Source organism: Rhipicephalus microplus, chromosome 4 (genome assembly GCF_043290135.1).
Source record: "Rhipicephalus microplus isolate Deutch F79 chromosome 4, USDA_Rmic, whole genome shotgun sequence".
Classification (NCBI taxonomy): Eukaryota; Metazoa; Arthropoda; class Arachnida; order Ixodida; family Ixodidae; genus Rhipicephalus; species Rhipicephalus microplus.
The window spans coordinates 48,520,890-48,809,247 of NC_134703.1; the positions used below are offsets into that span (position 1 = coordinate 48,520,890).

General features: G+C 45.5%; 4 protein-coding genes and 1 long non-coding RNA gene across 10 annotated transcripts; 3 read left to right on the forward strand and 2 right to left on the reverse strand.

The window, feature by feature from the left end:
- Positions 1-10,264: 10,264 nt before the first annotated feature.
- On the reverse strand, positions 10,265-42,696 carry kra (basic leucine zipper and W2 domain-containing protein kra). Its single transcript, XM_037422863.2, has 8 exons — positions 42,581-42,696; positions 40,097-40,167; positions 38,569-38,745; positions 29,604-30,025; positions 20,051-20,137; positions 13,466-13,615; positions 11,529-11,871; positions 10,265-10,617 (listed from the first exon to the last, which is right to left on the reverse strand). Exons 2-8 carry the CDS (start codon positions 40,155-40,157, stop codon positions 10,598-10,600), a joined length of 1,260 nt encoding a protein of 419 aa, XP_037278760.1. The 5' UTR covers positions 40,158-40,167; positions 42,581-42,696; the 3' UTR covers positions 10,265-10,597.
- Positions 42,697-42,827: 131 nt separating this feature from the next.
- Positions 42,828-55,501, forward strand: mRpL45 (mitochondrial ribosomal protein L45). 2 transcript variants are annotated; one of them, XM_037422866.2, is made up of 6 exons: positions 42,828-42,930; positions 43,340-43,583; positions 46,587-46,803; positions 48,528-48,576; positions 51,809-51,958; positions 55,074-55,501. In XM_037422866.2, the coding sequence occupies exons 1-6, from the start codon at positions 42,871-42,873 to the stop codon at positions 55,386-55,388; spliced, it is 1,035 nt and encodes a 344-aa protein (XP_037278763.2). In that variant the 5' UTR covers positions 42,828-42,870; the 3' UTR covers positions 55,389-55,501. The 2 variants fall into 2 exon arrangements, with proteins under 2 accessions (XP_037278763.2, XP_037278764.2); XM_037422867.2 differs by lacking the exon at positions 42,828-42,930 and adding an exon at positions 43,016-43,155.
- A 12,890-nt stretch (positions 55,502-68,391) lies between these two features.
- Stat92E (Signal transducer and transcription activator Stat92E) lies at positions 68,392-215,279 on the reverse strand. Of its 4 annotated transcripts, none has more exons than XM_075892711.1 (20): positions 215,141-215,279; positions 152,165-152,496; positions 151,091-151,270; positions 150,212-150,430; positions 144,329-144,480; positions 143,006-143,173; positions 141,794-141,928; positions 126,304-126,351; positions 125,816-125,903; positions 124,995-125,036; positions 124,622-124,702; positions 111,489-111,581; positions 100,578-100,746; positions 96,282-96,432; positions 94,720-94,859; positions 90,304-90,459; positions 89,963-90,023; positions 84,672-84,797; positions 74,970-75,141; positions 68,392-68,454 (listed from the first exon to the last, which is right to left on the reverse strand). In XM_075892711.1, the coding sequence occupies exons 2-19, from the start codon at positions 152,438-152,440 to the stop codon at positions 75,000-75,002; spliced, it is 2,427 nt and encodes an 808-aa protein (XP_075748826.1). In that variant the 5' UTR covers positions 152,441-152,496; positions 215,141-215,279; the 3' UTR covers positions 68,392-68,454; positions 74,970-74,999. The 4 variants fall into 4 exon arrangements, with proteins under 4 accessions (XP_075748826.1, XP_075748827.1, XP_075748825.1 ...); XM_075892712.1 differs by lacking the exon at positions 215,141-215,279 and adding an exon at positions 159,212-159,351 and having other exon boundaries at positions 100,578-100,716; XM_075892710.1 differs by lacking the exon at positions 215,141-215,279 and adding an exon at positions 159,212-159,351.
- On the forward strand, positions 106,574-107,458 carry LOC142814262 (uncharacterized). Its single transcript, XM_075892717.1, has one exon. The coding sequence runs from the start codon at positions 106,574-106,576 to the stop codon at positions 107,456-107,458; it is 885 nt and encodes a 294-aa protein (XP_075748832.1).
- A 3,453-nt stretch (positions 215,280-218,732) lies between the features above and the next one.
- LOC142813904 (uncharacterized) lies at positions 218,733-262,626 on the forward strand. Of its 2 annotated transcripts, none has more exons than XR_012894726.1 (3): positions 218,733-218,905; positions 231,863-231,992; positions 262,473-262,626. It is a non-coding gene; the product is annotated as an uncharacterized LOC142813904 (long non-coding RNA). The 2 variants fall into 2 exon arrangements; XR_012894727.1 differs by lacking the exon at positions 218,733-218,905 and adding an exon at positions 224,027-224,278.
- Positions 262,627-288,358: the final 25,732 nt, after the last annotated feature.

Sequence of the window (288,358 nt, forward strand, 5' to 3'; positions counted from 1 at the left end):
TCGTAACTGTTTCCAGACATCCACGGAGTCTTACCTGGCCTATATTCAATGTGTCTTGACCCTCTGCCGTAAGGCTGATACCACCATGACCGAAGCCGACAAGGTTGCGCACGTTCTCAAGGGTGTCGCTGATGGTGCCTTTAGCCTCCTTGTATTTAAAGGTTGTTCGACAGTTCAAGACGCCATTAAGGAGTGCCGCCGCTTTCAAGAGGCTAAAAGCCGTCGCATTGCCCACCACTTCCCCCGTCTTCCTAACACCACTGCAACATCAACTTGTGAGGACCTCCGTTTTGAAAACCAGCCCAATCCACCTTCTGCTGACATTACGAGGGTCGTTCGGTAAAAAATTGAAGCGATGTCACCAGCACCCTTGAAATTCCTGACGCCAAATGATCCTCAGACCACCATATCCCTCATACAGAGCGTTGTGCGCCAAGAATTGGGAAACACGGGCCTTTATACGATCGGCTCGGTGCACCGACCCGATGTCCATCTGCCTACTTTGAACAACCGTCAGCACTACCGGCTTCCTGCTCCTCGTAACCGAGATTCAAACCTATGGAGGACGCCTGACGACTTCCGGTGCCAACGAGTGGGACACATTTCGCGTCATTGCCGAAGCACGTGAACCTCGCCCTCGCACACAAGCCCAAACTTCACGACCTTCGACGCATCAGCCCGCCCTTCTGGCCAAGAACTACCCCGCCATGATGACTCAGCTCATTACGACATGACCACCACGACCAACACCTAGTACAGCCGCTCGCCTTCACCGCGACCTAGATTCTCGCGGTCTCCTCAGCCACCCCGTTCCCCCTTTCCGTCCTTCGCCCGACGGTTTCCTTCTGGAAACTAACTGGTGCAGCTCCTGGAGGTGACGCTGTTGCAACGACTTGCCCTGCCATTCCTCTGTTGACCCTCCCGACCAACCAGAACTTGATTGATGTAAAAGTGAATGGTTTATCTGTTAAAGCTTTAGTCGACACTGGCGCTCAAATTTCTGTTATGAGCCCGCACATCGTGACCGCTTAAAGTCTCGACTCCAGCCCCTTCACGCTGTGTTCGTGTTTCTGACGGCAGTGCAGCTGCCGTCGTTGTTGTCTGCACAGCACGCGTTACTATAGCCGGCCATCAAACCTCCACCCTCTTCACTGTTCTCACCAACTGCACCAATGATGTTATCTTCGGTCTGTACTTTTTGTCTTCCCATTCGGCCCTCATTGACTGTTCAGCTAGCACGGTGCGCCTTGACCTGCCCTGTATAACTGATACGCCCAGTCCACCCCAAGTTCGTCCCTGCTCTGCTGAACATGTCCCTTTGTCACCGCAAATAGCTACCTGCATTGCAATAGCAGCGTCGCCACCTGTACCTGATGGAGACTACGTGCTCACGCCCATTACATCCGTCCTTCTGACTCGCAGTGTTTCTTTTCCGCACACTATTATTACGTTATGGGAAAACCGTGCTTGCCTCCTTTTGCTGAACTTTGCTCTGCGTCCGCAAGTGCTTCCCTGTGGAATAGCCCTTGCCACGCTGACAACTTCTGAGGATTGCATCATCTCAGCTTTGTACCCCAATGATGTGCGTCGCCCCAACTGCACGCAAGCCTGTTCTTCGACAGAGAGTCCATCTTCTGACGTGAAAAAAATAATCGCGGTGGACTTTTTGCCACATCAAACTTACGCGCTCCGTCACGTCCTGGAATTGTACTTGGACGTATTCGACTTCTGTGACCTTCCGCTAGGTCAAACCAGCTTTGTGAAGCACCGCATTAACACCAGCGATGCATCTCCGGTACATCGACAGCCGTACCGCGTTTCTCTTGCGGAGCGTCAGATCATTCAAAAGGAAATCGAGAAGATGCTCGCCAAAGACATAGTTGAGCCATCTACCCGTCCATGGGCTTCCCCTGCTGTTCTTGTAAAGAAAAAGGACAACAGTTGGCGATTCTGTGTCGACTACTGACATCTGAACCGGATCACTAAAAAAGACGTCTACCCGCTACCACGCATTGACAACATCCTGGATTGCCTTCATGGCGCTAAGTATTTTTCCTCCATCGACTTTCGCTCAGGGTACTGGCAAATTGCTGTCGACGACATGGACCGCGAGAAGACTGCTTTTGCGACCCCTGATGGTCTTTACCAGTTTAAGGTCATGCCATTCAGATTGTACAATGCTCCAGCCACCTTCGAACGAATGATGGACACACTCTTGCACGGGTTCAAGTGGTCAATTTGCCTATGTTACCTCGACGACGTCATTGTATTTTCCCCGACCTTTGAAACACACCTCGACCACCTTTCCTCCATCCTTTCTGTTTTTAGTAACGCAGGACTGCAACTGAACTCATCGAAGTGTCGCTTCGAACGCCAGCATATAACCATGTTGGGCCCTCTTGTCGACTCCTCTGACGTACGCCCTGATCCTGATAAAGTTCTAGCTGTGCAAAACTTCTCCGTACCGACCAGCACTAAGTCCGCAGCTTTTTAGGTCTATGTTTTTACTTCCGACGTTTTGCAAACAATTTTGCAGACGTGGCCCGACCTCTTACGGACTTGCTGAAGAAGAATGTTCCATTCTCTTGGGGCACTGCGCAGGCTTCGGCGTTCTTTAATCTCATCGCGTTGCTCACACCACCACATATTCTGGCCCATTTTGACATGTCTGCCCCAACAGAAATCCGCACTGATGCCAGCGGCCACGGAATCGGTGCTGTTTTGGTCCAGCATCAAAGTGGCTGCGCCCGCGTTATCGCATGTGCCAGCCGTCTGCTCTCTGCGGCCGAGCAGAACTACTCGATCACCGAACGGGAATGCCTTGCTCTAGTTTGGGCGGTGTACATGATCACCGTTTCATCGTCACAACTGATCACCGCGCCCTCTGCTGGCTCTGGTCGTTAAAGGATCCCACTAGGTGTCTTGGTCGCTGGGCACTACGGCTCCAAGAATATGACTACTCAGTGTCTCACAAATCTGGCCGTTTACACCATGACGCTGACTGCTTGTCCCGCCATCCAGTGGACCCCCCTGAGACTTTAGATGAGGCACCGCCATGTGCGCTCTCTCTCTTTCTGCTTTGAGCAACATCCGTGATGAACAGCGCCGAGATCCCGTCTTGCGTGACATTATTGAGAAGCTGGACTCTCCAACGCCCCATCTGTCTACTCGACTGTTTGTGCTTAAAAAGGCACCTTGTACCGCTACAATGTCAACACAAATGGGCGCGAACTGCTCGTTGTGGTGCCTTCCCACCTACGTTCGAGTGTTATCGCCCAGCTCCATGACGCCCCCCCCCGGCCGGTCACCTTGGTCTCTCTCGGACTTACGACCGCGTTCAGCGTCGATTTTACTGGCCCAGGCTTTATCGCTCCATGCACCGCTATATCGTCGCATGCGACCAGTGCCAACATCAAAAAAAAAAAAACCCTATGAGTCCTGCCGGACTCCTCCAGCCACTTGATCTTCCTATTGACCCCTTCATTCAAGTTGGTCTTGATCTCTTAGGCCCTTTCCCTCAGTCTACCTCCGGAAACAAATGGATAGCTGTCGCTACGGATCATACAACCCAGTACGCCATCACGCGGGCTTTGCCAACCAGCTGTGCCACAGATGTTGCCGACTTTTTTCTGTACAATGTCATCCTCCATCATGGTGCTCCATGCCAACTCCTCACAGATCGTGGACGCTATTTTCTCTCCCGAGTTATTGACGACCTGCTTCGCTCTTGCGAAACCAAACATAAATTTACGACGGCCTACCATCCACTAACTAATGGGCTTACCGAAAGATTCAGCCGGACTTTAACTGATATGCTCTCCATGTACGTCTCCTCTGACCACCTTGACTGGGACAGTGCATTGTCCGTTGTTACGTTTGCCTACAATTCCCCACGCCACGATACCGCTCGGTTTTCACCATTCTATCTCTCACTTGGCCGCGATCCAACTCTACTTTTCGACACCATCTTTCCAACAGCTGTCGATTTGCCGACTGCATACGCCCGTGACACTATCACCAGAGCTCGCAAAGCACGAGAAGTCACTCGGAAGCACCTCTTAGCATCGCAAGAGCAACAGAAGCAAGGTTACGACGCACATCATCGCGACGTCTCCTTTGCCCCGGGTTCCCTTGTGTTGTTGTGGACCCCGACTCAGCATGTTGGTCTTTCTGAGAAGCTGCTTTCCCGGTACTCGGTACCCTACCACGTCTTGCGCCAGGTGACCGACGTTACCTACGAGATAGCCCCGCTCATGTCGGCATCTCCCTCCGCTCCACTGTCTACAGACATTGTACATGTCTCCCGCCTTAAGCTCTACCACTCTCTAACACCATAGAAAGCACCGAGACGGTGCTTCTGCACCCGGGGGTCATGTTACAAGACTACATCACGCTGAAGAAGCAAGACAGACAGCGAGAAAGACGACGTGATTCTGTGATGTGGGGCGCTCTCTCGCTAGCCATCTCGGCTTAGGCTTGGCGTCATGCAAATATATCTTAGGTGTCACCTCGTTTCTCTGTGTGCCCTCCCGTAACAATATTATAAAAACAAAAATTCCCCTGGTAATAATAACTCCAAACTGCTCTGGGTGCGCTTAGTAAAATCGGAGGAACTGTACGACCACGTATACCTACCGAATCACACATTAATGGAAAGGCAATCTCTGGCACAGCGCTTGCAAATCAGTTCAATGTGCATTTTTCGACATCAGGCATCAGCACCATCCTCAAAGTCTGCTATTTAGTACTTTCCTACTCCCTGCACGGATTCCATGTTTTTATTGCGTGTACGTCTGACAAAGAGTCAGACCGGGTCTGCACTGAAAGACGCTCGTTCTCCCAGTTGCGATGAAATCAGCGTTCTGCCAGTTAAAGCAGCTATCTGTTATATTGCTGCTCTAACTCATATCTGCAACAGAATGCTGGCGACTGGCATTTTTCCTGACCAAATAAAAGTTGCACGTGTTACTGTCGTGTCTACTTAAAACTGGTAGAAAACATGACCTCAACAATTATCGGCCAATATCGGTATTGCTGCTTTTTTTTTTTCCAAAATCGTAGAGCGTGTGCGTTATTTTTAAATGATTGCATGTTTTCACACAAGTAAAAAATATCTCCAAACACCAGTACGGCTTCCAGTCCGGTAATTCGGTGGAATCCATTCTACTGCAAATTCAAGATACTCGGCAATTTTGAACAGCGACTTTTTCCAGTAGGAATTTTCATCGATTTTTGAAAAGCACCAAATTTCGTTTCAAAAGTTAACGACATACGGTATCCGTGGACTGGCACTTACATTTTACCTTGAAGGCAGGTACACGAAGTTTACGAATTCAAGTCAGACTAGGGGAAAATAAACTTTAAGGGTTCCGCAAGGATCGATTTTGGGTCCTGTGCTTATCTCATATATTAATGATATCACGAACAATTTTTTTTACTCTTGCCATTGCTAAGTCCGCCGATAACGTTTTCTTTTCTGGTCAAGCCCTAAATGTATTAGAGCAGCATGCCAACACCTGGCTTAACGAACTTCACATATAGCAGTGTGAGAATGAGATTAACTGAAACGTAAACAAAACACAGTACGTAATATTTCGTCCAAAAAATGAACCTCACAGAATTATCAATCATTCCAAACAGCGCCCGCAAACGCTTGTCGATTTTTTCGGGTAATTTTTAGATCTTATCTCAGTTGGTGTAAACATGTAAACTATGTTCGTGTTATCTAGGTCTTATACAATAGTCATTTTTTTTTTGCCTTTACGTTATATTTATCGTTTATTCATTCCACCTAACATACCATCATCCACTCTGGGGTACATGCAACAAGACTGATGCCAAACGTGTTTCCTCTTCACAAAAAAGAAGCTTGAAAATGATTTCCTCTCAACCACCCTCAACTGATTCACTTACGACACTTGCATAAAATTCGCTTAGCTACAATGATTTCCCGCGAAATTAAACACAATTATACCGCCTCCTCAAATATTTCCCCAGACAAATGGCACACAACCTACGCTCTACATCACTGACGAGATCAAGATCACCAACTAAAGCCATAAAACTTTAATTACCAAATAATTTTATTGTGTAATGCACACTCATCCTTAACCAAACTGGCCAATAAGACCACACGCGTTTCTTGTTTTAAAAAAAGAGTGAAAGTACTTCTCATGTCTCCGCTAGATGTATTAGTTTTCCATGATGTATCATAAAATGCTGACGATTACTTTATGCTTGATATTGTATGTGCTCCATGTGCACATACAATATCATACTTTAATACATTTTGTAAAAACTTTTTCCTTATATTCATGTCTAAGTGTTTATCTTCTTTTCATTATTGTTTGCATACTGGGTAATAATCAATGTAATCATCGCTATAATGGACATGTTTTCGTTGTTTTTGCTCCTGCTGCTGGACATTTATGTCCGGGGTGAAGGCCTCGTCAGGAGGCATGCGAGTCTCCTTTTGTCTTATTTTGTGGACATACATATTTTTTGTGTATATAGGTCTGAAATAAACAAATGGGAAATGCAGGAAGACGCTGTCATCTGCAGTGCTAAAATTTTTAGAAAAGAAGCGGGCACATGTAACCTTCGGTTGTTTTTTTTTTTTCCTCGTCGTGATAGTGCGAGAGCATAGTTTCCAAAAGCTATAGACATTTGTAATAGCTTTTTTTCTTCTGTACAGAATGCACCATGCACCAAACTCTTTCCTACTGCTTAGTTTGTAATGTGCTGGAGGAAGAGGGGGTCAACCAACCTTCGAGACTTCGTACATGTGGTATAAACACGCAAAACCAACCAATTTTGAACAGCTCAGAACCCCACTCCCCATCTAGAGACCACAACGGCTGTGCCAATGTATTCCGATTGCAAGGGTTAGTGCACTGTCCTGGAAATATATTCTCCAAATAACACACACTGCATTAAATGATTCCCCCCTTCAACCGCGAGATTTGTTACTGAATCATAAAGCGTTGTCATATTGTATAATTGATTGTGGGGTTTAACGTCCCAAAACCACCATACGATTATGAGAGACGTCATAGTGGACGGGCCTAGCATTTCTGCCTACATCGGAAATGCAGCCGCCGCAGCCGGGATTCGATCCCGCGACCAGCATATTGTATAATTACTGCTAGTTTACTTATCTGACACTAATTTTGCATTACTTCGAAGCACCTGCCTAAAGCTACAAGAAACCAGTGGGGACGTGTATAACACCACATGCAATCGAGCTTTTTTCCCATCCATCTTTTTAGCTGAGTACCAATAGTCTGCTTGCAATGGGTTTGAGAGCAGTCCTGCATGCAGGCGAAAAGTGCTTTTCGTAGCAAGCTTGGAGTAGCCAGGAGGGCCTATTCGAGCAGGTTTACAGCAGTAAGAACATTTAGAGCAGATGTAGTCACATTTAACGCACTTGTGATGCAAAATCTGTTCAATACTGCAACAGCCTTACTATTGCAATATAAATTATATGGTAGACTCTCGACGGGTCTTCGCCGTTGCCGTCATATCCCCTAAAAATTCCGTATTGATCACAACCCAGCGCACACTATGTTCTATCCGCAAGCAAAACCACGCGAGTGGAGGCGACGAACGCGGCTGCAGCAGAGATCGAACCATCCAGCCCATCTCAGTCGCTCGGAGGGCACGTGCAAAAACATATCCTCCCGCCCAGGAGGCCTGTAGTCGAAGCAGTGAGGAAGCGCTCCGGCCGTCTTGGAAGAGCATGAAAAGAAGTGAGGGAGAAGGGGTGTTCCTCGAGCAACAACTATCACCTTTGCTCTTGAGGGCGTCGTCATGATCGACGGTCATCAGCAGGCGGTTCACATACACTTTTACGCGATGCACTCTCGTTGCGAAGAGACTGTGCGATAAGTGTAAATCTTCTTGAAATGGCCGTAATTTCGTACACCAGCATTTTTTTTAATGAAGCGAGATCAGATATAAGCAAACAGCCTTCGTTTATAACATTACGATTTGCTACTATCACATGCATTGCTTCGCCCTTGCAGTGCAACTGCCACACATTTAGTTATGTACAGCCGCCATTTTTTTTAACCTGAATGCGCGAGCGCAATCGCAAAGCTGATTAAGGTTGAAGCACAGCGGCGAAATGAACGAAAATACGGGCATGCGCTGTTCAGCAGTCATGTGCACCTTGTTTGCTGTTATGCCGGGAGCGACATTCCAGGGCGGCTTTAAGTTACAATGGTGGTGCAATGAGTCTGCTGGGCCCGCAGACCTAAGAAGCCTTACCACCCGACTACCCGGAGGGACCTTTGCAACCGGGTTGCAGAAATTAGGTGCCTTTTCTCATCTTGTAACCACTACCAGCACCCTCCTCCTTTGGGTGGTGCACCGAACAATGGGCCTCGCATCTAGACTTGTGCTAATAGCACGCTTTCTATATTCCTGGGCCAGCGACCACACCTTGGTGCATTGTGTTCAGAGCCTGCAAGGAGCTAGCTGAGCCAGTGGTGCCGTATTGCTCTTCCCTGTGCCACCGGGTGTGCGTGTCCTTGCACTTTTCTAGAAACTGGTTTGGCGGACTAGTCTGCAGAGGGTCGGAGTGGAGGAGGACAATCCTATTGGAGGGACCTGAACTGACTTGTCTTCCCTCACAGTGAATCCTGGGAAGGCAGTGTATAAAAATGCGAGCGCAGAGACGCTCGGGTGTGCTTCATCTGTTCTACGCTACTGTTCCATGCTGTTCACGTAATTCTACAAAACCTTGCGGTACGAGTACAGCCGTGTCGGGGAGAAAGCCTCTTCTCGAGCTCTTTTGTGTTGAAAGCGCAGCACGTATTGGGTTCACAAGCTATTCACGCCAAAGCCTGGTGCGAATAGCTTGTGAATTTAGTTCACGGTTGCTGCTAGGGCATCACAGTCTGTACGAAACCGAAACTATATCCATTTCGATGAAACCAAACAAACGATGTTTCAGCCACGTTTCCAAGAATGACGCTTGACTGCTTTCGCAACTTGCGGCTAAATTCTGGCACTGCGGCGCAGTACTGCACTGAGAAAGCGAGTATGGTGCAGCAGGGGTGGTCCGGTGAAGGGTGGCGCAGATGTTCCACCTGCTGCAGTGGCACACAAACGCAGGAAGTCCACAATTATTCAGCAATAAGCAAGGCATGTAGCCTGCAAAAACGGAGTACAGCTTTGCCACATGCCATGGTTGCTAGCACTGCAAAATGGTGGCCTTGTGTGTAACAGCTAATCATGAATTAATGCAATGTTCACATTTTTTTACTGTACTAGAACATATTGATGCAAACAGGAATGTCCTATTAAGTTTGCACATAATCGTATGCCATTTTGCACACCGCATTACCCATGACCTAAACATGATATTGTTGGTGGCACATTAGGTGGAACACTTGCCAGCTTAAAAATGCTAGGGCAATTAAAATACCAGAAACCCTCTGACTGACATGTGGGCCCAAGTCCACCAGCCAGACTTTGCAGGTGATGCAGCGGTAGAAGTAGGCGGGGCGGGGCGTTTGTAGGTGTGCTTGCACACCAGTTTTTCATTTACTGCCGAGGTTCCAGTCCTCTCGCATCCCAACTCATTTATGCTTAAAAGAAAGTTCACCTGAATGTGGACATATAATCTGCCCATTGGAAATCGCATAAAAAATTGATCCAGTATTAATGTTTAACCTATTTTTCCGATTGACAGATTTTACGTTCAAGAGCTGCAACTGCTTAGGAGTTCACACTCCATGCAACATTCCCGTTAATTAAGAAGAAAAGAAAAAGTTCTGCCTATGTGCGTGGTGCACCAGAGTATACCAAGATCAAAAGTTAACAAGATTTATTTCACGTTGAAACACTTGTTAGAAGGAAAAAAAAAGACATTCACAAAATAAAGGAAGAAAGAAAACGAGTGGGACAAGAAATTATGTATAACAGATGAAACAACAGAGCGAGAGAAGACAAAACATGAAGCAAAAGTTGTTACCTCATCCCCAACCAATCCACAGTCCAATAAACTGAAAAGTACTTTCGCAGAATCACCAGTCTCTTTTTGCCCAAGCCGAAAATGAGGCAGGATGGACAGGAAAAGGGGAGAAAAAGATATCTGGAGAGGAGAAAAAAAAACTGATGAATGTGCGCAAACATGGAAGAAGACAAGTGAGGGGTAGTGAAAGAACAGCCTCATTACAAAAATAGTCTGAGTTTTCGTACAAACTCACTCGGTTCCAATTACATGGTGGCCAGAGAAAGAGAGAGAGAGGCAAACTGCTCCTTTCGGTGGCATCTTTTTTTTTTTCCTTTTCTTTCCCTTGCCCTCAAGAGTGCTTTCTTTCCATTGCCTTTTTCCAACAACTTGTCTTCAAGATGAGGTGGCAGCAGCGCTGGCAGCGTAGTGGTTTTGTGGTGATCGTCGTCAGTCTAGGCGGTGATGAATAGAAAGGTGACGAGGCTGTGGCATAAGCCCAGGAATGTCCAACCCATCCACCCGGTGCGCTTTCTTTTTTTTCTCGTTATTTGATTCGTATAATACATATTTGTGCTTGACTGGCAGGGTTGCAAGCAAGGAAAATCGCTGGGCTTTGCCACATGCAGGGTACACCTTTTAGTCTTCCCCCTCAGACTCTGCGCACCGAAAACAAGAGAAAAATTTAAGTGACGCAATCAAAGGTGCACTGCTCAAAGACCAAACACCAATCATGTAAAAACTGAAGGTGTGATGCTTACTTAACAGAGTGCTAAAGCATTCGAAACACCTCTATCACCTACAGACCTTTCAAAGTAATCCCATAATGACTTTTACTATACAACTGCTGCTTCACAAATCTCTTGGTAAGACGAGTTACTTCACAAACTGAGCACTGTTATCTGTGTGCGCTCATGAATATGCTGGAAACTACAGAGGCAAAGGTGCTAAAGAGTGGCGCACTGGCCGAAATTTACTCTGCTACGTGTCATGACCTGCGAGAATTTCTACTTTTCTGGTTCAGGTGTTTGCGGCCCCCAGTACCCACAAGATACAACTCGTGGCCTTCAAGATCATTCAATAGCACGCCATTCAGAAAATCGACACAGCCTCTACTATGGAAGGGCAATGTTTCCTATTTTTAAAAAGCACTATAAAATCCTCAGACCCCAAGTTATCTCCTCCATATGCAAAATTCACATTTAATCATCCACGACCAAGGTGCCGACCTGGAATAAAATTTGGGGATTGCTGCCACAGCCTTATGGTTCAGAAGCCACTCGGCTACCCCCCTGACTGGCATCGCTGGATGGAACCAAGTGAAGCGCTTCAGCAAACTAAAACCTTCAGGAATTAGAGCAGTAGAGGTCAAACAATAAACAAGCGCTCATTTACACTGCTATGCATAATGAAATTTGTGACAAAAGCAAGGCATGTGCACAAAAGAGCAACTAATATGTACTTAGCACACATTTGCTACGATGTAAATTTCTTCAGAAATTAGCCTAATTGCATTGCCGCTAGATCCTGCAACACACTTTTAACCCCGAATAAGAAAATTCAGTCTCACCTTCCTCGGCATTCTGGAGCCACTCGACGAAGCGCTTCATTTGTTCGAGGAACACGCTCTTGCCCTTGGGTGAGTGGGCACCCTTGTACCACTTGAGGATAGAGTCCTCGCTGAGCACATCAGTCTTGTAGAAGAGGATAACAATCTTCTGGAATACCTTCATGAAGTTCATGTTGTCGTAGCAAAACTCCTGGACTTTGACCAGCAGCGCTACCTCCGCACGTGGGGTGGTCGTGAATGCTTCGAGCAGAGGAGTGTACTGCTTCAGATGCTTCAATGCTTGGTCCGCCACTAGCTCTTCCTTCTTGTTCCAATCCATGCCAGACATCTGGGTTGTCCACAGCTGCGCACACAACCGCGGCTTCAATAACACTTCTAGGCGCTGTGTGTGCACAGCCCTGCATAGTATTGCCTTATGCTTCATAATTATCACAAAAGTGCTACACAGTCAACCGCACCAAGTGCCATGAGCAATCACGGTCGGATGTACTAAGTCCACCCTTAGCTTTACAGTCGAGGCCACATATAACGGCCCCACTTAAAACGAACTTTCGCTTAAAACGAACAATATCAGGGTGACCGTGAAAGATACATTAGTTCAATGGCACAAAATCACACTTACAACGAACGTCTCCAAGCACCGCCAATCGGTTACAGCAAACAGGGCCAGAGCTCTGCCGACTTCCCGGGAAACCACTTTCGACCACCGATCAGGCATCGGCGAGGTGCCCATACATTCTTACTGTTAAACGTCGACCCTGCCACTGCGCCTTCTAGTTGCCGCTTTCCCCAACCGCTTTTTGTAATGCACCCCTCCATCCTTTGTCCCCCCCCCCCTACTCTGAGCACCCCACATTGCCAGACGAGGCCAGTGTTTTCACACTGCCACCGTTCTTTCGAAGACTGGTCGGCCATCTCCCCTGTTTGTGATCGCTGTTACTGTCGTTGGCCTTACCAGCCTGGAGTGACGAGGCCATTTGCCAACATCGTCGGCCACCGACTGTATCCGATCGTCTGTCTAGCGCAAGCGCGTACGCTACCACACCGACTCTGATCTTTAGGGATTCGTTTTGTGTTTAGGATCTGTTCTCGCTCACATCGCACTCGGCTCAGCATGCCCTTCACACGAGTGCGGAAGCGTGAAAATGGCTGTTAATTTGCGCAGAAGGAATAGCGAAATATCGAAGTCGGTGTGGTCACGTAAACCCACCGACGCAACAAAACGATTTTTTGACCATGGCCACCAATTTTTTTAACACTGCCGTGCGTGCAGGTCCAGGTGGCCCTGTACGACTTCTGTGCATGCAGGCCCTCTTTCAAGTTTATCTACGCGCAAGTTGCGAGTTTCACGGACCTTTCAAGCAAGCTACCCAACCTGCCTCCTTTCCGCATGTTTTGGTTTTCACGGTTGCCCTCCCGCAGTATCCTCCCCTCTCTTCACTCTATTGCAACTCTTTGCCCTTCTCTCGCAAATCTTCTCTCTCCTTTTGATCACAATTCCTTTGCCCGTCTCCACCGCTCCGTGACGCCAGCCACGCTGGCTTGAATTAGTTTCGTTTTTCGACTAGAAACGGGCCCCCAGCTGTTCCACGCATCCTGACATGTGTGTTAGGTGTGTGCGTCTTGCTTGCTCTTGGTGTGCGCATATGATCAGGATGGCAAAAAGGAGGCCTTGACGCTTTTTCCTGCCGTTCAACAAAATGTCAAGAGTGTGACTGCTTGGCTTTAGCACACTCAGCGTGTTAGGTGCCCCGTTGCAGAGCGCTTGCTCATAGCTGTTGACCACCAGGCAGCCAACTGGTTAACATCCCTGCCTTTCCTTCCATGAACCAGAAAACAAGGCCTCTCCCGGCACTGCAAAGTTACTAGGCAGTCTAGGCCAAAATTTCCATCAGGACAATGACCCAAGCTTATGAACGTCATAAAAGGCTATTTACCAGCACAGCCACATCGTGTTCGGGCAGTGAGTACTTGGTCATGTATTCCTTCACACTCTGAATGATCTCCTTGACTGGTACTTCGTTCTTGAGCATGTTGCTGACCTGCTGCTGGAGGTCCTTCTTGACACTCGATGCCTCCTGTGCTTTCTGCAACGATAGATTAACATTCAATTCATCCATTGAGTCTGAACAATATTACTACTGCCAACACCTGCAAATCTGCAAAGAACATTATTTCAAAACGTGGTATTGACGAGAGCATTGACCACTTCATGCAACTTCTCTCAAGAATTGTAAGACTAGCATGAAACGTGGACAGATGGTTACAAACTATTTGGTCCCATTTATTGCAACTTTCTTTTGCACTTTTGCAAGCACAGGACTAATCGATTTAAAAGTTGTTCCATTTAGCAATTCCTATTTGCCTAAATTTCCCATAGAGTCCAATCTTCTTAATATGTACGTGCTTTAAACGTACTCAGGGCTAAAATGTAGTTGCGACGAATCCCGGACAGAGTTCCATACAGCCTAATATATTCGCTCGCTAAATGTTTAACGGGGCCCTCCAACACTATTTAACCCCCAATGTTTTTTTGGAAGTTGTGTGGACTGAATTACAGCCAGACTAATACAGCAAAAACAGCAGTGATAACGGCATGCAATCTGAAATTATTCGACTTAGAAAATTCAAAATAAAAAAAATGCTGGCCTGAAACTAGATTTTCGCAGGGTCACTTGACCATATTTCACTCACCCATGACGTAGAACATTCCGATTTGCCACTGCATTCTGTGAACACAACTTCGCCAACAACGGATGGCTTCACCCATTTTAAGCGGTTAGCGAATATATTAGGCTGTATGGTACTCTGTCCAGGATTCGTGGCAACTACATTTTATCCCTTAGTACGTTTAAAGCAGGTACATATTAAGGGGAGATGCGAATCGAAAAATCGCGTTTTTAGCAAAATTTCTCGTATTTCTGATTTTTATTGCATTGTAATCTTCAAACCTTCTTTCATCTGTGAAAATTTCAAAATTAAATTCGAACCGCAAAATGCAAAAAAATGTGTATGAAGGCATCGCGGTGGCTCAAAATTTCGTGAATTTGCGCCGACAATGGCCATCTTTGACTGCGCGCTGCTCCCCGTCGCAGTGCCGCCCGCCATCGCAATCGGTTGGGAAAGTTGCGTCCGGCCTTCTTCTTACAGCTCCGACGACCGCCAGTTTCGTACGTGGACAAAAAAAATAAAAAACGAGGCCTTTTTATCACGTGGTTTGAGCGGTTTGAAACGCGCGGCACCCTAAGCCGCATCGCCATTGGCTACCGAGTCATTGTCAGCTGTGTTGGTGGCGGCCATCGGCATTTGGTACGTCTGCTTATCTGCGCGTCTACGCATATTTCCGCGATGACAAGCCTGAAAAAGTGCAACGTGAGACCGCAGAAGTTTCGAACGAAGCACAAGTTCAAGGGAAGGCGGCGTAAAGCGCCCCGAACGACGGCGACGAACGAGAACGCGCCTACGTGTGCTAGGCCTGACGGCGGCATCGACGAGTGCGCGAGCGACAGTGGCTGCGATGAAGGGATTGACACTGCGCTTTCTTTCGTCAGTGCTTCGGAAAAGAAGCTCGGCTTCTTCGAAAAAGACGAAAGACAGCGCGATGAGGTTTGTGCAACGACAGTTTTGTGCGACACCCTCTTGCTGACGGCACTTGTGGCAGGTGCGGCATGCCCTGCTTGGGGTATTTAAAAACTTGCCGTTCGGGAGCCGGCAGAAAAGCGCAAGGAACTTTCGTCGCTCCTCGAACTTCATTGCGAAAACAGCGAATGCTCAGCGACTGTTCTTTCGTGCTCCTATACGTCACTGCGTGTTACGGCGGACGGCAGCAGCCGAGTGAGCCAACGGTACGACAGCGGGAGCTCCCGAGATAGTTTCGCTGTAAATGTGAAGGCGGAGGTGGCTGCACGCGCTGTCGGCATTGGGCATGAGCAATTGTCGAGATTTTGCTCCATTATTGGACACCCAAAGCCAATGCCCCACCGAGGATTTTTTTTCAATAGCAAAGAAGGTGCACACCGCTGCCATGGCAGCTGTGAGTGAAAACTTGCACCGATCCAGAGAGTTGACGAAAGAAGTAGCAGGCGAAACTGATGTGGCTGTTATGTTCGACGGCACTTGGCAGAAGAGGGGCCACAAAAGCCACAACGGGATTGGCGCAGTTATCTCCTTAGATACTGGCCTCTGTTTAGACTTCGAGGTCATATCAAATTACTGCCTGACATGCAGTAGGCACAAGGATATGGGCCCAGACAAGGAAGTGTGGCAGGCATTCCATGGCCCAGTCTGTGAAAAAAATGCAGACTGTTCCTCCCATGCCATGGAAACGGAGGCTGCAATGCGCATTTGGCAGAGAACATTGACTTATGACACCCCACTGCATTTCATGACATTCTTGAGTGACGGTGACAGCAAAGCATATAGTGCAGTTGCAGAGTCAAAAGTCTATGGTGCTGTCAATATAGAAAAAGAAGACTGCACTAATCATGTGGCCAAGAGACTTGGCACCGTGCTACGGAAGCTGCATGTGCCATTACCACGAGGGCAGAAAATGAAAGAGCCAGCCATTCAGAAGCTCCAAACATACTATCAAATTGCCATAACAAGCAACAGGGGGAGTGTACAGGATATGTACATTGCAGTATGGGCTTCGTACTTCCACTCATGCTCTACTGACAATGCTGGCAGCCACAAGTTTTGCCCTGCAGGAACAGAGTCGTGGTGCAAAAATCAACGCGCTGAAGCACTTGGTGAACCTGCACCACGCCACACACCTCTCCTGACAAAAGCACAGGGATTGGCTGTTTTGCCCATTTATAAGCGGCTAACGGATGAGAAGCTCCTTGCTCGATGCATCAAAGGGAAAACCCAGAACGCATCGGAATCCCTGAACAGCAAAATTTGGCTACTTTGCCCCAAGACTAAGTTTGTCTCCCGAACGGTTGTCGAGACTGCCGCAGCTATGGCAATCCTGTGGTTCAACAAGGGTCATGCTACTTTCGAGCACATCCTGGAAGAGCTCAACATACTGCCATCTAGAGATCTAGTTACTTTCAGTGATTCCCGCGATGCGAGGCGCATCAAGAGAATGTCCGAGCGTCTGACAGCAGAAACAAAGCCCATTGTCGTCGTGGAGTGAAAAGGGCACGGCTAGAAGAGAGTGCTCGCAAGGACCGTGAGGGCACAACCTATGCTGCAGGACAGTTCTAGTAACTTGCAGTGCTTTTCAAAGTTCTGTTGAACATTATGGCCAAAGATTATGCATTTCTAACAACTCTGTGATAAAAAAAGGCTTCAAACTTTCAAATGGGTTTTTCTCCTTTTGTAGTTTTGTGTGATCTGTGCTTCTTATACACGCTAGTTCATATACTTAGAATTGTCATACCTCTATGAAATTTTGCACATAGCATGATGAAGGCCCATAGAGTGCAAGTATCTATTCAGATTGTCAGTGCTGCTTGATTATGTTTTTCAAAAATTACTTAACATTGAAAGCCCTTGGCAACTAGAGCCATAGTAAATTTTTCTATTTTATTATTGTATTTCACCTTTTTACACACAAAATTTATATAGTTTTTTGCACTCTACAGTTCCAAAGGATCATAGTCAGCTATATCTGCATGCTTTATCTCAAATTTTTATAGGTCAGAATTGTTGCATAACAATGCCCATAATTTTGCAGTATCTGACCTGCAGAAAGAAAACCAAGCAATCTACATGAAAATAAATGACATATTTGAAAAGAGGAGAAAAAAACTATTAGCATGCCAATTTGTGTTAAATTCAGACTCTTATTAAAGAAAATCGTTTTTCGAGTAGCATCTCCCCTTAAGGAGACTGGACTGTATGGTAGAATCTAGGTAAATAGGAATTCCTAAACCCCTTTATAAGAGGCATGCTCCGGGCAGCAATTCTTGCTTTTATACGAGATGCCTCTTATAAACAGGGTACCATGTGTGCATTTTCCTATCAACCCGTATTTTACTGTTGGCATACTAGTGTCTCTTATACCCATTCGTCTCCTCTATCAAGTGTCTCTTATAAAGGGGTTCGACTGTACTGTCACAAATTTTACAGTGCAAAGGCGTCAGATCCAATAAATGCGCATTTAAAAAAAGTTATATACAGTAATACCTTCTAAACTCACTCGCATATCTCAAAAAAATTGGCCAAGTGGAAACTTTCCGCGGCACCTTACATTTTCCTATACGTACCTTGTATATTTTCCCCTTTATCTTGACAAAGCATGTTCAGGTCAGATTGCGAATAACTCGAAAACTTGACCGGGAGAATGAAAATTCCACCACTGAACCATTTCACAAGATTCGCACGATGCTGCCGCGCCTGAAGTTCATTTATTTTATTTTATTATTAGTTAGCCGTGTTTGCCGCTGCGTCGATGCTTTGCACGAACGCGAAGTCTAAACCCAGTGACATATAACTTTCTCAAGCAACCTTGTGGCACATCACGTAACACATACGCTGAGCAGGGGGCTCTGCCCTTGCTTGGAGCAGTTTGTCTCGTTCACTTAGTGCAGTGCACGTGATTATCCCAGAGGTGTGCTTTCGGTTCGTCTGCGCAAACCACGCGGTACGAATTTTTTGCTGACTGCGAGTGCAGTACGTGGGATTTTCTCCGAGGTGATTTCCATTAATGTGTGCAAACAGAGCGGTACGGATTTTTGCGGACTTTGAGGAGCGGCACCTTAGCGCGAGTGCGGCAAGAATGACAAAAAGCAGTGCCAGTCACTAATGCTGAAAAGAAAGGTTGCCCCAATTAAGGATGTGGAGAAAGGAGGCCAAACAAAATCGAGCATCGCGCAGGAATTCGGCATCCGTTTGTGTACGCATTCGACAGTGCTGAAAAACAAGCAGAAGGTGCTGGATGGATTTCAGCAGAGCTTCTTCAGCCAGCAGAAGCGGGTTGAAGGATCGAAGTTCCCAGATGTTGAAGTGGCATTGATGGTATGGCTGTGAAATGCAAGGGCGGCCAACCTCCCCGTCAAGCGGGGAATAATGATGAAGAAGCCAGACGCTCTGGCCTTGCAAATGGGGCACACGAACTTCAGTTGCACCAGCAGGTGGTTTGACCACTTCAAGAAAAAGAACAGTGTGGTGTTCAAGTCACTGCACACCGAGACCGGCACTGTCGACACAGCCACTGCAGACAATTGGCGCAGCAGCCGGCTTGCTGAGTTGCGAGAGTTACGCCGACCGCGACATTTTCAACCTGGACGAGGCTGCACTTTTTTATAAAATGTTGCCGAGCCGCACTTTCACACCGTAGGGTGGAGTGTACTCTGGAGTGAAAGAATCGAAGGACCAGGTCACTGTCCTTTTAAGGGGCCAATACCACAGGTGAAGAGAAGCTGCCGCTATTCATTATTGGCAATACTCTTATCCCTAGGTGCTTCAGAAATGCCAGACTGCCAAATGTCATTATCTATTTCACGAATAGAGCAGCGTGGAAAACTGCTACTTGTTTCAAAGAGTACGTTCACACTATATATAACAAGATGGCCAAGAAAAACAGAAAAGTCCTGTTTATTTTCGGCAACTGCCAGGCCACAGCAAAATAGAGAATTTGAAGGCAATGACAATTGAGTTTCTGCCCGCAAATATAAAGTCTGTTCTGTAGCCGATAGACCAAGGTGTCATCGAAGGGCCCGATAAATCTACCGAAAGAGCCTTCTCTACAGAATTTTGTTGTCTTATGAAAATGGCAAAGGCTACGAAATTCACCTGCTGGGTGAATCATCTTATCAGCAGCACTTGAAAGCAAGTTCGTGCAGCGGCTATCGCCAACTGCTTTACGCATGCTGGGTTTTCACGTGCCGCTATTTTTCCAGACGCAGAGACAACAGAGACAGATCACTTCACAGACTGTGAGGAACTGTGTCAAGGTGTCATCAAGCGAACAGGTAACAGTGCCACCGAAACATGAATTCTCTGGAGTACACCCTGAGTGAGCAGGATGTGGCGGTGACCAGAGAAATGATGGACCCTAAAATCATTCAGACGGCCACTAACATAGGGGACAGCAGAGACGACAGCGATGACGATCGACCTTGAGAGGTGCGGACATCTTCACAGACGAAAAACTTTCTGCGCTAGCTTCGAAATAAGGTCGAATGCAGCGGCGGGGAAGATTGACTGATGCGGCGCATCCAAGAAGCTGGAGAACACCTTCCGAGGACCGAGTAAGACTGCAAAGCAGACGACCATAGGGCAGTTTTTTTCTGCTAAATAAAATGGCAGTGCGACAAAACCCAGCTGGTTAAATCTTTCGTATCTCATTTTTTTTCTCTCTCTTTTAAACCTGCACGAGAAGAAAGATTAGAAACTGCTGCTGAACAGCTGGCAAGTAGTGATTTTTTTTTTCTGAAAAGCACTAATTTTTCTCAGCGATCAGCGCAACTTTGCTTATCTCGAAAATCTTATCTCAAATTTTTCCTGGTTTTTACGGCCGAGTTAACGAGGTATTACTGTATCACAATGCTCTAGCCAAGGGCACTGGTAGTTACCTGGTAGTCCAGCAGCTGAGAGATACCATGTGCCTTGAACGTGGCTGTGAAGTTTTCCGGACTCCTCTTGCTCACAGGAAAGAACTCCTGGAAACATGCCCCCAAAGACACACCAGATCAGCTCCACTTGTTTGGGGCAATGCACAGATACATTACAGCTGGTATATTTCCCTGTACAGTAAAACATCGTTATAACGAAGTGGGATATAACAAAGCAATTGTAATTCCACTTAAAGTTCCCATAGATGCCCATATATTTAAAACCTCTTTTTAACAAAGTGAAAATTTTCACAAAATGAATATAACGAACTATTCTTCATCTGCAATGAGCATTTACTGATCATTTTGGTATACGTAAATTCAATATCTTATAGCACAAGACAATTTACGTCTCATCACAACTGCGGGAAGCCAAAACTCGCGCCTTGCGCTCCCCTGAAGCCGCCTGCGGTCTGCCAACACGCCTGTGGGAGCGAGTCTCTCTGCCTCCCCTTTCCTCACGAACTAATAGACTCGACCGCGCAGCAACTCGCACGAGCGTGCGCGTCAGCCGGCCTCCCCTCTCCTGTAGAACTCGTTGGCCCACCCACATATCTGACCTCCTCCTCCCCTTCAACTTCGCCGCTCCGCACCGGGTCCTCGCACGCCACCCGGGCGGTGGAGATTGTGGGTTTCTTCCTTGTCGTTCCCTGTGGAAGAGCAACACCACCTCTGTCAGTTTCTGCCGCAAGACGCGAGATAGACAAAACAACAGCAGCGGCAAACGTAAGCGCAAAAATAAAAACAGTCGAGCAGAAGTCGGCAATGTTGAAAGCCGTTGAGTCTGGCGTCAAGAAAAAAAAAGTGGCCAAGATTTCAGTGATGTCGCTAGGTCCCGCGGGCGACCGAGCCCTGACGTCGTCGTACGCTCTCCTTGACGCTGGCGTTGTGCCTGACTGCGACATTTTCCACATGTATGTTGGCACCAGATGCTGACGCGGTGACAACCAAAGTTTTGTCAGATGTGGAAATTTTGCCCCTGGTGACAAACGTGCATGACGACAGTGACGAATGTGTCGACACCTTGAGCCTAATGTTGGCGAACCAGATGTACCGACGCCCACGCAAGCGCTGGATGCGACAGAGCTGCTGTGCTGCTTCTTTGGTGCTTACGATGTCGGCGAATGCGGACTCAGAATAGCTGCTGCAGCTGAAAAAGCAATCATCCGCGTGAGGAAGAGTCGGCAAAAGTCAATAATATTAAGGACCAATTTTCTTCGAAGTGATCTGCCAGCTCGTGCGCTGAATTTTGCGGTAATGAAGTGCATCGTTCTTTGTTATTTTGCCATTTTTGGCCTTCTGACGGCCGTTTTTCTCCTCGCGGCGGGCTGCTGTGATATTCGTTGGCGTGCATGCACATTCTCTCTAGCTGGCTAATTGTCGGTAAAAATTGATATTGGCTATAAACTAATGGTTATAACAAATAATTTTTACTTCCCCTTCAACTTCGTTATAACGACGTTTGACTGTATTCTGTGGCCTAAATCCACAGAGGTGGCTGAAGAAGCCTGCTGAAAACTTCAATCAGCCTAAGCCTGGCTGCAGTGCCGAGGCTGCTTAGCGTCCCTGCACCTACTGTATAAACCGGAATATAAGTCGAGATATTTTCAATAAAACAACGAGCTAAAGTCGCCCCTCGTCTTATATAGCGGTGTCTAGCCGACAGTGCACTGCTGTCTGGCAACATGTGGCTTGCATGTGCATGAGAAGCTGGACACGGCCATATGTGCATTCAAATCCAATAGCAGGTTGTTTTTTTCTCTTGTCTGTTTTTTAGAGTTCGTGACTTTCCTCCGATCTGTTCTAAGTTCTCACTCCGCTTGACATTGTGTTTCACTTTTAGTGATCTTTTTTTCGTTCACTGAATATGAGTAGCGGTACGAGAAGGCAGTACTCAGCTGCGTTTAAAATAGAGGATGTTGAGTTCACAGAAGCAAATGGGATTAAGACTGCTCTGCGCCGCTTTGGTGTATCAGAAAAAAGCGTGCGCTATTGGAGGATGCAGAAAGGGAAGCTGCAGATGTGCAATCTTTGGAAAATGTCATTTCGTGGGCAAAGTGCGGTTCATCCGCAGCTGGAGAAAACGCTAGGGAACTTTGTGTGGGAAGTTCATGCGTGCTCGCTGCCAGTGACCGTGAATACCATTCGCAAGAAAACTGTGCAACTCGCTCCAGAAGCTGGGCTTATTAGAGAAGAGTTTCGTGCACCGAATTCTTGGGTGCATCGATTCATGAGACGCAAAAGATTTTCTTTCCGGTGGCGCATATCCATTTGTCAGAAGTTTCCAGACGAGTTCGAGGCCAAGCTTACCGTATTTACTCGTGTAATACTCGCACTCGCACAATTCTCGCACCCCCCACATCGCCCAACAAAAATAAGATTTCTTTTTTCCTCGAATAATTATCGCACCACCGAAAACTGCTGCAATAATGTCGTCTGCTCTTTTCAGCCATTGATGACGATAGCGCACGTTATCTAGCGCCATCTCTTAAGCATCAAGCGTACTATTGCACAAATTCAATCCAACTCGAGCCAAGCCGAAGTGGCCAGTGTGCGTTGCGGTGTGTTTTGTATGTTGCGTCGGTAACCTTGTCAAGTTATGAGGCGATACTGAAGCTGTACGGCTGTTTTCAAGTTGCAAGCGATAGATAATGCACTAAAAAACGGCAACAGGGCCGCCGGTAGGCCCTTCGGAGTCTACGAGTTTTGTGTTCGCTACTGGTGATGGCTGCTGAAAGCCACCAAGACGCGTTTGGGCCTGCCGTGTGCCTAAAACTGGGATTGATGATAAACTTTATTTCTTAAGGGGGGGCGCGGCAAGTAAAGTGCCGATTTTGGTCAAAATATGCGATTTTCTGATTTATTTTTTTTCGTAATCTTCAGACCTTCAACTTCCTTGTTCTAAAATATTACAGCGAAACGTGCGCTACAAATCCCGCAAATAGTGTTTTTGCCGAGGCTAGTCGCCAAAAAGTGCAAAAAAAAAAGCCCCTGAAACGGTGTTGTTCACGCCGCACAAACGCGCCAAGTTGTTGACCGTGGGCCGCCATTTTGGTAGCTTTGGAAAGAGGAGAAAGCCGGCTTCCCGATGGTCGCAGTCTCGTATTTCGCCGAATGAAAATAAAAAACGCGAGGAGCAAGTAAAAAAACGAAAACGAAGAACGGCAATTGGCTGCGCGGGTCACGTGGTAGCAGGCGCGACCTCTTACTGGTCAAAGCTGCGCCGCGCACCTTGGCAACCTTGGAAGCGCGAGCGCATCTGCGGCCGCCGTGTCGAGAATCATCCGGCGTGCGCTTCGTTTTTTGCCAGTTTGCTGTTTTTGTGATAGTTCGCGTGCTTTTTTTACCAAGCTTTGTTACATCGGTGGTCTCTTCTGAGTGCTTGCTCATACTGCGGTGCTATGTTGCCGCAAAAAAAGTTCCGGAGCGTCCACAAGTACGGCAAGCGTCGGAAAGCTTGGAACAAAGGGCAGACGACTGCGGCTGCCGTCCCAGTCGCAGTTCCGGACGGAGCATGCTCTTCGAGCGTCACGTCACGGAGCCTCTACTCAGACCCTTCGCTGATTGTTGTGAGGCCGAGAGTGTGGAAGGTGCCACATCGTCGTATGTCAGACCGCCGGATGCCGTCGACCGTGATGGACGCTCTCGCGAACCCGATTGCGGTGGCACCGCGTCGGCAGCCGTTGCAACTCCGGGCGTGCGCGCGTCGAACATTCTATCGCGAGTTTCGGCCCAGATTCCGAGCAGTGAAGAAATCGCGCAGCGGGCGCAGACAAGGCGGGATGTTTTGGATGCCGTAGCATCGAAGTCCGCTTCAAAGCGGAAGCTCGAGCTTCTGAACGAAGGCTGCGACGAAAATGACGGCGGTAAGGACTCCACATTCTTCATTGTAAATAAGAAGATGCTGAACGGTCTGCTTTCGTCAGTAAAGTGCAACAAGTGCGACGAAGGGTCGATACGCCTCGAGACTACGCACTGCCTTGGACTCGCGGCGAGGATGGAACTTTTTTGTGACAATTGTGGCAGAGTGAACAGTGCGTGGTCGTCCCCGAGGTGCTCCGGGCAACAAAAAACGAACCCCTTTGAGGTAAACGTGCGTGCTTTGAGGGCTGTGCAGTCAGTTAGCAGGAAACAATCTGCCATAAATGACATTTTTTCTGCGATGGACATTTCGCATCGAGCACTGCACCACAAGTCCTACCAGAGACTGCAAAGGAAGTACAGCCACCCTGCCACCACATCAGCTGCCACCCGCATTGAAGCAGAAAGTGCACAGAAGGTGCATGACATTTACAAGGACCTAGGAGGAGTGCCAGGCAACATTGACGTCATTTACGACGGCACGTGGATGACGAGGGGGCACAGAAGTCACATTGGCGTGGGCTGTGTAATCGAGCTGTACACAGGCTTGGTCTTGGACCACTGTGTCCTGTCCAACTACTGCCAAGGCTGTGCTGTTGGCCCCAAGCCTGGTGACGACAACTATGAGGAGTGGCTTGAGAAACACAAGCCACAGTGCCAAAAGAACACCGATGCTAATGCAGGCCAAATGGAAGTAGAAGCAGCTAGGATCATGTTTGAAAGATCGTTTACCAAGTACAAGCTTCGATACATCAATGTGCTCTGCGACGGTGACAGCCGTACGTACCTTGCCCTCACGCAAGACAAGGTGTATGGCTACAAGGTGATTAAGAAACAGGAGTGTGTGAACCATGTGAAAAAAAGAATGGGCACTTCCTTGCGCAACCTTCTTGATGAGCACAAATCCAAAGGCCGAGGACTGAGCATGGGTGGCAAAGGCCGGCTGACGCAGGGCCTGATAAAGAAGTTGAATTATTATGGCTGGGCGATTAAGAGCCACCCCAACGATGTTCCTGGCATGGAGAGGGCCATCATGGCCACTTATTACCATGTAACATCCACAGACCAGGATCCACACCACAACCTGTGCCCAAGTGGGACTGACTCCTGGTGCCCGCACAATCAGGCATTGGCCAAGGGAGAGCCGCTGCCGCCTCACAAACATAAACTGCCCCCTCACGTGCGAGTGGCACTGCTGCCAATCTACAAGCGCCTCTCGAACAAAGAGCTCCTTGAAAGGTGTGCGCAGGGAAAAACCCAGAACGCTGTGGAGAGTATGAACAGTCTCATTTGGTCACTCCAGTCCAAGAGCCAGTTCGCCTCCCTTCGAAGTGTGGAAAGTGCAGTTGCAGATGCAGTCTGCCGTTTCAATGGTGGCTGCAAGAGTGCGCTGCAAGAGATCACTGCTCAACTGGGCTTCAATCCAGGAGACTGCTCTTTGCGGCGAGCAGCCGAAAAGGATGCCAAAAGGGTAAAGAGGGCTCAAAAAGCGCATTGTTCCACGACAAAGAAGCGCAAAACTGGGTTGCGCTCTACAGAGGCCAAGGCCACAGCATCTCAGGATTACTGCCCAGGAGGATTCTGAGTGTTTTAGCCATGTTGTGAACTTCCAAACAAGAGTGAACTTTCAAAGTCAGTTTTCTCAACTCTTGATTTTCGCCTATGTGCCTTCGCTAGAACATCTGTCATTTTCTAACAAAGACTGATAGAGTCGTTCCGTTTTTTGCACTAGGCTCAGGAGGCCTTTAGCAGTGCAATAAAGCTTTATCTCTCTTCTTACTCATCATTTAAAATTTTTAGAACACATTTTATAATTACTGCGATGTGTGCGCAAAACAACATTCATGTTTTGGAAATTTTATTTATGGTTACAAGAACTAGAAAAATCAACTAATAGCTTCTTTGCACAAGTTGATGCTTTGGGAACATAATAATATGAAAAAATAATTTCATTTAGCAATAATTATCTCTTTAAGTGTGAAGAGCATTAATTAGTATAATTATGCTTGTAACTCAAAAAGTACAAGAGGTATTTGAAAACGGTTTTCATATTTGGAATCCTCACAATCATCCACATACACACACCAAATTTCATCACAAACAGTACATTAATAAAAAAATTAGTTTTACTTGCCACGTCCCCCCTTAAGAAGGAAACTGCAGGCAATTCTGTTAAATATCCATCAGCCCAATACTGACGTCCCACGCTTACCTTTTGAGGGCTCCTGAACGCTACCGCTATGCCCGCAACGTCCGCAAGCTTTGCGTATGGTATTCTAATTCTCGACTATTTGCTTCCACTTTTTGTGTCTCAATTAAATCTTGTCTTGTGTTGAACCTCTGCTCTTATTGTCGAGGTAAGTTTTAATTAGTACTTCTTAAAGCTTGCTGTTAGTTGCTGGTGTGAGAATCCCGATTTACGGCCACTTAGTTTTCAATTCGCAAATAAATGTCGTTCGGCAATTTCGGGTTGTTTTCCTTTTTTTTTTTTTTTCGGTAACCTGCACTTGGGGGGATCGACCTATATTCCCACTCGTCCTATAGCCCGGTTTATACGGTACTGTAACAGCTCTCGCTGACTCTGAACTTGCATTAAAATTTTGTCAATAAATGCTGCTGGTAACTGAAGTCTTTTGTAACCATGCTGTTAAATCCATTCAGCAGGTATCAGTGGAACTAGCCTGCTCTTTACTCCTGAGCAAAATCGAAACGATTTTGCTAGAAAATCGACCAATTTTTCCTTATCATGACGGTCCATTGTAATAAGAGTAGATTGTACATTTATATATGGATATAACGAATTACAGTCGACTGCTCTTAAATGGAACTCGAAGGGGATCCATAAGACTGTTCCATTTATCATAAGTTTCATTGAAGCAAAGTACACTTATTTAGTGAACCAAGACCTTTAGTGAAATTGCACAAATCTCTCCTCACTCATGAGGATGAGTAGGAAAAATAAAGGGAGTGAAGAGTGGTTTGTTTGGCAAGCTTGAGTTGTTTTTTTACAAGGTACGCACCCATGCTTGACAAACTAGCTAGAAATTCTGGACAAGCCTCATGCTCAAAATAGCACTGCAAAAGTTCAACAGCCTCTTTAGCTGATCAGTCTGGTGGCACCACTGCACTGGCCCTATTGTGGTCACGTTCATCGCTGAAGGATTGACCCTCACCGTGCACTTCAGCAATGATTTCCTCGACAGTCTCTTCACGACAGGTACGAACATTTTTATTAATTTATTTGTAGTCCTCTAGCCTGAAAGGGGCAGAGCGTACAACCTGACTGAATACTGTCTCAATGTTGGCATCAGCAGGGCTTTCTTCATCGGGTACTGCTTTCTTGCGCTTGAAAGCCAGCATGGTGAAAGCATCTGTGTATTGTTGTTGCCTTCACTTGCTCCCAGGCACAAGCCAAAATGTGGATGCCTGCCAATAAACCTATGCTGTAGCATTTCCCGCTGCCTGCTTTACGCAGCACTTGATGGAGCAATTGTCTGCGGTAATGAACTTTAATGTTCTGAATAACCCCTTGATTCACTGGCTAGATAACTGCCATTGCATTGGCAGGTAAGAACTCCAGAGTGATGGCTTGGAGTACATGAACCTCACCGTGGGCTGGGCAATTATCCACGATGAAGACAACGTTCCAGCCTTGCCTCGTAAATCTTGCGTCTTCCTCCCGAATACAGTTTTCGAAAATGGCCACGGTCATCCACGCTTTTCCATTTCCATGGCACGCAACGGGAAGGTGTCAAATGCCTTTGAAACAACGTGGGTGCTTTGATTTTCCCGTTACCAACAGCTTCAATTTCTCATCTCCTGCCATGTTTGCACCCACCAGCACAGTGATGCGATCTTTACTGCGTTTTCTTCCACTACAGGCTTTGCCTTTGAAGGTGAGTCTGATGGAAGCGCTTTATAAAAAGGCCCATCTCGTCGACAGTGAAGAAGTCTCGTGGCTCGAAGCTCATCAATATTTCCTTAAACCGCCCCTGTTGCCAGTCAGTGCAAATGTCCCTGTTGACTGCACCACTCTCACCTGAGATTGCTTTGAAGACTAGGCCATGGCGTGTTTTGAAGCGGCTGAGCCATCTGTCGCTTAGGACAAAGTTCTTAACACCCATTTGCATGGTCGTCTCTTGAGCTTTCTGCTCGAGAATTGGTCCGCTTATGGGCAAATTGGAACTCCGTACACGCTTGAACCACAGAAAAAGAACTTTTATAATTGTTCATAAGGCGTTGTCCACATCCATTTACCGTATTTACTCGAATCTAACGAGCACCTTTTATCCGGTTAAGCGAGTTCATAAATCGCATGCGCATTAGAATCGAGTACGAAAAAAAAATTAATACGGTCATTCTATTGCCATCAGCATTTTCAAAATGGTCGCAATCGATGCAATCGATGTCTTAATTTTTTTTTTTTTTTTTTTCGTCGTGGAAATCGGGTGCGGGTTACAATCGAGAGCGCAGTAGAATCGAGTAGATACGTTAGATGAAGGTCCCGTTCTTAACAGTGCCTTCAATCTTGTCTCCGTCTTTCCAGATCCGCGACAGCGTCGATTTCGAGATGCATTTTTTCGCCCCCTCCATCATCGAGCTCCTGAAGAATTTGCAGCTTTTTTTCAAGCGAGAGAGTATGGTTCGGCCGCTTCCTTTCCATCAGGCTGAAATAGCACCGTGTTCCACCACACTTCGCCACACAAATAGGCCTAACACATAATTGACTCGCCGACTTCACTCCCACAGCCACAAGCGAGAAAGGCTACTGGATTGGCTTGTCTCGATCTCAAGGTGTTACCATGATTGTGAGAATACCTTTGGTATGAGCAAGTCTATGCAGTGCTTAGAGTTTGTGCCGTTTAACTATGAGTGACCAATAAGCACTGTTTCGATTAACCGATGAATTTTACTGCGCAACACATAGAAATCCAGCCCTATGAGCCCGTTTAGTTCCATTAATGAGGCATTTTTGTTTAAGCAAGTTTCGTTTATTGGGAGTCGATTGATTGATATATAGGGTCTAACGTCCCAAAACCACCATATGATGAGAGACGCCGTAGTGGAAAGCTCCGGGAATTTCGACCACCTGGGGTTCTTTAACGTGCGCCCAAATCTAAGCACACGGGCCTACAACATTCCCGCCTCCACCGGAAATGCAGCCGCCGCTGCCGGGATTCGATCCCGCGACCTGCAGGTTAGCAGCTGACTACCTTAGCCACTAGACCACCACGGCGGAGCTGTTTATTGGGAGTCCACTGTATAGGTTATAAATAATTAAGCGACCAATACCTTTGCATAAATACAGTGTTACGAATAACCGTTTATAGAGAATTCGTTATGTTTCAGTGTATAATCAGGATTCCATAGTATTTCAAAGTGTGGTATTCCTTGAAACTCGGATCTTTGCAGAGTGCCTCATCACAGCCTGCACACACAAAATGCGCATCTGTTCTATGGAGTGACGAGCTGTGCTGGTGCACACACAGCATTTTCTCTGCGTACGGCTGCAGTAAACTAGAGCTCTTTAACACTATCACGTTAACAAGCTGCACCTGAAATGAACAGTATGGGAATAGCTCGCAATACCTCGCAACCGCCTCGCATTTCCTTTCTAAGAAAATTAAAAAGAGCTGTAATGCCCGACACGCACCATGAGGCGCGAGTCAAATCCTGCCTTGCGCAGCACAGCCCACAGTGTGGACGGGTCCCGCTCGTCCAGCCAGGTCTGGAGCACATCCAGCAGGCACTGCAGGGCCAGGCCGTCTTTCACGAGGTGGTCCTGCAAGGCACTCTGCAGCACCGAGGCAGGAACCTGGCCTCCTGCTATCAGCACCGCCAGCACCCGCGCCAGCTTCTGGCGGTTCTCGGCACTGAAACCTTTCAGGAACATCAGCACCTTCTTGAACTCCTCCTCCAGCGTCTTCTCTAGGTACTTGTAACGCCGGATCAGCTTGGTGATCAGCTGGGCGTAGTTCTTCAGCACCTCCATGTTGTTGGGGGCCGAAAAGACGCACACGTCTGTCTGCGAGGGCTTGGCTGAGTCCACATCCACGATCAGGGTACCCCCGGGTGCTGCATCCATGCATCAACACATATATTATAGGTAAGCTATTGTTTTATGCTCAACATATAAATATTTGTAATGTGCAGATGAGAACCATATCAAGGAAGGAGGCAGCTAAGTTTTCTAGAGTGCCAGAAAAAAAAATCTCGTACCCGAAGATTATAGAGATTTGCAGACACTGTTGGTGCCATCAAAAGAGCGTATAGAGAGATGGACATTGGGCTTTCTAAAAATGTCACCGTTGTCTGCAACGGTACCTAGGTGATGTATGGTCATAAGTTGCATATAGGAGTAGGGTGCATAACCGAATTCCATACAGAGCTTGTGCTCGACAGAGATGTCCTTTCCAAATGCTGCCTCTAGTGCCATCTGGATCCAACAAAGTATGACCCCTTGTATCCCCAATGGAAGCAGTACCATCAGTGCCAAAAGAACACTGACGTTGAACCTGATCGCATGGAGGTGGAGGGTGCACTGCAGCTTTTTGGCTGGTCTACGGTACTGCAGTGCGGTTTCCGATGGAGACAGCAGAGTTTTTCAGATGCTGAGTGAGAAGCTATGGATTTATACAAATAACTAATAATGAGGACTTATGAATCACGTGGAAAAGAAAATGGGCACCGTGCCAGCAAATCAAGGAAAGGGAAGCCATAAGATAGAAAAAACGGCATCACGCAAGACCTGATCAAGAGACTCAAACTACTATGGGTTAGTCCTTTGCAACAACAGCAACTACCGTATAAACCGGAATATAAGTCGAGATATTTTCAATAAAAGAATAAGCTAAAGTCGCCCCTCGTCTTATATAGCGGTGTCTAGCCGAAAGTGCGCCGCTGTCTGGCAACATGTGCTTGAGAAACCGGACGCGGCCACATCCGCATCCAAATCCAACCGCAGACTGTTTTTTTTTCTCAGTCTATTTTCTTTGTGTTCGTGATTTCCTTCCGATCTGTTCTGAGATTTCGCTCCGCTAGACATTGCACTGCATTTTTAGTGGTGTTTTTTTTTTTTTCATTCACTGAATATGAGTGGCGGTGCGAGGAGGCAGTACTCAGCTGCGTTTAAACTAGATGCTGTTGAGTTCGCAGAAGCGAACGGGAATATGGCTGCTCAGCGAGGCTTTGATGTATCGGAAAAAAGCGTGTGCTATTGGAAGGCGCAAAAAGGGAAGCTGCAGATGTGCAATCCTCGAAAAATGACGTTTCGTGGACAAAGTTCCGTTCATCCGCAGCTGGAGGATAAGCTAGCGGAATTTGTGCGGGAAGTTCGTGAGCGCTCGCTGCCAATGACCGTGGATACCATTCGTAAAAAAAGCAGTGGAACTCGCTCAAGAAGCTGGGCTCACGAGAGAAGAGTTTCGTGCACCAAACTCTTGGGTGCGTCGATTTATGCGACGCAAAAGATTTTCGCTCCGGCGGCGCACATCCATCTGTCAAAAGTTGCCGGAGGAGTTCGAGGACAAGCTCATAAACTTTCAGCGCTTCGTGCACCGGCTTCGGGAGCAGAACGACTACATGATGGGCAGATTGGCAACGCTGATGAGACCCCCGTGTGGTTTGACATGCCTTCGTCGACGACGATCACGCAGTGCGGCGCCAAGGATGTTATCACTCTTGTCCACTGGCAACGAGCACTCGCACTTCACCATAATGCTGGCATGTACGGCAGATGGTAGAAAGCTTCCGCCCTTCATTTTCAAACGCAAGACAATGCCGAAGGAAGTGTTCCCACCCGGTGTTGTTGTTCGCGTCAACAAAAAGGGATACATGGACGAGGCCATGATGTTCGAATGAATAAGAGTGGTGTGGAACGGTCGGCCAGGTGCACTGCTGCATCTTCGCAGCATGCTGGTGTTGGATGCGTTTCGTGGCCACTTAACCGACGCAGTGAAACGCGCTCTCGGCGACGGGAAAACGCACCTCGCTGTGATACAAGGTGGTATGATGTCCACCCTCCAGCCGCTCGACGTTGTGCTAAACAAGCCGTTCAAGGACCGAGTGCGGCTGGAATACCAAGAGTGGATGTCCGACGACAACCCCGAGACACCGACGGGCCGCCTACAGAGGTCTCCGCTTGAGATTGTTTGTGGCTGGGTGCTTTCCACCTGGCTTCCTTGCCGGATTCCATGATGGAAAATGCTTTCAAGAAATGTTGCATCAGCAACTCTCTGGATGGCATTGAAGACGACGCACTGTGGGAGGCGGCCAGCGACAAACTCTTGTCTTCAGAAGACAGTGGTGCTTCGTCAGATGAATAGGAGGTGTTGCGACGGTGGTTGAGGGGAGCTCTGATGATCGGGGTGTGGTGCGCCCAATTCGCAAATAAATGTGGTTCAGCAGTTTTGGGTTGTTTCCCTTTTTTTTTTTTTTTTCGGTAGCCGGAACTTGGGGGGTCGACCTATATTCCCACTCGACCAATAGTCCGGTTTATACGGTATGCTGCTGCGATACGCAAGGTCGTGATGGCGACCTACTAACATGTGTGGGAATTGAGGCTAGCCCGCTGCCTTTGCGCGGGCTTTGCCGCCTTTTCTGCCGTTTTCATGTCCCGACATGTCTGCCCTCCTTTGCTGTCTGCCGTGGTGGGAGAGCAGAGTGACGTTTAACTCCCTCACCCGGAAGCGGATGTTGACTGTGGCGCCGCGCGCGGGGACTCCCGAGAGGTTTTCGCGCGCTGTGTTGGGAGCGGGCAGACAGATACTCTCCGGGACAGCGAACGGTGAGCCACGCAATCTTTTCCATCCGTCGACTCCCGTCGCTCGCGGCTCGTCGGACTTCGCTGACAGCGCCTCGCGCCCGAGGCGAACGCTCACCTTTTGTTGCCCCGCTGCGTACGCACGGCCGAGGGGTGGTACGGTGTCCTAGTGCGTGGCCTAGCTACGCCGACCCGTCTCCCTTCGAAGCCAACGCGAGCGCCATTGCCCTCGCTCGAGCAACCGGGCCTTGGTCCCGGTGTTTCCGTGGGTCACCTTTACCGCGGAGATGTGCTCGCAGCACCCTGTGTAGTACTTTGCGCCCGTGGCGTGGATAAGCCTATTTGCTTTCCCGCCGCGCCTTTTGCAACGGGCTGTACTGCGTTTGGTGTTGCCACAATAAAGTGTTGCGACTTTGAGCAGTATCACGTTTCCCACCACGGCGACGGTTAACGCGTGCCCTGCGGCTCGCTAAGACCGGACCCACGCTGGTGGTCGTACTCCTTCGGGATACGTGTACACCACACTGGCGCCCAAGCGCCCAAGTGCTTCGTGAGCGATTTGCCGTGGAAGGCTCAGCGGCGAGTGCGACGTGAGACTGCCCTTGATAAGGTGCCGTTGCCATTCCGCGGCCACACCATCGCGGAGCGCGACGTGCTTGCGCGAGGTGCCCGGCTGCCAGACCCACCTGGGGTGTGTGTGTGCTCATTGTGCGGGGTCAACGTATACGCCAACAGCCATTTTCAGGGAAGCTTCCACGCAGGAAAAGCCCAGGCGGCGCGAGCCTCCGGGTGTAGCAAGACGACGCCGACCTCATCCGTGCCACCCACGGCGCTCCCCGACGAAGACCTGGCTGCTCTGTGCCGGGAAAGAATGCGCAAAAACCCGGTCTTCGCGGCCCTCGTTGGTCCAGGGATTCCGTTGACTGACATATCTGCGCCGGACGGTAGCGGCAACGGCGACACCAGCGCAGACTTCGTCAGTTTTGATGAAGACTTTATTTGACTTTGTGTGCGTCTTTTTTTTTTCCTCGTGTTACCCGTGTTCGTTCATGTATTCTTGTACTTTCGCTACTCGTTTTTATTCCCCTTCCTTTTATGAACATAAAGCTCATGTTTGTTGTACCTTTAAAGCGTTTTCATTGTTTGTGCTGCAGCAACTGGGTCGGGAGAGGCCACTGTCTTGCTCATAGCGGTGCCATTTTTTAACTGCATGAGTAACGCCCAGCTGCCTTTTGCAGACCGGTAAAGGGCAAATTTAGGAGAGGGGGATGTGGCAATTGAGGCTAGCCCGCTGCCTTTGCGCGGGCTTTGCCGCCTTTTCTGCCGTTCTCATGTCCCGACATGTCTGCCCTCCTTTGCTGTCTGCAGTGGTGGGAGAGCGGAGTGACGTTTAACTCCCTCACCCGGAAGCGGATGTTGACTGTGGCGCCGCGCGCGGGGACTCCCGAGAGGTTCTCGCGCGCTGCGTCGGGAGCGGGCAGACAGATACTCTCCGGGACAGCAAACGGTGAGCCACGCAATCTTTTCCGTCTGTCGACTCCCGTTGCTCGCGGCTCGTCGGACTTCGCTGACAGCTCCTCGCGCCCAAGGCGAACGCTCACCTTTTGTTGCCCCGCTGCGTACGCACGGCCGAGGGGTGGTACGGTGTCCTAGTGCGTGGCCTAGCTACGCCGACCCGTCTCCCTTCGAAGCCAACGCGAGCGCCATTGCCCTCGCTCGAGCAACCGGGCCTTGGTCCCGGTGTTTCCGTGGATCACCTTTACCGCGGAGATGTGCTCGCAGCACCCTGTGTAGTACTTTGCGCCCGTGGCGTGGATAAGCCTATTTGCTTTCCCGCCGCACCTTTTGCAACGGGCTGTACTGCGTTTGGTGTTGCCACAATAAAGTGTTGCGACTTTGAGCAGTATCGTGTTTCCCGCCTTGGCGAAGGTTAACGCGTGCCCTGCGGCTCGCTAAGACCGGACCCACGCTGGTGGCCGTACTCCTTCGGGATACGTGTACACCACACATGCCATGTCCACTGACGAAAGTCCTCACCATGAGCTATGCCCACCTGGCTCTACAATCTGGTGTATGCGGAGAGGCACAAGGAGATGCACAACCAGCCCACAAGTACACTCAAAGCTCGATATAACGAACCCAGATATAACTAATACTGGTTGTAGTGAAGTAAATAAAGAATGGGCTTGCAATTGAATTGACCTTTTGTTTACAACAGAAAAAGAGTCACGAAAATAGAATGTGCACAAAAAAAGTAGAAAAGCTAGAAGAATACGTTATGTACGCAAAAAAAAACAAGAAAATACTACATAATACACTGACAGGCCATTTTGCCCCTGTCAACAACTAAAATTTGCAATTAAGACACGGAGTTGAAAATACGCACAGCACCTTCATCAAACAAACTGAATAATGCGCGAAATATTTCGAATGATAGATGTATTCTAAAGAATAAACTTTTATATCGAGCTTATTTTCGTGTAAGATGCAACTTAGCTATATAGTCAACCCTCGTTACAATAAATGCCGCTACAACAAAATTTCTACCCCAACCAACATTTAAAGCCCGACAAGGCATTGTTGGCACGGTGCTGTCAGGTGAGTCGCCGGAAACAAATGGCAAAGCTGCATCAGCCTGAATGTCCGATAATGCCGCACACGTCGGCCAGTTCTATATTTTAGCGGCAAAGCTCCTTAAAGCTGTGCGTTCGCGATGTATGCAGTAGTAGAAGTAGTAGTAGTAGTAGTAGTAGTAGTAGTAGTAGTAGTAGTAGTGAGTCGTAGTGGTAAGTAGCTACCTCCACAGCCAAACTAGAGGAGCGACATGCGCCCGCTCATTTGAATTCAGAAAGAAACACACACATGTTAATCATAAATAAAAAGATGGTCGTTTCTGACGAAATAACCTGCAGAGAGGAGTATCGGTGACTTAATCTCCAATAAAATTTGCCTTGAATTTAATGCTTACTAAAAAAAAGCAAGTATCAGAAGGACACACTGAACGCTATATTACCAGAGAGGGTTGCCACGTTAAACTCGCTGGACGTAACATAATTGGTTTTAGCAAGGTTTAGTGAGGTTTAGTGAAGAGGAAATGGACATGGGCCGGGCATGTAGCATGTAGACAGGATAATCGCTGGTTATCAAGGGTAACTAACTGGACTCCCAGAGAAGGCAAGCAGGTTAGGGGGAGACAGAAGGTTAGATGGGCAGATGAGATTAAGAAGTTTGCGGATATAAATTGGCAGCAGCAAGCACAAGACCGAGTTGACTGGCGGAACATGAGAGAGCCCTTTGTCCTGCAGTGGACGTAGTCAGGCTGATGATAATGATGAGTGAGGGTTGAGCTGCATTGCCATGAACTAGCGGCGGAGAAAGGTGGGAACTAGACATGAAGCGCAGGCGAGAAAAGAATGCACGGGTGCTGCTCCTCTAGTACAGCCGTGCCACCTCTCGTTTAGTCCTTGGAATATCCGCTGGATGACGGTACTTCTATATGATGAATATATGATGAAAATATGCGAGACGGCAATACTTGGATTGTTCACTAGATGGACGGATGGATGGCCAGACGCACGGATGGTGAGACAGACAGATGCACAGACGGACGGACGCCAAGACTGACAGATTAACGCACACACAGACTGCGCAGACGGACAGACTGATGTTTTGCCTCATTCATCATGCACTCTGTGGATATGCTGATTTTTTGAATATCTATAGGTCATCCCCGTTGATGTAACACTCACAATAATACACCGACTTGCGATGCTCGCGAGTCCCGCGCTTGCGCAGCGCAAGTAAGAAATTCAGAGTCCACGCAAACGAATTACCGAATGTAGAGAGGCAGGCTTTATTGCAGAAAAGAAGAAAAAAGAAAACAGTCACACTGCCGCCGACCAAAACACTGAGATAAGCCTAAAGCTCGTGTAGCCCAGGGCCGCCACGCATACAGCGATGCCTCTCTAAGCGCTAATTGCTATTAAAAAATAGAGCAGTGGCAAATCACTATTCGAAAACTGTTCCAAGTGATCGCCGAAGCGTAATGAGTCACGAATAAAGCGCCGAGGTGCCAGTTAATATTGTTTACAATGGTTTGAATGTGCGTTTTGTCACCACGGCTTCGAATGTAACCAAGTGCACCGATGTGTGGATTTCGCGTGCAATGGCTTTTTTAAATGCAAAATGCAATGAGAAATCGCTTGTCTAAATAAATTAGTAGCTAATAGGCGTAAACCAAGAATGGGTTGCACACGTTCTGCCACTCACGGAACCCATTTTTACAACCCATGTGCTTGTGGCAGAGCATCCAGGAGACGCACTGCATGCAGGGAAATGACTCCACGTTTACAGCTACTCACTCACGGCAAATGTGCACGCGTAGGTGACCGCACGCAGCAGCGTCGGCATGAAAACCGCAGCGACCAGAGGAACGCGCTAAGCACAACAAAGAACCTGAGAGCCAACCCTGCTACGCTCGCCACTCGACTCAGTGTTTTTCGCTAACCGACAGTAGAACCAGAACCCACAGAATAGCTAGTAGAAGCAGCACGCTCGATGCACAGCAGCACATTTTTCAGTAGTCACGCATATTTGCAACAGTTTAAAAAAGATTATGGTGGCACCGTGGGAGCTTTCATCACCAGAAAGGTGCAAAGCGAAAAAAAAAATCACGATTGGGTGCGTCTTAACTTGGCCTTTTTCCCCCACTGAAGCCGAGATCGGCATCGAAATTCGAACTTTCGAGGATGTTTTGGAGCAGTTCGGCGCAATTTTGGCGATATTTACGCTTTTGGAGCAGCTTGACGCAAGAGAACGGAAATGAATAAAAAATGCGCAGCTGTTTCAACTCTGCCCATAATAATGCGATACTTTCTCGACATCAAGCCTGCCTAAGGCCAGTTTTGAAATTAGTTCCAAGCACTGGCATAGCTCAGTGGTGAAATACTGGGCTGATACACAGCGGACCCGGGTTCAAATCCCATTGTGTCATTGGTGTATTTATTTATTTTTTTCTCTTTCGATACTGGTTACGGACACAGGCGAGAGACAACTACGGTGCCCCGCGTGACCTGTTTACAGATCCCATAACAGCTTTCGCTGTAAAAATTTTGAGGCAGGATGAAGATCTTGGCGCAGCGTGGTGCAATTTCAGCAAATTTCACGGGCATGGCGCAGCTCTGCGCAACAATACAGAATTGTATCAAATTGGCGCAGCTGTTGCACCGCTGCTGAACCGATTATTGCCAGTTTTGTAGAGAATAGCAACACATTTTACGGCATCTATCCAGTTTAAAAATGAGAGGGAAAGCAAACGGCGACTGCACGAAAAGCCGGCGGCGGAACGATGAGGAATTGTGGGGTTGGAATACACGCATTGGCAAGTCGTAGTTTCTGCTTTCTCTGCCCAGTGTCCTCCAAGTCGCGTGGCTCGGTCTCCCAAATGTATGCGGGAAGGCCATCTTCCATGAAGAATAACCAGAGTTGTGTGAGGAAAAGCCAACTTCATGGGGCGTTTGCCGCTGCCCGATGTATCCAGTGTTGTAGCTGTTGATTTTTGCATTCAATGAAGTGGAAACATTGCACTGATCAAAAACAGTTCTGTATGAATGATAATTTATTTCACCTGAATTCAATACAGTTTGGCTCAAGCGTAAGCTAAAAAGCAGTAGTCAAGCTGCCTTTAGAAAAATACTTTCACCACAGCCACACAGCAGTGGACTACCTCGATACAAGCGCCAGCCCATGAATAGTGCCACTCTGGCCGTGCTATTATTACACAAAGCAAGGAAGGTGCCGGACGAAATGCTAAGAACAGCAGGTAAACACAGGCCCACATCAATCCTTGCCCACTCACCCAAGATGCCGCCAGCCAGGAGAATGTCGAAGATGACCTCTCCATAGCGGCGGTAGTCCAACTTGGAGCCGGCTGCATCCAAGAACTTGTGCACTGCGTCTAGGTCAGACCCAGCCTCTGCAAAACCCTGCAGTATGGCATCACGAAACCCTGAAGGGTCGTACTTTTCCTTTTCATCTGAAAAAGAGACAAAGACAAAAATGAAGCGTTGCAATGACTGGGAAAGAGGCAGCCATCCACAAACTCATCAGCAATGGTACAGCGAACTGGACTGGTCGGTAATTGATCATATTAATAGGATATGGCACACTAACACGCCTTTGTTGTTTGCGTCTTCGTGCGTGCCATATCCTGCCAAAATGATGCGTTTCCCTACACTAGTGAGCTTTCATACCACTATATAAAAGGGCCAATGCTACGTAGATTAAGCACATGAAGCACATCTAATTGACTCACTTCAAAGCCGTGACATCAACTTTATTCGCTCCTCGTGCTCTTCTATAACACCAGTGTATCATCCCTAGAAAAAGAATCGGCATTTTTTTTTTAACCCTTCGCTTCCGTCGCCACATTTAGAGCCTCTCCCTATTCTTTTTTTTTTTCACATCCCACTCTGTCACCTATGTATTATTCTACCATCCCACATACCTCGCCACGCTGGTCATCCACTTCAAATTGCCCGGCCGCATATGCAAGCAATCACATAGTGACTACAAAATACGTATGACCCACTCTTTCCTTTAATCCTTCAAGGGTCTTCAATTCTTTCTTTCAGACACTTATTGAAATCTATAACCGGTGATCGATGCTTTGGATCCCCAATATCGGCATGCTGAATTTGTTTTTTGTGCACTGAACTTTCGAAATCGGCTTCATTTTTCCCACTTTGTCAAAGTAGTGATTTTTGACACAGCTCTTCGCGAATGATAGCACGTGTTGTTGGAAAAGTGGGCATGGCTGATGCACCTGCTTGTTTTACACTTTAGTAACATCAAAGTTTTAAACTGAAATGAACCCTGGCAAGTGAAGTATCAAATTGTGGTGTCAGCTTCACAAGTTGAAAGTGCCGAGCAATAATAATTGCCCGGAACATACACCAGCTATTCACAAGAGAGCTGTTTGAATTCTGGAAAGATTTGTTCCCCGAACTTTCAATCTGAAAACCTACTGCACGTATACATGTAAAGCTGGCTTTTTCAGCCAGTTTCACTCCAATAAATCAAACGGAGAGCTGCCTCTGGTTTCGCTAGTCCCTGCGCGCTCGCATGATGCCCCGGCGGCGTCATGTGTGGCGGTGGTTAGTTTTGTTTACGACCTGAAGTGGACTCCTCCCCCATGCATGCGTGCGTAGGCATGACTGCTACTCCCTTCCTTCCCTTCATGACTGAGAATTTAACTCACAAGCTCAAACTCGGCAGCAGAAGATGCCGAAACGGACCTCGCTGCTTTCATAGAATGCGCGTACGAGTCTGCTTATAAGAATGCAATATATATAACTGCACGAAAATGCATGAAATGGCTCTCAAACCTCTTTTCCTGGTCTTGATACGTTGACCTGATAGTGTCGGTTTTTCGGGTTTCTGACTCATACAAAAGCAGCTGAAAAGAATGACAAAGGCAGAACAATCAGCAACAACATCATGCTTCAAATCTAGTTAGCACATCCACTTGAAACTGAGAAACTGACTGTAATCTACATAGCTAAATCATGTTACAACTCATATCATTAGGACGAGTGATTGATATGTGGGGTTTAACGTCCCAAAACCACTATATGATTATGAGAGACGCCGTAGTGGAGGACTCCGGAAATTTAGACCACCTGGGGTTCTTTAACGTGCACCCAAATCTGAGCACACGGGCCTACAACATTTCCGCCTCCATCGGAAATGCAGCCGCCGCAGCCGGGATTCGAACCCGCGCCGTGCGGGTCAGCAGCCGAGTACCTTAGCCACTAGACCACCGCGGCGGGGCATAGGACGAGTGATTTAGAAGTATCATAAGTTAAAGCGTACAGACACATCAAAACCGTTACCAATGTTTATATCTTCCAAGAACTCACACATGATGAAGTTAAACTTGACTGCTGACCTTATATAGAAAAGTCTATGAATCAGTAACATAGTGAAAACTTTAAGTCAAAGGCTCTCCCAAACGGTGTATGTGGTACAAGCAACTGTATATGGTAACGTTAAAGATAAAAATTAATGAGGTAGAGTCTGTACATTCTTATCCTATGCAATTGGACAAATAAGTGAGCACAATTTTGTGGATAACAAAAATTAGAACTGCACCTCAAAACATACTGCACGTTCTTGACAACAGCCCAGCTAACCGCACTCCTAACATTCCTCATTCGAGCAAGCCACCTTTATTTCAGCCAACAGATGGCAGATACCATGGTCGCATAGCTTGTGAGCGGATCACCCGTAACTTTCGGATCATTTTGCTATTATTTCACAGCTTTTTGTAAACTCCACAGAAACACCGAAGGTGATTACTTCAAATTCCAGTCATATTACTAACGAGTAAACAACCTAACTTTATGGATGTTTATCTACAATCAAACACAGTTGCAAGCTACAAATGATCAAACATGCTGCTTTTCATCCATATTCAAACCGAGAGCTCAGGTGACATAGCAAATTGCGCTTCCTGTCAAACGGGTTCAGTCATGCAGTAGACTGGTGTCACTGAGAAGTTGTAATTACTATGTACGCAAAGTAAAATAAATTATGAAACGAAAATGAATGTGGCCAGAGAGCGCTGGTGCAACCCTTGAAACTCGTAACAGTGCAGTGCCCCGTGGCAACAGGTCTGCGGGAGAGGAGCTGCTCGAGTACAAAATAAAACTCGAAGATGCCTCTCGCGTGAATCGGCACAAATGGCCAAGGTCGCCAGGCGAGTGACGCGCAGGCGGAGAGAAGAAACGAAAGTAAATAAAATGAAAATGCGAAAGCTAGACCGGGGCACGAACTGGAACTAGGGAGCGCAGTGCGAAGAAGAAAAAAATTACATAAAAGCGCTGCGAAAGAAACGCCGGCCACCTCGGGACTGGTTGTTAGGGGGTCGCCGTACACGGAGACCGTTTTGCCCGGACATATCGTGGACCAGTCAACCATAAAAGTATCCTTTATGCCAGAGTCGAGCGCAAAGCCTCGTCACAGATAAAAGAGGCGAAGGTGCATTGCATTCCTTCGTGCCACACACGGTGCTTATCGCTGGTCCCGCGAACGCACCGCTGTGAGGGAAAGAAAAAAATGGGTGCGCAAGAGGGCAGACGGCTGTGTAGAACCTGGAGCACTGAATGCTACACTATTCTTCCCAACACGCTATTCTCGCGACACGAATGCGAAACCACAATAAATAACGCGCACGTATTAGCCGGGCGCAAAACATGACTCAAAATGTCAGCCGGCGTTTGCTATCTCTACCGGCATAGACAGGCGGAGCTTTGAATGAACGTACTTGCGCAGTTAAAATTGCCTCAAAAACAGCTGTGATATGCCGCGGTTTGGGGGCTAAACGCTCGCATGTTGCAGAAAAGCAGGTAGGCAGAAACTCGAGAGCAACGAATGAAGCGAGGTGTCCGTCCTTCACACGCGCACATCGGGGACGTGCTTCGGCGTTGGTTGAATCACACACGCGAGGTTTCAGACAACGAGGCCTACCACACTGCGCAATAAAAATGTTCGCAAGCATTGGTCGGCCCGTCCAACCATTTATTTTCGCCTTCAGACGATGCGGCCGCGTGGAATTAGTTCGTTCCACGCCCGGCGATGCCAGTAATGCGGGCTCACGCTTTCAACCACGGCATTCCGTAAGAAAACAGGATGACAACGGCGCAGAGCGACGAGGCTTAGTAGCGACTACGGAGCACACCGCCGAGCGCTTCACCCGGCATTGCTCGTTGCTGGCCATTCCACTAAACTGACATACGAACCGAGCTGCCCACACGTTTACCAGCAATAAGAGCAATAACCTAAAGTAATAATAAGGTGAAAATACTTACTGAAAGTTTCTCAAGTTCCGCAGCCCTAACCCCAATACGTCGAGTGGACGAGCGCTGCTGCACACCTGAGGCTAAAAACCAAAACCAAGAAACGACTATTGCCGTGAAAAATAAATAATATCGATGGTTATTTTTAACTTTACTAAACACGTTAAATTTTTTTAACGTTATTATAGAAACTGCGTAAAACTGTGTTTTGTTTTTTCCACGAACTCCTTTTTTCTGGGTCGTTTTTTTTATGTTTTTCATTGAAACCTCCATGATTGAAACAGAAACCCGAAACATCCAACATGGCTGCGCACTGCAGTAACCTCATGCTTCGGCTCGCGATCAGCGGTGCTGGAAGCACCGTAAGCAGGTTTTGTGCTATTTTATGACGTGTATCTAAGCTTGGCAACGATATACGCTGTTTATTTGCGACAACCTACTCTTCTCAAGATCTACGTGAAGGTTTTACCGTAAACTCTTCCGTTGATGGCTCGAAGGCATGCGAATCCTCAGTCGATATTCGCTCGCGCTTCTAGGCAGTGTCAAATTATGCGTCTTTAAAATGATGTGATCACTACGCCCATTAGGTGTGTATATATACACCTCGGTTTTCTCATCGTGTTTCTGGTGTCCTCATTTTGCTTTTCCGCTTCGCTTAGCGCTGAATTCGACAGGCTGACAGCGCTGGAGCTGGCGCTGTTTGAGACGACAACCTTCCCGGAAGCTTCTCCTCGTGATTCAATCTCTCGCGTCGGCTTTCATCTTTCTCAGTTGGCGCAGGGGCTGTTCCGACCGTCGGTGCAGCAAGTGCGCTGGATGAAAAACAACAAGCACTGGCTTCCCAAATGGAAGGCATTGCGACGGCGCAAGGTTATCAAGATAAAGCTGCCCGAATTCGAGGAGATGCGCCGCAAGGACCAAATGACACCGGAGGAGATGCGTACCAAACTAAAGGAGCAAGGCGTGGCCCCCGACCGGCCCTGGAATGAGCGACCCATGGTCATCAGCTGCTCGGGTGAGAACCACGCGATTCGGTGATAATTGTGATTATTTATGTCACTAGACACGCCTTGACTACCTGCTGCATAGACCCACGAGAAACAGCAACGTATATTTAGTAATAATAAATATGCGCAGCTTCAGCTGGCTTAATGTCGCAAAATCTGATCGAAAAGTGAAACTGGTAGCATCAGTTTAGCTTGGCCATTGCCAAACATTTCAGAACGAATATGGGATGAGCACTACAGAAGGAATGTGATACCCTCTGCTTTTCCAGGGTGGCTATCAACCGGTCCTGCTGTCCACACCACCTCACTACCCATTTTACTCTATTCATGTCACTACCCGCTGTCTACTAGGCTCTGTTCTTACTAACACAAACCTCCATATAACAAACCCTGACATAATGAAATACTAGTAATAACGAAGCAAAAAATATTTCTGCAATAGATATAGTGTTAGGAATAATCTTTTATAAGAAATTTTCAAATAGAACGAACTCGTTTTTGTGTAAGATGAAACTTTAGTATAATGAGTTTTGAATATAGGAATGACCATGGTTCCTCATTAGCGGGGGTAAAGTTTCATCACACAATACAACGATGCCCCCCCTCCCTTTGGTGGAGACCAAAGACAACATGCTTCATTATAAATGGATGAATAAAAAAAAATGAAGAGAAAGCGATGAAGTGCTTCTCACAATGGGCTGCCTTTAGTCCCTGACTTTCCTGAAGTAAAAAAGGAAAGCAAGTACGTAAATCATGTACTACATCAGGGTCCTTCGGCCGCCATTGTCTTCGAAAAACTCTATTGCCATAACTGAGTAAATGTATGGGACATACTTTGCACCCCCAGCCCCGCCGCGGTGGTCTAGTTGCTATGGTACTCGGCTGCTGACTCGCAGGGCGCGGGTTCGAATCCCGGCTTCGGCGGCTGTATTTCCGATGGAGGCGGAAATGTTGTAGGCCCGTGTGCTCAGATTTGGGTGCACGTTAAAGAACCCCAGGTGGTCTAAATTTCCGGAGCCCTCCACTACGGCGTCTCTCATAATCATATAGTGGTTTTGGGATGTTAAACCCCACATATCAATCAATCAATCAATACTTTGCATCCCCCCTCCCTATAGGTCCGTTCGATTCGCCTGCACTATGTGAACCAGTTTACGAGGTGCTACACCTTGCCATTCGTTTCAGCGGTGCAGCATTGACGACCTCTGAACCCTGCCATTCGTTTCTAAAGATGGAGAAGAGGTGCAGCACTGGTTCATGATTTTCCTGCACATCCTACGCCGACGGTGCCGGCTTGGTGCAGCCGCATGTGCAGCTGAGCAGACGACGCAGCCCTTAGGCGTAGGTGGCTTAGGCGCCGTACCCGCTTCTACAAACGTGGTGTGTTTTACCAAGATGTTTGCGCTTCATAAACTGTCTGCATGTGCGATTTGCCATCGGTCAGTGTTTGCTGAATGGTGTAAATAAAGAGAAAATAAGGCCTGCACCGCTGAACTTCGCGTGCACAGCTGCGAACCGGTTCCGACTGGTGCAGGTGAATCGAACGAACCTTAAGTGATTAGGGGGAGCAGCTGCCCCCCTCGTGTCCCTGCCCGTGCTTTTCACCGACTTAGCTTTGCCCGTGCTCTTTCTCTCGTCAGGCTTTTCTCACAGCTGGGCTAGAAAGTGCGGACGATCCCCAGGCATTTACCTCGAGCTTTAATAGCTCTGCTATTTAAAGCACATGCAATAAAACCCAGAGCCACATAAGTCAGAATTTCTGGCTGTGAACATCTAATCATAGCCACTGTGGTGGCACAGTGGCCTAAAGGGCCCTCACTAGGTTTGACAATATTGAGCTGAAGAATGTAATGTATACACTGGGCATTCATGATCACGTCTGCCAAAATTTGCAATGCTCCACACTGTAGAAATGGGCCAAATTTCAAGCAAAATGCTGCTTGCGCTTTCTCTCATGGGTGTGTGTTCAGAGAATGAGGGGATGACGTACACAATAGAACGGCCCTTCAGTAATGCAACGGCCGCTTGTAATGCTGTGACATTTCTGCTCAGCGTAGACACCTGTGCTCCGGCATCACCAGCTCTGGCACGTGACGCTATGATAATTATTTGACTCGACATGTGTAGTTTGTGTAATTTGTAGCTTGCATAGGTGCGTAAACTTACAAACAGAATGTTTGCATGTTTTCTTTTTCTAAATGTTTACTGCGAATCGAGAACAGAGACTGATCTGCTTTCATTTTGCATGCATTCGTATCATCGCATTCTGCGCATCTTGCAGACACCACCCCTTACTATAAAACTAGTTTTTACCGTGTTCCAGCACTTGCAAGGCTCATTTATCTTTCCGCGTCTGACTAAATGTCCATGCGGCACACCCCTAGACTCGCGTCCATAAAATATTGCAGCTTTCATGCTGCAATAGGTTGAAAGCCAAGTGATCGGCGAGAACGCATCTGGCTTTGGTCTTTATTCCTTGTCAGTAATGGCAGCAAGAAAGCATCAGACAGCGCCATGTAAAATCATTAAAGTAGTATAATTTTACGAGCTTGTTTTTCTTTCTTAAATGGAACATTAATGAGAACCGACAATCAAGCCAAGGAAAGTGTAGGGAATTTTACTCACAGTAATTGTGATATAAGTGTCAAGGAAACTAAAGTGAATGAGAAACTTGCTACACATGTTATCTTTTTGTGCACTTGAAATTTTTTTGGTCATATCACAATTACTGCTAATAACACCCCAAAGTTTTCCTTGGCATGATTGTCTCTTAGTTCTCTCTGAGTTTACAGTCAAAGTGACACCTTAACATTGCAGTGTTATATAACCTATCACTTATTAATTCAACGATCGTCTTTGATGTTCTCTTAAAGTAATGAGTGTGTGTTTGCAGATCGACACACAAGTGCATTCACAAATTTCCAGACGTACATTCTTAACACACAGTGTTTCCTAGCATGCCACTCCAAAGAATAAAACGGCGTTAATGTTTTTGTTCCTGCATGCTGTAGGTGGTGTCTTCGAACCGTACCTTCCTCCCGAGGGTGATGGAAAAGTGAGCGTCCTGACCAAGGCGGGAGCCGTGCAGCGCATGCGGCGCCTTGAGATGCGCGGCAAGTCCTACATGAACCTGCGAAAGATCCGCGCCTATGAGGACGAATTTGACCTCGTGGAGTTTGCCGATGTGGCCCAGGATCTCTATGTAGAAGCCCACAAGGCGCTTGCCAAGTATGCTTCTCGCACCTGCATTGTCACTTCATAAAAACTTGGCTATGATGCTTATTTCATTTATTGTAGTTATTGCCTTACTTCTCTACTGAGTCTTTACACTAAGCATAGCGGAGCCACAACTCAATAATGGAGGAGTAGCTAAGCGTTCTCTCTGAAGGTGAATGTTATCAATGATGTTGCACATATCTGTGATTGGACCATGCAAGGATCCCTCAGGGATAAATATAGAAAAAATAGGGTGAGTTCCGAGCATAGTGGTGCAAATTAGCTCCTGCCATGGCAACTGCAGTCTTAATTGCAGCAGGGAACACTTATATTCTGTGGGCTCTGTGGTGAACATTACGAAATTTTAGGTGACCAAATCGGTTTCCCACTACTTATCAATAGTTTTAGAACATGTTACTCTCCGTTTTTTGTGCACAACTTGCTGTGATTCATCATGGAGCAGTCATTCATTTCACTGAGAGGTTTGAATTTGCACACTCGAAGCATGATCCAAACACTCATCTAAGAGGTCCCTCAGAACAAAACATGAACTTTTGAGAGATTACATTATTGCATAATTGCCAGAGGCCTAAGGGTAATAATAATAATTTATTTGAAAGCAACACCAGCAATGTCGGAAAAAGAAAAGCTATTTGTTTGTGTGCATCATCTAATGGTAGACCATCTTCAGAACTAAGGGCACCCTTTAAAACAAAATTCACTCTGCTCCTTGCTCTCTGCAAGAATTGCTGCTGGAATGTGCAGCTGCTCAAATAAGTAGTAAAAGGTCATGCCTGGTCTCAAACATTCAGGTAACAAACAGCATGTCTCTTGCAAATAGTCAGGAATAAATTGTTTCTCTTAGAAGCTGTACAGTACTGTATAGACATATGAGGCAAGCTTGACCAAAGATTTTGCAAGGTCATATGGCAAACCTCACTCTTAAGGGGCCTCTGAAACACTTTTTTGAGTAACCAATTGATTAATTCACTGGGAAAGCGCATTACCTTACAAATTGAACGCCGCAATAATTTTTAAGAATCCGTCCAGTACGAGCGGAGTTGCAAAGATTTGTCACATGCTGCAATCACATTCTTTCTTCTCTCGTCCCGACAAAAGCGCTGGAAGCTGAGCAGGCAGAGATGGGAAGGGCGAACAAAAAACGCCACTCGCGCCTCGTGACCTTGAGCATTTTTTTTTCTTCGATTATGCGGCTTTTTCAGTGCGATCGTGCGCGACCCGTGGACAAATGACGGTCTATTACGGCGACCTCTGTAACAGCCGAGTGCGCCATGTTCAAATCAGCCAAGGGCTGATAGATGGGCTTACTGGGCTTAATTCCGTGATTTGTCGAGAGTATAGAAAGCTATTTTTAGCTGACTTTGATAATTTATTGTGAATTCCAGGCCGGGTGCTACGCTATAATATTTGGCTCGCGTGTTGTTGGGAGCCTCTACTACCGATTGGCAGCGTTTTCTGACCATGCTCAAAAAGTGTTGCAGGGCCTCTTTAGGAGCTTAACTGCTACCACAGGAAGATGCAATGCGAGATGTGTACAGCATCGCATTCATATAAGCTGAACTGTATGAACCGCATAAAGGAGCTTTTCATCTTCATGCTCATGTGCCTCCTTCAAACCCCTTGCACTGTTACTGCGGAATCGTTCAATCCAAAGTTTCCTGTCATTGTGAATGCCAATGCCATGACTTGTTGTTCTGGCATTGTTTTTATTACAGTCGAGACGAGGAAAAGCTTCAGGACCTTGTGACAGAGCACTGCTACCCTGTGAGTATTCTCAGAGTGTTCAAAATGTCTTCGTTGCTAGCTGCCCACTGAATGTCACAGCAACAGAGCATTGTAATGTAAGGTTGCTAAATTTTGTGTTGGCATTTGTAAGAGAAATATGCAGTGAAAACGAAGCCAAGCATTGGAATTCGGTAGAGCCAAGTTGCGCTAATGCCGAAAACTAGTACCACCAGTGCAAAAGACAATGTATTCACATACTGCGAAATTCTGAACAAGTTCCTCTATCCAAGCAAGTGCCCTTTTCTCCTCCAGCCTTTTTCCTTTTTTTTACTTCTTTTATGCTACATAATCCTGCAGAAGTGGTTTCTAGGAAACCATGTTGTGAGAGTCTTTAGATATGTGTAGAAGTTCTTGGTAGTTTTGTAGTATGGTGCCTCAGGGGTTGCATTCGAGTTGTCACACATTGTTAGAACATTCGAAGAACATCCTTCTTAGGCTTGTGCGAATATTCGTGTGCTTCAAATATTCGAATGAGTGTTATACCCCTGTCACACGGCGTCCACTAAACTCCGTTGAACACCGTCAACGTAAATCTCCCCTAGGTGGTTCGACGGAGAAGGAGTTGTGGCAGTGTCACACGGCAATGAAAAGGTTGTAACAGTTGGCGCGAGGGGGCTCAGCTGGCGCTGTTTGATTTTCGGAAAAGTATTCTAATTTCATCTGTATTGATTTTTTTGTGAATCCTCGTTATGGGGTTTTTACAAAAAAGACTATTAAGGAGGTAAGAGGCTAACAAACCATAAAAATATTTTCAAATAAGAACGAATTTGCTAATTGTAGCGACGCTGCTAGTGACGCTGGCCGCATTGTGCTTTTAGTTGTTTTGTTGCCTGTGTTCATGCCCGTGTGCGAAAGTTCTTGTGCTTCCTTGCCTCGTGAGCGCACATTTCGTGTTCTTCAGCCATGAGTGACACAGCGACGACCACAACCACACACATGGACAAAATATTTTTCAATGGCGCCGGCCGGCCCGACTCACGAGGCACCACGTGCGAGGCACGGAGTGTAGAGCATCGGTGTTGAGAGTAAGTGAACTCTGGTGGGCGTAAATATATGTAAACAAACACGCGTTGTGAATGAGTACTACAATGAAAGAACGTTTAAGATTGCCAAAATGTATTATTCTTTCACTGCGACCACTTAGTGCTCGAAATTTTTCTCTGACCTCTAGACTGCTGGGCACGAGAGTACCTCATTTGGCTGCGAAGGGAGACTTTGCGAAACGCTCCGTTTACCTTCGTTTGCGTAAGGGTGGCCGTGTGACACGGACCGCATCTTTGTTGTCGTAAGGACGAGGGAGTTAAACGGTCTTCGCGGGTGCCCGTGTGACAGGGGTATTACTGTATCCGAATTTATTTCTATTAGAATTTAAATGGTTGAAAGCTTTGAAGTATTTGAGATGAACGATTAGGTGTACATTATTCTGCATGTAGCCCTCTGTAAAGACTGTTTCACTGCAGCAAAGTGGTGCTGAGCCGTGAAAACACCAGCTAAGGGAAAACCGCATTGTTGCAAAGCCTCGTTTCGAGAATAAACGTATTACCCTCACTTAAGCTCAACATTTCTTATGTTTAAAAGCTTGTTGTATCGGCTTATGTGCTTTGAGTATAGTCAATTTTAAAAGAGAACATAATTTACTGGTTATCACGTGCATTCTACCGAAAGTCACATCCTGCTACTATTTAAAGTTGTTTCCACTTCCTTTGAACCAAAAAGAATGTGACAAATACGCCCATTTTTCTTCATAATACTGTAAGTGATATATACTATTAAAATTTGATTCAAAATTATTCAGCCAAAATCACTATTCCCTTTTAGCCTAATGTTCACTATTCACACAAGCGCAGTCTTTCCTCCTTTTTGTAACACATGAAATTTTACATCAGGATTCTCTCTAGATCAGTAAAAACTGTAAATGCATGCATCAATAAAGCACTTCATTAGAAGCACAGGTGTGCGTTCTGTTTTCTTGGCAGCTCTTCCACAACTACATGGAATTTCGATCCACAACAGTGCTAGCCTTCTCCCTCATATCCTGTCCAATTATTTTTCACCATGGTGGGGGGGAGGCTTGCTTAATATTTTACGCACATTATTTGGTCTTTTTGGAGAAGCAATGCAGACATGTGTAGCAACCCTTTTTACGTAGCACTTAGCACAATGACGGAAGTGGCTTACTCGCGTTGGCGTATTTAAGGTATGCTGGCTCAGCCGTTACGGGCACGTTGGGCAGATCATGCATCTTGTATGTAGCTTGACATACACTATGCACCCATAATTACACATGGAAGCCGCAGCAAGGCACCAATAAATCAGGGAGTGTGCTCTTGTGTACCCTCTTGTGTATCTCACACATAACTGACAGGTATAGACTTGGCAGCGATGTGGCATAGTATCGTTCGCACTAGTTGCCGTTTTAATGTGTTGCAGTGCCATTAGTACTAGCCTTTATTACCAATCTTCTGTCGAGTGCGTAGTTCAGACCTGTGGTTTCACATTGGCCACACTCCCAATGGTTGGCTGTAAACAGCTTTGTCTTTAAGGGTAGAGGACGATAACAAAGTCGCACGCAAGCGATTACAGCTGCTTGCTATTTTGCATGTGCTATTTTGTTTGCTATTTTGCATGTGCGTGTCCATGTGCACACACAAACACATACAGTGCCATTTGTACTTGCCTTTATTACCAACCGTCTTGCAAGTGTAGTTCAGACTTGCATTTTTACTTTGGCCACGCTCTTAATGGTTAGCTGCAACAGTTTCGTCTTTCAAGAGTTGAGCGGGACGACAACGCTACACGCTATATTGCATACTCATTCATCTACGCACGTGCACACACACACGCACACAAAAAATGCCAGTCGCGTGGAAGGTGCAGCACAGTCACAGCGAAGCTGGAAGAGCGGCCTTTCAAATCCTTTTAAAAACACTCATTGGGTAACAAATGCAAGCACACTTGCTTGATACCCACTAAGGCATTAATAATAAATTTTTTGGGTTAGTAGGCCGACATTCCCTATGCTATTTTCCATCATTATTCTGAGAAATGCCCTTATCCACCACGAATCATCGCATTAAAATTTTGAACCACATTAAAATTTGTCATCAAATAGTGTATGTGTAGAGGAACCTCCATGCAAAATTTTGCATTTTTATAATGAGAAATGTCTTGGAAAGCTTGCAAAAACAAGTGTTTGATATTTTGAATGCAGATTATAATGGAGAACATAGAGCGGAAGACACTGCGGTGGCAGTTTGTGCGCAGCCTGGAACCCCCACGGGCAGTGCACATCCGGTGCACCGACATGATCAGCAAGGAGAACTTGTTTGCCCAGATCACCATGCGATTTCACAGTCAGCAGGTGAGTATTGTGCAGTGGGGCCCAAAATGAAGGTATCTTCAAATGCGTTTTTTATCCTTGGACAATCTACCATGGTCAGATAAGGTTTACTTAAGAGGCCAAAAATCTAGGTGAAGTTGCATGTACGTGCAGTCCTTGAAACTTTGAGAAATCCTTCAAACCTATAAGGCAGCCTTTGCTAGTCTTTAAAGAGCATCAAAATATGTGAGTCTTCCTTTCAAGCTAGGTAAATTAATTAGCACTGTGTAGTATATTGCTAACTGACAGGCAGAAGCAAAGTGTTGCAGAATGGGGTTATTTTTGTTCGTGGTGGCCTCCACCAATGGCCACGCTCTGTGAAACATGAGCACGGCCATAGGAACTGAATTCGACAAATGGTTCACGAGTAACTTTTTTCAGCATGATGGAAAGCTGGGCACATTGGAATAGATGCGTACACTTAAACCAGAAACTATAGAAGAAAAAAATAGAAGGGATACCAGAGAAATAGTACTGATAAAAGTTTGTTAATTAGAATGCTGAAAAAGAAAGCACGATAAAAAGAAACCAACTTCGCATGCAGGACTTCGGTGTGGTGAAGATTTGTCACTTTTATTGCGTTGAGTTTTAAATTGCGAAAATAACACAACGTTAGAAGGAACAGAATAATGCCCTGCTAAGAAAATCGGATAAAAAAAAAAACAAAGAACTCTGGCTTCTAACTTGATATTTCAAATATGGCATTCAACGTAGTTGACACTTTCCCAAAACAAATATGACAAGCACTAAATTGTAACACAGCGCAATCATGCAGAAGCACGAAAAATGCCTTGCTCCTTCCTCCCCAATCTGTGTGTGTGCATGCGTGCGTGCATGCATGGGGGAGGGGGGGGCCTGTTTTTTTTCATGAATTTTAGACTAATTTTGGCTTGTCTCGCTTTTTAATTTTACACGCTCTCCAATTCATTTTCTGCATCAGCAGCCATTCTGCACACAAAAATAAATGTTATGTTACTCCCTTCTTTGTACATAAAGGAAAAAAACTTAAATAATGTATTTAATTTACTCGCATAATGAACACACATGTATAACAAATGCACCCCCCCCCCTTCTTTTTCAGTTAGCATAATTTGGATTTTTTTTTCTCTCGCATAATACGCACACCTTTTACATTCATCCGCTGCAGTCCCATAAACCGACACCTGTCGATCTTTTTCATTTTTTATTATAATGCCAACTCCCCCTCCGCTACCTCGACTTGCTCTCCCTCCCTCCCCCTTTGCTCACTGCCGCACAGTTTTTTTTGTCTACCTGTGCACGACATGTCCCGTCCTTTTGTTTTTTTCATTATCCGTGCACTATAGCGGGGTTCGCGAACGGTGCAAGTGCAGAGACATCGCACCGGACAAGCACACAGCGAGCAAAGGTCATGAAACTGCCCGCACCAACCACCAGGTGCTTCCTGCAAATGGGACACTTTATGGCCCTACCATATGTGCATGATCTTCGAGCGATGACGACAGGATGTGCTGTCGCCTTGGCTGTCACGAAGGGCCATTCGTGGCCATTGTGTCGCAGGTTTCTGAAAAACCAGAAAAAATCACTAGTCGCGGAGAAAAGAGCATTATGATTTCTGCAACATGGACCCCAGATCTCACTTTGATTGCTATTTGCTCTTCATGCTTGTAATCCCACATACTTCAAGGAATGCAAGATATAGGCTACCTTTCCCAAACTCACTTCTCATGTGGACACTGAGGCAGCGGCCGTAGTTTGTCGTTAATATTGTTATCAACGGTTTGTTTTGATGCTTCATTGGTAGCTTGCTGCAATGTTGGTTACTCGCTACAATGTCAATGGTGTCGTCACGGTTTTAGTGCGAGGTTGCCATGAAGTTGGCAGAGTGCGTCGTAAAGTCGTAGAGCACGCTTCTGGGTACCCTTCGAGATCACAGCAAATACCACTGTTGCGATTAAACGATTCCGAGAAAATATAGCCAAAAAACGGTTTTAAGGCCTGCGCTGGTGGCGCGGAGACAGCTTGCAGAAGATAGCGCCATCAACCACCAAAGATGAGTGAAGTGCAGCAACGAAGCTGTTTCTAAAAAGTGCACGCTTATGTCAGTTGCGAAGGACTAAGTGACGTAACTTTTTTTTTTTGCATTCGTGCATTTTTGCTCATCCCAAAGTAGTTTTCATAAAATTTTTCGTGCATAACAAACGCACCCCCAACTTTGCTTCCAATTTTCAGGGGGAAAAAAAATTGGCCTGAATCTACATGTTACACTGTAAATGTCCTCGAAAGACGATAGTCTTGCGTTTGGAGAGAGTGAACAAAACGTTTATTTGATGTTCTCCGCAAGAAAATCGGTGAATGGTATTCTGAAGGCGCTGCATTAGAGTGCCTCGAGCGTGTAGCGGAGGCGAACAAACGCACCTAGGTACGTTAGACACAAGCGCTATCTGACAGTTATTTTCGAAAACGAAGACGCATGCGACTGCAGAGGAAGATGCGCGTCAGACTCGAAGGTGATAAGGTATAGAATGCAAAGCGACGGGCAAGTGCCACCACCGTGTTGTCAAAGCAAAGCGTTGGAAACACCTCCTTGAGCATCGCATTGCACTGTCAGCACAGCGCGATAAACGCTACAGTCCTTAGAGTTACTTGTGTGTGCCTCTTCTAGTATAAAGGCAGACATACAAAACATAGAAGTGTTGTTATGGGGCCTCAGATATGCGCAATATTTGCTTCTTTTATTGACAATCGCACGACTATGAACACTAAACGTTGAGCAATATTGGTGGGCGCTACGGATGGAGGAGGCCATTTGGTGTCGTTTGAGGTATCGTTGGGGCGGACAAACAGACAAAATTACAGACAGGCAGACCAAAATTTTTTTATCGAAGGTCCCCAAGAAAGACTATCGTCTTCAAAAATGCCTTCATTACGCGAGTCTATACAGTTCTATTAGTATTTGTTAGCCTGAAGGTATATTTGATGAATATTTACGTGCAGCACCCCATCTGAACTATGTTATAGTACAGCTTGAGTGAATCTGCTTCTTTGGAATGATTCGGTTTTCAAGGAAGTTTCTTGAGGTGTACAAAATCTTGTCTGGCTCTGCTTTTCTTTACAGACATTGGCAGTCTACGATCGTTTTGGCCGTCTAATGCATGGAAGTGAAGCGATAATCAAGGATGTCTTGGAATATGTAGTCTTCGAGAAGCACATTTCAAACGTGTATGGTACATGGCGTCTACACTCGAAGATCATCCCAGACTGGCAACCACCAAAGGAGCCCATGAGGAAGACATTTGTTAAGCCAAAGGAGCAGCCAGCGGAAGCTCCTGGTGCAACAGAGACAACTACCACCACTGTAAAGGAAACCAGGCCTCCACCACCATCACCATCGTCTCAACAACCGTCTGGTGAAACATTCGCAACAGCGTGATACAAGTTTCAAGAAAAACCCTAGAAACAAGCAGTTTCTTGACTTTCTAATTAGACTGTGTAATTTTCAATAGTTCGAGCAATTGCTGAAAAAAAAAAGAGGAATTGTTACAATTCGTTGATGTCCATTTATTACATCCACTGGGGACAGCGTAGCTGATTGTGATAACGTCCAAATGTTCTGCACTCTGCTCCACAGATGAGAAACCAGTTTTCTGTGTTGGTTCACAGTGGTTGCAAAGCCGAAATATCTAGGCTTACTGTATTGAATATTACTGTATTTGAATATGCTTCGATTTGAATTTAAATGACTGAAAATTTTGAAGTATTCAAAGTGAACAAATTAATGTAATCCACATGTAACCTTTCGTAAAGATGGTTTCAATGCAGTGGAGAGGTGCTAAGCCATAAAAGCACCTATTCAAATATATATTGGTCTGCATGTAACCTCTATAAAAGTGGTTTCACTGCAGTAGAGGAGAGCTAAACCGTGAAAATACTTACTGAAGGGAAATTCGCTTGGCCGCAGGGCCCCACTTCAAAGTTACATGAACATATTATCCTCACATCGATTTACAAGCTTGATTGATTGATATGTGGGGTTTAACGTCCCAAAACCAACATACGATTATGAGAGATGCCGTAGTGGAGGGCTCCAGAAATTTTGACCACCTGGGGTTCATTAACGTGCACCCAAATCTGAGCACACGGGCCTACAGCATTTCCACCTCCATCGAAAATGCAACCGCCCCAGCCTGGATTCGATCCCGCGACCTGCGGGTCAGCAGCCGAATACCTTAGCCACTAGACCACCGCGGCGGGGCCGATTTAAAAGCTTGTTACACCAGCTTATATGCTGTAGGTATGGTACATTATAAAACATATTTTATCGGTTATCACTAGCATTCTACTGAAAGTCAAATCCTGCTTTTGAACTACTTTCAAAGTTGTTTTTTCCTTCCTTATAACCAAAAAGAATGGCATTGGCACAGGCCTTGTTTCAATCTTCAAAATATATTACACAGGTTAATCAGGTCATGACAAATATGTCCATTTTTCTTTATAAAGAAAAATGGATATTCGCATAGAATATATTATATATGTATTGTAATATGTGTGTAATACATACTACTTGAATATGATTCAAAATTATTTGACCAAAGTCACTATTCACACAAGCCTAGAAATATTCATAACTTTTTTTTTTTTGGGGGGGGGGGGGGGGTAACAAAATAGATTACTAGAACACACCTGTGATGACAGTGTAGGAATACTCTTCTCAACAGTAATGTAATTTGGAGGTTTTTTCATCTCAGTGCTCTACACATCTTGCATTTAGACAATCAGCCCAGCTTCCTGCATTAACCCTTTTAGCACTGAAAACAAGCCCCATTGCACGGCAACAGGGATACTTGTAAACAAAAATTCCAGCCATACTTTGACGAGTACTTTTTACAGCAGATAATCAACTTTGCTGCTTTTTTTTTCTTTGTCAGTGCAGGGAAGCCCTTTACCTCTTGGGTGCAGCTTCACCTTTCTCGAATGAAAGCATAAAGGAAAAGCACAACACAGACATACCTCACTATGTGAGGTACTTGCAAGTTACTGTAAAAGGCATAGCATTTTAGTTTAGTGTTTAGTGGCAACACTGCCAACTTTTGGTTATATGTGAGTGGCAGAGAAGCCCTTAAACAATCCTATTTTGCTGCAAGAATGCGTTCTTATCTGTGAAATATTTATGCTGTCCTAATAGGAATGTCTCTTTCTTTTACCTGAAGATGGAACACAAAATTAAGCCTGCAAAGACTCTAGGTGCTTTATTGGCAAAGCCCAGTAGCAGAGGAAATGCCAGAAAATAAAATTGGGCATGTCTAAACATCTAATCATATTCTCATGCCGAAATATGGGTATGATTGGGATGCTCCCAGCATCTTATTCAGCTTGATGATTCAGTGAAACTTACCGTGCATAAATACTGAGGCTGCAAGTTTGTTTACCACTTCGAGTCACACTGCCTATTTTTCAGTCTACAGGATATATACAGGTAATGCTTACACTAAATACGTTGGCAAAAAGCATGCCTTGCTACATTGCAGCAAGGTCTTAATAAAAGCACAACGTTCTTTCAGCAGTGTAAAAAACGTTTTATAGACGTGTATATAAGGGTGAACAACCTGGGTGTGGTTGCGAAAGGCCCCGCCGCGGTGGTCTAGTGGCTAAGGTACTCGGCTGCCGACCCGCAGGTCGCGGGATCAAATCCTGGCTGCGGCGGCTGCATTTCCGATGTAGGCGGAAATGTTGTAGGCCCGTGTGCTCAGATTTGGGTGCACGTTAAAGAACCCCAGGTGGTCTAAATTTATGGAGCCTTCCACTACGGTGTCTCTCATAATCATATGGTGGTTTTGGGACGTTAAACCCCAGATATCTATCTTGTTGCAAAAAAAAGGGGGACTGCGATTTCGATAAGACCCGCTTTAGATCAACTTTATCGTACGGCAGAAAGGAGAAAATGCTAGTTCTTCTTGCTATGCTTTGAATTAGTTGATATTTTGAAATTTCATACTTAGCAAGAGCATAAAAAAACCAGTTTTGGAGCAAGGGCGAAGTAGTGAATGTAATAGCAATACACTAGAACATTATTCGAAGGCTAGCTGCTCACCACTTTTGCACACTATAAGGCGTAACTCAACGAAACGCTGGCATAATGAAATGCAGCTGTTGCAATGAGTGAGCGAAGAGGCCTTCGTGATACCCACGGCTTAGCTGCAAACTTTGCAATGAAAACATAACATGTACAAGGGTATGAGTTGGCCTCTGCAGTGGTAGTGGTTATGGTGCTCGTTTGCCGCACTGAAAGTTGCAGGTTCGATTCCAGCCGCGGAAGCCATGGCTTTACTGCAAATTTTGCTATGAAAATATAACATGTACAAGGCTATGAGCTGGCCTCCGCGGTGGTACAGTGGTTATGATGCTCGTTTGCCGCACTGAAAATTGCAGGTTCGATTCCAGCCGTGGTGGCCATGGCTTTACTGCAAACTTTGCAATGCAAATATAACATGTACAAGAGTATGAGCTGGCCTCCGTGGTAGTACAGTGGTTACGGTGCTTGTTTGCTGAACTGAGTCGCAGGTTCGTTCACAGATTTCAATAACATGCCATGGTGGTATAGGTATTATAACACTTGACTACTGGCCCGCATGTCGCGGAATCGAATCTCATCCACCACGGCTGCATTTTCTATGGAGGCGAGAATGCTTGAGGCTCGTGTAGTTTGATTTAGGTGCACATTAATGAACCCCCAGATGGTCCAAAGTTTCCGAGCCATCCACTATGGCGTCTTATAATAATATAATAGTTTTGAGATGGTAAACCCCATTAATTATTATCATAATCAGGTTTGGATAATAATACATGGGGTTTTACATGCCAGAACCACAATAAGATTTTGAGGCAAGCTGATGAGGAGGGCTTCAAAAATTTTGGCCACCTGCGGTTTTTTAACATGCACTGATGCTAAACAGCACACGTGCCTCTGGCATTTCGCCTCCATTAAAATGCAACCACTGCAGCTGGGATCGAACCCTCCACCTTCAGGTCACCAACCAACACGGTAATCACTACATCATTGCTGTGGATATCCGATTTTGATGAAGGTGGAATGCTAGAGGCCCCTGTACTTACATTTATGTGCACTTTAAGGAACTCCCAGGTGGTGGGAATTCCCAGAGCCCTCCACGTAATGTGGGCCTCATAATCACAGCGTGCTCTTGACAAGCAAGACCCCAGAAATTTTTATAAGCAGTACTCAAATCACTTTAAGAATACAGCATGCGCACTTGTGGGCAACCATTTTGGCCGATCAAACTACAGAGTTGCTGATCAAGGCACACAGTCCCCACCAGGAGACCCCCCTCTTCCTCATGTGCCTATTGCACAAAGACTACCAACGTGTTTCCCCTCTGCTTGAACCAAGATTATCCGCATGCCTCGCAAGCGTTGACTTTCACATAGAACATATGACATGCAGGGTGATGTTTTATATTTGGACTTTTTGCAGAAACTCGCAGCAGCACTATTGCAAACAGCAAAAATGTGCTAGGAGTATCTACCTAATTGTAATGAAAATAAGCAATATATGTAAGGCAGTGCTGCCTGAGAATTGCCTTTCATATTGGTCCGTTTTTGCATTTGTGTTATGCATGCATTTCTAGCTGCAATCAGACATGAGACAGATGCTTCAATCAACAAGCATTTAATCTACACGGAAAGACAATGCACAATAAAGTAAAACAGTAAAAAAAAAGAACGCCAGACTTGTAGTCACGTGGGGGTAAAAAAATCAAAGTGCCAGCTTTTCTTTGTACTAGAATCAAGAGTTCTTTTTTCTTTGATAAACAGTAACAAAAGATGTTTGACTGGCAACAATGTTCGTACAGAAAGCTTTAGTCTTCTTTCTATCACACATTCGCGCACAGTAATGCAAGTCTGACAATCGACTGCAGAACGGGCTCGAGACAACACACCATGATAAGAGAAGGTGATGCCACCAGAAAATGTAATGCTCATCCATCATACGAGTCCATCTTCAGTCAAGCTGGCTTTGCATTCGTTACGAAAGTTCCCTTTGCGACGAACGTTGGTAACTAAGATGCTCCAACACGCTGTACAATCCGTCCAGTTTTGCTCAATTTCCAATGAAATCGATATCTTCTGGAAAGTGCAATCATTCAGGCTCTCTTCATGCTTGCCTTGAAAGGGAGTCTACTCATTCGTGCTTGATTCTGCTGCCAGTCGTGAAGTGGACTCAACTGTCAGAGATTATTCAAGCATGTCGAGTGGAAAGAGCGGCACGAAGCGCACGTGCCAATGACAGTGGCTTTCAAGTATGCCCACATAATGTCTGTATTAATTGTAAAACAATAAGGTGCAGATGCAGGACCAATCAGGTGAACCATGAACCAACATTTACTATCTTCAGTGACATCTCAGTACTAGAAATATCATGGAGCAGAACAGCTACGTTCAAGTAGCCCTGAGTAATGACACCTCATTAAAAGGGATGTAAATTCGGAAACATGGAAAGATTGCACCACTAAAGGGGTATTGCACCAATTCAAAGAAAAAGAAAAATAAATAAAATAATATTATTTTATGCAAGCCATCATTCGAACCAGTTAAAGGGCGCAATTCACCACTTCTACACGAATGCCAAAATACTACTCTGCATGTGTATTCATGCCTCCTCGACAACAGCAGGAAAATCAAGCACGAAACTAGCACAAAACATAGGTCCAATCAGGCAATCGAACACACAGATTCGCTTGTGGAGGAGGGACATTGGTATTCATGGCACATGAGCACAAGAATGAGATGTCATGGTTCCAGAGATGCTGCTTGAATAGAGGCAGTTGTGCAAACAATGAAAACATAGCAGCCCTACACATAACTAAAACTTGCCATGAGCAGTGCTGATTTCCCAAATAGCTCTTTTTTGATCTTGGCCAGCATGCAAAAGAATTGCACATCCTTAGCAGTGGTTTAAGTGCCCAACTTAAAAGGCTTTTCAAGTGACAGCATCACAATTTCTTACTCAACAGAAGAGAGCAATAATTTAGATCATCATGAAGCAGCTCAACAAAGCATTTTGCTGACAAGCATATTACAATGGTGCCCTGGTGGCTGCTATTACCAAATCAAATAAGCGGGGATCTTTTACAACATAACATTAGGTCAAAGACGATGACGCATGTGCTGAAACCATTAAAGTTAATGATGGGCTTCAAGACTGTTGCAGTTAGGAATATACTTCCATGAACAGCCACAACATACATAGGGTCCACATAGGGCACAGCATAGACAAAACACACTTTGTCACTCCACCACCTACGCCAACAAAATTGACACAAATTGAGAACAGCTGTTTGTGAGAATGATGCAGCATTTCTGCAAAAGCTTGCGCTGAAAATGCTGTGTGTAGGACCACTTCTCTGCAAAACCCGAGTTGTCGGCATTTGAATTTATGCCAGCACATACATATAAGCACAGCCAGCCACAAGACACAATGTAAGAAGCAATGTGCACTGAGTGCCTGTTCATATCCTCAAATGCACTAGGTCAACTAAATGTAAATGGAGTATAAATTAACAAAGCAATCAATATAGTGCTGGCCTGATATGATGATTTTCGTAAGGCCACATGACAACATGCACGGAAGCTGTAAATTGTGCACTAATATGCTTTCACAGTGCATAGCAGTAGCTTGACTACGTTTAGCGACAAAAACATCAAAGGCCTCTGTAAGTGTGCTCAGCAAGAGAAAGATGACCAGAATACCAAGAGTGCTAAACGTAAAAAACAGGTTAAGCACATCTGAACAGGCATGGCTCAGTACTTTCAGAACAATCACAAGCAAGACAGAGTTTGGAAAAAAGCATTTACTTAGCCATCTGGTAAGTGGCTGCAAAAACTTCCAGATATCTTCCCAGCAGTTAAGGTTACTTCCAGGCAGTCAGCTGCCGTCTGTTCTTTTTTCCACTACAGCTGCACTTCCGAAGCACGCTTGCCGAATGCTCAAATAACTGCTCAAATGCCTTTTATTCCTTGGTATAACTGTCATTCAACTAGCCCAACTTTCGATTATGTTGCCTTTTATTCCGTCAAACATTGCTCGTGAGTTCAGAAAGTGTAGCACACTTTAGCAACTATCACTCACAAGGCCTCCCAGAGTTCACTGCCTCTCCTGAGAAGCATCAAACATGCCTACATGCACCATTAGCATAAATTTAAATAAAGACACAAAGAAGGAAGCTTTAGAAAAAAGTCCTGCAAAAGAAAACTCAAGAATAACTGTGAGAAAATAAATAACACACATGTAGCAAACAATCTCAAGCGTAAAAGCTTGTAGCAACTTCATGTTCCTATTTTACACTGATATATGGCATGCAATCTTATAACTGTGCTCTATGTATTACACATTTTGAAACATTTCCCCCTATCGCTTCTTACCGAGCACTACATAATAACAGAAACGTAGCCAGAATTCTTTTTTAATTTTTTTTTGGGGGGGGGGGGGGATTCAACTATACTTTGTGCATTTGCACATACATCTCTGTATGTATATATATATTCAAGCGAAATTGAAAAATTTTGGGGAAGGTTTGAACACCCCCCCCCCCCCCCCCCCGGCCATGCTCATGAAGATCACACAGGAAGATATAAGCCTCTCAACATGGTAGAATGTCATTCCAAACAGTGCCAATTTAATCACTAACATAAGAGTCCATCACATGAGTGAATTTCCCTAAATGACACGTCTGACAGTATTCAGCTAGGTGGTAGACGACACAAAATATGCCCACACAATACATTGATGGTGCTTCAAGCAAAAATTTTAAGTGCCAGCAACACACTATCATGTGCCTTGTGCCAGTAGACTGCTTTGGGATAGTAAAACTGGCCAGAAATAAACACTTAAAACTGCAAAAACAAGTAAAACTGGCCAGAAATATATCACCTAAGAAATACTATTAGAATCTTGCAAAGGTACTTTTCTATAGGTTTTCCAATTCTGTAAGAATAAGTTCGATTTGATTCAAGTTCCCACCAGGACATTGGTGGAAACATAAAGAACTGTGTTTCAGTGATCTGAAAATTACAGGCACTAGATTTTATATCTTTATTTAATGTTAGCACTGCTCAGTTCTTGGTATAAAATAAAAAAAAGCAATTAAGTCCTCCTATAGGGAGTTTAATAAAAGAAAAACTACTGATCACTCACCTTCATTGCTTTTTTTTTACTGCCTAAAAACACAATGTTGAAGTTTCTTAGGCCCTTCTTAAAAAGAACCAATTTCACTGCACGAGAGACAGAACATTCCTAACTATAGACGATGCCATATTTATCAAATGGCTAACTTGATTCAACACAATCCCTAAACTGGTGCAATGGTGCACACAGTGACGCGTTCCACATATGTTGGTTTTATGTACGACTGAGAATAAGTAAGCATTTTATGGTCCTAGCAATCCAGGTTATGAACAGTGCACATTACTTGTTACAGCTCCCACATAGTGAGGCTTACATGTGCAAAAATTTAATGCAGCATGCAGATGTAGACAATGACGTCACTCTTCGCAAAAAGAAAAATGCAGAAAGCTGACAAGTTTCAGGCGAGCTGAAAAGTGCGCTCTGCATTCGAGAGGGGCTCCATACAGCCTTACCTCCCTGCACATACCTAACTAAAGGCTAACAGCTGCTTAAGAAAAATCTATAAGCAACGTTGATCCAGAGCTATTATCTCAAGATTACTTTCACACTGGATGCTCTTAAAATGGCAAAATATGTGGATAACGATAAAGCTGGCTCACATGAAAGTTAATCTACACATGAAGCAACAAGGTGTTTCTTCACCAGTATTAATTTGCAAATGTACGTGTCTATGGTATGTAGTAATGAATAAGCTACATGTGAACTTGTTTAATGACCAGTCAAATTACAGAGACTTTCTGCCTGCTAAACCAGTATACAGTCGGGAAAGCTTCATGTGATAACCACGATGAAAAGTTGCGAATACATATGGGCACAATAACTATAACAGCATGCTTTTAAAGCTTTTGACATCAGTCAGCAGTAGTGCTAAAGTGAATATATAACAAGACTTTCTCAAGATGACCATTCCAGTTCGCCATTGAAAATGCTGTATCTTTGCTATGGCTTCAGTAATTTTCCTCCAACCAGTGTTCAGCCAAATTGCCCTTTTATAAAGCTAGCCACAAATATATATATCTTTTTTTCTAGATAAAAATACTCTATCTGTTCCTTGCAAAAACATTTCACAGATTCCTTGCACTTTCTTTCAGATCATTCAACCCTAAAATGACAAGCCTGTTCTACATGCTTCCTTGACACAGCAACAAACCTTATCACCAACCTTTTTTTTTTTCAATACCCATATTTTCACTCTAAAATGCTTAGTTGATAGGTGCTATTTTCCACCATTGTCCCTTTGTGCATGGTTATCTACAGCAATGGTGCAAGCTAAGAAATGTGCTGGGTTCGAAATGGGCAATAAATAGTAGTCTCTAATGAACTACAGGAATAGAACAATATTACTACAAAATTTTGCAAAGAAACATTACACTTCCAAACAAACACTGCTCAAAATGTGAACAGGTACTAAGAGGCTTGCAGGACTATTGAGTTTCTTCTAATTATCCCACTGTTTTCTTTCTAAAACAGCTGCGCGAAACCATCTATAGTTTCCCCAACAACGAGGGAGTACACTAAAAAAAGTACAAAACATGTAAATGACACAAGCTTTTTTTTTCATTGTTATTATGTAGGTAGCTAGTCGCAAGCTAAGATGTGCTATGCGGGTGTGTTGAACTATCGTCACTAACATGTCAGGGGATGGTCACTGTCTTTTAAAGTTGCGAATCTGCCTGTGGAGGAACTAAAGCGCCGACTCTAGCATCGCCTCCTCTCGTTCGTGGTTCACATCTTGCTTTTCACATTCCAGAGGTGACGGAGTCAGGATATAAATAAATGGCCACCACACATTTTTCGTATCGCAGCATGGGCCGTTACATAGTTCCAGTGATACACTGGTCGGACAGCTCTTCATACTTGAGAGGAATGGCCGAAGTGACTTATTTTTATTCTCCCACGTACAGACGTGCGGCGACAGAATACGTTGACAGCAAGACAGTCTAAGTGAATGTGCAGACAGGAAAGAAACATGGGGGATCATTTGGTAGCAAAGGATGTCCACTAATTAAAAACAGTGTACAAGTTCATCTATATGCACTGTCTGAATGTGGCAGCTAGCTTTCCAACAGCTTTCCTTTATACACCACCTTGCTCAAGCCTCTATTGCGGTATGCTCTTTATTGTTTTCGTGTTTTTGAAGATGTGCCATAAAGTAGATGTATGTCACACTTTAAGCCAAGTGAATAATTTTGCAGCAATGAGTTCAGATAAAAGATGATTGCCAACTTTCTTCTGCAACTTCTTGACAGATTTTATTCTGTAGGCACTGTCTTTTTTTACCACAAACTTTTTTTTTCCCAGTACAGCCCACGTGGCTGCTCTACATTGTATTAGCTTCGTTGCGCGTGGGCACTCACAAAGCACTATGCTTTCCCCATGTGTGTGCCTCCTTCATTGAGATGCCCAAGAACTCTTGAGGACTGGTCGAACAATTTAGCGATTCATTACTGCAAGTTACTTTCCTGCTCAGTCATCAATTCGGATGCGAGTTCGGCACCCCTGCATTCATTGCTGCTTTGGATGTGCTTTTGACTTGATGCGCAGCAAAACAAAAAATGACATGAAAAATTTTAAAATATGAGGCTTTAGTCATATAAAGCTAATAAAAAACAAAAGATTAGTTGCGTCAATGTCAAGCCATTTCCTAAAAAAATATTTGACTACTGCTCGATTCATGCACCAACTACAAATGTAATAAAAACTTTTGCATCTAATCAGATTTTTTTTTTTACCATGATCCCCCATAATATTTAGTTTCCTTTACTCCGATCAGGTCACTCACGACTCTTAGGACTCATATTTTTTTTTTTTAAACAAAGTGGTCTTCAAAAAGTTAAATTCATCTGCAGTTACTGCTAACACAGACACTTAATCTATGCGCTGGAAACATTTTGTGACAGTGGTTTATTTTTCAGGGATAGAGACGCGAACGCTACAGAGGTGCACTTTGGTGCAGATGAACAGATATTGCACTTAAAGCCTGGTCGGCTATCGCTTCTTTTCATTCCCAGGACGGTAGAGTGACCAAAAGCAACGAAGTGTATTTTCAGCAAATTAAGTTCCTCGGGGGCTCAGCATTCAACCCCCACAGCAATAACGGTTTTTCCCAGTCAAGACTGATTTACTATGATGGGCTTCTCTGAGCAGTGGTAATAAACACGCACACACACGTATATACAGAAAAAGTAAGCTTTGAACGAAGAATTACTTCTACTTGATTACAACAAACAAAACATGGGGTGATCAATGAACAAAGAAACAAACATGAGAAAGAAGAAGAGCATGAGATCGACGTCAGCGAGCCAGTCTGAGGAACATCAGAAAACAACTTCTAAATGTGTGTCATGTGCACACACACACGTACACATACACTTAAAAGAGGTGCTTCAGTCAAACAAACAAAATCTATATCTACAAAGTAACAAAGTAGGACTTTTTAATGTAAGAAAAGAGACAAATAATCGGCACAGGGGAAGGAATCGGGAACCAAACATGTTGACCATGTGTAAGTCGAAAACATGAGCCTGCACATACATGCACACACACACACATACACAGAGTAGTTTATTGATTGAACACAACTTTGGGAGATTTGTGCAGGCATGGCTTGAATGAGCATACAAGGTTCGGCAACGACTACTCTTCCTCAAAAACATAGACAAAACCTAAACGTAGAAAAAAGTAACATAAAAGAAAATTCTGTGTGCATGACGTGATATAACAAAGGATTCTTGCAAACCAAATACAATGCAAGCCTAGACATTCGTTAATAACCGAACAGCAAGCAGGTTGGCCTAGCTTCACATGGACCAGCTTTAAAATGATCCAAAACATTTTTCAATAGAACGTGACTGCATGTGGCACTTTCCAACTCTACAGGAAAATTTGGTGAAGTTAACAAAATACTAGAACATGTGTCCAGCTCCGATAATAAAACACAATACCAAATGTTAATTTAAGTGAGATGAAGTGAACAATAAATCCTGCCCGGTCAATAACATCCCCGTAGAAAGCAACGAATACAATGGGCAGATGTCTTGACTGCAGTAGTTGTGAGCTGAAGTCCCTTGCGCTACAGCATCACAAAATCAAAAGCTCAAGAGAGGCTTGATCTTGAGGCAAGATTAAATTGCAGCAGAACACATCATTTCCTCAAATGCGACCTCTGCAAACGTGAGGGTCATGTAAGAAGGCATGTAGTAAGTCACTGTTTTATTACTTTTTGGCTGTGTGCAGACACAGCACCCACAGGATACTACTGTGCCACACACAACTTCTCCAATAACTCATTACAGACCTCCAACTGTCGCGTCCTATGGACCCCGTCTTAAATCGTTGCACCAACACGCAGCCAATTGCACTCAAATGTCAGCGCACCTTCTTATCACAATAACAGTAAATTTGGGCACTTTACATGATAAAGACACGATATGATTATGAAGAGTACCGCCATAAAGAACTCCAAAATAATTTTGGCCACCTGGGATTCTTTAACACGCACCTAAATTCAAGTACACGTGTGTTGCATTCCGCCCCTGTCGCGATGTGGCTGCCTGGCTCTTTCTTATCACAAGTGCATCCACTTAAACCTAAAGTAGCTTGACATTGTCGTCACAAACTGCTTGTAGTTGACTCCTTGTCTTAAATTAGTTTGACCATGACAGTGGCTAGCAGAAGAAAATGATAGCCTCCTGCCTGAAAGCTATAATTAATCTGTTTTGACAAGTACAGCTACGCTAAAATTGGCCTTTGAAAGGTAAAGGCAAGCCAACAGCAGCCCACACCCAATCGCTCAACATGTCACCAAGGCTGTGTGCATCAATTACAATTATCAACACATCGCGATTATCAACACATCGCAGCCAAGGAAGCCAAAGTGAGCACTCCGTCACGTTGCTGACACTATAGTACAAGCCTCAGTCCGAGACTAGTTTTCAGTTAGTGCAGTGCACATAGTTCTACGTGAACATTAAACAAAACAGCTAACAAAAATAGTGTCAAGATACTCTTCGTGGCCATACGGAAGCGTGCTACTACTATAAAGGTCTCCGAGAGTGAAGGGTCATCTTTAGACGACTGGTGGCATCGTTGCGAAACTACAATATTAACAAAGCACTGAAATCTGTACAGAGCATACTGAGGAGCTCCGAGAAATGAGACTCCACAAGGATCCTTTGAAATGTGGGATGGGTGTGCGTCACACAGAGATGAAAAGAAAAAGAGAAGTCCCAACACCTCGCGTTAGAACACGCAACTTTCGGCTTTTCAAGGCAACAATTTTCTGCCAGAATAGGATTCCCTGTAAAATAAAGGGGAAGAAGAAAAGTAGGAATTAACACCGAATGGAAGCAGAGGGCTCAGATAATCATCAACACAACAATAACATGAAATATACTCCCTTACTACGGTAAGCCTTTCTGTTATGGCATAACAATTTTTCAGCTGCACACACAACAGTACTAACTAAAGATGGACCCGCTTTCCAAGATAACTGCCAACCTTGTAAGTACAGATCTGTGTGCGAGCAAAGGTAATTAATTGCATAATCTTCTGTTATGAATATTTTAAATGGACTAAACAGAGCGCACCTTCTTGGCATAATGTTTTTCTACAAGGTTTAAAATGGTGCCAGTTTCAGCACATTGACATAACCACTGGTTCGTCTTTTGCAAGCTACACAATGCCGAGAGTTCTTTAGGCCAGTTTTTGCCATATTTCATGCGTTCCATTGTAGCACATCAACAAGAAATGATATGCTTGAACCTTTGCTGTTATTTCATAAAGCAGTCGAACGCATGCACCCCATGGGCACAGAAAAGAGCATTAATGTGTTCAAGGGGTACTGACACAAAACTTGAAGTTTTCATTTTTTTTTTTGCATTCAACAAAAGGCCAAGCTTAACAAGGCCAAAGGCAGATTTTTTTTAGTGGGGGAGAGGGGCATTCATTGAAATAGTCATTTTTCGCTCTGCACTGTATGTCATGGCAAAATAGAATTTTGAGGTGGGGGGGGCAGAGGCCAGGTGTGTCGCTTCCTAGCTAAGCCACTGTACTCAAGAGCTTAGAAAATGCACTACCAAGCATCCGTGTGCCCTGAAAAACTAACTACGGTGTGTTTTTGAAAGCTAGTTTTGGTTCCCACTGTACCTTGACACCGTAACACGGTATGTGCCCATGCATGATATCATGACATTCCTGCAGCTACTCCACACCGTGATTCCATTGGCGACACACAGGCAGCCATTTAGAAAGCTTCGGCACTGGACATGATCACAAGCAGCCAGACTGCTGCACAAAACCACCAGGATAAGTACTGTAGCCCGACGTCAAGCTAATGTGTAGTAATGTGTAAAGGTGCGTACGGGAAAATCGGCTTCAATATCAAAATAAAATATCTTACCAGCATTTGCAAAGCGTCTAACTTGTTTAGAGCAACCTCTGTATACAGGAGATTTGTATAGCAGTATAAACACACCTCCAAAAAAATTGTGTCAGTATCCCTTTAAGATTTAATGCTATTTGCACAATTCCATACAGGCAAACCTCTTGTAAATTGCCTTTATGCAAGCCAGTACTTAATGCGCTTGACAAAACACATTTGAAAGCAATTCTGGTGCTCCTGATGTCATAGCTTGTGCAGCGGCAGTGTGCAGCATGTCAAACACTGGCTATGATGTAGAAAAAGTTTAGTACATAACTTTTAATGCACATATCATTTCCTAGTTGCACTTAGGAAAAATCAATTAAGCATAGCAATGGCTAACAGAACTAAAATTATGTTGCCTCTGGACTTTGGATAAGAGGCACATAAACATGTAGGCACATAAATTACTAAATTATGCCCCCTGTCCAGGTGAAGATAAAACATGACATGAAAATGGGAATTCTTATTGACACTTCCAGCCCTTTCAGCTTGATTAATGACCTGCTTCAACATCGCTGAAGACTTCTGGCAAAAATAAATTACAGCTGGGATTCTCGTACGATTACTATGTCTATGCATGTATAGGAAGGCTGTATATTGACTTCAACCCTTTCCTAAATAACTGCATCAGGCACAGGCACTCAGCACACCACTCCTGCATGAACACTTCTACGAGATATTAGAAAAGTATGAGCTATGTGCACTAACTTTACAAATGTGTTGCATCTGAATAAATAATGGAAGTTTTGTTGATAACTACTAATTTGAAGGAGCCACAATTGTCTGTCCTCACTATCATGCGAACCCAGTGGCAAAAATTGTTGATGAAATATGGGTATTTAAGCTTAAGCTCAGCCAAACAAAGATACACTGTCTATTTACCACAGTAGATATTCACCACTGAATAGAACCATGATCGTGTCACATCAACACGTCAAGTTACTCATGCCACGAGCATTGTGCTGCAATATACAGTGTAATGGCCTACAAAACCACACTAGCAATGTTCACACAGCAGTTACAGGCACGCTAAAATGAAAAGCTGAATTGGTTTGCATTGATAAATTGATGTCTAAGAAATCTAATGTCGTTAATGTCAATATCATATGTTTGTTAATAAAGGAGAAAAGAAAGGTTTCACTTTAAAATGTTACACAGAAATCCCCACGTACGACGTCTATTTTTTTCACTTTTGGCAACACTGACTCAACGAAATTTATCCGAACCTGGCTAGTCAAGACGATGGCCCCCTCGAAGGTCAAACTACATATCACCTAGTAGATGTTTATATTTATGATATCACAGCAGTTGGTGCAGGAATTTCAATGAATTGTCAGTGCGCACAATATTTCGCACTTTTTCTCACTTACCGAGCGTTTTCTCACAGCAAGAGTGGTGTTTGGGGTATTGTAAAATTGTAACTTACTAATGCACATAAAATTAGTTTTTTCTTTAGTGCCCCTTTAAGGGCAAGCCAAGTGCAAACGCACGCTTTCCCATTAGCATAGTGCATGTGAAATGCAGCATTTCTTATTGAGAAACTAACAACTCAACTTGAACTGTCAGAATTAAAAAAATGACAATAAGGACTCTGGGTCACAGAACATTACTTCCAGGTACTTTCAAGATTTGGCATGGTGGGCAGGTACTAAGCTTCATTGTTTTAGTATCGTCAAAACTACATTTTAACAAAATGAGTTGCAAAAACTAGTAGACATAACAGTTACCTGTCATTCACTTCAATATCCTAAAAGGAATGGTGCCACCAAATTTTGAGGCTAAAGCAAGCCTCTTGTGGGTTTCCTCTGTATGCTAGGACACCCCAGATGAACGCTCGGACACAGCAAACATTTAGAATATATTTTAATTCACCTCTAAAGTGTACCTAAATGTTAGTTCTCCCGGCCAAAGTCGATTGCAAGCGCTTCCAGAACTGTCGTAGCTCTCTAGGAAGGCCAACGAAAGTTGCAGTGATGTCACACCAGATCTGTAGTGAGGATAAGAATGTGCAGGTTTCCCCTCCAGCTAGAACAAACATTCAACACAGCGCACCCCCTCCCTATTATATGGGTCTGACTTAACGCCCCCTCCCTAAGTCACGGCGCTTCCTTCCTAATATGTCAATAAGTGGGGTTGTGTTTGCACAACCCCCCTTATGGGAGCGGCCGCCCCTTTACCCCTGTCTCGTAAGCACGCCTATTGTAATGAGGGGGGCGACATTGGGAGACCTCCGCTACGTACGTACCGGCAAAGCATCGCGGCTGCTACCGATAACACCTCGACCGACATACGTCACAGCCTTGTTTTGTGTGGCCACGTGGCCAAGCTACACTGCAACATCACAGCCCAATTCTGCGTGCAGAAACCGAAAACGAGAATGGTCGCCACAAAAAAGCCGATATTAATTTATTTAGCGACAATAAATGAATCTTGGTGTGTGTATGATGCTTCCTGGAGATATAAGAAATGCTTGCAGCAAAGAATGCACAAGCCACAAAAATGGTGGCACCACCCCTTTAAAGGAAGAGGCAAACTTGAAATTTAATTTTAATGAACAGCAATTTTCTAGAATTAGATGCTTCAGAATGAAAATTTACGGATAATTTTGCATCAGTGAGGCGTAACGCTACATTGTCACATAGCAACTCATCAGTATTCTGCTCCTTCGTTTGCAGGGATTTCTCCACTCAAATGATTTCTTGACAGTCAGGAGCGTGCACTGGTGAGTTCATATGAGTATGCTTATCACAGGACAACAGGGTTAAGAAACTGATGGTGCTGGTGTTTAGAACCAGTTATCTTAGTCCTTTTTTTTGGTCAATAGCGATTGCATGCTACTTCTGCTCCCACATGCAGCACACATTTAGACTGAAAAAACTTGAGCAGCAGAAGGCAGAGGTGGGTTTGGTTATAAAACTAAAAAACATGCATTGCCGAGCAGATAAAAATAGGCGAAGATATTATAACAACAGGGATGGAAGCAACCAAGCATTACAACTGCCTATACACACTAGTCGCTAATGCCGCTGGCACGTTATGCATTTCCTATGCTTACAAAGCAAGCGTCAAAGGTAATAGCAAGGTTTCTGGTCCATAGCAGACTGCTATACCATTAGCTTACTTGGTGGTTTATGACAAGAGTAGACAATGTTTGTAAAGACGCTGTAGTATAAATGAAGTGTCTCTGGCTTTCCCCCTCAGCTCACAAAATTTGAGAAGAAAGCCAAGCCCTCGAATAACAACTCTAGTTTACAATAAGCGAAAGCATTTCCACTGGTATTTCACGAGTAGTTTGTGTACTCCAATGCAGACAGCAAATGTAAGCAAGAACCTCTGCTCCGTGAATCTTCTATGCTTAGAAACTCACAAAAATATAAATGTTAACAAAATAATCGCTAATGTAAGAGTGGTGCAATAACTGTGCTATGTAACCAAGTGCTTTTCCCCCATGCTCTGCCATGCGAGTCACCGGTAAGGCCAATAATCTTGCACCCATCAGTAGCACCACTTTGTTCCCTGCAAGATGTAATTTTGCATGACATTAAAAAGGGAATAAACTTGAGCTCGTTGGCATGGCCTCATCGTAAAAAACAGCCTGGGAGCTAGACAGCGGGACTAGACAGCAAGATAGACAGCGGGACTTCACACTGACAACGCAAAGTCCTGTTGTCTTTTTTTGTCTCGTGCGATTGCGCAGTTTTCTGCACCAAATCTTGCACGACAGCTGTGCAATTTGCCCTTTGAGCAGTTTTGTTGTTTGCTGTCCTCACTGCGGTGTAATGCCCATTGAAGCAGTCATTGACCTCGAGAACGATGCCTGAAGGCCACATCTGCTATAATGCCCATTGTCAATTTTGGGTCCGACTCATACAATTCCAACAACCACTTTCTTGTATGCAAATTAATGTCTCCCCATTCATTCACCAACGATTGCCAGGGGCTGTAGATGTGCGCATGCAAATTCACTCGTCTTCAACCTTTCTTCGAAGCGCATTCTTTTTAGTGAGAGTACACATTTTTCTTCTATTGCTTAATCTGCCTTTTAAATTCGATTCCCCATTTTACAAGTACAGAAACAGTGTATTGATGCTGGCTTTAAGATTTCTGACGTTGCAAGTAACCGTGAACGATTCGTGACAAGCACGCTTGTAAGAGTGCAGCTTAAGGTACGTCGAATCTGTGGGTAAATGGGAGCTAGATGCCTATGCAGTAAATCACTATACTTCTGCATGGGAGCTTGCATCAGTAGCTTGCAAAGCGTTGAAGACCTCGTTGTCCGCGAGACCAGGATCTTGAACTTGCTCAAGGCAAGAATACATATATTTTTATTTCAATTCTAATTTATTTCTAACAACCGAGTAAAAAGGGGCAGCCACTACCGAAACATGACAACTCGATTTTTATTTCCATGACAAACTGTAACAGACCAACATGCACGAAGAGCCGTAGCAGCACATCTTATGCTGCAATTTAATAAAGCAATCGCCCACGTTCTCAATCCTCCACGTCCTTTCTCCGATCGCTTTATTTGCAAACTTGTTCTTAATAAACGAGGTGTAAGTATACGTTGTTCACGGGCAAATAATGTCCAATTGCTTGTAGGAGGAGGCTGAAAAGTGCTACAACAATCTGATACAGTTGATTAAATGTAGTGATCATGAATTGTCGAAGTCACCAAAAATTTGCTGTCAAGTACTTACGTGAAAGCATTTTAATGTCCTGAACTAATCCTGACGTTATAAGAAAGCAGTAGCCATGCACGGTATTAAAGACGCGCTCCTCTTTTACGCAGAACACTTACGAATACACCCATCCACTATTGCATGTTCATTCAAGAACACGCTACGCAAACAAAGTTGTGGCGACTGTTTGTTCACTAGCACCATCTGTGGTTTCCAGGATTTGGTTAAGTGTGAAACATTGCCGTCCTGCAGACGTGACCTGGTAGAACCTGAAAATGTTTCACTTAGACAAACACGCGCCCTTCATTTAACTTCAAAACGCGAGTCGACGTTACCTGTTTTCCAGAGGGGCATTCCGAATTTCCAGGAGCGTAGTGCAATGGCTGGCCAAGCAAGGCCAAGAATATGAAGGGCATTAAAGAAATAAAGAGAACGAAAAGATAAGGTGTGCAGGAACGGGACTAAAAGTGTGTGCAGAAGCAAGCAAGTGGTGATGAAGGCAATCGTTCCACTACGAGGGCAAAACCGTCAAACTGAAATGCGAGTGCAGGACAAACTGATGCTGCTATTGCAAAAGACTTGCTCCAATGCACTACAACAGAGCAAATAGAAAGGGTGGCTAGAGGCTAAGACAAGAAGCACGGCTCGTGGCAGAGCGAGTGCAGCGCTCATCAAACAGGAAAACGAAAAGGTTTTTTCCGAGCTCACCTGTCAGAGAAGAAGGGGGAAGGAAGGAGCTCAGTTAGCTTTGGTTGGGTACGGCGTGAGCTCAGTAACGTTGAAGTTTGTAAAATCAACTGGGATATCCAACTCGGCAAAGTCCACGTCACTCACGTCACACAGGTTGTAGTCGAGGTCAGGCGCTGCCGACAGCCCCGCCCTGGCAGAAAAAAAAAAGAACAACAAAAGGCGTTAGGCGGGTGGGTGGGATTGAATTGCCGCACCCTCGACAGCACCTGACCTCCTTTGCTCCCCTCCACCTCCGGCATACACCTTCATCGAATTTAGGCTACTTGAGGTCTCATCAAGTTTTGCCCAAGCTTTCGCACAAGCTATGTCGGGATTCCACATTCAAGCACTTCAGAAAGGAGTTTATTGACTGAACGGTACGGCAGAAGCGACTGAAAACAGCTAACACTTGCTTGCTCTGCAATGCACACATAAAACGGCTTTGCGTGAAAAGGAGTGACAGGTGAAGCGAGAAGATGACAGCACAGAGAAAAGAATCAGTTTCCCGTTTCATTCTGACCTGCTTCGTGTCATGGCCGGTGCACCAGCACACTGTGCAGAGGAAGAATGAAGATGCTGCAGACAACCATACACATATGCCATTCGTGTTTGCCAATAATACTATTGCCAAGTTAAAAAAAAAAAAAACAGTTGCACCAGTTTCTGTTCTAGCACTTTTATTGCTCTACAAAAATGCGCATGTTTCATAGCGCTAGCATCAGACAGCACATGTGCACACCTCCCCGTTTATCTGTCAACAAAAGATGTATTCTCAGACGCTCGAGAAACTAGCACAATAACTTATGACCCAGATCAGAAACACTTCTGTACTGCACGAGAGGAAAAATAATTTACACTAAAAGCTCCCAAGAAATACTTTTCTGTGAGAAAGCAAGTGCTAGCATCCTGCTGACCCAAAGTAGCAACTTTACAGATCATTTGGCTCTCGCTTTATTTCCCTCCAACTGCAGGTGCTGAGTTGGGTTCCAGCTACAAGAAGCGCGAGATACATGAAGTGACCTAGTTCTTACTTATAAAACTGGGAAAACAAAGTACAGATTTTCATTTTGCTTTTATAAGCTCCTTAAATAGGGTTTGTTGGTAACATGGTAGAGGAGGTTGTTTGCACCAGGCCAATAAACAACTTTACAACACTAAAAGTCAGAGTCAATCAAGTCAGTAACAGGAAGTCACAAAAAGAGTCAACATAACCATTTATTTTTCGAGACAACACTTTCCAGGAAGTGAAATGTGTAACGATGGCACGAAAGTACAACATCGATGAAGGAACAGAAGTGTTCAAGCATACATTAAAGAAAGAGGAGAAAAATGTACTCTGTAACAAACTCTTTTAAAACTACAACAAAACAATGCAAATATACAAGAGGAGAAAGGAATCTTCCAGCTATATTTGCGCGGGAAACAGCAGTAGCAACAGTATCAAGCGGGTGACGACAAGTCTTTCACTTTGGCAAAACCACACATGTATAACATGTATATTGTGCACAACTTACATCTAGAAATACATATTTGGCTTGGGTATCGCAGCACAATTATATGTGCACCGCAAGCGAGGATGGCAAAACTATGACAAACAACCAGACCAGCGTGACCGCACAGCCATGCCAGTCTTGTTGGGTCGGCTGGTACAATAGGCACGCACAAGATCAAAAACATCTATACATCAAAAATACATATCTGTATATGCTGGCAACCTTCACAGTGACAAGTGATATCTCCCTGGAAGATCGTCAATATGAATAAAGCTCGCTTTCATAGATACATCTTAACAAAAATAAGGGCCAACTGCCCAATACAACCAAGGTACGTGCTTCAATCGGCCCTCATAAAAGGCCCATTCAGTTTGGAGGACCGTGGTAACTTTATAGAATGCACTTTTTCGGAGAAGATGCTAAGTATCTGCAGATATTCAATTTACTAATGTCAGTTTTGAGCAAACTGTTGTGGGCGCATTGCTTCACTTGCCAACATATACTTCAAAGCGGCAAAACAGTTGACTGGAGTTTCCACCCACGTTCAACAAAAAATTATACAACTAGACATTCGCTAAGCCAGACACAGCTCCTGAGCAGAACTTGGAACATTCCTTACTATATCCAGAAGCTATTGCAAATCTAAAAAAAGTGCTTTCATAACAAAACAATGCCCTCATCGATCAAAATCGTGACTTAAATCTGAAAATAATAGTAATGACTATATTGCAATATGAACAGCCCAACATGAATCTTGCAGTATGGAATCGTTTTCATTTTATTAAATATAGAAGACTCAACAGTGAACAATCAATCATGCAACCATCAAACAATCTTATTGTTTGTTCAACAGCCATGCATACAGAAGATACAAGACACCATTGGTTCTTTTTTTTTTTTACACCAAGTCTTAGCAATGCGGGCGCCTTGTTTCAGGCAGATAGCACTGTCAACACGTTCAACAATTCTTTGCAGACCTTTACTCTAGAATACACTATAGGAGTAATGATTGTAGCCTTTTTTCTTTTTCTTCACAAGAGCTTCAGAGAGCTGCGCAGTATGCATTAATGTTTCTACAAAGGGCTAAGGAAAGCACCTGCAAAAGAGCTTAAGAGAGCAGCGCAGTATGCATTAATGTTTCTACAAAGGGCTAAGAAAAGCACCTGCAAATGACATGCTAAAACAGGTCATTGCAATGACTAAACAACAGTCGTTTCTAACTAAAACAGCTAAAATCTGTCTTCAAGGACTGACTAAAAGCTTAAATCTGCCTGAAACACTAGATATTGTTCAACCCATCATGGCACGTCAGCCTGCAATGACTTGCAGAAATAATTACTGTGCCAGCAAATGAGAAAGTTTACCAGCATTCTATATGAAGAAATAAAGAGAAGCACATATGCGAAATAGACCAAACGAGGAGCTTATTATTATAAGTGGTGACAACAATGGGATTCAAGCACCAGTTCCTCGGAAAGCTTGTTATAGAAAAGTACAGGTGGCAGCAACACCCGTGAGGTTTCCGCACTAACTATGAAATGTCAGATTGAGACAGCATCTGCCAAGGCCTGTAGCGCAATTCGCAACGGCAAGAGCCTATCAAGGTGAGATTAACGTCATTATGGCTCTCAAAGAATAGGTAGTTTTAGAATAGTGTACGTTCAGTTAACGTTTGTTGCTGATGCCCACTATTACCATCGCTTCACGGGGGCGCACAGGAGTGGTGCGCAACGCCTACACAAAGCTATATGCACGCTATTCTAAAAAGTGCCTAGGCTAACAATTTAATAATCTAAACTGAATTTGTGTTTCCCTGCTCTGTCCATTTAGGCACTGCTATGTTTCTTCCCTTTTCCGTGTAAATGGCGGTGTCGCTTACTCATGCAAAAATATGGTACAAATATAGCATGAATCGCACGGCTGCCCTCATCCCATCACAAAGGAATATTTCATGCTCTTTCTATCACATCTGCCAACCTGTCCACCACTAACATTGATAAATGTACTTCCAATATACAAAGAGGAAAAGCGATTCACTTTTTGATATTCTTCCTCTATAGTCTGAGATGCGCCTTTTCTTGGGGCACACAGACACCTTCTTGCCAACTAAGGGGAGAGTCGGGCGCATCGGAAAACTTCTCACAATTATATTTTTAGAACTTGCATGCAGCACATTGTTTGATGGACTATAATGCACGACTAAACAAGCTGCAAAACTTCCGGGACACAATCCTACGGCTCCTGGTGCAGCTGATGCACGGATGGTTCGTAACACTTTGAAGCTTGATCATAATGTCCATAATTGGTAAAATCATCTTTCTAATGCAGATAATAGAACAAAGTGGTCTCTTTGTTTTGCAGGAATTGCACAATGTCACTGACATGTCATTACTGCTCTTCAATCTGGTGATATAATGAATGCCAAACTTTTTTTTTCTTTTCTATAACTGGCAAGAAATACAGCTCCTTTTGTCACTTGAATATATTCATTAGGCTAATTTATTTTACAAATATGATGCCAGTCATTATCAATACCTTACACATCACTCAGACTTGTCAAAGACAGTGGCAAGTGTGTGCTCTTCATCTGAAGAACAGCAATCCTTCAGCAAACACATCTTGACAGCAAACACAACTTGGCAGTCAAGGCTGTGCTGCGTTTCCTCTTTGACACTGTCATGTCGTGCTACACTCTGAATTCTTGTTTAAGAGTATGCATCCCCAATTTACATGCAAGGACCTTTGTCTTGACTTTACTTTTCTTATTTTTGCACTACTGCCCTGTGATAGTAAGATTGAGAGGAATCTGACAGTGTCCCAATTCCTCCCTCAACTCAACTGCACCATTCCTGCCCAACTAAAGAATGTTCAGTGAATAAAGTTTAGTCGTAATGTGTAAAGTTTATGTTTGAAAAAGTACAGCGCTGATGGGCGTTTTCGGAAAAAAGAAATGATATTAGCGTTCACACAGCAGTTGAAATCTCGGAGCGTTGCTGCTGCGATAGAAGAAACTTACTTTCGAGAAGTGGAAAAGGAGACTTCTATTTGCAGAAAGCATGATTCACGAAAAACGCCTGCCATTTCCTCCATGCAATCGGTTGGTTAGCACCATTTCATGACTCGTCAAACTTTTTTGGAGTAACTGCACCAGAGATAGATGGACTGTCCCATTCCTCCAGCTGTCCCGAACTTCCCAGCTCTCCCCCATTTACTGTTGGATGCAGCACAGTGACAGCTAAAAACTTGAAGCAGTAAATTCCGACAAGATGTATACAATCTTCAGATCATGATTTCTTAAGCAACCTGGCTGCTGCAACTGTGAGCTACTTCAGAGGCCAAACTTGTCTCAATAAATTAGTCTGAAGTAAGCACTTATCTGCTACAAGGCCGAATCAAGTACAAATCAAACAATGCCTGAATCAAGCCAAAGAAAACACATTTCGAATACCAAACAGCCACCGTTACAATAACTGCAAAATTATGCCCACATTATCATACTCGTGATTTAAGTTTTGTAAGCACAAATGAATAATCAGGAATAAACAAGCAGGTGTACGCACAAGTCTTCAGGAAGTGCCAATGATCATAGTCTGGCAAGTAAAATGACATGGTTTAGATTAACAAACTGCACTCTGATAACTGTAATGCCATATGTTTCACAATCAAGAGTTGATTATTATCGAATAAAGTAAAAGTTGAAGTGCCATTTTTAAATTTCGTGCCAAAATCTCCGCATGTGACCTAACAAATTCCAAAACGTATTTTCAGTATTTTGGTGCCACTGGCTCGATGAAATTTCCTGGAACATCGCGTACTACGTCTATGGCACCCATAGATTACAATGTACTTCATTTTTATCAAATGGAAGCTACGTAGGACCCCCCCCCCCCCTCCCCAATACACTCCTTCAAAATTTTTTACGTCACAGTGTCTAATGTGACAATTTCAAAGTGGTGTCGCCCCCGCTTTTTCTTTTCGCACGTTTTCTCGCTTGATAATCATCATGCCACGGTAAGAGTGGTGCTTTGGGGATTGTGAAACTGTGCTTTACTACTACTAGTACTCAAAAATTCATGTTACTGTTCATGTGTCCCTTTAATGCTCAAAAGCACAAAATTTAATCATACTTCTACCTCAATTCAGGGTTTATTTCTGGGCAAATGAGACTGAAATGTTTGATGAACCCCCAAAAAATATCTGCACTCATCGACAATAGCCATACAATCTAGTAGTATGCTGCTCGATTAGATCTTCAAAATTTATGTTATGGCACTTAGAATCAGCATCTAAAATAAATCATAAGCTTCGCACGCGAAGGAGGAGTAAACTGTACATGAGCGCTTAGAAACAACTTGCGAGCAAAGAGCTCCTTACTACGACGACAACACACAAGCTTCAGAATAGGCAAATAACAAAGAGAGGGCTTGTAACAACTTCGGGAAATAATGCATTACAGAGCATTATGAGAAACAACACTGAAGTATATACACATACTAAGTTGAATTTAGAAACAGCAGAATATAAAGAAACGAATCTATGCCAACTTAAATTTCATTTTTGTCTTGATACTATGATATCACCCCCCAAAAAAAATTTTTTAATGAATCTGTCGGTTGCCTAAAGAAAAAATTCTTCACTTATTTTTTTTTTTCTTCTTCTTCTTCTTCACACACTATAATCACTTTATCTCTGTGGAATGTTAGTAGTGAGAAGCAGTGCTTCGTAAAGCTCATTGAAACAGGCCCCTACAAGGCTTACGGGTTCAACATTAGAAAGATAAAGAAAGGTGAATACAATGTGGCAGACTAGACTACCATAACCGTCCCATACAATGACGAATGCCCAGACATAGCAATGATTTCTGAATTGATGCCACAAACGACTTGGAAAACTGCTAATTACAGTCCTCCAATTGGCAAAAAATAGCACCATGATCAGGCATGGTAGTAGTATATGAAAATATGCTTATCAATGATCTTGTAAATATGTGAGTATAAGTTATTAGAAAATATCTAATATTGATGTAATGATGTGTCTCTTCATAACCATGAAAAATTTCCAGTGCCTAAGCAGTTTGGGGGAAAAAAATGGATGCATCGAGCATACCAAATCCATCAAAAAAGAACAGCTGACCCAGTTCACGCACACAGAAAAGTAAAGTGCTGCTGGGTCTGCGAGCTGGTAACATATTGACAGGTATCTCGAGTTACAGACAGATCAGTAGAAAAATGGTTAACAAGTTGGCACTAGCACTCTTGCCAAAGGGGTACCCTGCAAGAAAAGGCACTACTTTGCTGGATACGTAATAATTGTCTGCCCAAACTGACGGTCACTTCGCTCATGCTTATTCAGTCAAGTCTCATCATGTGATCGTTGCTGCTGTCGAGACATACAATTCAACTTTTTTTTTTCTCCAGGCGTTCTTCAAGTTTGTACCATACTGCATGCAATTTCATTTTAATTTGAGCAGATTTTTTTTTTATTTGTATACATACTACAGAATACTCAAGACAGCCTATGTAAACTTCTAGAAGGTGCACAAACTAGCTTAAGTTAAATTTAATTAAATGCTGGGTCTCACTTGTTCACCTCAAGATCTTTATTGTGCAGCAAAATGAAATACGTGAGCAATTTCATCATCTGTGCCTCACAAAATGTAGCCAGTACAGTCACAAACGTGAAACCGCAAGTACATCACTGCACACAATCTTTTAATCCTAAAAAACTTTTACGTCGCTGTATATTTGAAGCCGCAGTACCGTTTTAAGGCCACAGAAGGTCTGTGTCACTTGTTCTTGCTGATATACCAAGTGCTTCATTTAATTGTTGCTCATGCTTTTTAACAGGTTGTCACAAAATGGCAGAGGTTGACAAATCACAGAACAGACATCTTGGAATACAGAGATGCTTCTGAAGTTATTCCACGATGAAGTTTTGAAAAAAAGTAATTAACTGATATTTGGCTCGGGCGTCCATCCAAGTCTAGAAATAAGCATTGCTTAATAAATCTTCTGGCTTTGACTGACGAGCCATTTCAAGTTTAGCTATGCTGACAGCTTCGTGTTCTCATAATGAATGCCGAAACGCACTGTCTACTGCTTATCTAGATTGACGAAGTGCTTCAGTACTTCAGTACTTGGCTAATTACTTCAGTACTCAGTTCACTGAGCAAAAACTAGCTGTTGCAGTCACCTAGTGTAGCATGCATATAGAAGCATTCTAGTTTTCATCAGTAACCTTCGTATGAACTAAGAAGAGAGTTCATATAGGGAAAAATAATACACTAAATATTGTGAACAAATCAAGTTAATTCACAATTGAACTTCAAACATGAGTATGGAGAATTTGTATATAGCAAATACCGAATATTCCTCCGAGACTGCCAAGAATTCATAATGACCAAACTTGCTTTTTGTCTGGGTTATCAGGATTAGAAAATTACAGAAAGTGTTACATTTTGACTTGCTGAAAAATTAGCAAAGTACAACAATTAAGTGCCCAGCTTATCCGATGAACCAGGAGACGTCATATAACGTCAAATGTTAACACGCGAGGTACATGTAGATTCCTGTGCATCTCCAGCAGTTTGCCAGTGAAATAGTGAGAAACTTTTTCATTCAGCAGAACTTAGGAGAAGAAACTTAATTGCCCTACTAACACGCTAATAAGCAGATTTAGCCAACAAGCCCCAAAAATGTTTTCAACGGGTAACTTGCTTTCTCATACGTAGAGTTCCTGATAACTCTAATCTTTGGTGTTTTGCTTTATCATGTTAGATTCCAGTCAGCAGTGGCAGCATTTCAATGAGAAAAAAATGTAATACGTACTTCGTGTTGTCTCTTTAGGTGTACCATTTTTTTGTGATTACTTTTCCTAATCATGAATCTCTGAACAGCCTACACAAACACTCTTTCAATATGCAATAACTTCTCCTTGTAGATAAAGGTGAATCCTTCCTAATCACATTTTGACATTTAAAAACCTCTCAATTTTTTGGTACTCCATTCTCTTTAACTTTTGGCAGTCTTCAGATAATTTCATCAGTTTTGAAAAATGTTCAGGGACTGTGTCAATGAAAAAGGCCTGCTTCAGCACTGAGGGTAACCCCCTTCATTCAATGTCTGATTGATATGTGGGGTTTAACGTCCCTTCATTCAATGTCAACAGCTAGTTGTTGTTCAAAGATAATTTTCTCCTTCACGCACAAAGGTGAAGAACACTGCAGCAATTACGCAGCCTCACTAGCTAGCAAGTATTGATTACCACAAAGGGACAGCTTACAATCACAAAACGGGAATGGGAATGGGGGGGGGGGGGGGGGGGCAATGAAGAAGCACCAATATTATCGTACAGGCACAATGTACAGAAAATTCACTAAAAAGTTGAGGGAAGTAAATGTATATTCTTTAAGAGTGCAAAATATGCACAGTTTGCGCAATGTCTCTGCGAAAAAATGAGCTAATATAAAAGAAAAAACAGCTGCTTAGAAACGAGTTAGAAATGAGGTTAAAAATGACAAAACACATACTAAATAATGAGATAAAAGAAAATATGATTACAAGCGATATATTGGAGCACTTGTAACAGCACGCACTGCAGTACTTCCAAATATAATAAGAGAACTATTTAAACAGAAAACAAGGGATCGGGGGTCTCGCAAGAGATATTACAGCGACACCCTGCACACACCCACGTCATTAGCAGATGAAAAAAGAGAAGAAATGAATGCATGGGTACGTTGGCTGCTCGACAGGCAAGTAGCGCTCGACACACTGTCCTCTTTTGGTTTCTTTCTCACAAAATTCCCCTTCGATGGCTTCCAGGAAAAGCCAAGCAGGTTGCGCGCTCCGAAACCAAATCCTTCTCCCTTTGCACACACTTTACGCAGTCCAGGAGGCAAGCCAGATGACGCCGCCTTTAAGAGGAGGACAGAGGATTGCCGGTCCAACTCCTCGAAGGCCACAGCATCGTCGGATCCACCTTCTTCTCACTTTTGGAGGAAAGGAGGAAGGAAGGCAGGGAGGGTAAGCGGGGCGGTGATGCCAGGAACGGTTTGCGTGACATGAGGGAGCCCTACGGCTCCCGGATGTGCAAGAGGCAGGGAAGGCAAGGGATAAACGGCAGAGGATAGGAGGGGGGAAAGGGAAAGTGACACAGACCGGTAGGCAGGCAGCAAGTACACACTTACTGCATGGCCTGGTCAAGGGAGGAACCGTCGTGGTAGATGCTCGCTCCAGCGTCCGGCGAGTGTGAGTGGAAATAGGACTGAGGCGTCGATGGGTTGCTGTCAACGAGGTTCAACATCCCCGACAACCTGCCAGAGAGCAAAATGGAAAAGACCTCTCGCATTTCGAAATGCACGCATTTTCGAATGACACATGTGGATGTATGGTTTTGCAAGGCTAAGGTTATTACCACCGTGATTATGAATTAGCATTTAGCCTTCCTTAGGCAATGCATACCCACATGCTCTATAGCAATCATTACAATTGTTATTTTTGCAGACGAATCCAAAGTTATCTTAGCAGGCACAACAAAGTACCAAGCAGGGAATGCTGTTTCTGAAAGATGAAGCTATAAATTCATTGCCTAACAACACTAATGCACAGCATGTACACAGTCGTCCTTTATAAAAGGGGACATGCAAGCTCGTGGCCTGCGCTCTGCGAGAGCGGCCCCCAGCTCCATCAACCGACAACTAAGGAAAACACACGCGCTTTTGGTGCATTCCATTGGCAGACAAGATAACGAGTCACGGCCAGTAGACAAGCGCTGCAGCACGTTGTCTGCTGGCAACAAACCAAGTGTGGTGCACGAGCACAATGCAAGCTATAGGCATTGCCCATTAGAGGAGGAGAGAGAGAGCATGATCTAGCAGCGCTTGTCTACCTGCCACGACTCGTCTGCCAATAAATTACGCCAAAAGCAATCGTGTTTTCCTGAGCTGTCGATCGATGGAGCTACAGGCAGCCACTGCAGCGCGCAGGCCACGAGCTCGCATGTTCCCTTTCATAAAGGACAACAGTGTACAAACAGAGCATGAAACACGTTTTGTAATGCGAACCTACAGTCTTTGCTGAGAGTGGACCTAGCATCGCCTTGCCTCAAACATGTTAGTCCACATCACTGATAAAGGTTCAGTAAAAACCATTCTAATATTTCTGCAGGATCACAAAAAAAAAGCACATATATGCAATAAACCTATGTGAACATGTTTATAACTAATAAAACAGGGACACTGCATGGTTCAGCTTTAAAAGATGGCCAAAATAAGTGACGTAGAGTCAAATGATTACTTTTCGGGTTATCTTTACTTTCATGACGCATAACTAGTGTCAGACATATTGGCACCTATGGACAGCAACATTCTTATAGGAGTGCTAGAATCACTGTAACCTGTTAGCACGTACTATCGTGCTGCAAAGAGTAGTTTCTGATGAGATCGTTCTAGGACACAAACTCAAATTTGTCGATGCATTGCCGAATACATGCATGCTTTCCTGCAAACAAGAGAGCCCATACTTTAACAACGATCACGCAGTGGTCATTACAGATAAGAATCTCTGGCAAAGCCATAATGTATTATGTGGAAACTTGGTGCGAACACAATGTATCACATGTCCATAAGCGGTTTCTATGATCCTTCCCTAGGACTAGGCAAGAAGTAGGAAGAATAGCATCATTGAAGTTTTGTTATAAAAGTTTGATAAAAGGTTCTCGTACTGCTAGAAGTGCACAAATGATGCCAGGATTCATGAAAGATAAGTGGGTGGCTCAAATGGGTAGTTCATAATTTTTTTGTTTTTAAATATTTTTGCCAACTTTCGTCCATCTTATGCACTTTCCAGAGCAAACTTTTCTTCACAGGTTTGCATCGCCAAATTTTAACTCAAAGTGCTGTGCCAAAAGGCCGATATATTTGTAAGAAGCCTCACAGTTCTGTTTAAAGGCTTTTAAATCACACACAAGCTTCCTCATGCACGTGAAGTGTGTCTCCAGAAGGACAAACAAAACACACAAATTATCGAGCAGAAGGTGCATCAGTGCAGAAACATGCTCCCGGCATGCACTCGGAACTTACATTACAATGAATTACAGTTAGTCTATAGTTATAATGAGTTTTTATTCCAAGCATGAAAGCCATATTAGAGAGTAAAGAGAAATACATGAACCATAATACTGCCCATTTCTACTCATCTTGGTTGTGAAATTGAAAAGTGAGAGATTCATAAGCTCAGAGGCTGATAAGTTCTTATTACGTTGGCTACATGACTAGTATGGCATTCACAAGAGGTAGTAAGCAAAAAATTAAGATGTATTAAACGGTGAACCTGGACATAGCAAAAGGGAGCAGCTTTTGCTTCAGAAATGTAACACACAATTGCTTCACTTATCACATTGGCCCCTCGTGGCTGCTACAGATAGAAGTTTTACACACACTATGCAACAATGTCGCAAGTTACTTGGCTACAATCGCCTAACGTGTGTCACAAACAAAGGGGGGCTGCGTGCAGGTGCTGCTACTTGTACTGCATGTGTTACTATGCAAGCTTTCTGTTTGGTGCGCCCGAGGAATAACCTTTTCGAAGGAGGACTTACATGCATGGCCTCAGACAAGAAATATACAAAATCTATAGAAAGAAAAAAGAAGCAGAGAAAGAAGGACATTTTACAGAACAACAGGCTAACGCTAGTGGGTTTGGAAAAAAAAATGCAAAAGACCATTGGCTTGAAGCCACACAATTGAAGACCAACCACAGCAAAATTATCTTTGTCCTAGTAATTAATCAGCACTAGAGCTCTATACAAAATAAACAATCATGGCTAATAATGGTCTAAGTAATCAATATACACAGCACATGTCTCAACATGTTGCCTCCAGAGGTTTTTTCCCTTTCTTTTTATTTTAAAGTTCAAAGAAAGCAGTTTCCAACCTTTAAGCTGCTTGTTCAAGGTGAACCACCACATTCGGCTGATGGAAGTGTTATCTTTTCTATCTATCTCTCTCTCGCAATTTTTTGATTGTTTTGGTATTAAAAAAAAGAACACGAATTTCAAACTATTTGGGAGGCACATGCTTGTGTAAAAACTTCACTGCAGTTCGCTTCGGAAAAAAAAAAGGTCAAGAATTTGGGGCACGGGTATGAAGTGACTTCCATGCAAAGACCCCTTCGAAAACAGACTGCAGAAACACACCGCCACCACAAACAAGATTGAGTGAGGGAACGAGACTCAGTGAGAAACATTGTAAAACAGCAAGGAGCGAGTTATGAGAACCAGCATTCAGTCATGCAAGACCGCTGTGCAATATCTCATACATCGTGCGTCCTTCTGCTTTCCTCTGTATGGTCCAGAATGAAAGTCCTCACCTTCCTTACCTCGTCGATTATAGTACATTCTCCCACTGCTCCCATGCAGTACAGTGAAAGCTACAGAGCAAACATAAACTAATCATGATTTTTTTCAGAAACGAGAGCTTAGTCATTGCAAATTCTAGTCTTAGTTTCCATCAAATAACGCAATGTTCATGGCTAGCTCAACTTCCCGGAAACAGCAGCATGTTCACAGCAGCTGGTACAACACCCATAGCTTTCACTGCACTCCACAGTGTGCAAATTCTCCTCTCTCTCTCTTATTTAAGTAGGGCCGACTATAGAGCAGGTGTCTCAAAGATGCGGCCCGCATCCTGCACATTGCAATATTCATCCCACATTTATTTTATTTTGTTAATAAGTATTTTCCTGAAATAGCCAGGCATGACTAGTCTAAAGCACTGTTTTCTTTAGGCACCCCATATGGTCCCCACGTGTTGACACACAAGATTTAAGCAAAAATTACACTCGAACCTCATTACAACTAAATTGCATCTTACAAGGGAATGAGTTTGTTATGCCCAAAAATTTGCTATACAGGTTATTTTCAACTGTATATATTCAACACTATTTTAATTTACTTCGTTATAACTGATATTTCAGTGCTGCTGGAGCATAAACCAAATGAGCCTGCCCGTCTCTACTGCCTGGAGGGCGCACAGGATAACATCCCCCCTTGCATGTTAAAACTGCCGTTGAATGCTCAAACAAGACGAAAACGATCCGTTTTTAGCAAGCACGACAAAATTCAGGGGGGTGGGATTGTCACTCGATTAGCAGCAGTGAACTTTGATTTTAAGGGTGCGGTAGCGATCACTGGTGCACATGCTATCTCGGCGAGAATCAGTGTGCCTTCAGCACGAAGGGACTGTGTGAAAAGAGCACTTCTTTTCAGTTAGTAGGGCAAGTTAGTAGGGCAGAGTGTGCATTGTATTCATTGTGCCGTCATGCTGCCAGGGCTAATCGGCTAATCGCGAACGCTAAGGTCTCGCGGCGCAAGACTGCAAAGTGCGTGACGAGTTGACCTCCAAAGATACGTCGTTGTTAGAGTGGTCTTGGAGAGTTTCCATCAGTGCCTAATCTGACATCTCCTCAGTAGTAACGACTAGGTTGTTCACACACACACAAAAAAAAAAGCAAAGCGAGACGTTGTTTGGGTGCAGTGAAATCTTGCATGAGTGCACGGCGTCTAAAACGAAGAGACGACACGAATACCACAGAAAACGATTCGGTAAAGTGCTCTATATATGAAGCGCGGCCCCACATACGTGACGTTAGCTAAATGTGTAACAACACAAAGTGTCTGTCACCTGTATTGCGGCAACAACAGCCGCAACGCAGTCTCGGTGGGGCAGACCCGCCTGCCCGTCTCACGTATACCCGAGCGCAACAACGAGTGCTCGCTCTCGCCTGGGAATCACCGCCACTTTACACGTTATTGGCAACGTGGCAACCGCAGAAGATGCATGCTTGTGCGAAAATAACAAAATCAGGGGCAAAATTTCCAGATTTTCCGTGGCAAAATTTGTTATATCAAGGACGTCTCCCACTGTTACAATGTTACATAGAGGTTGCAAATACGTGTGCTTATATGGTGTAACGGTAGGGAATCGAAAAACTTCGTGATATCGTGGAATTCATTATATGCAGGTTCGTTATAAGCATTTAACTGTATACATAAAAAAATACAAGACTGTCTTGGCCACGGGGCAGAAACACCCAGAGATGAACACTAAAAATCATTTGCGAGATCCTCACTCTCAGGACATAAACATCTCCAACACAAGTGGCCACGAACGACGTAGAATATTTTTAATAGCTAAAAATATTATGCATCCACTAGAATTCCCAACCTCCAACACAAGACAAAAGAATGCCAATAACCATCCTTGATTACTGTACACTGAATCTCTTCAGCGTGAAAGCCCCCTGCTGCTTATTAACATGTACATGTCTAGCTGACAGCATTTCAGATTCCATGGCAAAGAACTCAATTGAAATAACAGCATTAGAAAATTAACCAGAACTTGATCCTGTGGTAATGCTGCCAAACCACTGTGATAATTAAGGGAGGGAGAACACATGAGCCACATTATTAACTACTCACCCTGGTATCTGAGTGACAAGGACTGGCTTCACATAGCCATTGCTGGTGGCAGACTGAGTGTCTGAGGAAGAGAAAAAAAAAAGTGTGCTGAGGTTAGTGCTTCAATGTAATACAACCTCAAGGACAACAGCAATGCTGTTGCAGTTGAAAACTGTCTTCGAAGGAAGACTTTCTTTTTTTTCCAAAAGACAAAAACAACATTTGTATTGTGAATTTTCTCCTACTCGTCTGTGTCTGCACACGTGGCTTGCTATGCAACACGAATGCACTGCCACCCAGAGCAACTTTCTGCCATCATAGATATTTGTATGAGAGTTCATGAACTATCCTGATCAACCTACCTGTAACAGGAGTGTAGTACTTCCCAAACGCCTGATCCTTGGGTATGTCGGGGTACATGAAGGTGAGCTGCTGGAGATCGCTCACCCGATCTGCCAGGCTTCGGATTGTGAAGTCTCGACTTGTGAACGGCTGGATCATTATCACTTCTTTTGAGTCTACATGAAGACAAAAAAAAAAAAAAAAGAGGCTCGAATGTGAAACACACTTTTATCACCATACTACCACTCTACAATCTCTTGTATTTACAGCTTTCTGCCCCTTCTGGCATAGACTAAACTAAGCAACACACGTCAAGTACAGATTTACACTAGAATACTCCAATATGAGTACCAGTCTAGCGGGGCTAGCAGAAAAGTTTTCCGCAACGTTGGTCAATCATAACGAAACCCTGTTCTTGACAGCTTTTTTTTTTTCGTTTTTTTATAGCAGTTAGATAGCAGGTGATACATGTATGGCAATAATGCAAATCGCAACAGCAGCCAAATGATGTGCACTTCATTGGAAAGTGCTAACAAAACCATGCCACGAGCTTTTTAAGTATAGAGAGCTTTTAAGGGGGGACGTGGCAAGTAAAACTAATTTTTTTATTAATGTACTGTTTGTGATGAAATTTGGTGTGTGTATGTGGATGATTGTGAGGATTCCAAATATGAAAACCGTTTTCAAATACCTCTTGTACTTTTTGAGTTACAAGCATAATTATACTAATTAATGCTATTCACACTTAAAGAGATAATTATTGCTAAATGAAATTATTTTTCCATATTATTATGTTCCCAAAGCATCAACTTGTGCAAAGAAGCTATTAGTTGATTTTTCTAGTTCTTGTAACCATAAATAAAATTTCCAAAACATGGATGTTGTTTTGCGCACACATCGCAGTAATTATAAAATGTGTTCTAAAAATTTTAAATGATGAGTAAGAAGAGAGATAAAGCTTTATTGCACTGCTAAAGGCCTCCTGAGCCTAGTGCAAAAAACAGAACGACTCTATCAGTCTTTGTTAGAAAATGACAGATGTTCTAGCGAAGGCACATAGGCGAAAATCAAGAGTTGAGAAAACTGACTTTGAAAGTTCACTCTTGTTTGGAAGTTCACAACATGCCTAAAACACTCAGAATCCTCCTGGGCAGTAATCCTGAGATGCTGTGGCCTTGGCCTCTGTAGAGCGCAACCCAGTTTTGCGCTTCTTTGTCGTGGAACAATGCGCCTTTTGAGCCCTCTTTACCCTTTTGGCATCCTTTTCGGCTGCTCGCCGCAAAGAGCAGTCTCCTGGATTGAAGCCCAGTTGAGCAGTGATCTCTTGCAGCGCACTCTTGCAGCCACCATTGAAACGGCAGACTGCATCTGCAACTGCACTTTCCACACTTCGAAGGGAGGCGAACTGGCTCTTGGACTGGAGTGACCAAATGAGGCTGTTCATACTCTCCACAGCGTTCTGGGTTTTTCCCTGCGCACACCTTTCAAGGAGCTTTTTGTTCGAGAGGCGCTTGTAGATTGGCAGCAGTGCCACTCGCACGTGAGGGGGCAGTTTATGTTTGTGAGGCGGCAGCGGCTCTCCCTTGGCCAATGCCTGATTGTGCGGGCACCAGGAGTCAGTCCCACTTGGACACAGGTTGTGGTGTGGATCCTGGTCTGTGGATGTTACATGGTAATAAGTGGCCATGATGGCCCTCTCCATGCCAGGAACATCGTTGGGGTGGCTCTTAATGGCCCAGCCATAATAATTCGTCAACTTCTTTATCAGGCCCTGCGTCAGCCGGCCTTTGCCACCCATGCTCAGTCCTCGGCCTTTGGATTTGTGCTCATCAAGAAGGTTGCGCAAGGAAGTGCCCATTCTTTTTTTCACATGGTTCACACACTCCTGTTTCTTAATCACCATGTAGCCATACACCTTGTCTTGCGTGAGGGCAAGGTACGTACGGCTGTCACCGTCGCAGAGCACATTGATGTATCGAAGCTTGTACTTGGTAAACGATCTTTCAAACATGATCCTAGCTGCTTCTACTTCCATTTGGCCTGCATTAGCATCGGTGTTCTTTTGGCACTGTGGCTTGTGTTTCTCAAGCCACTCCTCATAGTTGTCGTCACCAGGCTTGGGGCCAACAGCACAGCCTTGGCAGTAGTTGGACAGGACACAGTGGTCCAAGACCAAGCCTGTGTACAGCTCGATTACACAGCCCACGCCAATATGACTTCTGTGCCCCCTCGTCATCCACGTGCCGTCGTAAATGACGTCAATGTTGCCTGGCACTCCTCCTAGGTCCTTGTAAATGTCATGCACCTTCTGTGCACTTTCTGCTTCAATGCGGGTGGCAGCTGATGTGGTGGCAGGGTGGCTGTACTTCCTTTGCAGTCTCTGGTAGGACTTGTGGTGCAGTGCTCGATGCGAAATGTCCATCGCAGAAAAAATGTCATTTATGGCAGATTGTTTTCTGCCAACTGACTGCACAGCCCTCAAAGCACGCACGTTTACCTCAAAGGGGTTCGTTTTTTGTTGCCCGGAGCACCTCGGGGACGACCACGCACTGTTCACTCTGCCACAATTGTCACAAAAAAGTTCCATCCTCGCCGCGAGTCCAAGGCAGTGCGTAGTCTCGAGGCGTATCGACCCTTCGTCGCACTTGTTGCACTTTACTGACGAAAGCAGACCGTTCAGCATCTTCTTATTTACAATGAAGAATGTGGAGTCCTTACCGCCGTCATTTTCGTCGCAGCCTTCGTTCAGAAGCTCGAGCTTCCGCTTTGAAGCGGACTTCGATGCTACGGCATCCAAAACATCCCGCCTTGTCTGCGCCCGCTGCGCGATTTCTTCACTGCTCGGAATCTGGGCCGAAACTCGCGATAGAATGTTCGACGCGCGCACGCCCGGAGTTGCAACGGCTGCCGACGCGGTGCCACCGCAATCGGGTTCGCGAGAGCGTCCATCACGGTCGACGGCATCCGGCGGTCTGACATACGACGATGTGGCACCTTCCACACTCTCGGCCTCACAACAATCAGCGAAGGGTCTGAGTAGAGGCTCCGTGACGCTTGAAGAGCATGCTCCGTCCGGAACTGCGACTGGGACGGCAGCCGCAGTCGTCTGCCCTTTGTTCCAAGCTTTCCGACGCTTGCCGTACTTGTGGACGCTCCGGAACTTTTTTTGCGGCAACATAGCACCGCAGTATGAGCAAGCACTCAGAAGAGACCACCGATGTAAACAAAGCTTGGTAAAAAAAAGCACGCGAACTATCACAAAAACAGCAAACTGGCAAAAAACGAAGCGCACGCCGGATGATTCTCGACACGGCGGCCGCAGATGCGCTCGCGCTTCCAAGGTTGCCAAGGTGCGCGGCGCAGCTTTGACCAGTAAGAGGTCGCGCCTGCTACCACGTGACCCGCGCAGCCAATTGCCGTTCTTCGTTTTCGTTTTTTTACTTGCTCCTCGCGCTTTTATTTTCACTCGGCGAAATACGAGACCGCGACCATCGGGAAGCCGGCTTTCTCCTCTTTCCAAAGCTACCAAAATGGCGGCCCACGGTCAACAACTTGGCGCGTTTGTGCGGCGTGAACAACACCGTTTCAGGGGCTTTTTTTTCGCACTTTTCGGCGACTAGCCTCGGCAAAAACACTATTTGCGAGATTTGTAGCGCACGTTTCGCTGTAATATTTTAGAACAAGGAAGTTGAAGGTCTGAAGATTACGAAAAAAAATAAATCAGAAAATCGCATATTTTGACCAAAATCGGCACTTTACTTGCCGCGCCCCCCCTTAATATGGCTAGGCGTATAAGCTATAACATTTCATCGCGCTGCAAAAGTCTTCGATTCGGACGAGTGCATGCCAGGCAAGTGAAAACAGACCTGTATAATTAATCTAGCGAACAAGCACAACTGCTCCAGCAAGCCCAGCACTGATTTACTCTAGTAGTCAACGGCATAACAGACAAGCAGGAAAGTTGAAATACCAATGAACCCACTTTTTTTAGATGGTGCGTCGTTCGCCTGAGACAACTATAAAGACAAGCAGGAAAGTTGAAATATCAATGAACCCATTTTTTTTTAGATGGTGCATCGTTCGCCTGAGACAAGTAAGGGGGGCTTCAACAGAAGGTTTGTTACAGACACCAGTGGTGCCGTTCAGCATCAGCTGCACAGTAGGCAAGTAGCTCTTGGGTTGTCGTTCTTGCCGGATGCATCCCATGCTTCCTCTGCAAATGTTTAGCTCAGCGATCAGATTTCCGCACATACCCAAGTGCCTGCAAGCAGCCTCTAACAAAGACACACCGGTGTGTCAACTCAATACACAGTCGTAGAGCGGTTTGAACAAGTGTGCTTATTCTAAAGTAAAATTACCCTTTCTCCTTAAAATTAATATGCAAAATCCAGAAAACCACAGGTGCAGATGCTAACTACGCTGCATGTCGTGCATACCTTGCTGAGGATCCTCATGGAGCCATGCAATGGTGACGCCGCCCAGCTCAGAGTCGCTGAAACGCAGCAGGAATGTCCCATTGCAGCCTTGTCGAAGCATTTCATCTGCCTCGCGGCGGCCAACGAAGCCCCACACCACACTACCAGGAGATGGAAAGCCAAAGAAAATACAAAGAAAAAAAGGAGAGAGTGTAAAGCTCTGCAAAACAACTTGAAACAACCAAATACAACCTTTTCAGAACAAAATTCACAAAGGTCGGGCTTTTAAATCCCAACTTTATATTTCTTTCATGCTACGACACAACATAATTAAAATTGATTCAGCCTCTCTATGCAACAAGCATTTGATATGTGGACAAAGCCCAGGAAATGCATATACTTAATAATTTTCTTATTTGCTACTCACTGAAAATGCAACTTGTCTGAAAAAAAAATTGATGCCTTAACAGACGGAATGAATTGGACGAAACAGTGCTGCGTCTTCCAATGAGGAAGGTTTGTGCCCTTAAAGATAGTCGACAGGACAACACTGTGCACCATAAAGAGCAATGCCTGGCAATAGTGTAGGCTAGCGCTCTGTTTGTATCAATAAACCAGTCTCTCTTTGTATCGATAAACCAGAAGCTCTCTACCCCATACAGACGCCCCATACAGATGGGAGCGACAGGTCCTGCACCTCTCGTACACAATATGTGGTTTGTTGTGTTATAAGACAAGTTTTCATAGCAAAGGCGAAATTTCGATTCGCTTGCACTTGCTGTAAAGCAATTCTGTGATGAGACTTACCCGCTATGAGAGTCGGCAGCCATTGTGGCATTGACATATGCTCCGATGAAGCTAATTGATTGATTTGATTGATTTGTGGGGTTTAACGTCCCAAAACCACCATATGATTATGTGAGACGCCGTAGTGGAGGGCTCCCGAAATTTTGACCACCTGGAGTTCTTTAACGTGCACTCAAATCTGAGCACACGGGCCTGACATTTCTGCCTCCATCGGAAATGCAGCCGCTCCGATGAAGCTATGCTTCCTACACAAAGTGCTAATTAAAATGCCTTCACCGCACTTGCAATGTCTTCACGGATACACGAGGCAAGATTGTAGCAAACACTGCCAGTCATTTTTTACATCATTCACATCTTCGCTAACTACAATCACAAACGTGCCGTATGGCAATTGCACACGAACGAATTTGCAAGCTCTCTAAAACAGGAATTAGTCTGATAATGCGAGAAGACACAAATGTGCCGTTTTCACAAGCATAGAATGCAAATTAGAATTTTTAAAGGGCATGAACAATGTAAGCAGCAAAGTCAGTGAATACTACACATCAAAGAGTTTTGTTGCCATATCTAAATGACAATGGTCATTTTCCTGAATCTGCTGGATGTAGTAGTGAAGGCTTCCTTCCATACTCTTCAGACTGACAGCACATTTACAGAGTGGTTACGTACCATCGTAACAGATAAGTTTTCAGTAAACATGTGCCAGAAACTTAGGTTTTGTTCCCACTGCTTCGGCATGCGCCGACAAACACTAAAGCTAACGAAGTCGCACGTACCTGTCATTCCACAATGCTCGTAGGTGCTCGCGGGTGACTTTCATGATGGCGTAAAACCATTCCCAGAAAGTGAAGTTCCGTTCTGGTAACGGCTCCTTGCAGAATTGAGACCAGCTGACAAGCGTGTTGTTGCCGTCCTTAATCGGTTGGCCTGATGTGCATACGAAGCTTCAATTAAACTCAAGCATTCACACTTTCAATGTCGAAATGAAATACACATTTGTTCATAGAGACTCACTCAGCCAACTGCTCGAAATACCCACACCTTTGTCATGCGCATACATCTAGACCAAAGCAATCCGTATCACTACCAACTTCCTTCAACTTCGTAATACTGTCATAACTGTTAAAAAGAAAATTTTTTACAAACACACTTCTCTGGTCCCTTCAGGCTCTGTTTAACGACAGCGTACTGTATATGTATTGGTATGCTTATGGTAATCATAATAAACCACAAAACCTTTATCAACTTACCTGTAACAAATAGCTTAGCAAAAAAAGACATTGGTATCATTGTTGCAGAAGCATGTAAGTCAGCAATAAGTTTTGAAGCTAACATGAAGAAACATCAATGTTTCATGTTGAACGTGGTCACCCTTCTATCGCATGGCTCGAAAGAAATTCTACCTACACCCGAGCACACTCCTTTCACCCAGTGAATAGCAAGCAGTAGGCTTGTGCGATTCAGTAGGCTTGTGCGAATATTCGATGGTATCGAATATTCGAACGAATAATGCAGCATTCAAATTCGCTTTTAATCAAATTTATATATAAGAAATTTTCTAATTATTTGAAATGAACGAATAGGTGCATATTAATTCGCATGTAACACACTGTAAAGGTGGTTTCATGGCCGCAATTTAAAGTTCAATCTCCAGATATCTCTTCCATGTGATCCAGTTAGTACGAAGAATAAAAATTTGCAAAGGCTAGATTGAAAAATCTGTTCCTACATTTGCGTAGCAGACATATGTAGCTACATGCTAACACAAGAATTGTGGCTCAATGTGCCCTCTAGACCAATATATCGCTTTGACAAGCTTTAAATACACCAAAACCGAGATTAAGAAAACGTCAAAGAACAAAATAGCCTCATATTTAATACAGAACATCACAAATTATTTACAATATTCACAAATGGTATGGCATCAGTAGCCTCCAGAAACATAGTCTGTTTAGAGCACTTCAGTGTTTTCTTAACACACGCTGCAAGTTTTCAGCAGAAGCACGCTTGTGTGCGCATGCTTCAGCAGGGTGGCGGTCTTTTTCACTTATGCGCTTGGTAAACTGTTGGCCAAGGTTTAGCTGTAGTCCTTGAAGTATGGCTGTAGAAGCGCTTTCATATCCAGAACTGAACTTCATTACAGCCTCTGTCACAGCAGCTTGTACAGCAAACAATGATTCATGTTGCTCCTTCGGCGCCACTTCCCGAATCATTCAGTGGAGACACTCGCTATTTTGGGTCTTCCCTCTTAGGCATCGCCGAAGAATTGACTCATCAGCCTATAGACTGGAAGAAGCGCCCCACATACATGGGGTGAGAGATTGTGGCGGTGTTTTGTAGCCGGCTCATTTTTGGCCTTTGCCGCGTTCTGGCGGCACCATGAATCTGGGCCCTCTGGACAGAGAGCGTGGTTTGAAGTGACATTGTTTGAGGTGATGTGGTAGCTTGTGGCCATGACTGCCTTATGCATGGCCTTGGCATCACCTTTGTACAATTTCAAGGCCTAGCCACAAAAGCTGCTGTGCTTGGTGATAAGCCCACCAGTCAGTTTTCCTTTCCCTTCGAGACTCTCTGTACCAAAGGACTTCTGCTTGGAAACTAGATTTCGCAGTGCTGTGCCCATTCTCTTGGGTATGTGGTTAATACAATCTTCCTTGTCTACAGGTATGTATCCACACACTTTTTCATCTTCAAGAGCAAGGTAAGCGCGGACGTCACTATCCGACAACAAGGTCATGTACCGCAGCTTATGCTTCTGCAGAGATCTTTGGAAAAGAATCAGTGCCGCTTTCAGCTCCATCTCCCCAGCTTTTTTTGTCAGTGTCCTTCTGGCATGTGTGTCCCTCCTTCGAAGCCTGGTAGGCAGGGACATCTTCTTTTGGTACTCGTGCCACCCAGCACAGAAATTGCTGAGCACTACATAACCGAGCACAGATCTGTGTAAAGCTCAATTACCGTGCCGACGCCGATACGAGACGAGTGGGCGCATGTCATTCATGTGCCGTCGTACGATATATCGATTTTGTTCGGGCTGTTTATCTTTAGGTCACGGTACAAATTGCATACTAACTGCACACGTGTTCACATCAACTTTCCTGCCCCTTCGGTTGCCGTGGGGATGAGCTTCGTTTTCAAGTGTCCCTGCCACATTTTATTGTGCATTTCTCTCTCCAAAATGTTCATCGCCACCAAAATGTCATTCATTGCTGTTGCCCGTTTCTGGTGCTCTGCATTGCACGCTCCTCAAGGATGTTTATGACAAAGGGTCTGAGCTTTGCATTGCCGCTCACGCGCGACGAGCTTCATCCCTCTACACCATCGCTGCAGATTGTGCACGCATTTAGCAACAAACTTCGCAGCAAGGCCAAAATCCCGCTCACCTTTTTGCACCGTGAGGTTACCACCACATATTGTACACTTGCAACTGGTAGACGCCAGCAGCGCATTCATCAAGTCGCAACTAGCAATGAAAAAGCTAGTAGTGAGATCGTTGCTAGCTTGTGTAGCAGCGTCAAAAGGTCAGATTTTCAGGCAGTAGAAGGAGTTGAAGCAAGTACTTAAAGTTTTTCTTGAGCTTTACTGTCTATATGCCATAAATCTTCTGGCTGCAACATTGCAGTCTCATGCCGAAACGACGACGAAGAGCCGCGGCTGTTGTCAAGAGCGCTTGGGGGGATTAGGCCTAGCACGTCCACATTGGTGCCGCTCGACTCGGCTAGCGTGTCGTTCTCCGCATGGTCAGGAACTTGTGGTGGCACAGCAGCGCGTTTCTGGAAGTTGTACGGAGTCTTTCTCTTCCTTTTCATTCTGAATTTGTACTTTTTAGCGAACTTCGGTGACGGCGTCGACATCGTTGTTCGCATGCGAAAACACATTAACGCTTAGGGTGTGCGCACAGTTACCGCGGAGTGATGCAGACGACGCCAGTCAAGCCAATGGCGTGGCCCGCTGCGGGTCACGTGCAGCGACTGGCAAATTACTGCACGTGTTGAGACTTCTTTTTGAAGCGGGTTATCTTCACAGCCAACACATGCTCGAAGCCGGAAACAGCGCGAAAATCAAGATGAGAGACTGATTTCAATCGATATATGATCCGCGGCTGTCAGACAAGTATGAAGGCAATCCCGTGTCACAGAAAAAGCGCTTTATGTACCAAATCCTTGGCTCGTACTTAGCTGCCACTGGTGCTGAAAATCAATATTACGGCTAAGATATTGTTTCGAACTGCATAGAACTTGGCAAAATGGTAGAATATTGGATGGAAATAATAACTTTCATCTTCAAAAAAAGAAATTTCACGATTTTTCGGCTTTTAAAACCCGTGTCCCCCCCCCCCCCCTAAGTGATTTGCGGGTTAATATCTCTGTTCAGTTTTCCAAAGCTGGGAGAAATCATATTGTTAATATTAATCATATTGATGCAGCAATATAAACACATCTTATATGTTTTGCTTTAGTGTTTCTCCAGCCTGTAGGGATCGTTAAGTCTACAATATTTACTTTGCTAAAATGACACGCTCGAGGACACAATGTAATGATGACCATACTGTGAAGATATTCTTGGTTGTGAACTTCCATGAATGAAACCGCTTTCACTTGACTAGCACCACACTTGTCAACATCAACAGGGCACATCATTTTTGTCCATGCACCAATGGCACACAGTACTCTGTGCCAGGTAAATTAAATTGTCAGCCCAGCAGGTATCAATGCACCCACTGCATTGATAACACAACATTTCTGCTTCGATGTTAGAAAGTAACAATGAAGTAATCGAGCTTCACCGAGCTTTTGTCGGTAGAAATTCTTGGGTGGAAACACGTGCTGCTGCTATAACTATGTTGAAACCGACCAAAGAGACGACTAAGGGGGTAACGACTACAGCCAAATGGGTAAGGTTGAACCCGTTTATAAAGAGCTACTGATACTATTTGTCTGTTACATAAGTGCCTCTTATAAAGGAGTGCAACTGTATTTCAATAAAACACCCTGCAACGACAAGCTGAGAAACTGGCCAACTGAAATTGTAGTTTGACACAATCAAATCAAAGGAACATGACCGTGCGTACTCACCGCGGAAGATCTTTCCAGCAAGGTACCGCAGGTTGTCCTCAGACAGGCCCCTCCCCGTCGCAGACTTAAACTTCATGCTGAGCACCTCACCCAGCTGGTGCCAGGGAACCTTGTCGGGCACCGCAAACGGAACACGGCTCTGGTTGTGGGGGGAAGGACGTCTCCTTTTCTATCGCCACCAATCACCACAATCACGCAGAATATGGCACACAGTAGCAACGGGGAAATTGCGATGCCATAAGTTTCCCCGCCCCGCTCAGCACATAGAGCGGAGGATAAAAGGACCGGGGAAGAGCGAAGGAGGCAGCATGGGCAACCAAGGTGCAGCAATGATGGCAGCAGCAGCAGCAGCAGTGGCAGCAGGAGCAGCGTCAGGAGAGCAAAGCGCGGGTAGTAGCGAGCCGTAACGGGAGAGATAGGACAAGGTGAGGAGTCCAGGGTAAGGAAAAGGAAAATGAAGCAGGAAAGGAAAAAGTTAGTACTGCGTCTACAAGGAAAGCTAAGCATTGGGTTATATACAAGGCAGAAATGAGTACAATAAACACAGTCGGGTAGGGCTCCTGTGCTCACGAGTTAGCCGACCTCCATCCAGAGTGCCAGCATAACAAACACAGTTTTTCTATCAGCCAGGGAGGTGAGGTTAGGGGACATATTGCAAGGAAGGAGAGAGCTTGGGGGAGGGAACAAAAGTTATTATTGGAGAATGCACCATGTCCCACATTCTCACGCGCAAACTTCAAGCACTGCATATATTCAAATCTAGGCTCATAAATTCTTGAGGTTGACAGTTTTTTGAGCAACTCGCAGGTAGGCTTGGACTATGATTATGATGATAAGCATCTTCAACTACCGCATTTACTCGCGTAATAAACGCACTTTTTTTTTTTAAATTGGAGCAAAGTTTGAGGGGTGTTTATTAGTAGGGTAAATTTTATGAAAATTTTTTTGGAAAAAGCAAAAAAAAAAATGCGGTAATGCAAAAAAAGTCAGGTTTCTTAGCTTTTCCAATTGACATAAGCATACACTGTTTGGAAACAGCTTCTTTGTTGCACTTTACTCATCTTCGGTGGTTGATGGCACTATCTTCTGCAAGCTGTCCCCGGGTCGCCCGCGCATGCTATAAAAGCGTTTTGCGGCTTTTCCTGCAATTGTATAACTGCAATATCTGTTGCGATCTCAAGGGGCGCCCAAAAGCATGCGCTACGACGCACTTTGCCAACTTCGTGGCAACCTTGCACGATGACCCTGACGACGCCGTTAACATTGTAGCAAGTAACCAGCATTGCAGCAAGCTACCCCAGAAGCATCACAACAAACCGTCGATAACTAGATTAACGATAAAACAGGGCTGCCGCCTTGCTTCTACATAAGAAGTTCCTCTACGAGAAAATAACAAGCGAAGTGAGAATCGGGGGTCCTACCAAGTTGCGAAAATCGTCACGATCTTTTCTGGACGACAAGTTATTTTTTCTGGTGTTCCAGAAACCTGCAATGTAATAGCGATGAATGACCCTTTGCAACAACGAATCCTGTCATCGTCGCTCAAAAATCGCATGCGCATGATTGGTCTTTTTCGTATTCGCAGAAAGCGGTCGTAAGTTGGCGCGGGCAGCTTCGTGACCTTCACTCCCTGCCTGCTTATCAGCTGGGATATCTACACTTGCGCCCTTCGTGAACCTCGCTGTGGTGCACAGATAAAACAGGGGACGTTCCGCGCACAGATAGAAAGAAAAATAATACGGCATGCGCAACGAGCGAAGGGGGTGGGGCGGGAGAGAGTGAGCCGAGGTGGCCGGGGGTCGGCAAAATAATAAAAAACAGAAGAGATCCAACGGGTGTCCGTTAGCGGGACTGCAGCATATTAATGTAGTCAGTGCGTTTATTACGCGGGGGAAGAAAAAAATCCAAATTTTGATGACTGAAGTCGAGCGTGTGTTTATTATGCAAGTGCGTTCATTGCGCGAGTAAATGCGGCATCTGCCCGGCAGCACACGTGGTAAAGTGCAAGCATACTGCGTGCTTCTAACACAAGACAACGCAAAACCCTGGGAAAGTGCTATGCAGGTGCAGTTCACCGACGTGGCCAAGAGCGCAATGATACTTCCTCAAGTAAACTGAATGAACTCCACTAAAACGGGCGTGTCCATTAGATGGTATAAGAGAACAGCTTCCCCGGTGCAAGTGGATCATGCATAATAAAGCCTCAATGCACCGAGAATAGCTCCTCCAAAATAGGTGGCTCATGCACAGACAAATAGGTTTCGGAGCAATTTTTTCTGCGTCAGCTTTTGCAGTTACTGTCAAATGATTCGACAGACGCTGCAAACGCTATTGTTGACCTGCGAACCTTGAAATTTGGGAGATTTGAGAAGCAGGGGCGAGTGGGGGTGACAAAAGAAGGAAACTGGCATGGGTATGTCCGTTTTTGTTTACTGTTTCTCAGGGCAGCAAAACATCCTACACAGCTCTGAATGATTCCGGGTAATCATTTTTAGATGTCAGTAATAATACTAGTACTCACGTAATTGTACTGCAAGTGCACCCATGAGTAATTAAGGAACAAAATGAGCAGTGTCCCAGGACAGTTGGTACTGAAAGCCTTTTCTAAATCTTAGTTATCTGCTTTCCCACAAGGACAGGTACAGTGTGGCAAAAGTGGTTAAAAAGCATTCAGCAGGCAAGATCAGTAGCTTATGAAGCCCATGCCTTTTTTTTTTTTTTTCTTCATAGAGGGGATAGGCTTGTTCATAGGGAGATCTGTGGCCACATCCCCACAATGGGGAGGTTTGCTAAAAGTTCAAGACAAATCGATATGCTTGAGCAAATATTTGAATGCTTCAAATATTTGAACACATATTGCAGTATTCTAATTCACTTTGACTTGAACTTAAATTATTGAAAATTTCCAAGTAATCAAAATGAATGAATAGGTGTAAACTCGTGCAAAGGTGGTCTATCTATATCACAACAGCTCCTAGACTCGAAACTCGACCTCAAGGATACCTCGAAGTTTAATTTCAAGTTGAGGAACATTTGTGAATACAAGAAAAAGTGTATATTATATTCGCGGACAACTCTTTTTGGCAATGAACAGGAACTCACGGGGGCAGAGCTACTGCACATGTACTCGCCCACCAAGTAGTCCGGTTCGGCTCGCACTTCGAATGACAGCCATGTTTGAATAAAACACTGCATTCAATTTACTGCGTCTGCTTAGGCAGTCATTTGTGAATGAAATTCATCAAGTTCCCTTGGCGAGTCGTCGAAACAGCGGTATGGCAAGGGGCGCTCACCCAAAAGACGACACCATTTTCACAAGTTCAAAAATGCGGAAGGACACTGCGTGAAGTAAAAGAATTATGCATATGTCAAAGGTGTGTGCTCAGTCTCCTTATAAACAACGTCCCGAAGAAAGTAAAGTACTGCCCTTTTTTTACGATTTTCACGCGGAAAATATGAACCCAGCTGTGGGACAATATTTTTCAGCGGTGGCACATGCCCAGTTTAGTTCCATAGCCTTCCCTTCATGAAAAATTGTCCGCGAGTACATAGTAAACATGTAACTGCATGTTTCACTGCAGCGAAGCACTAAGCCCTGAAAACACCTGTACAGGAAAAATTCACACTGCCACAAAGCCCTACTTCAAGGATAAATAAAATATTACCTTCAAATCGATTCATCATTTGTTAAGTTTAAAAGCTTGCACACTCTAACCACACCTGCTTCTAAAATACTTCCTTATATTTAAAAATTCATTATGAACGATTATTTGTAACACCATCTATGGCAAAGCTATTGCTCACTTACTTTGTTATTATTGTAACTGGTAAGTCGTTATATCCAAGTTTATTATATCATGGTTTGAATATATACTGCCTAATATGCTTTAAGTATAGTAAATTTTCAAACGTAACACAATTTACAGGTTATCACTTGAATTCTACCGAAAATGAAATCCTTCAACTTTTCAAAGTTGTTTTCACTTTCTTTGAACCAAAAAATGTTGCTTTTGCACAGGCCCTTTCAATTAAAAAAAAGAAACATTGTGCAGGTTATTAGGCCATGACAAGTATGCCTATTTTTCTTTATAACCTGTTATATATTATTCAAATTCGATTTGAAATTATGCAGCCAAAATCACTATTCACACGCCCACAAATCGCAAGTCTTGGCAGGCAGACAAATGGCCAATGTTTCAATTAAATGCACCTGCAGCATATTGCTTATGCAAAAGCTTTTTCTTTGATGTTTCAAATGTTCATGTAGAGAAGCATTACAAAGAGCATTTCTCCGTGTTTAACTTTCCCGCCTCAGCTGGCTCCTCCCTTTAAAAACAAGTGCACAAAAAGCAAATGTTTGAAGGTCGTTTCGAGGCCTTTGATTGGCTGTGGCCGCCATGTTGCCTCAGCTCACCTCCCCATTGGCCTAATGCTCACTTCGGGAGATCGTCGTCTGCTCCTTGTGCGTCGCGAAGACATGGCTCTCGAAAATTGCTACTTTGTGACGTGTTCACGGCTCGATAATCACTTAAGGGGAGATGCGGGTCGAAAAACGGCAATTTTTTTCGAAAAAGTCAATTTTGTGTTTTGTTTTGTATTCCTCCAAGCCTTCTCCTTAATATATTGAAAAATAAAAGCTGAGAATCAACTAGAAGCTATCGAAAAATACAATTAAAGCACTCGCGGTAGCTCGCGAAAGTGTGAAATTACCCAATTTTCGCGCGCGGCACTTCGCTCTGTCGCATCGCCGCCTCTAGAAATTTCGCGGGCATGTAGGCCTAACCCGCACTTCCAAAAACCCACTTCGGCAGCGTGGCATTCTCGTTGAAAATACAACAAAAAAAGCATTTTCCCACTGCATTCCAGCGTGGTGTGTGGGCCTTTCTAGTCACGTGGCTTGATTGGAGCGCTGCCATTGGTTGCGAGCATTCCGGCACGCATCCGTGCGCGAGCGCTCTTTCTTCGTTCTCCTGCTTTTGCCGAGACGAGACGGCATAAACAACCGCCCGAGTTACTTTTTCTCTGCCATGGTGCCGATGGATTCTGGCGAAAAACGCGACTTTCGTTCACGTAAGTTTATGACGAGGCACCAGTTCAAAAGAAGGCGCACCAAACGCAAGCGGAGAGCTCCGGCAACGGGGGGTTCGTCTGCTGCTAGGCCTAGCCCCGGCAACGACGAAGCACTCGATTTGGATTCTCCGACCTTTATCCATAGCGTCGATGATTTCGTCAGTGCTTCAGAGAGAAAAATGAAGATGTTCAACGACGAAAGCGAGCATCAAGGTGAGAGCGGCAGCGCATTTATTTGCGAGATGGACTTGATGCAGAACCTCGTCAGCGGCGCAGTATGCCCCAACTGCAGACGGTGCGAGTTGTCTGTTCGAGAATTGGCAGATAAACGAAAAGGACTGGCATTGCTTTTAGAACTTTATTGCCGAAATGACGCATGTGCTACAACTGTCGTTTCATCAACGTACACGTCAAGCCGCGTGTCTGCCTCATGCAGTGAAAGGGAGGATACATCCGCCAGCGGCAGCGCACGGGACAGCTTCGCCGTGAATGTAAAGTCAGTGGTCGCAGCGCGTGCGATAGGCGTCGGACACAATCAGCTTGCGCGGTTTTGCGTGATCCTTGGCGTTACGAAACCAGTGCATCATAAGACATTCACGGCCATTGCCAAAAAAGTGCACGCAGCCGCCATGAAAGCCGTCGCTGAAAACCTCGCACGAGCAAGACAGCTGACTGCCGACGACAGCGGATCGTCAGATGTAGCCGTTATGTTCGACGGAACATGGCAAGAAAGAGGCCACAAAAGCCATAATGGTGTGGGTACGGCCATTGCCCTTGCCACAGGGCTGTGTTTAGACTTTGAGGTGTTGTCCAACTATTGCCTCAGCTGCAGCAGGCACAAGGCACTGGAGGATAGAGAAGAAGAAGTTTGGCAAGCATTTCACACACCCGTGTGTGAAAAAAACACAACTTGTTCAGCACATGCAATGGAAACCGAGGCTGCAGTACGTATATGGAAAAGAACGGACTCCTACAGCACACCTTTGCAGTTCACAACGTTCCTTTCTGATGGGGACAGCAAAGCATATACTGCTGTGTCAGAACTGAATCTCTATGAAGGTGTTCCTGTGCTAAAGGAGGACTGCACTAATCATGTCGCCAAAAGACTTGGAACAGCTCTCCGAAAATTGAAGATGCCAAGAGGGCAGAAGCTGAAGGACGCAACAATTCACAAGCTGCAGTGCTATTTTCAAGTCGCAATCACTAGTAACAGAGGCAGTGTTCGCAACATGTATTGTGCTGTCTGGGCATCCTACTTCCACTCTTGCTCCAGAGATGGTGCCAGCAGTCACAAGTTTTGCCCAGACGGTGACACGTCTTGGTGCAAGCACAAGCGAGCACAAGCACTGGGTGAGCCAGCACCACCCCACACTCCCATCCTCACACCTTCCCAAGGCAAGGCAATGCTGCCAGTCTACAAAAGGCTGACCGAAGAAAAGCTGCTTCAGCGTTGCGTGAAAGGACAGACACAGAACGCAGCTGAATCGCTCAACAGCAAAATATGGCTGTTATGCCCAAAAACAAAATTTGCCACAAGAACCGTGGTTGAAACAGCGACGGCAATCGCTGTCCTTTGGTTCAACCGAGGGCACTCTGGGTTTGAAGAGGTGCTTCAGGAACTTGGAGTTCTCCCGTCGAAGGAATCGCTTTCTTTAGGCAAGGATGCCAACAAGAGGCGCATTTCCAGCATGACGGCAAAGGTCACAGCTGAAGCAAGGGCCCATCGCCGCAGTGCCGCGAAAAAATCCCGCCTGGACGAGGCAGCTCGCAGGGACTGTGAGGGCCCAACATATGGCGCTGGATCCTTCTAAAACTGTGAAATCTTTCCCAGAAAGCCTTGGTGACATTCTATGTGAATTTCGTGCAGATCGGTTGAAGAGTATAGAATTAAACATGTTTTTCAACTTTCAAACCCGTTTTTCTCAGTTCCTTGTTTTTTGGCATTTTTATAGTTTGTGCACTAAAATTGGTACGCTTTATGAAGTCGGATTGCAACGAAACTTGGCATGCTTAATGTTTAACATGTCCTGAATTCAAATAAGCCATTTTCAGAGGTCTCCAAAGCATGATCAGCTAGATATTTTCAAAAGCTTGTTCTTTGAGCATGGTGAAACTGAAACTCGGCATTAGAATTTTTTTCTAGGCCAGAACACATGTTACACAATGTTTCTTTGCTTTATTGAATACCTCAATTCATTAAGAGGAACATTTGCTATTTTTTAGAGCTTTCTTGTGCTTACTATTGTTGCCTAAGCTTGCACAAAAATGCATTGTTTTTACAAATGCATTGTCTACAAAAATTAAATAAATGAGCTATCAAGAAAATGAAAGCATATTTGAACAGAGCAGCTCAAACTCTATAAACAGTGAAAGTTTCATTGAGCTGTCACTAATATTTGAAGAAAAAATTTTTCGAGGAGCATCTCCCCTTAACATATAATTACGCTTTAGTTAGGAGCAGTAGGCGGATGCGCGATCAGGTTACTACGAGCGCGTCGCGTCATCGGAGTCGTCTTTAGCCCTCACTCCACCGACAGCGAGACTGCGGGCAGGAGCGACGCGCTAGCGCACTCGTAGCAACGTGCTTTGTCGCAAGCAACGAACTGTAAGCCACGTGACGATAGTTATAGCGCGAGAACAAAACGGCGACATAGAGACAAGACGGACACGAAAGACACGTGTGTGTCGTCGTTTTGTTCTCGCGCTATAACTATCGTCATGCCATACCAACTAGCCGCACCGAATGGACAATAAGATAACTACAAGCGAGCGCGCGGTCTACGAGTTCAGCGCGTCATCGGAGTTGGCTTTAGCCCTAACTTCGCGGACAGCGAGACTGCGGGCAGGAACGACGCACTAGCACATCCAAAATAACCCGCGGGTTGTCTTGGATGCGCTGGACACCCTTCGCTCCTTCTTTGGCGCACATGACGACGACGTAGCAATGGACCACTTTTTCCCGTGCGAAGGGAGAGCTTTGAAGTTGTTGCATGGCAAGGGTCGGCAAAGTAAGTTGACCAACTTCTGGTAATAAATTTTTATTCTGCTGGCCGTATCACTGCTTTTATGTCTCATACTCGCGGCAACGAAATTCTCACGAAAACGAAATTTTGCGGTTTCCTCGGCGATTTCGTTATTGCAGGTTTCGACTGTAGTAAGAAAGGCAGTATTGGGAGAAACACATTTTGGGCATGTTTGTACTTCAAGGCAGCTGCCCTCGAAATTTCACAGCCAACTACACCCGGTAATTGGGTTAAAGCTCATTGTCTAGATGCTACAGGAGCCGCAAAATGCCTCGCAAGAAGCAAAATTTGTTTGAACTTGCTGCGCGAACCACATGCGTAGCAGGTAGTCGTTCACCACTATCTAGGGCTTGTTTTGAAGCAGTTTTTTTTTGTGTGTATTTGGCGGCGTTTCGAAATGGTGTGGCTTCGACAGAACTCTGACTATCGTCTATTTTTTGAGGGGTAGTTTCCCAATGCTCATTGGCCAGAATGCGTGCGCACCAGACAAGCCCCTTTTCTACAGCCTTTCATTGGCTGGCGCAACCCGAGGCAGCCATTCATTTTGTCTTTTTTTCTTTGTTTTCGCTCGTAGCTGCCGTTTCACCGGTGTCGTGTGCTAGTGGGTTGCTACAAGTGTCATCTTTCTCAGCTTTAGCATGCGTTTTGCCAGCTCGGCCAGTGCACAGTTCTGTGTTGGCATGTACGGCTATTCTGGCGTTAAAACAATGTGTCAAGTGGGAAAAAAAAAAAAACTCGATAGAGCACATGGATGAATGTGGCCGTGGGCACGATGCCAGAACCACCTGTCGTGCGCGGTGCGGTGCATTCTACGCGAACTACCAGATTCCCCTTGGCCAAAGTTCAGCTACCAGATCGTCCGACAGTGCTTCAGTGCCATTTGAAACCACATTGGTGCGGTGGTGCAAGGAGTGCTAGGCATCGCAGTATGCAATGAAGCAGCGGAAGTTCAAGCTGTTGGATATTGGTCAATGGCGGCCACAAAATGGCACAGAACCTATCCTCGTGGATTTAACCGTGATAAACGCGTTCTTTGCGCTTCTGCCTTGTTCCGAGTTCGACTCAAGCTCAAGCGACCCTTCTCAAAGAGGAGGGTATTGGCTACATTCGAAGCCTGTGACTCGCGCGTGACTGCGTGACTCGCGCAAGAAGCGTTTCTCACTGAAGGGAGCTGGTGATAGTGTGCCTAATGATCTGCCCCTCGTCAAATGCATTCAACTAAAGCAACCAATATTGTCGACAAGGGCACAATGGCAGTATTTTCAACCACTGAGACACTTGGTTACTCTTTGGGAAATTGATTTGTGTGCCACAGCCTTCAGAAAGATCAAATCTGACATGAGATGTTGCAAAAGGAGCATGTATACAGTTGTGACACAAAGAACAGACTTTCAAGTTGACATGCATCAGAAGTGGCAAGGAGGAGCAGGTAGAAGGAAAGGCGGGAAAGTCAACCAGTCGAGCGTCCGGTTTGCTATCCAGCAGGCAAGAGTTTGTACAGCCTTTGCCTGCTGGTGAGCCAAGTGTTATTTATTAAGCAAAAGGTTGATTATTGTCTTGTAATAGGCCATTTGCCCACTTAGACATGTACATGATCTATCTTATTCGCCAATAGGAAGGTCACATTTTTAGACAAATTTTGTATTTTATTAGCTTGCAGGGAATTAGTACAGGCCTATGAACTAAAAAAGGCCGTGTTTATAACTCCAGTTCTGGGTGCACTACACGGCTTTATAAGAAGACTTTACCAACAATACTGGCAAGTAGTGCAAGTATTTGGTATGGCTATTCTCATGAAGAACAAGCCTATGCGTAGTGCTGTGGCTGTTATTTCACAGAAGTTACAGCTCCCTGAAACTTCAAATGCATTTTTCTCAATTCGATGTTTCTGCTCAATGCACTCAGCCTTATGAGGGTTTTCCACATGTTGCTGAGTAAAAATGACAAATTTTGTATCATTTCACTCGTGTTGAAACTATCTGGGGGCTGATGCTATTTGTATTACTCTAGCATCATTCTGCAAATTATAACTGAAGATAATGAGTGTGAATAGGAAAAAATCAACAGTGAGCATTCAATCAATTTCTTACCTATGCAATGCTAGCAAATTATTAGGAATAGCATCAGCCCGTACAGCATAGCCTGGGCATTGAGGTCATGCACTTGAATATTAGTTCCAGTATGCAAAAGTTGCTAAAAAGGACTGTAAGGTGCAGGCACTAATTTTTTTAGCTTCAATATTTTAATCAACTGCTGCAGCTATAAAAAAAACTAATTACAGATTTGAAATCAGCATAAAAAGCTGGTCAAGACAGTGCATTTCTATTCATATTGATTCAGAAAAAAAACTCACTTTTTGGCACCCGTGTTCTACCTGAAACGTGACGCTCAACTAAGGAGCCACTCGTACAAGTGGCAAACTAGCCATCTGCTGCTCCAATGATGACTAGTAAAATTTAAGCAACAGTAGACCTAACCAACACTGCTTCATTAGCTGTTATCCACAGAGGTCAAGGTTAGATTAGATCACACAAGATTCGGAAAATCAAAAAAGAAAAGAAGAACCAAAAAAGCTTGCCAATAGAATCAAGGATATTTGTGATTACCTAAATTACAACTAAAGAAAAAAGCATGACAACAGATAATGCCTCAAACTTCATTGTCCATTGTAAATAGTTTTCAAACAGAGTTTGGACACACCACAGGGAAGTTTGTGATAGGGCAAGTCTAAAAAGTTAGTGAGCAACTGTGCACACCATTAGACATGCACGAAGCAGTCTTGCATAAGGTAAAGTTTGGATTGTGCAAGTCCACTCACCGGCTCGGCAAAAGCATTGTCCCAGGTTACTGTGGCCCAGGCATGTGGCTCCTGATTTCCATGCACGATCACCACCACTGGTAGTGACAACGTCTGCAATAGCACACAGGTGTCATCAATAGCTAAACTAATATGCCTAAATATGCATACAAACATGCTCCACAACTGCATTGGAACTGTTGAAAACTCCAAATAATTGAGTAAAAAAATATTTATAAAAAAGGCCGCAAAAGCTTGTCAGCGCTAAGTCGGCCTGCATTTCAGCTAGCGTTCGGCCATCACTGTATGTTGCCAGTAGCGTTGTTACGGCCTGCACTAAATATGCATTTCATAACAGAGGTGTGTGCGGTGCTTCATCGGAGTCACTGTCCACATGCACTGGTTCAAGGATCTGACAGAAGGTCTCATCATCGCCCAACCCCTAACAAGGCGAAAACCTCCATGCCACATCGGATTGAGATCAGCCTTCTGCAACCTGGCGATTCATTGCAGCTTTTTTCGCTATCTTCAGCGTCTTGTAGTGCCACCCGCTTCATCTGCCCCGTCGGTACCGACGGCGCAGATGGAACAGGTGGCATCGAAGCCATTCCAGCAGATCAGGCCTAGCATGTCAGCAACAAACAAGAGAGCGAGATGCAATCAGACTCAGTTACAAAATTAACTGCTCCATAATTCAATAATTGCTCAAGTAACTAATTTGCCAAAAGGGAATTACGTCAGGCTGGCTCATGCCTCACCGCTTGTGGTTTAGTTAGTACTTCTTTGTCAGTTTCATATTCACGGTCATTCTCGTATGCCACATTGAACTGACTTTAAGCATGACTTGGCTTACCTTGCACTTCAACCATGATAGCCATTACGTGTTGATTTGATTGATTGATATGTGGGGTTTAACGTCCCAAAACCACCATACGAGTATGAGAGACGCCGTAGAGGACAACCCCGGAAAGTTTGACCACCTGGCGTTATCTAAAGGGACACTAAAGTCAACAATTTACACCAGAGGGAAAGCTCAATGTATGACAGTTGAAAGGACAATATTATCAACACTAGTGCCTTACTTTTCGAGAAATTAAAGAAAATGCACAAGAACACAAACACCGCAGTATGACATATTCAAAACGATTCCGATGACATCAGACCGACCACCTACAATTATTCACTAGTAATCGATCTAACTGCACTGAAACAAGAACGTTCCGTGCATTAAGAGACGCAATAAAATGCTGCTTGTTCGTTTGTTTAATTCATAGAAAAAAACCGTCGGACGTTACTGTGGGGAATGACGTGAGTGGTACAAAAATTTAATTTTTGCGTGGTTACTCGGGACAGGTGGTGCCATTTAGCGGGGCTAGTTGAAACAAAAGCGTCTGCAATCTCGGAGCCAATGGAGGAAAATTAATCAATGGCCGTTGTGTACAAAGTCTGCTGTGGCTCCCGCTGCTTTCGGCCTGCTGCTACTAGCGCAGTAAAGCCGGGCAACGTTGTGCACGGCAACAGTGACGTTAGACGGTCCGGTGGGTCCGCTTCTTGAGACGGGTAATTTGAAGTGGGCTAACCCGACGCCGAGCACTAAAACGTGATTTGATTTCAAAATAGGCTCTTCCTTGGCACAAAAGTAACACTGCGAGGTTTCTGGACTGCCATTTCAACAATCAACAATGACTTAATAGTAGACTTTAGTGCCCCTTTAATGTGCAGCCAAATGCCATTACGTGTTGCGAAAAACAGCCTTCGAGAACAGAAATTGCTATTTCTGCATTAATTTTTACACCAGAATGGTCGATAGCCATAGCCGATGCAACTGTGAAAACTTTCAGAGCTGGCAATCTAGCAAAAGTATTGTTAACATCGTGTAGACAGCTGGTCACGATGTTTGACAGTGCACTCGATCAGCCAGCCGAAGTATGAAAAAATTAACGGTGCACTGTGGGGTGTCCAAGTTTTCGATCACATATTTAAGGGGGCACACGGGTCTTTGGGGCCGAAAAATTGCCCAAACACGCATTTTTTTTAGATGTGATTTTTGAAATCCACAGGTATTTTTCTATTAGTTTGCTCAGTTTTTCCTCCGAAAAGTTGGTACTTGAACAGTAACAGCTACTTATAAAAGCCGTACGGGCCCGATTTGGCGAGATTCTGACGCCAAAATGGCAATTTTTCAATAATTCCCCGCAGCTGCGCCACGGGCAGTATCGAAGTGATCTAGGTCTCATTTGAAAGCGCGGTCTTCGGTCTTCAATTTCCCGCCACTCTGGCTCCTGTCCGCTCATTGGTAGAGTAGAAAACACGCGCCAAAAAAAGCAAAAGTAGTTCCTATTCGCCGGCGAGCACACGTGACCAAACGACTAAACAGCGCAACGCGATTGGCCGCAAGCGGCGTGTGTCGTCTGCTTCGCGCCGTCGGCGACGCAGTCAGGCGCCATATTGCTCGGACTGAGAATGACGGATTAGCCAAGGATCGCGCGCGATGTGGAAAGCCGGAAGGAAATTCCACACAAGGAATCAGTACGGCAAAAAAAGAAAGAAGTCGCTCCTCGAGAACTTCAAAGGCCGTTCCGCGTTAGCGAGGAGCGCTGAACGAGCAAGCGACCCACCTTCCGTGGCCAGTGGCGAGGCCCCTGATAACATAGGCCGAGCACCACCGCCGCCGCCTGCTCAAGATAACGCATCCGGCAGCGGCTGCGTTCGTTTTGACACAGCCGTGCTGCACCCGTTAGAAGTGGCAGAAATGCGTCGCAACGCCGAAAACGAGCTGCAAGAGCTCGCTTCAACTGGAGCAACACAACGCAAGTGCGGCCTCTTAGCCGATATCAACGATGCCGCAGCCACGCCGCTGGACGAAACACAGTTTTTGATCGTGAGTTTGGACCAGGTGAACGAACTTATGCGTGCAGTGAAGTGCAAATTGTGCTCCGATGATGTAAACATCGGCAAAGAGGACAGGGAGTACGGCCTTGCCGTAAAGCTAGTGCTTACGTGCGCGACCTGCGGCGATGTGTCGGTGGCATGGAGCTCGCCGCGCGTTGACAGCGAGAGCAAGGCAAAGCCGTTTGCCATCAATGTTTTGGGCGCGCGCGCTATGCAGTCTACTGGCAATCAGCAAACGGCATTCAACGACGTTTTTTCATGGATGAACATTTCTTCGCGCGGCCTGCACAACAAAACGTGGAAGAGCTACGTGAAGACGAAACTGACGCCCGCAGCTGTTCGTGCGTCGGAAAAGCTGACCGCGGAGTGCGCGCGATCGGTTCGAGAACTGTACGCGGAACTGGACCTCGGCAACCCGGGCAACATCGCTGTGTCGTACGACGGTTCCTGGAAGACGAGGGGACACTCGTCGCACATCGGAGTCGGCACAGTTATCGAGTTGTTTACGGGGCTTGTGCTCGATTATGTCGTGCTCTGCAATTTTTGTGCCGGCTGCGAGCGGGCGCCTAAAGAAAGTGACCCGTCCTACGGCGAGTGGAAAGCGAACCATCACTGCCAGAAAAACAGCACAAAAAAGCTGGAGAGATGGAAGTGGAAGCTGCCCTCATTCTGTTTCAGAGGTCGTGGGAGCGTCATAAGCTGAGATACACTACAGTTCTTTCTGATGGCGACTGCCGCACCTACCCTGCTTTGAAGGAAGCAGATGTGTATGGTTTTATAAAGGTAACCAAAGAGGAATGTGTGAACCACGTCCAGAAGAGGATGGGCACGCAACTGCGCAATCTCCCCAAGCAGAGGCCAGCTGGCTCTGAGAGCCTCAGTGGTAGGGGGCGGCTGACTGGTGACCTGGTTAACAAATTGACCTCTTACTATGGCTGGGCCATCAAATCTTACAAAGGGGACGTGCCAGCCATGCACAGTGCTGTGATGGCCACATACCACCATGTGAAGTCCAACGATGCCGTGTCCAACCACAGCCTGTGCCCTACAGGTCCTGACTCGTGGTGCCGCCAGAACGCTGCCAAGGCCAGGGGTGAGCCGGCCCCCAAACACCGCTACAACCTGCCGCCGCATGTCTGTGAGGCCTTGCTTCTAGTGTACGAACGCTTGGCGGACAAGAAGCTGCTGGAGCGCTGCCAGCGAGGCAAGACTCAGAACAGTAATGAAAGTCTCCACTCTGTGATTTGGTCGCTCGCCCCGAAGGAGTGCCATGCATCCCTGCACAGTGTAGAAGCTGCGGTCGCCGAGGCAGTGATGAGGTTTAATGCCGGAAGTCAAGTAACATCATCCAAGATCCTCAAAGAGCCGTGCTTAAACCCCGGCCTACTGAGTAGCAAACGCATGGCTGAAAAAGACCGCCGCCGAACCAGGGACTCTACACTCAGGCGTGCGTCTGCAGAAAATGTGCAGCGGACGCTCAAGAAGCGGCACCTGGATGCCAGCAGTCAAGGGGACTATGCTTCTGGGGCCTACTAGTCATTTCGCTCCAAAAATGTACAGAATGTTTTACCGTTTACATTAAACATGGCACCGTTGTGTTTTTTGCCATTTTCTCAAAATGCATATTTTTGACGTTTAGGAAATTCTTGAGAGGTACATCTCGGCATGCGGTGCAGCTAGAAAGATAATTTCTTTTGCATTGTCAAGCTGAATGTTTAAACCTTGAAGTAAGGGAAACAGATTTTGCATTTCACGTTTAAATAATTGTTTAAATAACTGGTTAGCAGGCATATTTTAAACAGAGAAATTAGAATTGATGTAAACTTGCATGTGTGATTGCCAGACAAAAAAACTGCTTCCGTCATTTCATTCTCCACAACTTCTAGTATCTATTCATGCCATGCTGGTAATTTTTTGTTGACTAGTTTTTTTTCTATTGTTCTCAAGAACAATCACGAAATATTTTTAATTATCTCGGGAACTAATTAGCTTACATCAAAACTAATTGGATATTTGAAATCAGCTAAAAAAACTGAACAAGCCCATGGAGTTTCATTAAAATTGGTTGGAAAGCAAAAAAAAGTTTCTAAGACTAGTGTGCCCCCTTAATAGAATGACTGACAGTGCTGTAAAGGTGCCATAATAAATGAGTGCGTCCCACTTTTCAGCGTTCAAATAAACTCACCATCTGTATACCGATGTTTAGTGATAAGTAAATATACCTGCCAACGTTAGAGGACCTGGAAATCTATCAGTTTCATCGAATAGGTTGAAGGAGGGTCTTGATCAAAAAAAAAAAAAAAGTTACAATTTCTTTTTTTCAGGTACAACAGCACTATAAACTGCCATAAATGATTTTAAATAATGTTTTCAGAACGTCAGTAATTGTACTGCCCGTTAAATTGTACAACGCTTGAGTAAGGAACAAAATTGTATACAGTGTCCCACAACGCTGTCTCCTTTGCAGACGTTATGTTTCACCGCATGACACTGCTATATTTTGGCTATCAGAAAACTCAATTACGCAATGCCTATTCGAGAGCATACATGAAAGTTTTTCCTTAAATCTCCCAGCGCTCCTAAATGTATGCATAAATTAAAACCAAAGACCTACCCACAAACAAATGGCTTACATGTGAATCTGTTTTCAGGAGCTACTAGACATATTTTAGTTCTTTTTCCCGATAGTTCTAAAGCAGTTTCTTAGCAGGTCTAGAGCATTGCTCTCAGAATCCCTGTGGCTCAGAATTTTCCAGTGTTCAGAAAAAATTGAGAAGGTTGGCAGGTGCTGTTTTTACATGAATCTACCACACTTTTTTGCCAATAACACGAGCCAAGAACTGTCTACAGGTTGCAATAGAGTATGAAGCCCAAGAATTTGTAGCAGTGGCCACAGCCTTTAATTAGAACAATTAGACAGGTTAGATGCAGCCTCATCTGCATTACAAATAGTGACCGTGAATAATCTCTGGCACGGTATCGCGTGGGTTCATTTTGAGCTCGATTGCAACCTGTGCGTTATCTGTTGACAACCAAGTACACACTAAGGCTACACGGCTAATTTCAAGCTGAAAATGATAGATCATGCACTAAACAATGGCAACAGGGCCGCCAGTAGGCCCTTTGGCGTCTACGAGTTTTGTGTTCGCTACTGGTCACGGCAGCTGAAAGCCACCAAGATGCGTTGGGCCTTCCGTGTGCCTAAAACTGGGATTGATGGTAAACTTTATTTCTTCTGAAACTGCAGACGATTCTGTTAAATAGCCATTAACCCAATACTGACGTCCTGCGCTTATTTTTTTAGGGCTCCTGTTGAACGACACACGCTACCGCAACGCCCACACGCTTTGAGTTGGGTATTCTAATTCTCGACTATTTCGTTGCACTTTTTGTGTCTCAAATAAAACGTGCCTTGTGTTGAACCTGTGCTTTTATTGTTGAGGTAAGTTTTAATTAGTGCTTCTCAAAGCTTGCTGTAAGTTGCTGGTGTGAGAATCCTGATTTGCGGCCACTTCGTTTTTGTTTTTTTTCGCTCTGTACGTTTTCGTGGAAAGTTTTCCCTGCGTAATTCTCGCAGCCCCCAACTTTGCATCGGTTTTCCATCAAAAAAAGTGCGAGAAATATGTGAGTAAATACGGTAAATTTGTTATGCAAGGCAGAGAAAACAAAGCTGCATCTTGGCAGAAGCATTAAAGGCCAACTCCGGCGATTTTTTGTGACCATGTCATGGTAATCGTGCTTTTATGTTACTGAGACACTCTTGTCACGTGCCCGATAGCTGAAATGCTCAACAAATTAGCAAGTAATTTCTAATTAGCAAATATCCGGAATACCGAAACCAAAACCCAATCGAGTACACTGTCTATGTATGACTTAATACATTGCCTAAGCGGAAATCTTGCAAGGCATGCCAGTCCGGCCAGCGCGAAGTACGAAAACCGCAAAGGGCAGACACTCAGCGAACGGTTCACCACAACAGCGCACCATGTCTGTGACTGATTGTGTCTCATTCAAAAGCTCCTCAAAGCTGTCAAACAGAGACAGCTACAATTCAGAAGCATTTGGAGGTCAACAAGCATTGCAGTTCCTCTTCGAGGAAGCAGAACGAACTTTCGTATGTGTTTACCTAGTTGCGTGTAACGCTGCCAGATGGCACTACTTGTCCAGGCCGTCCAAATTCGTGCCTGCGACGATCGGCTAAAATGCTTATGCCGTTATGGTGGTGAATTGTGTGCTGCCCACAATGCAATATTGCTTGCCACCAATCACACGCCCACCCACACGAGAAAAGAAATGGCACGCTCAACGAAGGAAGTGCCAGCCAAACCCATACAATTCATAGCAAACAAGCAGACGCTGCACTGGCGCATCAGCTCTTGTCTCTAGCAAAAATCAACGTCACATGCTCAATGTCGCCATTAATTATGGCAAGTGAGGTGGGCGTTTGGAGGCAAACTATAAAATTGATTAGTAAAGAATCTGCGAAACTCTCAAGCCCGCAATCCGTGTGAATGGCACAATCGTGCAAATGAACGTAGAGAGTAAACTTCATTGAGATCCACCGACCTAGAAAAATCACCGCAGTTGGCATTTAAATTCCTTATCAGACGCAAAAATTGATCAGCACCCCTCAGCGGCAGCATCAAAACGAGTGATGCAAAAAATCGTCGCGTGAAGATGTCACCATATGGCATCATCATGACATCCCAGATAGTAAAAATCTGTGTAATCGTAACATCACGGCTACGTCATCACGCGACATGGTAGCTTGGCAAGAAAACATAAGGGTCACAAAGCTTTCAGGGAGTGGTGGTGCAGGAGCAATACATCGACCGAGAATAAAAAGAAGACCCCTTTCTCCTCCCAGTCGTCTTAGATGAGTGCTCAAAGGCCACTTAAGCTTTTTCTTTTTGCCTGCCAGAGTGTTGTGTACACAATTGGCACAGGCAAAGAGATCCTCACCAGCATGTCGACAAGTGCTGGTTCAGACAGGTGCAAAACAAAAACGACAGAGACTCGAATAAAAGTTTTCACCCCGCCGCGGTGGTCTAATGGCTAAGGTACCGTATTTACTCGATTCTACCGCGCCCTCGATTGTAGCGCGCACCCGATTTCCACGACGAAAAAAACAAAAACAAAGTAAGACATCAATTGTTACGCGCACCAGTTTTTCTCGCTGGCCCGCACGATCACACCACTCGAAAAAACGACTCCTTTCGGGAGCGCCTTCCATTTAAATATGAGGTAAGGGGGAAGCTTGTGCCCTTCTGACGTGTAACAGAGCATTGCCGTCACTGTAGTTTTACCGTGGACCGATGTCAGCACGCGAACTTGCTTCGCCCCCTTCTTCTCGGCGTTTGTGGTGCCAGGCATGTCGAAGTAAAGAGGCGTCTGATAGGCATGCCCTATTTGCCCAAGCAGGTAGCTGTTCTTGTGCCGCAAGTTTAGGACGAACCTCTGAAAACTGTGAAGCTTTTCATCGTACTCCTCCAGAAACTTTTCGCATATGCCCGTTCGCCTTCGGAGGGAAATGCCTTTCCTCTTTATAAAGTTAGTTAGCCAGCACCTGCTCGCTTTGAACTGGCTCCGCATTAGATCTTTTTCTAAGGCTAACTCAGACTTGCCAACCCCACAGTTCTTAAAGTACTACAGGAGATGACAAAAAATACTAAAACCAAGTACAAAAATACTAAAATAGCGCTTTATTTTCTAAGAACTGGCTTAGATGAATGGAATACAAAAGAAACATTTCACAAAAGAGGCACAAAAAGTTCTCAAGTCTCGGAAGGGGAGGGGTGGGCTAGCATAGAGGCCGTGGCAGCCTTGGCCTTCCTCAGAAAGTCCTTGTCAAAGACCTGTTCGTGGCACTTTCCCGAGTGTGACTGGGCACATCTTGCGACAAGCAACTGCTCCACAGTCTTTTTCGACATGGAGGCACGGAACTGGGTGTGCGCCTTTTTCACTTTGCTGAAGACTTTTTCACACTCCGCATTACTATGCGAGAGTGTTAGGACCCCCAACATAAATTTTGAAAGTCTGGCATACTTAAAGCTGCCATCCACTTCTCGTAAACCGGACACCGCCCGCCATTGCTCATCGATCTGCTGCTCCTTAGGTACTTCAGCGGGTAATTCTTCCAACTGAAGACGCGTGAACTCTGCCTGAATGTCGTCCAGAGCAGAATTCACATCTTGCCCCTCTTGAAGTGGTAGCAGCACTGGGAAGCGGTTGATTAAGTACTTGACATCAGAAAACCTGGCGTGTTCAATGGACGCAAGCCTTGCTACTTCTGCACTCTTCAACAGCTCACACTTCAGTGGAAATTTCAGGATCATGTACTCCGTTGCTGCAACGAAGAACCTTCTTATGTGTGTAAAAAACTCTTCCCTTGCTTCTTTTTTTAGGCCTTCCAAGGTCTGTGTGGTCCGACTACCAATTACAATATCTTCATTATCTCTTTGGCTGACGGAAGATTTGTAGTCAACGTCAGCCAACACATCAGCTTTTTTGATCACTGAAGGTTTTACAAAACGCAACATGATCTCTCTTAGCAAGTTACTAAGCACTTCACGCAGCAAGTGCACTTGAGGGGCTCCAGACTGCAGGAACACGTTCACCTTTTCAAACTCTGGGATTACAGACAGCAAGAAGTCACAGTATGCTCCATTTGCATCTGATGAAAGAAACATGAATAGCCTTTCTTCTCTGTTTAAGACCTTTCCTGGACGGTTTTGGGTTCGCTTGGGAGCTGTATCCGACACGGGGACATTTGTGTCCAGTCTTGGTCTTTTGCTCTGATGACTGCTCTCCGCTTCCTTTGCATGCTTCTGAAGGTCAGTGCGAAGGTTACATGGCTTGCTGGGAAACTTGGAAACCTGCCCGGAGGGCCTTACTTCACTATGGAAGAAACTAAGCAGTGGCTGCCACTGGTCCACAAGCCGTTTCAGGCTCCTTCCAAGAGAGAGCCACCTGGTGCTGACATGCTTTAAAATTTTCTTGGCCTCTACATCGTGGAGAGACTGAAAAGCTTTCAGCTTATCCTTCCTTTTTGAGCTTTTCTCGAGGTAGTAGAAAATGTCAACTAGCACCTCATCCACATTCAGTGGAAGGCATGCTGAGCCTTTCTGTGCCGCCAGATTGATCAAATGGCAACAGCAGCCCATGATGGCAATGTTCTCATGGCTTTCTTTCAGCACAGCAGCCACTCCGTTTTTTAATCCAATCATGACTGGCGCGTTATCACACGCCATGACGATGCAGTTCTGGAGCGGTATCTTTTTGCTCGTTAGCGTGTCCACAACAAGCGCACCGATGTTTCGTCCCGTGGAGTTACCTTCGAGGGCAGGCATCGCGAGCAAGGCAGTGCGAACAGTACTATCACAGAACGTCACCACGATTGGATACAGTTTTGCATCGTTGCCGGCGTCATTGCTCCCGTCTGTGGCGACTGAGAACGGAGCGTGCTGCAAGTGACTTATCACTTCGTCGATAGCTTTATTGGCCATTTCCTTCACAATCGCCGTAGTCTTCGTACGGGCGCAGGCGTAGTTCTTAGCTTCCTTCGAGTCCGGAAACATTTTTCGAAAGAGGTCTCCAGCGTGATCAGCAGCCGTGAATGGCACGTTGTGTTCAATCAGGAACGCAGTAAAAAGGCACTCCGCTCGAGTTGTAGTATCGAGATCCGCTTTGCTGAAGTACCCTCCAAGTTTCCCGTTAGAGTCCACAAGTTTCGCCGAGTCTTTGTGTTTCTTCGTATTCACATGTAGCAGAATATCCCGGCGACCAGCGTGCGAAATGTTCACATCACAGCAGCACAAACTACAAAATGCGTACCGCTCACCTTTACACGACCTCTTAATAAATGGAAAGTCAGTCGAATAGCTGGGAATAAAAACTCAGACATCTCGTGAGCTGCTAGGGCTGAACCATACGCTACCGCTCCGCAAAAATATGTGCAAGGCACCTCCCGCAGCGCATGGTAACAAAGAAAGTCGAGCACATTTCCGCTATCCGCGAAGTCAATGCCTTTTGGCTTTGGCTTTGACTCTGGATATAAGCCAATACAGTGTTGCCTGCATAGCCCCGCAAAAAAAAAGGCCAGATTCAGCTGGTGCAGTTGACTGTCTGAAGCAGCGCGTTCAGTTTGCGAACTTTTCGACCCGAAACATGAAAAATCGTAAAAATATAGTTGTCATTACGATACTCGTAAAAATGTGCTGAAAATCGGGCACTTTACGATAAAATCGTAAAACTTGGCAGGTGTGCTAACTGCATAGCCCGCACTTGTAGCAGTTATGTCGTCACGGGCCGCTGTGCCGCTCGCTACTCAAGCACATACTCGCCGAGCAACTCTTCAATTTGCAGAAACCGACTCTGCTGTGGTCCACTCGTTGTATACACTTCAAAAAAGCGCTTTGCGGGCTGTTGCAAATATAGGTTACAGAGAACACACATCCCATTTATTTGTCAAGTTTAAAGTTTTAAAATTTTGTGTGGCATATGAACATAACTTGTTGTTGTCTTTGAGGTCTGAAATTCGAAAGAATTGTGCAAACCTGAGAGGCTTAGCACATTTACCGCCGAAAATTTTGTTGCGTCCGATGCGGAGTTCTGAACACTGGCACATCCCCCGACCGCGAACAAATTACGGACTCCAAATGCTAAAGCACTCTGTTCCCCATATACTAAATAAGTTCAAGCTCACAGAACAGCAATTGCGTCTCCTTTCAAGTAGTGATATATTAAACCTGTTTGTATAAGGAGCTATAAACCCAGAAAAATTACACCCAGTACTTGTAAATGCATGAAATTTTAAGTGTACCCCTTTCTGTTATAGCGTCTTATATTGGTTGCCTTTTTTCCCAAAAATTGTTTGTTTGTAAACACCCAAGTGTGCATCTATTCTGTACTTCATAAACAACCACTAGAATGTTATTTTCTTTTCTTTTTTCTTTCAATCATACGTGAGCACCGTATGGAGCTTGGTGTGCCATTGTTTCTGTTGCCTTGTACAAATGGGAGGTGGGGCTAGTCAAGCTGCTATAGCGCAGCTTTTTTCCTACTTTCCATGCCACAATTGTTTCTTGTTTGTGTAAATCATGGTGTATCGTTGTGGTGAAATAAATTTCAACTTTCAACTTACTTTCAACTGAGGCCTTTGCGGGAATCTTTTCTGGGGACAATTATCTGCTTTTGTTTCCGCCAGTCCCACACGCACGTTTATAGAACTCTGAACGACCGCGATGCGGCCCGATTTTCGTCCATTTCGGCACACGCGATTACTTTTAAAATCGGCATCGTGGTGCACTCGAGTTTTTGGAGTCGGCCCTTCCATGCCGTCGATGCTAATGCACTACAATATGACGAACTCCTCAGCACACGTACGAAGTGCCGCCCATGGGAAACACATAGGCAGAAATGGCCGACGCGCCATGTCGACGCACCTCTTTCCGTGCCGACGCACGTAGGGGGCTGCCATTTTAGAAATGCCGACGGCAATAGAATGACCGTGTCCATTTTTTTTTACTTGATTCTAACGCACATGCGATTTATGAACTCGCTTAACCGGAAAAAAGGTGCGCGTTAGATTCGAGTATTTACGGTACTCGGCTGCTGACCCGCAGGTCGCGGGTTCGAATCCGAGCTGCGGCGGCTGCATTTCCGATGGAGGCGAAAATGTTGTAGGCTGTGTGCTCAGATTTGGGTGCACGTTAAAGAACCCCAGGTGGTCCAAATTTCCGGAGCCTCCACTATGGCGTCTCTCATAATCATATGGTGGTTCTGGGACGTTGAACCCCACATATCAATCAATCAATCGAATAAAAGTTCTTAAAGAGCTCCTCGAAGACTGAACTTACCATCAGAAGAGATTTTACAGCCAGAAATATTAAGCAGTAGCAGAAAAAAAAACTCCTAAAAATTGAATTTCCCAATCTACGAAGACAACTTGAGGCTGTCTATCTCTCCAATCCTTGACACAGGGCAAGTAGTTTTACGTTAAACACCTGCTGATGATGCAATCAAGCGGCCTTTTACTCTCCAATCCTTGACACAGGGCAAGTAGTTTAACGTTAAACACCTGCTGATTATGCAATCAAGCTACCTTTTACTCTCCAATCCTTGATACAGGGCAAGTAGTTTTACGTTAAACACCTGTTGATGATGCAATCAAGCTACTTTTTACTTTTACTTTGATACCGCAAAATCGCGTGCACATCATATACAAAAACGCGCTGGGTTAAAGTTCTTACGGCATGACTTACCCAAACCTGGAACACTAGCTCTCCACCTCCAACCTTGAACTGCGATTGGAACAGCAGTGCGAATTTCTCATCCATGACAGACTGGAAAAGGCAACAAGCGCGAGCAACGTTTAAAAGGCATGCCCAAAAACAACACAATGTGTAGTGCAAACCAATCTAACATTCCTCCTGCAAGTTCAAGTTTGTGTAGTGTGAGCCCAAGTTTAGTTCAAACAAAAAAAAAGAGAAAGGCTTAACACAGAACTGAAACAGTTTTCACTAAATGTGTAAGAATAAATTGACAACTACCACTGGAAAGATTTTTTCTCTAAAACCCCACGAGATAGCCAGAAGGTAATGGAAAACAAAAAATAACTACACGTCAGATGCTCACCTCAGTGCCTTTTTTCTCTGCTCGCTTGATTTTCCGCAATTGCTGAAAAAAGAAATAGAAAGAAACAGAATTCGTGCAGTGAAGAAAAGGCCGCAGGCATTTCTTATAACGAAAGTGTGAAAGACTAAGTGCGAAAGACTAAGGCAGTAAAGGCACACACACAACCACACGTCTTCGATGAGCGGAGATACAGCACTATGTGCGTTTTTATCTGTGCCTTTACTGTCCTGGTCTTTCATGGTGTTTCTTTACGATATGTTCAATCAACTAGCTGATAAATTGACACTTGAACCTTTTATGTCATACATATGAAAATACTGGTGATTCCAAGCTAACTAAAATGCTTGATGATTTAAAATATATTGTAAGCACCATCTTTAACTACTAGCCTTCCACCAATACTACTCCAGGTCCCTTGATTTTCTGGTTAATCAGATCTCGATCAACAGTCCCAGCCAGTTCCCTATAAACGTTTGCGGAACCAAACTTTCGTTGTTTCAATTCAGAAATTTCCCTTTACCGGAACTAGGCTGGTGCTCTCACACAGAGCCTACGCCCAATAATGACCGCACGAATGGTTTGAATAACAGCATTTTATAACTTCAAAGCAGTCGGCGAATAGTGATCACGCAAAAAGCGATTTCAAAAGCTTGAGAGCTGTTACAGCGGCAGAGGGCCAGCTCCTAATGCCTGAGGCTCCTGTAACGCACAGCTGAATCACTACGAGACGAGCGATTCTGGGTCATGCCCTCACCACAACGTTGTGATCAAGGATCCTACCCGTGGCAAACGGAAGGATGCGGAATGCCACGTTCACATACCATGTTCCTAAAGCTGACACTCAGTTGCCTTGTACCCTGGTGGTACTCCATGGTCCCAGTATTATTCAGGATGTCTCCACTTGCCTCTCTGAAAGCACAAGAAAGAAAAAGCATGTAGACGTCCATAATGGTATTTTCCACTTTAGAATGCTTGCTGTTTTTTTAATCTTTATTCTTTTAATCCATGCAATATATGGCGGCAAGGTCGACCTATGTTCCAAGTTTTTACAAGCTTGTAAATACGGCATTATTGAAGGTCCACTGAAGCATAGAAATTATGGCCTATATCTTAAATGAATTAGCGAATTTAATCAGCCAATATGACCCACTGTAAACTTAGCTATATTTGTATTTGTTACGCAAAATGCTTATCTATTTTTACGCCACAGAATCTTCATGGCACTTATTATAAGAGAGTTAGACTGTACAAGAGCCGCAGTACACCCAACAGGCAACATCCGCAGTGTAAATAAGTAGAGCAAGCTTACCCAACACCAACTTTCTCGCTCTTTAGCAGGGCATTTGCCTGGCTTTCACTGCAACGGAGAAAGTCACAATAAGAAATAGCGGCAACGTAAGGACTAAGTACATCCACACAAGCAAGAAATGGTCTTCACTTACACTACACTCAGACTTACAAACAATGTAGATTGCCCCGAAAAGTGGTGGCACGTCCAGGTCGTCACAGTCAAACGGTTCAACTATCTATGCCTGAATGGTATTTTCATAGTGGTGTCACATGGACCGTTTGGATTGCAATCAGACCTGATCCGAATCTAATTTCTTCGTTCAATGAGCTCCTATACACAAGCTGTAGATGGGAGCCAATCACTGGTAAAAATTTTTATCTCAATCAGACTTAGTTGCGATCAGCAGTGCACCGTGTAATGCTGGTATTAATGACATCAAGGAGCTGGGAGTGCTCTCCTGAATTCTATCTAAACTGGATTACGCCCCAAGATTGCCATTCGGAATGACAATGGCGGGAGCACAGCATTCTTGCTGAGCAACCCAAGCAGCTGGGAGAGCGCTTCCAACTGCTCCATCTTTTAAATGCAGTCACTGACTGAGAAAAGTCACGTGGGGTAGCTTTTGCCGCTTACCATGCACAGTCAACCTCAGATTTTTCAGACTTCCTATAGAGTGAGAAATCATCCTCATGAAATCTGATAGCGAGAAAAAAATTTGGTGCCTCTTTATTTCCTATAAAGAGCCAGATTTACACAGTCACATCTGAAATAATCTTAGAGACACTCGACTACAATTACAAAGAGTCTTTGCGCTAGCACAGCGGAACCCAGTCATCTCGTACTTGATGGGACGAAACTACTCACTAACCGCAAGCGGAACCCTGTCATCTCGTACCTGATGGGACGAAACTACTCACTAACCATTAAGTACCAATTCAAGTCTACTAGCAGAAAGAAAGGTGGTGGCAACAGTAAATCACCAGCCGAAAATCTGCTGCGTCCCGTGTCAGCCAAAAGCTTCTTGCCAATGTTAACGCTTTAATACTTAAGTGCAAAGCACCTTAGGGCCTCGGTGTAACGTGGTCACAGTCTTTCATAAAAGCGTCACCAAAATAGGATTATATCCCAATACTCGCCACCGGACCACTAAAAATGAAGAAAGCAACAGTTGGCCCAACAAGTAGCTGACAATGTTAGTGGAACTGAAACACCCTTAAATACATGCTTCACTCCAACCCAATTGCTTTTCCATGCAACACTATTGTACAGCGACGAAAGTAGCATGAACATCCTATTGTACAGACAATTTGGAAATTTTACAACCGATGTTTTTAACTATTATTTTCTGACCAAATAGTTCTAGTGCCATTTCTCAGGAGATTCCTAGCGGCGCCCGTACCATCCAGACAACTGTAAAAAATTTGGGAGCCTCGTGGGCCAATCAGGAGAGTTACTAGTCTGTTACTTTCACAAACTTCTGGTCCCCGTGGAATTCGAATTAAAAATTTTGTAGGCTGTGCAATGAAATATTCCTGATTGTCAGGCATGTCCAAAAAATCTGTCGTTGGCTATAGCTTACCAGGCAGAGATCTACACATGGTTGCAGGAATTTGTCCTGGACCTCAATAGATACATGGAGTAAAATAACATCAATTGTGAAAGGCAATAACAACCATGTGAGGACAAGGTATCGAAACAAACCAGAAAGACTACAAATTTGCAGCAAGGCTGTAACCGCCTTTAATTATAACATATTCGTAGGCAAAGAGTAAAATTCAGGTTTGAAGTTTATAGCGATTTGGTTGAATAATTTCAAGACAATCTCAAATAGTATAAATCACATACTGTAAAAAAAAGAGCCATATTTGTTAGAACCCAAGTAACCTGCACTACATTTCTTGAAAAATTGAAAGAAGACATGTGCAAATGTTATTGTTTTTTATTCATAAGAAGTGGAGGCAACTTGGAATAGCAGCAGGATTTAACTTTCAGTATAAAGAAAGCGATACAGTCGAGCCTGCTTATAACGAACCTGAGCCTGACGCGGAATCCATTCGCTGTACCCCGAAGTACATAGTAAATGAAACACAGCTTTTAAAAAAGTTGCGAGTGAAAACACAAACTTTTTTTGCCCAAAAAGTCCGTGATGCACGTATTTCGAAAAGCAGAAGTGATAAGGGCGGCCTCGAGTTCATTTACAATGGCAGGGTGCTCGTTCGCCGAGGCCCGTGGCATCGGCGAATGAGCACCCTGGTGTCTCAATATATTTGCTAACACACTGGCATGGCTACAAGCTTATCTCTCATGCAGGAAACAATGCACCATCATCGATAGCGCGTCATCGTCACATGTAGACGTCATTTCAGGAGTGCCACAAGGCTCCGTCCTGGGGCCGCTTCTCTTTTCGATTTATATCAATGATCTTGCTGAAAGCGTGGACAGTCAAGTGAGGTTGTACGCAGATGACTGCTGCATATATCGTGAAATTAACTGCACTCAAGATTCCGAACAACTGCAGAGAGACCTTGACTCAGTAATAGCATGGTTCAGTACATGGAAAATGCAGCTTAACGTGTCAAAGTGCTGTGTCGTTAGGTTTACCAAGAAAAAGCAGCCTTTTCAATTACTTCAAACAAATTACTTCATGGAAAGGATACCATTATCTATGGTAAATGAATACAAGTATCTTGGCGTTGTCATCAACAGCGCACTATCGTAAAATGATCATGTTCGCATGGTATCAGTTAAAGCCAGTCGCATGCTGAACATCCTACGCCGCAATTTCAGAACCGCCCCCTCTGTTCTTAAGGGGAGACTCTCCTCGAAAAAGTTTTTTTTTAATTTCTAGTAATAGAGACTTGAAAAGTTGTTATTAGTATAGTTTTTCATGCAGATTTCAAATATGCAATCATTTTTTGTGTAGCTGCTATAATTATTGAGTTATGCCATAAACAATAGCAAAAAGTTACATTTTTTGCGGGCACTCTTTTACGTACTAAACTTTCAGTAAAAGCACTGTGTCTGATCTTATTTGACTCTTGGTAGATTGAAAAGTGCAAATATCTATATAGATATGTCACAGAAATATTGGAACCAAGAAAAAAAAAATTGTATTGAATGACTTATTATTTTCAATCTCCCTTGAAACAATAAGCTAATATTTTCACAACTAATGCTGGGAGGCATTGCAATTTAGAGTAGATATTTGCATTCTGCATGTGTTGAAGAATATGTGTGCCAAGTCTCGTTACTATACAATGAATATAAGTTTCTAAAAGGCTGCCCGGAAAACGTGAAACTGTCAGAAAAAATGAAAATGAGAAAAACAAGTTTGAAAGTTCGCAAAGTTGGCATTTATTAGGAAATCATTCTTTTTGCATCAAATTGGGGCACAATGAAAAGTACCTTGCCTTGAATGCACTGCAAGTGTCTAGAAGTCCCCTGCACCATAGCTTGGTCCTTCACGGCTGTTGCGGTCAGTGTCCTCAACACGAGCTCTCTTCGCTGTGTTGCGACGGTGTGCCCTCGCTTCTGCAGTTTGCTTCAGGTTCATCTTCCTGATGCGCATGACGTCACAGTGGTCACCATGTGTGGCCAGATCTTGTGAGGGGAGAATTCCAATGCCTTCGAGCACTTCTTAAAAGCCCCTGTGGCCTTTGTTGTACCAGAGTACAGCAAGAGCGGTGGCTGTCTCCACAGTTGTTCTGGAGGCGAACTTTGTTTTTGGACATAGCAGCCATATCTTGCTGTTCAGCGATTCGGCTGCATTCTGTGTCTTGCCATGAAGGCACCGAATAAAGAGCTTCTCCTCTGTAAAGCGCTTGTAGATAGGCATAATTGCCAATCCTTGAGCCTTCGTCAACAGTGGGGTGTGGCGTGGTGCAGGCTCCCCCAGTGCTTCTGCACGCTTGTGCTTGCACCACGAATTTGGTCCCGCGTGGCAAAAATTGTGGCTACTGGCACCATCACTGGAGCAGCAATGAAAATACGATGCCCATATGGCAGTGTACATATTTCGGACACTGTCCTTGTTGCTCGTGATGGCGATCTTGTAATATGTTTGTAGTTTTATTATTGTCGCATCTTTCAGTTTTTCGCCTCGTGGCAGTGGCGTTGCCAATTTCCGTAGGGCAGTTCCCAAGCGCTTTGCAACGTGGTTCGTGCACTCTTCTTTGTCATTGGGGGTGTCACAGTATACATTTGCCTCGCAGACTGCAGTGTAGGCCTTGCTGTCACCATCACTTAGGAAGCTGGTGAATCACAGTGGAGTTTCATAAGACAAGGTCCTCTGCCATATATTGACAGCTGCCGCAGGTTCCATTGCATGGGATGAGCAGTCAGTGTTTTTTTTTGCAAACTGGAAGATGAAAAGCTCGCCATATCTCTTCATCCTCCCCAAGGTCCGTGTGTATACTGCAAGCATGGCAGTAGTTCGAAAGAACTTCAAAATCGAGGCAGAGCCCCGTGTCCAGGGACACGACTGTGCCCACTCCATTGTGGCTTTTATGACCTCTTTTCTGCCAGGTGCCATCAAACATGACTGGCACATCTCTGCCGCCGACTGCGTCTTTCGTGATGTTTCGTGCCTGGTGCAAGTTTTTGCTCACTGCCGTCATCGCCGCACCATGGAGCTTCTTGCAAATGCCGTTGAATGTCTTGTGATGCATCGGGCTCGGAAGACCGAGAATCGCACAAAATCGTGAAAGTTGGTCGTGGCCTGCGCCTATAGCGCGTGCTGCCAGAACTGCCTTCACGTTTACAGCAAAGCTGTCACGCGAGCTGCCGCTGTCAAAACGAGCGCTCGTTCCTTGGTCCCCGGCCGAAGCAGTACGTCTCGACGTGTGCGTGAACGAAAGTGCAGATTCAGGGCAATCAGAATTTTGACAGCACAGTTCCAGGAATGCCGAAAGTCCTTTGCGCTTTCCAGCTGCCTCTCGCACGCCGAGCTTCCGTTCGCGGCAGGTTGGGCATTGCGCACCCGCCACAAGTGCCGTCAGCGCATCGATTTCGCAAAGCAGCATGTTCGCAGTAGCAGCATCTACCGGTCTACGTTCACTCTCGAAGAATCCAATCTTCCTTTGGGATGCAATGACGAATTCCACGGCAGCGGCTATTTCACAACCACTGTCGCAGGGTTCGGTGACGGTGTTAGGCCTATCCGAAGTCGGAGCGTCGGGGCGTTGGTCGGGGGCGACATCGTCATTCGCTGTCGCTTTGCGAAGCGTCCGACGCCGTTTCCCTCGATACTTGTGGCGAGTTCTGAACTTTCGTTTATCTGAACTGCACTTCTTCGGGCTTGCCATGACGCAAAAATGCAGAGAAACGCAGAAAAACTCGATCGCGACGTCCGAGGCTTCGCTCTTTTGCCGGAGAGATAGGAGGGGGAGGAGCGTGGAGCGCACCGCCGTCCAATGACGCCTCGCGCTGTGTGCCGCGATATTCAAAACGCGTGATGTATGCGTTGTTTTTCTCGTTTTTTGTTTATTCTTCGTGAAGGCACGAGACTGGCTACTAGTGGATTATGAAGGATACGGCCTTCGCAGCATGCGTGCACGATTGCAAATGGCGGCCAACGCGTCATTTTCGCGACAGGACGACGCGAACTTCGCCGTTGTTCGTGACTTTCGCGCATTTCTCGCGTCACCGCTGCCCACTTGGAAGCATTTTTTGATAATTTCTCGTGCGAATTTCAGCTTGATATTTTCAGAAGTAATAGATTATAGTCCAAGGATGCCAATACAGCCGGAAAAAAAAAAGCGAAAATTTTCCGGAAAACCGCGACTTTTCGACCCGCGTCTCCCCTTAAACAAGTTCTTCACGTGCCAATTTTAGAATATGCTTGCACTGCCTGAAACCCGGCCACAAAGTTAAATATTGATGCATTGGAGCGCATTCAGAAACGTGCCGCCCGGTTTATGACGGGTGATTACGACTTTGCCAGAAGGTCTAGCGAAATTGTTAGTTCACTTGGTTGGCCGTTATTCTCCTCAAGGCGTAAATATATCATGCTGTCTTTTCTACAACCTAATAAACGACAAAAGTGGGAACGATAAAAACAAATACATCAGACGACCAATATACATCTCATCACGACGGGACCATCCTTTGAAAGTGTGTGAATATATGTGCCGAACATCAACGTATGCAAATACTTTTTTTCCTAAAACTATTCACGAATGGAACAGTCTTCCAAAAAACATTGTGACCGCCCCTTTCACAGCATTTCCTTCCCTTTTAAAGGAGTATGTGGTCACACAATGATATTGTATGCTGTGATTTAGGTATTTTTGATTTGTTTTTATTTTTTGAGTGCCGTGCAATTCAACTTTACCCACTGATTTAAGGGGAGATGCTACTCGAAAAAGGTTTTTTTTTATTTCATAACCCAGCTCCTTGAAATTTTAGGTGTTAGTAAAGCTTGCAGTGCTGATTTCATAACTGCAATTATTTGTTTGATAGCTATAGTAGTTCTGGAGTTACTACAACTTTGATATTAAAATATAGTGTTTTTTGTGCACATAATAAAGCTTACTAAAAATTTTCACACAGAATTGCAAAATGGCTCATTCTGCTGCACTTGAGCAGTACAATACAGAAAAGTACCTCAAACAGAAAATTTATTTGCTACATTAAAAAAAAAAATTAAAAGTACTAAATGCATATTTTACATCTCTCTATCAGTGTATCAAGTTGTGTAACAAAAAATCTGTGATGTATAATGCAACCTAAAGTAGATACTTGTATTCTAGAGTGGCTGATTAAGCTCTGTGCAAAATTTCATCAGGATAGGACTATTTTATGCCTAAAAAAGATTGTGCACAAGATGAGAGAATTACCTCAAAATGGAAATCGAGAAAAATGCATTTGAAAGTTGTAAATATGTTTACTCATGATTACACAGTGCGATTTGCACAAAACTTGGTGATATCATAGAAGGGACACAGCTAGAGCACCTAAAATTGTCCTGCTCCATATGTGGATCCTTCTCGCCGCTTGAGAAGGGAGTCATCAAGGCGCGCTTTCTTTGCCACGTTCCGCCGATGGGCCCTTGCCTCGGCTGTTTCACACGCAGACATTCTTTCGATTCTCCTCTGGTCGCGGGATTGGCCCAGGGTGATCAGTTGATCTGGTGGGACTACACCAAGCTCCTCTAGCACGTGTTCAAAGCTTGAATGTCCTTTATTGAACCACAACACGGCCATAGCAGCTGCAGTTTCCACTGTTGTCCGGGAGGCAAACTTAGTCTTCGGACACAACAACCAGATTTTGCTGTTCAAAGATTCTGCAGCGTTTTGGGTCTTCCCTTGGATACAACGCACCAGCAACTTTTCATCTGTGAGCCGCTTGTAAATGGGAAGCACAGCCAATCCTTGAGCCTTGGTCAAGATTGGTGTGTGGTCGGGTGGGGCCTCCCCAAGCGCTTCAGCTCGCCTATGCTTGCACCAGGAAGTCGCCCCTTCTGGACAGTATCGGTGGCTGCCTGCTGTGTTGCTCGATGATGAATGGAAATATGAGGCCCAGATGGCACGATGCATTTTCAGAATATCACCTCTGTTGTTTGTGATTGCAATACGGTAATAGTTCTGCAGCTTCTGAATTGTGCCATCTGTCAGCTTTTCCCCTCGTGGAAGTCTTGTTGGCAGTTTCCGAAGTGCAGTGCCTAGACGCTTGGCCACATGGTTTGTGCACTCCTCCTTGTCCACAACAGCTTCACCATATACCTTGGCCTCAGCGACAGCGGTATAAGCTTTGCTGTCCCCATCACTGAGGAACTTGGTGAAGCGCAATGGTGTTGTGTATGAGGATGTCCTGCCCCATATGCGCAAAGCTGCCTCAGTCTCCATGGCATGAGAGGAGCACTCTGTATTTTTTTCGCAGACAGGTGTGTGGAATGCTTGCCATATTTCTTCCTCATCACCCAAGTCCTGGTGCCGGCTACAGGCAAGGCAGTAATTCGATAGCACTTCAAAATCTAGGCACAAACCAGTGTCCACAGACACAGCAGTGCCGATGCCATTGTGGCTCTTGTGCCCTCTTTTTTGCCATGTGCCATCATACATGACAGCAACATCAGCCCCATCCACTTTCTCTTTAGTTATCATCCGCGCTTTCGCCAGGTTTTCTTGCACAGCTTTGGTAGCTGCAGCATGAACTTTTTTGCCAATTGCAATAAAAGTCTTATGATGCATAGGTATTGGCAGTCCAAGAATAGCGCAAAAACGCGACAGATGTTCATGCCCAATGCCTATTGCACGCGCAGCCACAACTACCTTCACATTGACAGCGAAGCTGTCACGCGAGCTGCCGCTTCGGTAGCTCCAGTCATCACCGGCATCGGTGGGCTGTCTTTCCGGCAGAACACGCCGCGAACTATGCGCGGCAGAAACCACTGACTCAGGACACTCACTGTTATCACAGTGCAGCTCGAGGAACGAAGAGAGGCCCTTACGTTTACTTGCGGTGTCGCGAACGACGAGTCCAGCGGTGTGGCATGTTGGACAAACAGCACGGCTTACCATCGATGTCAGTGCGCCGATGTCACAAAATACTCCGCTCACAGAGCCACAAACACTCTTCGTTCTTTCGCTTTCGAACTGTTCAATCTTTTTTTCTGATGCGCTGATGAACTTGATCGCGGCGTCGATTTCGTCAAAGTTCCCGCAAGCCGCCGTATCCCCGCTGCCTTGATTAGGCCTAGTGGCCCGCGGCTCGCATTCTTCTACCGCTGCTTTGCGCTTCGGTTTACGTCGACGCCCTTGGTACTTGTTCTTGCTTGCAAACTTTCGTGCTCGGAAGTCTCGCTTCTTCGAGTTATCCATGGTGAACTCGGAAAAACGTAGAAACGCACGGCAAGTGCCGATCGTCGCAAGCGCTCAGCGAGCGAGGCCGATCAGATGTAGCCAATGGCGGCCTCGGTAGCGTACCATGTGACCGGTAGAGATGCGCGAAGCGGCTGCAGCTTGGCTGCAAACCGACTTGGAACCGACTGTTTTGTGAAATTCCTCACTAAAATACGAAACTAGGGGGACGCCTGTACACTAGAAGGAGCCTTGATCTACACCACCGAACAAACCCCGATGGCGGACGTCATCGTGTTGCCGAGTGGCGGATTTTCAAAAATAGCCGTCGGATGCGTGAATTCGCGACTTCGGCAGCTACCTTCACTAGCGCAGATCGACTTTTTACCACTTTCTCGTTTGAATTCAGCTATGACCTTTGGGGAAATGATAGTTGAATGATCAAAAGTGATTTTAGAAGCAATATCTCAAAAGTGGAAATTTTCGCAAAAAACGCGATTTTTCGACCCGCATCTCCCCTTAAATGTACTTTGAATTTGTAAACCCCCCTACAACAATGCCCCCAGAGGGCACTGTAGGTATAAGTATAAATAAATAAATAAGCTGCAAGAGGCACTGGCTCCAAAGTATCGGCGTTCCCGCAAACAGATTCCTCCAAATTGCTCTTGCCACGTACTTCATTCACAATGCCCTAATCCGTGCACGGTTCTGCAGTATCGGCATCATCATCGGCTGTAATAAAATATCGCAACAGATGTCCCACCCACTCTCCCAAGTAGGAGTCAACGACGCGCTGCCACAAATCGCTGCCGGAGTGATCCTTCTCGGAAGCTTCAGGCTCGGCATCGGGCCAGACGTCGACGAAGTCGGCCTCGCAAAAACAGTTTTGCGCGCCTGTAGCCGTCATCACCGCCCATGAAATATTCACCATCTCCACAGCTGAATACCGGAACCCCCAAAGCGGCAAGTCGGCTGCCAGGTGGTCAACAGCTATGAGCAAGGGCTCCGCAACACGGCACATAACGCGCGGATTTTGCTCAAGCCAAGCGGTCACGTGTTTGACGTTTTGTTGAGCGACGGGAAAAAGCGTGCAAGTCCTCCTGTCTACCATCCTGACCACACACGCACACCAAGAGCGAGCAAGACGCACACACGCATGCCAGAACGCGTGGAACAGGTCTGGGACCGTTTCTAGTCAGAAAACGAAACTAATTCAAGCCAGCGTGGCTGGCGTCGTGGAGCGGTGGATACGGGCAAAGGGGTTGTGATCAAGAGAGGAGAGCAGATTTGTGAGAGAAGAAGGGCAAGGAGTCGTGATAGAGGGGGAAGGATGCGGCGGGAGGGCGACCTTGAAAACCAAAACACACGGGAAGGAGGCAGGTTGGGTAGTTTGCTTGAAAGGTCCACGAAACGCGCAACTCGCATGTAGAAAAACTTGAGAAAGAGTCTTTGAACTTGAAATCCGTGTCGGCGGGTTTGCATGGCCTCACCAACTTTTATATTTTGCGATTCGTTCTGTGCAAATTAGCTGCCATTTACGCGCTTCCGCACGCGTGCGGAGGGCATGCTAAGCCGAGTAAGAAGTGAGCGAGAACAAGTCCTAAACACGAAACAAATCGCAAATTATCAGAGTCGGTGGGGTAGCGTACGCGAGTGCTCTAGACGCAGATGATCGGATACAGTCAGTGGCCGACGATGTTTGCAAATGGTCTGGTCACTCCAGGCTGGCGACGCCGCGATCAAAAACAGGGTAAATAGCCGACCCGTGTTCGAAAGATCGGTAGCAGTGTGAAAACACGGGCCTCGTCTGGCGATGCGGGTAGCTCAGAGTAGCAGGGGGACAAAGGACGGAGGGGTGTGTAACAAAAAGCGGTCGGGGAGAGCGGCAACTAGAGGGGTGCGGAGGCAGATGCGGCGTTTAAAGGGGGACACGAGTCTTGGAGACCGAAAAATCGCGAAAAAATCATTTTTTTTTTAAATATTTTTTTCGGATTCTGCAGTGACTGATGCATAATCTGGCAAATTTTCACATGTCCTGGATTGATATTTTAGCCGCAGTAGCGTTTATAAACATACGTGTGATGAAAATATTCCTCGATGGTTGCGCGAAAATGGGCTTTTTTCCGAGATGCGCAGCTGCCCTTTTACGTCTCTGATTGCAGCCATCTTGGTCGCATTCGAAAGAGCCGCGTTTCGTTTTCATTTTTCGCACCACTGCTACTGCATACGCCTAGCGGCCACTCAGAAAAATCCAGCAAAAAGTAAGACCTGGTGCGTGGTCCTATTGGTCTACTAGTGCACGTGACAGTCAGCGCGCATGCCATTGGCGCATTCGCGCAGTCGTCTGCTCGGGCTGCGGCTGTGGGCATCAAACAACGCGGCTGCAACGTGCAACCATGCCGAAGTCTACGCTGAAGTTCACTACAAAGCACCAATTCGGTGGACGTACGAAGAAACGGAAGGCATACAACTTTCCAAAGAAGCGCTGACCACCTTCAGAAGATGTCGACTCGCCTCCCGTGCTGAGTGGCCACGAAGAAGCTGCCGACAACACCGAGTGCGGGTTAGGCCTAGCGTGTCAAAGCGGCCCTGACAGCAACAATGTTCGACCGACGTTTCGACGCGACACCATTATGTTGAAGCCCGCTGAATTATTGATGATTAAAAAGAAAGCCGAAGAAAAACTACAGAACCTTGCATCAACGCCAGCTACCAAGCGAAAATCAGATATGCTCGCTTGTGCAAACAACACTGCCACCACGGATGCCGCTGCGACTGGCTCACAAGTGATGGATATGCGCTTCGCTTTGGTGAGCCTCCACGCTCTAAACGCTATGCAGTCGAACGTGAAGTGCAAAAGGTGTGGCGGCGATGTTTCAGTACGGTTAGGTGAGCGGGAATACGGCCTCGCCATAAAGGTTGTTATGTCGTGCGAAATTTGCGGTGATAACGCGCCCGCGTGGAGTTCGCCGCGCGTGAACGACGGAAAATCGTGCAACCCCTTTGTCGTGACCATTCTTGCCGCGCGTGCTATGAAAAGCACTGGCAATCAGCAAACTGCATTGAACGACATTTTCGCGACAATGAATGTGTCTTCCCGCGGCACGCATACCAAAACATAGCAGGCACATCCGAAGTCAAAGATGACGCCCGCCGTGACTGCAGCTGCTGATAAACGCATATCAGAAAGCGCGCTCGCTGTTTGTAATCTTTATAGCGAACTGAAGCTCGGTGACCCAGGAAACATTGCCGTTTCCTACAATGGTTCATGGATGACGCGCGGACACTCACCCCATATCTGTGTTGGCGCTGTTACAGAACTTTTCACGGGTTTAGTGCTTGACAATGTGGTGCTCAGTAATTTTTGCACAGCGTGCGAACGGGGACCGAAAGAAGGAGATCCAGATTACCAGTCGTGAAAAGCAAGTCATATATGCCAAAAGAACTCCAGCAAAAAATCTGGTGAAATGGAAGTGGAAGCTGGATTGATGCTTTTTCCGAGATCACTGGAAAAACACAATTTAAAGTACACCACAATACTTTCAAACGGTGACAGCCGCACTTTCCTTGCACTGCAGGAAGCAGAAGTGTATGGCTATATACCAATAAACAAGGAAGACTGTGTCAACCACGTTGAAAAGAGAATGGCCACAGCATTGCGAAACCTCGTTGCTAAGCAAAAGGGGGTTGGAACTGAGAGCCTTGGTGGCTGGGAAAACTGACTGGCGACCTGATTACCAAGCTCACTTTCTACTATGGCTGGGCGCTGAAGAGCAATAAAGGTGACGTGAAGGCCATGCAAAGAGCTGTCATGGCAACCTAATGACGAAGTGTCTGACCACAGTTTGTGCCCAAAAGGCAAAGATTCTTGGTGCCGCCAAAATGCAGCCACAGCAAAAGGCGAGCCCATCCCCAAGCATCGCTACGACTTGCCACCTCATGTCTGCAAGGCCCTTTTGCCCATCTACGAACGCTTGTCGAATGAGAGGCTTCTTGAACGGTGCCAGCGGTGGAAAACACAGAACAGCAACGAGAGCCTCCATTCCGTTGTTTGGGCACACTCAGCTAAAGAGAGCCATGCGTCACTGTTTTCTGTCCAAGCTGTTGTGGCTGAAGCCGTGTTGAAATACAATGCTGGAAATGAAGCAGCCTCAGCAGCAATCCTGAAGGAGCTGCACGTCAATCCTAGACTCTCAGCAAAAAAGCGCATGGCAGAAAAAGACCGCTGCAGATTGACCGAATCTGCTTGCAAGTGTGCCTCTGCGGAAAACACGCAGCAGGCACTGAAAAAACGTCATTTAGGTGATGCAAAACAGAAAGACTATATGCCTGGTGCATACTGAAAAAGTTGAATTTGAAAGTCATTGTAAATAAACAGCTTTTCCATGCTACTGTCTTGTCAAAATCGACTTCTTTTGTTGTTGCATGATTTCTCAGGGTTCGAATTTTGCTGCAGTTGCAAACTTGTCCAAACGATATCTCTACCTCCAGCACAGCTAGGACTGTCATTTTTGTTGCGACATGTAGCTGTATCCTTTGTTTACACAATGGTAGGAGTGAATTTTTTATTGAGATCTTCAAAGATTTATTTTTTATCCAAAATCGGAGCATAAAGTGGGTGTGTCTGCAACACTGAAATGCAAAGTGCAGCAAACCTTGTTAACATTATCAAATCAAAAAAGCGCTCCTACCGTTGTGTGGCTTATGTTCATTAGTATACAGGAATATGCCAATGGTAGCTCTGCAATGAAATTTATCGTGTCATTATACTGGCAAACAATAGGTAATTAATTTTAGGATATCCCAGAAACTGGTTTAGAGAAAAAGTACTGTATTTACACGATTGTAAGACGACCCTTTTTTTCAAATTTGACAATCCAATGTTAGGGGGTCGTCTTAGAATCGAAATCGAACCATGTATTGTCATCTCGAATAGTTTCCCGCTCAACCCAAAGCGCATAGTTTTCCGCGTGCTTATACAAAAGCTTTTCTTTCTTTAGCATCTACTGCGCGCATTACGAGTGCCTTTATGACGAGCGCACGGCTCTTGAGGGAGCACCGGTAATCGATGGAAGAGCCGCCGTAGGGGGGTATTGGTAGTCGACAGAAGAGCTCCTCTTTGTGATACAATTTTCTAAGCGGGCGCGTCGCCGCGTGCTCCTGTCGCTTGTGTCCACGACCGGCTCTCTCGAGTCACTTCTGTCTGACATGAGTGCCGTGACATGAGGACGAAAGTTCGGAATCGGTGAATGTGTGGTGCGGAAGTGGCGGCTTCAGCGCGAGGAAATTTTCTCGTGCGACTCCAAGCGCCGTGGCTTTCACGGGCCGAAGTCTGGCCGCTTTCCGGAACTAGAGGCGAAGCTTGCGGCCTACGTGAAGTGGGTTTTTTTTTTTTTTTTTTTTTTTTTTTTTTTTTTTAGATGCGATTTTGGGGGGGGTCGTCTTACAATCGTGTAAATACGGTACGTTTTTGAAATCAGCATCAAAAACTCAATCACACTGCGAATTTTGCTTATAAACACATGAAAATATCTGGCACTTCCTCTCAAGTACAGTGTCCCCCCTTAACAATAAGAATCTATGGGCACCTCGCCGATGCCTGATCCGTGGTTGAAAGTGGTTTCCCGGGAAGTCGGCAGAGCACACACTCCGTTCGCTGTAACCGATCAGCGGCGCTCGAAACGTTCGTTGTAAATGCGATTTTGTGCCATTGAACCAATGTGTATTTTAATGGTCATGTGGATATTGTTTGCTTTAAGCGAAAGTTCGTTTTAAGTTATATGTGGCCTCGACTGTACCCTATAAAATATGCTAAGTTTTAAATTTTATTAAAATCAGCATATAAGCCAGTACAGTCGAACCTCATTAATTCGAACACGCTTAATTCGAGCTTTCCGTGAATTTGAACTGACATTGTGGTCCCGCCAAAGCTATGAGTACTCCAATAAGAAATTTCCAGTAGTTTCAGCTATTAGTAGCACAGCAGGTTTTTTCACAGATGGGGCAAGTCGCACGTGATTTTGTAAATGTCCGTGATCGCATACTCAATGCGTGTCTGCTCGAGAACATCTCTTCCACTTTTCGGCAAACCTAGCGCCGTATTTCCAAGCGTCGATGCAGAAACAGCCGACACTCAGACGGCACAAAGTTTCATTTGCTGGCATGGCAGTAGAGTTTCTTTGCATACATGCCTGTCTTACAATTTCAACACATGCGACCACAACACTGTTTCTTAGCAGGACCAGTAACTAGCTGGCTAACCTCTGGCTGTCAGTGAGCTGCCAGAAGTACAAAAATCTAGAGAGCCACTCTGTATTCACAGAAACAAACGCTTTTTGCTTGAGCACCTCAATATAAGCTTGTAATCCTCAATGTTTCCTGGGTTTGGATCGTGTGTTTCTGCCAGATTTTACGCTTATTTATCTAGTCCCGCTGAGGTTGTATAGTCAAACAGGTTAAGACTAGATGAAGCAAAACACTCCCAACAGACATACACACAACACTAACTTTCAAAAAATACCTAATTCTGAAAGTTACCTTTGCGTAGGTGCATTGTGATTTTTACTTTGTCTCATCTTGGATGCACTGTACCTTTACATGCTTCAAAGCTTACTTCAGAACAGCCTGGCATAAGTTTGAATCGCAAGGACGAGTCCACAGTGGCCACTGGCGTAAATCAATAGGCAGAGTGAAAAGGAAATCACGCTCACCTGATGATAGACACCTTAACCTGAGGCGGCGTCATGTGGACGTTCAACTTTCCCCCAACCAGAAGGCGCACAGTGGCTGTGAACCTAGTGTTCGTCTTCATAACTTGTGGAGGCTGCTTCTCAATGATGAATGTGCTGCAAGTGTAAAAAAAAAAGTACTTTTTTATTAAAGGTCTATTCCTAGCCCTATTAATGCTTCTGCTAGACCTCAAACAGCACATCCCATTGCTGCTGTACCACTCACACAGACTTCAATACGACTTCCCTCACGTTCGCTAGAGAGCTGTGCCCATAGCAAACAAACCTATAACACGTTCTACACTCAAAAAGCCACCAGGATTAGTATTTGAAGGATGCTTGCAACTGCAATATAATAGCTGCTGCTGACAGAGCTTTATATTCTTTTCCTTTGGGTAAGCTGAAGGACCTCTGTGTTACCAGTGCATAGCGGATTGCTTTCTCTTGCATGCCTGGTTGCTTAAAACTTTGAGCACGCAAAATTGAAATAGAAATTCCCTAAAGTTACATACACGCCTTAGTGTTTCACGTGACCCAGTTGCACAGGGAACTCTTGATCATGAAAAGATCGACTGAGGTGAAATCGCATCCTTGCCTATGGCTCCCTTTTACAGCTTGTTTTAGAATGGCAACTGCAGTACCCAAATAAACATCCCCCTTCGTACCACACGCATAAAACATAGGGGTTGATGCAGCATTCTATGTTACTTGGGATACATCACTTTGTCCGCTATGTGATTATTATTCACACTCTCTAAATTTCCCCACACACAATTTTTCCTGATGCATTATGTATGCTTGTAATGCGAAAATTAGGCACACAATTTCAATATAGCTCTACAACGAATGTAAAGGTGGTTACTCAGCGCTCAAAAACTACTTGATATTCGATTCAAATATCCCAATCATAGGTCGGCAAACTCACTTATGAATAGACTCCCTGGGACTCGCTCAAACTTACTCACTCTGAGCGAGTTAGGCCGTAGAAAATTTTCACGAGCGAGAGCCTGAGGGAGTTCGGCTGGAGTCTGAGCGAGTTCGGCTCAGGAACGTTTTGGCAAGTCGGAGCCCAAGCAAGTCCATAACGCAAGATGTATGAGTGAGCACAACTTTTGTTTGCCGACCTATGATCCCAACACTCATCCGCCCTCGCAATCCAGCGTGGGTCCTGAGAAATGCAACCACCACTCTCACCTGGTGACGAGTGAGGAAAGCAGGCTAGTGATATGGGCGTTGAGGGTCTTAAAGCGCTCGGATATTTGTGGAGCCTGGCCTCCTCCGATGGGCACCTGCAATGCCAAATGCTCCATCCTCTTGATCTGCTGCCAGTTCTGCCAGATAAGCTCTGCCAGGGCTTCGCACCTGCATCAACAACAATGCACAGAATGAGAGCCGCCCCTTGATCAAAACAATAACCCCATTACGAGAGAAATTATTTCAATCCATTTGGAAAAATCGCATGCATTGTGGGATGGTCTGCTCTGCATAAGCCAAAGCCCCATTTAGGATAGTAGAGGAATTATCTACAAGGAAAAAGGACAACACTTCTTTCGTAGCGACAAGTCCTGCCATGGAATGACGCTCATGAACACTAGGTGACTGAAGTTTCTTTTCCAAAAATGAAGTGTTTACAGTCTGAAATCCAGACACATCATTTTCCCGCTAACGAGACAATGCCAAAGAATAGAAAAAAAAACTCATACGTAGTCTAGAATTCCAGTGCCTCACTGAATTTTCTACACTGGACATGTGGAATGTACATGCGAAATGCAGGCATCTTCTCAATTTCGGGGTCACAAGCATGTAAAATACAGCCATAGGAGTTGGCTCTACATCTGGCACTTGCTTTCGTAAGTCGCTTCACATATCGAAAGTCAACTCGGTTGCTCAATATAAAAGCATCTGTTTCACAATCCCTATCAAATTCAGTGTATCATTGTTGTACACTTAATGAGTTAATTTATCTGAGAGCATCATGAAAAAGGAGAAATCATCTGTTTCACAATCCCTATCAAATTCAGTGTATCATTGTTGTACACTTAATGAGTTAATTTATCTGGGAGCATCATGAAAAAGGAGAAATCATCCGTTTCACAATCCCTATCAAATTCAGTGTATCATTGTTGTACACTTAACGAGTTAATTTATCTGAGAGCATCATGAAAAAGGAGAAATTAAAGCAGCTTTTTGCCACCCAAGAACGAACGCGATGCCAGCAAACATTATTAAGATGCAAAGTCAGAATCAAAGCAAGAAATAGTAAAGCACATCAGCAAAAACACCAGTGTAGATGTCAAGATACAGCAATACCTCGTTAACTCAAAGTAGTAAAAGATTGAAAATAATTTAAAGAAAACAGAAGTTGTGGAAACTGAAGTGAGAAGTCAAGTCGTTATCCAAATCCTTCCAATCACTAGCTATTTAAAAGGAACTGATGACATAGTTATTCAAGAGACCTGGAAAATAAACAGCGAAGCAGAAAAGAAAAGGGAGTGGAGGCAGAGAGGCACAACTTACCACTCTTGGATCTGGTCAAGGTTGTTTTCGAAAGTAACGCCATTCCCACCAAGTTGTTGGGCACGTTTCCACTTAATGAGCTCATTGTCCAGCACTCGTGTCTGTAGTGCGGCCAGCATATTTGTTGTCTCCTGCTGCTTCTCTGCAAAGGCCTGCAAAAACACAAATACACACAGCTGTGTTTCACACATCACTTATCACTGCGACGGCGATCAGATGAATCCTTCAGGCACATGGATCGCACGTGATTTGCGTAGCTTTGCGATTCATTTGGATGTTATAACAATGACAGTAAATTTTGGCACAACGGAACATTGCACTCAATGAGCTCTACGTGCGTCAGCCTTCCAGCCGTGAGCAAACCAGCTTGTGGTTTGTGCAGTGAGAAGCGTGTCAACTTGAGCTCGTTGGCATACATTCATAGTATAAAAAACAGCGAAGAAACGAGGACTTGACACATAAAACAGGACTAGCGCTGGACGCGCATGTAAACTCATCCGGGTCAAGCCACCAGTAATACAGTAAAAGCTCGTTAATTCGACACCCGATAATTCGGAAATTCACATAGTTCGGACGGCTCTATTGGTCCCGGCCAAAGTGAATGTTAATCTATGGGACCAAACCTTCGTTATTTCGTCGGAATTCGTCTCCGCACCGCTTCATTCAGACAAATGCTGACGGCTGCTGCTACACAAAAGTGTGATAAAGCAGTGCTGGCACCACTGGATTGAAACCGAAACCTGAGTGGCATCGCCATCATCATCAACTAGTGGAGGCGATCGCAGCGTCACCGAACATCGGCGTCTTCTTTCTTCTCCACTCTGCGCCTCCGACGCCATTTTCCCTTGTGTTGTCGTGTCGGAACCATCTCTTCCTGCGGAGTTCTCTTTTTCTTCCATTGTGACCATATTTGCATGCCACCGCCATCGTGCGCTACAGTAATGGCAACGCCGAAAAAGCGGCAGAATTACGACGCGAAGAGCTTGGCGACTAAAGTGGAAATTTTGGAAACACTGAAGAACGGCGAATCGCGACAGCAGGTTATGACCAAGTACAACGTGAAGCGGAGCACGTTGGGAACGTACGTGAAAAATGAACAACAGATTCGACAAGCCTTCGAAAGCGAGAAGTTTCATGCCTCTAGAAAGTGGTTGCGAATTGCAGCTCATCCCCAGCTCGAAGAAGCTTTGCTCCGGTGGATTACTGACTGTCGCATTGCGCATCTGCCTTTGAGCGGACCTCTCATCATGGCGCGAGGTGAGAAGTACGCTGCAATGATGAACATTGAATCGTTCAAAGCGTCAGAAGGGTGGTTTGCGAGGTTTCGAGAGAGAGAGACACGAACTTGTCTTCAGGAGTGTGTGCGACGAAAAGGCCAGTGTTGACGAAAGCGTGACCACCGAGTGAAGAAATGTGAAGCTGCTGGAGCACATCGCCGCATATGAACCACGTGACGTGTTCAATGCAGATGAAACTGCTCTATTTTTCAGAGCTCTGCCCGACAAGACGGTGACTTTCAAAGGGGACGCGTGCATTGGTGGCAAGAAGTGCAAGCAAAGGATAACTGTGCTTCTTGCCGCCAATATGACTGGCATGGAGCGCTTGCCACTACTTGTCGTTGGGAAGGCGCTTAAAGCCACATTGTTTTAAGAACGTCAAAAGCCTTCCTGTCGAGTACACAGCGAACAGGAAGGCATGGATGACATCGGACATTTTTCGCGGCTGGCTGCAGCAGTTGGACCGGCACTTCACGTCGAAGGACCGCAAGATAATTATGGTTGTTGACAACTGCAGTGCCCATAACTGTACAGTCGAACTGAAGAGCATCAAAGTAGTTTTTTTGCCGCCCAACACTACGTCTGCTCTTCAGCCGATGGACTAGGGTATCATTCACTACGTGAAGTCAAAGTACCGGTAGCACCTGCTAGAGCGAATTATCCTATGCTCAGAAGCTGGAAAGTTGTATCAAGTGGACTTACACGACGCAGTGCACATCATCGCCCACGTGTGGAAAAACACTCCGCCGCAAGTCACCGCCAACTGTTTTCGGCACAGCGGTTATGTGAGGCCCGAGCATGCAGCAGTAGCTGACGATGGCATTGAGGAGGTGTCAGCCAAGTCCACCGACGATGACTGCCCGACTTTCGATGCTGTCGTTCCCACAGATGTGACCTTTCAGGACTACATCGCGATTGATCATGGTGTCGCCACGAGTGGTCTCCCGACCGATCAAGAGATTATTAATGATGTCACGGGCGCCCATTAAGACCACGATTCCGACGAAGAATCATGCGAGGAGATACAGCCGCGACCTCATCGCACCTCACGGGAAGTTTCGGAGGTGCTGTTAATATTAGAGGACACTTGCCTGAACACTCCCGACAGCTTGCGTGCTGTTGGCCATTTGGAACAGTTAAGAAAAATTGCGATGACAGCCGGAATCTGCGCGAAAACGCAGACGACAATTACAAAATACTTCAACAAATAAAGGTATGCTTCTGCAGCTTGATTTTAAATGTTTTCCCTGTTCATTCGTTGATTCGGTTAATTCGGACAGCTTTTCCGGTCCCGTGAAATCCGAATTAACGAGCTTTTACTGTACAGCCTAGACTGGTAACACAGGGGTGCAACCGGTGAAATAAGATTTAGATCAACTTTTGGAGGAGCAAAATGTTGTTTTTGAAGCACAAAAATCCAAATTTGGAGCAAGTCAAGGGCAAAAAGACATACATTTGTCGCCTAAACTCCAAATTTAGAACAGTATAACAAAACAATTTACCTTAAGAAAAATAAGAACCAAAATATGGAAAGATCATTCAACGTCATTTAACTCTAGCACAGTGCAGACGAGCACTGCTGTATCAGCAAAGGACCACCTACAGTGCAAACAATAAGTTCACATTACCATTTGCAGTACTGGTCCTTTGACAGACTCTGCAAATTCAAATGCTGATTTGCCAAGGTGGCAAACTCGAAGTTTTGAGAGTTCAAAAAGCAGGAGCAATTGGGGTGGTGAAATCTGAAGTACAGTGAAAGCTCGTTAATTCACACCTCATTAATTTGAAATTTTGGATAATTCGAAATGGTCGCCGCATCCAATCAACAGTGCATAGAAGACCGTGTGTAAAAAGATTCGTTAATTCGAACAGAAATTGCTGCCTCTACGGATAATGCGAAGCGCGCGCCGCCGAGCGTCATCATCGTCAAACACTAGTGGAAGCTTTTACGGTCGAACGATAGGTGGCACGACCAGTTTTTTCGAGCTTCAAGTGGCCTCCGAGCAAAGGGCGAGCAAAGTATGGCCTCCAAAATCCAGGGAGCAATTTTTTTTTTTCGTAGCCCTCCCGCTATCTCAGAGCCTGGCGCCACTTGTACGTGGGACCCACGGGGCGCTGAGGAGTCGGCGGAGTAGTCCTAGCAGTCCTAGGCCGCTCCCGGCAGCGTCACTTTGTTCCTCGAGCACGTTGTTCGTTCACGAATGATTTTGTGCACGGGCGACAGGAAGGACTTCGGCATTATGCTGCTCACTGCCATGCACATGTTGGTGCGCGCATGGGAACAGGTGACCGCGACCACAATCGCAAACTGTTTCTGCCACAGTGGATTTGCAGCTGGAAGTGCGCAGTATAGTTGTGACGTCGACGTGGATGGGGCTGAGGAGCTCATGCCAGTGGCATTGCGCGACACTATTCGGGTCGTACGTTTTGCCGATTATGTTGAAGTTGACAACGGTGCGTCGGTGTGTGGTGCCCTGACTGATGAGGACATTATCGCTCAAGTAGCCGGTGCGCAGCCTGATGCTGAAGAGCCAGAATGTGAGGAAGATGAAAATGACGAAGCGCCTGTGCGCCCGTCAGCTTCTGCGGTGATGGAGGCACTTAATGTGGCGCGTCTCATCTTCAGCTTTGAAGAGGGTGAAGAGGATTCCCTGCACCGCGTCCGCGCGCTGGAACAGGGAGCCGCAGCTGTGGCATTCAGGGAAAAGAAGCAGGTGGTCATCACCGACTTTTTTGGCCAATAAATATTTTTCGTGCCCCCACCCCCGAAATCCACCCATTTTGCTCACTTTCATTATTTCGAATTTTGTTTAATTCGAAATTGCTTAGCGTTCCCGTGGAATTCGAATTAACGAGCTTTTACTGTACTTAGGGCTGCAGAAATGCGACACAAAGCTTCAGAAAACTACTGGTAACTTTTTTTTAGAAGTCAGCGATCATGCTAGAACTAGAGATTATGTGGCGCATACACGCATAAGTGATTGAGGAAGAAAATATTCTATGTCCTGTGACAACTAGCACCAACAGCCCCTTTAAAAGAGACCCCAAAACGTTTTTTTTTTTTTTAGGCTAGGGCAGTGGTTCTTCAACGGGGGTCCGCAATGCCAATTTCATGATCTGCGAAACCCTTAACAGCTTTTTTTTTTTTTCAACATTTTTTCGAGTTCAAGTTCGGCCGTGACGCAAACACCGAAACAGGTTGAATGTGCCTGCAGATGGGCAACTCTGTTTAAGCGCGACTGTACGACGTATGAAATGATATGGCACGTTTGATGTTTTTGGTAGCAATAAGAGGCACCTGTTTCACACTCCAGTTGTGTTAATTTACCTATGTACCCCCTCCCTCCCGTCCGCTCCAAGGGGTCCTCCATCACGTCCACCAGTCCACAAAGGGTCCCTGGCACATCCATAAGAACCACTGGGCTAGGGCATCCTCAAACCATTCACACCACTAATTTAGTGACACGCCACGTGTCAAAGCCACCACGAACAATTATACCATACTCTCCTTCTCATCTCTGCCTGGCCTTCTCAACTCATGAGGCACGCTGGAATTGCTGGCAAACAAAAAGCCCTCATGATTTGAGCTTTTACCCATCTAGACCTCCAAAACTGCACACGACGTGTCAACGTGCTATGTCGGAGGCCACTACACAATGCGCTGGCAGCAAGCATGCCATGTGGCAACAGAGACAAAGATCGCGGAGTGGTTCATACTTTCTCCGACAGGTGCCACTACCCCACCAGCCAATCTTGCTTCCTCGCATTCTACAGCCTCAGCCAATCAGATCAGCAGCCACAGTGACGTCAAATGACCAGAGCATGTCTCTCTGTAAATGCGCAGTTGAAAACTCATTAGGCCGAGTCACAGCAATCTGCAGCGATTCGCAGCTTTAAAGCATTGTGATGAATTACGCAGGGAGCGCCAATCGGTCGCCGAATGACTTTTAGGACTTGGTCTATAGGCACAATGTGTTTGTACAATATCGCCAAAGCTGTTTCAGGGTCCCTATAAATCTTTGTACGGTTTTCTACACAACACTGGTGTACTGCGGCGAAAGCAGCTTCAAAAGCGTTCTGCAGGCGATTGAACAAGGCCAAGTAGTTTTTAAGTCGCGGTCCTTTAAGGAGGCCCTGAAACACAGTAACAGAATTCGAATTAATGAGGTTTTATTGTGCATGAAGATAACTGCACCATCATTGGAAGTTGCTTATTCTTTGCATATTAATTCGAAGGCCAAATTTCAAAACGCTTTCATTTTGCATGCTGTCGATTCTGTCACTTGAATGCCTTCAGTTTGCATGCTTTGAACCTTTGTGCCGGTGTGGTTGATTGATTTGTGGAGTTTAACGTCCCAAAACCACCATATGATTATGAAAGACGCCGTAGTGGAGGGCTCCGGAAATTTCGATGACCTGGGGTTCTTTAACGTGCACCCAAATCTGAGTACACGGGCCTACAACATTTCCGCCTCCATCGGAAATGCAGCCGCCACAGCCGGGATTTGATCCCGCGACCTGCGGGTCAGCAGCCGAGTACCTTAGCCACTAGACCACCGTGGCGGGGCTTGTGCCGGTGTAATTGCCAAATGCTTGAAAAACTCACAACGCGCATTTCCCGCAGCTCGCCGATTCGCTGCCGAATGGCCTGCTCCATGGCCTTGGTCTCGTTGTGGATCTTGTTGATCAGGTCCACGTTGGTTTGGCCGCCGGTGTTCTGCGTTGAAAGCTGCTGGTAGTGCGCTTGCAGCTTCTGGCACTCCTGGTACTGGATCACGAAAGACTCCTGAATCTGGATCATGCGGCGAAGTTCGTCCTCCGTCTCCTGTACACAAAGTATTCGATATGACGGCCGTGAACAAGCGCACACACGTACGGGAAAGATCTGTGCATCTGTTAAATGTTGGCAGAACAAATTGCCTTGACCTCTCTCGAACAGGCCTTCTCAACATTTACAGTTGGACCACCAGCACTGCAGTCACTCAATTTAGGACCGCACAGCCGACACAAATGTAGTAATACAAATGTAGTAATGTGTGCTTTTTTATTTGTCTCACCAGCATTGGTTCTCACATGCATACCGATTCATATATGTAGCGATGAAAGAGCCTGATGATGTTTGGAGCAACTCCAGGAACAGTAAACTTCCTGCTTTGGAGCAGGTTTGGGTCAGAAATAAACAAAAGCAGACTAAGAAAGGTTATTTAGTAACTTATAACACGCATTCCCTTACAAGAATAAGCAACGAAACTATCAAAAAGTAATTGAGAGCAATGATGTATCTAATATCCCCATCATAAAAACAAGGTAGCGCATACTCAAAGGCCTCTAATGGCAGACGTGGGTATGTTGCATCCCAGGCAAACACCAGAAAGGGCATGAATTCCACATGGTAAACATCTCTCACATGCTCTCAGTGCTTCAAGCCACATAAGTAAAGCCGACCTCAACCAGTCCGCCGCAACCACGAAATGAAGAAACGTACCTGCGTGCGCCTTCTCAACGTGTCCAGCTGCTGGGTTATTTCACTGTGTGGATCGTGAGGGCCCGGCATGTGGGAGGCGAGCCGACTGCAGTTCTCTGCCTGCTGGATTATGCGCATCTCAGTCGCAAGGCAGTTCTTGATCACACGAACCAGGGCGTGGGGGTTGTGGCCGTAGTTTTGCTAAATAAGAATGACAAGCCAGAAGACTCGTATCATTTGTCAACAAGGCAGCAATGATAATAAACTAATGAATACGCATGCCCCTAGACCGCTACTCTAACTGTGCAATCTTTGATCGATGGGTGCTCACTACATTCAGCGTCGTAACATTTATCAGGCACCAAGTCACTGCAGTATGGGTACATAGCATGGATTTCACAAATGCTTATAAAATATTCGTTTCCTCGGCACTTAAAGATAGAATTTTTTCGGCCTTTAGATAAATTAATGTACCATTCCAATTGGCTTCCAATAGTACACATATTGCTTATTATTATAAGGAAAAATTAATATACCAGGCTACGGAGGCAGGGGTTCTACACATTTATGTTGCTCCACAAGTAGTACAGCAGCTTGCACCTGATTTCGATTTTGCTCACTTGCATCGTTAACGAGTTTAGCAAATTATGTGCACAGAAAATCTGAACAGAACATTTCAATAGTTTAATGTATACTTTAGGGTCATATTACGAGTAAAAAATTTCTTCATGCAGAACTAAACAGCCTGTTTGCAGCTGCGAACTGACCCACCATGTCATAGACATTCATGCAGGAGGACGGGCGTGCTGAAGAAGGTGATGTTAAAAAGAAAATATGCTTGCAAAGTGAAGAATTACCTTATTTCACCTACACTTCCACCAACTGTTTCAGTCTCATAAAAAAACTTAATAGCATTTATTTCGTCAAGGCAAGTGACAAAATTATTAGCAAACTTAAGTACTATGTTTTGCCGTGGAAGAAGCGGTGCGCTTCGGTTCTGTAGCTGTCATAGTGTTGTCAAGAAAAGTTGTCATGGTGTATAAGAACGAGGCAACGAACAAAGCAGCCTGGTACTGGAGGGAAACATTTGCTTACCTTAAAGGTGTTCACAGCCTCCAGAAGCTTGAGCCGCATGACAAAGTTATCCTCGGTAGAGGCCTTGTGTTGCAGCTCCTCAAGCAGAGAGGCCACCACGCCCGGCGCGTACATATCGAAAGAGGGGTTATCAGGGTCCATCTCCTGCCACGGCTTCCCCTCGATCCAGTGGGCAAGAGCGCACCGAACCTCCATGGGAAAGTGCTCGCCATAGGCCAGCTGACACTGACGCAACAGCTCCCCGGGAAGCTCCTGCAGACGGGCCCAGAGCGCCATGCTGCTCTCGCCCGTTACCGCCTACCCACACGCTCTCGGTGGGTGCCTACACCACCCTGCGGGGACAAGCGACAAAGCCAACACACATGCCATTACCCAGTTTGTTTAGTAAAAGACACCAAGCCTGCACAGAACGTGCAGCACAGTCGCTGCAAAAGCTAGAATAATAGCCTCACTGGAGCCCGTTGTAAACTCTGTTAGGGCAGCTACTCCAAATACAACCACAAGATACCCACTACGCTGATTTTCATAATTTTGCATAGCAGCCACTATACCATTATTTATCATTTTGCGGAAAAGCATAGTACCGGCTACACATGCCCTTATATGTGCTATGTTGCTAAAATTGGCTACTGTTGTGATCTTACAAGAACTTTCACTGTAAAAGGAAAAAAAAGAAATTACACTAGCATCAGCAGAATGACAGATAGAAACATAGGTGGAATGTTCAACCTGGCTAACCTCTTCTTTACGAGCGGTCTCCGCTACTTCCAACCTTTAGTGTTTTCTATCAATGCAGAAGCGAAACCCAGAGCAATAAGAGTTGTTCGATGCAACGACAATAAGTAATTTATAAATTAAGCACACCCGAAAGCCTCTAAGTGATTAGGGCATCCATGTGGACGATTCTGAAAAAAAAAATCATCACATTGAGCGTGCATGCACGAAAGTTACAATGAAGCTCTTTGTCTGAAAAAAAAAAAAAGGCTTTTATAGAATTGCAGGGAGAATTGAACTTAAAAGAACCTTTGCAGCATAGCACTTACAAGAACTGACCATCTCTCATTTTTTTAGACCCGAGCTTTTTTTTTTTCAACTTATGTGTGTTATGAAAACCCATGACGAATTTTTCCAGAACTAATACCGACTTAAAGGGGTACCGACACAAAATCTTTGGCCTCGCGTTTTTCTGCTGCAATGTGTTGCTGGGGGCCTGTTAGTCATGACACGACACATTGTTTGCTGCAGCACGCGTCAGGTAATTATTTACAGGCCCCTCATTATCGATCAGTTTCGGTTTGAAAGAGCTCCAAAAGCTTAATGCGAGTGTCGCCACCAAGCATGTGCAGCTCTTTATCACATCAGAAACGAGAACTGTGACACACTTCCGCACAGTCTGCATCAAGAATTACTTTCAAATAGGAAACAAGACTGCAATGTCGCCAAACACAAAACTTTTTAAGCCTGTGCCACGGCCACGCACTCGCAACCGAGAAATATAGACTGTGGGAACAAACGTGGCAAAAAAAAAATGGTGGCTATAACGTCATCATAACTTGTCTTGTTGACTGCAGCGTGGTGAAGTTAGGAAAGAAAGTGGTCCCCAAGGGGTCCCCTTCGAGAGTGTCAATGGCACGATGGAGTCGAACGATCACCCAAACTTCGAAATTTTTATAGAATGCCTCCCCAACTATATTCACTGTTGATATTTTGCAGATGATATACGAAATGTTCCTGGGAATCGACCCCACAGGCTACCTCGGCCACGAAATTTTGTGTCAGTGCCCCTTTATAGTGTAGTTATCATTATTCAGCCAACAGTTTGCACTCAGGTGTCATATTTTGTTTCTTGCTCACTCACTTCGCACAATAGTTTCTCAATACACCCATGCCCACTTCCCATGGCGAAATTTTCCTTAACAATATTCTGTTGCTTCAGATATATAAGTACTTAAAATCGTATGAAGATTAACTTCCCAGTGCAGACATCTGGCATCTAGCTACCAACTCTGAAGTGTTGGTGTGTGAGGAGCTCCTAAAATGCATAACAAACCACCTAAAGCCACGCATACAGCCATCGAATGTCCACTTCATTTTGCTAAATTTTTGTTTATTTTGTTTTTGTGCTATAAAACATGGTAATGTAAACCTACGCTTCTTGAAATGTTTGTGCAGGCACACAGGGACAGAGAAGAGAACAGGCCCAATTTGTGTCTGTGTTCTCTTCTTTGTCCCCGTGTGTCTGCACAAACATTTCAAGATGGATCTGTTCCAACTAGGCCACATCGCAGTTTTGCTTCAGTATAAATCTACAATTGAATGAAATACAAAGCCAGAAGTGCTTACAAGGCTTGAGACGCTGGCACAAAGATACAAACAAGACTGGATTGATAAGGCTCGCACAATTCCAACAACGCAGGCAAATATCCTAACAAAATGTTTGAATTTTCAAGACTTTCAAGAATTGCCTTGCCTTTCGAGGACTGCTGGAATCCCCATGACCACGAAAATATCACGTACCAATAAAGCGCTACTTCGTATGCCACACTCCTGCTCAAGTATTACAAGGTCAACAATTTTTATCTGGCAATAAATGATGCAAACAAATGGGCTGCCAAGGCAAGAAAGAGGTAACCTTAGTGCCCCCCTCTTTGTAGATAATTCGTTCGCCTTAATCCTCAACAACCATGTGAAAAGATCACTGATTCGAGCGGTTCCATAATTACACAATTTGGTGACCACCCCAACTTGACTTCCTGAACAATTTGCACTGCACAATTACCACACTGTTGCCCCAGCCATAACAAAGCAGTAACTGTAAGTAAAGAAACTGAGCTGCATTACTGACCATGACTGTAAAGGTGAAATGCACGGTACAAACTTTATAAACAATAAAGCATCTTCATCAGACATTAATATACTGAATGCACACTACATCAGGCATTGAATTTTTTCCAAAGGAGTACGAAAGCCGCATGCAACACTAACACTCCTCCGATTAAAGCCAAGGATGATTACAGAACAGATGCACCAGCAGCAAATTTGTTCAAATGGTCTGCTTTGCATGCACAAATGAGTTTTCTTGCAATTTGACTGACTAGTCAATTAGGCTTAACATGTGAAACGAAACAAAGGCTCTATTTGAGATATGCTGTCAATAAAGGTTATTTCGGTTACACTGCTCAGGTATACATTGTACACCCTAAGAGCATATGCCCTGTGGCCCACGCTTTCTGCAAAGCTTTTATAGGTGTTTGAAAGCGATGCTGCTTTTGTTTAGTGACCATTAGCAAGCATAGAACGTGCTACAAACCAAACTGGACACATTCTTCAGTGTGAAAGGCCTTGCTACAAGAAATATGACACTGTAATTATACAGACTCGTCAAGCAGTACATGTCACCCACTGTGTGCCACACAAGCATATCATAGATGGATTTTCTCAGTATGCCCATTTTCACGCGTAAATATAGCTTAGCTATACTACTGCTCTTTGGTGATGCCCAGTTTGGAGTCGAGTGTGTTCACGCTTTCACAGCCCTGTTATGATCTTCTGACAACAGCGGTCTTACAGGGACGGCACTATTACACGATGATGACACAGAACAACAGCTGTTGATAGCTGGTGACCAGAGTAACTCCAAACATATAAAAAATTCTCTAAAAATTTTAATGTGCCTTTGGAATGTTGGGATAGGTGCAAGCAATACCTTATCACTGCCACACTGGTAGATTAGTGCAGAGGCACATACATGCACCACCCCCTTGTCAGAGTGAGTTAAAGGAGTACTGGCACAAATTTTAAACATTTTGGGGTTGTTGCTTTAAATGAGAACACTGGTACAGAGAACCCTAAAAACAGTGCCGTGGTGCTTTGGAATGCGTTGAACATGTTTTTAGTACCGCTTTCTTTGAAAAATTTCAGAATCAAGAGGGTGGCTTCCCAATGATGTGTCAAAAGGAATCTGACATCGCAGCAAGACAGCAACTCCTGACATACTACTAGCAATAGATGCCTGTTTGCTATCAGCCACACGTGCTTCCCGTCAAAAATGATGAGTGAATTGTTGTCCAAGGATTGTGACGACTTCTGCAATTTAGGCCGCACACAGGAAGCAAATTTCACAAACCCAGTGAGCTGTGTTTACTTGTCACGACAATGTCCATTACAGTGGGGCTAGCTTAAAAGATGTTGGATTATGAACTTTAACATCAGGGTACTAATACATTTTGCATACGTTATCTGGCTCCGGTGTGTGGAGAGCATTGACATTGCACACCATGGAAACATAAGGTGTCCCTTCTGCTGGTGTGCTTCAAAATCATGTCAGTACTCCTTTAAGACTATGAAAATTTCATGAGAAGTTATCACCCACATAATGCAATCAGGATTGCAATATTGCTATAAATGGCTGGCCTGTTGTGACAGCCTGTTCTTTGCCTATTCCTACAACAAAAACTGACATGTCCGGATGAACTGCAGCGCATGTTATCGTGGAAGGGTGCAGCTGGCATATTAATTAACCCAGCCTATTTCAGTCAAATATGACTGCTGTTTAGAACACGAAGATATTTCCTCTCGAAACCAGATTTTGGTTTACTTTTTATTTCAGAGATGTAGCCTGCAGTGACAGCAATGATGAAGTGGTAGTAACTGCAGACTATTTGCATCGACACAGCAGTCACAAAGCTGGAAATTTTCCAGCCTATTCCGTACAGTTTTTCCCAATATGGCATCCAGGACATTCACCGCCCCCAACTTTGTTCAGAAATAACAAATTGACATGCTGTGACAAATTCTGATGCAACATTGCAAGAGACTTTAGTTGAGAACCACATTCACAAAGAGCCAAATGAGATAACCGTGTAGAGACAATTCTTAATAGTTATGCACATAAATGTAAATACTGTCAAGTGAATTTACGAAGATATTCACAAAATGCAGAAAAAACTCAGTCTCCACCTGCTATTGACACATGGCATGAAAACTTCTAGACTGCAACATTGTAGTAATGAGGACAGAGATACAACGCCTGACCACTGGGTGGGCTGGCTGTTCTACTCTCGGTTGTTTTTCGCGACCTTGCTCTAGCTCGGGACACCCCAAAGCTCAGTGTTATTCCTCGTCATTACAGCATACGTCTTCAGCAATGCATACGCACAACTGCTCATCATAACCCCCATCGTGTCATTACGAATCTGGCCACTGGTTGGCTCTGGTGCAAGCGTACAGGACAATATTAGAAGAAACTGATGAAACACAAATTGAAGTTGTGCGAATAGACAGTACGCACATCATTTAGTCCCATTTGAGGTGCTTAGCTCCATGGGAATTTTATGCATCACAGCCCAAAAGTGGCATATAAAAAGTTTAGCCCCAGCATGGTGCACCGAGAGACCTGGCATGCTATACTTTAAACCAAAGGGAGAAGTGCCTCGATGAAAAAAATGCATCTTTCTGAGAGAATTAAGAGCGTGCTTTGGCGAGCACTCATGGCATCATATTCAACCACAAAAGTTCACACCTCCAGCAAGTGGCACGAACGACGTTTCTGCAAAGAACAACAATGCTGGGGGCAGACAATGAAGCCACAGAAAAGGCTACAATACTTTACAAGTTGCAAAATAGTGTACTGTCATATGCCCATTTGGCCAGTCTTGCTTGTTAGCCCTTAGCGCAGGCAAAAAAAAAAAAAATAATTACTTAAAACACTACGAAAATCAGTTTTCTGCAAATGTTTGGTTGGTGCATGTCCTCAAGCTACCTAATTATTTAAAACCACAGTGCTTTGGTTATCAATTGAACAATTGCAACATTAGGTTTAACGTATAAAGTTTTTTTTTTTTTTTTGGTAGACAAAAGACAAAGCTCTTTTTCTAAGGCATTGGGACCACAGCACTGTATATTACTGCTATGGGTCTTCTTTACCGTCATCTTTATTGTTGCCGTCTTAAGAGCACTGCCACTTAGATAATATAAAGTTTGCCGTTTTTCTCTTTTTTTTTTTGCGAATACTGAACTCCTCTTTCACATGTTTATTTGCTGAGCAATAGTTCTTCCAAAAAACTTACGTGCACGTGTCTGCATACGCACTCACCAACAAATTGTTCCGCCCGTGAGGGCGTCACACTGGCGTTACGAGCCAGAACTACCACCGCACACTAGATCGCAGATCTGCACAAACAAGCCATTAACACAACGAACGAACAAAGCGCCAGCGGAGGCACGTGTCGCCTTAATCGCGTAACCGTTACACAGGCAGGTCCACGTGGCTATTCACTTCGTTCTAAACAATCGTTGCAAGTTTTAATCACTCAGTTTTAATCACTCAAAAGTGCGAGCAATGCAGCGTAGGCGCGTGGACGATGCCATGGTCATGCTCAGCGCGCGAACTCTGGAGAGGAGGAGCGCAGTTAGCGGAGAGAGACGCGATTGCACATTTTCGGAAGAACCGGCGTCAAATTTGGGGTTAACAACGTTACTTCTCAATCCACGATTTTAGTGGGGAACACCATCAGTGATTACTAACAATTACGCGTTACAACTGTGAGCAGCAAGTCGCTTCACAGGCATTACAGAGTAAGCAACGATAAAGGAACGGGGGAGAAAGGGAAAACCGCATGTCCGCAACGCCGCAAGCGCACTAACCACGACCAAAGGAAATGGTGCCAGGGTTAACGAACAATAAAGGTAGCAGTCTCACAACCTCGGCACCAAACTTGCGTGGCGAGTAGCTATGCGGCACTACACTGTCACCAGACGCCCCAATCAAAATTTCGACGACTCATGAGGCATACCGAGCAAGCACCCTCGCTACAAGCCGCGCGCTAGGCAAGGATACAGCACGCGTGACATCGCGTCACAACTCTTCACAGCACATCACCGCTAGCGCAGTCTTCCACTGCAAGTGTCGCCAAAGCCGGGACGCGAGACATCGCCACAACGCGCTGCTCGGTAACCATCGCGGACATGTGCTAGGCTTTCAGCCATTACCTCCCTCGCGAAAGGGTTGAAGGACAACTACGTCGGGAGCACTTCGGCGTCACTCACCTGTTTACGGCGAAGAACGTTCGACTCCGAGAAAGATGTACACTCGTCCCACGAGAAACGCGCGGCGAAACACCGAAAGGCAGCGATGACCGAGCACAAAATGCGACGCTGCTGCGACTCACAGCCACGGCATTTTTTTTCTACACAATAACGAACGCCATTTCCCTTACTGACGTCAGATGCGACGACGACGACGACGGATGAATAGCGAGATAAACAGAAAAGGAAGAAAACACATGGCACGTAGCGCCGCGGTACGGCCGCCGCTGCAAGTGTCGAGATCAAGAAACTGCTGCGAGTGAGCGCCGACAAGCGAAAAGAGAGAGCCTTCGAGAGAGAGGATAGCATAGCCAGCAGCGAGCTTGCTGGGTCGCGCCTTTTCCAGGAACGTCGCAACGATTGCTGCGCTTGTCGGACGTGCATTCGTTGTTCACTTTTTTTGTTTTCTTTTATTTTTTTGCCTCCGGTTTGCTTATGCTAACGTTCTCCCTCTGTATGCGAGTGCGTGTTTGCGGATGAACGCGCGCGCGTTGAAAAAATTCAAATTCGCTTCGCGCGCGCCCGCTGTCTTGCCTCGCTCTTCTGCAGGTGCTGCACACGCTCGCCGCGAAAACAAAGCGACGTGCAACGTCACTGAAATGCCAACGCGCCGCGCCGATACATTTGGCCCCGGTTGAAATGTTATCCAAGCTTTGACGAATGTGCCACGAGACCACACAAACAAAATCTGTTGTCGAGTGTGGACACACACTGTGACGTTTGTGTTCCTTGGCTTTCTAAATTAAATGCAACTGTCGGCAGCATAAAAATAGATAGGATAACATTAACTGAAGGAAAATGGCAGTTATCACTTCATATCGCTTAGCTTCGTTACCTATGCGCAATGGCCGATATTTCGCGGTTAAAGATACACAAGAGAAGAAAAAAAACTTGCTGAGGGACATGATAATGGTCGTCAATGCGTCTTCGAGTCCTTTCTGCCAATATTTCACTTTCCAGGAAAAGCAATGTACTTGCACATGGTGAAAACGACACATTCCCATTTGCGAGTGGGTAATTAAGAAATGAGGACTGCTGTAGGTCCTACGGATACAGTCCATTCGGCAGCGGTTCTGTTTTCGAATGTGCAGCCTGCTCTCGCATACATGATAGGCTATAATAGAATCGAAACAATTCACGTGTCACTACGAACTTGAATGGCTTATTTGCTGTACAGTGTATTTCAGGCCTACGATGTTTGATAGCATCTGTTGCCGAGAAAAAAAAAAAAAACATGCGGCGGCAGAAAACGAACCGCGACCAACGTTCCGCTGCGCGTCACCTGTTCCAAGAACGCGTGGTCTTTTTTTTTTTTTTTTTCGTCAAGAGGTTGAGTCTTAGTGAGTGCACTACACATTCCGTCATTATGTTGGGAGCGAAATGCAGCACACAATGCTTAGAAATTAACCATAGGAGATTGTAAATTAACCATTGATTATCAAGGTGTCATCACCCTCCGTAAAGAACCTGTCAAATCTCATCCGTGATGTTCATTCAACGAACTTTTATGCCTCATTCCCTCCCCCCCCCCCCTATATATATATATATATATATATATATATATATATATATATATATATATATATATATATATATATATATATATATATATATATATATATATATATATATATATATATATATGACCACATTTTACTGCCCGGTCCCCACTTCAGATCAAGACGGTGCCACCCCCCGTAAAAAATTTTGCCCACGCCATGGTTGAGGGAAAGGGAATAACATGCGTATCCACTAGGATGACGGTGCGATAGACAGATAAAATTTATCTGTCACTGCGACGACCATAATATGGAAGGCTGCTTATGCATGGTTCGTTCCGGCAGTGCGCTCCACGCCAAGAGCAACAGACACACACACACATACAAACACACTGGGCGACCGCACTTCCAACGTCTCCAAAATTCAAATACATGACCTTCGAGATCAGTTTTCTTTTCCAAGTCATTGCGGATCGTCACTATGTATACACCTAGGTTTGCTGTATGCCATTTGTCTTACAGCAAGCTGTATACGCAAAGGTAGTGCCTCTGTATACCTCCTTTGTAAGGTTTCCTGCCGACGTTGTCTCGGCGACCACAACATAAATCTCAGTGGTAGCCGAGTGGTAGATCATTCGCTTCAATGCGGCAAGTATCTGGTCCAGTGCGATTCCCAGAGCCATCGGACACTGTAGTCCGTTCTTCCGCCATTATACTGACAACAGCACAAGAACGAAAAATTGGCTAGGAAGAAGCACAGACGAACGCCTCTAACAGCTTCCGCCCGTGCCTTGTTCCCTTCAAAGGTATTAATAAAGCTGAAATGGCTCCAGCCCTCCAACCACAGTTTGAAAAGACACCGACGTTTTGGGACCGATTCGGTTCCTTCCTCAGGTGGGAACTGCAGTAGTCATGGAAACGTCACCATGTCTTATTCTGTTGCAACGGATCCCGCTTTTTCTTTCGATCACGTTTCGGAGGCTGCGAATGCGTACCGGGAGCATTGTTCGCAGCAAGCTGTTCATGTTTGCAACTGCTTCTTTATAAGAGAAGCGCCATCAATGTCAATTTCTGAAGTTGCGCTTCTGAAATTTAAGTCCTTGAATAGTGTGTCCTCACTTCACACACACTGACAACGAATTTCAGTTGTTTGAGAATGGGGAGGGGGCAAAACAATGGTGCATGCAGCGAACACATGTTGCGTCACCTCAATGGCGCCATACGGATGATTTTCGGCCAAATGTGTTATTTTCGTATACATGTGCTGTCGACGCGTATACATGTGCTGTCGACAAGCATCCTAATCCACCTAGGGATTGTTAGAGATGTCGGTCTTCAAGCTGTGAAGCCCTGCGCGCCAAACGGGACATTGGAAAGTTGTAGCAAGCGTGACGGGAGTGTCTGTTCATTCATAAATACGGAACCGTATTACGGCACGCCTCTTTTTTTCCCGGTCATTGACCTTTTTTCTATTGAAGGCGCCCCGGCGCCACAAAAGCATTTTCATACGTTGCTTTTCTTCAAAAGTTGTTACGGTCTTATGGGTACCTGTCATCGTTAAAGCGAAACAAAAGTTATTAGGGAGATGCACTGTCGCTGGAAAGCAAGAGCCCTACCGTCTTACCATACTTGTGTACCCTATTTCCGCAACCAGCTAAAACTCTGTTTCAACTATTAAAACGTGGATGCGTGCTCGGCACTGTCACTTCCACAGGATCGGTGTTATCCTGGTCCCCGCGTGGACAGAAGGAAAAAGGGGGGGGGGGGGGGGGCAACTTCCGGACCCCACCTTTTGGTGCGCCGGAAGTTGTGCCCCCCGCTCCCAATTTCTGGCACACCAGAGAGCGCAATGTCTGTTTCCTTTATGACAATGCATCTAACTTGCGGGCTCCCATAGAAGCGAATCTGCGCGTGCTGCTGTAACAATGCTCTCCCATTCTCCATGTCGAGGCGTCTATAGCCGTGCTTCGGTAATAACTGCAGACCTTTATCGAAGGCTGGCGCAGCGATGCGGTCAGCGATTTCTCGTACAGACAGTGTCCTACTGACCATGCTTATCGCTCCCGCTCTCGTAGTTGTGCAACATAAGCATATCACCCCCCCTTCTCGGCAACTTCTCTGGCGCAATCAACGTTTCCGTCTGCTATTAACGCACGGCTGTTTTTGTACGAACAGCGTTTTTGTTTTCCTGCTCAACTTGGCACGATTACGTTGTGCATCAAGCCTCGTCGAGTCCACAGCGTCGAGGCATACGTCAGACTAGAAAGTGTACAATCCTATGACGTAATGCCAGGAGGCTATATACAGATCTCGAAATCCCGGCATCTCGGTTCCTATTTGTGGCGTGGTGACTCATTCAGTTTCATCGTAATATTGCTGAGTAATGGGAGAAAGTTACATTGCGATGACTTTACTGTAGTCCCCAGTCATATAGATTGCGCGTGAGCGATTGCATCGTTATAAGCAACACGCACGGAGAGTAAACAGTTAATTGGAAGGAAGCTGATGAAATGATGTCATTTGCATTGACGTAGAGCACATCTGACACCGATCAGACAGAGTAAAGTATAAAAAAAAGAAACCCACAAAGAAGGACAATGCGCTGAAGGTACTTATGAAGCAGCGGCAGGTGCCCGTACGAGCTCTAAAAAGGACGCGAAATTCAAGCTTTTAATTAAATGTCTACATATGCACTCATCAAAAAATCTTCGTCGAAAGGCGCAAAAGTGAAATAGTTCCGGGAACAGTTAGATGTAACGTGGCCATTTTTTCATTGATAGTAATATTTCGTGACGTCCTACATGCTTCGTTAAAAAGAAAGAAAATGCTTATTTTACCATCAGCTGCAACCACATGTAAACTGTGATTGCGTCTATATGCCCAGGGTACTCGTGCGGGCTCTTCGACAGCGGGAACTGGCCTCGCAAAGCACTCAGACGTCGTTTTAAAATCCAGACGCATGCATATAGAACAGGTCGGCAGTCTCGTTAACTTGCACAAGGACGTTTGCGTTCTCTCTTTGAAAATTAAACAGAATCGTTTTTCTCTATATTTCAAAGGTTTGCAGCGTGATTCATGCCCCACCCCATTACTCGGTAAAGGCCTTGTCCGCAACACTATACAACGTCTGTCAAAACTGTTGTCACATGATATGAACAAAATAATAAGGAGAAGGATAACAGATCAGAAACGGGTAACAATGAGGATTTACGCGTAAAGTGAAATTAAATGAAATGCAAGAATGACCACCTCATTTTTTAGGTGTCTAATGAAGGAAACCAGAACAACTTAGTCCAGAGTATCGTATAATTATCTTGGCAATCGAGCGTACTCTTTCCTTCCTCCGGGTTTTCCTCTTTCTCTAGCAGCAAGTTTGAGAACGGGAAATCACAAAAAAATTTCGTGCTCGGAGCCAAACAGAGACGCTCGCGTGTGTAAGCGGAATCTGTAAACGGGACGCTGCTGGAAAACCAAACATTTCGTTGGGAGTTGTCGAGAGTTTCGCAACCGTTATCACACACGCTCGCCTTCTATCGCGATGGAGACCGGTCGGAAAGCGCTTATACTTATACAGCGCCGGCTGCGGAAGGGAGTCAGTTGCGGTACCGAATTACGATCACGACAAGGCTATATATAGACACTATCGAAACGGACAATTTGTTTCGGGCTGGCCGGTAATGACCCAGCATTGTACATAGCGCAAAACGTTACTACAGATATATGCAAAAATGGCAAGCCACAAGCGCTTAACTTTCTCCGTTTGACTTGTTTTTTTTTTTTCTGTATCTGTCCTTAGTGAAGTTTTGCTCTACCTATTATGACGCTATTGAAAGTGATCCTTGTTACCTTGGTGACAGAAACAGGAACAGACGGAAGAGGTTAGCGAAATGTGTAACTGAAAGGTTTTAGGCATACGCGACATCGTTGACACAAATGAAAAACGAAAACTTCCATGCAACGAAGTTCTCCTCGGACACGTTTCCTTGTGTTCCATCTTTTGTACTATAGCATAATGGAGTACTACACGGCTTGTTACGTCCTATTCATTCACAGTTAGTGAATACACACACACACACAAAATGAAGTTAAATGGTCACGTTCTCTGCCTCTTTGGGGGTATAGAATTTCCGATACTTTCGAGAGAGTTACTATGGACATTATTTAGTCCTGAGGAGAAAGAAAGCGGTGCCGAAAGCCCCGCCAATCAATGCGGTGGCTCCAAGGTCGGGGCCGGTTGACAGAGTCCTTCGGCGACGGTCTGGACCCTCTGGGCAGCCTTGAGCTGAGCGATGAGCTCTGTGCGTCGAAGGGTGGAGTCCCAGGAGAACTGGTCTGGAAAGCCTGTGCCCACGTTGGCAATACACAGCCAGAGCATGTGGTCGAAATTTTTATATTCGTGGCTGCAGTATAGAGGAGTCAGAATTGATCCTGCTTAGCGTCGTTGGTGTGATGTATGTGCGAGCACGCAACTGTCTGTGATTGCTTGTACTCTGTTGAGCTTTGAGTGAGGAGGAGGAGAAAAAGTTCGACGTTCTAAACAAGTAGATCTCCTCCCCCCCCCCCCTCCCAACTACGGCAACTTTGCACTACGGGTTTCGAGCGAGTAGTAGTAGTAGTAGTAGTAGTAGTAGTAGTAGTAGTAGTAGTAGTAGTAGTAGTAGTAGTAGTAGTAGTAGTAGTAGTAGTAGTAGTTAAATACTGTTATTTCTGCCATAAACTAAAGGCCGATCACTTCGACCGCCTTCGCAATTAAGAAAGTGCGACCGGAGCTGGGCAGTGTTCCTATCTGTTCGTTTTCTGTTCCCTTCATTTCTTTACCATTGTTTCTGGCTTTTTTTTCTCTTTATCTCTATTCAGGACTATTTCTATTTTTCTTCCCACTTTCTTTCTTTCTCTAGGCTCTTTCTATTTCTCGCTTGCTTCCGCTTTTTTTCTATTTTTAGGAGTTGTCTCGCCTGTGTTACCCCAAGCGATGACAGCATACGATGACGTCACACGACAGTTCGGGCATCTAAACTGCTCCACACACACACACACACACACACACACACACACAAAAGCCTTGTACACAACGGAATGGAAATGAGCCTTTGCACAAGGCCAATGTGCGCCGGTGCGAATTGCAATACAACGTTGTGGAACGGTGACCGCGAGCTACATCGTTTTGTCCGTTTTCACGAGCTCCATTGGCAGTAGGCGCCTTCAGATGCGTACAAACATTAATTGCGGCAGTAATCACAAAAATTAACAAAATGAACGTTTAAACAGTGGAAATAAGCGCTCAAAGCAGACGCGTCAATTCATGTCTTTCTTGCAAACAGTCCAGGATCCACTTTGAGGAGGAGGAGGAGGAATGAAAGAGGAAGGACAGGTAGAGGAGCCACTTTGAAATTTCTCAAAGGCGGCCACTGTAATCACCGCGGGGCGATGAAATCCTGCTAATTTCGCAGGCGTAACCAGAATTGACGCACCAAACAGCGCATCTACAATTCACTTCGAAAACGCCTTCAATGACGACACTGTTACCCTCGCCGTTATCAACCTTCAATCAATATATACTTCGTTTCGTGGCAGCTCTTCCCTATCGCATGGCCGCTTATCTACGATCGCTTATCCTCATCCCCCAATGCGAGGGAAACAGCGTCGTCACTGAGGGCGTTTCTGAAGTGAATAGTAGAAGCGCTGTTCGGTGCATCGGCCTCGGTTTCGCCAGCTAAATGAGCCAGGTTTCCTCACTCCACTGCGATTACCAGTGGCCGCCTCTCAGAAATTTCAAACTGGCTATGAATAAATCCCAGCAAATGCTTTAATTCGCCCTTGTGATTTGACCGCTTATTTTCACAGGGTAAAAAGTTAAGTTTGTTAATTTTTGTAATTACTGTCGTAATTAATGTTCATACACACCTGCAGATGCTTTCTGTCAAAGTAAAGGGAACGTCGCAGGTATAGCATCCAAATACCTTCATTCTGTGATGGTTCAATAATAGCGGATACATTGCTTGAAACTCTTTGTATACATAACTGATTGTCGGCGTCATTTTCGAGCGTATCGAATCCCGACTCGGGCGGCCGCATGTTCGATGAAGGCGAAAATGCTTGAGGCCCTTGGCATGCTTCGATTTAGTTGCACGTTAAAGAACCTCATGAGGTGGTCGAAATTTACGGATACCTCCGCTACGACGTCTCTCATAATCATATGGTCGTTTCGGGACGTCAAATCCCGACAGTTACTATTATTTTCGGGTGCAGCCGCTTTCCAGAGCATTACAGCACCGCATTTCCGGGAAAGTCCCTCGGCGAGCTGGAGAGGGAATCGGAGACGCGTGCGTGCACGTGTTCTCTCGCTTCCCGAAAATCGCGGCGGACAGGTGAACAGGTGTTGTTCACGAGGCTGCGAAGAACGGGGCACGAAAAGAATTGATTGATAGCAATCCAAAGCTCGGTCATTGTAAGTGTGGCAGCTTGGGCTAGTTGGTATGGCATGACGATGTCGTGTCATTTTTGTCTCTGTGTCGTCGTTTTGTTCTCGCGCTATAACTATATCCTCGGTAATAGCTGCAGCGGCAGGCCAGCGCCTTTCCCTTTCTGATCCCTGTATTCAAAAACGTCCCTTCACTCAACGCTTCACCTTCACTTGAGAAAGCCCATGGAAGCGCCATCTCTAAGAACGACAAGTCACCGCATATCAGGGATAACCTGCTGCGACTTTTGAGTAGCGCAGCGTCATTTTCAGCCGAGCAGTGACGCACTGCTCAACTCCGTCAAGTGAAGGGTGAAAGTCGAGTCGAGGAGCGTTTGTGAATACGTGGGTGAGACCCTTGGGCGCATCTCCCACAATGTGCACAGATCGTTTAATGAAACCTGTCTCGGGTGTACACTTTATCCACTCTATAGCGTGCATGCCCTGGAGATTCGGATCGAGGTAAATAAGGTATACATAAAGGTGAGTGGGACTCGCATCTACGCAGCCGCACTCTATAATCGGCGACAACTTATCTTTGACATTGGAGCGAAGGATTTACGGAGGCGGGGCTTCCGTCCATTCATGTTCAGCTTGCCATTGCTTTCGGTTTCGCTCGCATCGTTAACGCGTTTATAAAATGAACATACACATGAAAAGTATGAATGGGAGAAACATTTCGAATGTTCAGTGTGCATTTGAGTGTCCTATTATTGGTATATTTTTCTTGGAAAACTGAACAGCGCGTTTGCGGCGGCACACTGACTTGACGGACGCCATGCTTCCTTCGAAAACGGGTGGGCCGAAATGGTGGTGCTGTCTCAGAAACGGAAAGAAAAAAAAAGCGTTCTTACAAAGTAACCGTGTATATATTTCCTTAGAACTTCCCGCAACCGTTTCACTCTCATAATAAATAAAGCGGTATTCACTTCAGCGAGACAAGGGAGAAATATATCAGTAAACGTAAGTACTATTTTTTTTTTTTTGCGCGGCAGCAGGCATGCAGTTTGCTTCTCTTAAACAGTGCTGTCAAGAGAAGTTCGCTGTCCGGCACGCTCGTAATACTGCGGCTGGACCTGCCGGTCCCGACGTGGCACTATCCGGTTGCACGATGAGTTCGCGTCCTGTAGCCGAATCTCGTAGTAATAAGATTATTTCTTTCACTCACTCATTCACGTCCACGTGTCCACCTTCCACCGGGGGCATTTGTACTTGCTCATATGCATTTTTTTAAATATATACTCAGCGTTATTTATCCCCTTAACAAATCTGAGTTTAAATTCGCAACCCCGCTCACTGCATGTGAGGCGCAGCATATATACGGGTGGGGCACTTCGTCCGATTGATAGGCTCTAACATACGAACTTATTGTTAGCACGCGAAGCACAAACGTATAAAGACATCACAGTGACGCACTTAGACTGCAAGGGAAATGCACTGAGCTTCTTATGTGCTGCAGTGTTTTTTTTTATTTGTCTGCATTTTAGGCGCAACAGTATACATAATAGCAAACCGTGCCGCCGCAGTGGTCTAGTGGCTAAAATACTCAGCTGCTGACCCGCAGATCGCGCGATCGAATCCCAGCTGCGGCGGCTGCATTTCCGATGGAGACGGAAAAGTTGTAGGCCAGTGTGGTCAGATTTGGGTGCGCGTTAAAGAACCCCAGGTGGTAGACATTTCCGGAGCCCTCCACTACGGTCATAATCATATGGTGGTTTTGGGACATTAAACCCCACATATCATCAATGGCAAACCAACAAGCCAAGATGGAGACCCTATCGAGCCTTGTGCAGCAGAAAATACTCTGCTGCGAAGATACCATCGGCAACCTGATGCAAAATACGGTCAATATCAAGTTAGCGCCGAGTTGCCGGTGTGACCCATCAGGTTGGTCGCGCAAACCAACAGCCTTCGTTGCTGTCCTAGGATGATATCGCTCATGTTGCACGTTTGAAGGGCCCCATATAACCTAAACGAGTTTAAAGGCAAGATAGCTTTTTTTTTTTTTCCTCGCGTTCACAACCCGTTGCTACAAGCGCTATCTCCTCCACGCCCTTTCTTTCTTCAAAAAAAAAAAAAAAACACATTCAGTACTAAGCATTGAGCCAGTCGGAATTTTGCACTTTTCGATTACACGCTCCTCTCTCCGTTTGCGCAGTCGCCAACGCCTAAAACGAAGTGAAATCAGTCTATCACGCCCGATATTTATGCGAGACAAGAACGACGGCCACGCGACTGCATGGCAAAACAATGTGGGCAGCAATTCACAACAGATATATCCCGTATATCGACCAATCGAGAGCTTACTCCATCATGACGTCGCGTGGACATTAAGACAGAAAAACGCTGCGAGAGAGCATGGCGCGAAAAGACGACGCCGATGCGAGGAGGAAGGGAGAAAAAGCAAGCGCTCATAGTAGCTGAGTGAGCGATTGGGTCGACGGCAGAAATTCTACGACGCTACGCGGTAGACGAGGAGGAGAAAACTTTATTTATCCCAAGAGGGAAAGGTGTGGTGGTGGAGTGTCAGAGGAGCCTACCCAGCGTAGGTCTCCCACTTGGCACAATCCAAGATCTGGTCCTGGACCTCGGGCGCCGAGCTGCACATAGCAGCCTCCCACTGCTCCTTACTATTAATGTGTACAGAATTGGGTGGTGGGTTTCGAGTACACCTCCACATAACATGGTCTAGGTTAGCTCTTTGTTGGCAGAAAATGCACAAAGGGGAGGGGTATATCGCAGGGTGTATAAGATGGCGAAAAGACGAGGTAGGAAACGTACGCGTCTGTAACAGGCGCCATAGTATTTCATGGTAGTGCGAAGTTCCATGGTGTAAAAAAAGGGGAGGGGGGTATATAGTGCGCTGTAGGCAGTAGTGATTTGTTCTATCGTGAAAGGTCAAAAGAGAGAAAAGCAGCGTCTTGCGAGCTGTGAGCGGCAAGTATCCACCAAAGAGGCTATCCGGTTAAACCGCAGAAAAGCGAATGCAGCCCTGAAACCAGTTATCCGGTTATCAAGAAACTGGAATTCTGCTCATCCGGTTTGAATGAACGTACACTCAGTTATTCGAACATTCGGAAACGAATATTTAGCCTCGGTATAAGCTTATTCGAAATTTAAGTGCTGTTAGCTACGCACCGACACAACATGCACAGCTCGTTAATTCATTGCTGACGTAATTACTAATGGACCATGCAAAGACTTCCCGTTTCTCAGCTGTGCATGCTCCCTGTGGATATTCATAACTAACGGAATGTTTGTGAATGGGTCATCACTAGCTACCTTTCAAGAGGCATTATCACTAGTGACTCACGTAATGTCCCCCTGTTAAGACAAATGAACAATGTCAGAAGGTCAATAAAATCACATATCGAACTTGTGCAAATGGTTGCGATGTTTCCGAGAAAAACGAGAATTCAAGAAAAACTAATATTTATCCTTGCATCACAAAATGAAAATAGGGTTATCCAATTATCTCAATATCACGGTATTGTTAACCGAATAACCAACCGAATATCTGGTCAATCCGGTTATCGAAATCGAATAACCAATTAATCGAATAACCGGATAACCAGTTTTGCCACAAAACTGGTTTAATGTCAATGCCCTACTGTATAGTGCCGCGCCGCAAGTGTGTTAGTACCCTTATGTAAACCTGAATTTCTTACATAAATGTTCAGATGCCCTATTGTCGGCCGATCTCCCATACCAGCCACATGCGAAGGTCATCATTGTCACCACATTGGCCGATACCTGTTATCGTCTTCACGCGCGGCCCTATATACTTTAGCGCTCCCACCCAGAGACTGAAACATAGTCGTGGTGGGGAAGCTGCGCATGACTCTACAACCAACACATAGACGTGAACATGTTTCGAAACAATGCCTATAACAGCGCAGTTAGATGCGTTCGATGATCATAACGCACCGATGATGATTGACACTTTTTCCTTTCACCTATTCTTCCTCGCTGGTTTGCGTCGTCTAAATTTCTTGTAGCGGTGTAGCTCATGTACCTCTTTTCTTCGCCCTTCCGCTAGTATCCTCTCCCAAAGCCGCTCTTCCCTCTTCGCCGAGAGCCCTTCCTAATCTGGCGCGGCATACGTCATCGCTGACGCGCTGTACGCCACAGAGCCAACTTCCGATCGGGGCGGCTCCGTCAACTATGTGCACGGCCAGTAGCGCGCGCCTCCAGACCAGCCGTGCTTGTTGGAACTGCTGTTGCCGAACCGGCCCGTGCTCCCGCGAACCGAGCCGGTATGAATCCTGTGTTGGGCGCACGCCTTCAAAGAATCACCAATATGGCTGCTTCGTACTGTGACACGCCGTGCGAGGGCTCCTCCGCGCGAGACCAGGAGTCACCGGCACTGCAACACGACGAACAACAAGGAGTGCGGGCAGCTGCTTGCCGACTAACCGGAACTCCTAGGTTCTTGTTCGACCAATCAGAGTACGGCCTAGTTCCGCATCCCAGATTCAACTTTATGACGTCACGCACGTCAGTACATAGGCTGGAAGGGTTCAGAGAGGAGAAGGGATGACTTCTTGGAAATCGTGACACGCCCGTGACCTGTAGCACTGCCACGTGGGGCATCGTTGATCGCGAGGGAATTCTGCACACGATGTGCGTGTTTGCTTTAAATGTTTTTAAAATATTAGAGGTAATTTAAGGGCTCTTTTATAAGAAGCAGGCTTGGACAAGTGCCTGTGACAGTGATGACGCAAATGACACAACAGTGACGGACTGTGACTGGCTCTACGCGAGTGTGCGATGTGTTATGTGCTGTCTTTTTCTTAATGTCTCCCATATTGTTCTCATGTGGATGGTAGCAAACTGGTTGCCCTAAACTGATTACCCATTTCCTCCTCGACTATCATTCTTTTCTTGACGTGCTGTCTCAAACCGTGAATATATTTTTGAATATACAAGGGCGTAGCCAGGAATTCATTTCGAGAGAGAGAGAGAGGGGTCCCCCTTTTACGTATATTCGTATACGTGTGTTTCTGTGTATATACAAACGATATAAAAATTAAGGGAGCAAAACGCCTGCGCCATTCCGACGTCCCGCATCTTTAGTGTACATTCTCGCGCGATATGTGTGTGTGTGTGTGTGTGTGTGTGTGTGTGTGTGTGTGTGTGTGTGTGTGTGTGTGTGTGTGTGTGTGTGTGTGTGTGTGTGTGTGTGTGTGTTGAATGCGTGCGATGTTTTGTATTCAAGGAGCAAAATAATCAACGATGGGGTTTACTGTCATGATATTAGTGGATACCTTTTTGCTCGCTTTTATTTTTTCACTAAGCATAGCCTGATAAGTACTTGTCATATATACAGGGCATTAGGAAGCGGATTCCTTTATACCCGACACTTTCAGAGCAAAGCTTGCGTTCTCTCAAACCTACCAAATGATTTAATGTTACACAATTAAAAAATCACAGCATATCCACGAGCTGAATGAGGCCGAGTGGGGCGAAGCGGACCGATGGATGAACGGACGGATGCACGAATGGATGGATGCACGGATGAATAGATGGATGCACGGACAGACGCACGGACGGACAGATGGATGCATGGACGGATGTACGAATAGATAGATGGACGCACGGATGAACGGCTGGACACACGGATGAACGGACGGACATGGACGCACGAAAGGACGGACGCATGGACGGATGCACGAATGGACGGACTCCCGGATGGACGGATGGACACATGTACGGACAGACGCAGGGTAGACGGAAGCAAGAACGAGCAGATGGACGGAAGCGCGGACGGACTGACGGACGCTGCGGCCCTCTCACCATCATTCACTCCATGGATATGCTGTAATTTTTATTATTTATCATGCTACAAGTAACATCCTCTAGTATCGTACATTTGCACTTTTCAGCGTATATGCATTTCGTTATATGTACTAGTACTGCCCTCTATGACCGGTTCAAGAACGAAGAAGTGGCTACATATGATTATGACGGGACGCTCAGCCCACGCCTTAAGGAGCTTCGCCCCTAAAATGGAAACCTTAATCCGTTCTGCAGTTGTACGTTCTCCGTGATTCTGTAGATGCATTGTGATTTGGTAGGCTACAAGTATGTTTTCAATAGACGAAGACATTGGGCGCCCGTAAGAAGTAATGTACAAGTTAACCTTATGTTTCTAAGAATATCAAATGTTACAGGACACAAGTTGAATACCCTTTTTTCAAAACTGCCTTTCTCAGCAAGTGTGTACGAATTCTTGCGAATACGCGTCAATTCTCTGGTATACACAAGCTTGTATGTGTCACGTCAGCCTTGACTCATAAAGCTTTGTGACGTTACTATAATGTAATCGTAGTACGTATGTGAATGAATGATGGGATGAGAAAAATTAGAAGAAAGATTCTCTTACAAAAATTTCGCCACTTTAAAATTGTTTTGCCGAGTGCATTGGGGTGGGGTAACTATTTTACAGCACATATTTGCTTATGTGAGTGTTACCCAAAGAAATTCTGTCGAAGCAGTGAATCTCTTTACATTTAATGCGAGCTTTATAGGCAAGCTTTCCGCTTGCTTACGACATGTTTTTCAAATTTACTCGGGTTTCTCCAAAGCATATTTTTCATACATATTTACGACAGAATAATTATGCAATATGGAACTAGACATTTAATGTTCAACAAGGCTAATGTCCAATATATGTTTTGGCTTTTGTACAGCTCTCTACAAAAAACTGTACAGAAGCCAAAACAACCAGGATGATATCGTGAGAAAATATAAAGTTCAGAGGAATTCGACATCCTACTAGTAAGGACAAGAGAAGTAAGGAAAGCTTTAGAAGGAATGCAAATAGGCAAAGCCACTGATGAGGATAAGGTAACAACGGACCCCCTGAAAGATGGCGGAGAAATTGTGCTAGAAAAACTGGGCACCTTATATACGAAGAGTGTCTTGACAGGAAGGAAGGGTACCAGAATCTTGGAAGAACGCCAACATCATCTTAATCCATAACAAAGGAGACATCAAGGACTTTAAAAATTGCAGGCTGATCAGCTTACGGTTCGTTCTCTACAAACTATTTACAAAAATAATAGCTAATAGAATTAAGGTGACATTAGAGTTCAGTCAACCAAAGGACAAACCAAGATTTCGTACAAGCTACGCCACAATAGATCATACTCGTACTATTAATCAGAGAAATGCACGGAATACAACCAACCCCTATACATAGCCTTCACAGATTACGAGAAGGCGTTTGACTCAGTCGAAACATCAGCAGTAATGCAGGCACTACGAAATCAAGGCATCGAAGAACCCTACATAAACATACTGGAAGAAATCTGCAGTGGATCTACAGCCACCATAGTTCTCCATAAAAAAAAGAGACAGAATCCCAATAAAGAAGGGCGTAAGGCAGGGAAACACGATCTCTCCAATGCTATTCACTGCGTGTGTACAAGAGGTTTCCAGGGCCCTAGATTAGGAAGAGTTAGAGATAAGAGTTAATGGAGAGTATCTTAGTGACCTGCGATTTGATAATGACATTGCTTTCCTTATAGTCACTCAGGGGACGAATTACAGCTCATGATTAAAGAACTGGAGACGGAAAGCAGAACAGTATGTCTGAAAAATGACAGGCACAAAACTGAAGTAATGTGCAACAGTCTCGACCGAAAACAGCACTTTGCGATAGGTGGAGAGGTGCTGGAAGTTGTAAAGAAGTATGTCTGCTCAGAACAGGTAGTAACCGCGGAGCGTAACCATCAGAGTCGAATAACTAGAAGAATAAGGATAGGATGGATCATATTCGGCAAGAATTCTCATATTATAAACGATAATCTGCCACTAACTCCCAAGAGGAAAGTATATAACAGTTGCATCTTGCCAGTATACTTACCTACGGAGCAGAAACGTGCAGGCTTACAAAAGGGGAAAAATATAGGTGTAGCCCACGGTGTAGGAGTATTCTTACACCGTGGTGTAACCTTAAGAGACAAGAAGGGAGTACAATGGGTCAGGGAACAAACCGGGGTTAAGTATATCATAGTTGAAATCAAGAAGAAGAAATGGACATGGGCCGGGCGCGTAGCACGTAGGCAGGATAACCGCTGGTCATTAAGGATAACTGACTGGATTTCCCAGAGAAGGCAAAAACGCACGAAGGAAGCTGTAAGCTGTAGATTTCGCAATCATTCCACCGTGTGAATAAAGGCGTTACGTCGCCACAGTTGTGGTGAGAGGTGCTGGGTAAGCCAGCTACTGTCAAGCGAAACCGTGTTACGAAGGCACGACGCCAACATGGTCCCGAAGGCGTCACTGCTCCGAACTCCGCCGCCAATGTCACCAGCCGTTTGGCAGCGTGTGTTACTCAGATCGCGACTGCATCTGCGCAGAGCTGATAGACGAGCGGAGGAGACGACGGTGAGTTAATGCAAGGTTTATGTACAGCATAGAAATAGAGGCGTTACAAATTCGGCACTGGGGCTGACAGCTTAGGGACTCGAAGAGCCGAGATGTCCGATAGAGAAGCCGCATCCGTCGGCTTCTCTCTGCCGCACAGTTCAACTGCTGGCGACGCGCCGCTTGGCTTTTTCGTAGGCACGGGTTGGATCTTTGCGTCACCAACGTCCAACCAGAAGCGCCACTGGCCGTGGTGTCGAAATCCTCCAACGGTGACCCGCCACTGCGCGTGGTTGCACTAAAGGACCAGGGATGTTGCCACGCATTGCGTAAGACTCGCAAGACTGAAAGGCGCCGATTGCTTCGTCGGGCTCGTGGGCTGAGGGAGCTCGCTGTGCGTTGCGTGACAGACCGGCGCCGCCGCTTGATGACGTCGTTGAGTTGATCGCGTCAGGTGGGCTCGATCGCTGGCCTTGACACAGACTGCCTTTGCGGAGGCATTGCCGTTAGGTGTGGACTCCCAGGGGTAACAGCACCCCCGCCGCCAGACAATGCGCCGGAAAGACGAGCTGCTTCCACGTGGCTCGGATGTCGGGCGCACTCGTTCGCCAGGTCCCTCCAGGTTTGCCTCCAGGGCCATGAGGAGAATGTAGCTCTAGGCTCAGTTCCGTGAACACATCCCCTTATTGAGGACGGATTCCAGCTCCACTGGCTTGTCGCCACAACTTGTCGGCCAGCTTCGCTCGTCTCTTCTGACGATTTTTAGTCTCAGCACTTGTCGATGGTTCTCCAACTTGTCAAGAACGGTTCTACAACAGACAATACACGACACAAGCAAGTGCCTTCGGTTACCCGACAGAACACCAGACAAAGTATAGTACAACATATACCCAGCTACGTGTCTATGGGAATTTCGTTCCCTCTACATCAAGAGGCACATGTGGGACACAAGACTTAAAATGAGAACTCAAGTTTTTCACGTAAAATAACGTAATGGAATAGAATGCAACATAAAGTTGGTTTCTTGAGATCACTCTGGACGAGAGCGCTCAGCTAAGGCCGTGATGAGGACAAAATTTTTCCCCGAATCACCAGTGAGAGGCCGAAAGGGGGAGAATGTACTTACTAAAACGCACGGCACAATGCGTCTGCATTAGCGTTTAGCTTCCTTTTTTTGTAGCGAGCGTCAAAGTTGTGCTGTTGCAGTATCATGCTCCATCTCAGTAACCGGCCACTTTTAGGCGACATGTCATATAACCAGGTTAGAGGACAGTGATCCGTTTCGACCACAAACCTCGAACCGGAGACATAACAGGTTAGCTTTTGAACGACCCACACGAGGCAAGCGCATTCCTTTTCAGATGTACTGTATGCCTCTTCCCTGCAGCTGAGTTTTCGACTTAAATACAAAACTGGCTTTTCGTTACCAGCACTGTCTTCCTGGCACAATATAGCTCCCATGCCGCGATCACTCGCGTCACATTGAATGACAAATCTCTTAGAGAAATCGGGTGCCATGAGAACGGGCTTTTCATTTAGGGCCTGTTTCAGCTTGCAAAACGCATTCTCTTTTTCTGAGTCCCATACCCCTTTAACCGGCTCGGACTTTCGAAGTGCGTCAGTTAGAGGGCTGGCAATGCTAGAGTAGTTTTGCACGTAATGCTGATAGTATCCAGCTAGGCCCAAAAATGCCCTTATCTCAGATTTTGTGGTTTGGTTGGTCAGGGATAGTTCACGAGGGCGGCTGGTACGACGCCTCGCCGCACCCTAAGTGACATTTAGTAGGTTTCACGGTAAGACGAGCTTTTTTCAACCTGTTCAGCATGCCGCCTAAATGCTCGACATGTTCTTCCCAGATGTTTGAGAAGATGACGACATCGTCAAGATACGGCAGAACGAACTCAGAGAGGTCATTAAGAACGCGGTCCATTAAGCCTGAAAAACAAAAGGGTGCATTTTTCAATCCACAGCTCAGCTTAAGCGGACGATACGTTCCGAACGGAGAAACGAATGTGGCATAGCGGTTAGCGCGCTCTGTAAGGGGGACTTGCCAATACCCTCGCATGATGTCTAACGTGGAAATATAGCTAGACTGCGACACAGTTTCTACCCTCTCCCCTAGGTTTGGTATCGGGTAAGTTTGGTCTCGAGTAACGGCGTTAAGACGCTGATAATCGATGCATGGCCTCGGATCTTTTCCCGGCACTTGAACCAATATTAGAGAGGATGTATAGTCACTCTTGCCCGGTACTATGACTCGCAGCTCCAGCATCTTATCGATCTCCTCTTTCGTGATCTGCTTTTGCACAGGGGAACATCGATACGGCTTGCTACGGATTGGCTCCACACAAGTTAGCTCGATATCGTGTTCAATCACTGTCGTGTTTCCGGGACGGTCCGAAAACACGTCTTTAAACTCGGGAACAATCCTTCTCAGGTCCTCCTTCTGGACTTCACTTAACCTATAGGCTCTAGGTTCAACTGCTCCAAGATTACCTCCAATCCCCTTTCGATTACATCACTCGAGGTGAAAATTTCTGCTCCCTCTTCCTCTGAAGCACGCAAAAGCAGATTTACGACTGCTTGACGTTGAACGTATGGTTTCATCAGGTTACTGTGGTAAATTTTGTTCGGCCGCCTTCCTAATTTCACTTCATAATTGGTATCGGAAAGCTTCAATATTACTTTGGCGGGCCCTTCCCAATGAACCTCAAGCTTGTTCTTTTTGGACGGCCGCAGCAGCATTACCTGACTATACTTACTTCAAAGGTGCGCTTCTTCGCCGATTTGTCGTAGTAATCCTTCGACAACACTTATGCAACCTTCATGTGGCTTTCCACAAGATCTTTCGTTTTTTTCCAAGTCTTTGAAGGAGGTCTAGAACATACGCAACTACATTAGGGTCCTCATCGAATCTCTCCCAGGACTCGCGTAGCATTCGCAATGGTGTTCTCAAACTCCAGCCATACACCAGCTCTGCAGGGCTAAAAAAAGTGCTCTCATGAGCAGCTGATCTCAAAGCAAACATAGCGGGAGGAACACACGTTTCCCAGTCACTTTTGTGCTCGTAGCAAAGAGCTCTCAGTATCTGTTTCAGAACGGAAAGCATATACGCTCTACCGGATTAGATTGCGGGTGATGGATCGAGCTGTGCACTACTTTTGTTCCACATTTATCCAAAAAGGTAGAGGTAAGGCAGCTGGTGAAGAAACTACCATTGTCGCATTGGATTTCAGAAGGATCCGACGCGTGCAAATATAGATAGCAATGCATCCATGACATGAGGGGAATTGAGCTCCTTAAGTGGTATCGCTTCCGGAAATTTTGTGGCTACACAGAGGGCCGTCAGGACGTACCGACAACCTTGCCTTGACTCTGGCAATGGCCCGACGATATCAATTACTAGGCACCGAAAAAGTTCTGTGATAATTGGCACAAGCTTCATGGGTGCATTCCACTTGTTCGTGGATTTCCCCGCTCTCTGACAAGTGTCGCATGAGCGTACAAAGTCTTCGATATCCTTCCAGCATTTCGGCCAATACAATTCAAGGGAAACTCTAGCCTTGGTCTTTTTTATGCCGAGATGCCCTGCCCACACGTTTTCATGCGCCAGTTCCAATTGTTCGCGACGATACTTTTGTGGCACCAAGTGCTACTCATACTTGCGACCTTGCGCATTTGTGTAGCTCCGATACAGGAGCCCTGCTTTCTCAAAAAAAGGAAACATTCTTTTTCTTTTTTCCCAAGTTTACGCTATCCATTAGCGCTTTAATCGAATGATCCTCACGCTGCTCTCGAATGAGCGTTTCTCGATCTCGACAGCTCACTCCAACTTTCCGCTACAGGCGGGAGCGTTGCACCCCTCTCGCTCTGGACATGGTGACTAAATGGCACCATGTCGTCTCCCCCGCCTATAGAGACCACGCCAGTCGCTTCGGCGACGGGCCACTCCAATTGACTGATCAAATGACTCACACGGAGAATTTCCTGTCTGTGGTTCCGTCGACTCGCCGCCAAGGTCGCACAGATCAGCAGCATTTGCAGGTGGTGTTTCCCCACATTGGACAAAATCAAGTTCCTACGAAAGCTTCCGCACCTGCGATAGCGTGAGGGCCATGTACGCTAAGTTGGAGAAGAACGATTTACCCTGCTCTTCCAGAAGCTGTTCTGAGTTATTAGAAAAAAATAAGGAAAACGATCGGAAAGCGCGGCAGACACAGCCGCTTCGATGCGAAGCTTACCGAACGGGCCTTCAATGACAACCCTAGCGACTGGTAAGCAAGCACTCTGCTGCTCGGCGACTTGCCTGATCCACGCGCATTCTCCTGTAAAGTCATCCGGAGACACCAACGATGGATGGACAACGTCCGTGGTTGCCGCTGAGTCTCGAAGTGCTCGACACGCTTTCCCATTCACACTAATTTCTTGGAGATATGGCTCTAACAACCGCAAGTTCTTTTCCGATTCTCGGATTGTTGCGAAAGCAAACTTTTGCCTACAGTTTATCGCGATGCGCCCTTCCTTTTTGCAGTTGTAGCAGATTAGCGGCTTCCGTGATTCAAACGCCCGTGTGGTATCAGTGCGTTGTTTAGGAACCTCACTTAATTTCTCCGCTTCCGTTTGCCCTTCCCCTACAGTGTCCTTCGTAAGAGACGGGTCCTTCTTGAAATTACGGTGCGGAGCGGGTTTCCGTTGATCATGTTTCCTTTGAAAAGCCCTCTTTCCTTTCATCGTTTTCAACGCGCACTGCCCTGCTATGCAACTTTCGGCGAGTATAATACTCCTCAGCTAACTCTGCTGCCTTGTTTAGCTGTACTTCACCAAGTCTGTCCTGCAGCCAAAGTTTGACATCCTCCTCGATGCCGCGGTAGAATTGCTCCAATGCAATGCATTCTCCAACTTTATTGCGATCGTCATAAACACCTTCGCCCTTGAGCCATTCAATCAAATCGGCTTTAAGACGAAACGCGAAGTCAACGTGTGACTCATTCCCCTTTTTAGCATACCGGAACCTTTGCCTGAAAGCCTCGGGTGACAACTTATAACGTCTCAATAGCACTTCCTTAACCTCGTCATAGCTCTCAAACGATTCCCTCGACAAGCACGTTACCACGTCGGACACTTCACCGGGAAGAAGAGCTAACAGGTTCTGCACCCAAACAGACCGCTCCAAAGCATTGAACTCACAGACGTGTTCAAACTTGACGAGATACTTCGCCATGTCCTCACTTACTACGAACGGTGGCAGTTGGTCCCGAATTCTATAACCGCTGACCTGAACTGTCGCAGAAGCTACGCTAGACGCTTGCGAACACTTTATGATTGCCAATTCTATTCGTTTCAACTCGGGGCGCTCCACCTCACGCTCGCGACTTTCGCGCCTTTCAGCTTCTTCATGTTCGCGAACTTCTACTTATCGTATTTCAGCCTCCTCACAACGTGCTTTGATATCCGCCGAGACCTCGTCGACTTCCTCAGCCGACTGTATGAACGTAATCCCTATTGAAGTCTTTCAGCCTTTGTGAACTGAACGAAAATATGCATTCCAAGGGAGGGTGTTTCTGTCAGCAAGACGTGAACAAGGGGTCCACGACCGGTTCGCGCAAAGAAAAAGCACGAGCTAAGAAGAAAGGCCATTGTGTTTGCGTGAGCCAGGCTTTTGAGGCAAACAAGGAGGCAGCTGGGCTATTTTCGAGGTCACCAAGAATCTGGAAATATTGGAACCAGCATGGTATTTGCAGTTCGGGCCAGAAAGCTAAAACCAAACTGGTTGTGGCTGCATCTTGCGAGGAAAAGCAGAGCCCCGGATATTCGCATCTACGACCCTGCTTCTAGCAAACAATGAGGAATGGAATGTGGTGTTGAAGGGAAGTAAAATACACTATCTGCTGCAGCCCTTTCGGGAGCCGGCCTCGACGACGATGGATTAGTTGACTACTACTCCTTTCCCCTTTCTCCATAGGATCGGCTGAATGGGGTGGCATATTTTGACGATAAGCTGGCGGACCACTACATTGTCCTACCCGAACGACCTCAGGCAAATTTGACACGTGTACGGGGAGCCGGTTTTTCGAACCTCCCCTAACTGCCAGAAGAGTCTTGAAAACCAAGGTCATCTAAGGTCATCGGACGTGCGCGAAATCTTGGTGACGTGTGCGAAACGTTGGTGCAGTGCGTTTGTGACCATATTTAGGCATCGTGTAGACTGTGCCCTCTACACATGCGTTTCGTGGTGTCTTTCCCCTCCTTCGTGGGTGGAGCACCTGGACCATTAGCGTAAGGCACTGCGCCGTGTCGTCTGTAGGCAGACAGAAATTAGGTGCCTTCTTCCTTTTCCTCATGAACCACTAACAACAACAACATTAGCGCTGAATTGGCTGAAGTTGCGTACTATGCGCCCAGGGTTGGCAACGCGGCGCTATATAAGTGGAAGACTTGTATATTTTAGGATCTACAGTTCATCAGTTCTCCTGTACAGTTTTTGACTTCTCGTTCTCATTTCGAATTCTAAGTTACTAACCATGTAAACAAATTGTTGTCGTTTTTACGAGCGCCTCATCTGACTTGTTCGACGATGGGTCCTAGGACGGGGGCCCGCTACCAAACTGAGACCTGCAGGACCCTGAGTCGCAACACGACACTCTTTCATCTTTCATGATCTCAAGAATCGCATGCTTTCGTTTCACATGGCCCAAAGTAAGGCCAAGTTCCTCACAATTCGATGAGTTCCTTCACTTTAAGGTTCTCCATCCTTCACACTAGCCTCTTGCTGTTTGTCCCTGTTACGGATCTACTTGCCGTACCCACTGTAAGTCTACTAGCAAGACACACAAGCAATTTTTAACACTGCCGTGTTTACACCCTCCGCATTAACTTTGGTTTCAATGTGCTTCGACTTGGCTTGAAACGATCAAAGCTCACTCTAATGCTTCACACAGCCCTTTTCTAAACTACTATAACCTGTGCTAGAGTAGTCTGGTGAACTGAGGGGAAAACATCATGCACTCACCGCATCAATATCACTGACGCCGGCCGCTCCCGCAGCTGCCATCCACTGTTACGAAGGCGCGACGCCAACACGGTCTCGAAGGCGCCACTGATCCGAACTCCGCCGCCAAGGTCACCAGCTGTTTGGCAGCGTGTGTTGTTCAGCTCGCGACTGCTTCTGCGCAGAGCTGATAGACAAGCGGACGAGACGACGGTGAGTTAATGCAAGGTTTATGTACAGCATAGAAACAGAGGCGTTACAAATTCGGCACTGGGGCCGACAGCTTAAGGACTTGAAGAGCCGAGATGTCTTCTCTCGCACGCATCCGTTGGCTTCTCTCTGCCGCATAGGTCAACTGCTGGCGACGCGCCGCTTGGCTTTTTATAGGCACCGGGTGGATCTTTGCGTCACTAACGTCCAACCAGAAGCGCCACTGGCCGTGATGTCAAAATCCTCCAACGGTGACCCGCCACTGCGCGTGGTTGCACTAAAAGACGAGGGATGTTGCCACGCATTGCGTAAGACTCGCAAGACTGAAAGGCGCCGATTGCTTCGTGGGGCTCGTGGGCTGAGGGAGCTCGCTGTGCGTTGCGTGACAGACCGGCGCCGCCGCTTGATGACGTCGTTGAGTTGATCGCGTCGGGCGGGCTCAATCACTGGCCTTGACACAGATTGCCTTTGCAGAGGCATTGACGTTTGGTGTGGACTCCCAGACGTAACGACCGGAGGGCAACCATATATTAACTACGGAACCGCAAGAGCACGAGCTTCGCCGCAGCCGTCGACTGGCGGGCTTGCCATTACTACCTCAACAGATGAACTTGGAGGGCGACATCCAGCAGCCGAACGCGAGGGTGCCGCCTCCCCACCACCGCGAGCCACGCAAATCCACAAAGAAGATGACGTTGGGGAATGGCTCAACCACTATCAAAAGGTGAGCCGAGCCAATGACTGGTATGCCGCCAGCCAGTTGTTTCACGTGGGTCTATTTCTCGACATGAGTGTTTTGGTATGGTTCGAGAATGACGAGAACACTTTGGCAAAATAGAGCCTATTCTCGGAGGAGATTAAGAAGTGCTTTGGCGGCCCCGCGGCGAAGAAAAAACGCGCAGAGCGAATGCCGCAGAGAGCTCAAGCTTGTGGTGATACTTGCAGATCGTACATTGAAGAGGTACTAACATTGTGCAGGTGCACGGATGCCAACATGACGGAAAAGGACAAGGTGGGCCACATTCTCAAAGGAATTGTGGAATACGTCTACCACTTCCTTATTAGCAAGGAGGGTCTTGAGTCTGTGGCCAATGTGATCGGGCACTGCCGAAAGTTTGAGGCTCTAAAGACGCGGCCGCATCACTACGAATTTCGGACACCGGGCCAATATCACGATGGTCTCCACTGTCGATGTGTGCCAAGGCTCCTTACCTGCCGACCTTTCTTCAACGATTCGCCTCACTGTACGTGAGCGAATTCGTCGCCACGTTTCTGTACCCGTGAACTCTTGAGAACCACCGTGCGATACACCGTCCACAGGCATTAATGCTGCGCGTTTCGACGAGTGCAGCTATCCCAACCGCGGTCCTCAGCTAAGGGCTCCACCACCAACGTCTTCTTATGTAGAGCCAGTCCCGCCTCGACTTCGTCCACTTCATGCCCCCATCAAGGTTGTTTGAATACTATGAAATACACACATATCTCCTGCAGGTTACATTTCCACAGCGATACAAGATGAAGAAAAACGTGTGCAGCACTTAGGCCATGGTTGCACGTCCAGCAACAGGGCAGTGGAAAGCCCTTATACACACGAGACAGTGTCGTGTGCCTTGAACCCTCGTTGATGAATACCAAAACCAAATAGATGAAGAAAATATGAGGTGCTGTGAATGCTAATGCATGAAATATAGTTATATCGTGATACTTGACCTCCTGAAATCCTGTTCACCAACGTAAGGGCACTTCGTATTAGCGGCTTTTTCTGAGCTAGCTATTTTACAGAACACAATCCTTTACATATTTATGCTTATTTAACGTGTAAAAACGTTCTTTTTTTGTGAGGTGAGGCAAAGGAAATCTGACCTGCACGGAAGCTATTATGCTGTAAGTCTGTGTGGAGGGCCTCGTTTCAAGCGGGGATTCAAAGCCAATGGTATTTTTGTTCGGTTTTTCCGGAAGTCCTTCAAGGCTCTTGAAATAAAAAAGAAACACTTTCTCGCATTCGCAAATGTAAAAATGGAAAACCAACAAAGCCATGACATAAGCGGAACAATGCCATTCTTTTTCTTTCTTTTTTGGTTTTTGGTTGACTCACGCAGGAATACGTGAACTGAACGCCCCACGTGTCGCATGGTACGATGGAAAGCCGGAGGAGGTTGCTTCGATGTTGCACAACAGAAATTGAAGCGAGCATAAAAGGCTTCTACGCACACATTAGGCCCCGCCATACATGCAGTGGCTTTGCGTATCAGGTATACCTTGGCAACGCACTATCAGAGTGATGTTAGCATAAGGACCCGTCGCGACACTGCGAAGATAAATAAATGTGCCCTCAGCACTGGCCTGATCGTACGGGTCATCCTCGCGGAGGTTATAACGTGAGCCTGCTTCACCTTGCAAGCGCTGATCAAGCTTATCAAAGCCGATGAGGGGCTATCTTACAACAGCCTTTTGTGTTATTTCTTTAATTAACACTATACGTGCACATTGGTGACAACGTAAGGATTCGATAGTGCGAGCTCCACCCACAACACCGTGGTGAAGCTGCCCATGCGAGAAAGAAAGCCCGGCTAGAGTTCCTAACAAAGTTTAATTGTAATTGTCGCTGCTTCCTCAGTGCATATATATATATATATATATATATATATATATATATATATATATATATGAATTAACGAATGATTGAAGGAAATGCATGCATGCTTAAGCACTCGTTTTTCTTGTTAGGCCCAATAATAATTAGATCTAAGAGACAAATGGAAGGAAATTATAGGGAAGTTATTAAACCTAATTGTAATGTATATTTATATATTTTTTGCACAACATTAAATTAAATCATCACCTGTTATAGCTTCCCCAGTTTTTGTCGGGCGGGGAGGGGTAGGCAGGGAGGATTTATAAATTATGATTTCCCCCCTTCGTCATGTGGTGCCACCATGCACCCACGTTTATAGACGAGAACTATAGTAAAGACAAATGCTTCAAATTCCGACATTAAAGCAACATTCCTGCAACTGTGTTTCGCGTTTATGAACTGCTCTGGATCGGGATTTGACAGTAAAGTACCGCACTACAAGAAAAAAAAAGTTCTTAAAAATAATAGGATTATCGTACGAGCTGTATCCTCGCTACAACAACGGTGAAAGCTGTATCTTCGAGATGCCACACTTTCAATTTCAGTTCTCACACCCCACGGTTCTCAGACACTGACCCTGCATCAACTCTCGTTATCATTTTCCAGGTATGACTATTTGCGAGAATAAAAAAAAAGAGAGAGGGATTTTGCGGACTTCCGGTGACAGTATCCATGACGTCACGTAGAACGAATTTGACGACGTCACCACTGCTAACGAGCCACTTTTCTTTTCGCAAGGTCGAGAGGCGAAACAAGAGTGACGAGAAGTTCGCCACACCGACCCACGTCGCGGATGTTGACAACCCGTACATATCCACGTGCGAGGAGATACTGCTACATTTCCGGTTTATCGCACTTCCGCTTTAGCGAGGCAAAATTCAAGCACACTGTATAGTCGTGTGTTTCTGTTCACAGCGAGGGAGCCGTGCCGGCTGCGGTTTCACGTAATAATATCGCCACAGGGACTGTTGGCCGGCGAGCTGGTATTTGGTTGGTACATATCGAACGTGAAACAGCAAGCCTATGACCGGACAAAAAGTTACAATAAGCGGACATGTGGATGTCTTGTAACTTTTAACCCAAAAGTGTTTCATGCCGGGGTCCACCACGGCTCCACTGATGCGTTTCCGTCACGGATATGACGTAGTAAAATATATAGTAAGAGATTGCAAGGAAAAAAAATCGTCACTTATATTGGAAGAACCAGGGCTGGGCAAAGGTACTTTCAAATGGTATCGCAATACGATACAAGATACTCAGACAAAAAGTATTGGAGATACGGATACAATATACTGCCATAAAAACTGTATGGGATACGATTATTCCCAATTATATCTTAATATAATTCTATACATTTCCAGATTTGTTTTTATAGACTCCTAGAATATAGCGAACAGATGTGCACAGAAACAACTGCTTGAAAATTTCTGAAATGTGCCCAATTTCAATTGGTATCTCAAAAGTCTTGCCTCAAAGTAAATTACTTCACTTCCGAAGGACTTATTCTTTTCTTCGCTCGTGTCTGCTTCCGCGGTATTACGTTTCTGATCATGAAGTACCAACCAGCGAGATCTGCCACCCTTCCCTGTGTGTATATATATATAGCGGATTGCCATCTAATCACACGGGCTTCCACAAGAAGCATTCACATGGTTCAAATACCGGTGTGCAGATTCAGCTTGTATGTAAAAGACCGTTTTGCAATACCTAATCACCAGTGCACAGCAACAGGAACGCCGGTAGCGAAATTTTGTAGAACATTGTGCATATAGGCGGGCCTACATTGAGCACATAAAGCTGTTACTACTTCTCTTATTCTTCTAATCTGCCGACGTAAAACCGTTGATTATCCCTATACTAACTAACGTGCAATCAATTTTCTAGAGCGAGAGGACGTGCGCAGCTCAGCAACGCCTGGGATTTACTGTATTGTCACGTGGTGGTGACCATGAAGAAAGCGGCAGTCACTCTGGCAGAAATGGAACTAAGTAATGAGCGAGCTTGTGCCCAGAAAATTAAGTAATTCAAAGTACATAGTACGCTGTTCTCTGATGGCGGCAATAAGTTACGTGTGCCTTTGGTAGTCTGATCATCAGTAGAACGCGTCTCGTATTCATACAGCATGCGGTGATCACACCTCTCAGTGCTATCGCTGGTGCACGCATAAGTCCTCGAATTGACAAGAGTACACCTACTGCACGTAATCACAAAAATATTTGCTCAGTATTTACGCCCAAAATGTACGATGCGATTATGAGGACCGTAGAAGTGTAGGGCTCCGAAAATTTTCACCACGTGGTGTTCTTTAACATGAAATGAAATCTAAAAACATGTGCCTCTATAGCATTTCACCTCAATCGATATGCAGCCCCTGCAGCTGGATCTGCACGTGATCTTGGCAGCACAATATGAGACAACCTCGAAGTTTACGAAATATAGCGGGCGGCTTGAGGGGAGCGGTCATGTGTTCTTGTGACTGAGACCCGATAGGACGAAATTGAAAAAAATTAAAAAAGAGTGCGTGGCAGCATAGTTGCACAAATCGCCGCGGGACGATGCAGCTATTTACGCTATTGCAGCCTATAACTGCGATTACCTGGCAATTAGTAAGGGTAAATAAATAAAAATAGGGAAGACCAAGAAAGGATAACGTATACAACTAAAATAGAAAAGTCATTTTGTTTCAAGCATTCGTGGTGAAAAAGTTTAGATGCACGATACAGGTGGCACTATACTAATAGCTATGGCAACTAAGCATGAGGTATCGTCAATATAAGTAAGACAAATAAAAATTAGTGTGTTTGGTACATTGCCTGAATTGGCTCGTTAGGACGTTCATGGGAAACGGACCATTTGGCAAGACATTGTTTCTTGAAGCCCCGTTCTAAGATATTTAACATAGCTCCTAAATATTTCCATTATTATTGTTATCCTAATTTGGTCATTTTACAAAGTGGTATACGCAAATCGAATGTTTGGTGATGTATACTTATCTCACGCCCACGTAATGACATATTTGTTTCCCAAATCGCCTTTGTAGAACAGCAAACTCGAGTCAATATAAATGTATAAGTTGTAGCAAAACTAAAACAGACTATTACGGGTAAAAATACAACAGAGTGAATAACTCGGCTGTACTTTACAGAAGACATATCACGTTCACGAGACCGAAAAAAATAACAGCGCAGTTCAAAGCACTATACGTGATGTATGGGATACAAGAGAAGGACAACTGAGAAATCACTTGTGCTAATAACCATATTATGATTTTAAGAGCTCTTTGAATAGAAACAATAGGAAGAAGGCAGCGTGGTACGCCAAGATGTCGTCTGATAGGTAAGTGCTTGTTCTATTAGATACAGCATCGGTACCGGCGGTTACAGTTTCACGCTAGAGAGCGACAGCAGAATTCGTGTTTTCATCGCCACACGCACTGTGGAACGCGGCACTTGCAAGTGGTTTAGGGTTAGTGTCATGGCTCTGATACAGCTAAAAAAAAAAAAAAAGCCGACCGCATTTTCTCACGGGGAGAGCTCGAGTAAATGCGTCGCAGAGTTATGAGGGTATCGATTCAATTGTGCGTAATCGGGTATGGTTTGAGAATTCATAATTGTTATTTCGTTTTCGTTATGCTTACTGAAGAAGAAGCGAATGCAAGGAATGTAAAGTTAAAGTGTGTCTTAGTGCTTGGTACCGTGGTTGTATTGGACGGAGGGGAGACGCCCTTAATTCCGGAAATCGAGCCGAGGCACGAGACGAGCCAAGCGTGCGCGGTGGGGGTGTAGATGATGCCGACGCCGAAGCGCGACATGGTGCGACTAAGAAATGCTCCGCATTAAAAAAAAAAAAACGTGAGGTGGGACTACACACCGAGCCACATTTGGCGGCGGAATTTGAAATATTCTCGTTACAAAACAACAGCGGGAAAAAAGAGATATATAGAAATTTTATTGTGGACCTCATAGACAAATATTAACAGGACTCACCACATCCTGTATCTCGCATTGAGAGACTTCTTGCAAAGAGAGGTCACATACAGACAGTCAGGCCCGTAGCAATGGAAAGGGTCTACAACATCTCCCCCCTTTTCGCCACGAAATTCGGATGAAGGGGGTGTTTTACCAGAGGACAAATAATAAAAATATGTAATTTTCTGGGTCTTCTACAAATGCCCCCCCCCCCCCCCAAAAAAAAAAAAACCACCCGGCTTCGGGCCTGCAGACTACATGTATACCTGAAACGTGGTGCTGCTGCCAAGAAAACTGAGCCGTGAAGCTGCGTCAGCCACAGCGCACGCCATTTTAACAGATCTAGAAACGCTGCAGTTGTCCCATGCAGTTGTCGTTGTGCAGGCTCATCACTGAAGAGATAGCAGTATCTGGGCGACGTATATGTCACAATGTAGCTGATTCCTGGCCGCCTTCACCTCAAAAGCTTCGCATCATGCGATACTGCAGATTTTTCAAAGCACTTTTCATGGTCCTCGTGTTCCCGCAAACAAGTGTTCGAATGAGGGGATATCGATACGATAGGGCTCACAGTAGAAGGTCGACAAAACAGCGTCATTATACTGACAATTCAACATGTGACCTCTGTTCAAAAATTAAGCCACACATGATTCATTAAAGGTTAGCGAATAAGAAAGCCCTACTGAATATATTGGTGTGACTAATTTTATGCGGGGCTCGCATTCTTCCCAATGATCTGTATAATGATCGATATGAGGTGTTTAACGTTCCAGAACCACCATATGATTATGAGAGACGCCGTAGTGGAGGGCTCCGGAAATTTCGATCACCTGGGGTTCCTTAACGTGCACCCAAATCTGAGCACACGGGCCTACAGCATTTTCGCCTTCATCGAAAATGCAGCCACCGCAGCCGGGGTTCAATCCCGTGACCTATGGGTCAGCAGCCGAGTACCTTAGCCACTAGACCACGCACTGCGACGGGGCCATGTTGGAAAAGAGTTCGTCTACGCTCACACTAGATTGATATATTGTATGGAAATCATGAAGCAATGAAGAAAGATGATCCATTATGCATACATCATTATCAGCTTTAATATTCGGTATCTCTTTTCTCGAGCACCTCTCAGGTACTTATTTGTATCAAGCTTAAACTATATGATAACCTTATTGTGATCCGATATTCCACTCTCAACCAAGCAGCTTGAAAGATAGGCACTCATTTTCTCAGAGATGAATACGAGATCTAAGATTGATGAAGTACCTTCAGACACTCTAGTAGGTCCCGAAACCATCTGGGATAAATTAAATGAAATGGTTAAACTAAGTAGCTCATCTCAGGAGAGACGTTCAGACAAGGATGGGGGGATCGATTCTTAATTGAAATGAAGAAAAAAGCGAGCCCCGTAACTGTCTGCATCAGAGTGCGACACCTCAACAGTAGCTCACGAGGGATGGGGGTAAAGAGGTATTAAAAGGATGGGATTAAAAAGTATAGAGATAGAGAGGGGGGGGAGGAGAAAGCGTGGTGCAGGGGCAGCGACATTCGGAAGTAAGGAGAAGATGGGAAAGATGGACACGGTCGCAGGAGTCCGAGGATGGGGCACCACTCGGCGAGAGCTCTTGTCGGCGTCAGGAGATGGCGTAGGGCACACCCAGTCTGCCAGAGCTGTGCAGTCGTCGGAGATCGCGGGGGCCCAACCGGTAGGCACGAAATCCAGAGAGCGAGTCCTTCAGATGAACCTCGATTTAGCGTTGCCCAGTTGATTCCAGGTAAATTGAAGCCGCCAATCAGAAATATATTATCTTTGTGGGAAAAATTGCCTTCCATAAAAAAAATTAAGCTTTTCCATGAGGTTGTCGGTAAAGCTCTATAAAATACATCAACGGAAAGAGAACGGTTCGCAAGTTTGAGTTTAATCCACAAAGCTTCGATTTCACTTGTTTCGGGGATAATGGTAAACGGAATATTGTGTCTTACAAGAAAAGCCGCACCCCCTCTTCTACTGCATCGATCCTTTCTCAGAAGAGTATAACCACAGGAAGTAACGTCAGCGTCGGGGGTTGTTTGGCGGAGCCAAGTTTCCCGGATACAAACAATATCGGGTTCACGCTCGAGGACAATGCTTTCCACCATCTCCAATTTGTTCAGTATGCTGCAAGCAATAATATTTATAATCCTAAAACAGGCATGTAAATGTACTTTATGTCACACGAACTCGTTCGTTGTATAGGACCCGAGCACACGTACTTCTTATGATTTACCTCAGCTTAAGCGTAGATAATTATGTTGATTTTTATTTTGTCAAAGATAAGCTTGACTCTGGGGCCTTTCTTTTTATCATCCGCAGCTGAACTCCACAGGTTTTTTTTTTATGCAATATGAACTCTCTTGAAGAAATCTTCTTGGAAGCTGAAATGTGTTCCTTTAAGCTTCGAGCAATTATTCAATACCTTCATTTTTTCGCAGAAATCAGCAAAGCGAAATATAACCGGCCTATTTTTTCCGTTTCTCTTTTTTCCAATCTTGTGTATACGCTCTATAGAGATGAATGGAACTTTCAGTATTTTATGAAAAATGTCGTAGTTTACTTTGCTCATACTTTCGTCTATTTCTTTATCTTCTTCAGCTGTTCCTCTAATTACACGGTTATTGCGCCTAAAGTGGTTTTTTATGTCATGAACTCTTTTATACAAACGAGATAGCTCATTCTCAACTTTACCCACAGCACCATCTAGTAATGAAAGGCAATTAGGAACATCATCTACCGACTCAAGTTTTTTTGCTTATTTTTTTTTCAATTGCCTTAAGTCTACTGTCAACCTGCGAGAGGAAAACCACTGAAGATGTCCGTATTTTACGCTCTATGACTGAATCGGATCTAAAAAATCGAGGCAAGCTACAGGTAATCGCGTCAGGTATACGAAACCTGTTGCCGAATCGAGAGAACGGAACACAGCTTCCCAAGGGAAGGCGGGGACGCATCGGAAGCCGTCGGCCGTTTCTACGCCCGTATCGCCACACCATGGCAGCCACCAGGAGGACCGCGTCGTTCCGGCGGCATTTCCGGCCGGCTGTCATCATCCATCAGGATGGCGCGGCAAGAAAGCCGTGCTTCGCGTCCGCGTGGCTGACAATTTAACTCTACGCGTGGAGTTAATACTCCACCTACGCACGGCTCGTGGCGCCCTCGCGCGGCCGTGGGTTTACAGCGGCCTCACGCCCCGTAATCACGCGGCGGCTAAGGCGAACACGAGCGCGCACCCGGTGCCCTTTCAGGAGCGTCACGACTCAATCATCGTCGGCCCTTCCGATTTCTGCTGGAGGGAAATGCCCCCGGACGTTATATCGGCTTCTCGGAATGCCGCCGAGGTTTCAACTGCGGCGTACACGCAATCTCAGGCTGCGTTCCGTACGCGCCCGCGCGAAATCGCTCTTGGAAAGCCACCGCGTAATTGCACGAACAAGCTATTCGTACCGGCACGACATTGTTAATCAACGAGTGCGTGCTAGCCAGCGCCAGGCCAACCCCTTCGTTTTCACGGGCGACGAATATTTAAGATACAACACGCTTCCTACTATAACTGGAGTTAAAAACAGTGGTAACTTCAGCGGTGGAAGAAGAACATAAACTTTATTTGTCGAATCCAGACGATTCGAGTCCGGCGTTTTTTAGTGAGCCTGGGCACCCACCGCGGATGTGGTTCCGCGACCTTGTCTCGAAGCGGCTTCCTCGGCACGCTGGACGGCCCAGAGTTGTGCTGTCAAGTTCGAGCTGAGCAGTGCGGCCTTCCAACGCGAGCGGAGGCTGGCAGTGGAAGCCAGTTTAAATTTCATGTATGAAAAATAAATAAATACAGAACCTGTGCTTATATATGTTCTTGTGGTCAGAATGAAGGAAAATCCCTTAGGCGCTACAGCTATAGCCGATTTCTTTTACATGAAACTTTTGCATTATCTCATGATCACCTCGCAATACCTTGTTGCCGGTCCGCGGCGAAATTGACTTTCCGTATTTATTGCTCTTGTGATTCAAGCTGCCAATTAATTTTATCGTCCTATAGCAGTGCGCGCAACCTGCAAGCATCCTGCTTATTTCAGACAAAAAAAAAAGAAAGAAAGAAAGAAAAAGTTCTAGATAGCCTAGAGGCGTGGTAACGCTACCATGCCAGATCGGAAATGGCCCCGTGTTCAAATCCTAAATCAGGATGGTCTTTTTTTTTCTTTAAATGCAAATCGCCTTTTCCATAAACGCGCATGGGTGGCTTATGTAATTTTCTCAATGAGAACTACATACATTATTATTGTGTCTGACAGAAAAAAAGTTGTTGAATTTCTAATTTTTTTCTTTATGTAGTTTGGTGCTATACGAACGAGCAGGTAAAATTATTTTTTGCGTTCAACTGTCAGCTAACACAAAATAGAGTAAGGACCATTTATTTCCTGGCTCCCTTTTTTTTAGACTCGGATAACAAAAATACACAAAAATAAGGTTTTATTTCTAAATTAGAAACTGATAGTCCTTGTAGCTCCAGCAAGCTCCTCACAAGACCGCGAAGTTCCATTACTGCGATATGTGTGTTTGTCCCTGTACGTATTGTTTGTGTGCGATCACTGTATGTGTCGTAGTCATCCCCTGACACCTGAAGTAGCAAGCGAAGCAATAAACCAAACTATAAAATCTTCTACCGCTTCATTAAATATTATTATACCACACACCAGTCATGATTTGAGGGTGCTTGACAAATGTGCTCCACTCCATTCTTATTCTTCTAGTTACTTCATGTCGTGGTTCGTCTCAGCGGTTATTACCTGTCCTAAGTAGACGTAGTCTTTTACAACTTCAAGTGCACTGTTGCCTATCACTAAGCGCTGTTCTATCTCTCAAGAGGAAGGTATATAACAGCTGCATCTTGCCGGTACTTACCTACAGCGCAGAAACCTGGAGCTTTACAAAAAGGGTTCAGCTTAAACTGAAGGCGGCGCAGCGAGCGATGGAAATGAAAATGATAAAGTAACCCTTAAGAGACAAGAAGAGAGCAAAGTGGACCAGGAAACAAACCGGGATAAAGGATATCATAGCTGAAATGAAGAACAGGAAATGGACATGGGCCGGGCATGTAGCGCGTAGGCAGGATAACCACTGGGCATTAAGGGTAACTGACTGGATTCCCAGAGAACACAAGCGGGTTAGGGGGAGACAGAAAGTTAGGTGTGCAAATGAGATTAAGAATTTGGCAGGTATAAAGTGGCAGCAGCAAGCACAAAACCGAGTTGACTGGCGGAACATGCGAGAGGCCTTTGTCCTGCAGTGGACGTAGTCAGGCCGATGATGATGATGATACCACACACACACACACACACACACACACACACACACACACACACACACACACACACACACACACACACACACACACACACACAATCTCTCTTTCTAAATTGCTGCGCAGAAATGAGAATCTATTTGCAACGACCATGACATCAAGCAGCTGTGTGGGCGGAGCTCAGCGAGATAATGCCATTTCAGAAATACAAGACGCGTCTCGTCCAAAGCGGCTGGCTCTTCCCTACATATTTGTATTTCCTAACGCTTGATGCCGCGAGCATCAGTATGCGTGCTGGATGTTATATAGGACATATTTTCTCGTGTCTCTGAAACCAGCACGAAACCCAAGTTTCCTCATTATGCACATTGCATTAAATATCGTCAAAGATACGAGAGCACTACAACTGGGAGAGGGGAAGATGTTGGTTGAAGGGTTGCCACTCCAGTGTCATTGGCTGTTTTCGCTTCTCCCCTCAACGCTGCGCGCCAGTGCACACGAGTCTCCTTCATACGACACTGTCTTCGTCTGGGGGTTGGAGAAACGACACTCGACGAGATGTGAGCGGGGTAGACGAATTCGAGAATAATATGAACGTTTCCGCACACGCACCAGACAAGGGCTCTCGAGCGCCACCGTGTTTACCACGCAACCCGTGCGAGTAAACTGGACGGTTGACACCCAGGTCGCCTCGCGTACGGGCATGTAGATATATCTGGGGCCGGGGTGCCCACCAAGCGCGACTTCATCTGCAATGCTGATCACTGCGAAACGTCTCTCGCGGGGACGGACGGCACGCGGGGTCCGCGTTTTGCGCTCTCTTATCGTGTCCCCTCCCGCTGAGGGGGTCGGCCTTGCTCGAGACTGCACAACAGCCGTAAATCTTTGCCCCTAAGTTGCGCGGGGACAGCCACGCGCCCGCAGTGTTGCGTGTCACTGCAGTGCACGAGAAATCAACTTGCAGTGCAAAGCACTATAGACGTGGTTCTCAATGGGCCACTTTTTCGAACTTAGCAAATCAGTAAGCATTTAGACAGTTACAAACAATGCAGCTGCTTCCATTCAGTTGATTTTTTTTATTTTTACTATTTTTAAGAAAAAAAGGGGAGGAAGAAACGTTAGCCAGCTCAAAATATTCGGTATGCTACACACTGCACTGGAGAAATGGACGGAGGAGTTCGAAAGTTGAAGGCGTAAAAAGACAGAGCGCGCACACAAAGTCATCGTCAGACACTGTTGTGCGGTACGTGACATCAGAGTTTTTGAAAAGGGACCCCAAACACTTTGGTGCCCCACGAGAAATAGCGTCGAAACCGGGGGGCATGCGCGAGACGCGAACAGCGTTTGGGCTTTGCGCCGGGCATGTTAACTCTGAAATTTAGCGGGAGCTTCAAGGTATCCCTAAAAAGCTTTGTGTAAAATAAACATGGTGGCTCCAATTTAAAGGGCCATCTCTAAGCCAAGACCAAACTTACTTCATTTCTGATGGCGCCATGAATAAATTAATGTTGGTATACAGGCTGTTGGTATATCGCGTTCTCAATCTCACGCATACAAGGAATGGCCAAAAAGTGGCCCAGATTTTAAAGATCGGTTTTCTATTAGATAGCGTGTGACGTTACGATGAATGTGAGACGTGGTCTGGCTCATACGCCATGTTTATTCCGTTCTGCACTTCTTCCTCATCTACTTCTCCTAACCATCCCTGCCTTCTTACGTCACACGATTCCCCCTCCCCCCGACAGATGGCACCGTTTATAACCTACAAAAAATTGAAGAAGCCAATAAACAGACAATGTCCAAATTCGCAGTATCAAGTCCCGACGAAGTTCCACAGTCTCTCTAAATCTTCAAGCCCGAGGGAGCAGTCCGGTGAACTCTATAACAATTCTGGTGGGCGAGGCTGACTGTTGCGTTCCTGGATAACACAAAAATGCTTTGGACGTGGAGATAGGCGTAATCACAGCTGGTATTCTTGTGAAGAACGAATGAGGCTTGAACATCTTGCAGAATCGACAGTTCCGATATTGTAGGCATCGAATTCCTCGTCGTGGGTGACACACAGGCCATGTAGGCAGTTTGCGTGCGCGTTGATCGAGGTTGATTGGTCGCTGCCTGTGTTTCTGCCGAGTACAAGGGGTGCTTTTGTGGCTTTTGGAAAACTTTGCATAGCGATGTCGCAGATGTTTTGATCGAACGCCCATTTTTGATCTCTGGTGGAGAATGTATCCACGACGATGGGCCTTTTCGCTAAGTTCTTTGAGCCTTAAGAGTGGTTTAGATGAAGTTTTCTTTCGTCGTTGACAATGTTGAAGCGTACGTTGAGGTTGTAGTTTCTTGCTTTCGTCGACTTGCTTGGGGTGTGACATTGATCGTGGTGTGCCAGGATTCTTAGCGATTCCTCTGCAGGCTTCTACGACGCCAACCAATACAGCGGTTTTGGTGCAAGACAGTGTGGGGGGTTTCGCGCACTTGAATCTTCTGTATTCATAAACTGCTCATTGTTGGTGGTTGCCTGAAGAGTACTTGTGTCATCCGAAGTAGCACCTGGGCTTTTGTTTTCATCGTTGGCAGTGAGGTTGTATACTAGATTCACGTCACTTTGATCTTTTGATTGATGAATACCAGACACTTCTGCAAAAGAATTTTCTTCACAAGATACTGACTGTGAATGCTTCTGTCTTTGTTGAGCTGCTGAGCTGAATATTTTGACCGAATAAGATTTGTGTGAACATTCGTTGTCTGGTTTGGTTTCGCGCGGATTTACTAACTCATCATGCGTAAATGCGACGGTCTTATGAGGTGCTTCCTCAGCTTTATCAGTAATGTTGATGACAGGTGATACCAAGTTAGTTTGCAAGGTACGCATGCCGCACGAAGTATTAATGCACCTGGGTCATAAATAGTGGATTCGAATCTTTTATGCAGCGAAGAGTTAAGCATTGGCGATAATTGCGCTGATGAGGAACCAAGTGGAAGGTTGTGAAAACGATCGCGTGGTCTTTCCGTTAGCACGTGCTAGCTTCACCTGACGGGAATTGTAAATCCATGATCCGGGGTCGAATGCGTGAAGGCTGTTTATGACTGCGATGACGGAGTTCGAATGCATTGAGAGTGCGTGTTTTAATCGAATCTTCATTATAGTCTTGAAACCAGATGATCATTTCTTCTTTTATCTTTTGCCAAGACTCATCGTTGTCGAATATGTGGGTGAGGTAAAATTTAAATGCCTCATCGGTGACGTAGTCGCTGAACTTCGTAACCATCTCCCGTTCTGACCATGATGCAGCGGTAGCGTGGAGCTCGAACAGGTTGAACCAGTCCTGTACAGGTCCACCGTCCGCTGCTCCGGTGTACTTGGGGATGGGAAGGTCAGTCGATGGTGCTGTCATGATGCTGGTCATGGTGTAGAGTTGGGATGCACTTGTGTGGTTCACATTCAGTCGCTGCGTCTGGCTGAGGTGTTCGATGATGATGGCCGGTTGATGAAGTGGCTACCAGGTCTTCATCCTGTCGACTCGTGTGACGTTACGATGAATGGGAGACGTGGCCTGGCTCATACGCCATGTTTATTCCGTTCTGCACTTCTTCCTCATCTACTTCTCCTAACCATCCCTGCCTTCTTACGTCACAAGCGCGTAGCCTAGGCACGTGGGTAAAATTTCCTTGCTTCGTAGTTTTTAAGGGCGAAGCTCCTTAAGCCGTGGATCGTGCGTCCTCGATGTATGTAGTAGTAGTAGTAGTAGTAGTAGTAGTAGTAGTAGTAGTAGTAGTAGTAGTAGTAGTAGTAGTAGTAGTAGTAGTAGCTAACCACCTCTCGTTTAGCCCTTAGAATTTCCACTGGGCGTCGGTACTTGTATATGATGAAAAGATGCGAGATGGTGGTACTTGGAGCGTTCACTAGATAAACGGACAGACGGACGGACGGACGGACAGACAGACAGACAGACAGACAGACAGACAGACAGACAGACAGACAGACAGACAGACAGACAGACAGACGGATGGACAAACGCGGCCAGCGGAAGGATGATTCGTGGTTTACCGAAGCTTCATCCAACTTATCATTGTTCACTCTGTGGACATGCTACAATTTTTTGTTCTTTAATACTTTGTCGTTCGTGCGCATTAGTGTGCGTCTTTTGTATACACCCCCTCCCCCCCCCCTTTCCGGTTACCAGTTTTTCGCACCAGGGTGTGATTCTTCGTCTGTATCACACCTATACGTGATGCTCTTCACAACTCTTTTTTGGGCTAGTTCCACTCCCTTTCAACATAGTACCGTTTTCCCCTGCGATCTGTTACTGCGTCAGAACTTCCACCTTCACACTTTTCCAGTACCCAATTCACCCAGCACGCAAGATCCAAAGGAATGCAGGGGCCAATTTATGACGTACAGCATGTTTGTCCAACCAGACACATTAACGGGTATTTTTTTTTATTTGGTGTTTGTTCTTGGTTCAACGGTGTACATTATCATTGACGTATCTCAGGCAACCCACTTCTATATATGTACCACAGTATACTTATGATGCAAAAACCCACAAGGTCTCTGACGCGCTCGCATAAGATGACTAGAAGGCCAAAGCCATCTTCATTTTCGTTTTCTTGTCAGTCGATTGTGTTGATCCGTGCTTTGAAAGCTACCTGTACCTACAGTGTGACCATGCATCGCATCCGGAATTAGATGCATCCGAAGCTTTCTGCCCCTCACATGCCTCCGAGATCGATCCACCTATAAATAAGTGGTGATGTCATATGATGACATTATCACATGACGTCACTATGGCGCCAATGCGACAACTGAGCGACATGCAACACCATGGCCGTGTGGCTGTCCCCGCGCAACTTATTAGCATGGCTTCAATGTGATTTTATTATAACATCATTGTGATGTCCCCAACTTGGCTGATCTGTGACGTCCCTGACTGACGTCATCCAACGATGGCGACTTCTAGCGTAACTCATGTTGGCACTGACGCTCACTTTTCCTGTTTCATTAGGCAACTAAATCTTTTGCCTTAACAGTTACGATTTGTTATTTAAAGAACAACGTAAACAGTTTTCTAATTTATGGAAAGATGTGACCACCGTAAGTCTCTTATGCAATACAATTGTATGCCATGCTTATCTACAACGGTGCTCACCCGGTCCATGTCAGCATTATTCCTTGCGCGCAGAGATACATTGAAGTGTGGACATGTCGAGATAAAGTTGGATTGTTAGCATGCATTACGGGGGATCTCTTTTCTTACAAAACTAGCTATCAAATTTTAACACCATGAAAACAACAGCCGTTTTCAATTGTGTTTGCGAACTTACAGATGTAGGACTGAATTTATGTGTATATATTTCGTTTCTTAACTTTTTTTATATTGCAACAGCAAAGTGGAAAGGGGTAGCCATCACCAAACAATGGTTTCAACAACGCCTTCATTTATTTTTCTACTTCCGTAATAACAAGAAGCGTTGTTCTTTTTCTTTTCATTTATTCTACGGTGCAATTAACGTTGTAGTTGATTCGAGGCGGCATGAAACAATGATCAGCGGGAGGAAAATGGTACATTTTGACGAAAATGTGTAAAAAAATTCATGCGCAAAAAAAAATTACGATGTTCGCATCTCACGCTTCTTATATACGAAAGGCTGCTGACCATGACGTAAGATCAATACCGTGTCCCCGACATCAGCGCACGTCGGAAGCTGTCTTTCAGCAAACAACGAAGTGCACACATTAAACAGGACATACGACGGCCGTTCAAGCTTCCTCCAAGTTTTGTAATCCTCAAACAGAGATGCTCTCCCGTTCTCAAGTTGCGCTTGCAGAACAGCGTTCGAGTAGCACCACTACGGTATACGGGCTATGGCGCAGCTGCCCGGGCTTCAGCCCAAGCGAACCCAAGGAGTGGGGGCGTGTTACAGTGGCGCCAGTGGCGGCGAGTGTGCCGGGGGAAGTCCTGTTGGCACTGTGCGCGGTGTCTTATAAAAGGCGGCGACGATCGGCTCCGCTCAGCGGGGTGTCGTCGCCCACAGCGGGGGCGCTGCAGTATACGTCGAAGAGAGAGCCGGTGGCGGCCCACTGTTTCGCAGGATGCCGTCGCTTCCTGCCTCCGATGAGTAGTATCCCGTGGACGGCTAACGCTGTACGGATCTTGAGCACACCCTTCCATAGCGGTGCAGCAGAAAAAAAAAAAAAAAAACAGCCGTTTGGAGCTTCCGCCGCGAAGCCACGCCGTTGGAGACCCTGCGGCGGATGTAGTTGCCGCGGCGATCGCACGGTCACACACTTTCATTTTGGATGAGATCCCATAACGGCGCGGCTGTATATGAAAACAGCGCGGTCCTCGTCAACTTCGTTAATGCTCGCCTTTGTTATCTACTCGGGTGTAGTGGCAAGTTACGTATTCTAGTCACGTCCGAATGTGTATATATAGGTGCGTTTAGACCATCTTCTCCATATACATGTATATATGCGTGCACAATAAAGCGTGGAAAGGGAAAAAAACGAATAATGAAGGAAAGGAGGGAGATTAGACAGAAAGCTACGTTTGGTTGCTACCCTACATTAGAACGTACAGTTAGAACTTGGAACTGTCATATAAACTTCGCGACCGGTAAACTTGTACTTTAATTTCTCATTAAAGAAAAAAGATTGCCGCAGCTTCCCTCGGGGCAACACTGAGGAGGATGCGGAGCATATAATTGGTTAACGGGGTGTTAAAGTGCGACTTACTTGGGTCGATGGCTAAATTGGTTAACGTGGTTGTGAAATGGGGTGTTAAATTGCGACTTACTTGGGTCGATGGCTAAATTGGTTAACGTGGTTGTAGGAGGGGGTGTTAAATGAGTGAACACGTGCACACGTATGCGAAAGGGCGGCGCTGGTCGAAGGGACGTCGATCATTGTGTTTGTGGATTCGTTGGAATTCATTTCACCGCGACCTTGGACGTCGACGCGCCGTACAAACCAACCGACGAGCGGCAACTGAGCGAGCGAGCGCCGACCTTGAGTATATATACAGCGCGACGGCGCATGCACTGTCAGCTGTTGAATGTTCTCGAAGCGCGACGGCGCGTCCACTGCGCGTCCACTGGAGAATCATGCGCGTCCACTGGAGAATCAGGAGAATTGTAGAATGTTCTCGAAGGGGAGAAGCGCGCACGGCACAGATGGTGGGTGACGGTGCATGCGCGCGTCAGCTGTCGAATGTTCGAGAAGGGGAAGAAGCGCAACGGCGCATGCGCGCGCGTCAGCTGCCGATGTTCTTGAAGCGTGACGGCGCATGCGCGCTACATTATACAGCCAGCGAATGTTCGTGAAGAGGAGAAGCGCACGCGGTGTGTAGAGGAGGAAGGGATGCACAGATGGTGGAAGAAGGAGGAGGAAGCTTGCGGACGGCGCCGCACTACAAGCCTCGAGTATTAGATGCTCCGCATCTAAAATGTTTCAGTCCTGTTCTTTTCCCCACATCCATGAAAGAATAGAGTAAACTGCCTCAGGTTGTCGTGTAGATAGATAAAGACCTGTGAGTGTGCTAAGATGCTATATTTGCGATAGCGCGTAGCGATTATTTTGGCTTGCAGTGTTTATACCATGCCTCTTTCTCCTAGTGTGTTCGTCTTATAACTTTTACTTGCGGTTTTTCCCTTTGCGACATTGCCCCTATACAGCAACTTGTGTGGGTAACTTTTAGGATAACAATATATGAATAAGTAGGCAAGCAGACAGACAAACGAGTACGCGAACAAACAAACAAACAAACAAACAAAACAATAAATAAACAAAGAAGATTGGATACATAATGCAGGCCTTGCGGAATGACAAAATTGGTGTCTCTCTATGAATCGCTGGCACGTAAATAATTCTTTTGGTAGCTCTAACCCCATTGTTCATAGACGGCTGCATTGCCGAGTAATGTGCACCGATAAGAAGTGGATAGATGTGCCGATCTTGATTGATATGGGGGGGTTTAACGTTCCAAAACCACCGTATGATTATGAGAGACACCGTAGTGGAAGACTCCGGAAATTTCGACCACCTGGGGATCTTTAACGTGCACCCAAATCTGAGCGTATAGGCCTACAGCATTTTCACCTCCATCGAAAATGCAGCCGCCGAAGCCAGGGTTCGATACCATGATCTGCGGGTCAGCAGCCGAGTACCTTAGCCACTATAGACCACCGCGACGTGTGCGTGCCGATATTCATTAGAGCTCAGGATATATATTATTATCGTGCAGATCCCAATGTGCTACATGTAATAAAGGCCGATCTTGGAGTCGGGTAGTAACGCCCCCACCTTTGCGTCTCACAGAGGTATCCAGTAGCCGAGCAAAAAGCGTTCCCCATGAATCAGCTTACCTCAACTGCTACACCAGGAAGATACCACTTGACTTTTGGCATCACTCACTGGTGGTTTTTGTCCTATTATGAGCTCATATCACCCATCGTCTCAGGTCTCTGATCTGTAAGGCTCTCTCCAACTAAAAAAAGTCACAGTTTCGCCATTAGGGTGAAGAAATAAATGCGATAGCAGGAACCGTCTTTTAGTTTGAATGAAAATGTAAAGGCGTTGGGAATAGAAAATACGCTCAAGCTGTTCCGAGATCTGCGCACTGCGAGTGGTATATAGTGCATATGAATAGATCGCCATTATATGCCCGGTGCTATAGCGTGGTGTGTGGCTGTGTTAACTAGCGCCGCGGGCTTCCGAGCGAAGGGCGGCTGGTTGAAATCCCCGGTGTATTGCTTTGAAATCCTTTTTCTATTGATTTATTCTTCTCGGTGCAGTTTTTTACATATATAAGCACATGGACGTATTCGGGACACGACGGCGGCGGCAAAGATCAGGCGAGATTGTCCATATAATTGCGATCGTAATAATTACTCGACGGACATTGTAGGACGCATAGTTATTGATCACTGTGTGCATTTGATACGATAGGAAAATAATGCCAGGACATGAAAACGCGAGATACACCCGTCAAAGTGATGATTCGTCACACATTTGAAGAATTTACGATTCGCAAGGAGAAAAAAAAAATCACGCCTTAACTTAGCAGCGAGGGCGATTTTCTGCTGTGGAGTGAGCACATCGTCCATCACTTCTAAGTTTGTTATTTCCGCCAGCTGCATACGCAAGAAACTAAAGAAAAAAAAAAGAAGGGCCAACCTGACAAGCCTTGTTAGGGAAACCGTGGTTATACAACAAAAAGCCGTGTTTCGAAACCTCGAGCATATACGGAAGTGCACGAGCCGCGCCGAATAACAAGCGCGTGTATCGCTGTATACGCAGTCTTGACGCGCAGTGGCAACCACGGCGTGCTGAACGCAGACAACTTCCGAAAACTGTCACCGCTCTTTGATCCGCTTCCGCGGAAATCAACTGCAGCAGCCTCCACTCGTCTTCGAGTGCATGCAACTCTCTCTCTCTCTCTTTCTTTTGTTGGGGCCAAGGCACGGCCCGGTGCTTGCTGCATTAGTTCTCTGCAGCGGTGATATACCTCTCCGCAAGAAGGCTCGAGGAAAATGAAAGCTAAAATTTGCTTTGCAAAAATTTCTGGTGAAGCTATATACCTTGAGTGCCCTAAGAAAATTGCTATTAAAACCTACCGGCAATCAAAAACTGCCTTCATACTTGTTTGCCAACTTCCCATCATTAGCGATTGGCCACAAATCGAACTTCGAACAGAATGACGTTCCCATGCTGTTGTCACCTCTTGTCGATGCCATATCGGAGTTGTTTATGCGATGCCTTCGTAACATTGATTAAAAAAAAAAAGAAGAAGAAATGATGCCCGGTAAGCCTTCAGTCATTCATCCATAGTTGCAAGTTTTTAATTGTGCTTGCGTTTATAGACACGCACACATACAAACGCCCGAACGAGCACACATAAAGTTTGATTTAAACCCCCTCGAATAAAAAATTCCGGGTATACGCCCCTGGCGTGGTCATGTGTTCACAAAACCGGTGTAACATGAATCGTGTTGTCGATGAAATTTCTGCATCTCGCCGATAATACATACTTCCATATCCTGGGTCAACGCTCTCAAGATACGAACGAACTTTAATAACATAGTACTACATTATCATGAAGAGAAAGAGGCTGTCGATATAGATCAAAGCATGTACGTCAGTGGCAAGGAGAGAGAGAGAGAGAGAGATAGGGAAAATCATTTCACTGAATCATTTCACTGAAGTCGCAGCTTCACGCAGAGAGCCTTTATAGCGCTCACTTCAATGCAGCCTTCTATACCTTTCCTACATCTTGAACATTTTCAACTTTATTGCTGTTGTAAACAAGCGTCGACTCCCACACCTAACTTTGCCACGACAAGCTACGCATAGACAAGCACGCGTACATAAAAACAATTCACTGCCGATCAACTCGTCCCGAGCATCCAAAAAAACTGAAGGAATATTCCTGTAAAACAAAAACCTTTAAAAACTCATTTTTTCCGCACACTGTCACTAATTGGAATGCTCTTTCTGCCGATCTGGTGAACTGCGAATTCGTTCAGTCGTTCATGGGAAAACTTAAACACCAGCAACCAACTTGACTTTGATCTTTCTTTGCGCTTCGCCCTCTATTATTCCACCGCGCATACTGAACCGGCTTCCATTTATATTCCACTTTCTATCACTTTTCCATATCAATGCGTTCTATTTTCGTAATGTTGCTGATTTTTGAACCATTATATGATGTTTGTTCTTTAGTTGTGTATGAACAGGTATTTGTTGTCATAGTTTTTTATGTTTTCTTCTTTTCTTTTTTCTGTACGTGTACGCGTAAACCACTAAAATTGTGTTTCCTTTTTTGTATCACCCACCCCTGCCTAAGGCCTCATGTGTGAGGCTGGCAGTACTTCTGAAATAAATATACGCCACACAAAGAAGTGCCCATCGAAAGGCGCAGCTCTTTGGGGCTGATGGGTGCGGTGGAAGCTCTCTGATACGGAGGTAACGATGAGTGATATCCACTGAAGCAGCGCACCTTTGCCGTTTGCGAACACCCGCGTGCGTCCAACTTCATTTCACCTAATGACAATGAATTACAGGAGTTCAATAAGAACTGAACATTTTCAGAGCCGTAACTTTCAATTTGGGATTTCATTAGCTGAAATCAGTGTTCTGCTTGGACAAATATTACAGGTTAACGACTGGGTGTTGTAAATTCTTTTTATTTTGTTATTATTGTTGTGAGTATTTTTGGCCTCTGAAGTGCTTCCCGCCGAGATTATATCTGTCAATATCACTACTCCTTTCCCTTCGTGTGGCGTGCCTCGTGTGAAGTTCGAAGTAAATGGGCGGTTACGAAGTTTTCTGCTTGAGAGCGTTCTTGAATCTTACACCATGCTTTGACAGCGATCAATGGGAGTTCTTCGCTTGATAGGGATGTTGATAAGAACTTTATTACTCTGCCCGAAAAGGACGCCCCTTACTCCTCGTTCCCAGCACATATATGTGTAGATGACGGGGGCCGGCACCTATACGATTAAAAGGAAGCAAAGATGTCTTATAACTCTTCGCAACATCTGTTGCCAGGAGTCACCTCCTCAAGTTGGCGCTTTTACTGACACATTGAATTTACTTTCAGTTATACTCTTGGTGCCCTGGATGCAAAGAAAATTTGAAAATCATGACAATTATCCGCAATGAAAAACAAGTGTCTAAGCATAGGGGCGTAGCCCGGAGGGAGGGGGAGGTTTGGTTTCCCTACGCCCTCCACCCTGCAAAAATTTTTGAGCCAGCTCACCTCCTCTCCTACTTCTTGGGCTTGTATTTTGTGCAGATACTACAATGAACAAAACAGCTAACCATTCATGTTTGTTAAAGCAAAAGAATGACTATGATATTAATTGAGAGTGGGCTACCTTTCTTTTTGCTGTCATTACTTATTATTATTATCATTGCTCCTTTTTTTTACCAGAATCATCCAGAACACTTTAGTTTCGTTACATGGACGCTACCATGTCGAACTGTTAAGTGTATGCTTTTTTTTGAATATTTGAATATCCTAACGTTAAGTAAAGTGAAGGTAATGAAATTTCGAATGCAACAACCGAGCGTTCTTGCGCGTATGCGTGTATGGTAGTATTGTTAAATTAGTTGTGAAATTTACAAAACAGCAGAGTTGACAGCCCGGTATGGTGACACCAAAGCGCATTAGTTTGTGATACCCCTGCAAAAATATTTCTGACTTTGCCGCAGTCGACGTCGTCCGAAAAGTAAAATTCGAGGTCAATGATAATGCTCTGACATAGAATAACCAGGCCGTAGTTGTGCTGTGATCGTAATATCAGGGACGTCTAAAAACCAATGGAGCCAATGGTGAATTAATATTTTTGTTTTGTGTACAGTAAATGCATTCATTCAGCTATAATGTCAGGGCACACACAGGCTACTCCATCTCTTTCTGCGGTGACACCGACTGTAAACGACCTATTGCTTTTGGTATTGTGAACTGCTCAAGGTAAACCTAATCTTCATGCCACCAAGTGTCCGAGTTCCTGCTGCGGGTAGGTTGTTACTGTTGCTCGGAGCTAGGCGCCTTGCCATTTGTCACCTATCACATCAAGGCTTTTCTCACAAATGACCATTGTATCTGTATTATTACGCCCATCCAGTGAATAACTTATGTGAAACCCAGCCAAGGTTAAACTTAAATTGAAGTCCAACTGAATTATAGTAAATGACCTTGAAGCAGTGTGAACATTATCGTAATCACCATCACCCCTCGTGCGTTTGCCTTGTCTTGAAATATAGTCAGTTACCCTTAATGAACTGTGGTGGTCCTGCCTACGCGCTATGTGTCCAGCCCATGTCCATTTCTTCTTCTTCATTTCAAATATATAAACTTTTTATCGCAACGGGCACGCTGCCGCGATATATGTTCGACTGGCCTGGGTGAACCACATTGTGTCAATGGTGATGATGTGTCCCCCTTGCGATTGCTCCCACCCACCCCTCCTTAACCCCCATTTGTTCCCTGACCTACTATGTTCTCTTCTTGTCTCATAAGGTCACATCTATCATTTTTATTTCCATCACCCACTGCGTCGTCCTCAATTTAAGATGAAACCTCTTCGTAAGCCTCCAGGTTTCTGCTCTGTAGAAGTATCGGTATGATGCAGCTGTTACATACCTTCTTCCTCTTGAGGGATAGTGGTAGACTACTAATTATGATTTCAGAATGGTCGCCTTCCCCACATTTTTATTGAACGTGTGCCTATGAATTTAGGCCATTGTGTTCCGAAGGTGGTGCTAATGATAATTATGATCGTTATCATGACCAGAGCACGCAAATTGTACGCAGCATGCACATCGTAACGAAGAATGATGTATATGAACGGCGCGTATGGCTGGCTATGTTCCCGGCGCAAAAAACAAAAGAAGCGCTGGAAAGAGCACCATCGCAAGTGCAACTGTCTGTTAAGTATACTGGAACAATAACTTAGATAGTTATTGTACACTCAATGAAGCCTGCCCACTCCCTAGTCATAGACAGAGCTAACGAACACTCCTCTTTTGGAGAGGAAGGACTCACGGAAAAATAGACAAGCTCTCAAAGTGAACTTAAATGTGTAAAACAACAAATTGGTTCAGCGAAAGAAATTTTAGGCAGTAATTTTTTTTCTAGCGTTTATACAGACACTCTGACGCGTTACGACGATTGTAAAATCGATCACTCCCCATGCGTGGTTCAGATGTATCATTGGCACAGCCGAAGGAAGGGAGGAATGGGCTATACCTTAACTAATGCGTGTGACAGTCGTGTCCATAAAACAAGCTCGGCCTCTTTTCAACGGCTCCCCAGCATCCTTTCACGCTCAGGTATGAATTGTTCTGTTCGGGTTAAAATGTTCGCGATATAGTGTCCTATTCCGAGTACTTCATGCAAGCGCAGGTATACTATATACGTTGACGTCGGAGGATGATGCAGAAGAGCAGCTGGCTGGCCGGCAGTAACCGCACATGCAGCAGCAGCATCGGAGCATGATCCCTTTGTGCGTCGTGCTCTTGAAGAAGAGCCGCTAAGAGACGCCGTCTAGGCAAGCCTGATTGATGCTCCACTTCCTGCGAAGTCTGTCACCGTGCGCGTCTGCATTCGAGTCTATGCGTTCTGTGGACGTGCCCTCTGAGCTGCTGGACCAGAAACGTAACTTGTTGTACAATAAACGGGTCGTCCGGAAGAGAGAGAGGAAGGAGTGGCCTATACCAGGTTATTTATCACCAGGTCAATGCATTAAAAAAATTGGCCATGAAAAACAGTGGATAGCTTCTGCTGAATGCACACAGCAATGTACTAACGAAGCCGTTTATCTGTAATCGTTTTTTTTTTCATCGGATTATTACGTCGAGTGAGAAGATGATAATTTTCGCCTTCTAGGTGTCTTAGGAGAATGCATAAGAGAACCTGTGATGTTTTTTTAATTAAAAATTTATGACCAGACTCTGCGCCACGACGCCGTTATTGACCATTGCTCCTCTTCGAGAACATAAATGAAGCTAGACGCTTGACAAATTAGCGGAGTGCGGCACAAATTGCGTGAGTAATGTACAGCGGTGAGTAACGTCTCCGGTGGCGGAGGGCGAAATGCGTGCATCGAATACCGCGTAAACACACATAACGAGATTTCTTACTGCGTGATACCTAAGGCGTGTGTCAGCGCTGTCAGTGGTACACCCGGCCGCTACGTCATATAGGCTGGACACCCGCTTGCATTTGAGAATGCAACTTTTTCCAACATTGACTGCCTTATAGGTTTTAGGGCGCTATTTTTGACAAGGAATAATGAAACCGAGACCGAAACTCTGCTATAGCGGTGACGAACATAATGACATATATTCATCCGAAAGCTCTAAGATAAAATAATGGTTATAATATTTCATTTTATAAGTGAAAAAAAAAGTAGGCGTTGCCAAACAATGGCGACAGACCCGCCACGATGGTGGGGTGGTTGTGATTCTGGAATGCTAGCCCGACAGTCGAGGGAGCGAACCCTATGGCCATGGCGGCCGCATTCCCGATGGAGGCGAAAATGTTTGATGCTCATGTACTTATATTTAGGTGCACGTAGTTTAAGATGCCGGAGCGCTTCACAACGTCGTCCCTCATAATCGTATACGGTTGCTTTGTAACGTCGAACTCTAAAAACGGCTGTTATTAGGAGTGGTGACAACAAATCCTTCGTTAATTCTTGACTACGGTGTCCGGTAACGGTGCTCCCACTTCGGCGTGCGTGTGAACTGGTGTAGTCCTCGGGTTAACATTGCGTTCCGTCCCAATGCCGGAGCAGATCTCGAAGGCCACGTAGAAAATAAGCGTGTGGTTGAAATCTGCTCCACCAGGTGCTGCGACAGCTGCTCTCACACGCAAAAAAAACAGCTTTTTTATTGCATTAATTAAATTAGTTTCAATTATTCTGACAGTTACTTGACCCTTACCTAAAGTAAACTTATGGCGGCTGCATTTCCGATGGAGGCGGAAATGTTGTAGGCCCGTGTACTCAGAATTGGGTGCACGATAAAGAACCCCAGGTGGTCAAAATTTTCGGAGCCCTCCACTACGGCGTCTCTCATAATCAAATAGTGGTTTTGGGACGTTAAACTCTAAAAATCAAAATCATTAGAGTAAACTTATGATCTTACATCATAATATCTAACATAATTCTTGGCTAGAACCATCGATATCATACAAGCTCTTTTTTTTTCTCAAGATTTTTCTGAATGTTCGAAAAACCGAAAGTATAGGTCCTCGAACGGAAGTGCTTTGAAGAGAAGCGAGACTGTCACTGCTTGGGCGCTACAGCATTGTTTAAAGTGATGTCGCAGAGGGGAGCGAAACAAAAACACGAACAAAATCAGTTATATACATCCGTGACTTTGTTCGCGTATGATATTGAAGGCATGAGTTAAGAAAGAAGCCTGCTATGAGTTGGGAATACTGGGCATAGGTTACCTACACTGTGTGGATGGTGAACGCGCCTTGCGATCCAGTGGGACATTCTGTTCCCCGACGGCCGTCGAACACGCTGTTCGCCACCCGCTAAGCCGATGTGTCTGCTTTCCTTTAGTGGGCGCAAGTCCGCCAAATAAACGGATCTCCTTCTATTTCTACGAGCCTCCCGGTCTCCTGTCTTCGGACTACCCTCACTTTTACGTGACAATATCATCTGATACTCCGAAAGGAAAACAAACAAAGGCTAGCTGAGGGCGACCAGTTGCTAGTTTAGCATTTAACTGGCTTTTCCCCACCATCTCTACAGGGCTCCGACGTAAGGTTGGAGCAATATCATCTGATACTCCGAAAGGAAAGCAAACAAAGGCTAGCTGAGGGCGACCAGTTGCTAGTTTAGCATTTAACTGGCTTTTCCCCACCATCTCTACAGGGCTCCGACGTAAGGTTGGAGCACTGTAGCATTGTAGCAATAAGAATAATGTTCAATAGGAAGTTATCAAAGAACTATCATGATGAAATTGTGAGCGTGAACCACATAAAATTATTTTCTCCCTACACGACGAAGCAGAGCACTACATGAAAGCTGCTAAAACTTTTAGAGATAGCCGCCACCAGTAACGAAAGTTTCGGACAGTTTTTACACAAAAATAAAACAAACAAAACAGTGACCTACTTTACTGGATGCCATGCGAGTGTGGACCTATATATAAATTAACAATGTGCATAGGTATGAGCGCGCAAATACTGGAAATCTTGCGCATAATAACTACATCATGATAATGCTTCAGCTGATCTAACATAACGGACAGCACACACTAACAGCGGAGGCATCAGTGGACACACGTCACTGCACGGCGTTGTCGTACACGGGTCAGAGCCAGGCTGCTTCAAGTGGCACAAGACAGCGGTAAATTACGCAGCACGTGCCGCCTTTCGCGGTAGTGTCTCGTAATTCAGAGGGACGTAAGCATCGTTTGAAGCATCTCATAAATTTCACTAGCGCGACCGTTTCGTTCCTTTGTTTGCCACTGCCGATTCTTTCCAGGGCGATGCAGTTGATCGCTTATGGCCTCGATTGCAACAGGTCTTTTTTTGCCGGTCAGCCATAAAATTTACCGATTTCTCCTTCATCGTTCTCCGATGGAGGCGGAAATGCTGTAGGCCCGTGTGCTCAGATTTGGGTGCACGTTAAAGAACCCCGGGTGGTTGAAATTTCCGGAGCCCTCCACTGCAGCGTGTCTCATAATCTTATGGTGGTTTTGGGACGTTAAACCCCACATAACTCCTTAATCGTTTCTCTACTACTTTTTTTCTTCGGCAGTTTGGCTATGATTCACGTCTTTGTCCGCACTGAACTGATAGTATGCGGGCTGTCGTGGATTAGCGTGTAATCCCAACTCTCTGCATAAAGTCGGTTACAATAGAACAAAACAGTGACACGGTGAGGCACTCACATTTGAAGTTTATTGAGTACCAGGATGAATAACAGTGCATATAGGTGTAAATTGCTGATTTAATCTCAGAATATAAGAGCACGTCTGCCTTCGCATTAGCTACATTTCATTTTCACATCATCATCGTTGGCCGGAGTATAGCCACTGCAGGTCAAAAGCCTCAACCATGTTCCGCCAATCAACGTGGTCCTGTGCTTGCTGCTGCCGCGTTATACCCGAAAACTCGCTTGCCTTCTTTTCGAATCCTGTCAGTTACTCTCGATGATCAGCGGTTATCCTGCCTACTGTGCGTTATACGCGCCCTATCCCTTCCATGCTCACTTCGTTGTAACACACACACACACACACACACACACACACACACACACACACACACACACACACACACACACACACACACACACACACACACACACACATATGTATATATATATATATATATATATATATATATATATATATATATATATATATATATATATATATATATATATATATATACAGAGTCTGGAGGATTTAGTACATCAGGATTTTAATCCTGATGAAGGCCAGACTCTAGGCCGAAACGTCGAAATAAACCACGTTGTCACCGCTCACGGAGGATCTACTGGACTATATATATATATATATATATATATATTTGTAATTAGATCAAGAACACTCATAATTAACCGATATAAAGTTCAAAACTGTCTATTTGGATGTGTTTCAAACCGATGTACAACTTTCTCATCGAAATTTTTATCCATCATCGTTTTTTCAACGGTTACTTAATTAAACATATTTAATTAAACAATGTTTGAGAACACAAAAAAATAGTCTGACTAACTCCAGGTAACGGTGAGCAACATGCACTTGGGCGCGTCGTAACTATGTGTTCCGGAATATCTTAAAACTCTGGCTGCACTGTGGAGTTGTTTCGTTCACCGTACGTTGCCTGATGTTTTGTTTGCACCGTAGTTAGAGCTCCTAATTGGAGTCAGTGTATGGTTATTATTATCCATCTTCCCTCAATTGTCGACTGGTTACGCGGTAAAAGGAGTTGACGTTGAGTAGCGGCGCTGTCGTTGCAGCAGCTACCATGGAACATGCTTGTCCGAATTTCCGGAGCCTCGACTGCGGTGTCTTTTGTAATGATATGGTTGTTTTGGGAAGCTAAACTCCACACATCGATCACGATTGTCAAGCCACGGCACACGCGCGCGGTGACCAGCTGAGGAAGGACCTGAGCCGCTCGGTTCTTGGCCGCTCCCCCTTTGTGGGCGAGTGCCAGCAAAGCTGAAGGTTCATCATCATCATCATCATCATCATCATCATCATCACTGTCGCGCTCACATCCTACTGATTGCAGCGTGCGATGCATGTACGAATTTATAGTCGGCACAGACAAAAAATAAATCATTGCCAGATCGCACGTACATTGGGAATCGATGATATGCGAAGCACGGATGAGGGAGGTTGATATGTCACTTTAAAATCAGCACAACGTTACGAGGCGGAGGTAAAATATGTCGTACATGATTTCTATGTCATGATCATCATCTTTGGGCGTTACATTTACCTCCGTATTTTATTCACGTCACCTGGTAGCGAATTTGGTATGAGTTGAGCTAGCAAAATGGCCATGGGCTCGCTATGAGCGTAGAATGTAGTCGTTTTATATGACAAGCATATCTTGATAATCATGTTTGGACGTGCCATTTACATTCGTCGTCCGTTCGCGTCGCGTAATACCAATTTCGGTACATGTGAAGCTAACGAAACGGCCAAGAGCGCATCATGAACGTAGCGTGTAGTCATGTTCTTACATGACACGCATCTTATGATTATCATGTTTGCACCGGCCACATACCTTCGTCATTCATTCGCGTACTGTAATACCGAATTTGGTATATGTGACGCTAACGAAACAGCCGCGAACGCATCATAAGCGTGGCATTAGTCATGTTGTTACATGACACGCATGTAATGATTTTCAGGTTAGGGTCTCCCGCTTGTGTTCGCCATGCAATCATGTCATACCATACCGGTTTTGCAACATGTCATGTGAGCGAAGCCAATACAAGTGCAGCAAGACCATGAAATGTAAATAATGACACTCATGACATACATGTCATGATTTCCTGTTATGACTAGTCCCTTATGCTCGTCATGCAGTCGTATTATGCCATACAAATCCTAGTATCGATAAATTTATCGAAACGGCCAGGAGAGATGAAAGTTGTAGGCGGCGCGATAGATAGATAGATAGATAGATAGATAGATAGATAGATAGATAGATAGATAGATAGATAGATAGATAGATAGATAGATAGATAGATAGATAGAACGCTTCACTTTAAAAATTCTGATTATAAATGTTTCATGGCCTTTTCTCATTACCGTTTCATGCTTAGACACTTTAAACGTAGCTTTCTATTTCCCCGAAGAAAAAAAGCTACCATAAGAATTAGTCTCCCCATGCTTTAAATGTGAGAGAGATGAAATGTAAACAGTGGGAGGTCAACCTGGTAAAACTAACCTATCTACTACCATACGTAGGGGTGGGAAAATAGAGTTGTACAGGAGAAAGAGATGAATATAATAAAAAAATAACACATACACACACATGAGCACACACGCAGGGTGTTAAGATCAAAGTCCTTCTGAGAGGCCACTGTATTCATTAGGGTCGACACTGTAAAAAATCGAAACGCACGAACGTGAGCAGGCACACAGTGTAAGGGTTACATGGATCTCACAGGTGACGTCGATCGACTCGGTTTCGGCTCAGCATCGCACAAGTCGGGGCCGTACCCAAGAATTTTTTTCGGGGGGTGTTTATGTATAGAACAACTAACTTTGGGAAGTGGTGTTCAGTTGGAAGACATGCAAATACAAGAGTATCGCCCGAATAGCTAAAACTAAGCAATTTTGGGGTGTGTCGAAACCCTCTGAACAACCCTCTGAATGTTAGCATTTGTTATTGAGTATGCAGCGGGGAGGGTGGAGAAAGACTTGAGTGTTAAGCTTACCTTCGTAGTCGAACTCCGATGTCGCTCATAACACTTCTCAGAAAAAGCCCGTAGAGATGGGCGAAGCTTCACTGCACAACACTCAAGAAAGCCCAGTGGCTCTTCGAGCGTCCCGAGCCGCAAAACGAGTCGCCGGCAATGAAAGAAACGAAGTTGTAGCTAGTCGTTCCCGGAAGGGTATACTTCGGCGGAATGTCACACTTCCCTGTGAGTTGACAAGTCTGGCGGGTAGTTGCTGCTAGTCGCACGCGACGCCAAGCAAACGCAGGCGGCGAGTGTCCGAAGCAAGCGTCCGGCGCCCTGCCTCGCTTTAAGCGTGACGGAATGTTGCGCTCCGTTCGTCGATTATGAACGACAAAAAACGCCCACCGCCGCTGCCCGGAGCAACGAGAGTGAAGTCACCGAGAGAGAGAGAGGTAGTCACGTGAGAAAGAGCGAGCGCGAACCCTGAGAGAGAGAAAATTCAAACCCTGGGCTGGATTCACGCGAGTGTGCTCACGCGAGCGCTGTCAGCGTGTGGAGAAGCCGGTCCAGCAAGCAGCGGATCTACACTGTCTTCACCTTCGACAGGCGAGGAGGAACGCCTCCCTTCACTCACTGCTACGGAAATGACTTTCCTCCTCTCTTTTTCTCCTCACTCTTCCTTTCGTCCTTTGGGAAACCCGCGCCGTTCGACCAGTACTAAATGAGTCTCATACAAAGCGGTCTGCGGACCGCGACGCAAACCGTTTGACCTCGAGAAGGACGTTGTACAGCGTCTACGCTCGACCTCTCACAGACCGGTAACGCTACGGGTGTTGCGAAGGGCACGCGTGTTCGAATTACGTGAGCCGTGACGTAGTTGAGGGCTTGAGGCAGTGGAGCCAGTATGTCTGAACGGGCCAGACAGGTTTATAGCGATGAATTAAGCGATCAATCGGTTGAGCGCGAATGCATCCTTTATTCGTTATGAGCAGTGCACCATAAGAGTACAGGCTGAATTGCTTTCTTCAGGGGGGGGGGGGGGGGGCACCCTTTTGAAACGGCCATTTTTTGCTCTGTATGCTATGGCTAAGGAAACTTTCCGGTGGAGGGGAGGGAGGGCACGGGCCATGTGGGCCACCCCTGGCTATATATATATATATATATATATATATATATATATATATATATATATATATATATATATATATATATATATATATATATTGTACAGGTGCACATCGGCGCTTGCTCTGTGCCCGTGAGAGAAAAGACGACGAAGTTCGTGTGTCGCGCTTTCGGCCTCCTGTTTTCTGCGCTGCAGCTGTCTTGCTTGCCCTGGCGAGTTTCTTGCTGAAACCGCAAAAAAAAAAAAAAAAAAAATGCCGCATTGTACACCGCACCGCTTCCGCATACCATCGTCAGACTAACTGCATGACGGAACGCTTCAATCGTACCCTTGCCGGCATGCTGGCGATGTACATGTCAGAAGACCACACGAACTGGGACCGCGTTCTTCCTTTCGTCACCGACGCTTACAACTCTGCGTCTCAAACTAACACTGGCTTCTCTCCCTTCTTTCTCCTGTATGGACGTGAACCTTCATGTTCTAAGGACACCATTCTGCCGTACCGACCGGACGTTTCTGAGGGCAAACCCATCTCTCAAACTGCTGCTTACGCTGAAGAATGCCGTAAACTGGCTCGCTCGTACGCCACGCATGATCAGTCGCGCCAAAAATTCCGTCGTGACACACCTGCGTCTGATGCCCATTACTCCCCGTGAAAGCTGGTTTGGCTTTGGGTCCCGTCCACAACTCCCGGACTTTCCACTAAGCTTTCGTCACGGTACCACGATCCTTACCGCACACTGGAGCGAACATCTCCCGTAAACTACGTCGTCGAGCCGGTCAACCCATCGCCCGATCATCGCTGCCGAGGTCGCGAAACAGTTCACGTCACGTGACTTAAACCCTGCTACAACCCACCTATAGCGTCTTTTCCTTAAGTCGCCGTCGCCAGGATGGCTCCTCTTTGTGCGGGGAGGAAATTGTACCGGTGCAAATCGGCGCTAGCTCTGTGCCAGGGAGAGAAAAGATGACGAAGTTCGTGTGTCGCGCTCTCGGCCTCCTGTTTTCTGTGCTGCTGCTGTCTTGCTTGCACTGGCGAGTTTCTTGCTGAAACTCCTCCGAAGAACACGCTTGTTACAATATATATATATATATATATATATATATATATATATATATATATATATATATATATATATATATATATATATATATATATATATATATATATATATATATATATATATATATATATATATATATATATATATAAAGAGAAAGAAGTGTATACCTAAGGGCTCGTTTTTCCGTGTCTTAACGCAATACCAATGAGATTCAACAGACAGTAATGACAAGGAATGTACAGGGGAAGCCATTAGAACCAATTGAATGTAAATAAGAAGAAAAAAAAGTGGATGAAAAAATAACCAGCCTGCTCACGGCTGGTTATTTTTTCATCCACATTTCTTTCTTCTTATTTACATTCAATTGGTTCTAATGGCTTCCCCTGTACATTCCTTGGCATTACTGTCTGTTGGATCTCATATATATATATATATATATATATATATATATATATATATATATATATATATATATATATATATATATATATATATATATATATATATATATATATATATATATTCAGGATGTCACTACTTGTCACAGACGAGAGCGGTTTTGTCGAAATTCCGCCCATTACGAATGTTATGTGAGCTTGGGCATGTTCTTTGTTTCGTTCGGCTGATCGTAGCCTTTACCGGGGAAATTAAACATGCAGAATTTCAGGGAAGTCGGAAGCATAGAGAGATGGAAACGTTTGCGAGCCCGGAGTGTTAAGCCGACGTTTCAACGAGCGGACGTGGCTTCTTCAAATGTGCAATTGCGTCTTCAAAGGTGCAGAGCTGCGAAAGCAGTTGCCGCTTTAAAGAAAAGTCTATTTATGGAAACGTCGTCTGTGCAACACGTACCCATGTTCACAAATTTGTCATCTTCTGCGAGGAAAAAAATAATTTATAGCAGTAGTTAGAAAGCAGAGGCCTTTGCAGTATTGAATATACTAGAATTCAAGATTATATAATATACAAAATTACGTTACTCGACACGTTTGAAAAAGGCTGTACGTGGTTTCTTGCCGATGACCTTGCTTCAACCTGCATGCTGTTCTATTTTATCAAAAGAAGAAACATTAATTTCGTATTATGCTTGTTAGTCGAACACCTATGCGGTGTAGTAAGTTATGCAGCACATATCTTCGACAAATCAAGCTGCGTTGGATATGACTAAAAAGAACAAATTACAGAGGGAGCAGGAAAAAAAGAACAATCTGTTGCAGCTTGTGACACACATAGCGGTATCTTGCCCTAACACCTACGTGGATAAATATGCCAAGTAAACAAAGTTTGTGGCTCATGGCCAGGGCATTATACAGTGCGCCTGCTGCAGTCGTATCAGGTATTCATATCTGATTTTGTTGCGTATGCGCGCGAAGGCGCCGTTAGAGTGAAATATGATTTTCCGAGGTGACCGGCAAACGGAAACGCCAATGTTAATGTTCTTTGCCAAGGGCATACTTCTTCAAAGAGACGGTATTATATTTACTTTCTGGCTTTCCGTTCGAGTGCTGTCGCATTGGGCGTTATTGCGACCCGTACAATCGCGTTGTCACACCGAGGTGTCGAGTTGTCAGCGAAATTACTCGCAACCCTCCGCTACTGCACGCCGAAACCACGGTAAGATATTTTTAAATCCATAGTCGTCAAGAGAACATTGATACTGAGGAGAACGAATATGATGATTAGGATAAAGTTGCATATTTAATGGCATGCAAGTAGAGTCCGAATGTTTTATGCTCGGGATGCAGGTGCAAGTTCGAACGTATTAAGCTAACGAAGCCACTTGCGTAGCCAGGAGGAGGGGGTGGGGAAGAGGATTGGAGAATTTCTACACCTTTCCTCACCCCATCCCACAATTTCTCATTTCGCACGTTTATATAAACATGCCCACATACAAACGCTCTTACCAACGTTTCAGTCTTTAATTTCACGGCCTACAAAGCTATTCGCGGTTGGTCTATGGCCCCGATTTTTTGTCCTTGGAAGTATACCTAATGCTTCGACAGTGTTTACATGTCCTATACACTAAAGAAAAAGTTTTTTTGTGTAGCGGCCGTTGTGTCTCTAGTTAACACACACACACACACACACACACACACACACACACACACACACACACACACACACACACACACACACACGCCCCGCCGCGGTGGTCTAGTGGCTAAGGTACTCGGCTGCTGACCCGCAGGGCACGGGTTCGTATCCCGGCTGCGGCGGCTGCATTTCCGATGGAGGCGGAAATGTTGTAGGCCCGTGTGCTCAGATTTGGGTGCACGTTAAAGAACCCCAGGTGGTCTAAATTTCCGGAGCCCTCCACTACGGCGTCTCTCATAATCATATAGTGGTTTTAGGACGTTAAACCTCACATATCAATCAATTATCACACACACACACACGCACGCACGCACGCACGCACACACACACACACGCACGCACACACACACACACACACACACACCATCGATACCATGAAACACGGAGATACAAATTTACAAAATAAATTCATTCTAGAAGCGTCTACAGGTCATCCGCTCTATGCTCGAGACAATGTATAGACTACAAAAGAAAAGAGAAGGGATGCCATTAAATGGATATAAAGAAGATGGAAGAGGTGTTAAATGAGATAACATACACGACATGGTGTTTACTTTTCACGCATACGTTAGCTCTTAATCTCTTTCTCTCACATAACACATTCACGCTCCATGACTCCAGCTTTTTTTTTCTTCTTTAGACCAACGCACAAGTGCTTTAAAAAAGTAGGATATTGAAGCCGCACAGAAACATGTAAACACGCTTAAGCGAACGCATCTGCGCAACGTAAATGCGACAGTCCATACTCTTTCTACGCGCTGAAATGGAACCGGGTTGGGGAGAGAGAGCGAGAATGGTGTTTCGGCATCGACCACGCCAAAGCAACGGCTACAAAATAACCAAATCTGAAGATACGGGAGCTTGTGCGTCTCCGCTGCGGTGGCACATCATCGGTGGGCGAGCACGCGATTCCTGGAAATCGCGGGAACACCGCGAGTGCTTCTGCGAAGAAGCCTCCCCTACGCCGGAACAAAAGCCAGTGACTGAGCTGTGCTCTTCCTCCCAGCACCGCCTTGTTCCCTTTCCTTTATAATCTCGCATTTCCTTCACCCTCCACAAATCTCTCCTTGACCCTCACTTCTCTTTCCTTTTCAGATTATAGCGTAGAGATGAAACGCACACTCACTCTATATACGAAATATAACTGCTAAAGTTGCAATAAGCTCTATGTATGAGAAGGAGGCAATTGCGAAGAGGATAGAGCTCGCGATTCTTCTAACACTGTAGTATTCTAATGGGGGAGTAGATGGGGGAGGAGGAGGGTGACTCGTCTTTGTGCTACGTAGCTCCTCGTCATCGCTTCACCCAGTCCTCACTCAACGTTTTCCCCTCCAACCAAAAAAAAAAAAAAACGTACACCGCAGCACGCGCATCCATTGCCGCTCCCTGTTAAAGCGACGACCGATTCCGAGAAACGCTCCAGGTCGAACCGCGTCTCCCGGGGCGGGCGCGTTTGTGTGACTCTCCCGCCACCCCCCCTCCTCCTCCTCCTGATTAATGAGAGCGAAACGACCACGCTCCCTTACTCCGAGCAACGGGACGTCATTTTCTTGAGAGGGAGAGAGAGGCTCGTGGCTTAGCCTCGCCACGATGGCTGTCGCGTTAAAAGGGCTCGTTCCCTCACCCTAGGTTTTACTCTCCCGGCAGGCACTCTCTCCTTTGCAGGCTGTTTTGAAACACGATGATGACGTAACTTCCGTATTGCCCCAAGACGTACACCCGGCGACGTGGTCTCTCTGCTCGCTTTATGCGTTTATTTCTTTTCTAAGGGATTCATATCGAGGATTGTTGCGACTTTCGTCGGTCGGCGGGAAATGATTCTTTCGGTCGTTTAAAATGGACGTGGGCCTGAGGCGAAGCTGCGGTCTGCACAAGGAGGATGGGGAGAAGTTTGTGGGTTGGGTTCAGCTGCTGGCCGTTTTTCACGGGGTGTGGGCGATTGAATATTCCAATTGAAATTGAGAAAAACAAACAAACAAAAAAGGCTTCCGTAGAAGGTTGTAAACCTTCCATTTTGGGATGGGGAAAAATAATAGAGACAGCACTACTTAGCAAAAGAAAAAAAAGGAGAAAAAACAAGCGTCCCCATAAATGAAGGCATCTAAGAAAAATGTTTCAAGTCCCCTACTACGACGGCACAACGTATGCCGCTCGTTTGAATATTCAGCACTTGGTAGTTGAGTTGAGTTTGAGTTGATTTTGTTTATTTAACCACGTGATAAAACACATTGTATGTGTGGTTTGGTGTGAAGAGAAAGAGGCTGCATGTGACGGCTTGACTAGCCCCTTCAACCAGAAAAAAAATCTAAGTTTCGAAATTACAAAAATATTACAGACAGTGAAAAGCGACAATATAGAAAGAAACGCACATGTGGTCGATGACAGCGAATAATAAAAAAGCAGCCTTGAGATGCATACAAGACTGTTCATAACAAAGCAATGTATGAAAGAAAGTAACCAAACAGCAATCACCCAGCATTCAAGAAAAAGACAATGAGCACATCCAATTTAAAATATCAATTTTAGACAATATACGTATATTATCAATAGTTAATTTTCATTTATTAATCACACTTGGTAGACGGTAATTCAGTGTTTCAAATCTATAATTAGTACGAGGGCGTGGTACATGCCATGTTTTCGCATGCCGAGTCACTCGATTGGTAGGATTAGGTTGCAAGGCGGCCAATGTACGTAAGAGTGTACTTCCTCGGCGTATTTCCGATTTAAAAGTTGACAGATACTGGTATTCATAATACCTATAGTAATTCCTAGTATTCTTTGTTTTGCAAATATGGGATCATAGAATACACCTTCAATACGTTCCAAAGCTTTTTTTTTTTTTGTAATATGACCAGGTCATTTATAAATGCTTTAGGGCCTGTGGACGAGACAGGATTACAATAATGTAAATGAGATGAAAAAAGAGAATTGTATACTACCATATCTAGCTTCGCAGTAGTATATTCTGGCATCGACGCATCATACCTAAAGCTTCACAAACTTTGTGACTAATGTGCTCGGTATAGCGATTCCATGCCATGTGTTCCTGAAAATGGACGCCGAGAGTTTTAACTGTTTGAGAAAGATTAATTTCGACGTTATCAGTAATAGTTTCTGAAAAGTTTGAATGATTTTGATTTCGCACGGAACAGTACAGACTTACTTTTAGAGCGATTGACCTGTAGAGAATGTGCCACAGTCCAGGAATATATCTTATTTGGTACTTTATTAACAGAAATAATGAGGTCATCAGCAGTTTTTCCCCCCAAAAAAATGTACTTGTATCATCCGAATAGACTACATTTTCTACTGAGCTGTAAACACGTACAATATGGCATTCATAGAAATATTAAATAATAGAGGCCCCAAAATGGTAGTATCGATTGGTAGTACAGGCTCCCGACAACAAGCGAGTCAACTATTATAGCGCAGCACGCGACCTGGAACCCACAATATATTATCAAAATTTCGTCTTGTTAATCGTATCAACACGATTAGCAAGACGAAGTGCAGCATAAAGCGAAGAGACAAACAAACAAAAAGACAAGCAACAAACAAAGAAACAAGAATCCTCCAATCGGAACACACTGTCGGCAAGCCATTTACTGGACATTAACTCCTTTCTTTTACTCTTCGTAAGCGTGGTGATCAATCGATTTTCGCTTCTGAGAAAGCACACACATTAACGTTACTCGTTTCAGAATCACTCTCTAGTATCTAAACTAGGCATGGTTTAGGCGCCCTTTAAACAAAGTGCCGTAACCCTGGCACAAATTACTGATTCTAGAAATCTAATTTTTTAAGAGATTGCTAGGAAACTGAGGCTCATGAATTGACGTACACGACGCGGATCCATCGTGGTTAACAGCGCGAAACACCCGGACAGGAGCGATAGAAGGACACGGTACAGCGCTGTACTTTCAACTGACAACACGGTACAGCGCTGTACCGTGTCCTTCTATCGCTCCTGTCCGGGTGTTTCGCGCTGTTAACCACGATGAATGCTCACCAACTAGCCCAGTTTTCCATCTTGCTCGACGCGGATAAAAGATGTGTGCTTATATTTCATACCAACTTTTTTTTCTTCTCAGGAACCGGATACTTTGAGACCAATCGTTCTAGGCAAATATTAAGCTCGACGTCCGGATTGAGTGTTTCCCCAAACATGTCCCGTAGGACTAATTGGCACACTTCCTGACAGTATCGTATCATCCAAGAGCAATAATTTTTCCTCATCCATTCGTTCCCTCGTGTTCGCACATTGCTACCTCGTGCCGTAGTATTCTGTACAGGCGCTCAAACAAGCAAGACTATAACGCTGTTCTTGGCCGCCTCAATCAGCTTCTCATACATCCGATGACGGGTTTTCAAAAGCATGTCCCTCATCGTTACGCACTGCTAACAGGGATCGCGAAGTGGTTTTCCTCGAACATCCTGACACTGTTCCCGAGGAACACTTGTTAGCGCCGTCTATCAAGCCAGCGAGGAGGTTGGGATCGGGGACTCACGATAGCTAGGGGGGGAGGGGGTTGTGAAGGTTGTCTCGCCATGCTATGTCACCCCTTGTTTGTCGACCACTTGTCTCCGTGACCCCATGGAGAGGGTCTCACTCGCAGCGCAAGCACGTATGCAGCTAACGAAGCACAGAGTATACCCCCCGTGAAAAACAATCTGTGCTTGTATAACGCGGTCTTTCACGCTCCTTCACTTAACCGATGCCCATGAGTACTCCACCACTTGTTTAGCCCATTCAAGCTCCTCCTCGCCCCGCCTCGGAAGCACCTTGTCAGTGAGCTGTCTCGGTGATGTTGCGGCCGTTAAACTCGCGCTTGTTGCAGCGATCGCTACGCTATTCCTGGAAATGGGCCTGTAAGACGACGCCTTTGCTCGGTACGTATACACATATACCTTGACACTAATTGCACCGAGGTGGTGAGATCTCGCGTGAGAGTGGGAAAGGGGGAAATGACTGCCGTCGATCACGGATCCCGTTCGCGAGAGTTTTTCGCTACTTGATGGCACCCTGCGGAATATGCCTCGCCAACCATCCTCGACGGCGAACGTGCAGTGTTACGGAATATAACAAACTTTTTTCGGGATAGTATACACTTTTACTTAGAATCTTCACGTATAGGGAAGTCTGGGTAGCAGTCAAGTCCAAAAACACTATTATGAGATAAATCCAATAAAACCCATACGCAATAGTTATGAGAGGCACCATGCTTGCGACATGCGTGCAAGCTCGGATAAGCGTCTAGTGTGTACAAGTATCCTACAATGTTAACACCTTCAGTTATCTCCTACACGCTTATATCGATAAAATCAGCGCATAATATTTCAGATATAGCACTCTAGGTTTTACTTCGTATGTGCAATATGTTGTATAATACGGTGCTTATGCGGCACAGTTTGTTCAAGGCGCCGTTCTCGTTTCACGTCGACTCGGGCATTCAGGATCTCACTCTTTGCGAACTATAGAAATGGCTTCCGTGTACAAAATACAGCTGACCCACAAACGACGCGCTTGCAACGCGAAGTCAGAGTCTGTCATATAGTATAGACCTACTAGTACGCATTACAGAATGCTGTGAAGGCCCGTGCTATATACACGCCTACGATTGTGGTGACCCGTATTGCGCCTATAGCATGTATATAGATGAAATGATCAAGCCCTCGAATTCATGCATGCACGAAACATTAAAAAAAAAAATGTGCGCCGTGGTGGTATAGTCGGAATACGATGCTCAGCTGCTGACCTGAAGGTATGGGGAGTCGATCACGCCGCTCGCAAGTGCTAGAGACTCGTGTACGGTGTGATGCCAGTGCACGCCGGATTGTGTGCACGCCGGATTGTGTGCACACCGGATTGTGTGCACGCCGGATTGGGAACGCCGGATTGTCTAACTTCCCGGAGCCATCCACAATCGGACGTGCCTCATGATCGTTTACCGTGGTTTTGGCACGTAAAACCCCAGATATATTATCATATGCATGAAACAAACGCTCCAATCATATCCCACAAATACTTTCTGTACATAGTGCGTCCCAGCACCGGTTCCGACGGTTGCGGCATTCGCGAAATCCGCACAGCCAAGAAAAAAGGAAGACAGTGGAGATACAAAAAAAAAAAAAAGAATTTTCGAAGAGCATTATAGTACATTATGGGGTATCGAAAATATATGATGTCAAGTGATAGCGACATAAAATTCGGTTACAGCTTCAGCACGGAAGTGCCTTCAACCGCCCTATACAGCGGTTTCTCGGAGGTGTCCCGAGCCTGGGCCAATGCGCGCTCGCGTATATTCGGGAGAAATGTCAGTTTAGCGAGCGCGTTCGTCATATCGGTCAATTAAGTTGTCACGCGCGCAACGCCTGCGAAGGCACGCACGAACGCGCGCGTGTTTCAGAGCGGGGCCCGTGCTCCTAATTAGCCACCACAGCAGCCGCAGCGGCTGCCCGCACGCGATGGCAGGGACACTTTGTTACGTGCCGCTGCACAGCTTTCGGCAACGGCCGCCGACCACTGCAGGGGAGACAAAGTAACACGCTAGTGGTTGAGCCTTGCATTCGTGAGTTTTATACGTCCCAAAACCACGATATGATTATGGCAGGTGCCGTATATATAGAGTTAGAGTAGGGTACCGGGAATGTAGACATCTCAGGATTCTTAAACATGCACTTAAATCTGAAGCAATATTAAGGGGGCCATCACCCCACCCAGCTGCTGATTTCAACAGCTTTTTGCAAGTGTTCCTTTGCTTCTTTGAAGAATATTGAAAAGAATTGAAATAAGCACATGGGTATCTAGCGTCACACCTTCATCGATGTGTGGCCGCTGTGACCAGGATTCGATCCCGCAACCTTCAGGTTTGCACTCGAGCACAATAACCGTGGTGGGTCCGCGTGCTTTTCTAAAGGGCTGCAGATAATAGCACCTTTTTAATTCCACAATTAATTACTCTACGAGTATACGCTCATTCGTTTGCTCAGTGTGCTGATTAGTATAAGCAGTATAGCGTGATCTACATTCGCGATGTAATTAAAGGAAGTCAGTGCCTAAGCTGGGAACACTAGGTCCGAGTGATCAGCGCGTCTATACCATCATCCATTGAAGCCCTTACGAGAGCGCAAGATACGATACTCCGCCGCATTCTAACTTACTCTTTTCCTATAGTCCTCACCGGCTGGCGCTTACTACATGCGGATGGGCAAAAACTGTTGCGCGCAAGAATTGGCCACACAAAATCACGTATTGTGGGGCTGTCATGGCTTTTCTCCTCCCAAAACGCTCCTGCCAGCTCACTCACGGTTAGTGTGGGAGTAGCTCATTAAAACTCCCAAGGGGAAGCATGCTATTGCTGCCTGGGCCGAAAGGGTTGCTGCCCTCGTGGAGCCATCTTGAGGACCGCGCCTTCTCTGTCAACAAAGTTGACTGATATGTGGGGTTTAACGTCCCAAAACCACCACATGATTATGAGAGACGCCGTATAGTGCAGGGCTCCAGAAATTTCGACCACCTGGGCTTCTTTGACGTGCACCGAAGCATGAGCACACGGGCCTACAGTATTTTCGCTTCCATTGAAAATGCAGCCGCCGCAGCCGGGATGCGATCCCGCGACCTGTGGGTCAGCAGTCGAGTGCATTAGCCACTAGACCACCGCGGCGGGGCCCTGTCAATACAGTTGGTTCGTCCTCCTGTATTCGCGACAAGAACACCTAACAACCGCTAATTCACGATTAGGCACAATAAATAAATGACTAAGTACAATAAAAAATGATGAACGTTTAGGTGCCTGAAGACAACCGCATGCATGCAGGCAAAGACAAACTCTCCAAATTTGTCGTGGTCTATTCATCTTCACGATCATACACATGTATATTGTCATGGGTTGCGAGTGCGGGCCCGCACGCAGGACTCAGTCAAAGACCAGAGCGTCAAAACGACCCTTTTATGAATAATAGAAAATAATATATTATTCAATAAAAAGGGAAATGCTGCTGACATAACGCATAGCTTTTTCTTAAGGGAGCTCTAGTAATTCTCAAGCAGGGATGTCGTCAGCGGGTCTGTATATATATAGGAGCGCTGGCGTAAGGTTGCTATTTGGGCCTGTTGACTTGCTAGCCGTTAGTGGGTATAACGCTGTGCATAAAGGACACGAACACAAGAAGAGATGACGTCACACACAGGACGTAGCACTTGGTGGGGGGGGGGGGGCATTCACCTGCCCGCCTTCCCCGTCACGATGCAACACGGTACTGGACCCCCTGCCCCGCCGTGGAGTCTAGTGGCTAAGGTACTCGGCTGCTGACCTGCAGGTCGCGGGATCGAATCCCAACTGCGGTGGCTGCATTTTCGATGGAGGCGAAAATGTTGCAGGCCCATGTGCTCAGATTTGAATGCAAGGTAAAGAACCCCAGGTGGTGAAAATTTCCGGAACCCTCAACTACGGCGTCTCTCATAATCATGTATGCTGGTTTTGGGACTTTAACCCTCACATATCAATCAACTGCGTGTCCCGCTATGAGAGCGAGGAGTACATGAATGATGGGGTGGTCATCAAAACTACTTCCAGTATACTACACATCATCATCATCATCATCATCATCATCATCATCATCATCATCATCATCATCATCAATAGCCTGTCTACACATAAGAAGGGCAACAAGGGGGTAAAAGAGGAAAAACTCCTGCCGACGATAATGGGCCCAACCAAAACTTTACAGCTGGAACTCGCAAAAAAAAGGGGGGGGGGGGGAGGGGGGGCTTTCCATAAACTGCGCGCACCCAATTTACGTTAGGTGTCGTGCTCAGCTGAGAAAATTAGAAAACAGGCGACATGAAAATACTGTTTCCTATATACGCGCCGACGTCTCCAAAATCGCGTGCACCATTTAAAATAGCCTTCACCAAAGGGCGCAACTTCAACAGATGAGACACGTAAATGGGAGCGCTTTCACGAGTGTGTATTCGTGCAACGGAAGACTAGTGTTTTACCACCTAGGAGCGAGGCGTGCAAGAGACTCATCACTCGCTTTTCGTTGGCTGTACACGAAAGTCCATTACCCGAGATCACGCTCACGCAAGACGCCGGCGCAAGGCTTAGAAGGTTGTAAGCTTCCGATTTTTTGAATGTTATTCTCCACGTCCACCTGCGTGTGAGTGAATGTGAGGGTCTTTGGCGACGACAGGCAGGAGCGAATGAAGCTCCTTTACAGCGGCAGCAACACAGCGTTAACTCAGGTTTGGAAAAGAAGAAAACGTTGGGTCGGAAATTGCAGCTAGAAAAGTATATTGCGTTAAACACAGCGGCGTAATTTTAACCATGGTTATCATCATAACCGTAATTGTTATTATGGCTTTTTTTATTCCCACCTCAAGACGAAGACATTTTCTAATGATCTCCAATATACCCTGCCTCGCACTAAACATGTATATATACCTACGAAATTTCTGAATTATTCATATAATGAATTTTTGCCGAGAAATAGAATAAATATAGCAATAGGATTCGCCACGTCACCACTACATATTACAATAAAGGCTTCTTGATATCCCCTTTGCTAGGCGGGAGTGAGATTTAATAATAGATACCATACTCGCCTTAGGTGTTTCGGCTCTGTGCTCCAGCAACAGGTCGTTTTTGAAGCTTTTTGTGCTTTTCTTCACACAAAAGAAATACAATTTTATATTTCTAGTTTTACACGTATGCTTGTAGCAGTAATGAGACATTAACTAAACAAAAACATGCTGGGACACACTTTATTCATTACCCTAATTTATACTCGGAATTAGCTGTGTGGTCTGAATTTACAAGTAAATATTGTGCTCTTTCCTTTAGACGTTTGCGTTTCCTTTCTGTTTGATTAGTAGTTTATGCTGCCCATATTTAAAGTTGCATATCATTGATTCTTGGCCAATCTCCTAGTGTGGGTACGAGCTATGTGTGAGGGGAAAACAACAACAGCCCATGACTACTAGCGTGCAATATGCAGTGGAAAATGACAAGAGAGAGACAGGTTAATTTAAAGAAAGGCTGAGAGGTCGGCCTGAGCTATACAGCATGCTCTAGCATGCTACCATACACGAGGGTGTAAAGGGGAGGAAAAATGACAAGCGCAACATTGAAACAAAAGGGGGACAGCCGAGCCGATCGGGCATACCCATATTCTAGTTCGGAAAGACAAAACAAAAGTTGCTCACGCCATGTAATGCGCGAGGCACCTAACAGGTAGTAGGTTAGAGCCTAACAGTACTTTTATTGAGCTTCGCGAAAGATAGGTTTTTTTTTATACTGTAGCCATCGCATCATCCCGAGGCCCTTCGAGTCATTTTACACCGCAAGCTATTATGAGATTACAACAGCCGATTTTGGAGGTGTAGTTGCCTGCTGCCTCCACCACCGGTGATCGCAACCGGTATCATTGTGATCAAAAAATAAATAAATAAGCAGCACCGATTATGAACCCAAGCCCACTGCACGGCAGTCGAGTATTCTATACCGCAGAACCACCAGTGCCTGCAACTTTTTTGGTTAATAGACTCAATCCAGACATCATGTCGAGCAAGGAATGACGTTAACAGATTGCGATACAGCCTGGAAGAAGTGCAAAATCACAACCAGGCTTCACGCAATGTGAAATGCTTAATGAGTTGATGGTCTAAATCTTCCCATTTACTTATTGTATACTCAGCCATAATTCTTCATCGTCATCAGCCACACCATTAAGAAAGCCCGCATAATGCCTTGCAGATGTGTAGCTGGTGCCTCCCTTTTATGCTGAATAATGTTCATGGCACAGAGAATAATTTCCTACTTCGTGAAAATATTGTGACCTATGACGTAGTGGCTACCTTGCGACTGCACTTGTAGTCGCCCCGAGAGAGTCTACTATGTTGCTCCAGAAAGGCCGCTCCTCCGACTTTCGATGTGATGCATGCTGCATGTTCCGGACATGTCTGGCATTTGTTTGTTTGTTTGTTTTTCTTTTCCCATGACATACGCGTTTAATGTGCCTTCGCTTTAGAGGCATAATTGCCACACCGAGAATTCCTTTTGGAAACTCCTTGGTACACACATATTTACCAATGCAACAATAAATATTGTGCGATCTTCAATATACGATGCCAACCCAATAAACGAGTTGTCGTACCATTCATGCCTCCTGCACTGTACGTCGACTAAGCACTCAAGGCCAAACCTCATAAGCGCGAAAATGCACGCGACAGCGACAAGCGACGCGACGTAGATCGGCTTCGCGCGATCAGTCGCTAGCGCAGGCAAACCTCATTCACGCGACAGCTTCGGCGAGCGAATTCCACCGTTGCTGGCATGAGGCCGTCTACTCGCACCAAGAAAACCGCGTAGCGAGTGGTATGCAATTTAAAAATAAGATATATTGTTGTGTAATAAAACGGAAAGTGTTTATTATTTCCTTGCAGCACTTTTTTATATGCACATGCGTAATAAACATTGCGTTATTTCTTGTTGCGCATACGTGACTCGGGCAGGGTCACGTGCACCTATGTAGTCTTTGTCTTTTCCGGTATTTCGCTATTGGCTGCTTGAGCCCAGCACTTCCGGGCGATGAGCGACGGTTTCCAAATCTGGAGAACCGAGTGATCGTGCGAAAACGAGCACGCGACACGTCGCGCGAACGCCCTGTTTCGTCGCTCATAGCGTCACTCGTCGCTGTCGCGTGAATTTTCGCGCTTAGGAGGACTGGCCCTTATGCTGTGTATCTCACCGCATTTGGTTGTCCGTGTTTCTTTGCACTCTAGCCGCTAAATCATTCCCGCCTAATGTGTCGGGAATGCAGAACTATAATGTGACTATACCCTATTACGCAATGTAAATCACTGGTTTTGTGCTCATGACGCATCTCACGCTGAGCGCGAGTCCAGACAGAAACGGTATTCAAAAACTATCATGCACCTCCCATGCTTAGGAGCACTTTGAGGAGCGCCAAGCAGACGAAATCGACGCGGTAAGTGTTTGGTTTGGACACGACAACCTCACGTCAAACCAGAATGATACCCGCTGTGAAACGCAGCCAAGGAAGGATTACATAGAATACGCCGGCACTACGGATGATCATGATACTCCATAGTGGAAGATGAGAGCGCTGCTGTACACGTGTTTGCATTCGACTAAATACTGCGGCAGAGAAGCAGAGAGGCATGCACGTATTTGCAGACTACTGAAATATCTTTCGCCTATGATGTGTTTATTTTAAAGATGTATTTTAATTTTTATATAGCTTTTATTTTAGTTCTGCCATTATTATTATTATTATTATTATTATTATTATTATTATTATTATTATTATTTCATCTTTAGCTCGTGCTTCATCGGAGGGAGTGAGTTGCACTTACATACACCGCTGTAGTATCTATTTCCTTCCTCCCACTTTTCAAATTTTTTATACTTTCGATGTTTATCTTTATTTATTTTACTTTCACTTTCGAAGCTGAAGGTTGCAGGGTAATCCAGCCGACGTCGGCAAAAGCAGAACGACGTCACGTGGCTTGAGGCATGCTCAACAGGCCTCTACGGCATGGACCAACGAGGGACACAAGAGCTACGCTCCAAAACAAAAGGCGAGTATAGTACAACCTCGCCTTCATACATCGCTCCATGTGTGTAACCAATTTCTCTCGTTCTGTCCGTGTTTTCCCCGGCGTTCGTGATGTCCCATTGTGAGGCGAGAAGCGGCGAATAAACGAGGCCTGTCTCGTCGTTCGCTCGCATTTCGTGTTGTCTGACGCCGCTTCTCCCAGCGCACGTGCGCGCACGCGAGTTCTCGACAGTTCTCCGGTCGCTAAGCGCCTACTGCGAATTCTTCTTTTGTTGAAAGCAAATGGCCGGCGTAAATCACACGCGCCTATCTCGAGCAGTTCTCTCCGCCTTGTCCTCTCTCCCGCCGCCGTGTATGCCATCCCCCACTGGCTGTATTATCCGCAGTAGAGGCGTGTTTCCAGGCGTCGCATTTGGGTTACGTACAGTACATCATATGTACTACCTGGGGCAGGCTTTAGGCAAATGCGAGAAAGGTATATGTGTATGCACGTGTGTGCTTGTCGCGTGTTCGTGCAGTACGACGAGAGGCGGGAGCTCGGAGCACTTCAGTGTGTGAGGGCGAGAAGGTTCAGAAAGAGAGAGAGAGGAGGAGGGTGGAAGGAAAGGAGAGAAGGTGGTGTACCTGTGCTTCGGTTGTCGTCGTGACTACATCGGTGATGGAAAACGGGTTCGCGGAAGTCAACGCGTCGGAGACATGTCTTCCCTTCCCTCCTGACGTGTAACCCTTTCTTGCGCCTTTGTTGATGTTGTCGTTCAACGACGAGCATCTAACGAGAAGCAGTAGAAAGAAAAACTGGAAGAAAAAAAAATTAAAGGAAACGAGACGACAAACAAAGCGAAAGATTAAGACGTTTTCGCGAGAATCGTGATAATTCTCCGTCCGTCAATTTTTTTTCTTTAAACCCGCAGTTTCGCGAACGTGGACTAAAGAGCGCACACTGTATTCACTCGAAAGATGTTACATAACTGTTTAGTTCATTTTTTTTGTTTGCTTGTCTCATGCATATCGTGTCTTTCACACTTGTATTTCCGCTTATCTTGAGTAGAATGGCAAGAAGGACATTTCATTGGTGGGACGGCACGTACTGTCGTGTGCAAGGGGACCATTGTTGCATCCTGTTGCCCTTCGCGTTTAGCTTTGCCACAGCTGCTTCACTCGTAACCTTGAGCGTCGCGTTGCTTTGAAACGGCAACCACTAGGATGTCGTAGCATAAGCTCTGTCTTTACACATACTTACAGTAACACGACCTAAATAAAAAAAAAAAGCATCTGCGTGATCGCCAGAGAAGGTGCGAACGTTTTCGTTTTTCTTTTGTCCATATCCGTATCATTAGCCTATTGTACGTGCTCTAAACGACACACGTATTGGTATCGTGTCACGAGTTATCAGTTTGAAAGTAATATGGGTGGGTATCGGGTGTACAGCAGCTGCGTAAAATAGATGGAACGCGTTAGAGTATTCAATTTCCCGATAGCAACCCAGCCAGAAGTTGTTGATTGACGACTGCATTGTGGTGTTTTATTACTTCCCTCCCCCTCCACACTCCTCTTACACCATATGCTGTAATATATAGACTTTCACCATAACTAAAGAACAAAACTTTGAAGTCAATGCATTATGATGCCTATCGTCGTGGACTCTGAAACGCAGCTGTGTGCTCTCCCTCTACTTCAATGGTTTTAAGTGCGGAGAACTTCAGGAGGCCATTCTGACGTATGCTGTAATGTGCCGTCACTTGTCGCTTGTCGTAACGCAGACACAGCCTTATATAGCATTGCCAGCTGTAGCATACTGAGCGCATGCTTGCGCCAAATCGATGTCTTCGTCCTATCGTTCGTCGAGAGCTTGGATTATGATAGTCAGTGTGGACTTTACAGCCTATGACTGAGGAAACGTGGCAGCATAAACAGTTTATCGGAAGAGAAGGCAAGCGAGAGAAAGAGGGAGAGAGAAAGAAAGGAAGAGGAAAATAGAAACAAGTAGAAATGAAGAGAAACACACACAGACACACACAAAATAAAAACTGGGAACGAGAACAAGAAAGGAATTGTGGAGAAAAGAAAAACAAAACCGACAAGAAACGAAAAAGGCTGCTTAGCTTTGCACTTCCGTCAGGCTTGGCAGCATGGGGGCGAAGCTTGCTTATTTTTTTCTTCCCCATGCTGCAGGAATAACAACTAGTACAAAACAATTTAGTCTCACACACAAAAAATGACGACGTGGTTATGATTTACTTTTGCTGTGTGTTATATTTTATGGGCATGCGTAAGGATGATCAGACAGTACAACATCTCGAATTCACTCTGAAAAGTTGTTCCGTTTCCACAAGACCATGAAACTAGAATGGCTGCCCTTTGTTTTCATTATTCCCTTCTCGCGGTGGGATTAGGGCTGTTCTTGGTGAGATTCATTGTCGCACTCGTACTGCTGGGAATACTAGTCCAACGAAATTAAGGAAATCGCGGGCAGGTTGTTTCGGAAGTCAATAACAACTTGCGCGGTTCTGCGTGCCGAAATCACGTCAACATCATGAGGCACGCCAAAGTGGAGGGCTTCCGGAAGTTTTGACCATCTTGTGTTCGTTAACGTGCATTGAAATCGCGTAGCACACGGACCTCTAGCATACCGCTACCATCGAAATACGACCGCCACCACTGGGATCAAAGCCGCGGTGTTCGGGTCAAAAGCCGATGACCACGACCCCTGCAGGAACCACTGTACCATAATGGTTGGATGGATGGAATAACTTTATTTGTAGTCCTGAAAAACGCGACTAGCGCGTAGTGTGCCGTGGTGGGTCACATTTCAAAAGCCAGACACACATGGAATGGTAGTACAACATCAGTCATGAAAAAGTGCCGAATGTTGTCTTCGGGCGTCGTTGAAGTTGTGAAAAGCAAGATAATTTACTTAAACAGAAGAAACATGTCACACAGGCTACACAAACGCCACACAGGTGAATGGCACGTGACCAACTCATGGATTCGCGTCGCTAGCATTTTGGATGCTGAATTGACGTTCACAGTTCTCTCCGTTCGCAGAGATGGTAGGAGAAAGTGCTGCATCTTCAATCTGCATGACCTTCTTTGCATAGTTTTCAGCTGCCTGATAATACACGAACACATGAAACGGTGAATTCATAGCATGGGGAATGACTTTGACCTAAGTCGAACAGTACAAAAAAGAAACAACCACGCCTTACATTCGTGCGGTCAAGGCCTTTCTGCGGGCCATGATAGATAAGGCTGTGGAGTGAAAGAGTTCGCGCGTGAGCATCAGCATTCATGCGCAGTTCGCGTGACACGGCCGCCGAGCGTCGCAGTGTCCCGCTCCGGTTGGTTGCGTTCTCGTTGTTTGGCTTCGCCGCACGTTCTTGGCCGCCGAAATGACGGAGAGCCTCGCCGCTTTTACGCGAAATGGAGCGGCCGCGCCCTGATAAGACGGCCGGAGGGTGAAAGGGTATGTATCTGTACAGTACGACGGAACGCTCCGGCCGAAGCCAATCCAACCGCTTGCCTGTGCTTGCTTTTTTCGTCTGTTTCAGTTTTGCTTACTTTCTCTCTGCTTGACACTGGAGATACTGCATTATGCCACCGCGCTGTCGTCTTGATGGATTTCGTAGGACTGCGAAGGGAGGGGATGCCCTTTCGTGGCAATGGCACGTGTTCACCATGCCAATACGACGCATTCGAAAATTGGTGCTGGTGGAAAAGTGCGATCATAAGTCCCGCAAACTATCACGGAAGTTATTAACGACGTATGAAGTATAACTAAAAAAAAATAAATATTTATTTGGCGGAAGTGCGTATGCCCGCTTATCTTAGCGTATATGGGGATTCCCAGAAATCTAGATATGAAGCCTGAGCATCGGTAAGGTTAAATGTAATTTGAAAACTTGTTCGCGTTGCGGGAAGTTGTCCTCCTTCATATTGTTGCACATATGTATGGACGTATCATACTTATACCCAGGACGCGGCGCAGAATAACAGGAGGACAAAGACTCCGTTGTCGACAGACTGAATGCAATGTTTCGACGACTTGCCTTCATCAAGGCTTCTTGAAATAGTAGCTACAAAGTAGTACTGTTGCAAAGACAACGTGTGTATTTAGCTTGGAAATTGTTTATAAGTGTTAACCAGCGCAGTGAAGGTGCTCTGAGTCATGTTGCTTCTTTAAAGAACCTTATGCACGTACTTAATAGCTTTCCGCAGCGGGTAGGAATTATAGCGCATGATGTGTCGGACAAATACAACTCGGTGCCTGACAAACAGTGTGCGTGATAAGGATAAATAATCTTTAAGAGCAAAACTTCTGAATGTAGTCGCTTTCGGTGGTCTTCTGAGCACTCTTTTATTTTATTGAACAGAAAAAAAAAATGAAAAGCTCTCTCTAATGTCCCCCACTTCCCCGAAGACGAAGACATCAAAAGCACCGCACGCATCTGAGATTCGCTGTAGGCGGTGTCTGGTCACGATGCGAGTCTGCATATAGGCTTCTTCCAGGCATATTTGAATAATGGCGGTCCTTCTGAAGCATCCCTAGAGAGGGGGTAACAGAAAATGAAAAAAAAAAAAAAACAAAACAACTTGCTTCGTTTTTCTTAGTGAATTCATTTATTTATTTTGTATTTGCTGTTATACTGAGGCGTGGGTTTTAGGGGCGTTTGGGACGTTGCTCCAACAAGCCAGTGTCCTGCGGTGGTGCTGACTTCTCCAGCTCGTTCATTGCCGCTGAACAGCTTGGAGGTACGCTTCACACTGGTAAACTTAAATGGCCACCTCGCCGCGGTGGTATACAGTGGCTAAGGAACTCGGCTGCTGGCCCGCTGGTCATGGTATCGAATCCCAGCTGAAGTGGCTGCATTTTCGATGGAGGCGAAAATGTTGTAGGCCCGTGTGCTCAGATTTGGATGCACGTTAAAAAAAAAACCCACGTGATCGAAATTTCGGGAGCCCTCCACTACGGTGTCTCTCATAATCATATGGTGGCTTTGGGACGTTAAACCCCACATATGAATCAATCAAACTTAAGTGGACATCATTATTTAGTAAACAACTTCTCTGCTATGGTACTTAATAACAAAATAGAAATGATACTGGTGAAGAGGTGGATCCTTTTCCGATAATCGGGAAGCGGCACTTAAGGTACGCCCTTAGAGCAATTAAGGTACGCCCAACGCTAACCGTAGACAGACATTTTTAACGTTGCTCCTTTCTCTGTTTGCTAAACTATCGATGCCGCGATATGCCACCGCGTAAGATACCTGTGGCTTGATTCCAAGTTATGGCACGGAGTGTCATGAGTAACAAGTACGCCGATAACGCCACTCACCCTGCCCTTCGAGGCAACAAGGAGAGACCGATACCAATATCAAGGTCTGATGTTGCGAGAAAACTTAGAGGCGCTAAGTCTAGGGCATAAGCACCATTCGAGAGTGTTTAGCTCCTCATAATTAAATATGCATATACGAACATAGCCTTATCTTTCCTGCTCCGCTAAAGCAGTCTTACGCTCCTGGGGTTTAGGGTTCTGAAATTCCAGACTGGTCATGCTGTGCTCTGGTACAAGTCAGGCTCAGGGTGAACAGAGTGAAGGAATCCTTGGAATGCCACTTCAACTTTTAAAGTTCAAGCCCTGCAAGTGCGTAGCACGCGCGTTATGATATACAGAGGAGGGGAAGGAGAGATGAAAAGGGAGAGAGAGGGAAACCAAAGGAGGACAAAAGGTTCGCGCCGCAATGCCAGACGATGATTCATTCAAGTTGCGGTGCTCGGCGGTTCGATTTTGCCATGACGACAGATGGCGCGCTGATTGCCTGCCCTACTCCCCCACAGTGCACGCTGCGTGAGGGCGTGAAGAGGGGAAGAGAGGGACCACGTGGCATCGATCCGCGCATTCCTGAGCGAGAATCAGGCGGGCAAATGGCAGTCACCTTGGATGAGCGCCGAGGGATCTTCCCTATGTTGCTGAGCACGCGGGGAGACGGATGAATGCGGTAACGTCGCTAATGCCGCAGATTCGACCCGGATGCGGCATTTCTAAGAAAAAAGCATGCCTTGAGAACAAGGCTTGCTACATAGGGTCCGATATCGCGCTGTTCTAACAACTTACGACAAGTCGTATGCTTCGTATATGACAGATGTCTCAAACACGCGACGTAGCCTAGGCATGCCCATTTTCCTCCCAGATTTTTTTCCTTTTGTCTTAATGAGTATGTTTATGCGCTACAAAGACGGGACATGTTTTCGAGAGGCACCGCTATGTGGTGAACATGTGTTAAAACATAACTGTAAAAGAAAAATCTCTATTTCAGAATCACCCTCGTTCTATGTATTAATATTGGTATGTTTATCAAAACCTCATGTCAACTTCCATGGAAAATGACTAATATATGGGACATGGGAAGGCCTTATTTTAAGTGGCGATGTTATCTGACGTATTGTTCAATCTCCACTGCCTCTCCCCCGTGCTATCCTTTTTTCCTGTAGCGGCATTCGCGGTATAGCCTTAATTTTGTGACCGCGACCCACTAGGTGAGGTGCCGTTGAGACCACTGGCATCTGGTGTCTGGAGGTTATTTTATTAGATTTCAACTAAGCGTTCGGTGCCGCTTATATGACACAATATTATAGGTATCGCTTGTGTTTGCGCACTGCTATGTTCGTGGTGTATCTTTTGTTCGGTGGCGCTGTAAACTGTTAAAGATCAGCAACAACCTGGGATAAGTTGCCTAAGCTTCTGAAAGCGTGAATTAAACTACATCACGAAAGGAGAGCGTACAACAAAACCTTCTTCAGGTTTAGATGACTTGCATGCTTTTATAAAACATGCAAGCTTTTCTGAAAGAACCGATATATTACTCGTACACTAACGTACACTGATGATGATGATGATGATATGTGGGGTTTAACGTCCCAAAACCACCATATGATTATTAGAGACGCCGTAGTGGAGGGCTCCGGAAATTTCGACCACCTGGGGTTCTTTAACGTGCGCCCAAATCTGAGCACACGGGCCTACACCATTTCCGCCTCCATCGGAAATGCAGCCGCCGCAACCTGGATTCGAACCCGCGAACTGCGGGTCAGCAGCCGAGTACCTTAGCCACTAGACCACCACGACAGGGCTACTAACGTACACTAACTTCCATGTATTTGTTATGGGAAAACACGAAGTGCCTATCATTTGTCAGTCATTTTGAAATCTTTCCGGCAGGTCTTCACCTCAGCGCTGGCTATCACTTTGGTAAGGTAGAATTCTGATAAAAATTTATGCGAGGTGATTGTGTTTAGAAAAAGTGTTTAACGATTTAGAGTACATAGTACTCTACTATGGGAGAGCATAATGCCGTCCCGAACGTACTCTATGACAAAAGAGTAACTGTTCAGATCAACAGACATGTCAAAAAGGACTGGAGCGCCAGCGCTCTCAGTTCACAACATATAATATATGTATATGAAGCGCCCTGGACCCTAACACCAGAATTAGTCATCGTCTACATGGCCGATCGAGTTGTAAATGTGTCCATTGCAGATTTCGTTGGCTGTCGGTTAATCTTGCAGCTTCGACCTTCATTAGCGCGTCGTTTGGCCAAGCTGCGACGTGTGAGCGAGCACGCTTCTTGCGGGCGTGTATTTCATGATCGGGCAACTTTCCAACGAATCGATAGGTTGCGTGGACAGCAAAAACGCCGTGACTAGAGGGCATTACGTCATGCGATGTTGAAAGTGATGGAGAAACTAAAGCATTTAAGGTTGTTTTGTGACTTCTTCAGCACAGTTCCTTTGCGAGAAATGTTTAGTGGAGTAAGTGGGAAACATTACGCAAGAGATTTTACTTGTTGTTTGGGCCTAGTTTTGTTTCACTAGTTTCGCTATTCACTACACACTACGTCCTCCGTAATATCAGTTGGTTTGTTCTGACTCGGTGATAGAGCTCAATTGTGTCTTGCGTGCGACACTCACTGACGTGATTCAGTGATAACATTATCTTGGATAAAATGCAGCACTGTTTTGTTTGTGACTCCCTTTTTCTAGTGCTCCGTCTTTTGGATTGATTGATTGATTCATTGATTGTTATGTGGAGTTTAACGTTTCAAAACCACCATATAGTTATGGGAGACGCCGTGTAGTTGATCGCTCCATGAAATTTCGACCAACTGCGTTTCTTTAAAGTGCACCCAAATATGAGCACACGGGTCTACAAAATTTTCTCCTCCATCGAAAATGCAGCCGCCACAGCCGGAATTCGACCCCGCGACCTGCGAGTCAGCAGCCGAGTACCTTAGCTTATAGGACACCGCGGCGGGGTGCCTAATTTTGTTTGTTTTCAATGTGCCGTATCTATTTTAACTTGGATGAGTTACCAAATTTGTATTTTGTAGGCATTTTAGAACCATGCACAACTTACACTCACTAAAAATTCAGGAAGCAACCACCACCTCGGTAATTATTATTTAATTAGTTCCTAACCAATTCGCAAAATTATTGCAAAACATCGAGAGCCCTAATACGGCACTGCTGCAGAGTTTGCACATACACAGTCGATATACTTTCATCCAATAGCTATAGAACAAAATACGAAAACAAAATAACGATATACAACAATCATAGCATACCACTTCACAATTTGCGCGCCATCGCTTCACGCAAGCTACAACATATTAGTGCTAATACTTTGTCGGAGGAACATATACTCTCGCGCTTCCTTCTTCAGGTCGCCAGGATGGCACCTCCGTTCACACGATTGAGTCATGTGCTTGTGCGTGTGTTTGTGCACATGCTTGTACGTTTGTGTGTGCTCGCGTGTGCTCGCGTGTGCGTGCGTGTGCGCCTACGAGTGTGTGTGCGTGTGCGTGTTTTGTGCCTGATCATGTGCGTGTGTGTGTGCTCTTGTGTGTTCTCCACTGCATCTATGCAAGTTGGAAACTTGATATGCACTAGTGAACAGTCAAAGCGGCTGCCGTAAAGCCTGCAGTGACTTTCAGTTACACCATGTTTGCCTATAATCAGTACGTGCACTTACGTCAAAACAACTCGCAGAACTACCCCGCCCTTTTTTCGTCATTACGTAACAAAACAGCCAAACTAAAGACGCCAAGTCTAGCGCTACAATGCTCATTCGACCGGGCCTAAAGAGACGCACGCGTACTTAACGTTTCCAAGTTTCCAGTGGCGTTTCTTTCTGCCGCCGCTCACCTCCTCTCTACCGAATATGGATAGGCGGGTTTTCGTGTTCCAAGTGTGTGCGCGCGGACCAAGTAGCAAAATAAACGATCCCTGTCATCTTTTGTATAGCTTGCGCAACAGGAAGTTACAACGCGCCCACCCCTCGAACGGCAAAAAAGGGATCCCCGACATCTCTCGCTGGGAGCTTTCTTCGGTCCCTTTCATTACAACTGGGCTTCGGCTTTGGTTTGCGTATGCTTGGCCACCGCTGCTACTCCTCCGTCCACAAGTCCGCGCCTACCCTCTGTCTCCCCTCGCCAACTTTTAGCCTTCCTCCCCCCTTTTTGCCCATGGTACACTTTTCAATGATTTGCTTTCTTTTTCCCCTCCCCCCCCCCCCCCAAAGTGGTCAACTGCGTCGGGAAAGAGAGCCCGTACCCTGTTCCGATCTAAAGCTTAAGTGATTGCCCATTCGTTTGACTTTGTGCCGCATCTGGTGCGTGTACCGCTTTTTAAGAGTCGAGCATCGCGGCATTCGGTACGGGCTTTTCAGGATCGAATCTACAGTACGGCTTCACAAGGCGCGAAGACCAAAGCACTCGTATTCCTTTTGCGACTTCCATAGTCCCCCGAACCAAATCCCTTGCTTTGGGCAAGCTAAAAATAAAATTGAAATGTGCAGCGAGAGGCAAACGGTAGTCTGTTTCTTGCAGAAAATAAAAAAAAGAAAACCTTGCAGGTGATTTGTGACGCCTCGCGACGCCCCCTCCTGGCGGGATACTTGTTTAGTTTTTAGTTACGTTTTCTATATTGTGGCAAGCGTATCAACACTCGAAGCATTTCACCAAGGTTTAGAGAAAGCCGCGTACACATGCCCTTGAAGGCTGCACAACTAGAAAAAAAAATATTAAGAAGAAGAGAAATCGTTTGAAATCTACGGACTTCATGGATGACTGGAGGTTGCCTGCTGCAAGAGGGAGGAGAGGTGGATAATGCCCGCTCGGCGCTCAGCGCGTTGCTTCTGCGGGTCCTCTCAGCGAGTACCGATGGACTGCTTCCGAGAATCAGGCCCGTTTCGGCGGCGGGAAGCGGAAGAGCGGAAGAAAAACGGGCCCGCCTGCCGTACAAGCCATGCCACGCAGGAACCGAGTGCCTCGCTATGGGAGGCGCCAGGGCGTAACGTTACGCAACTCAGGACGGGAAAAAAACAAGCACTCCACCCCTCCTTCTACCGGTCGCCCTTGAGAGACGGCGAAAGCGTACACGATAGCTGACACAGCGTACAGCACGGTGTGCCCTGTGTTCAACGACCCTGGGGCTGCGCTGCGGACTCGTCCGTGTACGTCTTGCGTTGTACAACCCGGAACATCAGCCCTTAAGAGCTGCATGAAAGAATACGGGAAGTACGGTGTTTTTGTTCCAAAAGCTTTCAAAAGTTTAGTGTTGGGCGAGTTGGTGTTTGAACGTTAAGATCATCGCAAGCAGCGCCATGAAACAACAGGACGAAAAGATGAACACAGACGCCTGTGTTCGTCATATTTATTTTCTGTAGTGTCCCTTTGTTCCGCTACGTACGATGGCATTAAGTGAAGCATGTATTATAGCGAGAGAGAAAGAAAGGGAAAGAGGGATGGAAGGTCGATCAGTGCAAAAGTCGCTAAATTCCCAAGAATACTTAGGTTGGCTAGTCGTTGCACATTTGTTCGCAAAATTGCCTGTCAGAAACACACACACACACACACACACACACACACACACACACACACACACACACACACACACACACACACACACACACACACACACACACACACACACACACACACACACACACACACACACACACACACACACACACACACACACACACACACACACGCACACACACACACACACATACACACACACACGCACACACACACACGTGCGCGCGCACAGGTTAAGTTTGGGTCGCAGTCCAGAGAACCACTCAGACTATATCACGCTAGTCCTTTGCAAATTAAGTTCAGAAGAAGTGGTGCTTTGTTAATATGTTAATAAATGTGTAAATGTTTCCTTTACGATGACGATAGTTATAGGGCGAGAACAGAACGACCAGAAAGAGACAAGAAGGTCGTTCTGTTCTAGCGCTATAACTATCTTCATGTCATACCAATTAGCCCAAGCTGCCGCACTTCTAAGTTTTCTTTACCTTTGCCCGTTAAAAAATATGTGCGATGGGAGCGTTCTTATTACAATATAAAGAACCCAGTTGATTTTTCACATTTTATTTAAGAGCGTAGCTTGAATTGACACCATGCGCACGCGTGGGTCTATAGGAGCTTCTGTCAGAAACCTGGCGGCTGTGGCTGCATAGGATAGCTACTTACATGTGTCATAACAGTGTGCAAGGAGCGCTCATCAATTTCGAGCGGAGTTTGTGAAAGGAACTCGCAACCAGGTTCCACACAGATCAAATGACGTCACCAATAAATCACTCCCCGCAGTCTTTGAACAGTATTCATTTGGCGAGCTTAATTACAGTGATCATTGTATCGTTGCATCTGTGGAGGACGAGTCACCTCTTAAAGGAGCAGAACAGATTTCGTCCAACATTAGCGTTTTCGGTGATGCTAACTGGATCATGCAATGAGATGACGGACCGCGTGTTCGAATGGCGCTGGGAGCGGGAACGGGACTTGTACCTGCTCTGAGCGCGGACAGGGCAGTAGCAAATATAATTAAGCTTCCAGTGAATGCTCGTACTTCGCATACTCTTCATAGTAGACTTTACCTAGTGAAAACTAACATAAAGAATTCAAGCTCATAGAAATGGTGGCAGAGTAATGCGATTGGCACTTTCACGCCACAACCACCACCTTGCCTATAGACACATGAAATAATCAATAACACATTCATGCAATTACGGGGCTCGTAGATTGAAAGTTTGCTAAATGGAGGTATGGTTTTCCTATGTATTTGATAACTTACCCTTACACAATACTATAACTGCTACAGTAATTACTTCCAAATGGCGTTTAGTAGGCTATGGGAAAATCAGCTGCAGAAAGAAACGCCAGACAGTGGTGATACGACCATGAAAATTTCCCACCAACTCATCGTGACGCCATGCTTTCTTTCAAGCGCTTATACCATAGGGCCCACTTAATTATTTATTGGTAAAAATTATCGACAGCCTGCAACAAACTGCATTATAATAATTATTGGTATACTTACTTGGTTAACGTAAGCCGAATGCAAAGAAATTTTGTGAAATATGCTGCGTCATGAATATGTAACATCGTTAAATGACTATTGCGCTAATCTCTCCGGTTATTGTCATTGCAAAATGAATGAACAATTGATTTTTTGCAACATTACATTTTAGAGCAAAGTGTGAGCTTATGTTTCTTTTAGAGTGCATATAAAAGTCGATTTGACGATGTCAAAATGGATATACATTTTCAGCACATAACTCATCCCAATTCAACAATTAACTAGATTGAAAATATTTGAGAACACTATTTTGCAGAAATTTTCTGACGACTCCGATGACTGCTCGAAGAACTCGGCTGCTTCCATGCTGCCTAACGAAATAGTTAGGCTTCATTGCCGAGCTTGCCTTTCAATCAGCTGTTTACGTAATGCTTCACCTCTAAACAATTGTCATGAATATGTAACATCGTTAAACGACTATTGCGCTAATCTCTCCGGTTATTGTCATTGCAAAATGAATGAACAATCGATTTTTTTGAAACATTACATTTTAGTGCAAAGTGTGAGCTTATGTTTCTTTTAGAGTGCATATAAAAGTCGATTCGATGATGTCAAAATGGATATACATTTTCAGCACATAACTCATCCCAATTCAACGATTAACTAGATTGAAAATATTTGAGAACACTATTTTGCGGAAATTTTCTGACGACTCCGATGACTGCTCGAAGAGCTCGGCTCCTTCCATGCTGCCTAACGAAACTTTGATAGTTAGGTTTCGTCACCGAGCTCGCCTTTCAATAGGCTGTTTACGTAATGCTTCACCACTCAACAATTGAGGCGCGTATGATAGTGCTTCACTGCAATAAAGTACGCTTGCAAAGTGGTTATTGACAGATTTTTTCTTGTTTTTTTTTTGCGGCGCACTGTTGGTTGCATTGAAGTACACACACTAACTTATTTTCTCCACTGTGGAACGCCTATAAAGCCTGACAGATTACCACGTAGGCAGCGAGTCTGCGTGAGTGAGACTTCGCATGGAAGGACAGAAGAGCACGTTTGTTCACGAGCTTGTATAACTTCACTAAAGAACGGACTAAATGAACTATCGATTGGATAGAGCAAAGCTCGCGATTGGCCAACCGGAGTGGTTGATCAACGTCGTGGCGTCCATCAACCCTGTAAAGCCATACAAAAGTTAACCCCACCGAATAATAATATTTGGAGTTTCAAGTGCCAAAGGCCCGATAAGATTATGTGGGCTGCCGAATATTGTCATGTTGTGCACCAGAAAATAGCAACATGGAGACGTAACGACAGCACAGGTCTTTGATCTCTCTTTCAACGCTCCAGGTGTTTGCCATATCATGACAATAATTGATTACGTTTCAAGTCACAAAACCACGATGTGATTATGGGGGCTACGAGGGAAGTAAGGAATGAATGAAGGAAGGAACAGGAGAAAAGGGAAAGGCGAGATTGCTGACCAGTCTGGAGGGACCTGTATGCTACCCTACCCTACACCAAGGAAAGGGACAGGGGAGCTTTAAAGATGGAGAAAGAGAGAGAGAGAGAGAGAAAGAGAGAGAGAAAGAGAGAGAGAAAGGGCCGCGGGAATTTGAATGACATGGGTTTTCTATAACCTTGAACCTAAAAAAAAGCAAGTACGTGAGCCTCTATCACCTCGCCAACATCAAAATGCGGCCTCCGCGGCCAGGATTCGATGCCGCGACATTAGGGTAAGCCTTCAGCGTCAAGGAAAGTCAATGTGTGTCGTTCACACCGGTTTCCCTGAAAAACTGCAGTAGCGCCCTCACAGCGGCTCGCGTTAATAATGTGTGCGTGCACTTCTAAAATAATGCTCTGGCATTCTCATGTCTACTTTCCGTGCGTGCATGTTTTTTTTTTTTCCTATTCCACATCGGCGCTGGGTTTTTGTCACATGCATTACTCGAACTATCCCAGCCAGCTGCTATTATCACCTGCTGCTAAAGTCTGAAATTTTTAGTGTGATCAGTGGCTGTTAATCTTCATTATTTTGCCCCGATTCCCCCTTTTCCAGTACAGGATAGCCAACGGGCGATTTTCACCATTTTATATCTCCGATAATCTATCTATCTATCTATCTATCTATCTATCTATCTATCTATCTATCTATCTATCTATCTATCTATCTATCTATCTATCTATCTATCTATCTATCTATCTATCTATCTATCTATCTATCTATCTATCTATCTATCTATCTATCTATCTATCTATCTATCTATCTATCTATCTATCTATCTATCTATTACTATTATTAAGTGAGGTTAAGCTAGGAAATTATGATATTGGATAAAGTATGCATTATGCAGAAAAATTGTTGAGTAGCCGTTGTAAACAAAAATGACTGGCGGCAAGTTGGCGACTAATAAACCAAGAAAGGAAACCCAGCACGAAAGCCCTTATGTGAAGGCATACGTGGCGCCATCGTTCGCCAGCTACGCGCACTTGAGGTGGGAAGCGCGCAAATTGAGCTCAAGGTAAACTGAAGAAATTTGATGGACATGTGGCGCTCGCATATGAGGCACTTTGGGAAAATACAGATTATGCGCATGAATCTCGTAATTAAATAATTTTCACGTTATACATTTTTATTAAGTAAATTAGGGAAATGCGAATATGAGCAATGCCACATCGATCTTGATCACTAACATCTGCGAACTGAATGTTAAGTGTGACGTTGATACGTATGTTTTCGTCATGCCATTGTCTACTTAGTATTACTATTTTCCCTTGGGATAAATGATTATGATAATCTTAGCATCATAGTATTATCTCGTTGCATAACTAATAGAAATAGAGCAGCCGATGCCACCATAACCGATACAGTCTTACATCAATATGTGCATAAGACTTTGTTGCCTACTAAATTCTTCGTGCTGCCATGACCTTCAATGTCTGTGAATTTGTTTATTTTTTGCTCTCATACGATTTCTCGCTTTTCTTTTAATTTTTTTTTCATCGAGGCGCGGAATCATTGCCTAAGTGTATTGTCAAATGGTTTTAGACTTGTGTGCGAGTGTTTTGAAATCTGACTGACCTTTCTAGTTTTTATTTTTTTGACGACAGTAAGAGGTTTGATACTCTTTCGGCACTCAAATATTGTCATATTTCTCTTGTGATGCCAAGTACATATTGCAAAAAGGTGATTTCGTTTGCTGGCTTTTCGTGTACGTGTGCGAGGAAATGGACGCCTTTAGCAATAGCTGTCGATTGCCCATATAGCCTTTAAATGGAAACATTTCCGGTGATACGAAAAAAAATCACAGCATGTCCACGGACTGAATAATGATTAGTGGGCGAAGCGTCCATCAGTCCGTCCGTGCTTCCGCCCGTTCGTTCGTTCTTGCTTCCATCCATCCATGCGCGCCCATCCGTGCGTCCGCCCATGCGACCGCCCTTGTGTCCGTTCGTGCGTCAGTCCATGCATCCGTCCGTCTGTGCGTCCATCCATCCGTCCGTGCGTCCATCCCTGCGTCCATTCCTGTGTTCGTCCGTGCATCCGTTCGCGCGTCCGTCCCTGCGTCTGTGCGCCCGTTCATGCATGCGTCTGTGTGTCCATCCATCCATCCATCCATCCATCCGTGCATTTTCCCGTCCGTGCATCGGTCCATCTCTCCGTCCGTCCGTCTGTCAGCACGTTCATCTATCTGTCCATCTGCTGGTCTGTCTGTCCGTCCGTGCGTCCGTCCATGCGTTCGTCCATCCGTCGACCTGTTCATCCCTCCAAATGCCACCCTCTCGCATCTTTTCATCATATATTCATCGTATAGAAACACCGCCATCCAGGGGTGATTCCAAGAACTTTAACGAGAGGTGGCTACCTACTAGCGACTTTCCCGTCCCGAACGATCCCACGTTAATAGAGGCAGGAATTGCCAACACGGCTGCAGACATTGAAGACAAACCACTAAGACATGAGCTTTGCTCTCTCGCACCCACCGACCAACGACCATGCACCAACGACCATTGCGGCAGACACCCTGGCATTCCTTGACACACCGCAAGCAGCGCAGACGTCACCAGTCAGTGCAGCAGGTAGCGGTACAACGTGCACGATTTCCAGCACTGTCTATACAACTGCGACGGTATAACGAGACCGAAGATATGCAACTAATGCGGGCACATTGTATGAGTCCGCATCTGCCGCTCACTCCTTCTTGCCTAAGTCACCAGCGTCGACACCACCGTGGACGAGGCCTGCACCGACCATCCCGTCACAGCCAGTGTCGTCCTCCAGAATGCACCGCTGTTAACGTCGACAAGGTGAGGCGCACACAACACCAGCTGCAGTGGCACAGCCCGGACGTCCCTGACCTGTGACCGCTACGACACTGCCAGTGTCGTCCACCATAGACGCTTCTCCCAGACCGTCACCCAATGTTGCATTGTGGTCCTGGCTGACCACCACGATGCAGCCAAGCCAGCCCACCAGAATTTTTGCCACCAGCTCCGCGTGCACGCTGTCATGGCCGAGTGTCATGACCAAAAAAACGCTGGGGCTAGGGCGCATGGGGGCAGCTAAGCAAAGTAGAGGAAGACGAAGTATACAGGATACAACAGCTGGCCCAGGAAGGGGTGCTGTCTCTGCCGTTTATTCCTCCTCCTCCTCCTCCTCCTCCTACTACAACTACATACATACATACATACATACATACATACATACATACATACATACATACATACATACATACATACACACACATACATACATACATACATACATACATACATACATACATACATACATACATACATACATACATACATACATACATACATACATACATACATACATACATACATACGAACATACATCGCGGACGCACGACCCACGGCATAAGGAGCTGAATAATGTTTATGTTCTTGTTCGCACTGAAGGTGTCAAGCTTGAACGTAGTGAGGGGCTGGGTAAGCCTCTTTGTTTCTCTTCAGTTTTTTAGGGGCGAAGCTCCTTAAGGCGTGGGCTGTGCGTCCCCTGTATGTAGCCACCTCTTGTTTAGTTCTTGCAGTGTCCACTAGATGGCGGTACCGTGTCCTGTATGTCGCCTCCTCTCGTTTAGTTCTTGCAGTGTTCACTAGATGGCGGCACCGTCTCCTGCATGTAGCCACCTCTCGTTTAGTTCTTTCAGTGTTCACTAGATGGCGGGACTTGTAGCTGATGATGAAGAGATGCAAGATGTTATAAACTAGACGGCGGTACTTGTAGTTGATGATGAAAGATGCGAGATGTTATAAAATAGGAATAATGTCACATACGGCACGTGTCATCATTGGTGAAAGGCAATCGTTCGATTTAGTGCGGCGACGTACGCTAGGGGGAGCATTGTAATAAAATCGAGTGGGCAAAAGGTACGGAAGATTCATGGTTTACCAGGTTTTCCTCCAGAGCTTCGCCCACTCATCATCATTCACTTCGTGGATATGGCGGCACTTTTTTTCTTACTTTCTTTCTTTCTTTCTTTCTTTTTTTCTAACTTTATTTCTTCCCCCCTTCCTTCCTTTATTTCTTTCTCTCTTTCCTTCTTTCTTTCTTTCTTTCCGCCTTCCTTCCTTCCTTCCTTCCTTCCTTCCTTCCTTCCTTCCTTCCTTCCTTCCTTCCTTCCTTCCTTCCTTCCTTCCTTTCTTTCTTACTTTCTTTCTTTCTTTCTTTCTGTCTTTCATTTTGCCCTTTATGTTTATCTTTTCGATGGCGTAGTGGTTCGAACATCAACCTCGCATGCAAGAGGTCCGCGGTTCGAATCTCGGTGCCGCGTAGTTCCCAACCGGATTTAAAGAAAAGTCCGCGTGGCGATGGAACTGCATTAAAAGGCCTGGGGGGGGGGGCGGCTTCACCGGTGACCACCGCCGGTAACGCACTCCCTCACCAGAGAAGAATCGGCCACCTTGGTGCAGTATCTGGCCACTACCTCCCACATGCATACGTCAATTAACTCACGGCCCTTAGTCCCCAGCGGCTGCAAAGCAACTAACCATGGTGGCGGTCAGATCTGCAACGCAGCAGAGGTTGCTAAGAATCTCTGGATACGGACCGGCCGCCATTGGAACCTGAACTTGGCAACGTTTAATGCTAGAACCTTGTCTAGTGAAGCAAGTCTAGCTGTACTATTCGAGGAGCTAGAAGGCTATAAATGGGATGTACTATTCGGAGCTAGAAGGCTATAAATGGGACTAAGGGACAAGGAAGGCAAAGTAACTACCAATATGGATAGGATAGTAAAATTAGCGGAAGAGTTTTACAGAGATCTGTACAGTAGCCAACTAAACCACGACCTTAATATAAGAACTAGCAGTAACCTAGATGACATCCCACCAGTAATGATAGAAGTCAGAAAAGCCTTGGGGAGCATGCAAAGAGGCAAAGCTGCTGGTGAGGATCAGGTAACATCAGATCTGCTGGAAGATGGAGGACAGATTGTGTTAGAAAAACTAGCCACCCTGTTTATGAGGTGTTTCCTGACGAGAAGAGTACCAGAATCTTGGAAGAATGCTAACATCATCCTAATGCATAAGAAATGAGATGACAAGGACTTGAAGAATTACAGAACGATCAGCTTCCTCTCCTTAGTATACAAGCTATTTACAAAGGTAATTGCTAACAGAATTAAGACAACGTTAGAATTCAATCAAGGTAGGAAGAAGCAGGATTTCGAACAGGCTACTCGACAATCGACCACATTCGTACTATCTATCAGGTAACAGAGAAAGGCTCAGGATATAGCCAACCACTATACATAGCCTCCATGGATTACGAGAAGGCGTTTAATTCAGTAGAAATATCAGCAGTCACGCAGACACTGCGGAATGAGGGCGTCGATGAAGTATATATAAACATCCTGGAAGAAACATACAGGGGATCAACTGCTACCATAGTGCTTCATAAAGAAAGCAACAGAATACCAATCAAGAAGGGTGTAAGTCAGGGAGACACAATCTCTCCAATGCTATTTACCACGTGCTTACAGGAGGTTTTCAGAAGCCTAGGGTGGGAACAGTTAGGGATAAGAGTTAATGGAGAGTACCTTAGTAACCTGCGCTTCGCCGATGACATTGTATTGCTGAGTAACTCAGGGAACGAATTGCAACTCATGATTACGGAGTTAGACAAGGAGAGCAGAAAGGTGGGTCTTAAAATTAATCTGCTGAAAACGAAAGTAATGTACAACAACCTCGGAAAAGAGCAGCGCTTCGAGATAGGTAGTAGTGCACTTCAAGTTGTAAAAGACTATGTATACTTAGGGCAGGTAATAACCGCGGAGCCGAACCACGAGGTTGAAGTAACTAGAATAATAAGAATACTGTGGAGCATATTTCACACGCACTCTCAAATCATGACAGGTAGATCGCCACTATCTCTCAAGAGGAAGGTATATAACAGCTGCATCTTGCCGGTACTTAGCTACGAAGCAGAAATCTGGAGACTTACAAAGAGGGTTCGGCTTAAATTGAGGACGACGCAGCGAGCAACGGAAAGGAAAATGGTAGATGTAACCTTAAGAGACAAGAAGAGAGCAGAGTGGATTAGGGAAAAAAGCGGGGTTAATGATATCATAGTTGAAATCAAGAAGAAGAAATCGACATGGGCCGGGCATGTAGCACGTAGACAGGACAACTGCTGGTCATTAAGGGTAACTAACTGGATTCCCAGAGATGACAAGCGGGTTAGGGGGAGACAGAAGGTTAGGAGGGCAGATGAGAATAAGAAGTTTGCAGGTATAAATTGGCAGGAGCAAGCACAGGAGCGGGTCAACTGGCGGAACATGGGAGAGGCCTTTGTCCTGCAGTGGACGTAGTCTGATGGTGGTGGTGGTGGTGGGGATGATGATGATTACTACTCTCTATTTATTGCTTTCTTTCTCTTGCTCTTTCACTCTCTATTTCACGTTTGGTTCCTTCTTTATATTTTTATACTTGTTTTCGCCAGCATTACGCCAAGCACACTAGTCGTTTTTTTCCGGTGATGATAAGCATATATCCCATGATAAGCATATATCGCCCAGACTCAGATCGAGCAGTAAGAGTCTGAGCGAGTCCGGGGGAGGAATATTTTGGTGAGTCTGAGTCCGAGTGAGTTCGATTGAGAAAAGCTTTGACGAGTGTGAGTCCGAGTGAACCACGAGGGCGAGGTATACTTCATGAGTGAGCATGAGTTAGCTGCACATTGTACTGCCCACTTCTCGACCTATATAATAAAGTTTAGCATCACAATCAGCTTTACGTCAGCTCACATTTTATTTTTCCCTTTCACACTCTATTTCACGCTTGCCTCCTCTCACCCCACCCTTTTTTATACGTTGTTTTGCCTGGATTACACCAAGCACGCCAGTTGTTCTTTTGTTGGTTGATGATGATAAGTGACCACCATCAAGACACTCGAAGAACAACAGAAAGAAGACTTCTCTTTGGTGTGAGCGCGTGCTCAATATGCTAACGCATGAATCTTTACGACGAATACAGCATTCTACAGCACACGACAACCCAGCCCCTAAATGATTGATATGTGAGGTTTAACGTCCCAAAACCACCATATGATTATGAGAGACGCCGTAGTGGAGGGCTCCGAAAATTTCGACCACCTGGGGTTCTTTAACGTGCGCCCAAACCCAGCCCCTAAAGTGCAGCGCATTTAATGTATGTAGCGTAGATGTGGATGATCACTGTACTACAACCTTGACAAAATGAAAAAAACGAACAAGCCAGGCCTGCGCGGAACGTGCAGCACTGCAGTCACAGTGAAAGCTGGAAGGACAGCCTTTCAGAGACTCTTTTTTTTTTAAGAAGACTCTTGAGGTAACTGCCGCAAGCACACTTGCAGGGTACCCAATACACTACAAATCTTCATAGCTTTGGTTCGATAGTGAGGTATCCTTGTTGTCGTTCACCTTTTCTTGTGGCTCATACACACTGTGAGGCGTTGGCCATGAATTGAGTGGTCTTATAAAATCCCACGAAATTTTGAAGTAATGAAGATTAGGCATTCATTATACCATCCTTCGTCATTCTTTGGAGAAGCGTGGCACCCGCTACACACTAGCAAGATCTTTTGTGAAATTTTTCGGTGCTGTGGCTGACGACGACGATGAAGAATTATGCTTTAAGCATTCCACGACCCACTCGTTACACAATTCGCATTGTGTGATGCCTCGTTGTTCCTTTGCTGTTCTAAAACGATTTATTACTCCTATTAAGGCACATTATTCCCCGACATCGAGCCTTCCAGTTTGCAACGGAGTTTTAAGTGTCAAGTGTCGGCGCAGCCGTGTGGTATAGAATAAGGGGCTAATACGCAGGGGACCCGCGTTCGAATCTCATTGTGTCCTTGTTGTTCTTTAATCACTTAATTATTTTCTTATTTAGCGTGGTAGTGGTTACGGGCATACCGTAGGTGGCGGCGGCGGCAGACAGCTACGACGGACGCGACTCTTGTTGTGATCTCATAACGGTTTTCGCTGTAAAAAAAGAGGCAGGCACAGTGCAAACCTGGTTAACCTCTCTAATTGTTCTCTTGTTTTTTTCTCTCTCTCTCTGCTAAGTTTCACGAAATCGTGACCCCCCATGCAAGAGGTAGCTTATTCAACAGTAATCGACAACAAGGGCGCTATCGTTTTTAACGCCACCACCCGATAGCGTGAGTGTGCGGTACAGTACCACTCCAGTTGCACATCCACACATGTTTCTGAATGTGCAGTGTTCCTTCATTGACACGGTATCTAACTTCACCCACAGGAAATTTATGTGTGCTACCCTATTCTAAGCTGTCCGCCTGTTTCCGTACAGCCCCTGCTTCTTGAAATCGCATCAATATATATATATATATATATATATATATATATATATATATATATATATATATATATATATATATATATATATATATATATATATATATATATATATATACATATATATATATATACATATATATATATATATATATATATATATATATATATAGCATAGCACATAGCTCTGCTGCAAAAAATAATAGCTGCGTGCACTAACGCCTGTACGCGTGTAAGCACAAATCGTAGTACACGACGTGTGCTTGCGAACCGGGCTTCGTACGCATATGTAATGCCGACGTAATGCCGAGCGGGCAGGCAATCGAGACAATATCTCACAGCACGCCATGCTCGCGAAGAGACCTCGCCGGCCGCACTCGTTCAGTTCGCTTCCCCCAAGCCTTGTATTAAAGATGTGGTCATTACGCCAAACGGCACGGCGCTCCTGGACGATGGACGGCAATGTTTTCGCAACGGCCCGGCGTGCATCCGGCCGCGCTGCCGTTATAGGGCGAGTTCCTTTCGCTCCTGCAGAAATGCTTCGACGATCAAACGCCCATCAGGCGCAACCTATTTTTACTTATCGATCTTGCCATTCCGGGACATGTGCAACGTGCACTCGTAACTCCCCTTTTGCCTTCGCGAGTCTAATGCAATGCGATTCATGCCCGCTATTTCTGTACCTTATGCAGCTTACCTATTCCTTGAGCTCTTGTACCTTATCGTATCCGGAGGGAGGGGGTAGGGTTGACGTGGTAGGTATGATACCACCCACGAAATCTGTTTGAGCCTTTATTGCCTTTAAATTAGAGAGAAACAGCGCGGATATATATATATATATATATATATATATATATATATATATATATATATATATATATATATATATATATATATATATATATATATATATATATATATATATATATATATATATATATATATATATATATATATATATATATATCGCCGCTAAAACGCACAGGCACTTTCAAACAACTCTAACATTGGACAGCTATGTCCATCTAGCAGAAAACATATGCCTTTCCAGAGGCTTTCATCAAGCAAACAGCAAACGCTAGATAACGCATTTTTATTTTGAGACTTTTTAGGTTCTCTGAAATGGCGAGCGCACGGCGTGTTTCTTGGAGGCCATGCGACTCTTGCTTTATATCAAAAACCTGTATGTACTATTCGTGCACGCGCGCTGCTACAATCTACTTTGTGTGTGTGTGTGTGTGTGTGTGTTTTAATGTGTGTGTGTGACAAAACACACCCACAAGTATGCACTAAGCGGTTGAAGAGATTTCGCACCGAATTTCACTATTGCGTTCAACTCTTAAAGGCGAGTCTTAAGGGTACCCCAATTTATTCCTTAACGCTCACGAGTAGTTCCTGGGTATGTGTGAAGTGTCAATCACCTGTGGCGCATACCCGCATACCAGTAATACATGCCCACCTGCTGGCATGTGCCATTGTCTGGTGGGAAGTGTTGACGTCGTACGCGACAGGATTATGACTGTCATAACCAGCGGGTTGTACTCGTCAAACCATCCAACCCTCCATACTAATTTTAGTTCACGCCGTGTTAAGAGGGTGAATGCGAGAGTACACAGATGTAAGCGGCTAGATAAGTTGCTAAACAGATACGTAGATAAACTCCAAAAGTACCAGCAGTACGCAATGAAACGCTTCGCATTTAAAACAAAATAGCCGGATCTAGGTCATGAACTACGGCTTACGAAAATCGGCAACATAAATACCAGGCATATTAAACGAATACTCAGGTTAAGAAAAACTACTGTAAAGTATAATCTCAACCTACACAATTTAGGAAGCAAGTAAAAGAATTATATTTCCCTAGTTTTAGGTTTCTGTGCTAAATTATGTATTGAAGTGTTGTTAGATGCTATGTAATGTATATTGCGCAATCTTGTTAATCTGATAATTCCACATGTGTACATATGTTCGTTGATTTTCATTTTCCTGTCTTCTTTTTTTAATCTCAAAGAGAAAGGAGTAGTTTTCATTATTGTTCATGTGTTGTACCATGCATCTGTTTTTGCAGTTAGGTGAAATGTGAACGAGAGGTCGCAATGCTGCAGTTGGTGTCTCGGTGACCTATAGTCACGAACCTTTCGGGCCTTTTGCGGCGTCTTCTACGGCAATTGTGAATTTTCTTCAATAAAGTTTCAATGAATTAGTTTGAGAGTTTGAGTGAACAACAAAGGTATCAAACAATGTGCTGTCGGTGCAAAGAAACGAAAGTTATAACGTACTACAACTGCCTTGCGGCAGGAAAACGCAATGTGCAGTCGCTATATTTACATTCAACGTTTGGAAGCTTTTACATGACCGAAGACGATAGCATCACGCCGAAGTTAATGATACGACGAGTGCCGTAACCAGAAATCATAAAACATAGAAGAAATTTGATTCATAAAATATAACGCAGGCTGGCGGCATTCGCATGCAGCAAGAGCGTGATCGACGCAGCTGTACGATGCACATTTGGCTCGCTGTGCTGATCAAAATATTGTTTCACTTCAATGACAAGCCCTGGCAGTGGGAGTGATTTTTGTACACACGCTTGCGTGCCACTCCGAACTTAGATTGGTGACAGGAAATCTGCATCACGATAAAATTGTTTTGATCGTGCCTTGAGCGCCGTGCGCGTCACGCAATAAAAACATCACGCCTGGAGCACCACCACGTGGGCGCTTCAGGAGTAATCATAGGATCTCGGACGCGTTTCGATGAGCGTAAGCTGTGCCGACTAGCTCCTTACATCGCGGATATCGGAAGAAGAACTCGTCGTGGACAAGCTGTCCTGTGAGAACCGCGGCTGTTCGCGTTCACAGCTAAGTGTATCAGCGGCTGTGCTGAGATTGGTGAGATGGGTTTCACATTAATAGGTAATTCTAAGGAAATGTAAGAGTGTTTTTTTAAGTCTTTGCCTCGAGCTCACTGGAATATAAGCACAAGTGCAGCGTCGAAAACGGTGTGTTTTACACACCAACGCTGGTGGCGAACGGTCGTTGACTCGTCCACACTTGTTTGTTTACCTTTACTATATTTTCTCCGTCACACACACACACACACACACACACACACACACACACACACACACACACACACACACACACACACACACACACACACACACACACACACACACACACACACACACACACACACACACACACACACACACACACACACACACACACACACACACACACACACACACACACACACACACACACACACACACACACACACACACACACACACACACACACACACACACACACACACACACACACACACACACACACACACACACACACACACACACACACACACACACACACACACACACACACACACACACACACACACACAGTTTTTTTTTGTCAAAGTATATTTCCATAACGATTTATGCTGGGTGCGTGAACTGGTACTGTGCTTGAGCTAAACGAAATGCGAGAAAACAGCTATTCTATACAAGTAGGAGAAAATAAATCACAACAGAGGCCGAAATGTTTGAAAATTAGGAATAATATTTGTAGATGATTTCCCTATCAAGCATTGAATACATGCCAAATTTTCAATGGAGGAGAGAGATTTAAATATGCGCATAATGATTTAGACACCGCGATAATCATAGCCTCCAAACGGTCATCTTTTTAGAAGAGAAAAAAAAAACAGCTTGTCTTGCCCACTGCCTTGTGCAAGTCAAACGTGCTTGCCTTGCTGAGCAGCGAGCCATACAAAGCAAACACAACGCAGAGATCTCAATACCTGGCTGAAGCTGGCGCATAGTCTTTCTGAATCTATACCCTAACGAAGCGCAGCCTTTGAGAAACGGGGCCAATTTGCAAGCTCACAGCGCCTCGCTTCTCGGACTTGCAAAACAGCTGCAAGCAGCGCCCCGTGCCTCGCCTTCATCCTCTTCACGTCTACTTATTCAGCTGCGCAAAACACCGTCGTCCGCGCTCCTTAACCGACGTTGCACGGTCATCCCATTCTCAGCGCCACGCAAGCCATCGTTTAGGCTGGTGTGTAGAGCTCCTTTGTTGCGATGTTTTCTGCGTGCATTAGTAACGCCCGGGATGCCATTGCGACGAATTCGTATCCCAAGACGGCTGCAGCTGGCAAGCGTCCTTGCAGCCCTCTATATAGCAGCGTACGCTCAGGGCACTGCCGTGCCTGGCGGCGAGAGAGAGGTGCAATCAGCTTGGTTTGCATGAAGGAGAAACGTCCTATGTTTTCGAGTCTGCTGCGTATGCGTATTCAAACTAATTAATTTTACGCAGTGTTAATCATTGTCCATGGCTAGGGCAAAGCAGAGCTTATGCACCCCAGCTATCCGGGGTTGTGTTTTACCATACATTCTCAAGGCTCAAGCATAGTCGACGGATGTCACACTGCATGTTAAGTCCACGTGCATGGCACAGTAGAGAAGATTGTCCGTACACCATTACTTTGATATAAAGTGGCCTAAAGAAAGGCTAAGCCGCTTAAGTTTTCAAACAGCTAAACTGCATAATTATATAAAGAATAATGTAGTTGCTTCGGGATTGCTTCTAGCTTTTAGCAGGGTGATGCCAGTTCTAGGTTACTTTTATAGGTTGCTGCTATATGCTCCCAGTGCAAAGCACATACGCGGGGACATTGCGAAATAGCAATAAATGTTTATGGATGCAAGTATCAATGGAAAAAGACACATGTTTACCTTGGTAAGCTACTTGCCTTTTATGGAGGTTTATGTCCATGAACGTTATATATCTTCCAGGCGCATAATAATCCCAGCACCTGGACTTTACCATGCCGTAACCACGGTACGGTTGAGAGGCACCCCGTTGTGGAGGGCTCCGAAAATTGAGGCAATGTGGCGTTTTCTTGACGTGCATGGCATCGCGTTGTACACGGGCCTCTTGCACTTCGACTCGATCGAAATGAGACCAACGTGGCTGGGGTAGAACTCGCAAACCTCGGGCCAGTATATAGCCGAGCAGCATAACTACTATGACACCGCAGTGGAATTTCTAGCAGATGTGTATAAACTTGTAAGCCAGAAGAGTTATGAATTTAGCGGTCGAATGCAAAAAAGTTAGAACATAAAAGCACCTGACTTTTAACGAAAAAAAGAAAGAGCTTTGAGCGTAGGAGAAGGAAGCAAACAGAAAGAAAGAAGATATGGAGGTTAAGCAGAAATACTTCATGGGGGCTACACTACACTGGGGGATTATGAAAGTATTTCCATAACCCCCAGTGTAGTGTGAACTGGGGGATTATGGAAATACTTCGATAATCCCTCAATGTAGTGCAATACCCCTGCATAGAAATAAACGAAAGAGGGAGGAGAGAAGGAAGATAAAGAGAGATAGAGGGATAGAGAGACAGTGAAATAACTGCAGCGTGTAAAAAGTCCACTGCAGGCGACAAGAACAATGATCCGGAAAGGTCCGGACGATGATGCCATCATTTGACTCATTTTGTGCCCGCTCGACTTCGTTCACTTCAGTTTTCGATCATATCACGATAACATGTTCCGTAAAATCACTCGATTGTGCCGATGAGGTTTACGCTCATCATTTCGCGCATATCATATAGTGGAAAGCAAGCGGGCGCAGTGCTGCATCGATCACCACGAAATATCACTGAAATTTGATTGAACAAAGGCAAGGGACGTTGTTTACCACAGCCGGGTTCACTTCGAACGCTTCATGTAAGAATCAGCAATTTCTAGTGATTGATTGATATGTGGGGTTTAACGTCCCAAAAACACCATATGAATATGAGAGACGCCGTAGTGAAGGGTTCCGGAAATTTCGATCACCTGGGGTTCTTTAACGTGCACCCCAATCTGAGCATACAGGCCTACAGCATTTTCGCTAGCATCGAAATGCAGCCACTGCCACCGGCATTCGATCCCGTGACCTGCGGGTCAGCGGCCGAGTACCTTAGCCGCTAGACCACCACGGCGCGGCGCCATTTCCAGTTCATTGGTGCTTTTGAACGTTATGGTTTACCATACATAATATTTTGTTTACGGGTGTTTTATTTTTTAGGGTAGCCTATCAAGATCAATTGAATTTCGCAACGGTGGACAAATTACTTGAAGAGGCAGCTATCATGGTTTACTGCCGGAGCGATGCTTCGAACTGATAGATGGCGATCGGAATATTGAGGGAAGTTTCGCTGTCAATTACGCTGCAGTAAAAGTATGGACATTGAATTCCAATTTCGCTCTGCGACAGACAGCATCGACAACAAAAGGCCTGTATAATGATGGTTCGTCCGGCTTTTACATATGCACGAGAAATCGATTTTTGTGCACAATTTCTGCACAGAGGCACAAAAGAGCAGTACCACAACTTATTGTTCCCGTTTCTGTTATTCAAGAAATAACAACCATATGTAAATGAGGGGCCATTCGGAGGTCATTATTGGTATGCAGAAGACATGCAATTCCAAGAAGTATTACATTTATACCTATCTAAAATTAAATTGATCGAAAATTATAGCTTGCTTCTCTGCCTTTAGTCTGAGACATTTCAAAACTTGCGTTCTTGACTTGGAAAGCATAGGCGACACATGCATTAATTTTTAACACCTTTCTTATTCATAGGTTAGTATAATATTCGATAGTAATAGAAAACTCGGTTTTCTTACGAAGCTACAGAAAAGAAGAAACAGTTAATTTTACTTCGTTGAATTTGATCGGTGAGCTGATACGTTTACTCGAACAGACTTGTAGGGGTTTTACATCCCAAAACCACAATTTTTAAGGGTGAAGCTCTTTATGGCGTGGGTCTGTCCATCCTCCGTCGTTGTCGTACATAGCCACAGGGAAGCGAGATGGTGGTACTGGGAGTGTTCACTAGATGGACGCATGGACGGACGGAAAGACAGACTAGAAGACGGACGGACGCATGGACGTGCGGACGGATGGACGGGCACATGGATGGACGCACGGATGGTCGCGCGGTAGGACGGAAGCAACAACGAATGGACGGAAGGAAGCACGGATGGGCTGACGGACGCTTCGCCCCACACATCATCATTCACCCCTTGGATATGCAGTCATTTTTTCTTATTATGAGGGACGCCGTATTGAAAGTGCTGCGCTAAGGCAGTGCCGCTCAAATGGAAGTCCACGAATCTGTATTTTCGGGGTGGGGTAGGGGGGGGGGGGGGTTTGATGTTACACTTTTAGCCATGAAAACAGCGTCCTTTTGCCTTTTTATTATGCATCACCACAGTGCTGCATTGAGGCGGAGCTAAATTATCTTTTGCAGTTATTCATATGATGACACTAAAGCTTCTGTTGCACTTCTTTACGACATACAAATAGCAGGTTGAATGCACTCAGAAACAGGTTAAAGGCAGCCGCAGACTATACATTGAATCGACCAACTGTTGAGACCCAACTGGCGTTGCAGTCCGCCTCGGTGGAACTGGAACTACGGCGCTCGTCCACAGACCCGAAGGTCGTGGTTTCGATTCCGACCGCGGTGGTCACATTTAGCTGGGGGCGAAATGGTTGAAGCCCATGTACAGTGTGAAGTCAATGCACGTTAAAGAACACCACATGGTTGAAATCTCCGGAGCCTTCCACTACGGCGTCTTTCATAACCATCTCGTGGTTTTGGGACGCAAAACCCCAGATAGTGTTCATATTATTTGGCGTTGCGCATTAATTTGATCTCTCTTTGCCACGTTGAAATTTCCTAGCATGTCGCGTTGCAGTCGCAGAAACATCATACGAGCTGGATGGTTATTCGGTGTGTGCAATTTTCAAAATGCGTGCCGCTCTTCTGGATTGTGAATCTTGTGGCCTAGCAACGAATGTTGTATTTGTATTGCATTTGGGAATACGGATACTGGTATTGTTGACTACTTAATATGTCTCTGAGTTGTCTTGTTTATGTTATTACGTACACTTTAGTGATTTGCTTGCGTTGGTGCACCTTTTGACACTATTGAAATTATAGATTTTATGTCGTTTGGCACGAAGATCGCATGCTAAAAAATGCTTGTAGTAGTACTGTACAACACTTTGTGTTTCTGAGTGTTAGTTTTTTTATGTAACAGTAAGCCTGCATCACTGTATACATTTTCTTTTTGGACCCAGGACTAGCCATTGGCTAAGGGTCCAAGCAGTATGATGATCTTTTGTATTGTATGATTCAACAAATTAAAAAATTATAAAAAAATAAAAAATAAAAGGAACCCGTTTCACGCTGCATGTTGCGTTAATTTAATACCCCCCCCCCCCTTTTTTTTTCTCACTCTAAAAGGTCTCCCAATCCCTTCCACCGGTGCACAAGGGGCCCACAGACATCGATGGCTGGAAACAACTGTGCTAAGGCCTTGTTGACATTCCATGAAATACCTGCAGCTGAAATGCAACATCTGGTTTATATGAATTTAAGAAACTGTGTGCACTGCTGACGCTTTTCTTTGTGCTTTTTCCTACGGCAATCATTCGTGCTGCTTGCTTTAGTGCTACGATACTTCACGTAACGATCTAGTCGAATCGCCCAGTGTATTCGCGACGAGATCGGGCTGTAGGTGGCAGCACCGCCCCGCGAAAGTGTGGATGGGCGGTCGGCGGCGCGTATACAAATACACGCAGCGGCGCTTCGTTGCGTGCGGTCTGAGCCAATTGTCGGCGGATAAAATGCGTTGACTACAGTTTACTAATAATATCTACGATCTTCCCTACTGAATCGGTGCACGACGCCTATGCAAGGTTAACACCACCCACGAGTAAAGAGAGAGAGAGAGAGAGAGAATAAAATGAGGGAAAGGCAGGGAGGTTAACCAGAAAATGGAGCATCCGGTTTGCTACCCTGCACTAGGGGAAGGGGGAATGGGGAAGAAAAATTGGAAAGAAAGCGAAGAGGGAAATAGACGCGCGCGAAAAAAAAAAAGGGGGGGGGGGAGCTGGAATGCTACAGTCTATACAATAGGCCACTGCCACGCAAAAAGTTCAGTAGGGCCTTCACTGATTTTCTGTGAGCACACAAATCATGTCGTCTTTCCAGCACTGATTGTTCAGACAAAGGTCTGTCGTCAAGGCGAGCTAACGCAGCAGCTAGTTGCCGTCTTTGCACGCTGTAACGAGGGCAGTGACAGAGAACGTGCTCTATAGTTTCATCGCTGCCGCAATGACCGCAAGCAGCACTGTCTTCCATGCCGATTCGGAAGGCGAAAGCTTTGGTGAAGGCGACACCAAGCCATAGTCGGCAAAGCACCGTTGTCTCGAGTCGAGAGAGTCCAGACGGAGGCTGGAGTCGACGAGACGCGCCCAGTCTATGCGGTCGCGTGTGCCGTAAGCACTCGGCGTTCCACGGGGATTTTAATTCTGCATTAGCGATTTTTCGGATGGTCATTGCAGCATCAGTCCTTGAAAATGGTATAGATTCTTCTTCACCATCTTCGTGTGCTGATCGGGCAGCTGCATCGGCATGTTCGTTGCTCAATATGCCGCAGTGACTTGGAAGCCACTGAAACGTGATTCTGTGTCCTTCGTCGAAGAGGTGGTGAAGCAGCTCTCTAATTTCCAGCACTAGTTGTTCATGCCTCTCATAGGGATGCTCGCCCTGGGTGACTCTCTTCATGCTTTCGCACTAAATCACGCCTTTGCCGTGTTTTTTGTATGGTTAGCTTGTGTTTCGCCTGTTACGCGCTGCTATAGCGTGACTGAACTACTTATTTACATCTTTGTCTTCTGCATACTACAAAAACAGAGAGAAAGAAAGGTCGTAGAAAACCCGCATATCTGTGCGATTAGTTAAGTACCACCGTTCGCAACTTATACGCATGATTTTTTCTCTCTCTTTCTGTTCACCATGAAATGTGAGATAGCCGATCAGTCTAGTCAGGAAAGCTTAGTGGCTGAGGGTGCTTGCGCTACACTGCGTTTACCACGTGTACGCACATGTTCTTGCTCCAGTAAAAACATAAAAATTCTTATATAGGAGTTCAGCAGAAAGCTTTCATCAATGGATTACGTGCATGAGAATGCTACAACAAAGGTCTACTTAATGGCACAATCATGTTTTTTTTAAACAAAAAATTACCACTGCCTTCCGTCGGTCACTAACAATGCCACACAAACGCTCAAGACAATGAAAAAAACAACAAAAAAATTTTTCAGTAAAATCACATGACATTATATGTAAGGCATGCCGTCTGAAATAATTCTCAACGTTTGGGCTCTTTGAGTGTTCTTAAATCTTAGCACATGGTTGCGCACGGTAACTTTGTTTTAAGTACAGTTTAAGTACCGATGTAACACAGTTTATGTGATAGTAATATTGCTATGTAGTGGTGCCACGGCCAGATAAACACAACTAAGGCCCCTCGCATGATCAGTAAACTACAGTGCCGTTGTTGTACACCTACCAACAACGCGCAAGTGCATGGCCGGGAGCCTGTTTTTGTTATTTTTACAACTGAGTCATAATAAAATGTTGCATTCACACGCCATTTAATAGTCCCCATGTTTGGGAGGGTTTGGGTTTGGGTGCATGGTAAAGAACCCCAGGTGGTCGAAACTTCCGAATACCTCCACTACGGCATCTCTCATAATCATATCGTAGTTTTAGGGTGTTAAACCCCACATATCAATCAATGTTTGGGAGGATGCAAAGAGCATTTTGCGATGTGCTTGATACAGACCGCGGCACCCACTCTGAAATTATTCTGCTGAATGGAAGGTACGGCGACAATAAACAACACTCTAAAAAGTCGCACTCGCCGATCTTATTACAATGCATCAGGAGCCCAGCAAGACTAATTGTTCTCGTTCGTCGTTTCAGGAATACATAGAAACAGTTACACTCGCGCTGGCATTACCGGACAAACCACACTTTGAAAACGTGCATGACGTACACACATATAGAAACATGGCGTGGCTAGCACACGACACACGGAGCAATTCACATTTCACCACTTCAGCCAGTTGCCGCCAGGCGGCGACCCTGCTCGATCTCGCGGCCAATAGGGTAACCAACCGGATGTCTTGCCGGTTAACCTCCCTGCCTTCTCTCTCTCTCTCTCTCTCTCTCTCTCTCTCTCTCTCTCTCTCTCTCTCTCTCTCGTTGCTTGCTTCCTTCTTTCCTACGTAACGTGAAAATATCATGTAATAATAATAATTTTCAAAGAAGCATACCAAATCCTGCATGGACCATACTTGGTCAGCAGTATGTGATTAATAAATAAATAAAATAAAATACCAAATCCACCGTGACGCCTTGTACACATCTGAGAAATCACGGCGTCGCAGATCTCCATAAGTCGGTTTCAAATATTGGACGCACCTGTACGCTCGCAGTGGTGAGGTAAGAAGAAATCACCATGAGAATTGTAGAACCATGCGTTAGTCAACTTTAACCTGGGACCGCCCTTCTAAAACGACTTGAAACAAGGTGTACTTTTTCAAACGCCAGAGCAAATCACTCGTGTAGGCCTGAAGCACGCAAGAGCAAGGCGCGACGTCGCGGAGGACCACACTTTAGCACAGCTTAATGCGCCCGCGATTTGGAGGGGAAAGAGATAAGTAACATCCAAGCCAGAGTTGCTAGATGGTACCGAGCTAAGAAGCAAATAAGCATAGCAAAGGAAGCTCTCAAAAATCGGTGCGACTTTTGTATCGCGAAGAAGGCTGAACTAAGCGAAAATTTGATAAATTTTTACAATTCTTCAGCATACGTTAATTATGGAAAAAATTGTCCCTCAATGTGAAAGGGACATAAGAAATGACTTTATTCAGCAAGCTAGCAAGTTGGGACAGTTGAATTATAGATGCGGTGGCAGGGGGAATCAAATGGAAATGTGTGCATGCGTTCAATATTGTTAGCAATAACACAATGCTGATAAACGTATTGAAATTTGTTAGTGACTTGTACTATACGTACATGACGTAGGTACAGTACGTTATGCTAACGTAACGAGGAAGTGGTCTTGAACGAGGTTTTCTTCGCGCCTTGAGTGGCTCTCCGCAGGTGATCGCTACTCGGCACGCAAAGCTGTTTGCATTCGGCGGAGTTGCAACTTCTCGTGAATTGCGCGACTAGGTTTTTCTACCGACAGCATGGCGCGGTATCTGAATACAAAAAACGGCGGAAAGACGTCCGCTCAGAAGTATAGAACAACAGGAAATATGCAAACATTCCACGAGTTCGCTTCCCGCACATCACGTCTCCCCTAACCAAGACGGCAGACTTCAGATTAGAATTGTAAATAGGGCATCAGTGGGGGAGGAATGGTACCACACTACCTGCCGTACTCGCTTCCAACCTCCGCCCAAGCTTCCCAATTGCAGCTTGCAGCTTCGACAACGTTGCAAGGTGGATATCTTCCATCTTGGGTAAGGCAACTTAGGTATGCGGGGAAAACACGCTTTCACGAAATTCGTCACTGACAGTGTCGTGAAGCTGAAACAAGCGATAACGCATGGCTGTGCTTCTCTTCCCTAATTCATTGCGTAGACACGTTCTTTTCCCCACGCGTGTGACTGACACACGATAGTCTTGTAAATTACCTTCGTAGCGTGGCTGTTTGGTGCCATGTGGGGCACGTTGTGCTGGTATGAAATGAAGGGATAGACAGATAGATAGATAGATAGATAGATAGATAGATAGATAGATAGATAGATAGATAGATAGATAGATAGATAGATAAGCATGAAGGCAGACAGACAGGCAGGGAAGTTAGACAAAACCTTGTCTGGTTTGCTACCCTACACAAAGGAAAAGAATAAATGAAAGAACACAAAAATTCACAAAATCAACACACGTTTTAGTAGCATGGCAAAAACATAAGTACGTCTTACTTTGTGTAATTGAATTTCGCTCAATTGCGAAAGCTTTCGCTCTGTGTGGCCTATAAAACAAAAGAGTTGAAGAACTGTTGATGAAATTTTTCATCATGCATGTTCGCGATGAGGTTGTGAAATGCGGCACGCGCGTGTTGTGAGTGAGCGGTTCAGTGTTTATTTAAGTGCTTCAAAAATAGCATTCATAATTAAGGCGTCGATGATTGCATAAGTAGCTTATTAGCTATTGTAGCTTATTAACATATACGCCACGACCAAGCCCGTGATGCGCACTGTGCAGGTTTCCAATTATCTTCAAACGGATTCAATCCACCAGCAACTTGTAACACGTGTATTATCCGACCAAGGCTACACAACTTAGTGCAGTCCTAAAGCAAATGATGAAAGGGACAATAGATAAATAGATGTGATCGCTCGCTCGCTGTTAATCGCATACGAAGGGAGGTCGAAGCAGGCACTGTCCGCAAATTGAAAACAGATCCGTAGTAGGCCACTCTTGACGAACAATTCGCACCCTTTTGCACCACAAGCGTCCGGCGAGTGGTGACCCTGGCATCGGGTCCAATCCGTCGGGCATCGCGGTTGCTGTACGCGGCCGCCGCAAGCGTTTGCACTTGGGCGCGCGTTTCGACTAATCAATGGACGAACGTTTTCGTGTGGCTACGCAGCTGAGGCAGCTGAGGGGGGGGGGGGGGGTGGGCATACTGCGTCATCGATCGCTGTGTTGCGATACCATTTCGAATTCGCCCTCCTGCTTAGACGGACACCGCGGCTTAGCCTGTCAGGCGTGCCAGCGAGAGTGTCGGAATAGAAGACATTAACGGCCTTAGGCTTAAGGGGACCCTGAACCACTTTTCCAAGTAGGAATAATCGAATGACCTCAGTATTGGGGTTCATTGCCTCACGAATTGATTGCCGCCAAACTTTGTGAAATCCGTCGAGAACTAGTGGACCTTCTCTCGTTCCCTACGAGAGATATGGAATGGTACACAGGGTGGGAGTTTAACATGTGCACGCGTAAAGACCATCGGAGAAAGAAAGCTAAGGAGAGGCCCTCGCAATATAGAGCTGCAGAGCGAAAAGTGTGGCGGAATTCAGTTGCTTTTCCAGGGTGGTTGTGGGAATAGTTGGGCACGCTGGCGTCTCGTGTCGCCAGCATCCCCATTCGTATGACCGGGTTGTTAATATATAGCCGGCTGGAAATCTGAATGTGCATTTTCATGCAGCTGTGGGACTTCAAAGGTAATGCTATTTGTTAGAAGCCTATACAGTGAGCGTTGGTATTCATGGTTGCAAGTTTAGTTTACATCGCTTGAGGTCGAAAGCGGTCACTTTCGAAGACCACTTCTCCTTAAATGGTTGGCACCGTGTTGTTTCGTGCCTGAGCAAAGGAAGCCTAGCATTCCTAGACGAGAACGGCAATGTCTACGGCTCACAACGCGAGAGTTGGTGGTGAGCCGTTCGCGTGTACGACGGTCACAGCTATCGGAAAAGAGTAAGTGGCCCACTGTTATTACCGAAGCTTGCCGAGTCAAGAATTAGACGTGCCTAACACAGTGAGGTGATTTTTTGTATGAATTATCGCTTCCTGTTTACGTTTTCCGCACCGTAACTTCATCTTTCGCCATGGTTTTTTTTATATGGTCGCAGTCGGCTAACCCGCGCTGTTGCGAACGATACTCGTGCACGCGTATCGTGCCAGACATGGCAAAGAATGATTCGGAGATGCTTCATCTGGCTAAATAGCGAGGCAAATCAAATGAAATTTCACGGTTACATTATGTTCCGTACCCTGAACATATACTACATCCGCAGTAGAAAACAGCCTGTCGTGGAGACTATCAGGTCGATTCGCGCCATTGCTGTCTTTCATTCAGTGCATTAAACACGAAGTGCAAAGCTGCAAGTATATTGTAGACTCACAGTATGATCCGAAACGGGGCTGCGAATGGCACACAGGCGCTATACAAGCTAGTATCGCAGCACGTTTGCTGATAATCAGAACAAAAGTTTCGATCTTCCAGCTCGCCGATCAGATGGCTGAGGCAGTGCTGCCCGATGCGTCCAAAATCGGACCGCCCGGCTCGCCTCCCTCTCGCTGGTGCCCATTGCGCATGCGCGAGCCACCGTAGCGTGCCCAACATTGCGAGGAAAAGTCTTCTACTTTTCCCTACTTTCGACTTCACAAAATGTGACGTAAGGGCCTCTCCTCAGTATTTTCCCTCCTCCATGGGGAAAGACATATGTCAGCAAGCACTGACTTTGAGCACACGCCAGTAAACGTGATTTCTCTCTCCTGTTTGGATTCCTAGTGCGCTCTAGTGAAGCTACTGTGAAATTTTAGCGCACTTTAGATTGCGGAACCGGCAGCGACGCTTTGTGACATGCAGCGCTGTTGATTCAAACGGCGCTGTTTATTGATGTCAGACATCAACCAATAGCAGCAATCTGAAGCTCCCACTGACACACTTGGGTGAGAGCTGAAGCTCCACCCACGACTTGGGTGAGAAGAGCCTTTGTAAGAAGGGAGGACATTCGAAAGAAAGTATATCAACGTGCACGCTCAGCGTGTTAACTCTGAGTGTCATGTATGATAATAAAATTAAGCTGAACTCTTCAGTATTTCCTGTCCGTAGAATATGTTGTTTCGCCAAGTGTGGCACGTTGTCAAGGGCCCTTTAACTGTATGAACGCTTCAAACGAACTGCACCTGGAAATACTATGGCGACAGCCTTCACCTTTCCATGACTGCATCTCCATTTGGGATGACACTCAGGTGGTTCGTTCTAGCAATGCCCACACCATCCGTCATTTTTGGCATGGCATGCATTTAGGACCCATTGCCTTCTGTGCCGCGATGCAACGTTCGCACCGCTCTTTGGTGAGAGCGTACAGCAGTGCGAGTCGCGCATCACAATTAGCCAGAAAGGTAGGTGGATACAGATGACCCAGTCAGAGACAAATAGTTACACATAGAGAGAGAGAGAAAGAAAAAAGCGAACGTTAAGAATCCCATTCTCGCTTCGCTTCCTACGCACATGTGAAAGGAAAAGATGTGCCGTGTTCACACAGACTTCCTTGCCAGTGGCCGGCTTCGTTCTTTTGCGAAATCATGGCTCTGTCTCTCGTGACACTGTCCTGCAGTGGCTGCCCGGCACCAACGTCATAGTATGGATCACTTGAGTGAACCATACATATCCTGAGACATCGTTGTACGCAGTGCAATAAATTTCATCACTTGCCTACGCAAACGATGTAGTTTTGGTTACCTGTTTTGTGCCTACCGATTCTGTACTTGCTCGACAAACCATGCGAAAAACGTACGTTAATTTTTATAAGCTGAACCGTTCCCCAAAGAAACGCCGATGTCATTCAGTGGTAATCCCTAGACAATAGCACCCCCCCCCCCCCCCAACAAAAAAAGCTGTCGCAACTCAGAATTCGGCCTGGTGTGGGAGTACAGAATTTCGGAGCTTTTTGCATACACAAGCGCCTCTCGTGCAAAATCACATACAATTGAAGCAGACGAAAAATGACAAGGAAAAAAAAACGACCAGAACAGTGTATACGCATTGCTGGAGAAACGTAGTGATTGCAAGGTGTACATTTATTCAACTGTGTAGTCGGTGCACAGTCATGAGAAGAAAATGCATGTTTCGTCATCTCTAATATATGAGTTGTGCAGAATTACAAAAAAGAAGGTAGCAGAGGAGCAAGCGTTACTTGACAACTTCCCACAGTTTTAAGAACTGTGTGTCAATTCAGAATAAAACAAAAGTAATTCTATCTGAGCCCCCAACATCCAGAAGTTTTGTACCATTAAAGGTACACCGTGGTGTACGTCGCCTCTTTGTCCTGAATGGGCCATCATTTGTGAAGTTACGTATTCAAGCTGTAAAGGTGTATAACAGGGCCACCATAAACTGTAAAGACAGAAATGAAACGTCATTCTATTTTGGTATCCGGGCACACTGAACATGGCACATCTTGGGTATACGCACTATTTAACCTGAGGACTCGCCTGCATTAGCTGTATTGTAAAAATAAATTACAGATACATAGACCGTTACGTGTCACACTCACACAAATTTTAACTCGGCAGGTTCATGGCACACATGCCTGTTTACTGAAATCAACTTTTTTCCCTCAAAGATATTTGTAGGCAGCAATGGAGGTGGTAGCGTGTTAGTGCGAACAGACTATTGCATTTACGTTGGCTAGGCCACAGTTGATGTTGTGTCTCGCTCTGCCTACTGCACGGAACTACTGGAGGCTCACATAGACTGCCTCTCCAGTAACGACGTGCAGGGAATGACCATCACTGCATTTCCGTGTCAGTGCGTCGCTTGACGATCCGCTGCTCTTCTCAAGCTGACACTCTTCTTCGCTTGTTTTCTTTTTTTTTCCTTCATCCGTTATCGTGTGTACTCGTTCCCCATGCGTCGCACACCACCCTGCAGTTTTGCCGGGACCCCACGGGGGTGCGCGCGCTTTTAGTTTACGATCTTGTAAATTCTCCCTATATACCGTAATCGGGAGGTCGCGTCCTTCGTGTACGGTCTGTAAGTGATTTAAAACGCGGTGTGAAGAGCATGCTAATTTTCCGGAGAATCGACCTGCCGCGCCAGCCATCTCTCTTTTTTTTCTTTTTTTCAGTGGCTGGGCGTACTACACACGAGGGCTCTGCAGCAGCACTCGATCCGACCCTTAGCGAAACGACGCGGCGAATCAGATCACACCGTGCGGCGTTATGAGCCGCTTCCCCGCTTGTAGCCTTCATTTGTTTTTATGGTCAGTGCGAAAAACAAACACTGGTGCCGCGAATTGATCCTCATCGCCCAATATTGGATAACTCAAGCTTCGATTTACTTTTCGCTGGAATTTCTCAAGTGCTCTGTGCACAAGATAGAAAGAGGGGCGTAGCCGAAATTTTTTTTCTCGAAAGAACGGTGGAAGGTGCTCAACGTTCTTTTATATGCGACATGTTCGTGAGTGCATGGGTATGTGTAAAAATATATATAAAGATTCAAAGTTGAAAAATGCTCGGGTTAGATTCCTGCTAGAACAATGATAATTATTCTTTGCATTCGCTGGTTTAACGCCGCCGATGTCAATTTTTCTTAACGCTCCGGTATTTAATTCACTAATGTCTGTTCTCGCCATTCCTGGGTAGATGTAAATTGACAATCACCTGTGATGCATGTGTGCATACTGCAGTCCTAAATATACGAGCATGTGCCACACGTGTCTGCATGAAAGTGTTTCGACGACGTATGCAACGGGATTTTAACCTTATTCGTGTCACGACCAGCCAGACACATTCCATTCGTCTAACCCTCTTACCCTGCTAATTTTGGTCCACCAAAGTTTAAGAAGGTGATCACAAAAGAGCCCAGATGTATACAGGCAGCTAAATAGATAGACAGATAGATACGAAGACAGAAACGCTCAAAGTCCCTGCATTTCTATAAGGAATGATTCACATATAGAATTTTTGAAGTGGAAGTTGAATCCTTCTAAACCCATCCCCCTTGGATACGCCAATGATAGGAAAGAACCGTAACACACTCGAGCATGCCACGTAAAACAAGTTCGTCTTGGTCGAAAGATCTCTCGTTCGAAGTTACGAGTCCTGAGGATATAACTGTATAACTGGTATAGTGCTCGTTAAAGAACACCAGATCATTTTGGTACCTAAAACTCTTGATTTTTCCTCCTCCTTCTTCTTCTTCTTCTTCTTCTTCTTCTTCTTCTTCTTCTTCTTCTTCTTCTTCTTCTTCTTCTTCTTCTTCTTCTTTTTCTTCTTCTTCTTCTTCTTCTTCTTCTTCTTCTTCTTCTTCTTCTTCTTCTTCTTCTTCTTCTTCTTCTTCTTCTTCTTCTTCTTCTTCTTCTTCTTCTTCTTCTTCTTCTTCTTCTTCTTCTTCTTCTTCTTCTTCTTCTTCTTCTTCTTCTTCTTCTTGTTGTTGTTGTTGTTGTTGTTGTTGTTGTTGTTGTTGTTGTTGTTGTTGTTGTTGTTGTTGTTGTTGTTGACATTATTATTATGTAGCTCATGTTTCATTTCGAATGATTTCACCTGGTTTACATATTGTCGCAAGTGGACAGACAGACGGGGAACTCAAGGCGACTGGCTGTTTACTTTCCGCCCCAGCAGCGACGTTTGTAGCTGAAACACCTCACCGGAACTTGTATGTGTTCTCGTTTGCCGAATACCAGTAGCCCTGTTCAATGCAGAAAGCATGAAGATGAAATATTAAAGGGACAATCTAGTCACCGCTGTGTTCTTTTACTCAAAAATGAGTGCGAAAATGACGCACTTTTGTCTCGCACCTTTCTCCCAGCTTATTCTTGTCTATTTGTCTCCCTAACCGTAACAATCTGGTGTCTATGCAAGCCTTTACCCTGTAGGGAGGATGGCCGTACCACACCACGTACACGCGAGCCTGGACTCAGCGATCCATCATTGCGCGTAAAAGCCTTGGCTGCCCTCCCCCCTGTCTTGAAGGCGAGAAAATGCGGGAGCATCTGGCGTCGGAGCCATCATCTGTGTCGTTGCGAGCCGCCCAGAAAAACGCTGGCCGTGAAGGCCGAGTCTGACGCGGTAATAAATAGTTGTTGCACGGGCACTTTTTCCGGGCTTCCCGCTTTTGCTCTTTCCTTATACTTCGCAATAACGCACTCACAGTTCTCGTAATAAACTTACGAAAGCCCTTCATAGAAGAGATTAATGTGCTGTGAGTGTGCATGTAAACTGAAATTAGATGTTGACAACCCCTTTACGCAACTCAGGCACAGCACAGGCGAAAGCCTTTTATCAGGAGGAACTCGTCAAATTACTGTGCTGCCGATCAGAAATTTGCGTATTTGACCCTCATCACAGCGGTCACGTTTTCATGGAGGCTCGATGCTTGAGCGCCAACTACTGTGCACTGTCAGTGAACGATAAGGAACATCATGTGTTCATACTTTTTGAAGCCCTCCACGAATAAAATAATTGGTGGGTTTTTTACGTCCTCAAACCACGAGCCCTCCACTAAGGCGTGCCTCATAATTATTGGGATTATGGCGCATAAACGTTACATATTATTAATAAACTACCTTGACGTTGTCTATCTCATAACATTGTTCGACTGCCCTTTCATGAAGCTTTGTACACGTCGCCTGCACGGCGCTGCAATCTAATACAGACTTTTTTTCCCTTTGTCGCTGGATAACACAAAGAAGCTTTTCACCAGCGATGCTGGCGAGTCAGTGTTTTCCACTCTGCAACTTCAGTGCGCTGATACAAGATTAGGATATGAAAAAAAAAACCGTACATTCATAAAGGTCCTGACCCAGAGTCATCTTGAAGTCATGCGCAACGCATGCGTAGCGAATACATTCATGAAAGCTGCGCCAAAAAAGGTTGACGCCGTTTCGCTCTAATAACGAGAGCACAGCGCCAAGTTTGTTACAGCTGACTTCGAGTCTAGCGGATAGCGTAAACAGAGAAACTTACGAGCATTACGGTGTCATGCCACGTCATTAATTTCTTTGAACGTCCGTTAGGCATTATTATGCACCAAAGGTCCAATATGCAAATACAAAACTGACGAAGCTTTCTATCTGCTTGGCAGTAAATTCGTCACCTGAAACATAAAACCAGTATCCTGTGCAGCGCCGAGAGATATTAGGGATGAACGGCATAAATTCACGAGCAAAATAATCTCCCGGGACGTAACGTTCAACCTATCATCGACCACGCATAAAAGCTTACGGTTGGTGATCCGTCATTCACGCGATACATTTCAGCGAGGGGGATGTGACACGGAGCGGCAACATCAAAATGATGAAGGATGACTCGTAGACGACCATGGCAGGCTCTCATAAAAGAAAAAGCAAGAAAAAAAAAACGAAATGTATAGTGGCGCTTGCTTCCTTCAGCACACGAACGCCACTCGCAAACTATAAAGGAGAAGTTGAAAGCTAGCCCATAAATCTATATGAGCGAATTCTGTGGAAATATCGATCCCTGTGCCAAGGAAAACGCATTCAAATTGAACATGAAGATAACATTGGTACGATTTTAAAAGCCTAGCGAAACCAACGCCACAGCTTGTATAGTGTTTCACAAGGGTAAAACTCTACAGATTTATAAGCTTGAGCAGATAGCCATGCCTGACTTGACTGAGTGATACGAATCATGCGGAAAAATATTCTTTCATGGCCATTGCAGGGTTATGATAATACGCATTATGATGTACATCTAGATGTCGTCATCTTTAACTTCAATAACTTACGCCTAAGTGACTTCGTCGATGCATTTGGAGCACGCCTGCAGAAGGCACTCGAGATGACAACACCAAGAAAACAGGATTGCCGAAGAAAACGTCGTTGCTTTTGTGAACGTTCCCAGGCAGCCAGGGTCAGCGTATAGAAGATCACCTTCTTCGCAAGTCGGGTTCTGTCGCTGCGTAGGTACAAAACCTTATTAGTAATATTTACTGTTTGATTCGCATCACTCTCTTTCCTAGCATTTAAACAAATACTCGTCTGTTGCTGATACTATTAGAAAGCGCGTATTTTGATGTCATGTGTTTTACAGGGAAAGCTGTTCACTTTGCGGGTCACGCGCGCTTACATGTTGTCCACCGCGCCGCCGCCACCGGTGTCCGTAACCAAACCGCGCGAAATTAGAAAAAAAAAAAAACCTTGCACCAATGACACAGTGGGGCTTGAACCCGGGTCCGCTGAGTACCAACACAATATTCTACAACTGATCTACTTGCCTTAGGAAGGCTATATGTCGGGAAAGCAATCGCGGTAATACGACTTATAAAGCGTTTTAGAGCAGCGAAAGAACAACCAATCGTCGCACAATGCGATAGCGTAACGAGTGGGCCGTCGAATACTCCAACCCATTACAAAATCTTGTTCTTGTTTTCCTATTAACTGTGGCACATACCAACTTCAGCCTTAATTTCTCATCGTTGTCAGCCACTGCATGGACAATTGGCACAAAATTCCTTGCAAGTGTCAAGCGGATAAAGCGCTTCTCAGAAGAATGACGAAAAATAGCATAGCAAATGCCGGCCTACTACCCAAAAGCTTACTATTATAGCCCCAGTGGGTACCAAGCAAGTGTGCTTGAAGTAGTTACCCAATGAGTGTTTTGAAAAGACTCTGAAAGGCCGCTCTTCTAGCTTTCGCTGTAACTGTGCTGCGCCTACCGCGCAGGCCTGGCGTTTATTGCAATTACCGTTGACGGCGATGACAACGGCAAAACATGCAACACAAGAACATGGCAACTCAGTGTAGCTGTGACAGCGTTTTCTTCTCAATACTTCAAATAAAAGAGAGAGGAATAGAGAGGAAAGGCCGGGAGGTTAACCAAGCTTGACTCAGTGGGCTATCTTACATTTGAGATGGGGGAAAGGGGAATGATTGAAAAAAAAGAGAGAAAAAACAAGAGTAAGAAAGAAATGAACAAATAGTCAGCTTGAAACTACACAGCGTAGGTCCCGTTTACGAACTTGTAATTGACACACCACTTTCTTTGAAGTCTCATCACTGGCTTAAGAACGCTTACAATCACACAGTATATATATAGCTAACAAACTTTAACATTTTGTCTTCTCCCCTTACCCTCTCGCCAAACCCTGCCAACCACTTCTCACTTGTCTTTTACGTTCGGTGCATCACGACGTGAAGAATGTGGCTATAGGGTCCAACAAAAGCATACCATCGTTTTTGCTAAGCCACAACACGAAGCTGTCTTGTGAAGTGGTTTGACAATGAACCTTTAATCACTCGCTGTTCTCATGGCACTCGCAGGGGTGGTAGCGCAGCGACAACAAAAGATGGAATGTTTAACCGTGCGCTTTTAGTACACGGTCCCACATAGACACGCTCAATACGGTCATATGGCCAGGACTGCTACAGTATAAGCTTGGCTTGTCATCATTACCACTCACTTATCACTGCCACGCACTAAACGGGCGCCAAACAATGCAGGCGAAATTAACCCATTAGCTCTGCCTTTAGCCTACTCTACCATCGTTTTCGCCAAGAGGGAATTCGCATTTCTCAACGTCCGAGGTTGCCTCCTCTTGCGCTGCCAGCCAACACTCGTGTTCTTGTAACAGCGATGCCTTTTCACTGCGCCCACTGCTTTTGGCGCTTTGGGGACTGGCGTAGGGGATCACTGGGTGTTACTTGAAGAAAAGAAAGACACCGTGAGCGTTACTCCGTTGAAACCTTGCCAAACGCAGTGTGTTACGTTCCAGAAGAAAGTTTGACTCTGCAGCCCCATAAATTAGATTGCGCTGGGAGCCGCTGGTGTGAGCGCGGAATCTGGGACGGTGTCCGCGTTCGAAAGAGAGATGACAGATTCAGGAGCCGCACAGAGCTTTTGAACAGGGACAGCTCGAAGAGCTGTCTCTGTTCCTCAAGACAGGACGAATCGTGTCTTAAGTGAAAGTGGGGTGCCTTTGCCGAAACGTTGTTGTTGTTGGATCAAAGTAGATCATAAAAAGGCAGAGAAAAAGCACGTGCGGTCTATTAGCGCTGATATGAGCGTTTAACAGAAACACTTTGCAAGGTGTCACGTTTATCCAGAGCAAGAAAAAAAATGTAGGTGTTTGCGTAACGTACTCCAGAGGGAAGTCCTGGGCTCGATCCCCAGTACACCACCAAATGCCCGACCATTTTCCCGGTGGAGAGAGGTACCTCAGCCTAGCACTCGGTGGTTTGGTGCTCCCGTGTCTGTCCGCGTTCGTGCGCATGTGTGTGTGTGTTTGTCAGGGGTGGCACCGATATTTTTTTTTACTTGAGTGAGGGGGGAGGGGAAGACTTACCTTCGAAAAGCGAGTTCTTTCGGGAGGAGGAGGAGGAGGGTTGTGTACAGGAAGGCAGGAAACCTATGCGCTGTTGTACGCGAAAACGACGAGGATGGAAAAGTCTATAGTAGCCCAAATGTCAATAATATTGCTTGTGTGTTGTGTTTTGACTATGTTTGCCCTTAGGAGGGGGGGGGGGGGGGTAGAGGAGCGAGAAAATAGAGGGCTGGCGAGAATTTTAAGGGGGGGTGCTTACCCACAATCTACCTCCTATTTGTGTACCGCTCACAGATGTGATCAAACCCTTTCATTAAAAGAAAAAACAACAACGTGGATACGAGACAATATAGTACTAACATTTCCTTTGTTACGTGATAAAATAGCGATTGCGTAAGAATGCGTTTAACAACTACTTAGGCAAGTTACCGAACCTAGTTCTTCACAACAGCGTCATTAAAGCAGCACTTTGCGGAGCTCACTTCCCTAGAGCCACTCTTTTTTTTTTTTTTGTACGCCTCGGAAGTAATCTTTGGCGCCGTTGATTTTTCTTAACATCATCTATGTTTTGATGTTCTTCAAAGATGCAAACCCAAAAAAGTGAAAACAGAGCTTTGTCACTACCTTCATGTTGCTGCCACCATACTATATGTTAATTATCATGTTTTTTTTTTCTTTCAAGAGTTCATGCCTGCGCCAGGAATTTGGGAGAAGAGATAACCATTAAAGAAACGGTGGATGCAGAATGCTTCCATAATTTATACTTTCACGTGCGCTTGTATGCGTTTTGATGACCGCCGTTAGCGGTCTTGTATCTTTTTTGTCATTCCTTCGATCGCTGAGTAGATGTAATGCGTTGTACGGCCTGGGCTTTTCCCAACAATTTTTCTTTAGTCCATGGCCTAGTCTACACCCGTGCAATGATCCCCCCCCCCCCCTTTTTCTTCTTTCAAAGCAAAAATCTGGGGGTTTTATTATTTGCGTGCAGTGTTTTTCGACAATTTTAAGCACGCAAAGACAAAAAAAAAAGAAAAGTCTTCACGTATTGCCGTAAGCCGCCTTCCTTCGTTACATCAAACAGCATCGCGAAGCAAACCGGTGCAACGAAATTCGCACCAAAAATACGTAATTGCCTTAAAGAATTTGTATCGTAATATTCGATACATCGAACTAATTTTCATTTTCTCGTGAGTAAGATAGACGCTGTTTTGGCTGTATTGGATGTTAAATTTACTATCAGAGCATTGTAACTATGTTCTGAAGCACAATATAAACAATGTGCTGTGGTGAGTCATATTTCTTAGGCGGTATAATACACTGGGCTTGTAACGGGACTCTGCGAGGGGTATATCGCCGTGTCGCTAATTTCAAACACGCGCATGCGCTGTTTCTGCTTTCACAAATAGCATAGACACATTTTCAGGGGCCAATCACTATGAGAGCGAGGCTTGTTCAGTGTCACGGCTACATTATATGGGGCAACGCTCGGTCAACATACGTTAATGTGAGATACACCCTCAAAAAAGAAGAAAAGTTTTAATAAAATAGACTAATATTATTCATAATTGTGACCGAGCAATACAAAACACATACACAAGCACAAACCCTTTATACAGGTCGGTGACCTCAACACAGAAATTATGGAGCATATGACCTTTCTTCACCCAGTTTTCATGCTCGCCTTCGTGGAAGAACAAAACTTCATTTGTGCAAAAGACTGCTTTGCCGCTCAAAAACAGGGCGGCACCGCATGGTCGGGCCCCTATTTCCAGGCGCCACTGCCTCTCGCCATCATTTAAGCCCTCCCGACTAGCCTCAGTTGGTCCCTGAGGGCAGGACTGGACAGCACTGCCTTGCACCTCAATCTGCTACTATCATCTTCCTGCTCTTTGGTGTGTGCCGAGCATTCCCACGACATGGAGAGCGTCGTTGTGCTTACACATCACCGGCGTACGTCTTTGTAAGCTCTGGGGTGGTACGTATGTAATCTATGGATGTTTATATATGTGTTCGTTAGGAGCCGGTCTAATGCCGCAGCATCCACGGTCGAAAGGTGCGGAGCTGGGTTAAAATCTCCACAATATTGCAGGATCGCTTTGTAACTGGGATCTATTAACGACGGGTTCTCCAGATGTGTGGATTTTTCAATGTATTGGTAGGCCTTTAGAAAGGAAAAGCTGTTTCTCATGTGGCTGCGTAAATACAAAACCCGCTAAAAAGTTTTGTTACAAAAATAATTAAGCGGGTTGTAACGAGGGCAGTGGGCATGGAGCTCGAGGATAGAAAAGGAAGAAGACTTGCTGTGATCGCAGGCTTGAGTTCAGTTAGCCCTTGCGCTAAATAAAGCTCTCCTTCGCCGAGTCAACTCCTGCTTGTTCAACAACCCGTTACAAGTGGTGGAAGTGCTGGGTACATCTGGTCCTCACCCTGGAACTTCGCAGCCGCACACTCCAACGACCTCCTACAATGACTGATCCGGGGCCATCTCATGCTGCTACTCCAGATCTCGCACCTGTGCCTGTCTTCTGCGCTGGCGCTCTCCGGCAGCGCGACCCCCCCATATTTGGTGGCACAGAGGACCAAGATGTGGACAACTGGATTGCCGAGTATGAACTGGTGAGCGCCGTCAATAAGTGGAACGCAGCCGATAAGCTCACAAATGTGAGTTTTTACTTGACTGACGTGGCAAAACTATGGTACAGAAATCATCAAAGTGATTTCAGTACCTGGTCAGAATTGGCGAAAACCCTCGCGGAAGTGTTTGGCCGTCCTGCTGTCCGCCGCCTTCGTGCTGAACAGCGCTTGCGAGGCAGAGTACAGAGAGCAGATGAAACTTTCACGAGCTACATCGAAGATGTGCTATTTCTCTGCAAGCTCGTCGATTCGACTCTGGACGAGGCAGGCAAGATCAAGAACATCATGAAAGGAATCGACGACGGTGCATTCCAAATGCTGGCTGCGAAGAGTCCCCAGACGGTCGCCGAGGTGATTCAGCTGTGCCAAAGCTATGATGAGCTGCGTAGGCAGCGCGCTTCTACACGTTGCGCTGCTCAAGACACCGCGGACATCTCATCCCTCGACTATCGATATGACACCGCCGACCACTCTGCGTTGATGCCAGTCATAAAGCAATTCATACGCGAGGAGGTCGCCCGGCAGCTATCTATAGACACAAGAACTACCGAGACGATGCCACCCTTGTCGCCTTCGCTTCGCCAGGTCATTCAATCGCAAGTTGCCGAAGCATTGCCGCCAGCTCAGGCTCCACCAACTGTTACCGCACCACTAACGTATGCAGCCGCAGTTGCTCGGCCACGTGCGCCAGCGTCTCCTACCATCTACGAAGCTACTCGCCACGTTTATTCGTCGACGCCACCTTCCCGCTCGCTGACCGTCCCGTCTCCGGCTGTATATGAAACAGGTCAGAACGTTTATATGACGCCGCCGCCTGCACGACCATTTACGGTACCTTATTCAGCGAACAGTGCCCCTATCGTCAGCCAATGGCGCACTCCGGATAATCGGCCGATATGTTTTTCATGTGGCATCCCAGGCCACGTAGCTCGTCACTGCCGACGTCGCAGCTTCCCTTCTCACGACATTCCAGGGGCCTCACATTACATGCCCACTCAGCCGCGATATCCCGTTCTTGCCGATCCACCTCGAGACGTACGTCCCGGTCGCCGACCATCCGGCTCAAGTCGTTCACCTTCTCCTCGTCGTCGATCTATTTCTCCGATTTTACGTCGCAACAGCCCACCGCGAGGGGAAAACTGACGGGCGCAGTTCCGGAGGCAAGAACTGCGTTGGCAGCGAAAATTTCAAGACCTAACTGCTGTCCCCCGAACGAAATCGAACTCTATATTGATGGCATTAAGGTGCACGGACTTGTCGACACTGGAGCTGCCGTATCTGTAATTAGCGAGAAACTGTGCCGAAACTTGAAGAAAGTGACCACACAACTTACCGACCTATCTTTGCAGACAGCTACGTCCCATCATATTCAGCCTTCAGCTTTGTGCACTGCACGAGTCGTCATTCAAGGTGCAATGTACGTCGTCACATTTGTAGTTTTATTCCGTTCTTCACATGACGTTATCCTTGGGTGGGACTTTCTTTCGTCAAATTCTGCTTTGGTCGACTGTGCTCGTTCTGAACTCGCGTTATCTGTGCCGTGCTATGACCCCGACGATGGTGCTTCGTGTAGAGTGTTTGCTGCTTCTGACGTTGACATTGCGCCTTTCTCAGCTGTTGTTGTCTCGGTGTCGTGTGCCTCCCCTCCGAAATCGCCTGTGTTGTTTATGCCATCGGTCCCATCTGCGTGCCGTCGAAATATCATGCTTCCGTTTGCCGTCGTCATTTTTCGCAATGGTCACGCTGCCATTTATATGTGCAATCCCTCGGACAGCCCGTCATCCTTACTGGGTGGAGAATGCCTGGGAAGCTACGAACCTTGCGAGTGCATTCTTCCGGCTACTATACCCGATTCAACGGTTTCGCTCCCAATTTGTGCTGTCACTCCTACCAACGCGCCTAATGATGCTCTGGACGTATTCTCGGATGCCATCGACTCTGAGCTCGCACCAACTCAGCGCGAAGAGATTATAAATCTTCTTCTCCGCTTTCGTTCTTCATTCGATCGTGACCAGTCAGGCTTAAGCAGAACCTCTGCGGTCGTTAACCGTATTGACACCGGTCAACAAGCCCCGCTAAGGCAGCGTCCGTACCGTGTGTCATCTGCTGAACGCCGTGTCATCGACGAACAAGTAGACGACATGTTGAAACGTGGCATCATCGAGCCCTCCAACAGTCCCTGGGCTTCACCGGTTGTTCTCGTCAAGAAAAAAGACGGATCCACCCGGTTCTGCGTTGACTACCGCCGACTCAACAAGATAACGCGCAAAGACGTATACCCTCTGCCGCGCATCGATGATGCCTTGGACTGCCTACAAGGAGCAGAGTTCTTTTCTTCGTTAGATTTACGCTCCGGCTACTGGCAGGTGCCCATGGCAGAGAGTGACCGCCCGAAGACAGCCTTTGTGACACCGGATGGACTATATGAATTCACCGTTATGCCCTTTGGCCTCTGCAATGCACCTGCCACTTTCGAAAGGATGATGGATACCGTCTTGCGAGGTCTGAAAAGGAAAACGTGCCTCTGTTATTTGGATGACATTGTGGTATTTTCAAGCGACTTTGCGACCCACCTCAGCCGCCTCGAGCAAGTTCTTACGTGCCTTTCCACGGCGAAACTTCAACTTAACTTGAAGAAATGCCACTTCGGCGCTCGCAAGCTTGTAATTCTCGGCCATGTGGTTCCTAAGGACGGCATTCTCCCGGACCCTACGAAACTTAATGCAGTCGCGGCGTTCCCAAAGCCAACCACCATCAAAGAGCTTCGAAGCTTCATCGGCCTATGTTCTTACTTCCGGCGCTACGTCCGCAATTTCGCCTCCATTATCGCCCCCTTGACCAATCTTCTTGCCGGAAGTTCTGATTTGTCAGCGTGGTCACAGGCGTGTGATGATGCATTTCAGGAACTCCGACGGCTCCTCACCACGCCTCCCATACTCCGACATTTCGATCCGTCTGCTCCAACGGAGCTTCATACGGACGCTAGTGGTGTCGGGCTAGGGGCAATACTGGCCCAACGCAAGGAGGGCTTTGACGAGTACGTCGTTCCCTATGCCAGCCGCACTCTCAGTAAAGCCGAGAAGAATTACAGTGTAACTGAAAAGGAGTGCCTCGCCATTATTTGGGCAATCGGAAAATTTCGGCCTTATTTATATGGACGTCCGTTTGATATTGTCACAGACCACGATGCGCTTTGCTGGTTATCTTCACTAAAATATCCTAATGGTCGGCTCGCTCGTTGGGCATTGCGGTTACAGGAGTTCGATATCCGTGTTATCTACCGTTCTGGCCGGAAGCATTCCGACGCCGATGCCCTGTCACGTTCGCCATTGGCTTCAGAGCCTGTCGGCTCGACTATCTCCACTAGTGCTGCCTTGGCCATCAGCATTTCGGACATGCCTTCCGAGCAACGCAAAGATGCTTGGATTTCTTCTCTTTTGGACTTTCTCTCAAACCGGACGCCCGCTCCAGTTTCCAGGACGCTTCGCCGTGAAGCAGGACACTTCGCTATTCGGGATAACCTGCTTTACCGCCGAAACTACAGCTCGATCGGCCGTAAGTGGTTGCTCGTCATCCCCCGACATCTGCGCTCTGACATCTGTGCCACGTTCCACGATGATCCGCAATGTGGCCACGCTGGTGTGTTAAAAACATACACCCGCTTGCAGCTGCGGTACTACTGGCGCGGTATGTACCGTTTCGTTCGCCGTTACGTAAGGTCTTGCCTTACGTGCCAGCGACGCAAAATGCCCACTCAACATGCCACAGGTTCCTTGCAGCCGTTGCCATGTCCAGCATGAGCTTTCGATCGTGTCGGAATTGACCTTTACGGTCCGCTTCCCTATACTTCGAGTAACAACCGCTGGGTCATTGTCGCTATCGACCACCTAACGCGGTACGCTGAAACAGCTGCGTTACCTTCTGCTACCGCAAAAGACATTGCGTGTTTTATACTGCAAAACCTGGTTTTAAGGCATGGAACACCTCGGGAGTTACTAAGCGACCGCGGCCGCGTTTTTCTCTCCGATGCCATCAAAGCGTTGTTGAGCGAGTGTCGCATCATACACCGCACTACCACAGCCTATCACCCGCAAACTAATGGGATGACAGAGCGTTTTAATCGTACACTTGGGGATATGCTGGCCAAGTACGCTTCATCCGACCAGTCAAATTGGGATAGCATACTCCCTTTTGCGACATATGCTTACAACACTGCAACGCAAAGCACTACTGGATTTTCGCCTTTCTTCCTTCTTTATGGACGCGAGCCATCATCAACAATGGATACCATTCTTCCTTATCGACCGGACCCTTCAGAGATTACTACCGTTTCTCGAGCAGCAGCACACGCTGAAGAATGTCGGAAGCTTGCTCGTGCGTTCACGTCACATGACCAGACGCGCCAAAAACATCGCCACGACGCGTTAACCACGCATATGAGCTTTGCTCTGAACTCACTGGTGTGGTTATGGATTCCTTCTACTCCTCCAGGACTCTCCCACAAGCTTTCGTCCAGGTACCATGGCCCTTATCGAGTTGTACGCCAAACATCCCCTGTCAACTACCTTGTCGAGCCGCTGGATGCATCTCCGGACAAGCGCCGTCGGGGAAAAGAAATCGTACACATCTCCCGGCTCAAGCCATACCATGACCCTTCTGTGTACACCTGTCCTTAGGTCGCCAGGATGGCTCCCTCATCGGCCGGGGGTGATTGTAACGAGGGCAGTGGGCATGGAGCTCGAGGATAGAAAAGGAAGAAGACTTGCTGTGATCGCAGGCTTGCGTTCAGTTAGCCCTTGTGCTAAATAAAGCTCTCCTTCGCCGAGTCAACTCCTGCTTGTTCAACAACCCGTTACAGGGTAAATATTTTCTTCTTAATGCAGCAAATCAGTTATGTGAGATTTCTCAAGGTGCACGGAAAGCATGAGAAATGAAAATTGAAGACCGACCATTTAAACACACAGCATGAAGCTTCAAGGCAATCCATTCGATTTTTTTTATTAAAAAAACTTCTTAGTTGTCAAAAAATTCGTCTTGGGCTGCTATTCTGAGCACTGTAAAATTCCGTTATGTTTCGTAACGGCAGCGTCTTGAGCCACTCAGAGAGGCCGAAGCAGCCCGATGGGTCGATCAGAGTTCACACCAATGGTCGAATGCGACCACATAGCGGAATTTCACCATGTTCAAAACAGCACATCTGATCCAGACATCGAACGCGGGCCACCGCCATCACGGGGCGGTTGCTCTACCGACTGAGCTAACCAGGAAGCGAGCAATGCGCAACGCAATGGGGTTGTCTCGACAAATCGAAACACATGGACGCATATTAAGGCTAATAATTTATCACTTTCATTATTCGGCATTAAAGAAGCTTTCTTTCTTTAAAAAGGTAGTATGAATTTCCTTTTGACTTCGTGCTACAAAATGGTGGTCGTCAACGTATCTTTCCTTTTTATTGCATCTTTAAAAGTTTTTTTTTTACATTTATAATTCCGAGGCTCTTATTTTAGGGATGAAACGTTCTGTTTTCTTGTTTTTTTCCTCGACGACTGAAGAAGTAGAAATTTTGTCTCGATTGCAGTGTTCATGCAAAGTTTTAGAGCGTATGAAAGTATTTCGGAAATGAGCGTTTCACACGTTAGTTATACATAACTTGGAGTGGTGCGTAACAAAAACATTTTTTATAGCTTCAGATGAATCATTACACGCGATTCTCGAAATCGCGATAAGATTTCTGGCTTTCGAATCAGCAAAGTTGCAAAACGGACAGTTTTCTTACATTTGTTTCATCTTTGTACAACTCCATGAAAGCACCCACATAAATTAAAAAAAAGTTAACGACGGTATATTTCATCATTTTACTTTTTTATACGTAAGAAACCCGGCGTCGAAATTGCGGATGTTGATCCAACTCAGCTCACGTTTGCTGCGACTGAGCTCGGGTTCATTGCGTATGGCGACGGTTGCTTGTGTTCCCGAAAGCTTCCACATGTCCACCTGCGCCTGAAGCCAAGCCAAGTCGGTCGATGACGTTGGCTCGTGAGTGCTTGCATATTCCCCATCCGTCGCTCGGACGAGGTAACGCCAAAACAGAACCTGAGGCTGAGGCCACCTCTGCACTCGGCTCACTCGCTTCCCATGTCCCCGGAGTCTTCGCAGCTCGGGCGCTGAAAATCTCGCCTCTCTCCTCGAACCACGCCCCGCTTGAAAAATGCGGGAAGAATCAGAACGGGCGAAGCTTCGAAAACAAAGCGACACGTACGAAAAAAAAAAAAAACCCTACTCCATCGCGTTTCTACGGCGTCCTGTGCTTTCGGGGTGAAAAACCGAAAGTGCGCCGAATGTGCCAGGCACATTTTCGCATTGTGCCAGGCGCAGACGCATATGACCAGCTTCCAGGTATTCTCGATGCACTTCCCCTTTGTTCTTCGAGTTTGCGTGCGTGCTTTGTGTTTGGAATGACAGAATTTATGGAGCTCTTACGCGAATGCGAATGCCGAGGTATGCGCCGCAAGCTTTCACGGTGCCATCGGCGGCGGCGTGGCTTTGTCTTACGGAGCTCGCATTCGGGCTCATCACTTTCTTTCTTTCTTTCTTTCTTTCTTTCTTTCTTTCTTTCTTTCTTTCTTTCTTTCTTTCTTTCTTTCTTTCTTTCTTTCTTTCTTTCTTTCTTTCTTTCTTTCTTTCTTTCTTTCTTTCTTTCTTTCTTTCTTTCTTTCCTTCTTTCTTTCTTTCCTTCTTTCTTTCTTTCTTTTCAAGCTGTCATTTTGTTTTGAAGAACACGCTCAAACAGGCGGAAGCGAAAGGTAGAAGATAGTGGGAGATGACCCGTGGCGTAGCCAAGGAGAGATGGTGGTTCAATGGGAAGTGTAAATCCCTTCCCCTTTCCGTAGTTTTTCAGCTTCTTATGTGTATGCATATACACATATACACAAACGTGCAAACGCATGTATGTACATACATGAAAGATAGCTTACCCCCTCCCCGCCAAGGAAAAAAAATTTTTTGCTATGACCCAGGCGGCGACTTTACCTCTTGTTAGTGTCTACATTCTCGATCTTGAGAGCTTGGAGCGGCATACGAAAGCAGCATGGTGGTGCGAAGTCTCACACGATCGAGAAAGGTGCATGTCCTTCTTGTACACAAGAAAGCGCATGAATTTCGTGCCCGTAGTACTTATTGGTCACTTTGATGCACACCGTCCACGCACTATACTGCCGACCGTAGTAGAATAACAATGCGCCTTCGATATGGGTGTACACAACACTGCTTTCTGCTTGAAATCTAAACTTGTACGTTTTAGGTGTAGCTGCACCTGAAGTTGCTTGATATGTTTTCATGTGTGGCATTCCTTCTAAAAATCCTGTGTATTTTGTACATTCGGTATATGTTTTACGCATCCTGTAAGTTTATATTAATTTATGTTCATTGAAGTTCTATTTGTACATTTCTATACCCTGCTTCCTGAAAAGCTCTTTTCAGAAACAAGTGTCAGCATGCTTCTCCAATTTATGAACGAAACTGGCTACATGCATGTTATGTACACGTATGAAAACATTATAGTAAAATAAGACTGGTGATATGGTGACAACATAAATAGCTTACACTCTCTTACTTATTTTATTGTCGCCAGTGTAACCTACCAGATAAGTAAAAAAAAAAGGAATGGTCAAGTCCAGGAGCGGTCGATGCAGAAGACCACGCGTCCAGCGCGTTAAGTTAGGTGGCCCACCGGGGTGGTTGCGAAGGCCACGTATATAGGTGGCCTTTGCCATCCGTATAATACAAAGATGCACGCAGCTATACCAGGGAAATTGTTTAGGCCGACATTGATCCTTTCGGATGAACATTTGTTCATACTGAAATAGTACCACTATGAAAATAACCTTTTAAC

Excerpts from the sequence above, each read along its gene's own strand:
- kra (XM_037422863.2), bottom strand. The coding sequence starts at position 40,157 with ATGAGTCAGAAACCCGAAAAACCGACACTATCAGGTCAACGTATCAAG. Across the intron at positions 38,746-40,096 it reads TATCAAGACCAGGAAAAGAG|ATGAAAAGGAAAAGTACGAC; the intron begins GTTTGAGAGCCA and ends TCTCTTTTTCAG. Across the intron at positions 20,138-29,603 it reads GATTTGACTCGCGCCTCATG|GAGTTCTTTCCTGTGAGCAA; the intron begins GTGCGTGTCGGG and ends GCATGTTTCCAG.
- mRpL45 (XM_037422866.2), top strand. The coding sequence starts at position 42,871 with ATGGCTGCGCACTGCAGTAACCTCATGCTTCGGCTCGCGATCAGCGGT. Across the intron at positions 43,584-46,586 it reads CATGGTCATCAGCTGCTCGG|GTGGTGTCTTCGAACCGTAC; the intron begins GTGAGAACCACG and ends TGCATGCTGTAG. Across the intron at positions 48,577-51,808 it reads TGACAGAGCACTGCTACCCT|ATTATAATGGAGAACATAGA; the intron begins GTGAGTATTCTC and ends TTTTGAATGCAG.
- LOC142814262 (XM_075892717.1), top strand. The coding sequence starts at position 106,574 with ATGGAAACCGAGGCTGCAGTACGTATATGGAAAAGAACGGACTCCTAC.
- Stat92E (XM_075892711.1), bottom strand. The coding sequence starts at position 152,440 with ATGGCGCTCTGGGCCCGTCTGCAGGAGCTTCCCGGGGAGCTGTTGCGT. Across the intron at positions 141,929-143,005 it reads CTTTCCTCACTCGTCACCAG|CACATTCATCATTGAGAAGC; the intron begins GTGAGAGTGGTG and ends TTACACTTGCAG. Across the intron at positions 124,703-124,994 it reads CAGAGAAAAAAGGCACTGAG|TCTGTCATGGATGAGAAATT; the intron begins GTGAGCATCTGA and ends TGCCTTTTCCAG.